This window comes from Heloderma suspectum, chromosome 3 (assembly GCF_057233095.1).
Source record: "Heloderma suspectum isolate Gila_16-S chromosome 3, 16-S_ref, whole genome shotgun sequence".
Classification (NCBI taxonomy): Eukaryota; Metazoa; Chordata; class Lepidosauria; order Squamata; family Helodermatidae; genus Heloderma; species Heloderma suspectum.
Window position 1 is genome coordinate 93,916,032 of NC_139460.1, and position 288,358 is coordinate 94,204,389.

At 42.7% G+C, this 288,358-nt stretch overlaps 2 protein-coding genes and 1 long non-coding RNA gene across 5 annotated transcripts; 2 read left to right on the plus strand and 1 right to left on the minus strand.

Moving 5' to 3' along the window:
• Positions 1 to 4,454: 4,454 nt before the first annotated feature.
• Positions 4,455 to 54,228, plus strand: DIPK2B (divergent protein kinase domain 2B). 2 transcript variants are annotated; one of them, XM_084843891.1, is made up of 6 exons: positions 4,457 to 4,726; positions 19,929 to 20,019; positions 20,204 to 20,468; positions 44,786 to 44,959; positions 49,916 to 50,207; positions 51,751 to 54,228. In XM_084843891.1, exons 2-6 carry the CDS (start codon positions 19,979 to 19,981, stop codon positions 52,089 to 52,091), a joined length of 1,113 nt encoding a protein of 370 aa, XP_084700017.1. In that variant the 5' UTR covers positions 4,457 to 4,726; positions 19,929 to 19,978; the 3' UTR covers positions 52,092 to 54,228. The 2 variants fall into 2 exon arrangements, with proteins under 2 accessions (XP_084700016.1, XP_084700017.1); XM_084843890.1 differs by lacking the exon at positions 19,929 to 20,019 and having other exon boundaries at positions 4,455 to 4,726.
• A 9,610-nt stretch (positions 54,229 to 63,838) lies between these two features.
• Positions 63,839 to 234,429, minus strand: KDM6A (lysine demethylase 6A). 2 transcript variants are annotated; one of them, XM_084843886.1, is made up of 30 exons: positions 233,729 to 234,429; positions 233,367 to 233,430; positions 195,336 to 195,444; positions 190,305 to 190,354; positions 164,306 to 164,364; positions 152,908 to 153,028; positions 145,590 to 145,644; positions 136,870 to 136,904; positions 132,874 to 132,967; positions 129,615 to 129,741; positions 128,230 to 128,328; positions 127,580 to 127,799; positions 126,903 to 127,037; positions 126,313 to 126,462; positions 125,737 to 125,832; positions 124,768 to 124,872; positions 121,001 to 121,396; positions 114,021 to 114,796; positions 106,579 to 106,708; positions 105,618 to 105,723; positions 104,776 to 104,981; positions 100,963 to 101,027; positions 96,609 to 96,683; positions 87,508 to 87,656; positions 85,291 to 85,405; positions 83,427 to 83,614; positions 82,254 to 82,395; positions 77,223 to 77,349; positions 73,947 to 74,117; positions 63,839 to 65,555 (listed from the first exon to the last, which is right to left on the minus strand). In XM_084843886.1, the coding sequence occupies exons 1-30, from the start codon at positions 233,893 to 233,895 to the stop codon at positions 65,526 to 65,528; spliced, it is 4,362 nt and encodes a 1,453-aa protein (XP_084700012.1). In that variant the 5' UTR covers positions 233,896 to 234,429; the 3' UTR covers positions 63,839 to 65,525. The 2 variants fall into 2 exon arrangements, with proteins under 2 accessions (XP_084700012.1, XP_084700013.1); XM_084843887.1 differs by lacking the exon at positions 126,903 to 127,037.
• A 1,123-nt stretch (positions 234,430 to 235,552) lies between these two features.
• Positions 235,553 to 238,224, plus strand: LOC146349956 (uncharacterized). The gene is made up of 2 exons (XR_014789129.1): positions 235,553 to 235,636; positions 236,483 to 238,224. It is a non-coding gene; the product is annotated as an uncharacterized LOC146349956 (long non-coding RNA).
• The last annotated feature ends 50,134 nt before the right edge of the window (positions 238,225 to 288,358 follow it).

Consider the following 288,358-nt stretch of genomic DNA (forward strand, 5'->3'; position numbering starts at 1 on the left):
CCCAGTGATTGCGGCATTCCAGCCACCCAGCAGGGTCTCGACCAAGTGGCCATTGGCATGCCCCAAAGAATCCCCAAGCGCGTTCAGGAATCCATTTGGATCCATAAGTAGGGATGGGGGAGAATTTCTCCCCGAAACTTCGGGGGGCCGAGTGCCAACGTATTCGGCCCCCTGAAGTAGTTTCGGGGAGAAATTCTCCGCCCCCCCCCGCACCCCGCACCCCCCTCCGGGATGGGACTTACCTTTCCTGAATGTCGCTCCCGGTGGCGGGTCGCAGCGGCGGTTCAGCAGGGCTTTGACAGGGGCAGGGGCGGCAGCCGGTCTTTCGACTGGCTGCCGCCACCACCATTCCAAGAAAAGTAAAAAAAAAAAAATGCCCCCGTGATAGGCTACGTGACGATTAACGTAGCCTATCATGGCTAGATCTGCAAAGTCAGCTGTGATAGGCTACGTTAATTGTCACGTAGCCTATCACGGGTGACTTTAAAAAAAAAAAGCGCGTACGGCTAATGGCGGCCCCCATAGGGAGCCGCCATTCGCGTTCCTTATTTGGTCACTGTAGTCTACGTAAAGATTACGTAGACTACGGCGAAAATAAGGGCAACGCTATTTGCGTTGCCCTTATTTGGTCGCTGTAGTCTACGTAAAGATTTACGTAGACTACAGCGACCAAATAAGGAACGCGAATGGCAGCTCCCTATGGGGGCCGCCATTTGCGTACGTGCTTTTTTTTTTTTTTAAGTTACCCGTGATAGGCTATGTGACGATTAACGTAGCCTATCACAGCTGACTTTGCAGATTTAGCCATGATAGGCTACGTAAATCGTCACGTAGCCTATCACGGGGGCGTTTTGTTTTGTTTTTTTACTTTTTATTTCGCGGCCGGGCGAGGCGGGAAGCCTCCCCCCTGGCCTGAATTTTGGCCGGGTGAGGAGGGAAGCCTCCCCCCCCCGGCCTGAACTTCGGGGGGAGCAGCGAAGCGCCTCCCCCCCACTGCGAAGCAAGCTGCGAGACCAGGTAAGTGACTTTCGTTCACCCCTATCCATAAGACGCCTGGGGCGGACCATTTTAATGGGTCCTCCACCCCTGCGGAGGGGTTGTGGAACCGAGAAGTCCAACGTCACCAGATAGTGATCTGACCATGACAAGGGGGTGGTGGATATACCCCCGACTTCCAGATCACTCCCCGCTTCTCCAGAAACAAACACAAGGTCTAGTGCATGACCGGCTACATGGGTGGGCCCAGTTAGAATATGGTGCAGCTCCCAGGAGGCCATGGTCTCCATGAAGTCCCGAGGTGCTCCTGTGAGGATGGCCTCCAAATGTACGTTGAAGTCCCCCAACACCAGTAAGTTAGGGGACTGTACACGCACATCAGAGACCACCTCAAGCACCTCGGCCAGGGAGTCAGTCGTGCAGCGGGGTGGACGGTACACGAGCAGAATCCCCAGACTGCCCTTCGGGCCCAACCTCCAGTACATGCACTCAGCAACCTTGGTCTCCCGGAGACGGTCTGGTGAAGACCAAGGACTCTCGGTAGATAACAGCCACTCCCCCTCCCCGATCCCCAGCCCTCGGCTGCTGTGCATACAAAAATCCAGCTGGACACATGGCTGCAAGGGTTGGAGCAGCAGCCTCGGCCAGCCAGGTCTCCGTAATACATGCCAGGTCTGCACCCTCATCCAGGATCATGTCATGGATGAGGGAGGTTTTCTGGGTAACAGACCTGGCATTGCAGAGCAGCAAACGAAGGCCAGAAGATGGGGTCACGCCTCCCCCAGCCATCCTTTGGCTCTGGACAGGCCCGGAGCAGGGGACAGATACTACACATCTCTCCCTTGTTCCCCTTACCTGGCATGGTCTGCCCCTAGCGCTCCGCCAGCGCCTGCCGCCCAGCCTCGGTATCTTCTGGCCCCCAACACTCCCCCCACTGCCTCCATCAGGTGGACACCTGCCCCCTCGCTCCCGCCTATCAGGCAGGCTACCCACCCCTAAAAACACAACAAAATCCCCCAGGAAAAAGAAAACACACACACACACACACACACAAAACAATTAAAAATCCCCTTAAAAATAATGCCAGGCCGGAGTCCACAGGGAAGGCCAGGTGGTGGTGGTGGTGGTGGTGGTGGTGGTGGTAGCAGCAGCAGCAGCAGCAGCAGCAGCAGCAGCAGCCGCTGCCGCCGCCGCCGCCACAGGCCCAGCAGCAGCAGGCGCGCCTCTTCCCCGGTGGTGGTGATGGTGGCCTCTCCTGCAGGCCCTGGCTCTCCCAGGCCACCTCAGCCAGCCAGCTTATGTAGCCCCTCCAGGGAGGGCAGGTGGAGCAGCACAGCTGGCTCGGTACCTGGGGGCCTGGTCCTGCAGGGACTGGCGGTCTGCCAGGCACAAGTCTCCAGGGAAGGCCTGGTAGTGGTGGCAGCGGCAGTGGTGGCAGTGGCGGCAGCAGCAGGCCCAGCAGCAGCAATATAATACAATATAATAGCGCTAAATATAATAGCGAGGGTGTGCCTAAGTATATGCACAATTATAGCTTCATCTTCAAGGGTTAGCAACCTTTTTGGGGTGGATGAATGAATAAAGCATGACAAAACAGCTAGTGTGGCAGTATTCCTGGGATTGACCTATCCAGTCTTTTATGGTCTTGGACTGGGTTATCTGAGGGATTGCTGCCTCCTTCTCTTCCTCCTCCTCCCACCCAAATCTGCTCAATAATTAAAATTTTCATCACAGGCCCCTCTCTGGGAGCTCCTACCATCAGAATTGAGGTGGGTGGCTACCAGGACAGGTCCTCCTCAGTGGTGGCATCTGGTCTGTGCAACTCCATCCCATGGCTATTCAATTGCTGCCTACATCAATGGCCTTAAGCATCAGTGTCAAACATTTTTGTTACTATGACCTTCAGTGGCCTTTAAATTGATGGGGATTAAATTATTTGGACTCACCTATGTTGTGGTGAATGTGTTTGTTTTGATGATGTATTCTTTTCAAGTAAGAATATGGTAAGGCTGTCTTGAAAATCTGCATATAAAGGCAGGATATATACACTTTAAGTAAATAAAATACTTTCTATTAAATTCCATAGCTATCTATTCCAGCCAAACGCTGTATTTTCAATTCCTCTGCACATGTTCTGCAAAGCAGTCTTGCTTAAGGATGCAGCTCTTTTACCCACTGCTCAATTTAGCATTAAGAATCAACAAAGGTCTATCAAAGAGATTATCACCTGTCAAAATTATCTTATTAATTCCACAGACCATGCATGTAAATGTGATATTGCTTTCGAAGCAAAATGTAAACGGCCTTAGGCTACCTAGTCTCCTTATCTTCCTGTAAACGTGATATTATTGGAGTTTTAGCTCAGAGAGAGCTAAAGGATAGCTGCTATAGGTCCAAAACCACTGATATGTAAGCCCATTATTACCTCTTTTGTATTATATACTTTATTGCTCACCAAAAGGCTTAAACAACAAATACCTTAGTAACTTCAGGGTTTTTCCTAAAACACAATATTGTGTATTTGTTTTACAGATATATTTAAATATATTTCCTCCCTCTATTTCTTATTATGTATTTTGGGGGGAATCAGCAGTTTTCCCACAGTTTCCAACATTTATACCCTACTTTGGAAAGAATGAAGGAAGCGGGGGAACAGCAATATTTTTAGCAATACATTAAATCCTTTCAGGAGAACTAGGGAGTACACAATCTGACCACCTTTTAAACCTCACAATACTTAGAAGGAAAACATCAGTGTACTTGACTAATCCATGAGATTTAAGTGGTTAGGAACAGACATATGACTAAAAATGATGAGATTTAATGAGCTTCCGCCGTGCATTAAAAGCGTGGTTGTTCAGGCAGGCATTTGGGGTGGGTTAGGGTATTTTAGAAAACGTTTTTATTGTAGAATTTCATTGTTTTAAACTGTTTTATTATACACTGTACATTGCCCAGAGTGGCTGGGTGACCAGCCAGATGGGCGATTAATAAATTAAATAATAAATAAAATAAAAAGGCCTGGGAAGCAACTCAGCAATCTGAGTTATATTGTGGTCTGCGTTTGAATATAAAAGATGGTATGACATTTTAACTTTTCCTTCTTCACATGCCTTGACTCTCATGGTTGTCCATATCTGAAGCAGTTCCTGTTGGATTTCACCTTGAATCCCTGTGCTCCTTCAACAGGATATCCTCCGTTTGTCTCCATCAACATTATGATGAGCAAAGCTTTTGTTGCATTCTATGTTTGACCACGGGTGGGTCAATAACTGCTCCTAGCAGAGGAAAGGTAACTATAGCAACAAAAGTTATCTGCATCCTCATGCATTTCCTTGTGCCCACCCCAGCCCCTGCTCCTTCCCATCAAACCTCAGAAGCCATCAACCAGCTGGTAAGATTAAAAAAAAAATCCCTCGGACTTTTGGGCCAAGTTTTTCCAATTGTATAAATGCTGTTCAGTTACAAGCGGAGAATATCAGGAGCTAGCTTAGAACTAGCAGATGTTAGAAATGAGGTCTTGGCTGCATCACCTTTCCTCCAAATTGCTGCTTTCTCTTCTGTGTTTGAGTCTGAAGCACAGCTCTTTCTTAGAAGCAACAGTTTCCCCATCTCCAGGTCCCCGGATCAAACCTACCTACAGTTTTGGTCGGACTTTTTTGGGACTTGATAAATGTAATGCCTGCATTGGAACATCAATTTGCAAGAAATTCTTTAAAGAAGAAATAAGGTCAGAAACTCCATATCATCTTTAGGGTGGGGAGAAGGGGGTGGCGGGAGTCTTAGCTATTATTAACATGTCCAACGGCTTCGGGGGAATGAACTCAAATATGCAATTTCTCATCAGGTCATCGTTGCTATGTGTTTACTCATCAGTAACAAATATCACTTTAGCAATCATAGCAAATCCCCAGAATTTAACTCTAGGTCATTGAAAGAGTCAAATGACCAATCTGTTCCAGAATTGGCTTTTCACCAAAACTGTTATCAGAATCTATTTGCTTATAGACAGCTATTAAGAACTTGCTTATGATCTTCTATAAGTGAGGCATAATATTAATGGCTGTATTTGAAAAGATTAGTGCAATGGCCACCTAAAATGTGCACAAATACATCTTTGCAGGTGTATACTACTGAACAGATTGAATTTCAAGCATGTTGGCGAATACTTCCAGAACAGGGGCAAGGGGCAGGATCCAGGCAAAACACAGCATGTTTTGAATTCCATTAATTTCAATTGGAGCACAAAGGGCATGGTTAACTCTCTCCAACTGAAATCAATGGGACTTATTTCTCTCTTTTACTACTATTTATGCCACATTATTAGCCTTGAGGGCACTTGCAGCAGCTCACAGCTTTGTTCTTGTTATTTTTTTTATTACAATACAATACAAAATATTATGATTCTAGTACACAATCACCAGAAATCAGAAGCACAAACAGAGCTCCAAAATACAACTAGTGCCACCTGCCTACCAAGCTCAAATGCCTTCTGAAATGAGTAGCTTTTAACCAGCCTTCTAAAAGACTTGATGGGAGCCCTTGGACAAGGTGTTCCAAGGGGAGAGCACTGCTGCAGAGAAGGCCTAGGATGATGTAGTCAGCTGCTGGGCCTCTGCCTGATGGTGGTTGTGCCATACAAAAGCTGGGCCTCATCTGAAGCTCTTAAGGTCCAAGGTGAATATTCCGGAGGAGGCATTCCTTAAAATACCCAGGACCACGGCTGCTTGGTGCTTTAAATGTCAGACTCAGCACTGGTCAGAGCTCTGTTCTGGGTGGGCTTTGCTCAGGGAATGTCATTTATTTATTTTGAATCATCATAACTGATGAAAGCAGGAACGAGGCACAAGCTTGGGTGGTTCCGTTGAGAATATCCGGACAATCTTCAAGCATACATGTTCTCTGAGCAGCGTAAAATATCCTCAAAAGCCATCATTATGATCGCAATGATGTGTTCAATTTCAGCAGATAGCTTAGATAAAAGGTATTATGATAGGTGACAGCAGGTATAGAGATTTACAAGAGAAATGTTCATTCTCCTCCAATATGATTTATAGACCTCGAGATGCTTTTAAAGAGTTGACAGCATGACATGAAAAAGTGCTATGTTAAGAAATTATAGTTACAACTATATTATTATTATGTTGTTGTTGTTGTTGTTGTTTCTATTATACCAATGACAAAACAAATTACATTTTTAGATCTCTGCTCCTACATAAAAGGTACTATAGTAAAGCCATAACAAGCCTTGGTGATGTTGCTAGAAGAATAATATTTTGCTTTACTTATTTACATGACATAAATGCCTATCACGATAGGCGTGTGTGCTCATGTCTCTGTGGAGGAAGGAAATTTAGATTGCAAGTGCCCCTAGGGATGTACTCTGGATACTGTTCAAAAGACACACTTGAGAAGAGAGTAAACTGTTCATTAGGGAATGCTCTGGAGTAGGGGCGAGGCCTTCCCCCACTTCTATTGGTGTGAGTGTAAATGTTCAGCATACATTTGGGGACAAACCAGGCTTGCCTCTGCATAATGTGTGAGATGGTTCTAAGATTACCACAGAATAACAGCTCCCACATGAAGGAAAGTACACCAAGCTACAGAGGAGTGGATAAAAATACAAATACAGACTCAGTGCTTTGGGAAACGGCTCCCAGATACCAAATATGGCAATTAGTCTGACCCTGGGTATGAGTTTAACCCTAAATCAGTTTTCCGAAGGGAAATCTTCCTTAGCTGCTACTCCATGCCACCCACCGTCCTGTTTCTCTTTATGGCTGAGGAAGGTGGGCACCTGTCCTGACATAGCAGAGACTACCCAACCAGGTCACCACTAGACACAGAGCCAAGGCAAGACGTGACTGAGGGAGCAGAAATCCTGGCTGTGCTGTCATTTGTACTGTGCAGACGCTTAGAAATGCTGTCAATAAACAGAGCCCGAACTTAGCAGGGGTTTGTCAATGGGTAGACCAGTAATGGCACACAAGCTTCCCTGAAAGACAGTGTGCCCACTACCAGTCTTCTCCTGCAACGTGTACTGGCGTCTGGATTACATTGCCAGTTGCACGGGGCTGCAGTGAGGCCCAGTAGGTCTGGTCTGCAAGCCATGTGAATTGAGGGTACACCCCCTAAAACTCCCCAGAACCTTGGGGAACCATGCAGGGTTTGCAAAGAACCCTACCTGGGTTCTTTGGTAGACCACCCAATGTGGAAGGGATTACTGTCAAGGTAGGAAATCTAACCAACACTGATTTAACCCATTGTGCTAGGCGTTGTCAAGAAAGAGGAGTCCCCCTTAGCCTTTCATTAGAGAATGAGAATCTGCCATTGAAGTTACAACCAAGTGTTCACTCTCTGCCTTGCTGCAGAGTTCAGAACTACACTGGATCTTTAGCTGATATACAGTGTGGCGTCACGAATGCTGAGCAGATGTGTCATACAGATGTGCCTTATGGGCTCTGTATGGCAACATGCAGCACATTTTCATTCATTCATTCATTCATTCGTTCATTATATTTCTAAACCGCCCAATAGGCAAAGCTCTCTGGGCAGTTCACAAAAATTAAAAACCATTAAAATACATTATATAAAGTATAAAAACCATTCACGTAAAGACATAAAGCAAATAACATACACAACAGCAACATATATCTAAAACAATTTAAAACCATCAGCCAGAGACAATCCAAGATCTGATCAAAAAGACTCATTATATGCTGCCAAATGCCTGAGAGAAAAAGGTAGCTTTAACCTGTCACCAAAAAGATGACAATGTTGGTGCCAGGCGGGCCTCATCGGGGAGATCATTCCATAAATGGGGAGCCACCACCAAGAAGGCCCTCTCCCTTGTTGCCACGCTCTGAGCCTCCCTCAGAGGAGGCTCCTGGAGGAGGGCCTTGGATGCAAATTGTAGTGTATGGGTTGGTACATGCAGGGAGAGGCATTCCATCAGGTGCTGTGGTCCCGAGGCGTGAAAGGCTTTAGAGGTCAAAGCCAGCACCTGGAATTGGGCTCAGAAACATACAGGCAGCCAGTGCAACCAGGCCAGAATTGGTGGTATATGGTCAGACTGTCTTGTCCCTGTTATCAATTTGGCTGCCACATTTTGCACAAGCTGCAGCTTCTGAACCATCTTCAAAGGTAGCCCCATGTAGAGTGCATTGCAGTAATCTAACTTGGAGGTTACCAGAGCATAGACAATTGAAGCCAGGTTATCCCTGTCCAGATAGGGGCATAGCTAGGCCAACTGAAGTTGGTAGAAGGCCCTCTGTGCCACTGAGGCTACTTGAGTCTCAAGTGACAAAGATGGTTCCAGGAAGACCCCCAAGCTACAAACCTACTCCTTCAGGGGAAGTGCAACCCCATCCAGAACAGGTTGAATACCCTCCATCCAGTCAGGAGAACCACCCACCAACAGCATCTCAGTCTTGTCTGGATTGAGTTTCACTTTCTTAGCTCTCATCCAGTCCATTGTTGCAGCCAGGCACCGATTTAGCACATCCACAGCATCACCTGAAGAAGATGAGAAGGAGAAATAGAGCTGTGTGTCATCAGCACACTGATGACAACGTACTCCAAAACTCCGGATGACCGCACTCAACCATTTCATGTAGATGTTGAATAACATGGGGGACAAAACCGACTCCTATGGAACCCCATACTGGAGAATCCATGGGGCCAAGCAATATCCCCCAAGTACCGCCTTCTGGAGTTGACCATCCAAGTAGGCACTGCAATGCAGTGCCTCCCACTCCCAACTCAGGCAATCATTCCAGAAGAATACCATGGTCAATGGTATCAAAAGCTGCTGAGAAATCAAGGAAAATCAACAAGGTCACACTGCCCTTGTCTCTCTCCCAACACAGGTCATCATACAGGATGACCAAGGCTGTTGCCAAGGCTTGCTACTGCTGATTACTACTACTACTACTATTTTATACCACTATTAAAATCCCTAAGTAGTTCACAATAAAATACAAGGTAACAAAACAAGATAAAAATACATAAGCGTTAAAACATTAAAAACATTACAATCCCACAAACAGTAAAACAGGAATAGCAGTGTCCCTCATAGGTCAGGGAAAGCCTGTGTGAACAAATGCATTTTCAAGAGGCATTTAAAACTAGCCACGATTTATGCCTCTCAAATTTCACATGGGGGAAATATTCCAAAGAGTAGGTGCCATCACTGAGAAGGCCTGGTAGTGGCAACATTACTTTGGCCATGGAATGACCAATAAGGCTTCCTCAGAAAATCCCAGGAGTCGACTGGGTATATGGGGGAAGACTGTCAGCTAGGTATCCTGGTACTGAGTCATTTAGGGCTTTGTATTTCAACAAGACTTTGACATGAGCCATTCCAGTAGGATGTGTACATTTTCATAAGGTTTCACATGTCAAATAGCCAATGAACTATAGGGCACCTTTGTCAATATGAGAACTTGCCCCACTCCTAGTTGTATACTTCAGTGCAAACTTCCCCAGCCTGGTGCCCTCCAGATGTTTTGGACTTCAGCTCCCATCAGCCCAAGCCAGCATGGTTAATGGTCAGGAATGCTGCAGGTGTGATGCAAAACATCTGGAGGGCACCAGGTTGGGGATGGCTGACCTAGTGCACAAGCAGAAATGCAGAAATGCAGAAATCATTACCCAAAAAAGAGAGAAAAGGTAATGGCACAGACTCTGGTCTGTGCACAGTTCATGTATGGATGGGAAGGGGAGCCTCACGGGCTGCACACAAATAGTCTTCCAGCAGTGCCCTGAGGAGACAGAGACTACTCAGGCATGTTGTGATAAGACACAGCTTTACTGGGCATGCTATGGATTAGGCTTACAAGTCTGTAGTGGTGACTTCCAATATGGTGCTCTTTCACTTCCACACTTTTTTACATGATATATGCAGCAGGAGCTCTCCAGATGTTGTTGGACTCCAAGTCCCATCAGCCCCAGCCAGCATGGGCAATGATTAGGGATGTGGAAGTTATAATCCAACAACACCAGGAGGAGCACACGATCCCCAGCCCCATATACAATACACCATCACCTACCGTGACTGTCCTTCTGCCATTTACAGAGGCCGAACAGGTCAATCCTTATGCAAGAGAACAAAGGATACAAGTCAAGGGTGCTTCCAGATGAGGCTTGTATTGCACCATCGTCCTGCCTCATGCACAGAAATGTCCGTGCAGTCCATACAACAACATCTTCCATACATAATCTTCCAGTGTTTTCCCACTTCTTTTTCCATCTTTTTTCTTACCACAGAAAATCCGTTCAGGAGAAAAAGACAGAATAGTTGCACAATGCCTTCTAATTGGTAGCGCTAGAAGCCATCCGTCGGGAAGCACATCAAGTATTAAAATCAGCAACAGAAACCGGTGGAGGCACAGCCACTCTTCCAGAACTTTCTGTAGCAGACGCTAGCACTGCCATACTCCAACAGAAATATCTCGTAGCTACTAAGCTGGAATTCATTAGCAAACTTGACACTGTGGAACTTGGTGTCAAGACAGCCTGCAAGTGGTTGGCTCACTACAGAAAGTAATTATTCCCGCTTAGGTTTCATTTACACTATCAATCTTGCTATGCCTATTTTTCACCAGTCACTGTGACTGCTAGCCAAAACTGAGTCACAACAAAGCTGATTGGCTGTTATATCACACCTACAGATTGGAACTTGTGTCACACACCTACAGCTAACTTTTGCATTGCTTGGTCCTTTGTCTTCATTTTGTAAAACATAAAAATTGAAAAAGTGCCTCTGTGCTAAGGGTTAGGGATGCATGAGGAACTCGCCCTTTGCGAATTCTATACAAAGTGACCTAATCCACACCTTTTAGACTAATGTGTAGATAAGAATATAGCAAACCACTGGGTTTCACACTTCCCTGAATGTTGCAATGTGGTTCTTGGCAATTTAAATATATCAAAAGACACATTTAAATACATAGTGTGAAGAGGATTTTTAAAACAAAAATAATGCAGATTAATGCAGAAACATAATGGAACAGAATCATGGATAAAAACATGCAAAAGTGACACCAACCGGAAACAGACGGATTTGCCCACCCTTACTCAGAGTATATACACGCCCACTTGGATGAGCACTTCATGCATCTGGTGAAGTAGGCTGTTGCCTACTAATTTTTGTGAACCACCCAAAGCTTTGGCTATTGGTTGGTATAAAAATGTAATACATAAACACACTAACAAAAAGATAAGATTGCCCATGAAGGCATATGGCACAAATAATGTGCTCATCCCTTAAGGTGCTACATCTAGACACTTTACTGGCTTTGCTGCTGCAGGCTAACACAGCCATCCCTCTACCACAGCTGTCTCCAACCTGGCGCCTTCCAGATGTGTTGAACCACAATTCCCTCTATCTCCAGCCAGCACATCTGGAGGGGAATGAGGAAGGCAACTCTAGAATATGATGTCTGTAGTTCTTTGTTCCTCATGGGCTTACTCTGTTTGGTTCTGGTGAACTCTTTGCTACAGCTTCCCCTGATGGAAGGCAGTTGCAGAAACAGCTACTGTGTGGCTTGAGGGGGATGTGAGAAAACCCAAGGCACTCCTCATCCCCCAAAAATTGGTCGTGGGAACCATGTCCGCAGACCTTCAAGCTGCAGTCCTAGCTATCGGTAATCTGAAAAACATCGGAACCATCCCGAATGAAACATATCATTTCTTGGTAGAAGTGGGAAGTAGTGCAGGTCTACTCACTTATTCAATTATGTTGTCATATAGCATCACGCCACCCCCTTCTTATCTTTGTTATCTGGATTAACTCTCATTAGCAAAATGGGATCACTCACTCCCCCACCCTGTTGAGCAATGTCATTAATTGGTGTATGTGATATACTCTAAAGCCTCAGATGAAAGATCATGATATAATTGTAAACTGTTATTCTGGTACCACCCTTGAAGACTCTTTAACTTGAATATGTTAAAGAGGTTAAATATGGCACACAGCGTATGATGAAATACAGATAAAGTCAAGTTCCCACAGCCCTTTCATTTTTCCCTAAAGGATTCTGGATGAAGGCATCCATGTGGGTTAATTGTTTTGTTCTTTGTGCTGAGTGCTGAACAGTAGGATGCAGCCATTTTAATAGATTGCAGCAAATATTTCAATTATGAATCACTTACATGCAAATTGTTTTACAACCTTTGTTGAGTTTATCTTCACAGGAACCCTGTTACACCTATCTTGGGAGTCCTATTTTATCCATGTGGAAATGAGGCCAAGAAGTGTTCACTGCACCCTTCACAGAGTTCAGGGCTGAGCAGCGGCTTTGGGTTTTCAAGGCCATATCCTTTAGTGGATCGCACTGGCTCTCAATTAAGTGCAACTTAAAAGTCCTACTGAAAGGCTCTCTAAAGGCATTTTCACATATGAGGCCTAAAGGATCTCTTGCTTCATCAGTATATAAGTGCAAATGTGAAACCTACATTGACCCTAGTGTTCATTTGCATTACAAATGCCTCTCCTGCACTCTCTCTCTTTCAAGAGAGATCTTGTTGCATCTGATCTCTTTCAAGAGAGATCTTGTTGCATCTGATCTCTTTCAAGAGAGATCTTGTTGCATCTGATCTTTCAATCAGATGCAACAATCAGAGCAACAAATTAAATAGAAGGAGAGAGGTTCAAAGGTTAAAAAATACCCACAGATTTCCTGGCTCTTGCGATTATACATGCACAATTTTGAATTTGTGAAACTGATATTAAAGACCAGCTTTTTATTGGTCCTACTCCTATGCTTGAACAGCTGCCTCATACATGCACATTTTGTAGGCAAAACTGTCGCCATCATAATAAATTCACCAACTACAGTGTCACTTGTCACATTTCTTCCTGTCAGGCTGCTGTCAAAAGCACTGGAGTGAGGTCAGTAAAAACAAATAAACAAAAAAACCCTGACTACGTAATTAATGCTCATTTAACAGTTACTTACTGTCAGCGCTGTGGTAATAAGAACTGTTGAGAACAAATAAATGCAAACCATTTGGCAGGAATCCTTATCAATCAGCATTAGAACCACAAGACAGCAGTAAACTTGTTAGCCGCTCTGAATTTATTTTATAATGAAAACCAGGATATAAATATTTGGAATAAATAAAAGGGATTCTTTTTAAAAAAACACACACACACCAAAGCTTGGTTTCAGAGGCTTTGGGATCACAAGCTTACCCAACGTATATAAAAGTGGTTAAGGTCATGTGAAAACTGAAACATTTAATGCAACGTTGTACCCATTTTTGTGGTATGTTGATTATACATCCCATACTCAAGGCCTTCCAGATCATGATAAGATTTTGCTGACTTGCTATATGAGAAAATAATTTTAGCTTGAAGGTTTTGCAATTCTATGCATCCTAACAGAACTGGGTTGTGGTTGATTGTTTTCTTTCACTTTTTTTCTGGCTATGTTTAGCCCATGTTCATTGTACTGGAAAAAAAATATATAAAAATAACATACAAAAATAAATAATTAAAAGGGGAGAGAGTATCAGTGACTGACAAATCGGTGCTGAGGAGAGTTTGGAGAAAGTGGGAGTAGAGACAAGAAGAGACTACAATGGTTCGAAACAGGTTTTGCTGAAATGAACACGGAGGGCCAAAATAGGCATAACTTTGGCTTTGTGCAGCTGATTTTTGTTAAAAAATAACAGGTGGGGGGGGGGAATGGGTGTTGGGCCAGATTGGGACATGGCATGGGAGGAGGGCTTTGGCCTTTTGCCTCCACTGCAATCCAGTCAGAGCTTCTCTTACCGTTCGTTATAGGAAGAAAGCCCCCACTGGCTCATGCAATCCTGCTCCACCCTCTGCATTCAAATAATTTTTAAAAATTTTATTTTATTTATTTAAAATATTTCATGGCCACCTTTCAGAGCAGAAGCCCTCCCAAAGCGGTGTACAACAACACATAAAACCAATACAATATTAAAAGTGATAAAACACAATAAAACAGTAAGAACACAATAAAAACAGCAACAAAAAAACAGCAACAACAGCAATCATATCAGGAGAAGGCCAGAGTAAAATAATATGTTTTCAAGGCCTTCTTAAAAGCTTGCAATGATGCAGCATGGTGGACCCCCAATGGCAACTTATTCCATAGGTGTGGGGCCACTGCAGAGAAGGCCATCTCATGTGTGGTCACCCACCTAACTGCTCGCACAGGTGGGCAACTGAGAAGGGCTCTCTTGCTGATCTTAAAGTGGGGCAGGCTGATAAGGGTGAAAGTAGTCCTTCAAGTAATTTAGTCCCAAACTGTTTAAGAAAATGGGGAGCAGCCATTTCTCTATGTAGAGAGGATTCCCCCTCCCCCAAAATGGAGGCACATTCAATCCTGCCCTCCACCTACAGTCTCAGTAGTGGTATAGCCCAGACACTGGTTTGCTACCTGAGTATCCAAGCTAGGCCTTCCTTGAGGTAACCTAATGCAAAGGATGGCAGGATGCCAATATCTTTTATGCAGCCTTCCTCAATCTGGTGCCATCCAGATGTGGTGGATTACAACTCCCAGCCAGCAGCCTCAGCCAGCAGGATGATGGGAGTTGTACTCCACCACATCTGGAGGGCACCAGGTTGGAGAAGGCTGCTTTAGTCCTTATGCAGAAGAGAGACTTGCAGCAGCTGCAGCTTTCCTCATTCCTGCCTGGCAAGCTGCACCTGACAAAATTCCCACTTCTACACAGCTATTAAAAGGCGCAGACACCCTGTCCTATTTTGCATCCATTCACCCTCACTGAATTCATGCATCAGTTCCTTGAGTTTGGCTCATGTTCTGGTACTTGAATGTGCCCTTCTGTGGCCCCACGCTTGTAAATAATAATCTGCAGAAGTGACCACAAGCCAGAGCCTCACGGACATAGGGCTTCCTCTCCCAGTGCTAGCTACGGCAGGAGGGGACTCCTTGAGGGCGTGGGGCTCTTTCCCTTTCTACACCAACCAGAGAGGAAATCCTGGGCTCATATGCAAGTACAGCCAGGTATCCCATGAATTAAAAAATGCTGGAGGACAGTGGTGTTTTGCCTTCTTATTATTTTGGGTTGGATCAAGACTTAATCATACTTAGAGCAGAGCCACTGAAATCAATGGGATTTAAGTTAATAATCACTAACTGGAGTCCCACTGATTTCATTGGGTCTGCTTTAAGTATGACTAAGGCTGTGTTTCCACCAGCGATTTACTCCAACCTGGCTGTGTGGTAAGGTCTCTATGTTTCCATGATATCATGGCCATTCAGCACCAGCACCGCATTTTGATGCAGAAAAAACGCTTCTGAGACTGCTTATAGTCTGACTTTTCCAGCTTACGTGTCCACAACCACACTGGGTCTGGTATCATAGTCCTGCCAATGGGGTGTGTAGCCTAGCGTTTGTGAGTGTGCCGCTCTGACCTCAGTGACCCAACCCTTTCCCTCCCTGTTTCCCGGAAGTTTCATTGCAGTTTTGGAGAAGGATGCCGAGGGACCAACTTTTAAAACATCATTGAAAATAAGCACCAGAACACAGCCCATGACCCCAGCCAAGGTGTGTTTTCTCCCATTGTGCTGAATGAGGCTTGTCCTCTCAATGAACACAGAAATAACAGAGAAGCCCCTCAACTGACATGGCACATATCAAAGCCCTCAATTCCTTAAATGCGATTAAGTGCCGTCTCAAGGCTTTGGTCCATTGCCTTAGGACGTAACTCCATCACAGCTTCCATACAGAAATCCTGTGCATTAAAATGGGGGCTGGTTTCAATCTCTTTCCCACAACAAACCCATTAGTGTCTCCCCAGAAGTAACTCCCATTGCGGTGGATAGGGATGTACGAAACACCTACCTATCTCCGCGCTGGGCAATCCGTGGTGGTGGGGAGGCGCTCCGTTCCTCCCCCCCGGAATCCTCCCCGGCCGGCTCCGCTCCATGGCGACTCTGCAGAGCTGCCAGCCGGGGCCGCCCGCAGCTGGACATCCGGCCGCTGGGCTGCACAGGGACACAAATGGTGGCCGCCGTAGCCACCACCATTTGCATCCGTGTCTTTAGCCGTGATAGGCTACGTAAATATATACGTAGCCTATCACGGCTAAAGACACGGATGCAAATGGCAGCTACGCCATTTGTGTCCCTGCCCTGAGCCATGATAGGCTACGTAGATACTTACATAGCCTAGCATGGCTTGCCAGGGACGCAAATGGCGTCGGCCGTAGCCGCCGCCATTAGCAGCCGCAGCCCGGCAGTGTCTGGAGCTGCCGCTGCAGCCACCGCAGCCACCACAGCCACTGCTGGAGCCACCGTTGCCGCTGGAACCGCCGCCGGAGCCACAGCCAGGTAGGCTCCGTTTCACGGGGCTTTTGCGGGGTGGTGGGGATGGTTGCTCTGTTCCGCCACGGATTCCGGAGGGCCAAATTCACTGGAATTCAGCCTCCCTGTGATCCATGGCAGAATTCTCTAACATCCCGAGTGGTAGATGAGGCTTCCCTTTGAATGCCCACATCAGAACTCACAGAGATTCCCCCTCAATTGAAATGGCACACATTAAAGCCCAATTCCTTAAGTTCAATTAAGTGACCAAGCGATTAATTGCCTAAGGAAGAAAATACTTCACAGCTTCCTTATATCTCCTGCGGGTTACAATGGCGGCTGATTTCTGTCTTTGTGTTTACTGGTCTCTTTCTCCCAACAAACCCATTACTGTCTCATCAGAAGTAACTCCCATTGTGGTCAATGAGGGTTAAAATGGGGGATAGTTTCCCTCTTCATGTTCTCCCCCACCCTTTCCCAGCACAAGCATATGTGTCTATTCAGAAGTAACTCCCATTGTGCTGAATGAGGCCCGCTCCTGAAATGCAGGTGCATCTGGACTTTCAGGGGAAAGGAGAAAGGTGGGGAGAGGGGAGAAGCCTCTCTTCACAGCAAAGCTGATTCCTTTTTAAAAATCCAGCACTCCTCCATTAGCTTCTCCTTCCATTGTCCTGGAAACATGGCCGAGAAGGCGGGAACACTGATGAGGTAATCAGACCCAGCCCAGACTCCACTCAGACTCCACCCAGCCATCAAGAAAATAATTTGATCAGAGCTCAGCGGAAACAGCACGGAGCCCCAGGCTACAGCAATGATAAGCCGGGACTTTAAGGGCTGTGGAAACAGGAAAAGGAGAAGATGCCACTGGGGAAACATCGCTTGCAACAAAGTTGCAAACAAAGTGAAGCTGATAGCATGGAAACACACCCTAAGTCTGGATCGAACCCTATATGTTTACCCTGCCCTTCCTCCAAGGATCTGAGGTTCTAAACTTTCCTAGGAGCAAATGCTAGGCTGAGAGACAGCAAGTGGCTCAAGATCCTATTCAGCTTCATGGCTAAGTAGGGATCAGAGTCCAGATCTCATAGTTTAAGGCAACTATTCTATCCACTATGCCACAAAGATTCAGGCCGCAATCATCCTATTCACATTTATCTGTAAGTAACACCCATTGAACACAGTGGAACTTACTTCTGAGTAAACACATATAGGATGGCACTGTCAGTGTAATCATTCTAAAACCTAACTTGGCAATTCAGTGTTCTCCCAAACTCATTTACTGTGTTTGCACAAAGGATTAGATTTCATTCTATTTTAGAGCAGGAATTTTTTTTTTATCTTAAATAAAGTCACTAAGACTGCCATGGTCAAAACACACATTCTGAAAGGATTCTATTGGGATTGCTTTCTAGTTGAAGATTGTGGCCCAAGGCTTATAAATTCTTAAATCAGTTTTGAAATTGAGGTTGGGTGCCTAAAATCATTAGACACTCTTTAAAGCATATGTATTTCTTGGTATTCCTTAAAGAACTATTTCAGAAGCAGTGAAGTCAAATGCATGCATTTGAGGGGCAGATATGTAAACGGGGGATCCAGTTTTAAAGTACGGAAACTAGTTTTGCTTCCTTAATGCATCTTCGTAAAATTGGATTCTAACCCAACAGAACATCTTGCTAATAATATCTTCATTTCTGACTGCTTAACATTACATTTATGGTGAGGTTAAATTTCCTGTGTCCACACGGAAAGTTATAACAATTGGGATATTTTCATGAATGCCTGACATTAGACAAAAAAAAAGAAAAGAAAACTAGAATGTACTGTGCGGTAACCACTGTTTGAATGTTTTATAGATTTATATACAAAACAGTCAATCTACAGGAAAAAAATAAAGAGTTTGTGTGCATGCATGTAGTGTTGACGGGTCTGATGAAGCATGAAAACCTTCCAGGGTTGTGTACAGAAAAAACCCTCTTTGGACTGACATCTTGCTTTGGTTCAGAAGTGGAGCCTTGCTTCAGTTTGTTTTCTGAAGTTTCAGGTGTCCTCCCCATTGACCAAAAAATCAATGGCTATACCTTAAAAAAAAATAAAAATCGTTTGACAGAATTTGATGACATCAGTGGACGCTTCTGATGATGTGATGAAATGTGTAGAATCTGAAATGAACAGGCTTGGGGTGGGGATTGTGAAAGAGCTTTTAAAGTTTGAGGGTTTTAAAAGGGGAGACCTATATCTTTTTCATTGTTTGGCAGAACTGGATCAAATTTACAGGCATAGTAGCCCCTTCTGAAGTTCTGAGGGGATGAGGTGTGCCAAATTCCAAATTTCAGAGATTGGTGTGGAAGGGGCAGCTGTGAAGGAGCCTTTAAAGTTTTAAAAAAGAGAGGGTCCCCTACCTTCTCTGTGGTTTTGTGGTCAATAAGTATGAATGTGCCACACGATGCAGAGGTGCCCCTAGGGTACATTCCCTGAAATATCAGAAGAGCAAGTGTAGGGGTTCAGCTTGCAAATACATGCAAAGTCAACTTGCAAAGAGCGCTTAAAACACTGGAACAATTACCGACATGTTACTTCATTGTTCCTCCCAAAAGCACTGTGACTGGAGAACTCTGGAAAAATCATTCCCTGATTAGAACCTACAGCTATCAGTCACAAAACTACGCTCCCTCCTCTCCCTCTTCCTCCCCTCCACCCTGCCTGGCATTTTCCTTTTATAGAGAGCTTCTATGTGGGAGATTCAACATTGTATTAAAGTTGGGTTTACATGAGACTGAAACTAACCATCCACTGAAGTTCCAAAGCAGCTCCAAAGCTTTGGGACAAGAGCTGCTTCACTTCAGAGGTGATATGAATACCTTTGAAATGGGCTGCTTCAATTTGGTATTCAGGCTTCATCCAAAGCAGATGCATGCCCCTAAAATCTTTAACATCTTAACAGACTCCATATACTGCTGCAGGAAAGAAAGAAAAAAACAGAACTAGGGGAGAAGGCTTCCTCACATAGCAACCAAGAGAGAGAAAGCTTCATAAATAGACAAAACAAATATAACGTTTATAAAACCCAAAGGTATGCCGCCATGGCGAACTTCATCTGATCAAGGCAAACAGTCAATAGCCACAAACTTACACATTGTTTGAGCGCAGGACTGTTTCCAATTGTCTAGACATTTTGCAGTCAGAAGTGGAACCAAGTGAACTGGACACCCCTTTTCAATACCATTATGGAACTTCTTCTCTAGGGATCTATTTATTTCTTGTGTCCAGGACGGACCCTACCATTAAGCAGAGTGAGGCACATGGCAGAAGCTGAAAGGGCAAGTGGCATTGAGGCGATGTGTGTACCATGTGGCCTGCCCCATGTTCCCCTAAGCTGACCTGCTGCCCTCAGGTGCAGTGGAGGATGCTGTGGAGGATAGAATTAGTGGATGGAGTGTGTGTGTGTGAGACAAAGATACCGTCTTCTCCTTTGCCTCAGATAGCGAAATGCCTTGCGTTGGCCCTGCTTGTGCCCAATCTTTTTTCATAATTATGAGATTCTTATTAGAGTATAGTGATTGATTGATTGCCTTCACCAGATGATCTTCACCATTACAGATGTTTTATAGTGATTTGTTCCGTGTGTTTCAGAAGCATCCCTTCTCTGTCTGCTGTCTGTACACTTCCCTTCCTGGGCAATAATGTGTGGAATGGGAAAAGGAATAAGTGATAGACCCTTCCAGTGAGTAGACCCTGCTTGTCAAAGTCTTCACACCCTATAAAGAGTGGGTAATATTTAGCCATCTTACAGATCTGTTTTTGAAATCCTACCTGAAGCTGTGAGAATTTGGCAGGAGCCACAGCTTGCCAGTGCTTAGATGGATTAAAGTGGATTAACAATGGTGCATATCTTTATTTGACGACAGGTTTGACAGCTGGCTTTCTTCCCATTTAAAACTCCCACCCAACTACCTTTCCTGCTATTCTGGGAACTACTCGGATGACACCAAAAATTGGCGTCCAGTTGAGATCTCTAGATTAACCACAAAATACCAGCATGACCAATCCGACAAAAGAATTTGTACTTACCTCACCCATGCTAAAAGCTGCAGCATTGAACGTGCCTTATGGAAAACAGAGAGATTCCAGAAATGGCTGAAGGCAAAACGCCTCACCCCTCTCCTGGTTCAGGTTAGTATACCGGTTCCTGAAATAAATAATTTATGCACAGAGTACTCTTATTTAAAAGTTACTTGTCATTATGGGTTTTCTACACAAAGTTGTTAATCTGCTATATCTACTTTTGTTTTCATAGCAGAATTGAGATCTGGGCACTACATGAAGAGTGTTTCCTTTCCTGTTTTTCCACTACATAACCTCTTGGTGGCACTGTGGTATAGCAGAATAGCATAAATACACAAGTGGAAAAAGCGTTTTCTTTCCCTTTCAAAAATACCACCTCTAGGTGACACTGTGGTATAGTGGAACAGCATAACTACACAAGTGGAAAAAGCATTTTCTTTCTCTTTCGGAAATAAACTACATTTTCCCTGCTCTAAAAAAATTTGCTGAAAGTACTGTTTAAAAACAGAAGCAAAACTGGGTGGGGGGGGGTCACAACTTTGTCTAAAGAACCCATAATCCACTGTGAGTAGGGAATGATGAGTACACAATAAATGCCTCACGTAGAAAAGCTCTACTTCTTGGGAAATAAATGTTTATCATTATGGGGCTTTGGTCCCCCCTACACACACATACACACACACACACACTTGTGAACTGCCAAGAAAGAGGACATATAACACCAAAAAGAAGTATTAAAGATGATAGTGATTTGCATAAAATTTGCATATGCTAGTTTATATGTATAGATGCAAATATAGAAATGATTATTGTAATTGCAATAGAAATACAGTACATATCCCCAGAGTGTGGAAGACTGTGTTCAGCCTGCTGTCTAGGTGTTGTTGATGGGCAGTTTCAAGGCCCAGCTCTTCCTTCTGATGGTTCTTTTTAAGGCAGGGTATAAATGCAATAAATAAATAAATATAAAATAAATTGACTGGACAGCCCTTCAAATAGATGCCTTCAAAACAGAGGACAGTCTTATGGCAGCCCTTCACATACAAGACTGTCTTCTATAAAAGAGGACACATGGCCACCCTACAAGTAGTGCAGCAGCTAGAGATGGACCTTGCAGGCCCTACAGCCCGGGGGAGGGGGGAGGGAATGACCACCCAGTGAGCAGGAAGTGATGAGGATGGCAGGATAGCAGGAGAAAACTCCATTTTATTCCTGTAGTCGTGATGGTGCTATGATTTAAGTGAGTTTAAAATGCAAAACTGCACACGCTTGGAGTATTATTGTTATTTTTTATCAGGGTTGGAAAACAGTTTTGTTGTTGTTGTTGTTCTAATATATCAGGAATCTAGAAGCACTTTTAAGGCATAGAACAGTGGTTGCAGGGGGGGAAAGAAAAATGTTAGTTGTTCGCTTCGCAGCTGAAGTAATGCACATGGCTATCTAAAGCCCCACCCCCCACCCCGGCACTATGAAGTGAATGGTCTAAAATTACCTAGCTGCACTACTGCACGCACGCACGCACGCACACAACACACACCAAAAGTCACAAAGAAACAAAGCTTATAACTTGGTGAACCTGGCAGGGCTTCTCCTAAGACCTGACTACTTGAATAAAGAAAAAAAAAAAACTACAGCACACACAGTCACAGCTGAAATGAAGACCCAATAGAGACAACCATTTGCCAAACGGTAACACCCCATGGTGTGCATATAACTACTTTTCAGTGAGAGTCTACTGTATTGCCTTGCAAAGTGAAGAAAATCTTGCCACACCTCTGTACCTGATTAGAAATCAAATCCAGATAAGCTGCAAAATGGAAAGATTCTCCTCATCACCAGTTTACTGAGTGGTTACAAGTACACTGTGCAGGGCTTGACCAAGACATTTTGCTGCCTGAGATGGAGCAGCAAATGGTTCCCTTATCCCCAGGACGAGATACATAGTATCCAAGGCTGCCAAGTTAATTCTGATGCCTGAGGCAGAAAATCCCACAAGCCCCTTTCCCTGGCAGTGAACATACAATAATAATAAACTAACAACTTGCTTCCCTTTAATGATAACCAATATCAGCTGTCTGAGGTAGCAGCCCCTTTCCAGCTAATGGCAGGGCCCGTCCTGACCATGGTAAGTCAACATTTAGCAAATGGTTATCTGCATTCACTTTAATTTGGACTGCACTGCAAACACTTAGAGAACCGCTTAAAGATATTATTTAAATATGGTAAATTTATTTATTTTATTTATTTCATTTCTATACCACCCAACAGCCGAAGCTCTCTGGACGGAACACAAAAATTAATGAAATGAAATATAAATCTATCAAATGAAATGAAATGAAGTATACATCTATCAAATTAATAAATAATACATAATAAATAATTTCTGCCTGTTACATTCTGAATGATTGTCATCTTGGAAGTCAATGCACCTGTTTGAGGCTTACCTGCTAAACTGCAGAATAAGTGAGAAACTAGCTGGTGGTGGCTATGACTTTGGGCCAGGCATGTGGGAACGAGCTGACTACTGGCCTCTTCCAAATCTGTAAGAACACTCTTATTCCATAACAAGCTTCCGTAAAAGTAGCAACATGATCCATAATCCCTTAGACCCACCTCCTAGCTGTTGGTGCCAGCGACTTTTCCAAAAGGCAAAGCATCACCTGCTGCCTCAGCTGATGTCAACACCATACTGTGGTTGCATCATGTCAAAGCAAGGCAGCGAAGGGTTTCCAGGACACAAGTGTAATAAAGAAGGACCATGTCATACTCCTGGAGTATCAGAGACACTCTAGTGGCCTAGTGCCCAGAAGCACCAGACCAGGACTCTCAAATTTCTTTAGTGATGTTCGTCATGCAAGAGGAAGTCTGTTGGCCTTTTTACTGAATTCCTTCAGAGTCACATAGGTGGAGTGAAGAGCAAGATTTCGTGTTCTGTCCGCAGTTCCTGCTGCTTCAGGACAGCTGACGGGCAGTTGCTGTCTCCAAGGAGCAAGAGCAAAAGGCTAAGGAGACAAGAACTATCTGGGGCATACAAACAAGAACAAAGCAGCAAAAGAGGGAGAGAGAGAGAAAAGCCACAAGCAGGAGTAAGCAAGTTAGGAAAGAAAATGGAAGCAGCAGCACTGAGCAATCAAGTGTTGCCCACAGCTGAATAAATAGCAAAGGAAGACATTCCTCTTATGAAAATATAGGATGCTGTTTTGTTTTTGCCTGAGGAGGCTGGCTCTCTTTGGGTTGAAAGATGCCAGCTATTATTTGCACTGGAGGCAAAGCACAGCAAGAAGCATTGCCAATTATTGGAGCCAAGGACTAAAGGGGTCCTTTTGAGGTTTGGGAAGAGTTGTGCAACCAATGTGCATTCTTATAAGTATCATCAGTGTTGCTACCAGTCAATTTTTCCCCTGAAAAAGAATAATAGAATAGTCGGATTGGAAGGGGCCTACAAGGCCATCGAGTCCAACCCCCTGCTCAGTGCAGGAATCCAAGTCAGAGCATCCCTGACACATGGCTGTCCAGCCTCATCTTGAACGCCTCTGATGTGGGAGAGCCCACCACCTCCCTAGGTAATTGGTTCCATTGTTGTATTGCTCTAACAGTCAGGAAGTTTTTCCTGATGTTCAGCCGGAATCTGGCTTCCTGTAACTTGAGCCCATTATTCCGTGTCCTGCACTCTGGGATGATCGAGAAGAGATCCTGGCCTTTCTCTCTGTGACAACCTTTCAAGTACTTGAAGAGCACTATCATATCTCCCCTCAATCTTCTCTTCTCAAGGCTAAACAGGCCCAGTTCTTTCAGTCTCTCCTCATAGGGCTTTGTTTCCAGTCCCCTGATCATCTTTGTTGCCCTCTTCTGAACCCTCTCCAGTTTGTCTGCATCCTTCTTAAAGTGTGGTGCCCAGAACTGGACACAGTACTCCAGATGAGGCCTAACCAGTGCTGAGTAGAGGGGAACTAGTACTTCCTGGGATGTGGAAGCTATGCTTCTATTAATGCAGCCCAAAATAGCATTTGACTTTTTTGCGGCCACATCACATTGTTGGCTCATATTCAGCTTGTGGTCGACAACAATTCCAAGATCCTTCTCGCTTGTAGTGTTGTTGAGCCACGTATCCCCCATAGAAACAGAATAGCACCTTCAGTGAGCCAAGATGTGAACCATTAATAGTGCAACCTTATACATGTCTACTCTGAAGTAAGTTCCACTGAGTTCAATGTGTCTCATTCCCAGGTAACTGGGTATAGGATTGCAGCATAAGTGACCCAAATCAGTATGTTATATACATGAATTGAGGAGCAAACAAACATTGCATAGAATGTAAAGCCTGCCCCACCACCCTTGCCCCACACTGATTCCTGAATTGCAATTCACAGTAGTCAAGGCCAATTATCAATTTGACCTTTGCCTATTTTGAATCAGATCTCTGGAACCAATTATTGAATTTTAATGTTTAATGTTAATCTAATCGCTAGTTTTGAGAGCTGGTGCAATGTAGTAGATAAGAGATTGGCCCACAGATGAGGAAGTATATAGTTCAAATCTTCCTTTTGCCATAAACTCACTAAAGGTACTATTCTATGCATGTTTAGACAGAAAAAAGTCCTACAACTCCCAGCATCCCTTCAGCCAGACATGGTGGCTAGGGCATGGTGGGAATTGTAGGACTTTTTTCTCCCTAAACATGCATAGGATTGGACCGAAAGTCAGCGTTCCCCAATCTGGTGCCTTCCAGATGTGTTGGGCTGCAACTCCCATAATTCCCACCCAGCATGGCTTTTAGAGGGCACATCTGGAGGGCACCAGGTTGGGGAAGGGTTGCACTAAGTGTTCTCAGCCATAACCTCCCCCCAACCTGCAATATCAAGGTAATAATATGGAACCACTTTACAGGTTCTTGTTGTAAGGATCACCAAACGATAAAATAGATGAAGTGCTTTGAACACTCTGAAATGCTATATTACTATCCCCAAAATGCGAAGTATTTTATTATTATCCTCAGCTCATATATATAATACATATTTTTTCATTACTGACTTGTTATCCTTAGAGTATCTTTTAACAGTGCGTCACCAGATTAGTTTGTTGTTGTTTTCTAAATCAAACATACTGGGTATTCTGAAAAAAGGCCTTAACTTAAGATATGGGCTCATTAGAATCTCTTCATCTCCCTCATTGGATTTGATCTTTTTACACTAATACAAGGGATGTTTGATCCCATCATGACAATGTTCCCCAGCTTTGTTCTTTCCATTTAGTCACACAGAGCTACCACAGATTAAACTGAGTATAGCTACATCTGCCTGGGTAGTAATAACATTCCATTCATTAGACTGGAGCAAGCTCCACAGAATTCAATTGCATGCTCAACAATATATGATGGGTTCAAATAAACACAGCCTTATTTTAGGGGAGAATTGCAGTTCGCTGATAGAGCACCTGCTCTGCATGCAGAAAGTCCCAGATTAAGTCCCTGGCATCTGCAGGTAGGGCTGGAAAAAATCCTGACTGAAACCCTGGATAGCTGCTGGCAGTCAGTGTTGACAATCCTGGGCTAGATGGACCCAGGGTCTGACTTTTTGCAAGGCCGCTTCCTATGTTCCTATATTTTCTAATTCATGAGTGCGGTGCTCATAACACAACCAAATAAAGCAAATAAGGCACTGCTATGGCCTTTGCATCATCTCCTTGGCTTCCCTCTTCTATGAACATTTCGAAAAGTGACAACTCCTGTTCTGAACCTATCCTTGTTTAAATAAGCACTGCCTTTGCTGGATGAGAGAAAAAGTCCATCTAATCCAGAATTCTCTCTCCAATAGTGGCCAAAAGCAGATGACTACTGGAAGCTTATGAGCAGGGTGTGATAGAAATAACCATCTCTTAGAGTTGCCAGATAATGTCTCCTGAAATGAACATCTAAGAACGTTTGGATGTTCCTGCTCAAGAAAAACACTTCAGGAAATTCAAGGGATACTAAAAGAGTTTTGATAAGACAAATGAAATTCATGGGGGGGGGTAGGCTTCATGAGATATTTTGGTGGCCATGGGCCTTCCTTTATAGAGGGCAGTCCTCTATTTCAGGAGCTGTCCAGTCCAAGTCCGGTTGAAAGATAAAGAGCCATAAGAAGGCAGGGAGACAGTGCCGGCCCCAGGTTCTGGAGTGCCCTTGGGCAAGACCCCCTCAGTGGGCGAGTCTGCCTTCTCACCAGCATTGTCACCTGCTGCTATTGCTCCTCCTCCTCCTCCTCTTTCTCATCGTGGCTACCACACGTTGGTTTGGCAGGCAGAGAGGCAGTGAGCAAGTTTGCAGTGGCATCAGTTCCTCCTCCTTCTCACCACCACCATTGTCTGAGCCAGAGTAAGAGGAAGGTGAACAAGCTAGTTGCAAGGGGGAAGAGGCAGAGCAACTCCAGGGGGCTCTTGTCAGTGGGCCCCTGCAGGTGCCCAGCTGTGCCTACCTTTGATGCTGGCTTTTGAGGGAGAGCAGGGGTCTTGAGGTTGCCCATCAACAGGTGGCACCTGGATAGCAGACTGAACAGCATAATGTCACCTGGTCACAGTCTTCCCAGTCCCCACTATGATGTGATGTGATGTATTGTTAGCATATGCAATTTTTTTTGCAAATCTGTGCCCTTTTTTTCTTCTTCTTTTTTGGTGATGCATTTCTTCTTTGGAGTGATGTGTAAGTGGCCACCCTACTAGACATCCCTATTGTTTATCTCTAACATCTGGTATATACTGCCTGTGGATATAGATATTTCGTTTAGATGTAATACCTAATAGCCATTGAAAGACCCATCTTTCAAGACTGTATTTATTTAATTTAAAAAAAATTAAGCTAAGCAGTCTTTTTATACTTTCTCCTCTTGGTTCGGTAGTCGTAAGGACACTGGAGTACTAGCAAGCCTAATTATGCAGTACAGTATCAAGATCAGATACTTGATATTGTACCAGCCCAATAATAGGATAAGCAGGTCAAATGGAGATATAAATATAACCTAATTTCCTGCAAGGAAGAAATAGAAGGCAAGAAAAAGAAAGATCTGAGGAATCATGGCACCCTTTTATTGATTTTTGAAGGCTGGATATAATATCCAAATTAATTGCTTGTTTGTTACATGTTTTTTAAACATAGTCAATTGGATTTCACAACAGTATGCTTATTATGACTGAATAGCTTGGAGTTTATAACATTTAGGAATTTGTTTGGATTATATCATATTTTAATATATATTTATGTATATTTGTATACTTATGATAGTTTGGATATATGGATATAATTGTAGGTAACACTTATTGCTTACTCATGTAGAATATGTTAGCATTTGGATTTAAAATTATTGTGTACAAAAAGAAAGAAAAACAATGCAAAACAGACTGACATCCAGGCTACAATACTAGGCCCCTTTAACTTGGAGTAAGTCCCATTGAACTCAGTGGGGCTTACTTCTGTGAAGGCATTATAGGATTGCACTGAAACAGTTGCCTACATTCCCACACCGTGTGTTATTGAATTTGAAAGCAGAAGTAAAAACTTTTTTCCTAGAATCCCACTTTTTCTTTTTTTCAAAATTCCCTCTACCCTAACATTTACAATGGTACAGCATGATTTCCAACCCCTACTGGTCCTCTCTCTTACTCCACAAGATGGCAGCATGGAACATTTTACTAGAGCTTTGTTGGCAAAACAAAACTGCAGCTATGCAAGTAGCTTTCTGGAAAAGACAAACCCATCATTCCAGAACCTGAACGAGGGAGAAATCAGGTACAATTGGGGACATCCACAAACTGGATGACGTTCGGCAAAAAGAAAATGGCATAACCTTTTAAGTAGTACAACGTAGTTTTTTTCTTTCCACATGCCCCAGTTATTTGTATATCTACTTCAGACCCACCTCTATACTAAACATTGAGTAAATAATGGTACATATTCAGTTGGAAGAAGAGCAGATTTCTTACCAATACTAATTTTTCCTGGTTACTAGTACTACTACTCTAGATTACTATTTCCTGTTTACTACTACTGTTATACTGGTCTACCTTACTTAAACAACAGACTTTTCTGACATACTAAAAAATATACAGTTGTGTGGTCAATATTCTAGACAAGGAAAGTGTACATTTTGAAGTTCAGGCTCCTAGACTGAATTAATCTATTATTTATTTAGATTTATGGCTCCTTCTATTCAAGAGGCTCAGTGCCAGTAATTTCAGAGTGATATTGTTAGGGATCATCTACATATTTAGCATATTTCTTAGGCAGAATGCTGTATCACCTTTAGAGCACAATCCTGTGCATGTCTACACCAAAGTAGCTCCCTATCTGAGCCTTGCTTGAGTAACAAAGTCTTCCTGAACTCTGGCATGTTCCTATATCCTGTGGTTGAACCTCAATCCTGACTTCTGGCTTGCTCCTCAACCTTGCCTCCTGGTTTTTCCGTCAGTCCCAACTAGCCTCTTGGTCCTGAATACTGGCTTCATTCCCATGGCTTCCAGTTCACAGCTCACCTCAGACTGCTGCCCACAGCCTGGCCCTGACACACACCCAACCTGCTGCAGTTCTATGTTTCCTTTCACAGGTCTGACACTCCTTGCATAAAGTGAAATACAGCATGGAACACAAATATAACGTCCAGTGCCAGTTCCAGGTTTTGGAGGAGCCCTTGGGCAAGACACTCTCAGTGTCACCCCCTCCTGAATTAGTCTACCTGCTGCTCACCAACCTTGTCAGCTGCCGTTCTTCCTGTTCCTGATTCATGCTACACCTGCTTGCTTGCCAGGCAGAGAGGCAAGGAGCAAGCAGGCAGTGGCATCCATTCCTTCACATCACCACCACTGTCTGGGCCAGAGTAAGAGGCAGGTGAACAAGCAGGTTTCAGGGGCTCTTGTCAGTGGACCTCCTTGCTGGGGGGGGGGGGCTCAGCAGGTTCCCAACTATGCCATCCCTTAGGCTGGCCACTTGCAAATTGCCAAAAAAGAGGACGTTGCCAAATTGCCAAAAAGAGGACATGCAACACCAAAAACGGGGCAAAAGAGGTCACAGGTTTGCATAAGTTTCGCATGGGTTAATGTATAAGTACAGATGCAAATTTATAAATCATTATTATAATTTAAATAGAAATACAGTTCATCTAACCACAGGTGACCTGTGTGCCTTGCTCAGTCTGGTACCCAGGTGCTGCTGATAGGCAGCTTCAAGGCCCAGCCTTTCCCTCTGATAGTTCTTGATAGTTCTACCAGACTAGAACTGGACAGCCCTTTAAACAGAGGACTGTGCCCTGTAAAAGAGGGCACATGGCCACCCTACTTGAGAATGCCAGCCCTGACAAGGTCAATCCATTCAGAAATGCTGGGTTTCCTATTGCCCCTGCCGATCTAAATAGAGAGGAAATCCATCCCACCCCCTCCAAACTCAGAAGCATAAGGCAATTCAAAGGCTTAGTATTCCTAGGATTGTGCTGTGAATGGCTGTTCCCTTGGTTTATTACCAGCAACAGAAAAGAAGCATTGATACCCTTGCCTAACTTGGCAGTCCTCTCTCACTGACAGCTAAGCAACTGCAAACAGCGCCTTTCATAAAGTGCCATTCTTAGAATGCCGGCTCCCACTTCGGCATCGAGGTGCTTGTGCTCCCTTATGGCTGCTTCTCCTCCTCTGTAGTTTTGGATATAAAGGAGATCTGAGAGAAGTTATTGGGCTCAAGTAATTTTCTTTTGTAGTGCAAAGAACTGCAGCAAACCTTAACATACTTGAATCAAAATGACAGACCATGAAATAATGTTTTTCACTTTATACTGCCTGCCCTGACTGACCCAACTATCAACTGTGTGGCCAGCCACAATGATGATTTCCTCTGTCATAGTGAAAATCTTCATTGCAAACTACAAATGCTCCGGTGCTGAAAACCGTGTCCGGCTCCAGAGACAGCCTAGATTTTCTGTGTGCTTCTGTGCAACTCACGATGCAACAGAGTAGCCTGTGCAGGAAGAACTCTTCCACGCCACTGCATGCATTTCGGTGTCCAGGAGCCGTCATTTCCAACTGAGAAGTTTAATTTAAAAAAATAAAAAAAATAAATACTTAGGATTAACATCTGTCAGCAACATGCAGATTAGCGTGAAAACGTGGCTCCTCATGTCAAGCAAAATCTTTAATGCTAACAACAAAGAACAGTGGATGCTAAAGGCAATGAATATATTCCACATTGTTGCAGGACTTTGGACCTGCTCAGGCGGGATGCGTGAAGGCACAGAACGTGTAGCGGGCATGTGCGAGCCCTAGCCCCAAGGCCCCCGCGCACGCCTGTCGCACCTTCTACACTCATGGCGTTTGCACGTTCAGGGTGAAGGTCCGAATGGAGATTCTAAGCAGGGTTCCTGCTCAGCTGCACGCACTTAAATCCCCCTTTAGGGCTTCATGTGAAGCACGCCAAAGTCAGAAGGGGGGGCTGTGCACGGAGAAGTTGGGCAGGGCTGGCCCAAAACATTTTGCTGCCTGAGACAAAGGCAAGACAGTGCCATCTGCACTCCATGTGCAGCAGCCAACCAGACTGGGAGTTGAACACTGGCAGTGGGGCAGCATCCTCCACTACACCTGAGAGCAGCAGGCTAGCTTAGGGGGTGCAGGGAAGACCCAAGTGGCACACACAACTCTGTCCTCCCAACATCTCACCACCCCTCAGCATCTGCTGCCTGAGGCACCTGCGTCACGTTGTCCAGTGGCAGAGCCAGCCCTGAAGTTGGGGGTGCCTCCACACACTCCAGCGTTTGTGCCTCCAGCCTGCTGCTACTGCTCCTCCTCCTCTTTCTCATCATTACTACATGTTTGCTTGACAGGCAATGAGCAAGTTGGCAGTGACTTATCTTGAACATATGCAGCACCTTTAAAGCAAGCCAAGCAACCATGTATCTCATTGAGCGATGTCTTCTCTGGTGGGCACCAGCAATCCCACGGTCTCAGGAAGTGGAATGATCTTTCCCATCCCAGTCTTGCTACCCAAGCACCTTTAACTAGGCATGAAGCTGGGACTAAATCTGGGAGCTTCTGGTTGGAAAACATGTAGCTTGTACCCCTCCCCCTCCCAAACAATGGGAGGTGCTCATTCAGAGAACCTGGCAACTTTCAGAACAAGGCTGTAACCCTAAACACACCTAGGGCGCAATCCTATGGCTGCCAGTCAGCAGCTAGAAGGCCATAGGATTGTTCGGTTTCTGGCAACCAACCACAGACCCTGTGCTCTGAGGTTGATTCCTAGAAGACCACCTCCCCGCCCCTTCCCTGCCCCCTCGTAGGCAGCACGGATTGTTCTCGGGCTCCGTGCTCAGAAGAGCAGTGTGGAGCAGGGCAAAAGGGGGCATTCCTGGGGGCAGAGAGAGGAGTGTGGATGTGCCAGTACAATGCTTTCTATGTGTCATCCGGCCTCCCCCCATGCCCACTCAAAAGTCCCACGGCTAGACAGCTGAAATTGGACATCTAGCCATGTATGCAGGGCGGCTGGAGCATGAAGCAGATCCCCTCTGCACTCCACCCACCCTGCACTGGCTAAGCAGTTGCCTCCAAATTCAGAGGCAGCCACCTATCCCCATAGGCTTGCTTGCTGCGGGGAATAGGTCCCACCTGAAGAGGATGGAACTTACTTCCAAAGAAGCATGCATGCTGTTAAAGCTTTGCATTTTCATATGATCCAGTTTGGGGCTTTTAAAACTTGATTTTGAGGAATTTAAAACAATTATTATCTTAAGTCTTGTTGATTATAATTAATGAAGTTAAGTATCAATTCAATCAACATCCAACAGTATTCATAACTTGACAAGGTTGGTCACGGGGTGGGGAGGAATCAGATTGATTTGTAATCCTCTACTTACTTAGCTGGGAGTAAATCCTATTGAACTTAATGGTACTAACATCTGAATAGACATATAGGATTGACTAAAAACTGTTATTTTTAATATAAAAGTTGCACACCAAAGCTAGGGAAAATAATAAAAACAATATAAATTCATAGTTGATGTCTGATGTTTATACTACAAATTGGTCATCAGTGCCTCATGATTCATCCCAAATGTCCTTTCTTAACATTGAGCTCGATTACTCAAGTTATCAATGCAACATTGGCCTCAGATTCCCTGTCAAGCTGATCCAGAAATGCTTGTCTGGCTGCTAATGACCTAACATAAAAAGTTTAGTTACTGGAAAAGACCACCACCACATTATCACCTTAAAAGGAAACCCTACCAGCAATCAACTAATTTTGTTTTAAGACAAAATTAGTTGATTTAGGTTACAGACTTATAGAATCATAGATCATAGAATCATAGAATAGTAGGGTTGGAAGGAGCCTACAAGGCCACCGAGTCCAACCCCCTGCTCAATGCAGGAATCCAAGTCAGAGCATCCCTGACACATGGCTGTCCAGCCTCGTCTTGAACGCCTCCAGTGTGGGAGAGCCCACCACCTCCCTAGGTAATTGGTCCCATTGTTGTATTGCTCTAACAGTCAGGAAGTTTTTCCTGATGTTCAACTGGAATCTGGCTTCCTGTAACTTGAGCCCATTATTCTGTGTCCTGCACTCTGGGATGATCAAGAAGAGATCCTGGCCTTCCTCTCTGTGACAACCTTTCAAGTACTTGAAGACCGCTATCATATCTCCCCTCAGTCTTCTCTTCTCAAGGCTAAACATGCTCAGTTCTTTCAGTTCCTCTTCATAGGGCTTTGTTTCCAGTCCCCTGATCATCTTCGCTGCCCTCCTCTGAACCCTCTCCAGTTTGTCTGTATCCTTCTTAAAGTGTGGTGCCCAGAACTGGACACACTACTCCAGATGAGGCCTAACCAGTGCTGAGTAGAGGGGAACTAGTACTTCCCAGGATTTGGAAGCTATGCTTCTATTAATGCAGCCTAAAAGAGCATTTGTCTTTTTTGCGGCCACATCACATTGTTGGCTCATATTCAGCTTGTGATCGACAACAGTTCCAAGATCCTTCTCGCTTGTAGTGTTGTTGAGCCACGTATCCCCCATCTTGTAACTGTGCATTTGGTTTCTTTTTCCTAGGTGCAGAACTTGGCATTTATCCCTATTAAATGTCATTCTGTTGTTTTCTGCCCAGCGCTCCAGTCTATCCAGATCACTTTGAATTTTGTTTCTGTCTTCCACAGTATTAGCTATCCCACCCAATTTGGTGTCATCTGCAAATTTGATCAGTATTCCCTGCACCTCCTCCTCCAAGGCATTAATAAAAATGTTGAAGAGCACTGGGCCCAGGACTGAGCCCTGCGGTACCCCGCTCGTTACCTCTCCCCAGTTTGAGAAGATCCCATCAAGAAGCACTCTTTGAGTCCGATTCTGTAGCCAACTGTGGATCCACCAGATCGTTGTTTCATCTGGCCCACTTTGAGCTAGTTTGCTCATCAGGAGATCATGGGGCACTTTGTTGAAAGCTTTGCTGAAATCGAGGTACATGATGTCTACAGCATTCCCACGGTCCACAAGGGAGGGTACTTGATCAAAAAATGAGATCAGATTCGTCTGGCAGGACTTGTTTTTGACAAATCCATGTTGGCTTTGAGTAATCACTGCATTGTTTTCAAGGTGCTTCCAGATGGATTGCTTTATCATCTGCTCCAGAATTTTCCCAGGGATTGATGTCAGACTGACTGGTCTGTAGTTCCCAAGTTCCTCCTTTTTACCCTTTTTGAAGATAGGGACAACATTAGCCCTCCTCCAGTCATCTGGCACTTCCCCCATCCTCCAGTCATCTGGCACTTCCCCCGTCCTCCATGATTTCTCAAAGAGAATAGAGAACAGTGGTTCTGAGAGTTCTTTTGCCAGTTCCTTTATTACTCTAGGGTGCAGTTCATCTGGCCCTGGAGATTTGAACTCATTCAAAGTAATTAGGTGTTCCTTGACCGTATGCCTATTGATCTCAAACTGCAATCCTGCCCCTTCAGCCTGTACTTTGCCTTTTCCGGGGGGGGGGGGGGTCATAGACCCTCTTTTGGGAGAAGATTGAGCCAAAGTAGGAATTGAGCACCTCTCCCTTTTCTTTGTCATCTGTTATCATTTTGCCATCCTTATTTAATAGCTGAACAACCATTTCTTTCCTCTGCCTTTTCCTATGCACGTAGCTGAAGAAAGCTTTTTGTTGTTTTTAGCATCCCTCGCTAACGTCAGCTCGTTCTCAACTTTAGCCTTCCTGACGCCATCCCTGCAATTCTATGCTACCTGCCTGTACTCTTCCTTTGTTACTTGGCCTTCTTTCCACTTCTTATATGTGTCCTTTTTTGTTTTCAGGTCATCTCTAAGCTTTTTGTGAAGCCACATTGGCTTCTTCTGTTGTCTTCCACCTTTTCTTCTTGTTGGAATTGTTTGTAATTGTGCCTTGAGATTTTCCTTTTTTAAAAGCTCCCACCCATCTTGGATTCCTTTTCTCGTCAGCGTCGCTTGCCATGGGACCTTACTGATCATTGTTCTGAGTTTATTAAAATCGGCTTTCCTAAAATCCAGGGTACGCATTTGGCTACACTCGGCTTTTGCTTCCCTTAGAACCAAGAACTCAAGTACAACATGGTCGCTTTCCCCCAGAGTTCCTGTAACTGCTACTTTATCCACTAAGTCATCTCTGTTGCTTAGGATCAAGTCAAGGATAGCCGATCCTCTAGTTCCTTCCTCTACTTTCTGTAGGAAGAAGTTATCCGCCACACAAGTCAGGAATTTCCTGGAGAAAACTTTAACTACCTCCTCTTATTGAGTGCTTCAGGAGAGAGATCAGATAGTAATTGAATAAGGAAGTTATAGACCATTAGATCTGTTTCCCCCCTGGAATATTTTTGTATTTTCTTAACATTCTATGATCAAAAAACTTGACCAATATGCTGCATGGGTATTTATATGAACAAAAATATCTAGTTTTAAGCTGAAAAGCAACCATAACATTTTCGTTGTTCAATCTTAAAAAAGAAGACATCCATCTTTCTATAATGAGTGTTTATTACCTCCAGTACATTCAGGTATTCCCTCTGTTAAATTAGATTGTTCTTCCTGGCTTTCTTGTTTAAGGGCCAAACTAGAGGTTTAGATGCTAAATACGTAACAGTTTTTAGAATTTAAAAGAAAAAGAGAAAAGCAGTTGTGGAGTACTCCTTTCATTTCCACCTACCGGAAGCAGCTGGGCGGGAGTGGGGAGGGAGCAAGGAGTGAGAGAGAAAAGCAGCTGGAAAGAAAAAAGGGGTTAAGCAGACCACCCCCAGTCATTCCTCCACTCCTAATTGCCACTTCCTACAGCTTCTTTTCATAAAAATACACACACTGGAAAACAGATACATTCATTGTTTCTATAATGTCTAGTTTGGGCCTAAATCCTCCGTTCTGTCTAGTAACTTATTAAAGGCCAATTTACTTGTTTATTCCGTATTTCTTTTTGTCTTTTGGGCATTTATAAATTTTGTCACCAATAATTTTATTTTACTCATTCTTCTATCTCCTGCTTCTGAAAGCCCTAGTGCTGGGGTCTCTAGTGCGAGGTACCTGTGGATACCAGGGTGCCCATGGACACTTTTCTTGAGGCCCACAGAGGTTCCTTGCCCATCCTGAGGAGGAGGAGGAGGAGGAGGATGGCATGGTGCAAAGTGAAGTGCCACCCTCCAGTGCCATCTTTATTTCCAAGAATACCTCTGGGCCCCATCTAGGCCACAGAGGCATTTTTAGAAAATAAAAATGGTGGGTGGCTGCAGCCTGGCACATCTTTTGGAAGAGTGTCCAGATGCCCAGAAAAATGGAAAAGATAAGATGTGAAATGGTAGGACATATCCTGGGGAGCACAAGGCTGTGGTGCCTGCACTGTATTTGTTTTGCCTGTGTGTGCATGTGTGCGTGCGTGTATTTATGTTTGTGTTTTTCTGATCATCACCAGTTTGCCTTCTGTGAAAAGGGTTTTGAGGCAGGAAAGTCAGGGTTCAAAATTGTGGTTTTGTGTTTTGGAGCTCAGACTCCACCTCTGCCTGAAGTTAGGTTCTTGGGCAAGTTACTTTTCTTTTTGTCTCACCGGTTTGTCTTCTGACACCTACCATGACAGTCATTTTGGTAATGGGCAAGCTCTCGCATGGCAGCCCATGTGAGAAACTTTTGTGAGAGTGCCGATGACACTGATTGGGTTCAGACATCACTGATAACCCACAATGGGTTAATTAAGGCATGATGGGTTAATTAACTCATCGTGGGTTATTGTGTCATTGGATGGGAGGTTTTATTTTAACCCACGATGGCTTATTTAGCCAAAATAACCCACTCTGATAACCCACCATCTGCAGAGTGGGTTATTTAACTCACCGTGGGTTATTTTGGCCAGCTACATAGCTGTGCGGGAAGAGCAGTCAAAACCTCTGCCGTTCTGCTCTTTGCTGGCTTAGCGCTTAGGAGCATGTTAAAGCAATCAAGCCAGCAGAGTGGGGGTGGGGGTGGAAGTGAGCAGGATTGGGACCAAACCTCATAGCCAGCCTCCCCTAGTCAGGAGGCACCAGATGCATCATCAAAACCCAGCGCCCTGACACTGACAGGAGCGAACATCTCGGGCACACCAAAAAGGGGAGAGGCCTCCAGTACCTGGGGGGGGGGGTCTGGATTGGGACCAAACCCCAGAGCGAGCCTCCCTTACTCAGAAAGCACCCAAGGCATCATCAAAACCTAGTGTCCTGACAGCAGCAAAAATACAAGGTGCTAGAAAACCTTGGTGGTTTGCAGGATCAGGACAAAACGTCATACACAGCTCCCCTCAGTCAAGAGGCACGTGATGCACCATCGAGACCCAGTGCCTTTCTGCAGCACTTGGGATTTTTTCTCTTCTGGGGTAACTGTGCAGGGTTTTGATGGTGGATCAGGTGCCTCCCCCCTAGGAGAGGGTGCATGTGGAGTCTGGTCCCAATCCTGCAAACCCCCAAGATTTTATAAAACTGCATCCCCCTTTTTGCTGCACTTGGGATTTTTGGTGAATGATCGCACCAGGTTTTGATGGTGGATTGCATGTCTCCTGACTGGGGGAGGCTGTGTATGAAGTTTTGCCTGGATCCTGCAAGTGTCCAGTACTCGAGAGGTGAAAAAGTGCCACTGCTTGGGTGGGAGGACTGCAGCAGGACAGGTGGCGGGGTGTGTGAGTCAAATGACACACAGTAGCTTAATAAGCTGCTCACAGTAGCTTATTCACCCAGTTGTGTGGCAGGGCATCATGGACGATTTCAAAAATAAGCTACTGCAAGTAGCTTATTAAGCCAACATGGGTTATTGTGACATCCAAACGCAGCCACTCTCTCAAAATTCCAAATGTGGCTGCTGACCCAAAGGTTTGGGGACACCCATGCTGGTGTATATTGATGTAATGAAGGTCAGACTTTAAAAAAGGCTTTCAGTAGTTAAGACAGAACTGTTTTAAGAATTAAGTCTGTTGTGGAACTGAGTTGCCATTTGATCTGAATTGAAAGGTGTTTTTGTACCTTTCTTTCCCCCCACCCCCAAGAAGCAAGTGAACCAAGGACCGATCTACATTGAGCCCGCCATCGCAATGAATTCGGTGTCCCGTCGGGTTAAATGCTCTCACATTAAAACATGATTATTCACACTCACACATTTTCCCCGTTGCAGTGCTTCACCAAATGCGCATGCTCGATTCACACTCGAGCGCTGAGCTATTTTCCTGCTGTTTTCCTGCACCCGCTTGTCTGATCTCGGATGCTAAGTGGGGTCGGCCCCGGTCAGTAGTTGGATGGGCGAGTGCCTGGGAATCAGGTTTCCTGCACTGAGCGGGGGGTTGTTGTATCCCTTCAAATGAGATTAAGTTTTACCCCCTCCTATCCCCCGCTCCAGATGTTTTTTTTTAATTAAGGCATTATCCTTGCAGAATCAGGGCTTCTCCGTGATTTTTTTTTTTTTCTAATTGAGGCATGATCTTGGAAGCTTCACAACTTTGAAGCCTCAAAGATCATGCCTCAATTAGAAAAAAAACACATCGCCTTCACATTTGATTTAAGTAGCCAATCACTGAAAAGAAAACCCATTAATCTATTGTTTAACTGTAGAAGACGAAAATCAATAACATGACATTCATACAAAACAAAATTATCACTAAAAATAAAAGAGAGACCTTACCTACACCAATACATACTACAAGAAGCAACATCAACTTCAGATGTTAGCAGGTAGGTTAACCCCACTCCCCACGATATTATTTTAGGGTACTATCCTGTGCATGTTTAGACAGAAAAAGTCCTACAACTCCCACCATTCCCCAGCCAGCCATGCTGGCTGGGGCACGCTGGGAGCTGTAGGATTTTTTTTCCTATCTAAACGTGCATAGGATTGTGCCTTTAACCTCTGGGCCCTACTAAATGACTGCAACATGGTTCTAGCATTTTGAGAGAGCCACTTTCTGCACACGATGTATAATTTTACACACTTCTGCAATGTCTCCTCTTACTCACCTTTTTCTTAAACTAAAAAGTCCCTCTTCCAGCTCTAAACTAACCATTATTTTGGTTTGGTGACCAGGGCTGCCTTTACATTAAAAAAAAAACCTGCAGTCCTCCAGTTGTGGAGCCTTTCCACATTTACAGCAGGCTCCCAGACGGCGACCACACAATTGCTCAGAGGGGAAGCTTTTAATTTTCAAGGTTCCATAGAACTCACTGAAACAGCTTCTTCACACTGAGCTTTTATCCTACTATTGAGATTGCTCACTCACGGAAGTTTGCAGGCACTTTAAATGACGTTGTGAACTTCCAGGGCATCTCCTGCACTAAATAACCTTTATTCCATTTTTAAATAGATCGGAGATAATGAGGTATTAAATTACCTCATTTGTGTTCCCTCCATGAAAAGAGGAAAAGCGGCAAGAAGAGGAGCGAGTTGAGTGAAACATATGGAAGCCTCAGATAAGGGGGAGAAGGAGGGGGAAAGGGGAGGGGGGAAAGGAGGCACATGTAAAGGAAGTTGTTGTGATCATGCCTCAATTAGAAAAAAAAAACATCGCGGAGAAGCCCCGATTCTGCGAGGATAACGCCTTAATTAAAAACAACAACATCCAGAGCGGGGGATAGGAGGGGGTAAAACTTAATCTCATTTGAAGGAATACAACAACCTCCTGCTCAATGCAGGAAGCCTGATTCCCAGGCAGTCTCCCATCCAAGCACTGATCGGGACCGACTCCGCTTAGCTTCCGAGATCAGACAAGCGTGCGCACATCCATCCCTTTGCTTGTTGCTGAGGAAACAGGGGCTGCTGATGAAGCTATGCGATCGATAGCTGGAATTAGACATAGGGCCGTTGAGAGCTGTGATTGGACAGGAGGGAAATACAAACACCGCCGCATATGGACAGGCGGGAGAGGGGACTACGACTGGATATGGTAGCGAAGGCGGAAAATCAGAGCACATTAAGGGGAAATACTGGGATATTAGGGTATTGAAAGCGGGAGCACGGAAGTGAGAAATTCCGGTTCCAATCCGAGGCGGCTACTGCATAGTGTGAAAGGCGGGCGGTGAAACCTCATTGGAAGTGAAAAAAGGCGATAAGTGTAGATCCAGCCCAAGTCAACACAAATTAATAAATTCAGTCAATCAGTTTACTGTTCTACAAGAATAAATCAATACATAGCGACTATTCAATCAATCAACCAATCAATCATATAATTTACACAAGCCTTCACATTTGGTTTAAGTAGCCAATCACTGAAAAGAAAACCCATTAATCTACTGCTTAACAGTAGAAGACGAAAATCAATAACATGACATTCATACAAAACAAAATTATCACTAAAAATAAAAGAGAGACCTTACCTACACCAATACATACTACAAGAGGCAACATCAACTTCAGATGTTAGCAAGTAGGATAACCCCCACTCTATTGAGATTGCTATTATTGCAATCTCAATAGCAGGATAAAACCTCCATGTGAAGAAGCCCCAGAACTATACACAGTATTCCAAGTGTGGTTATACCATAGATTTTCATATAGGCATCACGATACTGGCAGTTTTATTTTTGAATCTTAGGGATGTCAGAGAATTCCAAACGAATTTTAAATGGGATTGAATTCTGACAAATCCGGTCTGCAGAATCCTCCTGGAACGGAACGGCCCGGTCGACTCAGACCAGAGCTCACGCAGATTTTACAAAAATAATTACGAAAAGAAATCTGTAAATCGGAAATGGAGGAAGAAGAACGCGAACGGCTTTACCCTTTTTACGAGGCATTTTCCCTGTGACCCGAGGCTTTCTTTCTCTGGGGCTGAGTCTTGAACTCCACGGAAATCCTCCATCTTTTCTGTTTATTGTCTGTGGAGGTGAGGTAAGGTGAGGTCCGGTGAGGTCCGGTGAGGTCAGGTCCAGTGAGATCAGGTCCAGTGAGGTCAGATGAAGTCAGATCTGGTGAGGTCAGGTGAGGTGAGGTGAGGTCAAGACAGGTCCAGTGAGGTCAGGTGACCGGAAGTTACATGGGGAATCCCCACGAAGGGCTTTACCGTTTTTACGAAAATAAATAGGCATTTTCCCTGTGACCCAAGGCTTATGGAGACCGACGGCAGGCATGCCGAAAGGATTTTTCGGCGGTACTTACGGAATTATTTATGTAAGTTCAGGGAGCTGAAAATAAACGGGGGAATCCAGGGCATGCGGACGACGGAATGGGGCGGCCCTCAGCTCTGTGGAATCGTCGTGGAGCGGAACCGCTCTGCACAGATTCTGGGAGGGAAGAACAGATCACCTCCCCCCCCCCCCCGTGGATTCCCCACCGGAACAGATGGTGGGGAATCCGTACATCCCTATTTTTGATTCATTTCCTATGATTGCCAACATAGAAGTGCCCTTTTTCACAGCAGCTGTACATTGGATGACATTTTCATCAAGCAATCCATCACAACTCCCAAGATCCCTTTTCTGGTCAGTCACTGCCAGCTTCTACAGTGTGTGACCTGGTTCACACATAACAAACAACCATGGGATAATTATGCCATGGTTGGTTGGGGCTGTGTGCGAGAAGCTTCCCGCCCACTCACCACGTCTGCTTTGCATCCAGTTTGCTAGACAACCAAGGAACACCCAGTTCCTGAGTTGTTTGTTGTGACATGCAAACCTGGCACTTTTGGTTGTTGAAGGAGAAATAACCCATAGTTTTAACCCAACAACAAGCCAAGGGTTAAAACTCTAGGTTGTTTTTTCCTCAACAACACAGAGTGCTAAGTTCGCATGTCACAGCAAACAACCCAGGAATGGGGCATTCCGAGGTTGTTTGAAAACCAGATGCAAAGCAGAAGTGGTGAGTGGGTGGGAGTCAGCGTGTTCACTTGTGCATGGGCCCAACAACCCATGGGCTGTTGTTACATGCGAACCATGACGTATGTGAAGCTGGGATTTTTTGCCCCAACGTGCATCACTTTACACTTGTTTACATTAAACTGCATTTGCCATTTTAAAGTCCATTCTCCCAGTTTGGAGAGATCCTTTTGGAGCTCTTCACAATCCCTTCTTGTTTTAACCACCCTAAATAATTTGGTGTCGTCAGCAAACTTTTTCAGATCATTGCTTGCTCCTAATTCCAGACCATTTATGAACAAGTTAAAAAGCACATGCTTCCCTATACAGATCCACCAGCTATGGCATCTTGAGCAGTGTCTCAGAAAATGATTTAAGAACAGAGGACATTACATGTATAAGAAGCAAAGCCTGAGGTTCTCTGATCCTAGCCCATTTAGAATTTTACAGGTAAGAGCCAGAACCTTGAAATGTGTCTGGGACACATTTCCGGTTCTGTAGTCAGTCCCAGACAATAACTTGGCTGCCACATTTTAAACTAGTTGCACATCAGTTCAGACCTCTGACAACAGTGATCTCTCCCTCCCCTAGGAGCTAGGAAGGAAGGAAGGAAGGAAGGAAGGAAGGAAGGAGCTAGAGAGAGAGAGAAGGGGGTGTCAGAAAGAGAGAGTGAAAAGTGATGGCCTCACCCACTTTCACCTCTGGCCCTGTGCACCACCAGTTTCAGCCCCATGTACTGCCTTTGACCATGGAGGTTCCATTGAGCTATCATGTCTAGTCATTTATTTCCTCTATAAATTGTTGAATTGTGGAAGCGTCTTTGCCATGGTGAATCTAATTGTATTCTATTTTCTGTGTGTGGCATATTGTGGATCTGAGTTTCAGACTTTCTACTTATGTTTTCTAACAGGAAAAACAAAAATGAAATGTCTTTATAATGCTGCCTGGGGGGGGGGGGAGTGATAACATGTATTCTTTCATACAGAGAAAATTCTCTATATAATTCTCCATAACCTTTGAACATATTTGTGTTTCTCCTGGAATAAGATTGTTGAATTGTCAAGGCATCTTAAAAAAAACCCACATGTCTTATTATCTGCCTTTAGAAGGTAAAGCTTTTAAAAACGTATGCAATTTCAAACATGTTCAGAGGAATGGACTGTACTGTAAGTATTAAATTTATTCTGAAATATTCAGCAAGCATTACAGTAGAAAACATTGGTTTGGATCCCAATGTAACACTGCAATGCTATGCAAGTTTACTTAGAAATAAGCCCCACTATGTTCAATGAGGCTTACTCCCTAATAAGTGAATTTAGGTTTGCAGCCAGTTGGTTAAACATAGGTTATGCTGTATGTTCAATTGATTTTTTTTTCTTTTTCTCTTCTTTTTTGGGGAGGCTCTTTAGCAGTATTTTATTAATTTTTATTGTAAATTTCAACAAAACAAAACCATGAAAAGAGGGGAGGAAATATAACTGGATGGTCTGAATATATCAGTTTCAATTAATGCTTATGAAATGTATATATTTCTTTCATATATATAGATATCTATTTTTATGAAAATACAGCTTTCTAAAAAAACAATTATACATAAACTTCAACAAAGGCAGACCAAATATCCATACATGTATCCATTTGCAAATAGCACCTATATACTGCCTGTTTGAATGTTGAAAGCATTGCTAGCTACTCAATTGCTAGCCTTAAAGAAGGTGAGTGTTTATCCTTCCAACGTTGTAATATCAATTTTTTAGCTCTCAAAAGGGTGCAAAAGTTCAGTTGATTTCAATGGGAACTGAATTCAACTAACCTAGGGTCAAACTGTGTTACGCTATGTTACAATTAAGTTTGTTAAATAAGACAATTAACAAACTACGTTATGTTAATTGTGTAGTATGCAGCTGAATCTTTTTTTTACTCGAGAGTAAGTGCACAGGGTCCTGCTCCAAGCTACGGATGCTCACACTTACTCTCAAGTAAAAATAAAGAAGAGGCTTAGCTACACACTACAAATTAATGTAACATACAGTTTGACCCCTAGTCTGAATTGAACCCAGGATCTTTAAATGGTCTCATCTACCACCCAGAAGTCTATCACTTTATTAATCCCCACCGGCAACACAGAATATCCAGTTCTAACAGGTGGAGGATCAGGAACTAAATAAGGCTTTTTCATTATATTTGGTCAGGGGTGCACAATCTTTTTGGCCCCAAGGGCCACATATTGGGGGTTGGGGCTGCGCATGCATGCACGTGTATGTGTGCACACACTCAGCCCAAAATCCTAATACAGATTGCTCTTTCCTCGCTGGCAGTGGTAGGTAAAGAGTGATATGTATGAGGATCTTTGGGAAGATCCTCTCCCCAAAGCTCTTCTCCACCCCCTCCCCTAGGGATCCAGTGGCCCTCGTACAGATCACTCTTTCCTTGCTGCTACTGTCAGGGATTGCTGGGGGTGGGGGAATTCAGTGGTGGCAGTGTGTGTGAGGACTCAGGACACCCATGCAGGGCTGCAGTTAAGGCCACGGGGGGGGGGGGAGGCAGGTTGTGCACCTTTGTATTAGGCGATATGCTAAGAGCCAGCAGAGTCATTTTGGGTAAGAACTAGAGAGGGCCACTACATCAACACATAGCTTTAGAAAAGCTGGGTTAGATTAGTGAGGAAAAACTAATATTTGGAAGAGGCAATTAGTTTTGTTTTTGTATCTGGGACCCCTTCTAGTAATAGAACTGATTCTAAAACAGACCATCAAAGTCAGTTGGGCAGCAGCAGAGTCCTTTACCTGGAAGAGATTGGAGTGTGCAAACTGGGAATTTTCTCCTGCCACTGCTAATCTTCTTCAGTGCCTCATGCAAAACAAGAATAGCAGTGAGATTGGGGCAATAGGCTCTTTACCACTTTGGGGGTCCTGGCAAATGCCCAAACATGCCACCCAATGGTCCTAGTTCTGCTAAAATTCCTTCCATTCCTTCCACGTTCCATCCTGTACCTGCTTCTTCAGGTGCTCTGTTGAATTATTGCAGTAGTGTTCATTTACAGGATCAGGGCTAAAACATGCCAAGAGGACATATGTAACACAGGCCCACTCTATCAGAAGCCCCAAAGACTGTTCCTTTCCTCTCTTTCTTCCTTTCAGGGCCTGGGTACACCAATGCTTCGCTGCCCATCACAACGGCTGTTGGACCGAATAGTGCGGCGATATGCTGAAGTGTCAGATGCTGGTAGCATCTACATGGACCATTTCACAGACCGGGATAAGCTGCGCCTCCTCTACACGCTGTCAGTTAACACTCATCCCATTATGTTACAGGTATAAATGCATTGGCCTTCCTATAGTGTAAAGTCATCGTCCTAAAACTCAGTTTCAATAACTGACCAACAGGAGCAATAAAAAACATTGGTTGAAAAGAGGTTTCAGTAGGTTTCATATTCGCTGTGCTCTACAGAGGGTTGAGACTCCAGAATCCTTGAAACACTTGAGTTAAACATTAGCCAAAATTTACAAGCCAATGGTGCTGAGCACCCACCTCAGTGTAGGGATGTATGAAAGTCACTTACCTTTCGCGGATTATGTTGATGGTGTGGGGGGGGAGGCGTTCCGTCCCTCCCCCCGGAATCCTCGCCGGGGGGAGGCGCTCCGTTCCCAGAATCCTCCGTGGCCAGCTGTGCTCCGCGGCATCTCCGCGGAGCAGCCGTCCAGGCCCAGCCAGGTCAGAGCCATCCGCAGCCAGATTTCCGTCCGCGGAGGGCTCTGGGAAAACAAAAAACCGCGTACGCAAATGGCGGCGGCTATGGCCACCGCCATTTGCATTCCTTATTTTGGGCCGTCTTAGTTTACGTAAATATTTACGTAGACTAAGACAGCCCAAACTAAGGAACGCAAATGGCAGCGGCCGTAGCTGCCGCCATTTGCATAGGCTTTTTTTTTTTTTAACCCAGACGTTTTAGGCTACGTAAAAACTTACGTAGCCTATCACGTCTGTGTAAAAAAAAACAACAACTGCGGATGGCGGCAGTAGCCGCCGGTCAGAAGACCAGCCGCCGGAGCCGCCGCCGCCCGGAAGATCCGCCCCAGGTAAGTCTCATCCCGGGGGGGGTTCCGCAGGGGGGCGGGGGGCAGGCCGTTCCACCACAGGTTTTGTGGGGCCGAATGCACTAGCATTCGGCCTCACTGTGATCTGTGGTGGAATTCTCTGCCATCCCTACCTCAGTGCCAGCTCCAGGTTTTGGAGGGCGCTTGGGCAAGATACCCTCATTGGCCCCCTCCCTCAGTGAGTCCACCTTCTCACCACCACTGTCAGCAGCTGCTATTGCTCCTCGTCCTCTTTCTCATCATTGCTACCCTTGCTTGCTTGACAGGTACACGATCAAGTAGGCAGTGGCATCTGCTGCTCCTCCTTCTCACCACCACTGTTGTCTGGGCCTCAGCAAGAGGCAGGTCAACAGTGGTGAAGAAGAGGAGTTACTCTAAAGGGCTCTCATCAGTCTCACTCTGTGAGAAGCTGTGCTCAAATGGCAAATGGCAGCAGGGGTACTGCTTTCCTTAAGATATTGCATGACCTTTGTACGTGTGTGTGTATATACGCACGTGTGCACACAAGAAGAGAAGTCCAACTCGAACAGCTAGACCATGAGCCTATATCAACCCAACCCTCCCAACTTACAGACACGCACATTTGATGCAGACTGAATGTGTGCATAGCAAGCCAGGCCCTTTTAATTAGCTATCATTGATCTCACTGGAGTATGCAACATGAGCTGAGTGACAAAACTGCACACCAGCCAATTCATATAGTTGGGTTGCCACGTGTAGGAACAGGGAGAAAAAGTCAGCACAGACTAAAAGGAGAGGTTATAAATCATAGTTGAGACTGCCAATTAAAGCAGAAGAAACAAACATGCTGCATTTCAAAGCTGAGTTTGAAGCAATCTGAGACCCTGCTAGCATGCTGAATAGTTCAGTGGCATTCCATGCAGAATTCTGGGTATATTTGACCATCTTATAGTACGCCAAACCAATGCTTCACGTACCACAGTACTGTGGACTCCAGACTGTGGGTGGCACAGCTTGAACTCTAGGATGACAAATGGAAGACTTTCCCAAATGTAAGTCCCTTCAAGTAAGTAGAGAGATGATGCCAGGTTTTGAACCTGGGGACCTTATACTTTCAAAAGATGTGAAGTACTACAAGCTACAGCAACAATTCTAGGTTTACGGCATACACAACAATGATTATATAGATATACACCTCTATTGTTTTCAGCAACATACCTCATGATTCACATTTTTCTTTCTTAGCATCTACAAAGGAGGAAATAAGTATTCACCTCTAATGGAACGCCATTGAAAACAATGCAGCATATGATGAGTTAGTATGGATCTCCAACAAAGGGAATGTAAAGCTGACCCTTGTGTTACCATCAGCTGAATTAGTTGGATGTATGCTTAGATCTGTCTCAGCTGATGAGCTCTATCAATGGGTGGCTTTATATTGGAGAAGGAGGTCCTTTTAATATGAACGTAATGATACTGATATACCCAAACCCTCTACTTGTTTACTCTTTGTGAATATTGCAAAAAGCAACAAGGCACATTTTATGTTTTTCTTTGTATTATTGTTTGCTGACTTCACTAGGCAGTTAGTTATTTGAGATTATCTTTTTCAGAACACAGCCACTGTAGCATTTGCAATGAAAGCTGAGAACTACTGTACAACTGTGGAAGGCTTGCTATTCATTTATGCATTTAGGGGAGATATACTTTTACTTTCACCCATTCTGACAGCCTTGCAGCAAATGTTATTAGACTTAACAGGTAATTTTTCTGAGCCTGCTAAATTAGAAAAACAGTGTAAGCAAAATTATACATACAACTTTAACCTCGGTTTGATAATTAATTAACTTCACCATTCAAATTTTTAAAAGATATATATGCAAAAGTAAAATCAATTCTTTTTTTACCCATTTAAGTGCCCAAACATCTTAGTATTTTGGAGGAGGCAGGGAGGGGAGAAACAATGTATAATAATGAGAAAGAATGTAGAACTTATAATTTTGAGACATCAGTTTAATAAAAACATAAGAGATCTTCTTGAAGAGTTCTGCCTCAAGGAACTTTTTCCATTAAATTAAAGTTAGTTATTAATAAGAAAGAAAAAGTATTTTGTAAAAGGGGTGTGTGTGAGCATGTAAGTGTGAAAAAACATGCAAGCATGCATAACTTTGACTATACATGATGATATGGAGGTGGCATAAAAACAAGAGAGAAGGATTCTCAAAATGCCCCAAATATTTATTCTGTGCAATGCACTTTGGAAATACAATTTCTTCTTCAGAGGATTTCACTCATATTCTCACAAATGTGCAGCAATGAGCTCTTCTGCTCTTTCCTCTGCTGAACAGGACTATGACTAGGTTAGGGCTGCAACCCTAGACTTACAGCTTACTAAACCGGTGAAGGATTGTGCTGTAGATTGAAGACTAGCTCATGAAACAATAAACCATGCAGTGTTGTTACTTAATGGAGACCACTATTAACGTTGTCAGAGTTGAAAACATCCAGTTAAATAATGTGATTGTAAGAAAGGGGTTATTAAGATTATAAGGGGACTTCCACAATAACCAACTGAAATGTGTATACAAGTAAGTCCAAGAAATGCTGGTTACTAGAAAATCCCTTCCTCCTCCTGCAAAGGAAGACTGTTGTGGAAGTTCCTTAATGATGTAACAACCTCATAACTGAGGCCCAAGCTCCGTTGACTATGTAGGGAAAGTTTCACACCCCACGCTCAGAATGGGCATCCTACTTTCACAGTCTCATCTCAGCTTGCATGTGAGCAGCGGCTGACCATCAAAATGGATGAGGCGATCAGCTCTTAATTCAGGGGTGGGTAATTTGTGGCCCTCCAACTGTTTTGGCCTTCTACTCCCATCAGCCCTAGCCAGCATAGCTAATGTTGAGAGATGATAGGAGTTGTAGCCCAAACATCTGGAGGGCCACAAGTTACCCAACCCTGGCATAGATAGTTTGGAACAGCACTTTCTTCCCCACCCCACATTTCCAGTTTCAATTTATAAAACCATCCCTTTATCCATAGCATGGCCATTTATTTATTTGTTACATCCTGTTTTTTCCTCCAAGGAGCCCAAGGTGGTGTACATGATCCTCTTCCTCTCCATTTTATCCCCACAACAACCCTGTGAAGTAGGTTACGCTGAGAGTGCGTAAATGGTCACCCAGTTTGTTTCATGGCTGACTGGGGACTAGAACCCAGATCTCTGGAGTCCGGTCCAACAATCTAACCACTACACCACACTGGCTCTGCAGTAGCAATAAATGCTAATGAGGGCACAATTCTATGCGTGTTTAGACAGAGAAAAGGCCTACAACTCCCAGCATCCCTTCAGCCAGACATGGTGGCTAGGGCATGGTGGGAATTGTAGGACTTTTTTCTCCCTAAACATGCATAGGATTGGACTGAAAGTCAGCGTTCCCCAATCTGGTGCCTTCCAGATGTGTTGGACTGCAACTCCCATAATTCCCATCCAGCATGGCTTTTAGAGGGCACATCTGGAGGACACCAGGTTGGGGAAGGGTTGCACTAAGTGGTCTCAGCCATAACCTCCCCCCTACATAATGCTAATTTAACATAACTTATGTTAAATTAGCATTTAACAATAAATGCTAATAAGGGTACAATTCTATGCATGTTTAGACAGAGAAAAGGCCTACAACTCCCAGCATTCGCCAGCGAGCATGGCTGGCTGGGGAATGCTGGGAGTTGTAGGTCTTTTCTCTGTCTAAACATGCATAGGATTGCACCCTAAATGTATTTTGATATCTGGGAGGAGACTGTAAAATGTGTTTGCCAATTCTGAGCATGAGCTGTGGGTACAGAAACCTGGCATGGGGAGGGTTTTCATTATTATTTTGGCCATCTGGAGAGAAGCAGCCTTATAGCTTTGAAGCTGGCTGACTGCCAGAGTTTGCAGGAGTGATGCTGTTGGGATTGAGGTAGCTGCGAATGCACTTGTGCCACGCTTGCACTGAAACCTAGGAATACCTAGTCAACAAACAAAAGGTAAAAAAACACACACTTCGTAATCCTTCAGTACTCTTCCCAGAAATTACTGCAAAACAATCTAGCAATTAATTGTACAAGGTTGAGGAAGCTTTTCTAAAAAGTGGCTACAGTCTGTATTCACACCACTGCATAAACAGTTCCACGTTATCGCTGACCAATTTTGCATGTCCCCTCCTTGGCAGATTTTCCCTGGAGCAGAAGGGTGGCCATTTCCAAAATACTTGGGGTCCTGTGGCCGGCTGATTGTCATCACCAGCACCAGACCTTTGAACGAATTTTATGGCTTATCTGCCGATGTGGCAGCAGACCTCGCTCTCCAGCTCCTCGCTATTATTGACTCCATGAGGAATAATGACCTGAACTATTTCTTCTACTTTACCCATGTCGATGCTGGCACATTTGGTGTTTTCAGCGATGGACATCTGTTTATTCGGGATGCCAGCACACTGGGAGTCATTGACAAGCAGGAAGAAGGTACTCAGCTTCATCTTTGAATACACATCTGTCACAAGAGGAGACAGGCAGGGAGAACATTAGGTTTTATTCACCTGTTCTTTAGCTTCGAGCATTTGGTGGTAGATCAGTTAGTTAAAAGTACGAGAGGTAGCCATTAGTGGCAATCTGTACACAAATGCCGAGCTGTCAGATCCTGAGCGGCTGTGAGGTTAAAACACACAATTGAACTTAGGGGGGGATATCTCTATATAAAAAGATACGTAGATATTGGACTTGTGGGGAGATCTCTCTGTCTAGGCAGAAAATGTTACAGTACTGAAATGAGTATGTTTAGGTTGTAAGCATACTCACGTGAGGCAAAGTCAGAGATTTGTTGTTGTTAACAACAACAACAACAACTGGATTTATCTTTTAGAACAGGGGTGGGCAACTTGTGGCCCTCCAGATGTTTTGGCCTACAACTCCCTTCATCCGTAACCATTGACTATGAGGCTGATGGGGGTTGTAGGCCAAAACATCTGGAGATGGTTCTCTAAGGAAACCTGCCCCCCCCCCCAGCAATTGGAAGTGCAGCGGGCTCAATTTTCACAAAGGAGTGACTGGTGGCACACATTTTCTCCATACTCTTTATAGCAGGGGTGGGGAATGTGTGGCCTTCCAGATGTTGTTGGACTGCAGCTCCCATCAGCCCTAGCCCATGTAGCCAATGGTGAGGATGATGGGAACTGCAGTCCAACAACATCTGGAGGGTTACACTTTCCCCATCCCCATTTTATAGGTTTCAGCTTCTCCTTGATACATAAACCAGATCCTGCAACGTTTTAGATTTAATTCAAAAATGTTAACTTCAATGCCAACACTGAGAAATGTATACTGTACTAATATGGCATTATCCCATTTCAGAGTCCCATGTTTGATTGCTCAATAAGTTCCTGCATATGGAAAAGTAGTATGGGAGAGAAAGGGCTGGGGCAGAACCCTTCTCCCAGACCTACTGGTTTTCTGTATACAAGGGGGTGGTGGTGTTTTACATAGGGGAAGATTTTTTTCTTGGAAGACAGGAGGAAGTGGAGGACTTGCCAGGGATCTGGCAGCATAAAGCTATTCTTCTAACCCATGTCTTCTCCCACTGGAGGGGTGAGAAAAGTGTTGAACTGTTTGTACCCCAATACACTTCAGAATATTCTCAATCTAGATTTAAAATAGTACAGAAGTGTATAAAGTTAACATTTGCCTACTTTATGGCCCATTTGGCACCAGGTGAAGACCTTTGCCGAGCATGTTAAGAACTATTTCAGGGCTTTTGGATCTTGTCATTGTTTTATTTTTGTTGCTGGTTTTATTATGTGGTACATTGCTTTTTTACCCCTTGGTGCTGGATTTATCCTGCTTTTATTATATGCTGTTTTATTATAATGGCTGTATTGTTATTTTGTATTTTATGTTTTTAATTTACCTGAATGCTTCCCAGAGAACTTTCGGTTATTAGGGCAGTCTAAAAGTGTAATAAATAAATGAATTGATACATTTGTAACCAAATGTTTTCATTACTTTTTGTTAGGGAGCCAGCTGATGGACAGACAGCAGAAACATAAGGACGTATTTAGCTGCTTGGTTGCCGATGGCCAGTCTGCATTTCCCTCCTGTAATTCCATTAGGCATACCCAGAGCCTCAGCATGGTGTGTGAAGAACTTCTGCCTAAGCTCTTAAAGGAAACATTTCTGCCTCCTGTGCAGGAGAAGATTGACAGCGCTCTGAACATCTGTGCAGACAGCTCTCTCACTGACCAAGAGGTCATCAAGGCAGCTCAGGTGCTGGTAGAGATTCTGAAACCTCTGCAGGCTTGTGATTCTCATTTTGCCTACCGCTACCCTGACTGCAAATACAGTGCCAAGCACTAAAATAATGGTTTCCTGGGATACCAGGGCTATCATGTACATACCTCGTCTGCCTTTGAAATTAAAAGAAAGAATAATCCAGCAAAGTAAAAGAAAGAATCACCCAGTGGGATTCTAACACTAATTTGCTACCACTGGACATTTGCAGTGCTAATGTTCTATGGTGAAACACTGTGGTTTGTTAGTTTACTCTTCAAGAGTTCACAAAGTTAGGACTGCAGCACCTGTGTGACTAAGTACCTCTGAACTGCCGCCGCCTCCTCTTCCTCTTCCTCCTCCTCCTCCTCACTTCTTGTATTTACCTCACCTTAGTTAATCCTTTCAACAAGTAGTACGTGAACCTCACAAGCTGGTTGTTGAAAAGTGTGCTATCCAAAGGAAGACTTATAAATCCTCTCCCAAGGTGTGCTGAGCCATAGTTATAATATAGATTACTTCCTCTGTAAGAAACTGCTTTCTATAGCTGCATAGAAAGCAACTCTCAAATTAACTCCAAATAACTTTGTTGACTACTTGTAGGAGATGGGATCATTTGTCCCCCTTAGGACTAGAGAGACATAGGTCATTTCTACATGAGGCTTTTATCCTACACCTTTACTGGGGCTTCTGCTTCCAGATTCTTTGCAGGATTAAGCTCGACTCCTTTACACATGCTTTTTCTTTCTTTGCTATTCTATATGTTACATTAAACAGCCACTAGATGGTGCTGCAGTATAGCAGAATTGCACAAATAAAAGGAACATTTCATAATGTCATTCAGGATATACCAGACTTCCTTTGATCTAAAGAAAACCCCATGATAATGGTTGCAAAGCACAGGAGAGGCCCTGGAGGATGACGACATTGTGTAAAGGACCTGCAAACTACTGTGAGCAAGCACTCATGAGTACACAATAACAGTCTTGTGTAGAAAGGCTCATACTGCCCTGTTGCAGGCTACTTTCCCCTCACCTTCAGTTCTAGCAGAAACTTGAAACAGACATGGACAGCCCTAATGATCTTAAGCTGTGTCTCCCCCTCATTCCATCCTTTTTGGGGGCTGACCTCTGGGGATCAATAGATGCTGCCAGTGGCTCACTTGGCCTTCACCATCCAGCTCCCTCCACTTCATCATCTTTCATCAGGTGCATCTTCTTTCATCAGGTGCATGAAATTTCACCTTCCTATCCAAAGAAATGTCATTTGTTCCCATGGGCAACTGATCCAGGCTCCTGTGGAGACAGAGACAAATTGACTGAAAGGGCTTGCCCAGCCACAGGAGGAGTGGGAAGGAAACATGGCAGACACCTGCTCTTCTGGAAAGGGGAGGAAAGAACAGCACAGCAATTGTAACAGTTTAATACTCATGTAATGATGTCCTTGTGGGGGCAGATGGGATCATGAAGAAAAGTGGTTCTCGCCCAGTGGGCTTATGGTCCACAACAATGTTCCCCAACCTGATGCCCTCCAGATGTGTTGGTCTACAACTCCCAGAATCCCCAGCCAGCCCTGCTGGGAGTTGTAGTTTAACACATCTGGAGGGCACCAGGTTGGGGAAGGTTGGTCTACAATTCAATAGACAAAATGGGAGTGGGTTGTGAGTGGGTGGGTAAAGGACAGGATTAGTGGGGATTGGAGAGGGCAAGAGTCGGATGGCAATGGAAGAGGATGAGAGCTTTAAGAAGGGCTTTACTCAAGATGTTGACCCTGACAAGAAGAAAAATAGCTTGATGTACCAAGGAGAGGACCAAATCCATGAAGCAGCACAGAAGGCATAGGGTGTGAGAATATGCCTTTGTTTTTCTACATGAGGCATTTACTGTGTGCTCATAATTCCTTACTCATTACTCTTTATGGGTTCTTTAAACAATGTTGTAACCCTCCAGTTTCACTTCTGTTTTTAAGAGCACTTTTCCAGGTTTCTTTAGAGTGGAAAAAATGGAGCATTATTTATGAAAGCGAAAGAAAATGAATTTTCCTACTTGTGTAATTGCAATATTCTGCTATAGCATAGTGCCACCTAGGGATTATGTACTGGAAAAGCAGGAAAGGAAAAGCTCTTCATGTAGAGATCACGATCTCAAGTTCGTGACAAAACTGGAAGTTGATACAGTGGATTTACAGCCTCGTGTAGAAAAACTCAAAGATAAAGAGAGCTGGGAAACAAATGCATTCTCTGTCTTTTTATTGTAATGGTAACGTAAGTTAGTGCTTTTATAGGTTCCAGATTCAACCCTTGGCTTCTCCAGGAAGGTATGGAAGGATGCCTGTCTGAGGCCCTGGAGGGCTATTGTCAGTGCAGACAGCGCTGAGCTAGATGGAGTAAGGGTCTGAGTCAGTACAAGGCAGCTTCCTATGTTATGTAGCGCTTTCAGGGTGTTACAATGCCCCTATAAGGCAGGCCAGTATTTTTTCCATACTGCAGATGGATGGCTGAGGTTGAGGGATTGCAGCTTGGCTAAGGTGCCTGACAATAATGCCAAGTATGTTTTGTCTGACCACACTTGAGACAGAAGAGAATTGCAAGCTTTAAACAGGACCTGTAGGGTGCAATCCTGTGCGTGTATAGACAGAAAAAAAAGCCGCTAGCTGGGGCATGCTGGGAGTTGTAGGCTTTTTTTCTGTCTAAGCATGCACAGGATTGTACCTTTATTTAATATTAACAGGCATCTTCTTGTTACAAATAAAGCCGGCAAAGAAAAGTAGGCAAAAGTGAAACCAAAACCAGCACTCCAACTCCGTACATGCATTAACCTTTTGTTAGCGGCTTTCCAACCATTTATTTCTCCTTCCATACATACAGTGGGTTTAACTAATAACTGCTGCTTATTCCGATGATAGGTTCACAATGAGATGAAATTTCAACTGGGGGACGTTCTGGCTTGCAGCTCACCCTTTTTGCCCCTGTCAGTGTCCTAGATTTTAGCCACAACCACCACATTCCTCTTTTTATATAGGGAACAGGGGGTTGTCTTATTCAGATCATTCTTATGACAATGAAAGATAGTACTATTACAGATTTATTATTTTCAAGTTCATAATAGGCGTGGATATACTCAGACATTTACATTTCCCCCCCAGAAAATTATGATGATAATATACTTAATTTGATCTAAAATGAATGGCCCAATCACTTTGATACCATTTATAATCACTAGTCTCTTCCCCCCACCCTTTCTCTCTCTCTCTCTCTCTCTCTCTCTCTCTCTCCAATATATTTTAAATGGCTGTACCTGGGTTTGGGATCATTAGCGTATACAACACTCCTTCCTCTTACAACATTTCTTCCAGTACTACATAGCACTACAGCTCCACAAAGGAATTCAGTGCAGTAACAAAAACAGCTTGCTACCTGTCTTTTCACTCCTCTTTGATGTTACAGAGTTAAACGTAAGAGATGGCTGGCTGGAAAAGAACAAGTTGTAAATCTTATTTCATTCTACTTGTCTTTACCTTGGAATGGAATCATTACCTTGCCTTAGAGCCAGTTTAAGGCATAGGACAAGATGGCATCCCACCCAGCCACCCACCCCATTCCATGCACAGAAGCTGATCAGACTTGTAGTTGAATATTATTTTGAGAGTCTTGGAGCTTCTCTACACGAAGCAACCCCCCCCCCCCCCGTGGCTTTCTGCTTCTGGTTTCATTGTGGGATTACGATGAGGGCCTTGACATGGCAGATGTGTGGTTTGAATTGAGGGACAGAGGGAGCGCCTCCTTCCCTCCCTGGCATGTGTGCAAAGGAGTGGCGGGGGTGGGGGGGAGACTTGTTTTCGTCACTCAACTTATGCTGGACTTTTTCCTCACAGTTCCCAGGAAATCTACGATCCCCATTCCCTCCACCCCACTCCATGCCACAAATGTAGGTGAGCTGCAAGCTCCATGCTAGCCACTGCATAACTTTCTCAGATCTTGGGGGAGGGGGGAACAGCCAACCAGGCAGGCAGGCAATGGCATTTGATATGAGAAAGCAAAGCGGCTTGCTTGCTTGCTCTCACTAGTTCTGGATGGACTGACTCAGTGTGGATTGGGCTTGTTCCGGGGGGGGGGGGAGCCACCAAACCTACTATGCACTCCCCATGCCTGTGATCGAGAAATGTGCTCAAGCATTTACATGGGGGACACATGGTTTGAATTGAGGAAAATCCTTCTGCAGCAAGTTCATAGCGCATTATAGTGCTATGCAGGCATTACACACTGCTGATATGGCACCACTAACTTTTATTACAGTGTATGTCTGATCTTTTTGAAAGGGAGATAGAGGGGGGAAAGTGGAGAAGATGCCCTGGAGGTTGACGACATCATATACTGGACCTGAAACTTCTGTGCGTGACCATTCACAAGTGTGCAATAAATCGCTCGTGTAGAGAAGCCCTTGATGGGGCAGCATCCTCCTAAGGATAGCAGGCTAGCTTAGCAGGAGCAGGGCAAGACTGGTGGCCTGCACAGCTCTGTCCTCCAACCATGGGCACCCACAGGAATTTTTCCAGGTTGGGAAGGGGCAATGCTGCACAGCAGTTTGTGGTTGTAATGCTTAGGATAGGATTGTAGGCTTGAAAATATGACCTCCCCACAAAGAGGTCCATTGCCTTAAAAAAATAGGCTTTCAGCTGCTTACAGTTTGATTTGACTTGCACTGCAGCCCTTTCGAACCCCACAGTGCAAAGTCTGTGGGCGATCTTCCTAAAAATGGAGGCAGTGGGCAGAGGAGTGCTGGCCATCAGCTGCCATGCAGCATTCCTTTCCCAGACAAGGGCCAACATCTTCTCCACCTTGTCCTCATACCAAGAAGTTCCCCACCTGCCCAGCGTGCTGGCTGCAGAAGAACAAAATGGCGTCAAATACTCTGGAAGGTTCCCCTTCCCTTTTCCTGTTTTGATGGACTTGCACTCTGTCAAGCATAAGGGGGGGGGCAGACTACCAGTCACAGGTTGACACTGACCAGGACATTGACAGAACAGAGAAAGAAGCAAAAACATTACCTAGGAGCAAGAATGTCTCTGGCAGCTGTCAGTCCCTCTGTCTCAATTGTGCTAGAGCAGCATGAAGAAATTAAAAATACCTTTAAATACGTGATTTAAAGCACTGCCGAGGTGCTTCAGGATGCCCCCTATCCAGTTGGTCCCTCCTCAAGTTGGCAGCATCTGGTTTTTATAGAGAAGTGCACTCCACCCCATTTTTCACTCAGGATCACATTCCGAAGAACAACCCACCCTGATTACACCAGCCTGGCTTCCCATGAAATGCTAATCCATCACGGGTTGTTCAAACAACCCACAATGGCTCAGCATGTCGTCTGAATGCAGTAAATGTCTTTCCACCCACAGCTGAAACTTTCAGTTCTTTCCATGACTCCCTTCGCCCCTGTAATGGCCCTTTGGGCCAAAACCCATTACAGACTTGAAGGGCATGGTTAATGGGGGAGGGGGAGTGTTGACCTGCTCAGCTTGCAGTCCACTGCTAGGCTCTGCTCTACAGGCAATGCAGAATAGATTCAGGTACCTTCACAAGAGATTTATTTATTTCTACAGTACATGAGAAAACACAGACTTTTGTGGAGCTGTGTGGTGTGCATGTGCGTGTATATATATGCGCCACACAGCACCATACATACGTAGTGCACAACAACTTGGAAAAGCTTTCCTCATAATGTGAGTTAGCCATCTCTCGCTTTCCCTTATGTGCTCTTTCAACCCTTTCCCAGCCTTTGTGGGTGAAAGCACCACCACCACCTCCCCACTTCCCAGATGGGCAACATTCCTGTGTTCATCCTCCTCCTCACCTCACCTCACCTCTGGGCTGGAAAACAACTCATTGGTTCATTTCAAATGAAATTAAAGTGAACTCAGCCAGAGGCCTATGCCAGCTGGAACAGGATGGGAAGTCAATGATTTGCATAGTCCCAGTCAGCAGGGGAGCCTGTCATACTGCTGCCCGTGTGCTTTACGAGGCTGAAGCTTCCACAGGCTACCAAAGTGGGGGGCCTAAAAGGATGCAGGGCTGCCTGGCTGGGCCTGCCAGAAAGCCAGCTTCACTGGCCCTTTGAGGTCTACATTCTACCAGTTCATTGCAGCCACTCTCAACTGAACTCAATGGAATCCCACCCCCAGTTTTAACTTATTGACTTCCCCTGGCTGGGCCTCCCCCGCCCGTGTTGTGGGGAACTGGAGAGCAGAGATAAATCAGGCAGGCGTGCGCAGCACAAAGTTCTGTTGCCACTCTCAGAATGGAGCTACTTCGGTGTGGAGGAACCCGCTTGTGCTGCTGCTTGCTATTACCTCTTTCCTGCAACACCAGTTAAACTCGAGGGCATCCCACCCCTCCCATGCTTACTTGATTGTCCTTCTGTCCTGTCCCGAGCCTTGCCCATGTGGCTGCAAAATGAAAGACAGACAGGGCAGCACAGCACAGCTGCCGCTGTTGCTGCTCTCAGAATGGGTGTCATGACTGGAATCGGAGGTGGGGAGCACTCCCCTCTGCCCCTCTGAGCAGATGTCTATGCCTCCAACACCTTGCCATCGCTTGCCAGCATCTACCGCCCAAGGTGGCCACCTCTCTCTGCCTAATGACAGAGCGTCTTCCCTTCTGATGCTTTGATTATGCAGTTTTCTCCATCATAGTTCTGCCATGAAGAAATAGACTGTGGAGCCATGTTCTATCAGACAATTAGACGACAAGAAACCTGCTCTATGGGGTCCCCCAGTCACACCTATAGTACAGACAAATAAGAAAATGATGAACTATCATGTGTGTGTGTGTGCGTGTCTGCTTGGCCATGTATGAATTCTGACTCTAACTTTCATTTCAGCTGGCAAACTGCAGTGACTACAGATGGAAATAAGTGATCAGTTAAAATCAGGAATGAGAATGAGCACGTTTATATGTAAGATACACTTTCAATTTTAAAAGTCAGATATGGCTACCATTAAACGAATATCCTTTTACTGCAGACAATCAAAACTGCCTTTAACTTCTCAAGAAATGAGAGGACTTTCAAGTAACTTGAAGTCACTTTTAGCTAAAACCTGAATGGTATCATACAGGTAATATAAACATGACTGCTGTAGCCTGTTTGGGAGCCTGTGGTTTATCTCTATGGTGCCATAGCTGCTTTCTCTTACATATGCTTGTTGTATTTTGAGTCTAGATTATTTCATAGTAATACTGAATTTATCCTATGTTTATTGAATTGTGATATTTTACTTATTGGAATTTATTGGAATTATTACTAATCACAGAGTTGTGCTAATTTTTACATGTTGTTTACCTCCAAATTATCCTGCAGGAATATTGTATAAGCATGTCAAGCATAAGACCCTTAAATGTAGCTTGCAGCTATATTATGCTTCTGCCATTTTGAGGGTTTATCACTTGCTGATGGTAGAACCTGGTGCTTGGTCTGTCACATGCTCTGTCAGAGACACTAAGAGGGATGCCCGAGTTGCCATAAAGTAATGCAAACGTCAGACACTGATACATTTTTGAGGGAACTTTTTGTACTTTTGCATCTTCTGAAAGAGTAAATGGCTGCAAAATCAGCCAACCAGCCACCACTGGAATAATTCTGGTTGAACACAATCCAATTAGATAGGGAAATATTTTTTACTGCAAATCCACATTGTCTCACTTGAAAATAGCTCTTCCTCCTGTTCAAAAGACAGGGTGGAATCCCTACCAACTCCTGCTGTTGTCCTGGCATAAGGTTCCCTTGAAGAGGCCTACAATAGGAAGGCTGAGGCAGCAGTTCTGCCTAGTAAAACCAGGATTTGGCCAGGAGAAAATGTTGCCTCAATCCTCAGCTTACGCCTTCTTTAAGAAAACCTTTGCCATATGCCAGGGTAACAGCAAGAAATGCCAAGAGCGCTATATAAGCATCTACCTGTTGGACCTGAAACCACTGACCTGGTTCACATGTAAGGGCAGTTTACGGATAGATTATCCCATAAATTGGTGGGGCCACAACAGAGTGAGCAAGTGTGCTGTCTCTCGTATGCTTGCCACTTCCACTTTGTATCAGCTTTCATAAACAATCCAGGAATACCCCAGTCCTGGGTTGTTTGATGCAACATGTGAACCCGCAACACTGGGTTGTTGAGGGTCAAACAACCAAGAGTTTTTACCCAACAAACCATGGGTTCAAAACTCTGTGCACTCACTTGCAGCAGTGTGGACCTAACTATTGATTCTTTAACCCATAGGTAGTCCTTACATGAGAACCAGGCCACTGTCTAGGAGAATGTAATGTTTATTACCTAGCTTACTCTCAGTCCTACCCATAGCTGGACCGAACCAACTGTGTAAACAATTCTGGATAGAACTAGAGATTGGGGAGAAATTGTGGATTTCTGTATTTGTGCAAGTCACTTTGAGACTGTTTTTTGTGGTGGGAAGGGACACACAATGATGATAATTATGATAATAGTAATAATAAATGCAACTTACCTATTTTGCACTGTTGAACCAATATGCAAACCGACTCAATTATCCTTCAAAATTCACATTCTCTGAATTTTGTGTAGTTCTCAGTAGTAATAAAAAATTAGTTAAAATGCTTATTTTATGGGAAAGTGCACACAAAAAATTGCGTTTTAGTGAATATACTACATATTCACTAAATAAATACTTAGTATTGTGTATTTATTAATTTCTGTCCCACCTTTCCTCTGTAAAAGAGATAGACCATGATCAAATCTCTCTTGCTGCTGTAGCGAGAAAGCGTCATGTCTGGTCAGAATCGCTCAAATCCCTTGTCTCACCTGTCCTAACTAGACTTGTCACAAAGGAGTAAACCCTACAACATAGTCCAGGACCTTCCTTCTTCTTTTAAATATATTGAGGTCTTTTACCAGAAGCTCCATGACAGCCTGAGTGGCTCTGCCTCCTAGGAAAAGAAAGTTCAGATTAGTTTTTTTAAAACAAGAGGACAAGCATAAGAACAGAGTGTCCTTGTTTTTAACGGTGGTTGCAAATAGGTAATTGAGTTTTCATTGCAGTGGGAGAATACCGGATTCCACTTGCTGGAGCATGTGCCACTAGCTTGCTTTTTCAGTGACACTTGGCTTGCAGCTCCTCCATTATTATTATTTTCTAACAGTCCCTAAGGGGGAAAAATGCTTTGTGGCTATGAAGGAGTTCAGGATGAAGACACAGAATGATCTGGAAGGCAATTAAGGAAATTTTTCTGGTTCTGATAGATCTCACAAAGGACATGCCACCAAACTTTGATCTGATGGGTATTGCAGGTACCGTTAGCGCAAGCTTTAGATTGTGCCAATTCAGCTCAAGACTCCCTCAGGATTCACATATCAATGTTCCAGTGGGCTTGATGGTCCATTTGAAGCAAGGAGCAAACCCTGAACAATCCTTTTTTGATGGATTGCTCATCAACTCCTTTTCTAAGGAGATGGTTCTGAAGGATCTTGACACAATTCTCTATGCTTCCTGGCAAACTATGGAGGTCCAAGTGAACTGGATGAAGAGCTCTGAGCTCAACAGGACTCTGTCTAAGGCAAGGTGCCCCTTTTGGTAAGCAGTTAAGATGGGATGTGTTCTAACATGCTTTTAACTAATTGTATGTCGCCTAAGACACGTTTTAATTGCTATTATTTTTATTGTTTCATGGCTTGTTTTGTATTTATGGTTTTAATCTTATTTATGAGCCGCCTTGGGTGCACTAGCTGCAGAACGGTGGGACATAATTTTGTGAAACAGGTGGTTTTCCTAGGTAACCCATTCTGATACCATGGAATGCAAGAAAGAAATGCAAATAACCTAATGATAACTCAGCTTCTCCGGTTCATCATATTGTGATGAACCAATGAGAGTTTTGACTGTGGACTAAATTCCATAAAGAACTCCTAGACTTTACATAACTTCCAGATCATAAATCTATATGATACCGAAACTCCCAGGTATGAGTTACGGTGGACGTCAAAGGCCCACCTCACAAGGTGGTGTTTAAGGGACCTGTGAGAACACATACAAGCACAGATGCCAGCCTGCTAGGATGGAGGCACTGCCTCTGAGCAAAGTTATCCAAGGCAGAAGCAGATTGGTTCATCCTGTGTTATGTGAAACCATCATGGTGTAGAGTGATCTCTCGAACCAATAATCTTCCCTGAGATAACTTAAAGGGCGGCAGGGAGTCAACCGGTGCTCAGTCTATTTGCTTCCTCAGCAACTGCAAGCGTGAATGCCAGCTCCTTTTCCAGGTTTCTGCACAAAGATGCATACGACATTGATTTTCCCACAGAAATTTGATTTTTGGCCATATGTCTTTCTGTTACTGTAAAGTCCAGGTCACAAGGTCCTCAAATAGTTAGTCTTTTTAAGCAGATAGGCCTTGGAGGCTGCCTGTGAATGGGGTGCTTCTAATCTGGAAGCTGATCTTCTACCAGGCTCTGTGGGAGGTCAACTTGAAGGCCTGGAATATAAGCAGAACTACCTAGTACAACCCACATATTCCGAGGTGGTCTAATTCACACTCCAGGTACCATACAAACCATCTACATTTATACAATATAGAAAGCTCTTGCATTTTGGAATGTCACCTGTACCTGCGTATGGCCAACTCAAGTGAAGGTGCTTGATGTTCTTTATTTTCTGTAGACCAGGGTGATACGGGGCTTCTGACTCAACACGTTCTACAGATATTTCATCCCTAGCAAGCATTATGTGCAGGCAAAAAAATCACTAAACGTCAACCTCACAGGTGCTTCTGGTTTTATGTTTAAAGGAGTGAAGCATATCAATCAGACTGTGATTCACGGTTCTTGTACACTTCTTTGTTTTGCTTCTACAGAGTACTGCGTAGATCTAATTGACAGCACTGTTCTATCCTAAAGACCTTCTTTCTGTCAAGCAGCCCATGGAGGTTGCCTGTGAATATGGTGCTAGAAACAATAGTGCAGGCCCTATTGGTTTACTGTCTTGAGTCTACTGAATTTTATTTGAAAACGCCAACTGGTTTCAGAAGGTGGGCTGTCCCATTCCGCCATCCCACAAAGGAACTCTGTTTTACAACTGCTGAAGTTAGTACTTCAGTAAGGGGGAAAGTAGAGTAAGGGGAACAGCAGACAAATTCTAGGTCTAGTGTGACCTTCTCTCACCTCACCAACAAGTCAGGACCCTACAGAGGTCCTCCTTTGCTTTTCAGAAAATCCTCCCTGGACACTTAGGTCAAATGGCTACAAGAGTGCATCACGAAAGCTCTACATGGGAAAAGGGATATTTCCCCACTGAAAGGGATAAGCTCATGTGTGGGGACTTCAACACTGAGGTACAATGCCCTCTTTCTTATGATATACAGAACAGCCACTTGGGCACTGGATCACTCCCTTGTTGGTTCTGAAAAATTAAGTACTAGAATAGTAAGAATTCTTCCCTCTCAAGATAATAGTACTGCTCTTGGACATCCGGAAGTAAGCTGCCCTACCTCCTCCACCTGCTGTGAACTTTCAATCTGATTAGTGAATAGTTCCAACAGATGTACTTGGGGGTGATTGGAGTGCAGGACAGGACAGGTGCCCATGGCCTTCAGTTCTATTTTCTAATTTTCTATGTTCTAGCTTAGTACTAGCATTATCGTATCTGAAATATTCACATATTTTAACTCCAGTTTTCAATCAAATTCTGGTCTTAGGATAACTTTTTCCCTTTCACACTCTGCTGAGGAGAAACACTTCCCTGCACAATTTAAAAACTGTTAATGGAACAAATTTTGATGCCTTGTTTCAGCAACATGAAACATAATACCACACCTACGGAAGTTACAATTAGCCGTTTACTCAATGCAGAATTTGATGAATCAGTAAACTAATCCACTAGGATGAATCAAGATCTTGGATTTTAGATTTAATATCTTTCCATGTAACAGTTGAGAAAGTATGGGAGCAACTTAATAAAATGAAATGCTATAATTAACTTTAAACTTCAAACAAATAAGACCTCCTAAAGGACTCTAATGCTTAAAAAATTTATCAATGAATTTGAATTACAAAATAAGCAGAAATATAGCATGATTTGTACTTAAGACAATGCAGTCATACGCTTGCCAAAAAAAGCCATACGCTTGCTAAAAACTGGAATGTACAAATCTTGTTTTGGTTGTGTTCTAAGATACCACTTTCATCAAAACTATTTCCTTTATCATTCCTTGCTAAATTTCAAGGTGTCTAAATTTCAACTTCAAAATCCTATTAAAATGATATACTTTTTTTGGAGCTGTTAGCTAAGTTATTTCTTATTTCTTACTACTATAATTTGGCATCAGCTATTTGTCTGTAATTGCAAGAAGTGCAATTTAACAATAAACCAGTCTGAAGGACATATCATATCTTGAGGATACATACCATATATATTTTTTAAAAAATAATCATACTTTTGTAAGCAATACTTTACAGTAGACACCTCAAATCTACCATAGATGTAAAACTTAAAAACGAGAAAAATTTAGGCTCTAATTCTTTATACATATATTTATACTCAGTTTTCTATATATATTATATATACACACGCACAAGAGTATATATAAAATATATATATAACCAGATTCAAAAAATCAACAAAAACGGGGCAATGTACATAAATTCTTTTTAAAACTCAAACAATACAAAAACTTTAAACATTAAACAATTTTAATAAAAGTTTCTGTACAATGCTAAGCAGTTTTATTTACATATAGAAAATGTAATAGGAGTAGTGTTTGAAATTACAGAACTCCTTAAAATTTCAATGGCAGGTAATCTGGAAAAAATAACAGCATTCCATTCACAAATATTTTCAAGCAATAAATATGTATTTATAAATAGTGTAAATTTACATCAAGATTAGAAACAAAATCACAAATCTGAAGTTTATTCTTTAGTCTATGTGCAACCCATTTATCTTTGTGACTTGGCTGTTAATTTTTTAAAATTTTATTTAGGAAACAAAAAGTAACCATCATGGTTTCAAAACAAGACAGAATAACATAAAAGCAGTAAAAAAAAGTATCACCTAGCCTTTCACATTAAAAAAAAGTGTAGCCCAAAGAAAGACTTAAAATTCTAACTACCTTACAAAGAAATGACCAGCTACGCTAGTACTTTTCCAAGAAAAAACTCTGAAGGGGGTGGGGGGAAATAGATGAAACCAATTCATCAGCCCAGAAACAGAGAAATACAAAAGAGGTGGTCTTCAAGTCAGTAGTCTGTATAATGTTGCCAGTTTTGTCAGATATATACAAAACGTGGAATTTATTTTTAAAATTCAGCTGAATGAGCTTTCTATATTTTAAATTCTGGAGTAGGAGCTGTGCTCTCTCCTGTCCAGTTGGTTGACACTCCGCACTTGGAAGGTTGCATAGACACAGCTTTCAGCCAGCAGCCTTATGGGATCGCTACAAAAATCAGTGGTGCAGAACTGGGTCACTTCCTGAATATCAGAAAAGTTTTTATGTAAATGTCCTTGGAAAAATGTCAAGATGAAGATGATGGCAATGGAGGTGCCTGAAAAAAGAGAAAACATATCACATTACCCTTTAAACATTGATACTTATGGTGCATATCTTCAGAAAGGAGATCCAGTGTCCAGTGTCCACAGATGTTGCTGTTGACTGGAAGTAAACTGACTCATTTGTGGTTTCTTTACATATTCTTGATGCTGCTACAGTATGCATTTTCTTAACACTCTGCATCTGATCACAGGAAATTATTTAACCCCCCCCCCCCCATTCTTATTGACAAACCTCAGCTTGCCTTCTTTACTCCTCAGGTCCCTTGAAGACACCCACTTCAAAATCTAATAATCACACATTGAGCTGGTTCACACAATCACTGCAGCCCACCATGGCTTATTTAAACCATGGTGGGTTGTGGTGTGTGCTGGTGGCCATTTTGAATATTCAAGCCGTGGAAAGCAGTTGCGATGGTTTATCGTGTCATCTCAACCTGGTGGGGGTGGGTTGTTGGTGTGGTTAACAAATCACCCACAACCCTAAAACAACCCATGGATTGTGGGTGATTTGTTAACCAGGCCGACAACCCACCCTCGCCAAGTTTAGATGACATGATATGCCACAGTGCCTGCCTGCTGCAGCTCGAATATTCAAAATAGCTGCTGGCATGTGCTGCAACCCATCGTGGCTTAAATAAGCCTCAGTGGGCTGCAGCGACTGCGCAAACCAGCCCATTGTCTTGGTTCCTAACTTGCCTTCTGTCAATAGAACAGAGCCCACATTTACAAAATGGGGCTTCCTGTCCCCCCCTGCAGCTTCTTGCACTCCTTGAAAATCTCTTCCTGGAAGTTGGTGGACCCTTTGAAACAGTGTGGGATATGGTACAGAGGACTACAGATGGAGCAGGGCTGGAAGGGTTGTTTTGCGAATGGAGGAGCAACTTAGGATCTTGGCCCTAGTGTTTATATTAACCTTCCAACCAGAATCAACATAGGGTTGTTATTTCATCTCAGTGTTATCTTCCTATCTATGTTATTTCAAGACCTTACCAAGCTGAGCCAAAGTAAGGCTAGGAAGCTGCCTGTTTCTCCCAACTTGTCTCCAATGCTTGTTTGCTTTCCATCCACAAATTTAGACTTTATAACTTAGGAACCCTGAACATAAGATTAAAAATTCAACAGATTCTCTCCACCTCCCCCGTGTAACAGCTATGCTTACTCTTTTTTCTATCAAACATATCACTGTATTATTTGAGTATTTAAATTAGTTAATTTAGGATCTGTATGTGAGAAAGTCGGCAAACTCAAGCAGAAACAGAGAGAGTAAATTCTAAAACAAAGGTTCCTTTATTTAAAACACCCTATTAGAGTCTGCTTTAAACTCACACACTTCCCAGCTCTCTTAGGACTGTTTCATGCTTAACCCCGATTTGCATGTTCTACATATAGTAGATTATAATGGCTCATCCCTCATCCCACCCCAGTGGAACCTTTTTCTGTATATGAACAGGAGCCCCACTCACACTGTCTGCCTGCTATAAAAAGGGAATCTGGACTGAATCGGTGGAGCTTGTTATGGGAACAATTGTGTAGACCTTGATTCACGTTAAATTCTAGACATTGTGAAAGTAAGGTCAAATCCTTCCACATGCTTAATGTATATGCTAGAATACACTACAGTGATGTATGAACCAGCCTTTATTGATACATAAGAGTTATTCAAGACAAGCATGGTCACATTCCATATGGACTGTGCCTTTTGCATCAGCAAGTCACAGTGGATGGTATTTCTAAGTGATAAATGGCAGAAATAGGCATTTTTCCTTACCTGAAAATGTCCTCTTCTTCCTGGTGGACATAGGATAGTCTGTTCACTAGGACTGCCCTTCCTCCTGACCAGACAGGATCCTCCTCCATTAAGTGTGCCTCTGAGAGAAGGCGCTCCCTAAAAACCCAGCCTATGCCTGTGCAGTGTTCGACTACAAGTATTCTCCAAACTAATAGAGTAACTTAACACACTAAGGGCACAACTCTATGCAAGTTTAGACAGAAAAAGGCCTACAACTCTCAGCATGCCCCAGCCAGCCATGCTCGCTAGGGAATGCTGGGAGTTGTAGGCCTTTTCTCTGTCTACACTTGCATAGAATTGTGCCTTAACTGAATGCATAACTTAAGAGCCAAGAAAAAAGAAAGAGAGGACAACATCAATGGAGGATTTCCTGCCACCATAAATAGCAGGTTCAGTTTTTGTCGGGACTGTAGCAGGGGAGAAAGAGTTAAATTCTTCCTTCCTGTCAGCTGTGATCCCAATAATTATCAGCCTCCCAGTAGCTCCTGTTTGCATTTTTAAAAAAGTGCATGTTGGATGCAAAGATGCATTTAATATCATGTCTAGTCTGGCCCCCGTGAGAAGGTATTATGACCACTGGAAAGATGAAAGTCCTCAAGTTGAGCTCTTTCAATGTAATAGATACAAGAGGTTCAAAGGGGGCTTCATCAGAGAGAATGGTGTTAAAATCCTGTATAGTGCAAGTGGGTTAATTAGGAACTGCCAGAAACTGTTCTGAAATTAATTGCTGTCCCATCTTTCAGGTAAGATGCCAAAGCACTGGAAGTCTCAGAGTACTGGTGCAGTGTCTCTTTTCCATTCCTGATTGTAAACATCCTGGAATCTCTGAAACAGAAGCAGCTAGCAAATCCTTGCTCCATTCCTGGCACCAGGTGATGAAAGCTCTTCAGGTGAAATCATAGACCCTATCAGCTGAGGCCCTTTTAGAGGGTTTGGTCAAGTAAAAAGCACATCCTTTTTCTAGTTGGCTGGCACTCGACCTCCAGGCAATTAGATGAAATGTCTCTCGATGCAAGTATTGGATGGCGCCCAGAATCAGAAGGTCCTCTTATACTGCAGTCTTCAGGCTGGCTGCAATGACATGGTGATCATGGCAGAAACCAGATCTTCCTGGGTCAGTAAGATATCACCAATATCAATTCTACCCAAATATCTTCTGTAGCACTCTGACAACAATGCCAGATGCCTCTGCCCATGACAGCATCTTGCTGGATTCCCTATGGAGCACTGAGGCTCTGGCAGGCATGTTGTCCAAGTGAACAATTACATGTTAATCCCTGAAATGAGCTGGGAGAAGTACAGTTTAATTATCCTTAATTCCAGTCAACTGATGCTTAAGATACTGCTCCTTTGACTAGGTCCCTTGAACCTACTCTTGGCAATGGGTTCTAATCCAGAGTCTCACTTCTGTTGCGATGAGAACCTGAGGTGGGATCCCTATGGGGCATCCTTTCCTGGAACCTGTGGAAGACAGTCCAAAACTAAAGTGCTAGCTTGTTGAGTCTCTGCTGGGACTGTGGCACATCCTCATAAAAGGGCAGAAAAGAACTGTAATGGCCAGGTATGGAACCTGGCAGGATGCCATCAAACCCAGTAAAATAGTTAGTGCATGCTCTTGATATACTATTTCTGAAGATACCTGCAAGTTCCCACTTTACCTCTTAGGTGACAAAAAAAATCCTATTCAAAATCATGTGGAGAACTCCTAGACGTTCCCGCTTCTGGGTTGATGAGCACATGTTCTTGTTCCTCCTTACTACAAATCCATGGTTTTCCAACCACTGCAGCCTGCATTTCACATCAGCTACTACCTAACTCTTGGACAGCAATTTAACCAAGCAGTGGTATTTCCCGTAGTAACCTATGGCTGCGAGAGCTGGACCATAAGGAAGGCTGAGCGAAGGAAGATAGATGCTTTTGAACTGTGGTGTTGGAGGAAAATTCTGAGAGTGCCTTGGACTGCAAGAAGATCAAACCAGTCCATCCTCCAGGAAATAAAGCCAGACTGCTCACTTGAGGGAAGGATATTAAAGGCAAAACTGAAGTACTCTGGCCACATCATGAGAAGACAGGATACCCCGGAGAAGATGCTGATGCTAGGGAAAATGGAAGGCAAAAGGAAGAGGGGCCGACCAAGAGCAAGATGGATGGACGATATTCTGGAGGTGATGAACTCGATCTTGGGGGATCTGGGGGTGGCAACGGCCGACAGGAAGCTCTGGCGTGGGCTGGTCCATGAAGTCACGAAGAGTCAGAAGCGACTGAATGAATACACAACAACAATCATCCAAGTATGGAAGAACTGTGATGCCCTTCACTCTGAGGTGAACCACTGGGGCCTTCATGAAGACACAGGGGCTGAAGAAAGCCTGATTGGCAGAGCTAGATACTAACAGAATTTGTGGCTTTAGGCAAACCTGAGGAACCACTGATGATTCAGCCAAATTGGAACATGAAGATTTGCCTATATGAAACTGATGAAAGCCAGCACGTCTTCCTTTTTGAATGGCTGAAAGAAGGAACTATGGTTTTCCAAATGCAATTTTCAGCTTCTTGTCCAAAATGGGGCATACCACCTCATTTTTCTTTTGGACTGTTAAGAGGATTAAATATATGCCAAATACACCCCTAGGATACAGAAATTGGTTTGATGACCCTGATGTCCAAAAACCGTTTACAAGGAGCCTCTTAAGCTCCAAAGTATAACAATGCGGCATGGTTTCCAGAAACCATGTGTAGGACCGTAAGAAGAGACCTGCTGGATCAGAAGGAAAGTCCATCTAGTACAGCATCCTATTTCCCACAGTGACCAACCAGATGTTCCTGGGAAGTTATGAAGAAATGCCCTGTATATAACTGTTATTATGTAATGTTTACTTTGTGTGGCATCTGCGAGGCTACAGTGTATCTGAATAATCCTGAGGTCTTGTTTTGTTGCTGTCAAAGGCCTGTGTAGTAGTTGCTTAGTGACATTCTGAAGGCGGAAGAGACAATTGCTTTGAATATTGTTAGATGAGGCCTGGATCAGGTAAAATAAATTCAGGTAGGTGGGGATTCTACCTAGGTGGAAAAGAATGGCTGGGAAGTGGCAGTTAAGGTATGACAGTTGACAGTTGGGAATTAGTCTGTGGAGAATGAGGACGGAGGTTTGCTGCTTGGTGTGTGGTGCTTTAGAAGGACTAGGAAAAAGTTAATAGCTAAGGCCTGAATATTAAGCTATTCTTTCTCTGTGGGATAACCATATGTGGCTGGTGAAGATCAGGAGCAGGTGGCTATGTTATGCCAGGAGGCTGCCCTAAGTTCTTGCCAGAAGATGGTTACATAAGGAGGCAGTAAAAAACTCAGATAAAATTGTCTAAGCAGCCTGCAGCACAATAGAAGGGGCTTTGATGTCAGAGAAAGACTGTATCCAGAAGCTGGACCTGGTTGTGAGTGCATTTGGCTGGGGTGGAGGTTTAGGGAATCTGGCTTGAGGTGAAAGAAGTCAATAAGAGGCTTGTAGCAGCAACAGTGTCTCTTGAGTCCTAAAGAATCGTCCCTAAGCAGTCTTTGGAAAACCACAAAATAAGTATTAGTAATCCCTTATGTACGAAATATTCCTTTAATAAATTATTTGTTTAATAGTTTATCTCGTCTCTAGTGCTGGTGCCCATCTCATGCCTAAGCTTCTTATACCAGCTACTATGAGGTTTTAAAGTATTCTAAATGAAGTGGTGGCAGCGGAAAAACGTCAGCTTATGGAACCCTGAGCTATGGTGGCAGAGAGTTTCTTAGGCCCTGAAATATAAGCATTTGCTATAAATAACAAACCCTATAGGTGGGACTGCCCAGTGAAGGAGCAGTTTCCCCATATGTGGTGGCAGTGCTGGGGAGAGGAAATGCCACCTATAGGGTTGGTTATTACTGCTTCCCAGGAAGAGGTATACTGCCTCAAGGTTGTATATAAACATCCTTAATAGATCCATCCTCCATGAATTGTCTATTCCCCATTTGAAGCCATTTAAGGTCGCGGCAATCACCCACATCCTGTGACACCAAGTCACCTGATGCCAGGTTCTGATTAACTTTATCAGTCAATTCCTGATGAAAAAGGAAGTTTGTCAACTTGATGTCATATAATAGTCTTCTTTGTTCCTTGAAAATGGTAGAAGCTGAGGTAAATTGTCTCAAACAGGACTGACTGGAAAAGGAAATTGGTTTGTTGTTGTTCCACGCAGGCATGGATCCTTTTGAACCCTTAACACTACTAGATAGCTAGCTTAGAAAGACTGGTCAGCATTTTTTTTACCCGGATGTGTGTTTCTTTACGTGCCACTGAAAGAACTATTGAACTGGATCATGGTCTAGAAGGAATCCACGGGAAGATCAGCCATCAGAGAACATCATTCGTGTCTTGGGCTAAGTGGAAGCAGTTAGTTTTTCAGCTCGCATAAGTACCACTCTGGGAAATATAAGAATAACTGAGTCTCTGAAAGCTGTGAGACTTCAATAGCTTTACATAGGAATACTGAAGATCAGTAAGTAGGCTGATACCCTCAGCTGGGAAGAACTATGTTAGAGGTCAGCGCTGCATCAAGTAACGGGATATTTAGGTATCCCAGAATCTCCCGAGGCAAAGAATATTATTTATTGATCAAATAACTTGGGCAGTTGGCCATGGTTAGTTATCCCACTCTTCCCTGAAGAAAACACTCCAGGAAGAGCACCTCTGTGTCCCCTGGGTGCAGAACCTGAGGGAATATTGAGGTGAGCCCTTGAGCTGCAGGACTGAGAAAGGCTTAGGATCTTTGATGACTAGTGCTAGCTGAAGAGATTTCATGGGTTTTGTTAGGAGTCTCACATGGCATTTGGTGGCAAACAGACTGCCCTTATCTAGTTCTACAGGTTGCACCTCATCCTCAAAGACTTCTCCTTCCTCCTTACTCAAGGAGAGGGAATCTTCAGAGTCAGCCCCTTGCTGTCTATGTGGTGTGTGCGTGCACACCAAGGGTCAGATTAATGGAAGCATCTAAGGGGAGGCACTTTTGGACAGAGGTGCCAACTCCATTTTGCCTAAGATGGACTGAGAGGATCTGTCATTTTGCTGCTGGCACCGGGCTCTGGGTCAGTAGATGGTTTCTTACATTTGAGAGCCAAGAATGAGAAGCAACAAAACTGGCACTTCTTTCTAAAGAATAGCTATGTCCTCCATGTGAGGTTACGATCTATGCTGTGGAATCTAGACTTGGCTTTATATTTCAAATGAATGTAGCGTCAGGATTTCCCCTTCCTCCTTTTGTGGGGAAGAACAACCATTTCAGGGCCTTCTGGGTCTCCCTTGCACATTTTTTCACCACAACCTCAAGAAAGGCTGGAGGGTCCAGCCAGGAAAGGGGGCAGAATTTGGATCCCTCTCAAAGACTTCGTAGAGTTACTTATCTCTCCCCCACTGAAGGGTGAGTGATTATTAAAGCTGCTGAGCTTGGGCATGAAGGCTCCAGGTTTACCAACTGGGAAGTGTCTTCTGCACTGGATTCTATTTGAGGACTTACTTCAAAATGACTCAGGAACCCTGGATGAAATGAACTGTTCTGGTTGCTGAAAGGTGTGAGCAAGCTCGAGTCCAACAAATGGGCCACTTTGAGTGGGCCCCAGCTACCCTGATTTGGGGTGGTAGTTGAGGGTGTCCCCAAATTTTGACACAGAAGCATTATGGCACAACTGCAGTCAGGCCTGTCTCCTTCTAATGTGGGGAGAGAAGGTTGGCTTCAAGACAGAACCCCTCATATCCCTTCCTAAACCTGCCCTGCAGGGAGGGATAAACCCATACAAAATAAACCACTAAAGCATCTTTTATGTCTTTAAAAACAACCATATAAAACATGTAAGTCTCTTTACTGTGAACATGAGGCAAGTTGTTGGAAACAGACACAGTCAGTCTGGGCAATGGGGAAACTGTTCTCCCCAAGACAGACTTAATTGGAGGATACCCCTGACTGTGACCAGGAGGAGAAGTAATCCTAGTGAGCAGAGTTCCCTACAAGGCATGGCTAAGAACTTCTGGAGCCTCAGCTCAATAGTCCTACATTCATCTCCTTGTTCTTTTACCTCTGCAATCTTGCAATCTTTTTCTGACCTCTCTGCCTGCCCTGCCCTGCCCCCCTCAATGCCATTTGCTGATCAGCTACAATTTCACAGTGTAAGGAAGAGATAAGCAGAGGAGCCATGGGCACTATGGCTGTCTTTGGCTTAGCTTGTCTGATGCCTCATCAGGTGGGCACTGAAGGAACCCACTTGCTTTGCAGGAAGAGAATATCTGGGCATCAGATAACCTGGCACAGCTATATCTGCTCTGCAATCTTCTGCTTAGTAGTAAATAAATGTAATAAATCCGTACTACCCTGGAAAAGTATGATTTACTTGTAAAATAATATACTTCGCAGCTTTTTATCTATTGCCTGAAGTTATAATTACATTGTATACATGACTGCCTACAGAGCATGCTTTTTCCCTTGAAAAGTAGAACATATAGTTGCACAAGTCTAGCTCAACCAATATAATCAAAGTATTCTTATGTTGTGACATATCTCTTCCTCACAAAAACAACTTTACTTACTAATGTAAACTGGTCATAGATTTGCATCAGTTCCTCCATTTTGTACTGTTCTAGCACCACAAAGTTTTCCAGGTTCCCACTTATCTTTCGTGCACAGTCTAGGCAATGTACAACATAGGTTTTCCGAGAATTACTCTCATTTGTGACATAAAGCAAATTGAAGACCTCCACCTGTTGGACACAGAAAGGAGACAAAACTAAGTTGTAGTAGCGTGCGAAATTAGAAAAGAAAAATCACAGCATCTCTAAACCCCCATACAAAGCTTAGTCCTAGATCTGGCATCACTTACATTATATAGGTAATAAACTAAGAGGTCTACATTACCACATAGGCAATGTGGAACAGAATAGCAGAAGCAGTGCTGAGATGTGTGGTGGAGGGTGGGTGGAGAAAAGAAGAGACACACATTATTTGAGTAAAACAATGTATCTCTCTTGGCCTCTGGGACAACAATCCTTCCAATACTGAGCTTCTGGTTTGCTTCCTGCCTCCAAATGGTTTATGCTACAAGTGTTAAGTTTTCAAACCCTCTATAAATATCTGACCTTGCACAATATATGGTAAAAATGAAAGTATGGACATGTTGCTTTGAAGAACCAGAAGACTAAATTCTGCTGATAGGATGTTAAAACACATAATAGTTTTTATATCTGATATGAAAGATGCGTTTGCTGGGAAGTGTAAGGATTTTTCTTTGTTCCTGAAGATCAATGAGCTTAGACTTCTTGAGCCTAAGACAGGTGATGAAATTTAATCACTCTCTCTGCTCTTATGAGGAGATGCCACCAGGTCACTCACATTAAATAGGTCTAGAATCTATCTATCCATCCATCCATCTATATCTAAATAGAACTATACTGACTACTATGTCTGAATAAGTGGGACCAGACCAAAACAATTAATAGGTGCACAGACTCACACCTTTGCTTCAGGGAGCAGAAGAAATCTAATAAGGGTCCACTGCCCAGGAATCCACAGTGTGATACTAAGATACCTCCTACTGGTATACATCTTCCTACTATCCCTGTCAGGTGGGAAACTAGATAGATATCCTAATCTCTAGCAATCCTCCTTCTTAACCAAGAACCCACACAATCACTCTAAAACTACCAGAGGTGAAACCTCTGCTGCAAAGAGAGCTGACGGATGTGATCCATCCCTTAGCTTCCCATGTTGTACAAGGGATCTTCAATATGCCTGCCATTCTGGGATTACACCTTTGATGGAGAAAGACTTTTAGTGTTTATTTATTTTATTTGTACCTTGCCTTCAACTGAAAAATGGCACTCAGGGTGTTGTCCGATATCACCTCCAAGGTCCATCTGATAGGTTTCTAAGCCTGTTGATTGCAGAATGTTTTTTTTTTTTTTTAAACTGGGACTCATACCAGCTAAGGATGCCTTCACAACTCAGAGAGAATGGATCTGAGCTTGGTTTTACAATGAGCCTCAGCAGAAGAGCTTTCATGGTAAGAACTCCATATATTTCATAATGTGAATCAAGTATTTGCGCTTTCTCAGATGTGGGAAATAAATAAATAAGCTCTCTCTTATACCACCTATGATCCTACACACCAGCAAAGCATATGTAGGGAGGAAGGTGCCTGTACCTGGCTGGTAGAGCCCCCTTGCTTAGGACACAGACAATAGAGAGGTGCGCCTAGAGCCTACATTACATTAAATGGAACTGAGGCCTTCATAGCACGTAGCTGTTCATTATTTTATTTCATATTTTACCAGGCATTTATAGTTAGATAGTTTTAGTTACATTTCATGGTTAGTATTATGGTTTTATTGTACATTTTAGTACTTTGTATTTGCTGTTCACCACCCTGGAATCTATTGGATGAAGAGTAGTATACAAATAGATATAATATCCATGTTCTGCATCCTGCATTATACTCCAAGAAAAGTAAACCCACTTACTGTTCTGTAATGTCTCAGAAGAATGAGAAACTATATGAAGAAGGTATTATATCTGTATGCCTACAAATAGGCTAATGAAAATGTAATACTGTTGATGGCTTAAACATGGCTAAAAATCACATGTTTCTTCCTCACAGGCAAGTGAATTTCCTCCAGTGGGCCTACACTGTTTTCAGATATTGGGCCAGTTTGCATGTAACAAGAAGCCACCATGGGCAAATTTCCCTGTGGGGCTTCTCGTTGCGGTGCCATTTTGAAAATTCAAGCTCTGGTGGGGGCATGCTGCAGCTTGGCATTGACTGGGTTCGCACAACATGCTAACCCACACTCAGTGGTTGAATGTGGGTTGTTGTTGAACTCTTGATCTGTGTGCTGTATGAACCTAGAACATTTTCCACAGGGTGGCTTGTTAACCATGCAGTGTGGCTTATTTTTCCTTGAACAAGCCACCTTGAGAACTCATGGTTTGTTGCTGGGTTGTTCAGGGTAGTTAACAATGCCATACTGCATGGTTAACAAGCCACCCTGCATAAAGTATCCTGGGTTCAGACAACACCCTAACCCACTGTTCAACAACCCATGCTCAACCACTGGGTATGGGTTAGCCTGTTATGTGAACAGCCCCATTATGTGCAAACCCAGCCCCAGCTAGGGTAGGTTGTTGGGGTGAATAGCAAGCCACCCACAACCCTAAAACAGGCCATGGCATCTGAGTGGCTGGTTTGCACATAATGATAACCTCCGGCGCACCCCTGCTGCAGCTTGAATTTTTAAAATGCAAAACTGCAAGCCCCACAGGGAAATGTACCCACGGTGACTTGGCGTTACGTGTGAGTCAGGTCACTGGGTTAAGCAGGAACCCTAGGTAGTCCTAACAATGGTTAATGTTGCTGCCAACATAATAGCCCATTTTGCACAATCATGGAGGGGAAATAAGCCATGCTGGCTTATCCCCACCCCACCCCCCGATGCGTCCCTACAACAGCCCGTGGGTTCTGGTTGCCCTGGATAACAAGCCACCCTGGCTGGGTTAACATGAAACAACAGGCTGCACTGCTGAGGGTAATTACGCAAATCCCCTTGGTGCGAGCACAGGGGTGGGGTGGGGGTAAGCCACCATGGCCTATTTCCCCCTCCATTATTGTGTGAACCTGCTCAATGGTTAATAATGACAGCTAGGCCCAGTGGATGAAATCTATACTCCAGAAGGGATGGGATAGCCGGGGGGGGGGGGGGGAGGGGGGCTTAGTACAAATAGAGGTGGTGTGGGGAGGGAATCTAACAGAACCATTAACAGTTAAAAAAAATCGATAAGAAATTGACTCACAACACATACAAATGTTTACTAACCTCACATATGCTACAGTAATGAGCTGGCTCTTCCTTTGTTCTCCCATGCCATACAATTTCTTTTCCGGCAGCAATTAGAGCTTCCCTCAAAGTCTGACATTGCTTAAGAGTTCTCAACAGGCAATACCTGTAACAGAAATCAGAATCTTTAAAATAATTCTTCATTTTTATGCTATTACATTAATTTGGTTGTTTGGAATTTTATTACTTTTTAAATCTTCGTTAGCTGCTCTGAGAAGTAGTCTCTTGAAATAGTGAGATATAAATTATCTTGCTGGGTACCACAATGACTTCACAAAAACCTTTCTTTCCTCAAATACAAAAAGTATACAGGGCAGATTAAAGTAGTACAGATGCAATGCATTTAAACAAACCACGTTTACCTAATGGATAAAGAACTAGTGATATGTGAGCTCTCCTTGGCTCAACTCAGTTTAGACTAACTTTCTGCTTGCTTTCTTTGGAAGTTATAAAAAAATCTTGAGTCTAAGTGCTTGCAAAACAATTGCAGAAAATGAGTGGATGAGGTGATCCCATCCCCACCAATCTCTCTGCAATAGTCACACCCCACCCCATCATCCTCTGGGTCCCCCTTACTGACCTGGTGATGAGAAGGTGGCATCAGCACAATCTCTCTCTGCCTCCCTCCCTCTGTCAGGATGTCTAAAAGAAATCTGCAACAGCAGTATCCCAGGTGCAACAAGCCCTGGGAAACACAGTTGTTCAGGGCTTTCAAGTCAATCAAATTTATGGGACTCCAAAACCTTGGAGAACTATGGGAGCCCTAGGCCAATGGCACTCAAATGGAGGGAGGAAGAACACTTGCTCCTGCCACTGTGCCGCCCCCCCAGTAAGTTTGGAATAAGGGAAGGGGGCAGCAGGGGAGGAAGACTGGCTGCACAGCAGTGTGTGTGCGTGCATACGAGGGACAGACTGATGCACACACACAGATAATGAACAGCAACATCTCAAGAGCCTCTTGTTGAGGGTGAAAGAGGAGAGTGCAAAAGCTGGTTTGAAACTCAACATTAAAAAAACTAAGATCATGGCATCTGGCCCCATCACTTCCTGGCATATAGAAGGGGAAGAAATGGAAGCAGTGACAGATTTTACTTTCTTGGGCTCCAAGATCAACGCAGATGGTGACTGTAGCCATGAAATTAAAAGACGCTTGCTCCTTGGGAGGAAAGCTATGGCCAACCTAGACAGCATAGTAAGAAGCAGAGACATCACCTTGCCGACAAAGGTCCGTCTAATCAAAGCTATGGTTTTCCCAGTAGTAATGTATGGATGTGAGAGCTGGACTATAAGGAAGGCTGAGCGCCGAAGAATGGATGCTTTCGAACTGTGGTGCTGGAGAAGACTCCTACGAGTCCCCTGGACTGCAAGGAGGTCAAATCAGTCCATCCTAAAGGAAATCAACCCTGAGTGCTCATTGGAAGGACAGATAATGAAGGTGAAGCTCCAATATTTTGGCCACCTAATGCTTAGAGAAAACTCCCTGGAAAAGACCCTGATGCTGGGAAAGACTGAAGGCAAAAGGAGAAGGGGACGGCAGAGGATGAGATGGCTAGATAGCATCACCGATGCAATGAATATGAACTTGAGCACGCTCCGGGAGAGAGCGCAGGACAGGAAGGCCTGGCGTGCTATGGTCCATGGGGTCACGAAGAGTCGGACACGACTGAACGACTGAACAACAACAACAACATCAGCTAAATACAGCAGAGACTGAAATATCAAGAATACAGGGGCCCTTTACAATATTGGTGAGGTTGAACTTTGATCCATCGTTATAAAACCTATTTTTAAAGTATAAGTGCCAATGGATTAACTCTGATAAATGGTACTATGCCTCCAACAACAAGTGCTAACGTAAATTATGTTGCACTAGTGTAAGGGACCTCGAGCACAATCCAATAGCATCAGCTGGCAAAACGGATTTTCCAGGGAATCCTGTCATGTCAGCTAATGCTACTGACATTGCACTAGAGGTCCCTTACATAAGTGCAACATACTTTATGTTAGTGTTCGTGTCACAATGGATACTGCCCTATTTTTAACACACACATCGCTCCCAACATTTGCTCTTTTTATAAATGGTCAACAGTTACTTTCATTCGAGTTAACTTAACTAGAAAAATTTCTTCGCATACAGCACTTGGGTTTCAATCATTCCCCTCTTACACTAAAGCCATTGATAATGTAGTTTGGTGGGGCTGGTAGGCAGGATGAGCTTGATTAGAAACTTCAGCCAAGAATGAACAGCATCATCTCCTAACCTGTCTCTCCTCTGGAACAGGAATAATTATTGTTCACTTCTTTATTTAGGTCCAATAATTTCCTGCTCTTCTCTCTATTGTTACGTCTCCTCTCCCTCCTACCCATTTCTTGAATGCCCAAAATATTATTTTTTATTTTATATAGGAATTCATATGCCACATTTCAAAATGAAAATGTCTGAAAACGTTTAACTTTAAAACACCAGGAGAAAATCATTTCTGATCAGACTAATAAAAGCCATAATACAATTTAATACAGATAGCAATAACATAAAAATCTAACTTATTTCAACAAAAAGAGTAATGAAATAAAAAATCTTTAAAACCTGCTTAAAGCACAAGAAGGAGGCAAATACACTATCGTTAGGAGGAAATTCCATAGATACAGAGTCACCACTGAAGAGTGTCTATCTCTCGTGCCCACCAATTTATCTGACCTTAACCGGGGTGGGTGGGGGGTGGGGGTGGCTATAAGCAGGGCCTCTGTGGCTTATCTTACAACAGTGAAGTATGCGCATTTAAGCACAGATGTGGGCTGCTTAGCAAGTTCATTACTCTGGGGACAGAAGACTCTCTGAGACCCCAAATAAGCAGTGAATGGGAAGTAGCAACACTTGGCCTCCTGGTCTCAGATTATCTGTCCTGGCTCTCTGTATTATAGAACTGGGAAAGTAGCAGAGGAGCTCTTTTATTTCAGACTGAAAAAGTAGTACAGGGTGTGTCTTACCGAGATTTGGGGCCTGACTGCTGATTTGCTCTTACTATCAAGAGTAGACTCAGAATGTTCAGATAAAGTCTGTGCACCATCCATGTATTTGGTTAAGTGGGACATGCATACTTTAACTGATTATACACATTTCCTGTCACATCTGTCAAGAAAACTCCACAAGAGAGGCATGTCAACCGTGCAAATGGGAAGGTAATGTCAAAGAATGGTGGAGGAAGACATGAACGAAAAGCCTGGAAATGGTTTGTTAGGATTCTGGCCTTTAGAGACCTAGGGATGTATGAGAATTCTGCTAAGTGGGGGAATACTCGACTGATTTTTCCAGTCTGGCCCTGCAGATTTCGTTCCGTTTCCCCCTGCTGGAGTCAACTAGTTGAGCCAATACATGGATTCAGGTTTTTTTAATGGCGGCAATTTGCACAACCTGGGGGGAGATCTTGAAATTTGTGCAAATGGTGTCGTAATTTTTTAAAATTAGTTTTTATTGGTAAGCTTGCCCAAGTGCACAAGATCACAAGTCTGTCTGTCCACTATGTAGCCTGCAGAGGCATATTCCCCTCTTGTCAATATCCTTGTCAATTTCATTCTCTCCAAATACAACTTAGTTTAGCCCAGCCCAGCAATATTCTGTACTTGTCAATTTCCCACCCCCCTTGACCCCCTTTGTTCCGGAAGTGTTGACAAAGAGGATGAATTCACAAGTTCTTTGGCTCTGCTGGGCTAGACACAAATTTCAAGAGCCCCCAATTTTTAAAAATAGTGCAAATTGCAATTTGTGCAAATGGACCCAGAAAAAAATCTGCAAAGTATTTCCAGAATCGGGGGAAAAAAATCCACTAGAGTCCGCCACTACTTAATGCTGTGAAATCCTATTGGGCTTAAACAGAACAGAATTCTCAGCATTGCAAATCGCTACAGAGACCTACTGGCCGAGGTTTTACTCTGTATCCTGTTCTCTCCTCACGACCCTTCAAAAGAACCTCCAGAATCAACATCTTCCTGTTACAGTCACTTTAAGACATTCACTAGCATGATCCATATCTTTCTAGAACTAGGTTTTGGTGCGGTGTACTAAAATAAGAGGCCTCTTTTATTCTTCTTAACACCTCTGTTGTTAGCTTGTGTTTCTAGCTTGCCATTTGGTTTCCTCCACACTTCAAATGCCTCCTTCTTTGAATACTACCCCATTATCTGCTCTTTGTCCTTTTCATTTCTTTTAGAATAATGCTGGGTTGCACTTTAATTATAGTGTCTTTTAGAAGGCTTATGCTGTATTCCAAATACAACATTTTATTTTGTTTTAATGCACCAATGTCACATTAGGTCACCCTAATACTAGTAACTGCACAAAACATGTCTTGATTCATATTTAATTTATTCACTAATATCCTGAAATCTGGACATTATATCACGGTTGGTTGCAGTTACTGAATTGTACCTTGAACATTATAGATGTCCATAATGACTTCTCTTCCTCCATTTTTACCAAAGATAATGTAATTTAGGTAACAGATGGGGCGGCGGGGGGGAGACATTTTCCCACATGGAAAAATATATAATTGGCTATATAGCAGTACTGATAAAAGGGCTCCAATTCTGTTCTCTGCCCAGATATCTTGGACATTAAGAAAAGTCCAAGAGTAAAGATGTTGGTGGTTCTATCTTGCAATGCCACTCATACCCACCGAGGGGTAGTGTGCTTGGCTGCCCTTGGCCAGAATACTAGATGGAGCTGTGTGAACCTCTTATAGCTGTGGGGCTTATTTGCAAAGTGAATGCGTGTAGAGTTGTGTTGATGGTTGGCAACTGACATTTTTATTTCATATTTTCCAATGTGAGTATTGCCCTTTACAAAAACCACCACTACGGATATATTTCAATGCTGACTGAACTATCTTCAGTATTCATCAGTACCTCCACACCAGAAACCTGATTTGTTTCACCAAAAGCTCTGCTCTTTGTATACTTTTGCACCAATGAAGACTCAGTAAATAATGCCATACAGATTTAAAACAGACTTACTTGATCATTTCAAAAAGCTTTGGATCTGAGACTTTGATATTTCGTGCTATGTTCCAAGAAAGATGAACCATAGGTACTATTGACTTCACACTTTGCAATTTATTCCACTCGTACCGTTCCACGGCCAGTTTATATTGGCAGGCTACGAGAAAATATGGGGAAATATGGGTACCAACTCGTTATGATGAATACCAAAGATGCAGCTCTTCTCAATTAAGAAAAAATATCTAATTGTATACAAAACGTCTTAGCAGTTTTCAAAGTAAATTAGTTTGGTACAATTTTTTATTACATATACCACACCAAAAAAAGAAGGCATCAGAGAAAAATGATAGTGAAGACTTTACTTTAAACCGCATGTATTCTTTGTCATAAGAAAAACAAATTAAATAAATCAAATTAAATTTCCTTGCCCCTTAAGTTGAAGCTTTGGTAAAGAAACCATATTCCTGAAGAAGAAAATTTGTTTTTTTGATTGGTTCAGCTACTGACAACATAAGGCTTATGGTGGTATTTGAATGTCACATTCTCCAAACCATGATTTGGGGGACTGGAAAAAGTTGTGTGTGCTCTGCCCTCCCCTCATGCACCTGACTTAATAGTATACGTCCTGATTTTTAAAAGACAAGTTTCCTCAGTGCCCAAACTGGCAAACTATGGTTTAAACAATCCCTCTAAACTGGGAGTGCAAACCAACATGACATCTTTGGTTTGTAGAGATTGCTCAAATCAAATGTCACAGCAACCATGATTTGACAAACCAGGATATGCTCTATTAAGCTAAGGGGAAGAGGGAGCATGAGTGCATACAACTTATTCCTGATCCTCTGAATTATGATTTGGGGGTTCGCAGAATGTGACAACTGAATACAGCCTATGTTACTTCATTCACAGACTCCTAATTACTATATATATATTTCACTGTAAACAAATCCACATTTGTTCTATTACAAGTTGTTATTTCTGAAGCATAAATACTGTGTGCAGGCTGACTGTCAAACTCAGAAAGGGCATTATTTCCTCTGGAAATTTCTCAAAATAATTGAGTATCTACTTCCTTTCAGTATCACAGTCTAGCTTCATATCTTGAAAATAACTAATCTATTAGAAGTTGAGATTTTGGTGTCAGCATTTTCTAAATTAATTACACAACTGTAAGATATATTATCATACCTGTAAGAGGGCCAACATTCCACGCAATATTGTTACACCAGCCAATAGCCTGAACCCAATGAACAGTCCCAGCATTTATCCACACCAAATCTCCAGGTCTCTGAATAAATCTATAAACTGGAACACTGGCTTCATACAAATCTTCCAAATTAGGCCACCAAGAGCCCATCAGAAAATTCATATTGTTTCTGAAATAGGAAAAGTTGGACTCAAATATTTGTCAATATAAATATCCTACATACAAAATATTAAGTCAGTCCAAAACATTGTACACAACTGACAAAAGCAACACCATAATGTTTACAAATGATCCTAATATGTACTCTTGCTCAGACAGTAAGCTTTTGTTTCCTAGGGTGCAATCCTATGCATGTTTAGAAAGAACTAAGTCCAACAACTCCCAGCATTCCCCAGCCAGCCAAGCTTTTTCTGTCTAAACATGCATAGGATTATGCCCCTAGTGAACTTCAATCTAAATTGAACTGCTACACCCTAATGTTCGCACAGGATATTCTATGAGGGGTATTTATAGGGCCAAATATATTACTTTAAAAAGCACATTATTGCTTCCAGGAATACAGTCTCAGTAATAGCCACATCAATTGTCCCAGAATATCTGCTGATATCACTGGGCTTATCCACAACTCTGTTGTGTTATGCAGCACTCTGTTGTGCAGATTATTGTGTTGATCTCTCAGCCCCAGGAAACCTGGGAATGTGCTGTGCAACTAGCAATAATGTGACTAATGTGAGGGAGGGAGCAATCCTATGGTCACTAGTCAGCAGCTAGACAGCCATAGGATATCTGGTTTTCCAGGAACCAACCTTCCCCCCATTCCGTGTTGCCGCGCAGAATAGCCCCGTGCTCTCAAGAGGAGCGTGGAGCAGCTGAAATGGGGTGTTCCAGGGTGGGGAGGGTGGAAATGCTGATATGACACATCCTATGTGTCGTCCGGCAGCCTCCTCCTCCGCTCCACCCTCCAGCAGCTAGATAGCTGAAATCGTCTGTCTAGCCACAAATGCAGGGCAGGAGAAGCGCAGAGGAAACGATCCCCTCTGTGCTTCTCCTGCCCTGCACTGGATAGGTGGCCGCCTCCGCGTTTGGAGGCAGCCACTCATCTGCATAGGATTGTGCCCTAAATTGCAATGATAACTGGCAAGATGTCACAGACTCATGGAATCCTGTTACTTGGCCAGAAGCTGTTGCAAGTGGTCCAAACAGCTGCTGCAGCAGCACTTGCTATTGCTTGGACTCCACAACCAGGCATGTCTGGGGTTTGGCTGGCAAAGGAAATTGGGTTATGCAGAGTCACACTACTTCAGTGTGGAACTCTTGTGGACTGTAGCCTTGATCACTACTTACTACCTAACCCTTCTTTAGGATAGCTCAAGCCAACTTACAATTAAAGGCAAGGAGGATTCCAAAAACTAGAGTGTATGTTTGCCCGAGTGCTTGCTCATGCCAAATAGGATTTTTGCCTCTTTTTCTCTGAACAGCAGATGCCCTTGCCATATCACACATAACCACTCCATTCTAAAGGTTTATCATGTAGCATGGGGAGCTCCTCTTCAAGAAACCCAAACCCAAAGTCTCTTGAGCTAGCAGAACAAGTTACATTGATTCTTTAGATTCCAGCCAAAATGATAATGCATATCTACATTTCTACATTAATACTGCTGTTACAACTAGCGTGTATGTAAAGATGGGAGAGGACAGATATGAAAGAAATATATTAGGAAAAAAAGAGGAAATGCCAAATATATCCTCCCAAATAAGCATCATAAATAGCACTGTTTTAGAGGCAGAGTGTGTTGTAAAATAATTGGAAGCACAGCATATGGCAATGGAAAATAGTGAACGTACTTTTCACAGAAGTCATTCATGACGCCCCAATAATTTTCTGGAACAACAAACCATTCACAGTCACCTGGACCTATATTTATATTGACTGAGCAAAAGTTGTTGTTTTCTTGATGACCTGAAATTAATAAGAAAAAACGAAACAATAGTGATGTTTGAAAGGCACTATAAAAGTATGGAGCACTATATTCAAACAAAAATGACAGAATGCTGTGGTACCTTAAAGATTAATATTTATATTGTGACATAAGATTTTATAGACAAGAAACTACTTTATATATCATATGATAGATCTGTTTGTCCTTAAGGTGCTCTAGTATTCTTTGTTGTTGTTTTTCTTTAAAGACTAATAATTTCATAATATTTATTTCATAATATTTAAAGAATATTCCACCTTTCATATTAGGTATTCAAGAAAGCAAAGAAATAATAATAAAAAAATTACACCAATAATGATTAAAATGACCAAGCTCACAGAAGTTTCAGTCCCAAAACCAGTTCAGAAACCAAACTGAAAAGAATAATCAGTTTCAGGCAGGAAAACCTGGAGTTGAGCCCTCACAAAATACTCAAGCACCTCATCCAAAAATGGGATATTCAAGAGGGGATGAAAATCAGAGGGATCCAATTCTAGCATGTTTAAAATAATAACTATTTCAGCAAGTTATAGCTTATCTAATTCATCCAATCTATATAAGCATCTTCTAAAAATCTAGTGCAAGAATTCTGATGTATATCATGAACTGATTTCTTGCTTGAGCAATCTGAAATGATTCAACAAATGAAGCCATTAAGCTTAAAACTATATGTACCAGTAGCTTTTCCCTAAATAAGATCAACCATCTAAAAAAACAGATCTGATGAGAACTGCAGGAATATGTAACATGAGCATAAAAATATGACTTCACCTTACAGAATTGGTAAGGATGACTGAGATAATCAGTACGTTATAATATATCTCCTCACTATTTATTAGAAGACATTCTGAGGAACACATTTTCAAGCAACCTTCGAAATTCAAACTGCAATTTTAAGATTACATTTGTTGTAGCTTAGTTTAAAGTCATGTTTCCAACACTTTATTATTATTCTTTATATAGCACCATCAATGTACACAGTGCTTTTACAAAGAATGAGAGGGTAATTCCAGTTCCAGCGGGCTTAAAATCTAGATAATGAAACAGGTGGGGGAAATGCATGCAGGGATAAATAGGGAAAGAATATACCATTACTGTAGGTACATATACTTAGGCTTTGTTATAGTAGAGTATGGGGACTAAGGGGTTGTGACAAAGGCTTCAAAGAAAAGGTGGGTTTAGGAGAGGGATTTGAAAGAAGGAATAAGGGCAGCATCACAGAAGTGTTCTGGGATGCAGTTTCATGCATAAGAGGAAGCAAGGGTGAAAGGGTAGAGTTGTATGAGGGAATAGGAAATCCTTAGTTGGCTAAGGGTGGCAGACAAGTGAAGGCCATGAACAGGGATATGTCAAGACAGAAGAGCAGAGACTTAAAGTGGGGGTAACAATGCTATGGAGGAATTTGAAGGTAAGGAAAGGAAGCTTGTGCAGGATCCAGGAGAAGAAAGTTAGTAGTCAGTGTAGGAATTTAAGGAGGGGTGTCATACTGTCAGAGCAACAAGAGGTGTTTTTTTTTAAGTATTGGATTTTATTATTTCTTTTATTTATTTAAATATATTAATATCCCACCTTTCTTCCAATGCACTGAAGGCACTGTACAAGGTTCTCCCTCCATTTTATTGGAATAATGCTACACTGATGTTGAGAGCTAGTGTGGTGTAGTGGTTCAAGTGCTGGAATGGAATCCGGGAGATCTGGGAAAGTCCTCGCTCAGCCATGGAAGCTCATTGGGTGACTTTGGGCCAGTCACAGACTCTTAGCCCCACCTACCTCACAGGGTTGTTGTTGTGAGGATAAAATGGAGAGGAGGAGAATTATGTATGCTGCTTTGGGTTACTTGGAGAAAAAAGGTGGGATATAAATGCAATAAATAGATAAACTTGTCCTCTTTAAAAGTCAGTGACAATATTATAATTTATATGACTATGATTGCAGTCAAAGAGATTGTGAAATCTACTAAGAAAGTCTTCTGAAGACTTTTAGTAGAAAGTCTACTAAAACTACAATAGAATGATTGTTGATAAACAAAGATGAGACAGATTTGTCAGTATGTAGCATAATCCAAGTACTTCACTTTACCCACCTGGTGTTCTGCTGCCTGGTACCTTCATATACAGCTGGACTGTATTCATTCCCAAGACAGTATGACCAACATGACTAAGGAGATTTCCTGCTGATACCACACGCACAAAAGCAGGAAGCTTTGTGAGTTCATGGAGTTGCAGCTTCCACCTGTGGTGAAACAGCAAACTAAATTATTTATGTGATATTTTGGAAGTAAAACACAATTACACTCCCTATAAAACATCATAAAATGTGTATGTAGTCAACACAGTGAAAATCTAAATTGACATTTTGGGTGTACTGACCAGAGCTGACGGAGAGACAGTGCCAGCGAACTGGAAGGATGACACTGGAGGGAAGAACGACACAGAGTAGGGGTAGGCAACCTGGTGCCCGCCAATGTTTTGGACTACAAGTCCCTGTACAGCTAATGGTCAGAGATTATGGGAGTCGTAGTCCAAAACATCTGGAAGGTACCAGGTTGCCTAACACTAGAGAAAGGGAAGGCCCCTTTGTGCATCTAAGCTTTGATTCCTCCTTGAGACTACTTCCCAGCCCCATAAACGCTGGAGTTGAGTTCAGCAGTACCTAGGAATTGCCTTGCTGCTGGTTAGGTCAGATTAAATGTCAACAAAACCATCATCCTCCACTGATTATTGATCTAATATATTGAAATCTGGCTGGATAATACTGGAAGGCCAGTTCAGAACAAACTGTTTCTAACTAGGTTTTCTGGGAAGAATCACACCTGCTAAAAGTAAAGTGGAGGTAGAATGGCTCTCATCTGCAGTATGTCTGACATTCACCAAGCATCCAGTGTAAACCATATCTTTGGATTTTGGCCAAGAGGAAACACACTAGCTTCATGTGCCCAAACAAGCTTTTGAGGATTGTTTTTGATCACATCTTCCTCCCTATAACATATGACAAACTATTTCTGAAACTGAGGAAAGGAAAAAGAAAAAGGCAAAAATCCCACTAGGCATGCCCAAATCTTCGGACACCACTATTATTGTGAAATCCAGATTAGACTATGGATTCTGCTGGTGCACAAGCCACCCCCACTGCATGTCAGGCTTCAAGGGTTGAGTGCTGAGGTCTGTCAATTGGGATAACAATATTCAGTAAGACAGCCTTTAACAGAAGCAATGCAGAAAGACAGTTTGCTAGCTATAACTGTAGTTCTTTGAGCAGTCATCTGTGCTTTCACACATATGGGCTGTACAACTGCGTGAAGCCTCGATTTGGGAAACTTCTACAGCTGAGGAGTTTTGGTGGGAACCCTTCCCTCACTGTCTCAATGCACATGATCCTAGTGGGTTCCCACTTATCCCCTCAGTTCCTTGAGACCAACATTGTGGCCTCAGAACCAATAAATACCTTCGATATCCAACAATGAACTTGAGTATGACACCGAAGAGGGGATGGCATGTGTGTGTGTATATATGCACAGATGACCACTCGAAGAACTACAGTTACAGGTAGCAACCTGTCTTTCTTCTTTGTGGCTTCTGTGCATTGCTGATATGGGTGAGTAGCAAGCTAACTTACAAGGTGGTGGGTTAGTGTCCTATTACAACACAGAAGAAAGGAAGGCACGACCAAAAGCACAGTCAGCTCTAGCCCAAACGTCCGGTCTGCAATGTCTAATGAAGGTAGACAGTGCCAACCAGGTTGCCGCACAACATAGTTCAGGAATGGCAACCCCTCTGTCGAATGTGACTGATATCGCTACCACACGAGTAGAGTGAGCTTGAACTAGGGCAGACAGTTCGAGTTCCGCCAGCTTGTATGCTAGCTCAACAGTCTTTACAACCTAAGACGTGAAGCGCTGAGTTGAGAGAGGCTGGCCTTTGTGCTTGCCACCATAGCAGACAAAGAGGCAAAGGTCTGAACTGCTCCGTCCTTGACCTGTAAAAGGCCCCAAAGCACCAAACGTTGAGCGTATGCAGAGTCGACTCCAGAGGTGTAGATGGGGAGGTAAAGAAAGCAGGCAAAATAATGTCCCGGTTTAATTGAAAATCCAATATTACTTTAGGTTAAGAAAGAGGGACCAGGCCTGAAAACCACCTTGTCTTAGTGAAAGATAAGGTAAGGCTGGTCTACTCTTAGCGCACAGAGTTCACTGGCTCGGCATGCAGATGTAATAGCCACCAAAAACACCACTTTCCAAGAAAGGAGGCAGAGGTCCATAGTTGCCAGTGGTATAAAGGGCTTGGAGGAAAGTGCTTTAAGCACTACAGAAAGACTCCAGCTGGGTACCATAGCACGAATGGGTGGTGCCAGATTCCTGATCCCCTTCAGGAATCTCTTCACTGTCAGGTGCGAGAAGACAGAAAAACCTTCAACAGGGGGGTGAAAAGCAGAAACAGCAGACAGATAAAATCTTAAAGATGACAGTTTGAGTCCTTTCTCAAAAAGGGATAACAGAAACTGAAGAATTTGGTGCAGGGAGCACCTAAGCAGGTGGAAGCGGCGATCCTGAGCAAAGGAGGAAAAGACAGGTCACTTCCTTGCATAGGAACTGTGTGTAGAAGGCTTTGTAGCGGCATCGAGAATTCTCTGTACCGACGCCGGGACTTGTTCAGTCTCAGTCACCCAATCTTCCAAGCTGTCAAACAGAGTGTTGGTAAGTCTGGATGCCGGATTGGGCTGTTCTCCCTGGTGAGAAGGGACGGATGTGACAGGAGACGATGGTATCGAGCTTGCACTATCCTGAGCAGCAGAGTGAACCCAGGCTGGCAAGACGACCACGGGGTTATGAGTATGCACTTGGTCCTGTCTGTCCTGATCTTAGTGAGAACTTCCGTAATTAGAGGGAACGGAGGGAATAGAACAACACCTCCAACCAATGGAGGACGAAGGCATCTCCCAACGAACCTGTGCTGTGGCCCACCCGACCGCAGAAAGCTTGGCAAACCACATTGTACCGCGTGGCAAAGAGGTCCACCCCCATCACTGAAAAAGTGTCCCTAGAACCAATCTGTCTAACTCCCATTTGTGGGAGCTCAACTTGGCCTGACTGAGTTGGTCAGCCAAAACACTGTCCAATCTGGCAGCATGGATCATGACCAGTCTGACCAGATGAGGTGAAAACCATCAAAAGATATCAAGCATTAAGGTGAGGAGAAGAAGCAATCTTGTTTTCCCTTTCTTGTTCAGGTATGCAACAACTGCCGTGTTGTCTGAGGTGACCTGGATCAGTCTGCCCACTAGGTCCAGCTTGAATACCTGAAGGGCCTTTTTCACCGCCCTGCACTCTAGGAGGTTGATATGTTGTATCACCTCTGTGGCCGACCACTGTCCATCAACCGTGAGGCCTGAGCAATGAGCTCCCCATCCCGAAAACAAAGTATCCATAGTCACTACTCGGATGGCGAGGGTTGAAGGAAAGGCATGCCTTCTGATAGGCTGGCTGGCATTTTCCACCACTGCAAAGATTCCCTGATGTCCTATGGGAACCACAACTTGGTCCAACAGCGGTCCTGTTTGGTATTGAAGTTGTGTATGAGCCAGTTCTGCAGGGGTCTCATATTCAACAAAGCGTAGTGGACCACAGATATTGCTGTAGCCATAAGGCCTAATAGACGTTGGGTCTTGAGTGCTGAAATGGACTTGCAGGAGTTGAGTTCTGCTACCAGTGACATCAGCCCCTCCATTCGGTTCCAAGGGAGAAACGCTCTGCCCGCGTGGAAGCCCAGCAGCACCCCAATGAACTGTAGGTGCTGTGTATGCTGCTGATGAGATTTCTCAAGACTGAGGCAAAGTCTCAGTCTCTGAAGGAGATTGCAGGTCACCTCTACTGACCAAAGAAGATGGTTCCATGTGGACGCCACCACCACCCAGTTGTTAATATATGGGTAGACCTCGATACCTTGCATCCGAAGATGGGAACAGACTACTGCCATGCACTTGGTGAATACTCCTGGCGCAGTGGTGAAGCCGAAGGGTAGCGCCCAGAACTGGTAGGCATTGGAACTAATTGCAAATTAGGGGTAACTTTGGTGTGATTCTTCTATGGCGATGTGAAAATTTGTGTCCTTGAGGTCAACAGAGGTCAATCAATCTCCTTGAGTGAGGATAGCAGCCAGAGAGATCACATGGAACTTCCCGGGTGAAATGTATGTGTTTAGGTCTCAAAGGTCCAGGATTGGCCGGAGCCCTTCGTCCTTCTTCAGTACCATGGAGTACTTGGAGTAGAACCTGTCACGGAGATGTGAACGCAGAATGGGCACGATGGCTCCCTTCCTGAGAAGTGTGTTGACCTCTTGGTGGAGAACAGGCAATGGAGCCATGACTCTCAAGATACCGAGCGGAGGGAGGGTATCAAACTCAATCTTGTAACCTCTGTATGATGGAAAGAACCCAAGAGACCGAGGTGATGTTGTGCAATGCCAGATGATAAGAGGAGAGAAGAGTTCCGAAGACAGGAAAGCAGGTAGAGGGATGAAGAAGGAGGGGGTTCAAGTCAAAGGCACTGCTTACTTCTGTTGTCAGGTTTGTGGCGATAACTACGGAACTTCAAAGTTGAAAAAGATTTTCCTAACACCACTGGCTGAGAACTCTACTGCTGTAATGCGGCCAGTTGTTGGGGCTGGTATCTGGTGGTAGAGCACTGGAACCAGTGTCGTTGTAGAGGTGGCTACTGGGGCATGAACCTCATGCGATGCAGCATGGTACAGGCCTTCTGTGCTGAGTCTAATGTGTTGTCAGTCTTAGCATTAAACAGGGCCTGACCACTGAAGGATCAATCCTCGATGCAGGCTCTGATTTCCTGGGGAAGGCCAGCTGACCTCAACCAGGCATGATAATGCGATGGAACTGATGAGGACTTCTGAGTTGCAATTGACTTGATGGCAAGACATGTTTATTCGTTGTCTCGATAACTTCATTGCCTCAGCTTGGAAAAGGCCGCCTAGTTCCTTCTTATCATCTGGTAGATGTTGAAAGAGGTGGCCAGCTTTATCCTACAACAGGAGCTGATACCCTGACATCACTGCCTGGTAATTCAAGATTTTTAGGCCCATCGCTGTGGAAGAATATAGTTTCCTTCTGCGTAGGTCAAGATGTCTGCCTTTATCAGCTGGAGAAGACTGTGCTCTCCAAGACTTTCCCTGTGCAGCCTCTGCCACCATCAAGTTTGGAGCAGGGTGCTTGAATAGGTATTCTGCATTGGTTTCTTGCAAACGATACATTCCCTCCAAGTGCTTCAACATTGGTGGCACAGTAGATATGGATTTCCAGGACTGTTTTATACTCTTTGAGGGCAGGAAGGAGGGGTACGGTGACAGGTCAAGACAGTTCAGCATTTACCATATAAAAAACTGGATCTTGTACTGTGGAAGTTACTGGTTGGGTTTCCAAACTGAAAGATTGAGCCATTTTCATCATCTGATTAGAAAACTGGCCAGGGTCCTCTGAAGGTGAGATGGCATCATTTGATGCAACAAACAGCATCAGGTGAGGAAATGGGCATTGGGCAGGAGGACTGAGACGTGGTGTCAGACTGATAGCCTTCCATACTGCAAAAATGGTGATTCTCCCTGCAATGCTTGTGGCAGAGCTTGGTTTGTTGCCTTCCTTGCAGGGAAGTGAAGACTTGTCACTGGTGTTAACCTGTAACTGTGGCTGTAGCATGGCTGGTGGTTGCAGCAATGGCTGTAATGTAGCCGGTGGTTGTATTGGTGGCTGTAGCGCAGCCAGTGGTTGATTGTGAAGCAAAGGTGGTACCTGGATTGCCTGCTGTGGTTGTGGAATGGGATTAGGAACTGAAGGAGGCACTCGAAAGGTATCCTCTCAATCTGGGGGTCTTGACAAAGTAGCCTATGGATGCGATGGTAGCGATTCCCACCCCAATATGAAAGGTCAGGATGCCGAGGGTACAGATCTTATGAATCATACCGATCTCATCCCAATCATGAGGTCTTTTGTATCAAAAATCCCATGTTGGATGTATCTTCCAATCAGAGAAAGGTGATCTGGACTGATCTCTATCCTGGCTCTGCTCATAAAGACTAGGGGGATGATCTCTGTTGAAGGAGGTGATCGAGTATAATGAATCCAGTGGCACTGGGTTCACCGTTGGATTAAGTGACAATAACATTGGTAGATTGGGAGACGCGGTCATCGGTACAGGCAACCGCGTTTGGTCCTGAGGCATTGGTGGAACAATAGGAGATGCAGCCGGTACTGGAGGTTGCTGCCGATCCTGAGCCAGAATTGGGAGGAGCGGTTGGAAGCAAAGAATACACTTGATCCTGAGTTGGAGTGCTGGGAGATGCAGCCATTACTGGAAGTCACTGTTCATCCTGAGATGCCAGAGCAGGATTGGGGAGAACGGTGGGAACTGAAGAACATGCTCGATCCTCAGTAAAGTCTTCCAACTTTTTAGAAGTCTTTTTCTTCTTTTTAGATTCTGAAGACAGACTAGCCTGTTTTGAAGCTTTAGCCTTTTTGGTTATCTTCTTAGCCAGTGAGAATGTCAAAGATCGGCCCAGAGGAGGAGGATCTTTTGTATTCGGGGTAGTACGATGTTGAGGGTAAAATAGCCCCAACACTAGGGCAGGCTCCTGCTCAGCGGGTGAGCGGTCTGGGGGCATGGTTGGCTTCTCCACCATACCCTTTGGCTCCGCAACTGCTTCCAATGCTTGTTTCCAAAGAGCAGTTTTCAACGGGTCAGAATGATTTTGCCTTGCCTGCTTCGAAAAGGCTTGGCAATGAGGACAGGCCTCAACAACGGGTCCTTCTCCAAGGCAAAAAAGGCAAAGAGAATTCCCGTCAGAAGGCGGTAATTTAGCTCCACAAGGGACACACTTTCTAAATGGTGCCTTGAGGGTGATTGCAAGATTGCGAAAAACAAATAGAGATAAAAACAATGCAAAGATTAAAGAGATAAATATTTTGATAGGTAAGAAGACAGAATAAAGCCGCAGCTCTGAAATGCTTTCAGACTGAACTGAATGGAAGAGAAGTTCCCTCATGAGGCTACCACAATGGTGGTCGATTACGTGGGAACCCAGTAGGGACATACGCACTGGGACGGTGGGGGAAGGGTTCCCACCAAAACCCCTCAGCAATAGTTTACTGAATCGAGGCTCCGAACAGGAGCAGAGCCCATGTGTGTAATGTACAGAGCCCATGAAGAACTTCCTGTTTACCATATCAACCATGAAGCCATTCTGTAGATGTGGGATGTAAGATCTATTGCTTCATACTAGATAGGGTACATGTAGCCTACTTAAGACCATCTAAGTTCTTTTTCATGGACCAACACCAACTGCCAGCCACAATAGGCCCCAAAGAACAGAAGACTGATTACGATGATAGCTGTCAGGTTATGAGGCTAATGAACGTAGCTCATTACTTGGCATTCTCTGAGGCATTGCTCCCTAAATGCCCTTGGAGAGTTTCTTGATGGCATGGTTAGTGCTCCTGTTGTAGTCCTACTCACTCTGTGAGATACTGAGAAAACTTGGGAAGACATGATCGCTCCTATGCGCCCTGTTCTGCAATGTAGAGGCTGCTCAGCCCCTTGGTTTTCCAGGTAGCTAGGGACGATGAAGCAGCAGGGAGACTGCTAGAATGAACATAGCAGAAGACTCAATGTGAATCCAGCTGAACAGAGGTGCAAGCTCATTATCAAGCCTACACTGTAGGGGTGGGTGATAGTGGCCAAGAAGCAATGATCTGATGCCACCACTAAATCCACAGGGTGCTAATGAGCAGAGCTTTTTCAGGTAGTTCAGGACCTATTGCACTTTGGTCCACACAATAATGCAAAGAAACCCTTGGAGGCCTGCTGCAATATCTTTGTTAAGCACTTCCAGAATAAAATTGCCTTGAGCTGGATACCATGAGTTCTGCAGTTCAGTGAAAGGCTGGGTCCAAATCACCTTCTAGTCTTGCTTTGTAGGATGAATCATGCAGCAGAATTCTATGATGTCTACTTAGAAGTAAGTCCCATGAAGTTCAGTGGGACTTAAGTGTGTATAGGATTAAGGTCTCTGTTATCGATGATGCAAACAAAGGGCTTGCAGGAGTGTTGCCTTCTGCTTGAGTATCTGCTTGACACTTGCTGTGTTCTTATTACATAATTACAACTCACCAGGCAAACGTCTCAGGAAAATACTAGTTGGACTGTACATAAGTCCTGATAATTGATGTAACCTCTGCTGTCCGGTTCAATGAAGCAGTTCACTCCCCACAATGCCAGGCATCCACTGTGATAATCAGATCTTATAGGTAGAGTAGAAGCCATAAGGGTGGAAAGAATGTACTCTGAGCAGACAAAGGAAGCTAAGCAAATCTTCTCAGCTGCCAGGCAGCTAACCAAAGCAGTCCTAGATCCAGGTGTAAGTGTGAGAGTGATTTAGGGAGTTTCCATTTTCCAGTGCTGGAAAACCTAGACCTCCTTGGGCAACCAAGGAGTACCAAGGCCTCCTTGGGAAACACAAGAATCACCTTTGCACATTTTTCCTTGAAGCTTGTTGTTTTACTTACTGCTTCCAAAGTTCCAAGGAAGAGGACTTCCCACAGCTCATGTCTAGACAAGGAATGTTTTCTGATCAATTTACAGAAAGGGTCTCCTGTACCAAACCAGATAAAATTAAAAACCTTTCCCAATAACTTGCTAAACATATATTAAAAGAGAATGGTATTTCATGTTATCAGTACTCAGAATGAAAAAAAGTTATTTTAACCTGAGCATGACTGGTTAACAAAGCAAGGCTGAAGGAATTTCCCCTGAAAATAAGGTGGAAGGGTCAGATCTCCTTTGTCCTGGACTACATGGCTGAACATGCAAAGTATTCAACATCTTCCCATACCTAGGTTTACCTAGTTTGGTACAGATGATCCATACCTGTAGCAAAATTAATCAGAACTAGCATACAGGATGCTGGACTATGGAGCTTTGGTCTAATCCAGCATGGCATTAATGTTCTTAACTAGCGTACTTGAACACCTGGCATTATTAAAATCACATCCAATCTTACTGACTAAGGTCATGTAGCCTGGTAAAATCAGATGTAGCAATTTGATCCAAGAAAAATATTCAAATTTTGGTCTGGTGAAAGACATTTTAGTCTCTTACAGCAACTGTACATATGTAGCTTTACTTACTTTTTATCATCTGAAAGATCAATGTTGGTCCCAAATTTGATAGTTTTAAAAGGTCCTTTTCTCCTCCTTCCAGAACTGTAAAATAAAGGATACAAATAAGAGATGGCTAGTAACATCTTTTCAATACGGTTTATTATAGCTATACATTTTAAAAAACAAACTTAGGGCACAATCCGATTGGGATAGGCAGCCACCTCTGAACTCGGTGACCGCCTATCCAATGCAGGGCAGGAGCAGCAAGGAGGGGATCTTCCCCTCGATGCTTCAGCCACCTTGCATTTGCAGCGAGCCGATTTCGGCTGTCTAGCCACAGGAAGTTGGGGGGGGGGAGGGGGAATGCAGCATAGGAAGTCTCTGTTGGAAAGGCAATTACGCCCTTCCAGCCCCGCCCTCAGGAATGCCCCATTTTTGCTGCTCCATGCTGCTCTTATGAGCACGGAGCATGGGGCCAATCTGTATTGCCTACGAGGTAGCGTGGGAGGGGGTGGAGGTTGGTTCTCAGGGAACTGACCTATCCTTTGGCCATCTAGCCACTGACTAGCGGCTATAGGATTGCGCCCTTAATGTGTTAAAAAAACAAACTTAGTATTATTTATTTATTTACTTCGGTGGGAGGGCAACTTCAGGAGGTCCGGTGGCCATTTTTGCCCCAGGAACCCCCAGGGGTCCCACTTCAGAAGGCAGGGAAACTACTCCGCAGTGTTACAATGGTTAAATTTGGCTAGTTTAGCCTTTTGTGTGCTCTGCATGCCATTTTGATTTGATTATTTTTTTATTTTGGGAGAAGGCACTGGGGCCGCAGTGTGGCAGGGAGGTGAGGACTGATGGCTGCCAACGATTTACACTGCTATACTTTGCAATGTAAATTGCTATACACTTTGAAGATAAAAGTCGCTCGGATTCGTCATGAATTGGACACCACAATTAATGCAGTTCTATTGGTAGAGGCGTTCGGAGCAACCGTGTGGTCCAGTTTTATTGGATGAGTTTCAGTTATTGAGGCCTGAGGATGTGGACAAGGTGCTTGGCCAAGTCCGATCGACCACTTGTGTGCTTGACCCTTGCCCTTCATGGCTTATTACATCAAACAAGGAGGGGATGTCTGGCTGGGTCCAGGAGGTTGTAAATTCCTCCTTGAGAGCAGGAGTGGTGCCTGCCACTTTAAAAGAGGCAGGAATCAGGCCACTCCTGAAAAAGCCTAACCTGGACCCAGAGGACTTTAACAATTATAGGCCGGTGGCCAACATCCCCTTCCTGGGCAAGGTGCTTGAGCAGGTGGTTGCAGGACAGCTCCAGGCACTCTTGAATGAAACGGATTATCTAGATCCATTTCCATCGGGCTTCGGATCTGGTTTTGGAACGGAAACTCCCTTGGTCACCCTGTGGGATGACTTCTGCCGGGAGAGAGACAGGAGGAGTGCAACCCTGTTGATTCTCCTGGACCTCTCAGCGGCTTTTGATACCATCGACCATGGTATCTTTCTGGATAGGTTGTCTGGGTTGGGAGTTGGAGGCACTGCACTGCAGTGGTTCTGCTCCTACTTGGATGGCCGATTCCAGAAGATGGTGCTGGGGGATTATTGCTCTGTGCCATGGCAATTATGCCATGGGGTTCCATAGGGCCGTATTTTATCCCCCATGCTGTTTAACATCTACATGAAACCGCTGGGGGAGGTTATCCGGAGGGGTGGGCTGAGGTGCCACCAATATGCGGATGACATCCAGCTCTACCTCTCTTTCTCATCAAACCCAGTGAGGCAGTGGCTGTTCTGAATCAGTGCCTGGGCACGGTAATGGACTGGATGAGGGCCAATAAACTGAAACTCAATCCAGACAAGATGGAGGTGCTGTTAGTGGGTGGTTCGTCTGCCTGGCTAGGTGATAGTCAACCTGTTCTGGAGGGGGTTGCACTCCCCCTAAAGGATGAGGTTCGTAGTTTGGGAGTGCTCTTGGACCCAGAACTGTCACTTGAGGCACAGGTGAACTCAGTGTCACGGAGCACTTTTCATCAGCTTAGGCTGATATACCAACTACACCCTTATCTGGACAGAGATAGCTCAGCTACAGTTATCCACGCTCTGATAACTTTTTGTCTGGATTACTGCAATGCGTTATACGTGGGGATACCTTTGAAAACGGTCCGGAAACTTCAGCTAGTCCAAAATAGGGCAGCAAGATTGTTAACAGGGACTGGCCAGCGAGCTCATATTACACCGGTACTTTTCCAGCTGCACTGGCTGCCAGTCCATTTCTGGGCCCGATTCAAAGTGCTAGTATTAACATTCAAAGCCCTTAACGGCTTGGGGCCAGGTTATCTGAAGGATCACCTCCTCCCATATGTGCCTGCCTGGACCTTAAGATCATCCTCAGCGGTCCTTCTTTGTGAGCCCCGGCCAAAGGGCTACTAGGAAGAGGGCCTTTTCTGCTGTGGCACCCTCGCTGTGGAATGAGCTCTGTATTGAGGTTGGCCAGGCACCTACATTGTAATACTTCCAGGGCCAGGTGAAGAACTTTTTATTCTCCCAGGTATTTTAGTATTTTAGCTTTCTAGTCTTTTAGCTTTGCTGTTTTAAATCTGTATTTTAAATCACTGCATTACTGCTAGGTTTTATTCTGGTTTTATTCTGGTTGCATTGTTATATTGTGGTTTTAATGCTTTTATATTTTTGTATTGTTTTACTGTGTACTTTTTGGTTTTAATTTTTGTGAACCACCCAGAGACCTTCAGCTATTGGGTGGTATAGAAATTAAACAAACAAACAAACAAACAAACACTGCTCAATAGCCAAAACTCTCTGGTGGTTCATAAAACCTGTTTATATTGTCAACCTACAAATAATGCCAGCTCAGACATCAAGAGAAGTTACAGAGAGCTTTGAATAGCTTGTTAGGCCACTTAACGTAGTCAGGGAGAAACCAATGAGGCACCAAATTAAAGTACGGGTTATGCAGATTTGCAGAAAAAAATGACTAATGAAAAAACAGGAGGTAGTCATTTTTTAATGTCTCTCTACCTACTGGTAGCAAGAACTCTGGATTCTGTTTATTGAAATAAGCACACACCCAGAGCAATACTGGCTCAGCAGCTGAGGTACAGGAACACTAGCAGTACTGCTTTGGAAAACTATTTTGCTGGCAGATTAATTTTTAAGGCAGAAAATGGCTCTTTCTGTCCCTAACAAGTTTTGCCAGGAAACCCTCTTCATCAGTTAAGGTTTCAAGTGCAAAGACACTTTGATCTTCAGAGACACTGCCTGACCAAGCTGTTCATATTAAGACTTGTTCCACTGTTTCTCCTCTCAACGAGGCCGTCTTCATTCATGCTCCCAGCATCATGGAAGCTATTTCTATATGGACTCATCCCACGCTGCAGAGGTGCATGTAAAGAGGAGTATGATCTGCATTTTTAAGCTAACCAACCTAATTCTCATTTCCCGGACTAATATGTGGATTGGAACACAATTATCGTTCAGACTGCAAACTTCTCCAAATTTTGCAATGCAGTCTTCAGCTCAACAATTGTGTACAAAAATGTGTATATCAGAGAAAATTCTGAACAAACTGTGTACATTAGGGAAAGTGGTGTGCAAAAATGCTTACACTGGGGAAAGTCCCATACAAAGTGTTTATGCTAGGGAAAATTGTGTACAACAGTAAATGCAAATTTTCATGCTTTTTAAAAGTTCTCATAATGATGAAGAAATTAGATGGTACGGACTTATGGTTGAATACATGAGAAACTGACACAGACTGTAAATAGACTGATCAGTAGACTGATCTGTCCATCCCTAGGTGCATGTTAGTGGGGTTGATCACATAGCTCTTATCCCACATGCAATGCCTGCTCTCCTCACCAAATATGTAGGGAAACCACACAGACTCAACTCCGCCCATACCTGCGGTATGGAATGCATCAAGAATCATAGAATCATAGAATAGTAGGGTTGGAAGGGGCCTACAAGGCCATCGAGTCCAACCCCCTACTCAATGCAGGAATCCAAGTCAGAGCATCCCTGACAAATGGCTGTCCAGCCTCGTCTTGAAGGCCTCCAGTGTGGGAGAGCCCACCACCTCCCCAGGTAATTGGTTCCATTCCAAAGAAGAAGAAGCACCCATGCTGCTGCTGCGAGAGTGTGTGGAGGGGGCTTGATTGTGGTGGGAAAGGGAAACCACATCAATCACCATACTTCCATAATAGAAACAGAAAGAGAACTGAATTGAAGAACACCTTTAGATGGGGAAGGAAGTGGGGAGCACTAGAAGGGCAGGCAGAAAGGAAAAGATCTAGGACTGCAAAGAGCAAATTTCATGTAAACAAATGTTCACAACCACATACTACATTATATTCACTCACTTATCGGAAGATGTTGATTCACTATCTGAATGGTCCTTATGGTGACTTTTTTTCTCGTTTTCCTCCTGTAAAAGTAAAACGTATTATTTTCAATCATATGCTACAAATATATCGTATATATAAAATGTGAAATGACTATTAATATTTCTAAGATAAAAGTATGCAAATGTCTTATATTGGAAGTGTCACAAGCCATTGCTTCTTCTTCTGATCATAAAAATAACCACTCTGTTCAGGAAAAGTTAGGTTACATAGTATTTTACAAACAATGAGTAGACGCAAGTCAAAAGTTTGGTAATAAAACATTCTCATATGTCATCCTCATCAGATTCCACATTTCCCCCTAAAAGGCGTTTGTGTATTTAATATTCCACAAACACTGTTAAGGAGTCTATCCATATGCATTTTACGGATGATACTGACTATAGGGCACAGGTCTTTGTCCATATGACTTTACTGTTACTACTTGATTTTAATTCCAAAATTAGGCTTGCAGAGGAATCCTACCGGCCCACAGGGGGGAGATTTGTAGGTGGACCTCAGTCGAAACCCTGACAGTCTCATGCTTGCAGGGACTGGAGCAGTATTTCCCTCTCTGTTCAATTCTTAAAAAGAAACTGAATGATTTCCCCCCCATTGTTTGCAATGGGAGGGAAATTATGTGTGCCATTTTCAGGGCTAGCATACGTTTCTTCTGTCAGAAGCACGTTTGGGGACTAGGGGGGCTTTAGATCCCTCCTGATAGGTCCACGACACCCTTTCCCTAATCCGCCACCCCTTTTGCCTGTAGCAACACTGAAGCTTTGAAGTCGGAGAGGCAAGGGCCTCAGAAGTTTCCACAGGGGCTGGGAGGGGCATCTGAGGTCAGACCTCTCCCTCTAATGATGGACCTTTCTCTTCCCACTTAAAAGGGAGAGCTAATCTATCCTCTGAGGGAGCACAGTATTGTAACCGTAGTTAATTAAAATTAATTAGAATCAATTTGTTTTAATCAGTAATTTATGTGAGAACAGAAACAAATGATTGGAAAATAATTTATCATTCTTTTTTTCCTTTTTTTTTTTTTTTTTTACAAAAACGTGACGTGAACAGGTATTTATGTATTTAAAAGATGAGGAAGCCAACTTTGAAAGTAAACACTCCATACTACACTTGAAGTCACAAGGTATAATAAGAGCAATAATAAAAACAATGATAAAATAAAAATTAGCAACCAGAAAGTACCATATACACAATGGCCCCAGTAGAATCTTAACTTAATTATAGGTCAGAGTAAACAAGTGAGTCTTTAGGGCTCCCTGAAGGCCTGTAATGATCGCAAGCAGTGGACATCAATTGTAACAGAGTTCCACAAGTGGGGGCCCACTACCAAGAAGGCCCTATCCCTTCTGCCTGCCAGCCTAACTGTTCTTACAGGAGGGCATAAAAGCAGGGCCTCTGATGCTGATGTCAGAGTGTGGGCAAGCTGGTATGGGTGAAGGCAGTCATTCTAGAAACCTGGATCCAAACAGTTCAGAGCTTTAAAGTCCAATGCCAGCACTTTAAATTGGGCCCAGAAATGCACTGGAAACCAATGCAAGTGGTACAATATAGACATCACATGTTCTGGCTGCTTATCACCTACCAGTACACAAGCAGCTGCATTTTGTACAAGCTGAGGTTTCCAAACCATCTTTAAAGGCTGCTCCATGTAATGCACATCACAGTAATCAAGCCTGGATGCCACTAGAGCATGGGTAACTGATGCAAGGTCTGTCCTCTCCAGATAGGCTGGTACACCAACTGCAATCCTAAGCTGGTAAAAAGCACTCCTGGCCACCACTACCACCGCTTCCCCCCATTAGCACCAAGTCCAGGAGAACTCCCAAACTGCATACGTGGTCCCTCAGGGGGAGTGCAACCCTATCTAGGACCAACAAGGTTGCATTCCCCTATGTAAGTCATCCACCAAGGCTGTTCCCATCTAAAAAGTGGGTCTGAAAACAGATTGGAATGGATCTAAATAATCAGCATCATCCAACACTGCCTGGAGTTGAGGTACCATAATTCTATTCTCCCTTTTTATCCTAAATTTTCACACACTATGAAGTAATCACTATTTCAAATGACTATACATATTTATTACTCCAAGTTGTAATATAAACAGATATAATTGTAATATTAAGTTACATTTTGCTTAGTTCTTCCCTTGAAAAAGTGGGGCTCCAGTTGCGTCCCACCACAAGGTCCTAGTCTCGGCACAATGCTTTGGTCCATTCTCTGATCTTTCTAGCTTACCTTTGGCCCTCAGAATCAGAGAGGCTTAATGTTTCTGGAAGCCCCCACCCTCCAACAGTGTTGGAATGATCTGGGAGAATACATAGCTAGCTCCCTTCTCCAACCAGCTGCAGCTGGTAATCTTCAGTGGATAACCCATTTCCCCCATCACCACTGGCAATCTAGAAAAATCCCATGTGTGTCCCTAATGAGCTCAAGCAAGTACTATGAAGATCTCAGAACGTACCCACCCACCAAACCAGTCCAACTTTCATTTATCTTTCTATTACCACTTTTTGCCTCAATCACAACCCACTAGGTCCTTTCATTCTTCCATTTGCAACTGAGGCTATGATGTGACAGTAGGTATTTCTAATTTAATGTCACAATGCCTTCTATTTTGTATTCCTTCCCCTGCCCTTTATTTTCTAATGCAAGCAGTTATCTAATAATATCCCCACCCCCATAATTTCACACAAATGATTTCCAATTGCATTTAGGATCAAGCAGAAGATGTTTCTTTCTCTTTATCTCAGAGGTGCCTCAGTTATTACTGGGGTTATGAGAGGGTTATCTCATAACCCTCTGTTATTACTGGGTTTATACACCTCTTCAGACCTCTCAAGAGAATTCATGTTCCAAGAGTGTGCTAGCTATTAGTACTTGGAACCAAATACATACATATTGTTGTAATAAATTACCAAACAAGCTGGCAAATTGTTTTAAAGGAAGAGAAGTTTTCAGGATGAGGCATCTTCTTTAATATGGTAAATATTTTAGAGAGGTTCCAAATATCATAGCAACTGCATAAAAGCAAACAGTATGCAGTAGCTAATTTGTAGAAGAATGCAGGGTTTTTTTTCCTGCATCTTAATACTCCAAGTAAAGATCAGCATTTAAAAATATATAAAATAAAAGGATCTCAAGCAAGCATGATTTTTCCACGCTCAGGAAAAATATTTTTGAAGATCTTTATTTGATGTTAATATTTTGTTAAGGTAAGGAACGTTCAGATATTTTTATTATTTATAATGTTAATAGCAGCTTTTTCATCATGCTTTCTAATAATATCTCTGATTTCTATTCCTTTGGAGTTCTTAAATTTGCACATATACTTAGTCAGTACAGCTAAGGGTGCAATCCTATGGCTGCTAGATGGTGCCTAGATGGCCATAGGATTTTTCGGTTCCCAGAAACTGTGTTCCCCACCCCCTTGTAGGTGGTACGGTTTGTTCCCAGCTCCACGCTCGTAAATACAGCGCAGAGCAGGGGAAAAGGGTGTGTTCCTGAGGGCGTGGAGGGGAGCGTGGAAGTACTGTCACAACGCTTCCTATGTGCTGTCGCCCCACCCTCCACCCGGACAGACGAAATTGGCCATCTAGCCACAAATGCAGGGCACTGGAGCGTGGAGGAGAGGATCCCCTCTGTGCTCTGCCTCTCCTGCGTTGGATAGTACTCCGCCTCTGAGTTTGGGGGTGGCCAACTATCTCCATAGGTTTGCACCCTAAGGAAGTTTTTAAACCTTAAGCAGTAAATAAATGATAACGGTATACTTACCCTTAATGATTCCTGGAATGAGGAGGCCTGGTACTGTGCATATTTAGCAATTGTAGTTTGAGATTTACTGCTTTCACAACGCCATATTTTCTTTGTTCCAGTGGGGTCCCAGTTTTCATCCGATGGTTGCAATAGCTGTGTCCTTACTTCTACTAAGTGTTCATTATTAGCTTCTACCAATGTTTTGGTAGAGAAGAGTCCTAGATCTAGGGAATAGGAATATGCTTAATAAAAAGACAGCTCTCTTACATGCATGGTTACTGCAGGAACAGCATGAGATCAGTGAATACGCAATCTAAAAGTAGAGAGTACCAGTGATAATCACATAAATGCATTATGCATTCAAGGGAATAGTTCTCAACTGACACAAAAGGTGTTTTAACAGGTATGTATAGATTCAAGTTTGCAGAAAACTTTAGGCAAATCTCCATAAAAGTTAGGATTTTTAAAAAAAACAACAACCCAAAGCTGGTAATCCATCCTCCCCCAAACTATAGTGCTTTGTTCTCAATATATGTCATATAAAAAGCAACACTGGAGGAATCTAGGCTGCAGCTTTATTTTTAAGATTAAAGTTGGGTACTGCATCTTGTTAGAGATCAATTAAGAATTTCTGGGTTTGGAATCTGGAAATGAGATGGGCATGTGAGTATGTAGAACATACATTATAATTTCCAGTTTAGTTATTCTTTAATGTTTAGCCATGGTCATTACATTATCCATAAATACTATAGACAGACCAAGCGATTTGTAAGCATGTTAGAAGTTCCCCCTCTTCTAAAGGTATATTTTAAAGATAATGATCTAAATATAAGAAGTAAATCTTTGTACATCAAACTTACCTAACTTAAGAGCTCCAGCAAGGCCACGTATTACAGTAACAGGATTGTTTGGATTTGTACAAAATTGATGTAAAGGTGGGAAGAAAGCATCACGTTTATTTTCCAACTACAAAAATAAAAAGGAATATGGCAATTTAAACTTCAGTATTAATGCTAGTTAACAGAATACAGAGTTGGACTGGTCCCCTAGTCATTATCACACTATTTCTAACTACAGACACCACCGTATGATACAGTTATAAAATTAAGCTAATTAAAATACTAAAAAAAGTAGTATTTCAGGGATTGTTAGGGATACTTAAGGACGCATGCTGACAAAGCTGCAGTGCACCAAACAGTTCAGTTTCAAAGAAAAGCAATTCAGTTGTTACAATCATGCACTAAGTCTGCAATGACTTCAAATGTCTGCACTCTGGTTCTGTGGCTTTTCTTGTTGCTTAATAAAAATTAGTGTACTTAGAAAGTTACAGGGATATGTAGGCATATGTGGCAACTTTGACACTGAAATATTTATACACACAGAGAAACCAAGAGGCTCCTAATACGAGATATGAAGCATAAAATGTTAAGCATGCACTAAACCTCAGTGTTATAAACTGGCATTCCCAGGTGGCTTCTGAAAAAAGACATTCAAATCCTCTTTGAATAGTGGTCATGATCCTGAGAGAAGCATGATGAGCTCTTCCTGTACAGCAGGGTTCCCACCTCCTAACAGTAGCCTTGCACTGTGTGATAAACCACTTTGAAAAGCTGCTTAAAATGAAGCATTGGGAAGAGAGCAGAAGGCAGGCTGCTTTGTGAAAAATGTCGGAAGCCTACTACACCTTTGTATAAGCCTAAAGGGCTCTATGGATCACAGCCAGAGTATTTCTAGAAAAATAGATTCAGCATCTAAAAACTAGCCTTTTCTTTCAAACAAAAAGCATCAACTTGTTTCTTACAACATCTAAATGATACTTACATAAATACTAGGTGTAGGTGGATTCAGCTTGTCCTTTGGCAGGGGAGGATATAGAGGTGGTGGTGGTTTTGGAGGAGGACATTTATCCAATAAAATGCTACTGTTAGATAGGCCATTTTTACCCAAATTCCTAAGAAGAAACAAAAGCAGTTATACAAATACCTGATGAATGGCCACAAACATCAACCATGCATTACTACGCATACAAATTTATAAATAAAAATGATTATTGAGCATTGTAAAGCCGCTATATTTTAATGAAGGATTTTCAATATTTTCTTAGATTACAATTTAAAATTACTTCCTTTCTTCCTTGAATTTGCATCATCAAGGTAATTAATATACAATCAATTTCAAGTGGAATTATCTGAAAAAGAGATAATTAGTTTGAAACATGAAGTAGAGCTTTTTTATCCAATTTAAGGGAAAATTCATTCACATGGAAGGCTGGAAAATATCTATTAGGAACAGAAGGTCACACAATATAGAAGTATGCATGGACAGCAATGCACTGTGGGGATTAGGGAATACAGCAAAAATGTGTACACTCAGCTGGTGACAGCAAAGAGCTAACTGGTAGCCCAGTTTTTAGGAAGGTTCTCTGCTATTCCCCAGCCTTCATTCACTTCCTTACTTTACAGCCCAGGTAAAGGGGTGGCAGAGCAGGAAAGAAGATAGACAAAGAAGGCTGCAAAAAAGTAAATTATTATGTGACCATCTGTGGAGTAGATCTTTCTGACAGAACACAGGAAAGAACGTGTAGGCACACACACAGACATGGATATGTGTGCCATAGTTCTGTGAAAAAAGTATCTCAAGTCCAAGTTCATGCCTTCAATCTAAGAAGCAATTCACAGCCAAACTAATAAACTAAAATACGATTCCAAGCCAAAGAAAGGCAACTAAAGCCACTAGCTATATGTTTTACAGATCGCATAAGAACATACAAGATAAGCTTCAGTCGATTTTTCATTTTAAACCTTGTATTATAGATTTATTTGCAGGACCTTTGTGACATCCTTAGAGACATTCTATTTTTAACATATCTAATGTGACATAGTCAAAAGATTTAATTAAACTGCTGTGGTTGCATATAGTGAAGATCATATGAACAAGAAATCCTTTGGAGTTGCTGGACTAAAACAGGGTTTGGACCCAATGGCTAAGTTGGCTGAGAATAATGTGGATAATAATGTCCAACACATCTGGATGGTACCAAGTTGGGGAAGGCTGGTTTATACACTGCCCTGCCCAGATTCAGTATCACAATCCAAGATTCTGCTCATCTCCTAAAACTAAACCCCCAGATGGGGGTTCCTTTTTACATGCACTTTATGCTAAAGGAAATCATTAGGGTTAGTAACTCATTTCTCCCATTGAAGTGCTCCAATTTGTTAGCTTTATTTATATAGTAAGAATAGGTAAGTTTTTAGGGTCTTAAAAAAAAAGAACAGCATATTCTTTGAATTATGGAATCTATTAGAAGCAGGATCTAAAAATCATAGTTGCATAGAGAAATGCCAATGAAATTACAATGTACAAAAGGCCTAGATTTAGTGATCAGAACCCTTTAAGGTTATCTTAGCTTGCCCAATCCAAACCATTTAAGTTTCTAATTGTACAGTTTGATTTTAGGAGCATGGGCTAAAAAAAAGCCAAGACGTTGGAGGTTCTGCCTTCATGTGCATATAACAAATAATATACATGACTGACTTCCTAATGGTGTTCTCTCTATTCTTTCTAGGCATGGGCGGGGGGCACACACACAAAAGTTAACACTTCATGATGCTTCTACATCTTATTGTTTGAAGAAGGAATCCAGCATACTCCAATGGAACTAGCTTACTGTCTGTACTGGAGACTTTGCATGGATATTACCTAATTTCTCTTCCCATCTAGGAAATTGGATGAACCTGCTAGAGGCAAAGATTAATAGTGGATGTGCTTTGTGGAGGGGTGGGAGATGAGCTATTCACATCCAACTTTTTAAAAAACATAAAATCATAGCATCATAGGGTTGGAAGGGGCCTACAAGACCATCGAGTCCAACCCTCTGCTCAGGGCAGGAAGCCTGATTCCCAGGTAGTCTCCCATCCAAGTACTAACCAGAGCTGACGCTGCTTAGTTTCCGAGATCAGGCACATCTAACCCTTTGCATCAAAGCATGAATTTTTTGATTCAGCTGTATTATGAGACTGTTTGAAGCCTTCTTGGCTAGTAAGACATACAATTTTCAACTCACTTGGGGCAAGTAGCAATTGCTTCCAGGAGAGCCGAAAAATACCAACTACTTCAACCACAGCCCTGCCTCTGTTTTATCCTTTCTGCTTTTCATCTTTCCAAGCCCTCTGAAGTAAAATGCTCTTTCTAGCAAGAGAAACAGCAGAGCAACATTATAATGGCTGCATACTCTCCCTCCCTCTTGACGTTAGGGGACCAGAAGAGTAAATGTGCATAGTTGTCTCCCCTGCTAGAAAGCAATACAATGATATGGATACAGAGGACAAGCAGTTTGGGGGATACCTGGCACTGTTATCTGCAAGGCTGAATTAAACAGAGTATTAACCACTGTTCTTTTCTGAAGTTCAAATCAAACAACATGTTAAAATTCCAATGACTTTGAAAAATAAATAAATAAGAAAGATCCATGACATGTCAAAACATTCACAATGTTAATATATCTACTAGTTAATGATGGATTGGGGTTGGCATTTAACTAGTCAAAAATAACCAATGAATTCTGCAATATAGATATAATTTATCTATATCAAATATAGATAAAATATTGTTAAGTAATAGCCTGGTATTCAAAACATTTATTTTAGGACAAAGAGGTCAGTAAACCAAGGTAATTCCAAAAACTCTAGTCCACTCCCTCTCACAAGCTTTACAGAGCACAATGACAGATCACTTGGAGATCCTTAGACCCCACAACAAATGTGGTGTACCCTGTGGCAGCCCTGACTCCTGGGAACCTATAACTACAAAGGTAGTAGCGATCAGATGTCAGGACTACCACCAAAATAAGGTATATGGTAGGATGGGCTCAGTGTTCCTAAGCTTATTTTAAGGAGAAATTAGTCCTTGAAAAAGGAACCAAGACCAAAGTATGTACCAAGTGCCTTTTCTTTGAAGGTGCTTTGTTGTCTAAGTGTACGCTATAGAATCGGGTGTTCCAAGCCTCCCCTTCAACCTGTCCACCTATAGGGGCAGTGAGTCAACAGATGCTACACAGCCTGAGAAGTAGCCAAGAGTGTGACAGCAGCCAGTCATTCAACTGAGGGGATGAAGCTTGTGGTCTACTGTGGGCTGACTGGCTCGTCTCCATGTCATTGGGAGATTGATTTATCATGCAGTCTTAACAAATGAACTTGCAAAGTGGTGCCAACAACCTCCATTACCTCTTAATGTGTGAGCAGCACCATGTGCACAAGTTTGAATTCACAATAGAAAGACTTCACAGCATATACACGCACACTACGAAATGCAACCACCATCTTCACTTTAAAAAGTTGAGCTACCTACTGAAGTGAGGTGGGGAATTTTCCAGCGTTTTATTGCTCTGGAAAATTATGAAAATCCATTTCGTAAGTCCATTAGTAATTATGAATGGATGCTGATTGCAAATACAATATTATACAAGCCTGGCAGTTTCAAAGTTGTAGATAAGTGGTTGTCAGCATATCATTCACAGTTCTTTGGGTTGCTAAACATTATTAGTGCATTAAGAGTTTTCAGTACCTGTTTTTTTCCTTAAATTTAAACAATGTAAGGGAAGTACATGCTACTGTCTTTAACGTTTTACAAGTATCCCGATTAAAAATCTACATAATGTAACACTGAAACCACAGGTGTGCTTTCATATTCCCCCTCAAATATTTCATGTCAAATACTTGTGGTACAATGGAATAAAAAATTAACATGGGGTACTTTTTAGCACTGTTGTTTACGAAATACGAGTAAAATAAACACACTAAATTAGATCACTTTTCTGATGCAGATTTCACTATGCCAGTTAACCTAATTTACACAGGAAAACTTTCCAATTCAACATTTTCTAGAAAACTTACATCACTACTGGCAACCCTAGCATTGTGATGACTTCTTCCTTCTAAACCCTGCTCCGTTCAGGGATGACAGCAGCTGGATGAATGCCCAGTAGGAGAAACTAGGTTGTATAGCTTAATTTGTAGCAAAGGCAGCATAAAATATCAAGAGAGAATTGTACAACAGAGGTTGCCTAAATGGGACTGAAGTGAGAGCTGGACATACCATGACTTTCAGAGGGCTAGGGAGCAAGGAGGGCCCATCACTGCTGTTGTCAGGTGATCACATGATACAGTTAAATAAGCAGCCTATTACCTTCACATAGGCATTCGTGATTTCTCCGAATCTTTGAGAGTATTTAAGCATGGTCAAGTCAATTAATATTTGAGCAGTGGCCTAACTTTATTTTAATTGTTTTACCCTGCTGACTCTGCTCTCCTTGAAACATAGCACTACTAGTATCTTTGTTAAATTTTTATACAACAAAGAGGGTGCTAACTCAAAAAAGCAATGTCTATCGAAGTACCATACATGTAGCTTGAGCTTCTTTTACATTTTTCTCTGCAGCTGCTCCCACTCCTGAAGAGGTAAGTCATAGCTGAACATGAACAACAGTATGCTTAATCAGGTGTGGGAACTACTGTAGAGAAACCACAAAGGAAGAAGCTTCATCTCTAATCTCTCCTTATTCAGGCATTGATAATTCCTTCTTTGAATCATGGCTACTTGTGATTTAATTTCTATTGTTTTGAGATAGTTTTCCATGGAAAATGAAATGAATCTTGCAAGGCATTAGGAACTCCAAAGAGTAAAACATTATAATAGAATATAGGTTAGAGATCTTTACACTGTAAATACAATACTTTAAGACAAGTATCTGTATTTGTTTTTCAGACTAAAAAAATCACATGCAAGTATTTCCATAATAAGAGAACGACCAAGCAAATGTCAGATGAAATTAAATGCTAATAAGTGCACACTGATGAAAATCTTGAATATACAACACACTGGCATTTAATTTAGCTGTTACTATTCAAGAAATATCCCAAAATCATTGTGGGTAGTTAACTGAAATCAGTTCATTATGTTGCAGCCCTTCAAAGGGGTAAAATGATATGAGCAAGAGATAAAGGCAAGAGATAAAATAATAGAGAAAATACCATAAAATGCCTATAACAATTACTGGTAGACCCACACAACAACATTCAGAGGCTTTCCTATCATCTCAGTAATAGAGGATGTGTAATTTTACTGTTTTAAATTGTACTGTTGGTACATCGCCTAGAGTGGCCGGGTGACGGGCCAGATGGGCAATTAAGAAATTTAATAAATAAATAAAAAGGATGAAGCAATGCAAAGAAAGATAATGGCAAGCACTGTTCAACAGAATATTTAAAAGGTTAGGACAAATTAGAAGAAAAATACAAATAGTTAAGTTTCTCAGCAACACTGAAATTAACTTGGGATCTAAAATAAATATTTCCACATAGAACACAAATGACTACAGAATTCAGTAACAGGACATTAGGGGCCTTGTGGTACCTGTATTTTCATAAACCTATACTTTAACTGTACTATCAACATATCTACTCATTAATAAATCATCTAATAGTTATTTTCTCCCCGTTCTTCACTTTTATATGGTGTTGTCCATTCTAATGTTGTTGCAGTCTCTCTGTGGATGAACTTCAGGCACCACATAGATGCTAAATAATACTAAGGAACTAAGTACTTTATTACTGCTTTGTGCTTTGAAATGCTTCCTCTTTGAATATGTAGCTCTAGGAACCTTGGCTAAGGAACCTTGGTTAAGGTTTCTAGGCGTGTATGTGTGTGTGTGTGTGTGTGTGTATATATATATATATATATACTTACTTACTTACTTACTTACTAGCTACATTTCTATACTGTCCAACAGCTGAAGCTCTCTGGGTGGCTTACAAAACTTAGGTTAAAACCATAAAAGACAAGAATATAAAATATAATGTAAAACCTAACACAAATTAAAATAGCCAGAGAATAAAACAAAAACCAATAGTAGAAGACAACAGCAGTGCAAAGATCTAAAAAGCCCTGAAACCATTTAAAAAAATTGAAGGACTAAAAAGTCTCAGAGAATAAAGACATTTTTACCTGGTGCCCCAAAGACAGAGGCACCTGGTGAGCTTCACTGTGGAAGGCATTCCACAACTGAGGCACCATCACTGAAAGGCCTTTTCCCTATTAGCCACCTGCCTCACCTTATTTGAGGGGGCACCTGGAGAAGAGCCTTAGAAGACGGCCTTAGGGTCTGGGTACAAGAGGAGGTGTTCCTTCAGCTATTTAGAGCTTAAAGGCTAATACTAGTACTTTGAATTGGGCCCAGAAATGGACTGGTACACCAACATTATACGATAGTATCAACACATCCATATAGCCAAGTGCCAGAACCTACATCTTTCAAGGTGGCTACATATTTCCAAACATTCCCTCACTTCTGCTCTCCATTTTATCATCTATTCTATCCATCCCATGTTCTCTGCCTCTTCTCCACATTCATGATTTCAAAGAGCCCCCTCCTTTCTGGGGTCACAACTGCACTCCTGTAGCATTCTGTCCCCTCCATGGTTCAAAAGACGGTAGGGAGAAGGCAGAGAGAGGGAGAAAGGGGCGTGTTAGGCACACTACAGTGTGTTTGTGTGTGTGTGCATGTGTGTCCATGCCACAGAAAGCCAACACTGCTCTACTGCTTCCTATATACTTCCAACTGTTAAAAGAGAGAATACTGGACTGCATGAAATACTGGTATGAACAGATCACTCTGGTGTTGCAATGGAGGCCAATGTATATATGGGACCACATACACACAAGAGATTTGAACCATTATCACAAATACAAAGACCAGGATCCAAAGAGCTAATACCCAATGGTATTTCCGATTTCTTTCTTTTGAACAGAAGACCCCATCTACCCTATTCATATAGCTGTTTATGAAAATCCCTATAGAGTATAGGGAGTCTGCTTTTTGACAATCTAAAAGACAATCTAAAGCCTTTTTGGGTCCTGGCCCTTCTACATAATAGAAACCTTAAGAGCTGACCAATGATTAACATTTCAAGTTCATTAATACCATTTTCCATATTGAGTATACATACTCAAGTAAGCTCCTACTGTGTACATTTTCATAAATTTCATGTTAAAAAAATCACAGCTGAAGCTATCTTTGTTCTAAACCAGTTCAAATCAGTTCATTCCTATAGAAGATATACAATAAGTAAAAGTAAAGACATTTTTATTAGTTTATTAGTTCACAGTGTAATGCTTCACGTTCCTTTACAACAACTTCAACAATATTTTTATTAGGTCAAACAAAATAAAAATTGTGGATTTTCTATTGAAGGAGTTTGAGCACTTACCTGCATGCTTTTAGAACCTCTGCAGAACTGGGATATATAGATACCGACATTGATGGTATGATCTGGGGATTAGGCTTGTAACCAATAAGAGGAGGGTTGGTTTTTATGGGGCTCTGAGAGTCCTCCAACGCCTCTCCATTAACTGCATGTCCACCATGAGGGCTGTTAAGGCTGGTAACACTGTTTGTGGTAGTCTGTTCAGTAGATTTTGGAGAAGGTGTTGCTGTGGAAATGGCTGAGGATGGTGAGGAGGCAACAGAATTCTCAGTCTTTGCATGAACAGTTGGATGAATGTTATTGACTTTGTCACAGGTTCCAGTACCCACATTGTTATTGGCTTTTCCCATCAACAAGGCAGAGAGCTGAGGATTGTCTGAACTAAGTAAACCTGGTGACTTAGAATCTCCATGGCTAGGGCTAGAAACAGCATCTGCCGTCACCTGATGGACATGATTAGGAAGTCCTTCTACACTGGCAGTGCTGTTAGGTGTCTCTCCAGAATGCCTGTTTGTGTCAGGCACTGCTGATGTGTTTCCTGAAGGCTTGCTCTCTTTGGTTAAGGTAATGCCTTGTTGTCCACCTGAGGTAGCAGTGTGAGAGGGGAGGTGATTGAGAGCAGCCCCCTGTGTTACTGAATTGCTAGGCATGGTAGGATGTCCATTCTGATTTTGAATACCAGTGCCAGCTGCCTGGAGATGCTGGGAAGGCCCAGTGGAAGAGAGAGGTCGTTCACTATTAGGACCTGCCAAATGTGAACTCTGACCTTTGTGAAGCCCCTAAAGAGAAGAAAAATGGTTTTATTTAAATTATCTCTATATAAATATAAACGTCATAGTCCTGACTGTTTCTGGTTGCACAGAAGATAGATATATGCACAGAAACACTGGGTGACAGAAAGCTTAGAAATCAGATTTGACTTGCAGTCTTTACAGTTTTAAACACTAACTTTTAGATAAATGGAAAAATGTATGCATTCACAAAATCAGTTTTGAAAATAAAATATCAGGAAAGAGAAGTTCCCCTCCCCTCCCCCACTCCCATAAGCCTGCAATGGATCTGTGACAGCATCACAGAACTAATTGCAGATTGTGAAGCCCATTCTGAGAAGGAACAGAGGAGAGACAGCCCGGTGCACAGATTCCAGAACTAGAATGGCATTGAAACAGGTATTAATTCTCTCAGTTTACAATGGAAACTTACCTGTTGCCTTGAGGGCAGTTCTAGCCACTGGGCAAGTGGCTATTTGTAAAAAGTTTCAAATTATTAGCAATACATTAACAAAGCAAACACCTTTAGGTCCCAACCATAAAACCAGGAGATTGCAAATAGTGTTATGTCATCTCTTCCCCTTAGTTAAGAAACCCTAAGAGCTTAAAAAACTATGGATATTATAACCACTAGTTTTTGCCTCTTAGAAGGATGGATATTATAACCACCCTTAGACAAATGTACAAACAAATCTAGAGGAATTAATTCAGTACAGTTTACATATACATTTTATGTATAAAGTCACTGCAATATTTGGGTGGCAAAATGCTAGCAACAATAATCTCATGAGAATAAGTTTAATCAAAAATCTGATTTCTGATGCTGAAATGCTGACAGTTCAAAGGTTTTGAGGCTAGCTAGTGATCACCTTTCCTGCCCCTAACAGTGGCATGCTGGGATGCCTTGTAAACCGATTTTTAAAATGAAGAAGGCTTCAAGGGCTGCTTTCAATACATTCCTGAAGCAGGCTGAGGGGAAGGAGGACAGGGGGGTTCTGTTTGAAAAGATTATGAAAGCCTTGTTGGGAATGTGCAAACCCACTACACTTAAAAAGGTGAACTGGGCCATGGCCATTACCATAAACTATGCTATTTCAGATTTCTAGTGAATAACTTAAATGTAGTTTTGTAATAAAATAGCCACACATGAAATAATGCCAAGAACAGTGGAAAAAGCACTAGTGCAACCTACTTCTATATGGAAAAAGTTGATATAATTGTAAAAATGATGAATGAAACCTGACTTGATACAAATTAATATCTTATTAACTTAGGCTTGCAAACGTAAGGCCAGAAGGCTATTCCAAATACCTATTGCTTACAATACTTTCCCAGAGGGAATATCTGCCCGCTCAAGCTCATCAGAAATGGAAGTGGGGATGCAGAATACCTGCATCTCTTCCATCCTGAGTTCAGAGGCATGTGGCAGAGTTGGCACTAGTTTTCTAGTCTAGCCTTCCTCAACTGGGTGCCCCTCCAGTTTTGGACTGCAACTCCCAGAATTCCTGACCATTGGCCATGCTGGCTGGGGCTGATGGGAGAACATCTGGCAGCCACCAAGTTGGGGAAAGCTTTTCTAGCTTGTTGAAGCCAGCTAGCCATGGTGTGCAGCCTACCTACGCCACTCCATGTGTGAATGGCTTTGAGGGTGAAAACCTTGTATGCTGCTGTTACTACCAAACAGCAGCACACAAGGTTTGCTACCAAACTTAGTAGAGGTAAGGATGAGAGGGATGGGATACAGAAGCACAAAGAGACTGAAGGAAAAAAGGGAGAACCGCAATAGGGTACAGATAGACCTGTGAATGGGGGAAAGAGAAAAGGGGAGGGTAAATGAGAGATGATGCGGAGTTTGAGTGTGTGCAATATGGGGTGAGATAACAGGAGAGAATGTGCTTGGAAGAGAGAAAAAGAAGCGGGGCAAAGAAAGAGAACACTTCCAAAAGACATGTGATGGTGCAAAAGGAGAACAGTGTGCACAAAATGGTAAAGGGAGGGAAAGGGGTAGCATGGAATAGCTGAAAGATCGTGTGCACAGAGATTTGTGGAACTGGAAAAAAGAAAATAACTGAGAGATGGAGGTGAAGAGCTTTGTGTGAAAGAGAACAGAGGAACAGGAATAGAAACTGACAAATGGGGCTGCAGAAATCTATAGATGGGGAAACTTAAATAGAAGAGTAACAGAGATGGCTTTTTCAGTGATGCAGAAAAGGAACAGAACATGTGACATGGGGTATAGACAGAGGAAAGAGAAGGGAAAAAAGCGAGCTATATAGAATTGTGCGAGAAAAGGGGAGAGTATGAAAAGAGTGCAGTTTCAGAGAGCTGAGATGGTGCAGGGGGTTGCAGAGACAAGAAGGGGGTTAACAAGTGAGTTTTCAGAGGTTTGAAAGATTTGTATTAACCACTAAAAGATGAAAAGGGTTGTTAAATCTTTATAAATTATAATAGAGGATTTAGAGATTGGAAACAATTTTAAAACACAGTAGGAACAGATGGGAATATAACCTTTTCAGGTGGAGCAGCAAAGTTCATTTGTATAAATTTAAAAGAAAACTACTATAAGATATTATATTGTAAGGCATTTTAAGATATTATACTACTGGCACCTGAATAAGGTAAGATCTACACAAGTAATAAATATGCTTGCTGGAGATGTAAGTAGCACGTAGCAAGTTACTTATGTATGTGGTGGACATGATGCAAATATCTGCATGGTGGAACAAGACTGAGAAGGATATTAGTAGAATCACTAATGATTTATCACCTGATCCTAAAGTACTGTTACTTGAAATCTGCAATCCATAATTTGTATACCAAAAGTATAATCTCATTCATCTCAAATCTTTTAACTCCTGCAAAATTTATAATAGGAAAAACTGTAGAAATTCAAACACAACTAAATACAAATAATGGACTGAACAAGTCTAGCAAATAGCTCAATTGTTAAGTGAAACTAAAGCAAAGGGTGACATTAACCTTTCAGCAGAGCAACACAGTGAGAGCAGAACACTGAGGCACAAGGCCCCTTCTGCTATCATGGCAAGAGGCAGGGCAGGGTGGAGTCTCTAGTGTGATGCTCTTCCAAACACTGGAGAATGTGAATTCAAGCAAATGATCATCCTCAAGGTCAAATGAACAGGGCTCCTTTGAAGATGTTCAAAGGAATTCCTGGACATCTGGCCTGGGAGATGGTGCCCATCTTGAAACAGCGGGACAAGAAGATGAAGTAAGCTACAGAGGAAGAGAAGCTCACCCTAACATTGTCCAAACTAGTCAACAATTGCAGTTTCAAGATGCTGTTTGCTATTAGGGAACTCACCGCTTCAGAGATCTTCAAGGAGGTGATCTGGATGATTAATAAACTGATCCTTGATGATGTGATCAAAACAGGAGTTGAAGATGAGGTGATACAGGATTTTCATGCATCAGGATTCCTCATGGGCTTCTGGGGCCTTTGATGAGATTGTTGCACCAGAACTCACAAATGAGTTCTACAACTGCAAGCACTATTCCGGCATGGCTATCCTGTTGATCGCTGCCAATTAGATATATACCTACCTACCACCACCTCATGTTTGCCTACAGGGCCTCTTGAACATGCATGGAAAAGTAGTTAAACCACAATCTGGGCTTTTGCAGTAAGCCTGTGGGAGAGTGTTGGAGTGCCTGAAGCAAGGTTGAGGTCTCTGTGTGTCAGGGATGAGTCCGAGCCCCTTAAGATGTCTGACAGCTCTGATTCTGAATCAGAGTTAAAACAGCTAGATCAGAGTCCGGGGAGGGACCTTCCCTAATGCCCCAAGATGCTTGGAGAGATTCCTCTGAAGGCCTTGACAAACAGATGGCCCAGGCTGAGTCGCTGCCCCCTCTCTCCACTGTGAGAACTTAAGTTCCCAAGGAGGAGGAGGAAGAGGAGTGTGACTTGAGAGATGTTAGGGCATGTCACAAAGCAAAGCAGGAAAAGTTAGAGTCAAGGCTTATGATGCTCCGCCAAGATAGCCACTCTTAGAAGCCAACGAAGAAGGGAGCCACCCTAAGGGAGGGGCATCATTGCAAAGCAAGTTTGGCTGTGAGGTTCACAGTAAAATGTTAGCAACTTCACTACCCTCTGGTTCGTCTTCAGATTAGAGATAGCAGATTAGTTGTTTAGAGCCTGAGGCAGTCTGAGAGCTTTCCTGAATCTGCATTTGTAGAAAGGCTCGTCTGGAGCAAAATAAAGTCGAACAAAATAAAGTCGTATTATCCTAAGGCTTTGTCTCTTTGTAGTGTTGATTGCAAAGGGGAAGGACAACCCAATTCCTGACACTGTGCAATCTCCCTAGGTCTGGAGGAGGACATTGCTGCATATGCAATGATGGAAATTGCTGAGGAAAACCATTAACCAGCTTGACCCCACAACAGTTGGGCTCTAACCACAAGAGAAAGAGTTCTGAAGGTCAATAAGTAACTTAATCCTACCCTATGTTTTCATATTAACAGACTATTCTCTTCATGCACAAACCCTACCTTTTATTATTGGAACCTAGAGTACCTGCACAGGCACTCTATATTTGCAAAATGACAAGGAAAAAACAGCATCCTGCATAGAGCCCTTGATGCACAGCATGCTTTTTTAACAGGGAATAGGGTGTGACTAATGGCAGAAAAATAGACAACAGGTTTTGTGATTTCCACCATTGCTACATCTGAATCATAAAAAAAGGGGAGGGGGAGAGATTGAAAGAGAGAGAGATAAGCGTGTGTGCGTGCACATGCATGTGTAAGTGTAAAAAACTTGTGTTTCTTCATATGCTTGGAATTTCAGCCACAAATATAAAGGGGTGGGGGAGGTTAGCTCATTGCCACATAAAACTCAGCTGGGTGTGGAGTGACTTGTATCAGCAGGGTTTTTTTTAACCAGGCTTGGAGCCTAGAAATGTGTTCCAGTTATCACTGCAGATCATGAGCTAATCCCTTTAGCATGTTGAGTGTACTTGTGAAGTTGCTGATGAAGAAAATGCACTCTGTATCTGTCCAAGACCACTACAACATACCTTATGGTATTAAGATTGAGAGATCACAGGTTTGCTTTATTCACTGTCTATGCCTCGATGTGTTTTCAGCTACAAAATAGGTATTAATGGGAGTGGTTGGGCTTCTGCCATCTTTCTAAACTTTAGAATCTAAAGCCATCATAACTGGTAGGACTTTTGCCAGATATGAGGAACTAGAGTAAATTGACGGATAGTAAAGGAGGAGGAAATTATGCCTGCAAAGGGATGAAATATGAGATCCTCCTGAAACCAAACGGCTGTTTCACTTGTGGTTTGGGAATGCCTAGTTATACCTAGTATCAGCTAATACTACGTTAATTATGTGGTCATCTAAGAAGGTGGGGGGGGGAACAATAGCTGAAATGCAGCAAGGTTCCTGATTCCTCACATGTAGGCTCACCATTAGAACCATGTCTGCATAGGGTTAGCATTACATAATGAAGCTACCAAACAACTACTCATGAAATCCTCTAAGCTTGAATTCAACAACACTGAGTACTTAATATGTAGCTCAACAGTGCTGAATGCTAAAACAGTTAAGTCAAAATGAACTTCCAAACTTTTCAGTCTAATACTGACCTAATACTGCCCATGTAACTTTTTCACACTGTCTGCAAACTCCACTGCTATGCTGGCAACCTGGAAAACTGACAAAGCAAATAACTGACCTCTGCGATTAAATCCATTTTCTAGTGGTGAGAATACAATACCACATAAGAGCCAAACAGGCAAAAACAAAACAAAAAGAGCAGGCTTTCAGTTTTCAAAAAAACAACTGTGATGGTGACAAACATTTCACTGGATAGTTTAGCAATTGTGCTTATGACTTCTAGAATTAAATTATAGGTATTCTATGGGATTTTCCTGACAAAAATATTTATTCAGTGTTCCTTATGATCTTGGAAAAACAATCCTGGAATAAAACATCTGTTTTACTGAATCAACAACACATTATTTTTAAAGTCTGTTATACATGAAGTATCTGTATAAAAATGTAATTAACAATTACACTAGTTTCTATTACATTATCTTACTGTATATAAAAAGTAACTTTCAATAATAATATGCAGCTCCAAATGTTTTATGATCTTTCTGCTCACAGAATGTGATAAATACTATGCTAAGAAGTTACGGTCTTGCAACAGTATTCTGCTATAGAACAGGAAGATATATTGTATACCTGAGTGGAGTTAGATAGTTGTTTTTTCCACGGCTCCTCTGCGCTGCTGGTCAGGTTTGTGCGGTTATGAGGTAGAGAGAGTGCGTTTCGCTGCAGGTAAGGCACGTTTCCATTACTTCCACTTCCTGTTATGTGATTATTGCCTATCAAAATAGTGTCTGTACTACCCAGCGTTCTTGCTGTGCTGCAGGGAACTGAGCCTGCTGGAAAGGGTCCATTTGCCAACGGCTGCCCAGGGCAGGTTGGACGGATTCCATGCTGTGTGATGTTAGGCACTCTGGTTAAAGCAACCTGAGGCTGCTGACCAGAGACAGAGTTTGTAGGCAGTGATGAGTCAGCTGTTGGCCCATTAGCAATTCCAGTAGCTCGTACCTGTGCAACTCCCGTCTGCCTCATCTTTTAACAAAAAGGAAAGATAATATAAAGGTTAGCCAAATAACTTACAGGATCATGGATTCCTCATGCTTTTTTGGTTCAATAGATATTTGGTTCAACTATGGAGAAAAGTATTTTATATTGATATGCCCATAATTTTGAGACTTTATACACACGCATCCATGCTGGCTGGGGAATGCTGGGAGTTGTAGGCCTTTTCTCTGTCTAAACATGCATAGGTTTGCGCCCTTAAGCTCTTAGTGGAGGTAGGCTTTTCTTCTGAATTCTCTGAATTTGTCACATGAAAAGAAGCTTCACATATTACACTCACATATTGAACTGAGTTGCACATAACACTAATGCATGGTTTGTTGCCCTAACTAGGGTTTGTCTGGCAGGCAACTTGACAAACTGTGGTTTGTTTTCTCAATCTCTGGGTAGTTTGTTTTCCTCCTCCTTTACCCACTCTCTCCCTATATCCCAAAAGCCTTTGCAGTGCTGTAGTACTGGCATGTAGATCAGCTGTTTGTTTGTTTTTACCATTCTTGTCCACTGCCTCTGGGCTGTTTCACATGACCTAACAGCCCACCATGGGCTATTTAACTCACAGTGAGGTTGCGGTGTGTGTGGCTGCCATTTTGAATATGCAACTGAGTGTGCTGTGCAAACTCAGTGACCGTGGGTTATGTGAAGGTTAAACAATCCTCGTATAACCCTAAAACAGACTGTGGGTTAGGCTAGGGTTGTTTAACACTCATATAACCCATGGTTGCAGGGTTTGTATGACACAACAACCCCCAAGCAGGGATTGCATATGAAACCTGGTGCCTATGGGCGCTGCAATTCATCATGGGTTAAATAACCCATGACAAGTCATGATGTGTCATCTGAACCAGGTCTCTGTAGCCTGGTGAAGCAACCCATGAATAACCCATGGTTCTGTGTTCACATGTAACAACAGCCCATGGTTTAAACAATTCAAAGTTTACAACCCTACAACAAGCCACGGGTTTTCTTTCTAGTTTGTCTGTGGTGCACTCACAGCTATGCTCACATGTCATAACAACCCAGAATTTAACAACCCATGGGTTAAATAAACCATGGGTTAGTGTTACGTGTGAACTGGAACAGTGTGACTTATAAATGATGCCATTGTGTAAATTGCTGCTTTTTGTATGAAAAAATGAAAACAATCTCACAAGCATTCATGCTGAAAAGATAAATACGCTATGCACTTGTAACACATGGAAGCATGGACATCTAGAATAAATGATGTTATGCACATGGATTTTGTACTCAGGTGCAAAGTAGTTTTACATTCTGAAGTATTTGTATACCCAAACATTTTGTGAATATGTAATGCTTCTTCTCTGAGTCACTGGAAAAAATAAACGACCTTGCTTTCTCTTAAGAAGCCTAGAGGATTAGTTATTATACAAAGGGGTTGGCTTGTTCCATCACTTCCATAAACTGCTATTTGTATCCTGCTTTAGCTTATCAAAAGTAACAAGCAGCTAAAAAAAATATTCAAACTAGCAAACATCACATGCACAACAAAAAAGAAAATTAATACAGCAGTAGGAGAATAAAAACACAATAATAAAAATGCTTATCAACAGAAATAAAGCAATAATTAACAGTACCAGCAACTGACATGAGTCTTGAAGGCTTTCTGAAAGAGTACAGCAGGGGTGGGGAACATATGGCCCAAGGGCCAAACGTAGCCCCTCATGGCCTCGAGTGCAGCTCCCACTGCAACCCCCGTGCTGCTTAAATTTGCAGCAGCAAAAAAACAAAAAACAAACACACCTTTGACTGTTTGCCACCAAAATTCAGCAGCAAACTACTACGGAGACTCAAAGTGCCGAACGTAGCTTGTTTTCAAGCTACATATGGCCCTTTTGAGTCTCAGTAGTGTTTTGCTGCTGAATTTCAGTGGCAAAGAGCTGATTTTTTTTTTGACAGCAGTACAGTGGCGGCGGCAGCATGTGCGTGTGTGTGTGTAAACTGGCTGCTGGACCCAAAAGGGCTCAAAGTTGCCCGTCCTGGGAGTACAGTGTTGGGGCTGGGAAGACCTCTCTGGAGTTCCACAAAGCTGACGCCATCTCTGAGAAGGCACTGCTCCTAAGTAGACATCCACTGAACTCTGGGGTTGTGCCTAGAACAAGGCCTCTAATGTTAAACAGAGTACATGATGAGACACCCGTGGAAGAATGTGGTCCTTAAAGGTACGAGATCCCAAGTAATTTAGGGCTCTAAAGGTCAAAACCAGCATCTTATATTCAGCCCAGAAACATACATGCAGCCACTAGAGATCAAACAACAGAGTAAAATGCTCCTATTGGCCAATTCTGGCCAACAACTTGATGGCAGAATTTTGCACCCACTGAAATTTCTGAATGTATTTCACAGGCAGCCCCACATACAGCATATTATAACAGTCCTAAGACTATCTTTGTGAGCCTGATGGTTTCATGTGCTGCTTTAGTGCCTCTGGAGAAAGGGGAAAAATAGATACAGCATGTAATAAAGAAGCATATTGATGTATGCTACCTTATTGGTGCAGTCCTTCCCTTTCCAACACAGAGTCAGGATAAGTCAAGCAGTACATGTAATTCACATGGCTCCTGAGGAGCTAAGTCCCTCAAAAGGATTGCTCAAGATCATGAAAGTAGGAACTGCAAAGGAGATGGTTCTTCCCTCTGCGCTTTTATACGTTGGTAGATACCCTTGTGTGCTCTTGAGACATTTTCACTGGTTCCCAGTGGTTTAACCTCCAATCCAAGAAAATGTCAGGTTTTACTTTACATTTATACTAAACAACATTCTCTAGCATCTCTAAGGCTGAGTTCACACATTATGCTCATCACAGGATACAAAATGCCATATAGACATACTACTTAATTATATTACTTCTATATCAATCAACTTGTGATGAGCCATTGCAGAATATTACCTTATTTCCCATTCGCCTTATCTGGGAAGGAATAAGTCTAATGCTGGTTGACCACCTATCACATTCTAGATATCAACATATCAACTCTATGTAAGATTATCTTGTGGTTATTTACTATGCATACAGCTTAAAAAAAACCCTGTTCTCCACCAAATCATGTCATTGGCCAGGACACTTTCCAAAACTGTTTGTGTATTCATTAGCATTAACATTCTGCATTTATAATTTAAAATCCCAAAATTTAAATTTCAAATCAAGCTTAACATTGCATAAGAATCTGATATTATCAAAAAGAGTGTCAAAAGCTCTCCTGTGAATGTGCAAAGCTTTTGAGGCATGCTTACGAGTTCTTTGGATTGTTGGCCATTGTTTGGAAAAGAAATGGGCTAATTAAATAGGACATATACAGAACAGAAATAAATGTGTTTGCTGGCACCTGCTGGTGTTGCTGCATCAAGACAAACTGACTCTCCAGCTGTTCCAGCATAAGTTTCTGTGCTGGATTTAAATTACTTCTATTTGCACGCAGCTGTTCCAAGTGCTGGGGAAAAACAAAACAAAACATGGTCCTTAGACTTCAAGCATAAGTTTAAATTTGTTTATAACGATTCACATGACCAAATATATGTTCTGAAATCACTTATTCATCAGTATATACACACACCTTTAAGACCATGAAGTCCCTTCCTTGAAACAAGTTACGCTAAAAACTAACAAATATATCTAACCTACTCAAATTAAGATTTAATTAATCTTCCAGTTGGTGTGGACCAGTAAGACAAATGTAGTTAACTTTGATGATACATATGTCCCTTCAAAAAATCATGCTACAAGGTTCCTTTAGGAGTTCCCTCTGTCATTTCCCTTCCTTCAGGAGAGACACTTCCATTGCTGGGGGTGGCAAGCAGCAGCAATCTAGCCCTTGAGGAGACAGAAACTGCCCTAGGCTCTGATTCAAAATAAGCAAGAGCATGTCTTTCTTATACTCAGCAGCTGTATTGTATTTCCTAAGCTAAAGCATAGCATGTAATGGCTACTGTTTTGCTAAATGTTAACTGCATTTTAACATGGTAAATAGTGCAAATATTCAAATAAAAGATTTGTTTTTCATGAAAGCTTTGTGATTACATAGCGCTTTAGAATAGTCAAAGTGCAACGTTAATGGCTATAGGATGCATTTTAACTGCAGCAATAATTAAGATTTGCTTAACATACCTCAATGAAAGGTAAAAATATGAAAATTATTCATATAAAGCTGTAAGCATTTTTGATAAACATTTATTAAAATGAAAAAATACATCTGAAGGAAAAGTTGGATGTATGCAGAAGATGAGAAAGATGTGATCATCCTGTGTAGCCACATGTACTTTACAAAAAATTTACAAAAGGCTTTCTACAGTTTTACCTGTAATTTCTGCGGTGTCAAGCACCAAGAATGTACTTGTTGCTGTACTGGAGGATGTGACACTGTGTGGCCACTGCTCCAAGCATCTAAAGTGTTCTAAGGAAAATATTAAAATTAAAGACATGAATATTAAGCAAGAATTCATTAAAGCTGTCCACTATATGCCAAGAGTATTTCCTTTAAAACAAAAATATTGCTAAATATAATTCAATCTAAGTTAATATAATAATCATGGGAGAAAAAGTAAAAGATAATCAACTGTGATGAAGAATTAAATAAAACCAAATGGTGGACTTCAAAGTTCATCAAAATTGATTTCAGTTTTTGCAATACTATTAATGCGATGATTAAGCATTCTAAATATATGCAAAGGTGGTAGACAAAATGGTATGATTCTTTTCCTAACCTCTGGTATACTACTGTCATAGCTACTGCAATGTTCAACTATTCCTAACCCAGTGTCACCACTGCGGACATTGCAACTCTATTTGTCCATTTAAAGAGTTATCTGAATAATGGACTAATACTCCTAGATGCCAGATTCTTTAAGTGGGGCCTTTATATGAGGATATATACCTTTGTTGGACTAGATGGTCTTTTCCTCTTGGCTGGACTGGACAGGTCATCTACATGGCTAGAAGGAATCATGTGTAGTGGCAATTGCTGTGAAATAGGTGTTTGACTGAGGCCTAGTACAGGTTCAGTATTTTGATGAGGTTTACAAGCCTAGGAATCAAAGGAGGAAGAAAAAATATGGTTCTATACATTTAAAAATGTTCCTTAACCTACATATCTTTGACCAGCTGCACATTTTAAAAAGGGCTGTGTGACTATTCTGATCTCATTTATTGAAAACCAATTTCCACAGCATCAAAGGAGCAGTGTGTACCTTTCATAGGCTTGTTTTTAAAACAAAAAACTGCTGCAAATTCTATGTGGGATGAAATCTTTCTGATAATCATGAAAATCCACAAAGGTTCTAAATTGGTACCCCCATATTTCCTCCAAATCACAGGGAGTCTATTCTTAATCTCCCTTTGCTGATTAGTCTTGTTACCAGTGAAAACTAGCCCTATGCTATAGCAAAATACGCTTGACTACTACAGATTGATTGAAAAGAACGCTTAAAAAGCTGGGCACCTGCAGAACATAACCCAACTTCTCACCTGCTGTGCTGTGTTCATGGCACCCTGCCTGGAGGTAAGCTCTGCGGGGATTGGTAGGCTCCATGCCTCCTCAATACTAGGAAGTAATTTAGTTTTATTCTGTAGACTACCTTGTGGAAGGTTACACAACTGAGCCTAGGAAAAATTATGTAAAGAGTAAATTTAACACAAGCCTAATTTAGTAAGTTCAAGTCCATGAAGTCTTCCTAAATTCTGTACTCTATTGTGTCTTAGAAAGAATAAATTTTAAATCTGGGGTTTCAGAGAAGTGCTAAGGATAAAGAGGGTAACCAGAATATAAACCTTTGTGAGAATCAGAACAAAGTTGAGCTCTGATTTCAGAGGTCTCATTAATGCTTTGGTTCTGAAATTGAAAACAAGAGCAAAAGAGAGTGCGTGTATTCTCACTAAATGCTATGATAACTTAAAATGTAGACAACACAAAATATGCATAAATTATATCAAGATACAAAAAAAATTACTTAAGAATAGAGACCCACTTAAAATGAGAAAGAAAATGAAACTGCAAGCTATGTTATGTTTAGGATGTATATGGAAACAGATTGCACAATTCATGAAATAATCACATATTGAAACTTCTGTGTTCTTATTTTCCTCCTTCTCCCTACTCCACATCATTGTTAAATAGCCCCCTACTCTTAGACACAAGCTTTTACCTGTAAATACTTTATCCGTGCTGCAAGTGCAGAGGTATTACTACAATTTTTGCTTCTGGTTGCATTTAAGTAGCATTTAATGGCATCCTGAGACTGGTTGCAGGACTCATAGAGGGTGCCAAGATCCATCCAGGCTGCAGCATGGCCGTGGTCCAATTGTACAGCACAGATATAAGCCTGTAATGCATCCATAGGCTGATTCTGCTGCTGGTACAGCACACTGAAGAGAAAGATTGATAAAAATATTATTTCTGGATGACAAAATCATATTCAAATTCTCAGTGTGCCTCAACATAGGAACCAAACTTATTTTATCTAAAATCTGGTAGGAACAATCTTCCAGAGCACTATAGCTACAAAACCTCAATTTGTTACAATGGAACCCTCAAACACGCTTTCAAACGGGGTTTGTACAACAGGAATGCTTGGTCAACTGTGCCTATTGGCCAGCATTAAAAAATATCTTTAAGAATGAATAAGTGCACATAATTTTGGACTTGAAGTATATCTAGCAACATTTTAAAAAAGTAAGAACTGTATATTTTATAAAATTATATTAAAAATGTTTATATTATAAAACTTAAGTGTTAAAAGCTGTCTTACTCAAATAGAATACACTTTATTACATTGTTTCTCTTATAATCTCTTACCCTATAGAACACCATGTATCTGCACTTGCTTCTGATTTATCAATAGATTGCCTATAAGATATAAAGGCATCCTGAACTTTCCCAATACTTGAATAGCATCTGAGAGAAAAGAAGATTGACAAGTTTACCTTTAGTATCAGTGGATTAACAAAAGCCTACATACTGCAAAAATCTGCTTGTTGATATTTAATATGTACAGTGGTCATAGTAAGAGCAACTTCAACAGCATGTTGCATCCAGCCAAATTTTTTTGTGAAAATGCAACTGGCAATCACTTGTAGTATTTACTCAGCGTCTTACCTGGCTGCCACTATTAAACAAAATATGAAAAGCCAGTGTGAACTGCAACAAGAAAACAGAACTGAAAACAACCAAAACTGGATCACTTCATTCTATATGGAAAGGTTGCCTTTTTCCCCCTGGGCTAAATGGAAGGAATCTGCTTATAGCTTCCATAACTGAGATCTAATGTAGGAGGCAAACACAGTCTTGGGCTCATGGGTTCCTGCCTTCAAATAAACAGGATTCTGGATCAGGATAATCTTTAATATTAAATAAAACGAAATGGCCTGAGTGTGTCAAGGGTTACTCAATGAAGTTCTAGAATAATATTTGCTAAGATAGAATGAACTTGGATAAAAGTAAACTATTATTGCAAACAGTGTACTTCTACACTATGACCTCAAGCGTCTCAGTTTTTTTATTTAACAGTACCTACACATAAACCACTCCAATTTTTAAAAATAATTGCTGATACAGATAGTATTACTATCCATCAAATTCAATATTATTTTTGCAGACATCATATAGCATAGGAAGAGGTAAAAAGGCTAGAAGAGGGTGGCGTAACATGTGACCTATATCAAGCCAAAACACAACTCACTAGCCACATACTGCAGCCTGCCAGGTGCTTGACATCCCTTTTGCTTTTTGCAGCTCAAACAGGGAGCAAAAACAGGAGGCTTATCAAGTCCTGGACATCTCACTGGCATAGATGTTGGACTATGTCTGGCTTGGTAGATTCACAAGTTTATAGGACTGGGCTAGAATAAAAGGAGCATAATAGCAGCAGGGCACTTGGAATAGGTTTTTAAAAATCTTAACCCTCTCTCTAAATACCCACATGTAAAAATTGCTAATGGTTTATCAAAGTTATCTGCTACAATTGTCATGGACGCTCTTATACATGCCACAAATTTTAAAGTACCTTAGCAATGCAACAATATTTCCTACAAAATAATTACCCTCAGATCAAGTACTGACTGTACAGTTTTCATGTTAAGATAAAATATTTGTTAATATTTGTTTCTTCAGAGTATGCTTTTGCTGAACCACAGGCTTTCAAAATGCACTTTATTGCTTAAGTGTTATACCACCCATTTTACCTTCCAAGGAAATACCAAGACTGGCCAGAGTTGGGATCTGCCTCTAGAGACTTCTGGAGACACTGAATAGCATAGTTTTCCTTGGTGGCTTTATCTCCTAACTGATCCACTGTGTGATGCATCCAACCTAAGAGAAGAAGAAAACGTACACACGCACACACAAACACACACACACACACACGTGTCTTCTCAGTGAATGCTTATTGCATGATTTTTAGAATTTATATATTACACAAAATAAAATACAATCTGAAGTGAGGGCACTATGAAAGGACATATATACCTCTCTAATAAAGCATAAAAAACAGGCAGAGCTCAAAGCCCAACAGACAATACTACAACAGAATGCCCTTGGAAGGATCTATATTAAATTAATTACACCAACAAACCATTCAATCCACTATCCCATACTTTAACCACTGCTAGGAACTTAAAATCACAATATTAAGAACACTACGAGCTGGTTCGCATGTAATGGTGGCAAATTGTGGGTTACTTAGCCCATGATTTGCTGTGGTGAGTTCCACTGCCATTTTGAATATTTAACCCCTGATTGCAGGTTGCTACATGATGTCCAAACCCCTACACTATAGGTCAAGTATGGATCAAACTACCCACAGATAACCTACAATGACCTGGTTCAAGCTAAGCCATGGCGGTTTGTCACCATGGGTGGTTGCAGGGTGGCTTAGTGTGACATCCAAACCCAGCATAGTTTTTCTGTCGTGGGTTGTTGTTTTGCAAACAAGCCACGCTGAAAATCCATGGCTTGTAGTAGGGTTGTTTAGGGTGGCTTGTTGTCAGAGTGGCTTGTCGTAATGTCTGAACCTGGCAGAGTCGCTTCAGCGTGGGTGGTTTAAAACGGTGAGAGAGCCACCTGGCAAGAGCAGTTAAAAACCCTGCCAGCCACTCCTCACAACCTCACTCATGCCAGCATCATCCATCCTCCTTTGCTACTGTCAGTGTCTGCCCCTTCATAAATACTGCACTGACACTTGGCAATGTCCGCAGTGCGCTGGCAGCCCTTTTTTATAATTATATTTTCAGTCCTTAAAAACTGCACGAATGGGTTCAGTGTTTTGTTGTTGTTTTCCTCAGTCCTGCTGAAGTGCACAAGTATGCACATTCACAGGACCGCAGCAAGGCATATTTTCTTATTTTATTCACATGCTTCATTGACTGTTAAACTGGTAAGCACAGAAGTAAGGTCTACATACTCCCACAGTATTATACCTGCAGCAAAAAAACTCCTTTCTTGGTCAGCTCCGCTTTCAGAGTTTGCTATCAAAGCAAGCCCCGAAGTGCAGGAGGAAATTGACAGCTGGCATTTAAACATATTATTAGGAGAATTTGACAGGTGGATGTGCAGAGGGCATATCAATGTGCTTGGGTACTGTACTACCTGCGGTTATACTGATACAACTTAAGAATGTAAACTGCGGTCCTACAAATTCGCGCACTTGCAACGGAAAGAAGAAATTAAAAACATCAACAACAGCAGTGATCCAATTTGTGCGAATTTGAAGGACTGAAAAATAAAAAAAAATACCAATCCCATTTGCACAAATTTGAAGGACAGAGCAATAAAAAAAATACTGATTCCATTTGCGCAGGTTTGAAGGAGGGATAGGGGGGAAAAGGACTATCAACATTAAAATTACTCAGAAAAGGGGTAGCAATCAGAGGGTGGGGGGAGTTTCCTTCCACAGGGAATAAGATGGTCCGAGATTTTGTGCTTTGCCACTTGCCAATTTGACAGCTATGCAGCAATCAGCTGGATGGGGGAGCTCTTGGCCATTGGGAATACAAGGAACCAAGAGGGGCTGTGCTGCCATGCCAAGCCACCGCACGCCCAGTCATCTGTCAGGAGTAACGTGGGTTGTTCAGTGAACAATCAACCCTTGGTGGCTTATTCTCAGGGTAGCTTAGTGTGACATGCAAACTCACCCAATCAGTAATTAGGTTAACTGTTGGTTGTTTAACCACAATGTGAAGTACATGCAAACAGCCCTTTATATTCTGTTTTGAAAGTGCGCAGGGCTGATATTTAGGGAACTATCCACATGATCCCTAGATCTCTATCCTAAACAGCTGCTAATCCAGAACCTCATATATTTAGGGTAAGCATTCACCTTCTATTACACTTTCCTTACTTTTATATATGGTAGAGCCAATTTGCTACAAGTAATAGAAGTTCAGGTTGTTCACACTTAGCATCAACATGACCAAGTACATGTAGTTAGCATTCAAAAGCAGTATCACTTGAACTCTCACATAATCAATGATATGTTCCCAAACAGAATTTGCGACAGTCCAGAGAGAAGTTGATTTTCATTATTAGTAACCTTAATGTTAGTCTCTATGGTGCAGCACTGGCTAACTCCGATAGAGGAAAATCTATTTATTATGCTTTTGACTAAACTAGCATGAGACAAAATTTTGAAAAGACATGTTAAAGAGGTGCCTGTAGAACTTTAGGTTACTTATTCTGTGCCAGCTGCTGCAGCTGGAGCCACACCTATACAACACCTCTGCTTATTAAGGACTTGGCAGCACCTCAGAGGAGGTAAAAAAGCTCCAGCCATCCTTCAGCTACCGCCAGCCACCAAGTTGTTGTAGCTGGAGGCAGTTCCACCCAACACTTGGCAGCCCTGGGAAACAGATGGAAAAGACTCAGTTCCACCAGCCAGCCAGCAAACTGCTGTTAGCCCTACTCAGCAATGACCTGACAATGTGGGGTAGGTAGGTATAGCTATAGCTGCCTCTAGATAATGCCTATTTATGTTATTTTGGAGGGTATCGAACACATTTAGATACTACTATGCTTTTTAGAGTTTTTTTCTATCTTCCTCTCTTCTATCTTTTCCCTGTAAGCCCAGTCTTAGCCTGCGATAGAAGGAAATAAAACAGAATAGTAGTTACAACTATCTCAAATTGAAGGTAGAAGGAAGCAATTCAGTTTTCATGTTTGTTTATTTCATACACTAACTTTATTTTGAAAATTTCACAGAAAAAGGAGGTAAGAAGATAGTAATAAACGCGAGCAAAAAACTTATTCCATGGATATGCTTGTACCCCTACATTTAGAGGATAGGTGAGGGAGGGGTCAGATACCCTTCCAATAGAACATTGGGTCTGTGGACAACTGGATGTACTACAATGTCCTGTCAACCCAAACAGTTGTAGAAAAACATGCAACACAATTCTGATTTCCTTCTCCTTCCCCAGTCCTTTTACATAGGGTTAGGGTTTTACATACCTAACTGTTGTAATACAGTTGCTTTCACTTGTGCAGGAAGATTTTCAGTCTGCAAAAGTTGTTCATATTCTTTCTTTGCCAGGTGATATTTTCTCTAAAATGGAGGTTTACAGATGTTAGAACATTTTACTGATAAACTAGATTGATATTACAGTTAATAACAAAAGATAAGCGAATGTTAATGACAACTAACGCACTGTAGTAGAAATACAGCTTTCACTGATAAATAAAACATCAATATAACTCAGAGGAAAAAGAATATTCAGACTTTGCATAATAAATGATGGACATATTGAAGTACTCATCTATCACTTCTCTATAATTTTGATAAATGTGATCCTTTATTCTAATTTTACTGTAGTTAGGATGCTCTACTGTGCTAGTGATGGCAGTATCCATTTGATAAGGTTAGGCTATCCATATACGACTTCAAAATTGGGGGGAGCTATTTATACAGATTGATGAAGAATTAAAATAAAATTAAGAGGAGTCAACGCAGCTGATTAAAAAGGATACCAGACTTAATGATATTCAGTACTACTTCTTGCCATTTAGGTAATCTTGGAAGCATTGTTTCTATATCTCAGTTTTTACACTGTAGATTAGGATTAACTCTACGACACAGCATGTAGCAATCAGTGGAGAAATATCTCTCTTTCAACACATTAGATAAGGATTAAGTCTACTACAGATCAGAGGAGACCCTTTAAAGTCAGGATTTAAAGAGTCTTCAACAGTGAAAATAGTCTAAAGTAATTTAAATATCTGCCTTTTGCGATCCAACATATTGGGCTGGATCCAGACCTGCTGTCATGCCTTCCCCTGTCCCTGACACTGCAGTCTTGGAGGAAGATTCCAACTCAGACACAGAAGGGGCTGCTAATTTGGGGGCTGCTCAGGCAGTAGAATGTCAGAACGGTGAGAGCCTGTCTCCGCCTGGCTTCTCAGCAGGGAGCAGGCCAGAGGAGTCTGACACTCTTTACCAGCTGCAAGATCTGACCTTGAGCAACATGCCTATAGCTCAGGAGGCTGACAGCATTTCTATGGGAAACAAGCAGGACAGAGACTTGGCTGAGGAAGGGGTGAGTAGGTGCTTCTGGTTAGTTGAAAGGCAGACAATACAATAGGAACTCAATCTGTGCTGGGTTATACTCCCCATGAAGACTCAGGCTCCCAGTTTGGGTGTACTCCTGGCCTAGGCCCTGAACCTGAACGCCCAGGGTTCGGCAGGAGTGCATATGCACAGCTGTGGCTAATTGGTCAATTATGCCTGTTCCCAGAGATGTCTGATCTGGCCATGGTTATGCATGCCTTAAAAAAGGTAAAGGTGTCCCCAACCAGTCGTGTCTGACTCTAGGGTGCGGTGCTCATCCCCGTTTCTAAGCTGAAGAGCCAGCGCTGTCCGAAGACGCTTCCGTGGTCATGTGGCCGGCATGACTGAACACCCAGGTGCACGGAACGCTGTTACCTTTCCCGCCGAGGCGGTATCTATTTATCTACTTGCAATTTCTTGCTTTTGAACTGCTAGGTTGGCAGGAGCTGGGACTGAAGACGGGAGCTCACTCCGTCACGCAGCACTCGGGTCTCGAACTGCTGACCTGCCGACCTTCCAGTCTGCAGTTCAGCGTCTTAACCACTAAGCCACCGCAGCACCCATGCATGCCTTAGTTACACCTCATTTGGACTACTATAATGTGCTCTACATGGGTGTGCCTTTGAAAACTCTTCAGAAACTCCAGCTGGTCCAGAATGCTGTGGCCAGACTGTTGTTGGGGGTTGGTTACAAGAAGCAAGGGACTCCTTTATTACAACAGCTGCAGTGGCTACCGGTCAGTTTCCAGGCACAATTCTAAGTGCTGGTAATGACCTATAAAGCCCTAAACGGCTTGGGGACCAGGCAACCTGAAAGACTGCCTTCTCCCGCACAAGCCTGCCTGGGTTTCAAAATCCTCAGGGGAGACCCTTCTTTTGGGACCGCCACCTTGAGATGTGTTTGGTGGTGACACAAGAGAGGGCCTTCTTGGTGGGCGTTCCCAGGCTGTGGAACTCCCTGCTGAGGTAGGCTAGGTTGGCTCCCTCTCTTCTGTCCTTCTTTCATCAGGCAAAGATGCTTTCTGTTGGGTAGAGTGCTGTTTTTATTCTGGTATTGTTGCATATATAATTGTGCTTTTAATGTATTTGCTTTATTATTGTTCTAATCAAGTTTTTATTTATCTATGGTTCAGTGCCATTTTCTTGGTAAAAAGGCAGGGTACCACTCAAATAAATAAATGAATAAATAAATCACATAAAACTGAAATTAATCTAAGTATTGTTTTCAGGTTGCCTTTATATCTTTGTGTATGTACTTATGCATGGCAGTATAATTAGCACATAGTGAATATCAAGAAATATTCACTGTATTAGTAAATTTCTCAGACTGACAGAGACATATGCTGTTGCCACAATGACTTGCACACCCCCTTAGAACTGAAAAGTTAATAATTTGAGTAAACTGAATTTTATGCATCTAGATTTCACCTCACAATAAACATCAGTATGAAGTTTTTGAGAACAACTGCCTTATAGTCAATGTGCTTAAAGTTGGCCCAGCAAGTCAAGAATAAATGGTTTGAACTTCCCCAAGTGAAAATACAAAATAAAGTCATAAGTTGGTAACTCTCACTCTTGTCTCACACAGATCAATGGAAAAGAAAGGGGACAATATCATGGCATACTTTAAAAACTACATGAGATTCCAGAGAACAAAAAACCAAAAACCTGGTGAGCTGACTCACTGACTCCCATCCTGTGAGAGAGGCACACAGTTGACAGTTGTACAGATTGGGGGGGGGGGAGTGGGGGAGAAAGAATGCACCTTGTGCATCTTAGTTCCATCATTATATCCAAAAATATGGGTAGAGAGGAAGGAGAGAAGAGGGAAACATTTCTCTCAAGAACTGTTTTGGCCTCAAAAGGAATGCCTAACTTTAGTTTGAGAATGATCATTACTGAGGTGTTGAGTGTTCTCACATTTTGATTTTCAAGTTGACAGTACTGCTTGGTGATAGTGGGTGAGGAGATGATTATTTCCAACATACATACAAACCACCAACCCATCAATTGAGAGGATGTTCACTTTTGATCATGTTTTGTCCTGTTACTGCTCTGACACCATTTTCCCACCCCGCTTACTTCTCCTTTCTAGAATGTTCTCTCAGCCAATCAGGTATCACCTCATAATGAAACAGATTTGTCTATGTCCTGACGTTACTGAGGGCAAGCAACACTCATTCAGAGTGAGGTCAATGTTTTCTGAGTAGCTTAAACATTCCATCCCAGTTTTAAACGTCACTGAAGGGGGTGCTTTCTCAGTGCTGACAAATGTTTGCAAAAATAGCACACTCATTTTAAATCAACCCGATGTCAAGGGTTTCTTGGAGGTCTCTCTCTGTCTAAACCAGTAGCCAAGTCCAGACACAGACAAAGGAATTCCTTTCAAAGCTTTATTCTTCTTTTACAACTTAACAACTATACCGATTGCAACTAGACCTGGGCAGCACATTACCTATGCCCTAAGTTGGAACAGTTGGTCCCCGTTTGAAAGGGAATTACTGGCAGACCCATGAACTTAAGGACTAGGGAGAGTCCCTCCCCTTTTCCCTTGGGGCCTCTGGGTGCAGCCGTTGTTTGCGCGCCAACCTGGCACTTCGCCTCCTTTCCGCGCCCTCCATCTGGCGCTGCTCTCTGCGTCTGCGTCGCGCATCCACCAAGTCTGCTATCTGTGCTTGGTCACTCCCTGGACTGCTAACTAAACTAGGAATGCTGGTGGGAGGAATCTCCGTCAGCTGTTGGTCCTGGGAAAGAGGAGCGCGCTCCTCTCCCAGGAGCGACTGCTCTTCCTCAGAATCAGAACTACTCTGGGATTCTATGGGCTCAGTGTCCACCCTGACACCGGATTTGATACACAGTTCTAACTTAACCATATTTAGCAACCAAGAAGCATTATATACATACCTGGGTTTCATATAAATGGGCAATGTGAAACCGAACTGTAAGAGGAGGGAAGCAAACATATTAGAAATAATAAACTCAAAAGAATCAAGTACTGTGTTTACATATGCATATTTATCTGTAAATGTTCCTAGTTTTGTGTGTGGATGCTGTATGATGAAACAGAGGAAAAGAGGGTCTGTACAGATGGTACAGACCCTCTCCTCATCCTTGTAGAAAAAGATAGAAATGTAAAAATGCCCCCTAGCTTCAACCCCCAAACCCACAGTGGACGGAGGTTGAACATGCACGCATGCAGCCTTTACACCACTGGAGAATATCCCTGGCAGAAGATGTCATGCAGGCTTAGCGCCATTAGGACAAGGAGTTTTTTTGGCTCGGAGAAACCAAATAGTTGCTACTAGCTTCGCCTCAGATTAGCATGAGTCCAACAATGAATGGTTTGGCTGGGCATCAAAAGAAGCACTTTTAAAATTATTATTATTACATTTATATCCCGCCTTTTTTCCTCTTGCAAGGAGCACACACAGTCCTCCTCCTCCTCTCCATTTTATTCTCACAACGATTGTTAGCCTGAGGGTCAGTGACTGGCCAAAATCACCTAGTGGGTTTCATGGCTGAGTGGGTACTAGAACCTAGATCTCCCAAGTCACAGTCAAACACTCTAACCACAACACCACACTGGCACTGTGGCTCATTCTCTGAAGCCCCAATCTTTCCCCTCCCCACCCATGACAACTTCCACTCAATTAATACTCAATGAGATTTATAATAAAACCATAAAAATGACAAAATACAACAATTTAACAACAATTTAACACCAACCCTCCCCCTCGACACACACCTAAAACAAAACTGATAAAATACATACATACAGGACTCTTAGTCGCAAATCTCTTTCCCTAGCATATGCACTAGATTACGGACAGTCTCTTTGTGCTCCATTCTCCCCATTCTCCAAAGTGACCTCTCACAGTTCTTACCTACCCGCATTTCCCATACAAGTCAATGGTGTCCACTGACTTCTATGAGAAAACTTCATGAAGATTTAGTTGGGAACTTAGCCTAATTTGACCTTTATCCTAAAAACATTTGACTAGTCAAATGGCCTGTTGTAATAAAGAAACCAGAGCGAGCCACATTTCACACTATTTAAAGGCCTGCATTTGAATAAGTTCATCATCCAGGTAAGTGGAATTCCTACCTATGATTTATGGCATGCATATTCAAACACTAAATGTTATTTTAGTATCACCAAGTAAGGGCCAAAATATACTTGACACTATCAACAGCACTGACAACTACACCAGCTTGCGGGGGGGGGGGGAGCAAGTGCAGGAGGTTGGGGTCAATGACCATGGGATGGAGAGGTTTAAGCCTTTCCTCCTTCCTACAGTCCTAACAACTCCTCCTGTGCCCCCCACCCCACCCCGCCAACCGTTATTAGTCCTGGAAAAGACGCTTCCATTGGAACCAATGGAACTTTTAGCCTTGAGGTTAATAACAGGTGTGGGGTGGGTGAGCAAATTTTCATCAGGCCCATGGCAGAGAGTAAAGGGTTACACTTCCCCACCCCGCACACTGCAGTCCCAACAAAAATCCCATCCAACCCTGCTATTAACTTCCCCTTTTTTCAACTGACATGACTACAGAAGAGGAGTTTAAGCATCACATCTAGTTTCGCCCCAAGAAACTTCTAAATTCCATGTTTTATTCTCTCTAACATCACTAATAGAGTGATTAGGTGAAAAATCTTTCCTAAAAAGGGCATTTATTTATTTTTTGAATGTGATTAAAAGTTCAATGGAACAGCCAAATCCCTGTACCCACTATCCTTGCCCATTACAGCCATACCAGCCCTTTCTCCAAACATCAAGATATAGAGCAAAATAAAGCAAATTCTTCAAGCTTTACAGAACAAGGAGAGCTACCAGTGGAATTATTTGTATTTGGATCCACCTCTCAATTCCACTATATATATACTATCTCAATAATATAAATATTCATAAGTCACAATAGCTTTATAGTACAATGGATATTATTTCCCCAAACCCTGACAAATTCAGGATTCGTAAGCAAGAAATATTGACTTTCCTCCTGTACTTTAACTTATTATGCTTCACTTTTGGCAATACTGAAAGGTTTTAGCCTGAACAACAAAGCGTCTTGTGGTTCCTTAAAGACTAACACATAGCATAAACCTTCATGGACAGGTTTGAGAACCAACAATATACATGATGCTTTAAAACTACTTTTATATTGTAGTTTTAAGCTTTCATATTTTATATTGTTTTATGCTATACTTTGTGGTTTTAATTTTTGTGAACCACCCAGATACCTTCAGCTATTGGGCTGTAGAGAAATGAAATAAATAAAATAAAAATAAAATAAAATAAAATAAAGAGTAGTTTGAACAAAAAGACAGGCTCTCTGAGGATAATGTAATCTAAATTTTGACAGTATGGGTGAGAACAAAGAGTGGGGAAAGGAAGGAAGGGAAGGGAAGAGGAAGACAGGGAAAGGGCAAAGGTAAGGAGTAAACGTATTTTAAATAAAGGAAATAATGGGAATGACAAGAGTAGAAAGGAATGGATGTGAACAAATGCAAATACTTGTGCAGTATTAGTATAGGGTGGGTTCAAGGATGAAGAGGTTAAACCAAAGGGTTCACAGAACAGTGGGTTCTGAACAGAGATACGAGGAGAGGATGACACCATGTAGGAGTTCTGGGAAGAATTTCCAGGCATAAGGGGCAGTAAGGAAGGATGGGTGGAGTTATTTAAGGGAATGGAAAACTTTGGGGTAATTGAGGATGCTAGAGTTGGTGGAACAAAGGTACACAGGAAGGAATCTAATGGGAAGTAAGGGTAGGAAGAGGAACTTGTGTAGGATGCAGAAAGTAGATGTGAAAGACAGCCTGTGTGGTATAGTGAGAGTGTTGGACTAGGACTGGTGAGACCCAGACTCAAATCCCTACTCAGTCACAAAGCTCACTGGGTGCTCTTGGGCAAATCACTCTCTCAGCCTAACCTATTTCACAGAATTGTTATGAAGATAAAATGGGTAGAGGGAGAAGCAGATATTCCACCTTGAGCTCCTTAGAGGAAGGGTGGGATGAAAATTGAATAATGAAATAAAACCAGGGTAGGTAATTGGGAAGGGGCATCACATGGTATAAGCAACAAGAGAGATGTATGATTTTGTAGTTCTGCATAGGGATGAGGGAACTAAAGTGGGACAGAAAAGAGGTTTCAGAAGCTAAAAAGGCAGGATTACCAGAGCAATGAACCAGCTAGGGGATGAGGAGAAAAGCACAGATTTTAGTATGTTGGATAGGAAGAAGGTATATGGTTTAGTGAACACAGTGAATATTGGGAGCAGTCAAAGATAAAACTAAAGATAAATGTGGATGCTAAAATATTAACAGCGATTCTTGCTAATACACTTCTGAGGATGATACATACATTAGTGCATCCTGATCAAGTGGGATTTATTCGCCAAATGGATATAGATAATTTAAGGCTTGTAGTAAATTTGACTGCCTTGAAAAACGAAAGAATGGATTCAGCATTGGTTATTTCACTTGATGCTGAGAACGCATTTGACAAATTACATTGGCAGTTTGTGTCTGTGACTTTGGAAAAATTGGGCTTTCTGCAGGAATTTTCAAGATGGATTAGAATTTTATATCTCCTGCCCTAAGTCGCGAGTGGGCAGTATAGAAATATAATGAATAAATAACTGAAAAATGGAATTCTTTCAAAAAAAATTTTTTTGTCTACAGAGAGGTACAAGGCAGGGCTGCCCCCTTTCTCCCTTGATACTTGATTTGTGTTCAGAACCCTTGGCATATGCAATTAGGCAGAACAGAGAAATTTGTGGATTCATGCATGAGCAGGTTGAATATAGGGATGTGCAGTGCTGGGAAATCTGTTCCATTTGAACCCGATGGGATTCTGCAGTGTTTCCACTGTGGTAAGTGGCAGCAGACTAGCAGAGTTTTTTCCCTGATTCCTGAAATGTTTTGTGCATATATTTTTGCGGAAGTCCCACCATTTGCCCAAATGGCAATTTGTGCAATTTTTGGGAGGTAGATCTTGAAATTTGTGTAAATAGGGTCTTTTTTTTAATTCCCCCAGACTTTTGCAAGTGCGCAACAGCACAGATTCAGCTGTCTGTATATTTTGCCTTGTCAATTTCTTTGTATGTTTCAGCTATCAACTGGAGCACCAAAGTGAAATTGGTAACATACAAGGAAATTGAAAAGGTGAGACTGCATATAGGCTAATTTATACACAGTTGCCAAGGTACGGAGGTGGGGGGGATAATAATAAGACAAAGGAGGAACCCATTTGTGCAATTCAGAAGCACTGAAAAAGAAAAAAATGCAAAAGAAGTGGACCAAAGGGGGAGGCAAAATCTCCCACTTGGCAATGTAATCCTCTTGCTATTAAGTGTTGAACTGATACTTGTCAGTGTCCTCCTCCTTTTCAACACATCCCCAAGTTTCTAGCAAGTCCAGAAAGGAGAGTTATTGACTCCCCTCCACCTTTTTGCGGCTACTCCACAGAGCAGTTACTGCTGTTGCACAAATTTTCCCTCCTTTTACTTCCCAGACTCTACATTTGCACAAATTTAGTTTCCTTTATTTCCCAGCCTCTAAAATTGAACAAATTTTTCTTCCATTTACTTCCCAGCCTCTGAATTTGCACAAATTTAGAGCCTGGGAAGTAAATGGGAGGGAAACATCCCTAGCTTAATATAAAATGGCTTTATATGCAGATGACTTGTTATTTATCAGCATGTTTGAGTCTTCTATGCCAAAATTAGTAAGATTGATACCTTTGGTACACTTTTGAGTTATATTATTAATTGGTCAGAATCTGAATTAATGCCAGTAGGAAGTATTAGGTTACCTGATGTAGTTACTAAATGGCAATTCTGCTGGTTTTGAGACGTTATAACATAACTTGGAATACAGGTGCCTAGAGATATTTTTCAAATGATTAAACTGAATTTAAATGGATTGCTGGCGGAAATATTTCTGGATTTGGAAAGATGCGCATCACTTAATTTAAATATTCAGGGCAAGGTTAATATACTTAAGATTAATGTCTTATCATGGGTAATTTATGTATTGCGTAATATACCTCTATATATTCCCTAAATGTATTTTCAAGAACTCTATGCTGGATTTCGGAATTTTAGGCGGGGAGTTCTCCTCCTCTGTTTTCGCTTAAGAGGATGCAGTTGCCACTTAGGGAAGGAGGATTTAACTTCCCAGATCTTGGTTTATATCATAAGGCTTATCTATTATCTTGTACCAATGAATGGAAGAGATCTCTTTTATTTAACATTTTTCCATGGATTGTTTGGGAGTCAAACTACTTGACAACTCTTCTCGGCTGAATGGCACTAGGATCAAGGCACATTAAAAAGAAAGGAATGGCTCCACCCATAACTTTGGCAACTAGAGAAACATGGCATATAATGTCTAGTCAGCTGCATTTTGACCCTTATTTTCATGCTAAATGAAATTTATGGGGGAATCCTGATTTGAAAATAGAGAAGCAGCCTTTTTTTGTGGAACTGGATCAATAGTGGAATTTATAATTTATGTCAGCTAATAGGATGATGAGTTTTTACCATTTTCAATACTGTAGAGTAGATATCACATCAACTAGTGCTGAGTGGCAATATATTCAACTACAGCACCTTTTGGTGTCTATATATGGGCCATCAGAGATGAGTGCTTCGGCACCTCCCATACTACGGGAAGAATCAATTGGCTCTTTATAGAAAGCTACACATACAGTAGTTGTTTATGAATGTCTTTTGAACTGTAATAAAGTGGATGAATGGAAAAGAGAACTGGAATGTTCTATACAGCCTAATCAATGGAATGTTGCCTTAGCTTCTATATGTACCATTACTAGAGATTTAAAACAAAGGCTGATTCAACAAAAAATGATGTTTTGTATATACTGGACATCACAGAGGCTGGTTAAGATAAAGCTGCCTAGCTCTCCTAGATGCTGGTGATGTGATGCGGATAACACGTTGCTGAGACGTATGATGTGGGCATGCACTCTAGTGGCTTCTTTTTGGTTGGAAGTTACTGCCTGCATAAATTTTGTTCTGGAAAAATCTTAAATTATATTCCTGTGATATGGGGATTAACAGAGGGACAGAAAAAGGGACTCTGAAAGCCCTAACAGTTGCAATAAACTTATACTCCAAGCCTGGAAGGATGAACACTTATCACCTATTGTTCAGCGGACTGAAGTTCTTACTGCTCTTGCTGCATTTGAATGCATTTCTTACCACTGTCAATTTTGCCTGGATGGATGATTATTTAGACATATCGCCTACTTACATTAATACATATATTTGAAACAAAAGTGTCAAAACATTTTTAAAAAATCAATGGCGTTGTGAACAGTTGCAGCGAACAGTTTTTGTGACTGGATATGCTTTTATACCTGTTTTTCTTGCGTTCTTGCTATTGGTGTTATTGTTTACAGGTTCCCTCCTTTTGTTTTAATTGCAAAAAAAGGGGGGGGAGATAAAACCAAATACTTGGTTGAGAGGATGGACAGCAATGTTGTATCATATCAGTAGTTAGGCAATTATATAAGATATAATGCCGCAAGAATGTAATCCTGACAAAATATAATATTAGGGCACAATCCTATTGATTGCGCCCTAGATTATTTTAAGCCCCCAAACTTGGAGACTTATGAGCATCCTATGCAGGGCAGGTGGAGTGGCAGAGGTGATCTTCACCTCCCTGTCCTCCAGCCCTGCATTTTTCACTAGAGATGGGCTTTGTCGGAGCACTAGACAGGCTTTAGCTGGAGCACTTTTTGGGGGGAAGGGGAAAAGAGGTTGGAAGAGGCTCCAGACAGTTCATATCCTGGATTCTCCAGTCTCTCCCAGTGAAACACCCCCTTTTCTCCCTCTCTGAGGTTGCTTTTCCAACCTCGGAGAGCAGCCGGCATGGTTCTTTCTGCACCAGCTGCAAGGGAGAGGGAGGGTCAGATCTCTGACTCCCCCTTCTGAGGCTGGAGCAAGGGGCCATAGGATTGCTCCTCCATATCTCACTGAGTTGGTATTCAATATTTATTTGAAGTATAGACTACTATGTGAAAATAGTTACTCTGTCTCTCTCTCTGAGATGCACCATATTAACTCCGTAATTAAAACAAATTAGCTAATCCATGCTCTCATCTAAAAAATGACTATACCATGGCCAAATATCCAAGGAACCTCACAACTAGTTTAACATGCCCAAGGATGTTTTCTGACATCCTCCTTCCTCAGGCAAATCAGAAGGCTCTGGAATAGTGAATCAGTATAAGAATAGTCCCTAGGAAAACAGGAACCAAGGGTCTGAAAAGATAACAGTCCAAAGAATTTGGGAGTAGGGAGCTTGGGAAATCAGGATTACTATTTGGGAGAGGGAATTACCCACTACACTGGGAAAAAGAGAAGGCCAGAGGGATGAGCCTAAGAGGAAAACCCATGAGAAAACGAGCCAAGAGGAGAGTTGCCTATGGAAAAGAGCTGCAGAGGCAAGGAATCCAGTACTGATCTGAAATAACCAGCCAAATAGCCAGCCAAATTTTTGGCTGCAGACCTCTTGCCACTTTGTGATATGGCATGGGGAACCTGTTGTTCAAGGAAAGAAAGTCAAAAATCCTGGTGGGCATACCTAACGTAGCTCTGAATCCCAGCCCATATAAACAAATTACACTGTTCAGAACAACAGTTCCCTCTGAAATCACAGATTTGACTTTCCATCAGATATGCTAGGGAAAAGAATATCAAGGCAAAATTTAAAAACAACTAGTTTTATGTTTATTTCATGCTGTCTAAAACACTATCCATGAGAAATTAGCTTTCAAAAGAAATGCTTGAAACACATTTTGCTCCAGCATTTTACAAGGATGCTAATTTAAAAAATCCCACTTGTGTATTTAAAAATACTATTATTTAATATTACAATGCAAGTGTACTAAGTGCTATATTGAATGCAGAAGAGACTTTGTCTCATAGTGCAGTCTTATGCATGCCTATTCAGAAGTAATCTCTACTGAGTTCAATGGGACTTACTCTCAGGAAAGTGTGAATAAGATTGCAGCCTAAAGGACTTCTAGCATTAGATTGACAACAGAAGAGGGAGAAGTAGGGGAACTGATTTAATTGTGGAGATAGGGTAATATAGGACACAACTCTAAAAAGTAACCGAGGGAGCAATCCTACAGCTGCTAAACAGTGTCTAGACAGCCATAGGATTTTTTGGTTTCTGGGAACCAAGCTCAGAGCCAGAAACCTCACTCCCTGCCCCCGCCTAACAGGCAGTGCGGTTCATCCCTGTCTCTGCACTCGTAAGTGCAGAATGGAGCGGGCGAAAAGGGGGTGCTCTGGGAGTGGAAGGAGACTGCGGAAGTGTCGTTATGACACTTCCTATGTGCCATCTGGCCTTCCCCCTTCCCACTCTGACGTCCCCAGCTAGATAGCCAAAATCGGCTGTCTAGCCGCAAACGCCAGGCGGCTGGAGTGCAGAGGAGAATATCTCCTCCATGCTCCGCCCGCCCTGCATTGGATAGTTGGCTGCCTCCAAGTTTGGAGGTGGCTGACTATCCCCACAGGATTGCACCGTAAGGCGAATATACACATAACACGTGCTTAGAATACCAGCAAGAGCTTAAAATACTTACTTTCAGCATTGGACAAAGTGCAAGGGTTGCAGTCAACCAAAGCTAACTGAAAATGCTGCAAAAGGGAACAGATAAATTAATGTTTCCTCTACTGAAAGCTGATAAATTATTTGGCACATATATTAAAATAATTTTAAGCATATTCACTTCCTATAGGCCCAACAGAACACTTTGGTGATATTGTCTAGCATACAAATAACTGAATATTTACATATAAGCAATTAAAAGTTAATCTGGAAAAAGTAAAATCTGAGATTAAAAAGGCTCTAGTTATCAATTATATCTTGCTGTACTGCTAACAACTCCATAAAAACAGCATAGAAATACAAGCAAAAGAATGGAAGGCTCATAAAAAGATGCAACTGTTAAATGAAAACTGCTACATTTGATTCTTGCTTTCAGAAATGTATATGATTGGTATTTCTAAACTATACCCCATCATCTTTCAGAGACTAAAGACTTTCATTTCTGATGTTTCAGCAGTCCCTATGGATATCACATTTTTGAATGAAAAGTTTACTTATTGGAGTTCTCCTATACACTCAGTGATTCAACATGAGTACTGAGTTTCACACATTTTGTCAATACATTTCTACAAATAATAAAACCACAAAGTGATACCTAATTTTGTTAGTGCAGTATCTGAGTATAGCTAATTGTATGATGTCATCTTGAACATCAATCAAATGAAAAATAGGAATAACCAATTATGGAAGCAATTCAAGTTTCAGGGTAAGTAAATGATACTCACACATACTATTAGAGTGTCATAACAGAATGATACTTCATACTGCAAACATGCCTTCATCTTCACTATATAAATGAAGAACTACCACCAGGGCTGGGAGTTTTAAACAATTTTTAATTTAAAAAAGTGATCATGAAAATGCCCATTAAATCAAGATAATCTACAAAAAATGTAAATGAAGAACCCCAATAGTGTTACAATACAAGATCAATTATATAAACCATTGCTATAAGCAACCGCTATATATACTGACACTTACATACACACAAATAATATTGTCACATTTGTTCATGCACAAGCAGGTTCCTTTCTTGGTAACTATTTCTTTTCTAAACAATAAATTATCTAATCAGACTGTTTGGAATGATTTCTCAGAAAAAACATATGATCTTGCAAAGCATAAAATTAACCCACTGTGCACTAACTGCCCTTTTCTTAAGCTCAAGAGCTATAAAGGCTGTGGTATTACTTTATACCTTGAAATATCCTGAGGCTGTTGATACAGCTCTACATTTTTAAAAACTCTACTAAACAGAAAATCTGAAAAGACCATCATGCATTTTTTTCCCATAATAAGCAATATATAAGCCTGCATTTAGAGGCCTTTTAAAATGAGTATGTAGTTTTATAAGATACAAAAGTCACATTGATAGAGCTCACTAGTACCTTGTATGATATGGAAAACACACACCAAATAAGGGCAGTGCAGATTCCACAATACTGAGTAATGCTAATTAAAAGCAGCATATAAATAAATATTCAGTGTTGAATTAGATATGACTCTATTTTGTTTTTGCAATGGGAACTACTAATACAATGCAAACAAAATCATCATTTGTAACTTTCAGGTTAAAAATATTTTACAATAATTAAACTGAAGGAATATAACTAAATTATTCAATCTTACCACAATATTACTTGTTGTACACATTTTCAAAATTTTAAGAATATCAAAAATGACAAAATGTAATGTTTTGCCAGGACCATTTAGCACAGCATATGATAAAGCTATGCTGACAACTCAAAACATGCAGAAAGGTAATTAAAAAATAGTAAATGAAGTGTTTATCATAAAGCTGCATCTATCTTAAGGCTACATTAATTATTAGAGCACACACGAACAAACCTATTCATCTAGAACAATCCTGCATATCTAGCTACAATTAAACACAGACAATCCTTCTGAGGTATGCTATAAAAAACCCCAGCCATGCAGAACAAAACCCCTTTGTCAAAAGACAAACTATTTACTGTCTTCAGCACGATAAATTAGAAAAACATCACATTAAATATCCAGCTTCAAATCTCTGCAGCAAACCGTAGCTAGCAAACATCTGCATCTTGTACAAAAATTGCAGTACTGAAGCTGGCTGCTGCTGCTGTGTGAAATAGTTATTATGCAGGAGAGGACACTGCAGTTCAGAGACGACATACAATACCTCAAGGCAGACATCTGTCTACAGAAATTCAAACCATGAGTAAGAGGATTTACCTACAAGGCACTCATCTGAATATTTAAAAGTGGTAGCATCTTTTAAAGCATAACAGCTGAAGTCAATGATGGAGTCTGATTTGTAAATCAGGAGACTTTTCTCCTTCAGAGCCCTTGACAGATGTGATTGCACCAAAAGTCACTGATGCGACTTTTGCAAAGAATCAGAAGTACAGTGCTTGGGTATCTACAAAGGTACTAACTGCATCATACACAAACAATGTTTCTCTATGGCACTGCACATGTTTAACAATCCACTTAGGACTATACTTCTCTATTTCTCAATTTCTCCAGTATTTCTGCAATTTCATCTGAAGATGTTTTAAAACTACTTGCACAGAGCTACCTAATAGTAGAAGAATTAAAAGTATCTGAAAAGTTACTGGAAAACATTTTAAGATATACATTAACAATTGTGCTGCTCTGAAATTGGAATATTATATTTCGATGAAAGATTTTCTAATAAGTAGTTCCAAAAAGTCTATGCTATATAAATCAAGCCACTATTAGAAATTTGACAATTCTAACATGAACATACTACAGTGGGAAAACCTTATCCTAGTCTATCTTAGAGATGGCTTTTCTAACTGTATGACCTAGGTGTGATGCCTGATCCTGAGAGCTGTCTTTTGTTCAAATAACTAGGACACAGAAAGCCTTGCGTAATCAAAGTGCTGGCAAACAGCCAAGGCTCCATCTGACAGGCATGCTGAGGGTAAGGGTGGGAGGACGTGCAGCACGCGCTGCTAAATCAACTCATTAGTTTTCTCTCCAGAGTCCTTCAAAATCGGAATTAATTCATCTTTTTTAAAGAAAGGAGGCTTGTAAGGCATAAGCACTCTCTTTCATCCTACACTGCACAATCAAAACACAAGAATCGACTACATAAACAGGACAAAAGAAGGTGAACAAAGCACTTTATTTGCATAATATGAATAAAACAGGTCTCGTCTAAATGATCACATGTTCAAACCAAAAGTTCTCCCTTAGCTGCAATAGCCAATGCATATAATAATCATACTGTAATAAAAACACTTGGATAATAGTTTAGTTAATCACAGATAGTTATTAATTGCTAGCAAAGGCTAGTAAAATTTTAATAGGGGCTAGACTTCGAAGTGAAGGAAGGTTTCTAGCCCCATGCTCTTAACCTTGGGTCACATTCTCTCTCTCTCTCTCTCTGTCACACACACACACACACACACACACACTCCACACAAAAGCAGCGGAGCTGAAGTGGGATTTTTAACTATATTACTCAACTTATTATGGACATTGTCCCTTCTTTTTGGAAAAGGGTAATAGATGCTACCTTTAACTGTAAAGCATAACTACTACTGCCCTCGTGGGTAAGCTGTCAGCACGACTCTCTTCCAAACAGGTTACACACAAGTGGCAACTGTCCAACTGGATAACTTTGCCCCCACTCTGAGAGAAATACTCTTTATGCCATAGCTGACTGAAGCAAGAAATGCATCTTACGCCAATTCTAAAGTGCTTCACACCCTTGAGGAATGGACAAACTTCCCCAAATCATAACTTGAACCATTTGTTCAAGTTAAGAGAATAACCGTCAGGAAAAAGAAAAGGAAAAAGAACTTGCCAGAAATACTTCTGATGGGGGAAAAAAGAAGTGATGCTGAGATGTTTACACGACAGTTGGATGAGCATCTCTGACATGAGAGAAAGGCAGGAAAATATCTCTGCACAAAGGAAGGGGGTGAATGCCTCATTGTCCTCAACGAAGCTGCCCTGTTCATGCACAGCTCCCATGTGAGATGGCAAATCTGCCACAAGATATGATGCTTTCAACCAGAATCCAGTAAGGTTGTATTTTAATAACTAGGTTAACACATTTTACACTTTTAATGCATCATTATTTTACCTTTATATGCTCAGTATTCTTGTAAGAGAATCATCACACTTTATTCTTATCCTACACGATCCATGATAAGTATCTTCAGGATAGTCTGCTGGAAAATCAGTCATTGGGCAGGTTTGCACAACATGCTAAGCCACCCTGCGAATAAGCTACTTAGTGTGGGTTGTTGGTGGAACAAGCCATGGTGTACCCAACAGACGATCAGGCTCACTGTGGCTTGTTCTCCCCCTCCAGCTGGTATACCAGTGTCCTGCGCGGCTGAACCCGTCTTCTCTCCCCATTTCATCCCCCTCCCTGCTCCAATTGCAACCCCTTTTTGCTTCCCAGCTTGTTTGGGGTTTTTGGCCACAGAAATTTGCACAAATGGGGCCATAAAATATATATTTTTTATTTTTTGGCCTGAGAAATATAAGCAAATGGAGGAAAGAGATCTTTTTTTGCCCCAGAAAGTTGCACAAATGCAGCTGTAACTTTATTGTTATTGTTGTCTGTCTTTCTCAAGTGCACTCTTACAGCTGTCTGATATGTGTAGTCTTGCCTGGCAAGCATATAGGCTAATTTGGGCACACTTGCCAGGGACCAATTGCTGAGCTGTCAATGGAAAAGCACTGGAAAAGGAGGGAAAATGGCAACAGTGGGTGCACCAAAAGGCATGCGGGGGGGCAGTATCTCCCAGTTAGCGAAGTGATCCCCTGAGATTTAAGTGCTGAACTGAAACTTCTCAGTGTCCGCCACCCTTTCAACACTTCCCTGAGTCTCCAGCTACTCCAGAAAGGGGAGATCTTAGCTCCCACAAAGCCCCCATTTTCAGGGCTCCTTTTTGGAGCAGTTAGTGCTGTGGTTACCTGACAGTTCTGAAAGAATCCCAGAAAGGTGTGCAAATTTAATGGCTGGGAAGTAAATGGAGGGGGATTTTGAGTAAATTTCAGGGCTGAGAAATAAATGGCAGGGAAATTTGCACGTCTGCACTAATGGAGCAGTTAATGTAGGTGAGCAAATTTCCCCTCCATTTACTTCTAGGCCTTAAATTTACACAGAATTCTCCTCCATTTACTTCTCAGCCATTACATTTGTACACATTTCTGGGTTTCTTTTAGAACCATCACAGAACTGCAGTATCCACAGCAGTAAGTACTCTAAAAACCAGCCACGAAAACAGGTGGAGAGCTAAGATCTCCCCTTTCTGGAGTAGCTGGAGACTTGGGGAAGCGTTGAACACCAAGAAGTGTCAGTTCAATGCTTAAAATCCAGAGGATCACACTGCTAACTGGGAGATATTGTGTGTGCCCCCACCCCCTTGGTGCATATTCTTTTGCTGCTTTTCCCCTTTACTGGAACGTTTCCATTGACAGCTCAGTAATGGGTCCCTGGCAACTGTATGCAAATTAGCCTATATGCAGTTTCACCTTGTCAACGTTCACATATGTTACTTACTGCACTTTGGGGCTCTCTTTGACAACTGAAACATACAGGCAAGACTACACATATCAGACAGCTGTAAGAGCGCAGCTGCAACACAGACAACAACAACAAAAATTCGACCCCATCTGTGCAAATTTCTGGGGCTGAAAAAATATTTTAAAAGGGGAGGCGAACCACTAATTGTCACTCCAAAGTGCCACTCAGGGATTGTCACTGGCAGCAGGATGGGTGAGATCACGAAGAGTGGCGGGTTTTTTTTTTTTACCTTGCAGAGTGGCTCGCTGACTGATTCCCACAACACACAATGAAATGGCTCTGCTAGGTTTGGATGACACATCAACCCATTGTGGGTTGAATAACCCCTAGAACAAGCTATGGGTTGTCAGGGTGGCTTGTTGCCCAAAAATAAGCCACTCTGTGAGAAGTGGTTGGCTTTGTATGATGCAACAAGCCATCATGGTTAGTTACCCACGATGGGTTGCTGTGTTGTGCAAACCCAGTCAATGCTTTCCTCGGGTGACTTTCCTCTGAAATGAATCTCATACCGTCAAGAGTGTTTCTGAGCACAGGGAGTTGGATAGCAGTTCAGATTCTGAAGGAGAACTGTTAGACATGGGGGAGGTGTTTTCCCAGGCTAGTCCAGATAAGAGTAGGCTAGTCCAGATATGAGTTTGTAACCTTCTCAGGTTACAAACATCCAGATGGCTGAGCATGAGGGTCCCTCCTCACCCCGCCCCGCATGAGAGGGAGCAAACAGGAGGAGGCGGGGTTTGGGGAAGATGACTAGATAGATAGATAGATAGATAGATTTATTGCATTTATACCCTGCCTTTTTTCCTCTTGCAAGGAACCCAAGGTGGCTTACATTATCCTCCTCCTCTCCATTTTATCCTCACAACAACAACCCTGTGAGGTAGGTTGGGCTGAGAGTCTGTGACTGGCCCAAAGTCACCCAGTGAGCTTCCATGGCCGAGTGGGGACTAGAACCCGGATCTCCCAAGTCCCAGTCCAACACTCTTGATGCTAGGTGCAGACGCAGAGCAAAGAGAGAGAATGCAGGGGCAGAACTTAGACCGTCTACCCGATTGGCCTTGCGTGAAAAGCTGAGCTTAGAGGCCTCACAAGAAGAGAGGGACCTTCCCCCTTTATGTTAGGCTAGCCAGATCGCCTCCCTCTTCAAACAGCGGGCAACTCTCATAAATCCCATTTTTTAATCCCCTGAAGGCATTCCTTTGTAGACAGACAGTCTCTGAGAATTTGCATCTGTATGACCCTGTGAAGTAATGGATTAAAAGCTATAGACTGAAGCCTCTTGTCTGTGTATGTTTGGGCGTTGAAGTAAAGGGGGGGGCTAAGGGAATCCTGACACATACATTCAGAATCTCTTCCCAATATTAAGACTCTTACACAAGGTTTCTTCAAGTCAAAATACTTCAAAATATTTTCTTTATGTCTATTCAGTCCTAACTTGGTACCCAAGATGCTACACAGGGTGTGATGTGGAGTAGCCCTCGGGCATTCCATCTCCTGGTCTCCTCTGTGTGGGGAGAAATTAAAAGCTGAACTAAAAGATCTCACATTTATTTTAATGCAGGACCTCCATGAACCTGCATGACAGAACCTACAAGTCCATAGCTAGCTCCTGATCTCACCTGAGATCCCTGAGGCCAAGTAGCAACTGAACAGTACAATGAAACTGAAGTAAATCCTTTACACTCTATTGTAGTATATAGTGGCAAGTGCCACCTATCATTAAAAATGTAAAAACGTTTACCTTAAAACTAGACTCAAAATCTGTGTTCACTTTGAACATAAGCCCAAGTCGTAAATGAACTTCCTTGGCGCGGCAAAAGCTGGGATCAACATAAAGCACCTCCCGAAATGCTTTAATTGCCCTGGGGAAAAAAAACATACATTTAAATGTTAAAGCTACAATCATTTTAAGGGGTGTCTGTGAAAAGCAGCACATAACTTCTTTTAAAAAAATTACTCAGGAAAGAGGCACAATGAATTCTGACGATTCACACAATAACACTCAAGTATTCAATGGAAACATGTAACTCTATTTAGGATGTTGGAAAAATCCAGAATGGATACAAATGATTTCAGATTTCTATGAAACTGAACTGCAAAATCTGCAGCAGACTGGCTTTTTCCAAGTTCTGTGGATTCCACAGACTTGCAGACCATTTTTTTAAAACTGGGGGGCTGGGGGGGGGTACACAAGTGCGCATTAGTGCTAATGTGCATTTGCGAACAAGAATGAAATTCTCATACATAAAATCTGATTCTGTCACTGAGTGGATGTCAGAACAAAAGATGCTTGACAATCTGCAAAAAACAGAACGGATTTAACAAAATCTGTACATCCCTAATCTCTATTCCTTTTAGATGTTTCAAGAAAAGTAATGAAAGAGAACAGCTGGAATGTTGACCCACTTACTTACAAACAGAGCAATCTGAAACCATTTTAGAGATTTCTTTAAAGTAATATGCATATTTCAATTTCAGAATAATCTGTTGAACATATTAGTTAATACCATACAAATGAACAGTTAAGACTTACATAAATGTCCACCTCACCAAGAAAAAATGAGAGATTTCGATCATGTTTCCAATTGTATACTTCATGTATTTCCTGAACAAATATGCATATAGCAATTTCATTGCTACAGCAATTAAAACATGTTGGTTTGCAACTTTATAATATTAGGAGCATAATTATAAACTTTGGTCAAGCTGCTCACATGCCTTTTCCATTACAACACCGTTTCAGAGAAACAAAGACAACTGGGAAATTCAAAGATGTCTGTTTCGTTCTCTCTGTACTAATGCAAGGGCACTAAACAAGACCACTTACTTGAAGGCTCAGTCCCCAGTTCCAGAAGAATAGTTATTGGACAGAATGTTTTTCTATGGAAAGTAAAATTCCATGTTGCTCGGTAGACATAAATATTTATCATTTGAAAACAGAACAAACTGTAGAGCAGGGGTGAACAACCTTTGTCTGTTGAGGGATGCATTCCCTTGTGGGTAATCAGTCAGAGGACACATGGTGGCAGTGGGTGGGGCAAAAGCCAGCAGAGGACAGGGGCAGAGCCCAAAGTGGGTGGATCACCCGTCTTCCCTTTCTGGGATCTCCTTCCTTCTCATCCAGAGGGCTGCCAGGGAAGGGACAGATCACTCTTGCCAGAGATCTGAACCGATCACATGCAGAAATTAGGCTGAGGACAGCATGAAATTAGGCTGAGGGCTGCATATTGCCCTGGGGCCAAAGGTTGCCCATCCCTGCAGTATAGTTTAGATACTTAAAGGGCAACAAAACAAAACAAAAACACGAGCATCAGATTTTGTAGGGGAGTTCAGTGGATGATTCTGGTAAGATACAGGTCATCTTCTGGACCCTAATGCTTGTCCTTTGGTAATGTATTATTTATTTAATCTATACCCCATCTTTCTAGCAGGAAATGGCGCTCAAGGCAGCTAACAATAAAAGCTAACATTTAAAATAAAAACATAATTAAAACAATCATAAAACACAAGCATTTAAAACACAAATTAAAAAACAGAATAAAATAAAAACAGTACACAACCCAACAAACCCAACTACTTGAATAAAAACATATTTGCCTGCCAGCAATAGGACATCAGAGAGCAAGCCAAACTATCCACCCTTGGCAGTGGTTCCAAAACCCAGGAGCAGCCACTGAAAAGACCCTCTCTCGCATCCTCACTAAGTGTGCCTCTGGTGGTGGTGGCGGCACTGAAAGAAGGGCCTCCAACCAAAGAACTTAAAAGCTGGGCAGCCTCAAATGGGAGAAGGTAGCCTGATCCCAAGATGTATAGGGCTTTATACATAACTAGCACTTTGAATTGTGCCCGAAAACAAACAGGAATCTAGTGAAGCTGCAATAAAAAGGGTTCCCTGTCACTGGCTCTGGTCAACAGTCTGGCTGCAGCATTCTGGACCAGCTGACCTTTCCGAACAGTCTTCAAAGGCAGCCCCACATACAGCGCATTGCAGTAGTCCAGCTGGCATGTAACTCAGTCATGCATGACCATGGCCAGGGATGGGCACAGTTGACGCACTAGCCTTAGCTGTCCAAACTCACTTCTGGCCACCACCAAAACCTGAGCCTCCAAATCCAGGACCAAGTCCATGAGTACACCCAAACTGTGTGCCTGAATATTCAGGGGGAAAGTAATCCCATCCAGCACAGATTGAATCCCTATTCCCTGATCTGCTTTTCAACTAACCAGAAGCACCTCTGTCTTGCCCAGATCCAGTTTCAATTTGTTCACTCTCATCCAGTCCCATTTTAGAACTAGAACAGCTTCCATGGATTTAGATGGAAAGCAGAGATAGAGTTGGGTTTCATTATCATAATGATGATTGAGCCCCCAAACTCCAGATAACCTCTCCCAACACACACATACACGTGGGTGTGTGCACCCTAAATAAAATGGAGGATAACATGGAACCCTGACGGACACCACAGGTCAATGGCCATGACATCAAACAAGAATTCCTCAGCACCATCTTCTGAAACTGCCTCTCCAGGAAGGACTAGATCCACTGTATAACAGTGTCTCCCAGTTCCCATCTCACACAGACACCTCAGAAAGTCCATCAGAACCAACAAGGACCCACTTCCATCAGACCAAGCCAGCATGGCCAATGGTCCGGGATGTTGGGAATTGTAAACCAAAACATCTGTAGGGACCCCTATTGAGAAAGGCTGGACTACACTGAGTGGCAACAGCTCTCCAGGGTTTCAGACAGGAGTCCTCTTAGCCCTTTCTGGAGATATTGGGGATTGAAACTGGGACCTTGTGCATGCAAAGCATGTACTTTACTACCGAGCTACAGACCTTCCCCTAAAATAATACAAATAGATCTTTACTTTTAAAGTTGGTGTCAAGAACCACCAGAGTTAGAACTAGAAGCTTTTGGCTCTCTATGCAGCTCTCTATGTAGTAAATGATCAGAGTACTGGCCATTGTAGTGGACTGGATGTGGGCAAGCTGCTTGAAGTTGAATCCAGACAAGAGCTGTGGTCCAAACATCTGGAGGGTACCATGTTGGGGAAAGCTGCTCCAAACCATGGTTAGGAGAATTGTGAATGAGTCACGAGCTTGTGCACATCCTCCTCCTTCTTCTCATAGCTTGTCTTTCAGCTTACCTGTTTAGTGCTGATGACAGTTCAAACCATGGTTTTGAGTTCAAGAGATAACCAGATGTTTGCCTATCTGGAACTCACAGCAAACTATGTTTAGTGTCAAAACAGGAAACTGTAAAAGAATCCATAATAGAGGGGGAGAAAGGGGCTCATGAGCCAATGGCTCATTCACAATCCTCTAAATCAGCTGTTCTCAACCTTGGGTCCCTATTATCCCTAATAGTTGGCCATGCTTCCTAGGAATTATGGGAATTGTAATCCAACCACTTCTGTGTGGGCTAAGTTGAGAAAGGTTGTTCTAAAACCATGGTTTACAAGATCATTTGATTTGAGCCGATGTGTTAAATATAGGGTTATTGATTCTGTTTACAAACATTATTAGCAAAGTCTTAAACATGTTTATCTTAAACTCAGATTTCATTTTAAACTCACATAATTTTAAGAAAGAGACACTTCTAATTTCATTATTTTTAAAAGACAAATTTCATTTAAAAAAACCATCCAACCTGACTGAAAATATGTTCCAGTGCAGGTCAATATTTTTAATTTAGCGCCATGCAACAGATACTTTTCTTATTAGGACCTGACGCTGCAAACATAGATATTCAATGGCAACAACAACAAAAACACGTTGTGCAGAGTTATGATACAGGTTAGGCCAATTTCATTGGCAGTATGCAAGAAAATCCAAGATTGAACACAGAACCCCAAGTCCGGGAATTGGGTAAGTGACCTGTCCTGGTTGGGGTTGCACTCCCCTGAAGGAGCAGGTGCATAGCTTGAGAGTACTCCTAGATCCATCCATGTCACTGGAACCCCAGGTGGACTCTGTGGCCCGGAGTACTTGGGGCCAGCTTTGGCTGATCCGCCAGCTATGACCTTTCCTGGACAGGGATAACCTAGCAACAGTAGTGCATGCACTGGTAACTTCCCAATTAGACTACTGCAATGCACTTTATGTGGGGCTGCCCTTGAAGACAACTCAGAAGTTGCAGCAAGTGCAAAATGCAGCAGCTAGACTGCTGACCGAAACACCTAATAAAAACCATAAAAACACCAGTTTTAAAGGAATTGCACTGGCTGCCAATACACTTCCAGTTGGAATTCAAAGTTTTGGTGATGACATTTAAAGCCCTAAGCGGCTTGGGACTTTGATATTTGAGGGAGCATTTCTTCCTATATATGCCTGCCCGAGAACTGAGATCTGTTGGAGGGGCCCTCATGTGCATCCCACCAGTACGCGGCATACACTATGGTGGGACGTGGGAGAGGACCTTCTCTGCTATGGCACCCTGGTTGTGGAATGCCCTCCCCTTGGAGGCCTGATTGGCAAAGACACTGGTCTCATTTTGGCGCCAAGTAAAAACATGGCTTTTTACCAAGCCTCTGAGAGCTAAATTCATTCCCTAGCACATTGTTTTAACTGTTTTACTGTTTTAGATTTTAACTGGTATTAGTTTGTTTAATAGTTTAATATGCTTTTAGGTGTTTATTTATTGTTTTATACTTTTAAAAATGATTTTATCTGTACGCCGCCCTGAGATCTTAATGATATAGGGCAGGATAGAAATGTTTTAAATGAACAAACCAACTTTACACTCATCCCCAGGCTGCATACCAGACTGATCTATCAGAAGAGGTTAAAGAACATCAATAACTGACAAAGGCAAGCAACTACCAGGTTAGTGATGGGGGACAGGACCATGAGTTGCAGCAGCAGTCTGAAGACATCTGGATCATTGGGAGCAGGGAAAGTGAATTTAATACATTTGCCGCTGTATCAATGTCATCAAGGGTGAGAGCACATTCCCCTGAGAAGCGGGCTTTCTGTGCTGTCGGTTGTGAGTTCTCCTGGGTGACAGCAAGGAGTGCCCAAGGGTGGGGAGGTGTTGGTTTTCAGTGGGTGGGTTTTTGTTGTGGCTTTGACTGCATAATTTTATTGAGTCAGTGCTCTGTTATTCTCTGGGTAGCTTTGGGTGCATGTGTGTTTTTAGGGTGCATGTGTATGTTCTGGGGGGGGGGGTGTTCATGTATTGTTTAAGACTAGTGAATTGTCCAGTGGATTGGGATGTGCCTGGATAGATGGGACAGCGGAAGGAGAATGGGGGCACCTCTATAAAGGTAACCACAGGTTGGGAATGGAATGGGGGAGAGAAATCAGCAGTTCAGAGGCTATAGAAGGGTTCAGGCTATCACCTTTGTTGACCCTTCCCTTATTCCACACAGGTACCTGGTGGCATGTCTACTGGCCCAACTCTCACTTGGCATGGCTACTGGCCCAACTCTCAGCTCAGTGCCATGTCACTTCATAAGAAGATCTCACTCATCCATGTTCTGATTATGGATGATGGAGCTGACCTGGCATATGTCACCAAAACCTGGGTGGGTGAACTGGGTGGTGTTAATTTGGCCCAGCTTTTCCCACCTGGCTATTTGGTGGAGCATCAACTCAGGCTAGAAGATGTGGGTGTGGGGGTCACAGCTGTCCATGAAAATACCACCTGCTCAGCAGGAAACCCCTCCAGAGCAGGGTGGGATATAAAGGTCTATACCTAGAGCTGGGCCATCGAGACAGATTGGGGACAATGTTGATGTACTGCCTACCCGGAGGTTGTGAACAAACTGGTTGCAAGACTAAGGCCTACTACTTGCCCTTTATATCCTTGTCCATCCTGGCTTGTGAAATCTGCCAGAACTGGGCTGAGTACTTGGACCTCCAAGGTGGTAAATGCCTCCTTGAGGTACAGTGAATTCCCCACAGCTTTGAAAGAAGCAGTGGTGAGGTCCTTGTTGAAGAAACCAAATCTAGACCCTGCGGTTTCAGATAACTTCTGCCCGGTATCAAATTTGCCATTCTTAAGGAAAGGTACTGGAGCATGTGGTGGCCTCACAACTCCAAGCAGCATTAGATGATACTGATTATTTGGATCCATTCCAACTACGTTTCAGACCTGGCTATGGGAGAGAAACAGCACTGGTTGTCCTGGCTGATGACTTACATCAGGAAGTGCATCCCTGTTGGTTCTTCTGGACTTCTCAGTGGTTTTCAATGCCATCGACCATGGTATTCTTCTGGATCATTTATATAGATTGGGCTTGAGAGGCATGGTTTTAAAGTGGTTTAAAGTGGTCCCAGCCCTTCATGGAGGAGAGGTCTCAGAAGGTGGTGCTGGGGGACTCTTGTTCCACCCTATGGCTGTTGGCCTGTAGGGTGCCACAAGGTTCCATTCTATCCCCATGCTTTTTAACATTTACATGAACCCGCTGGGGGAAGTCATCAGGAGGTTTGGGCTGAAATGTCATCAGTATGAGGATGATATGCAGCTCTACTCTCATTTCCATCTACACATCCCTGGGAGACTGTTGAAGGAGTGAACCAGTGTCAGGAAGCTGTTTTGGGGAGGATGAGGGTAAACAAGCTGAAACTCAACCCAGACAACTGTGGATGGAGGTTTACAACTGGTCTCAGATGGGGTTGCATTCTCCCTAAAAGACCAAGTGAGTAGTCTGGGAGTCCTCCTGGACTCTGCACTAACTGGGGAAGCCCAAGTGGCAGCAGTGTCCAGGAGTGCATTTTATCAGCTTAGGCTAATATGCCAGCTGTGGCCCTATGTATAGGTGGTGGACCTTGTCTTGCCTCAGTTATCCATGCACTAGTGACATCCAGGCTGGACTACTGTAATGTCCTGTATGTGGGCTGCCTTTGAACATGGTTCAGAAACTTCAGCTGGTGCAGAATGCGGCCACCCGAGGTGATTTGATAATATCACCTATACTGCACCAGCTGCACTGGTTACTGGTGTGTTTCCGAACCCCCATTTAAGGTGCTGGTTTAAAGCCTGTTTAAGGCTTTAAACAGTTTGGGATCAAATTACTTCAAGGATCACCTTCACCCATATCAGCCTGCCCGCACCTTAAGATCAGCAAGATTGTCCCTTCTTATTCGCCCACCTGTGAGACCAGTTAGGAGGGTGACCACATGTGAGAGACCCTTCTCTGCAGTGGCCCCACACCTCTGGAATAAGTTGCCATCATGCATCTGCCATACTCCAACATTGCAGGCTCTCAAGAAGGCCTTGAAAATGTATTACTTTACTCTGGCCTTCTCCTAATATGATTGCTTTTGTTGCTGTTTTGTTGCTGCTTTTGTTGTTGGTTTTATTGCTGATTTTATTGCTGATTTTATTCTATTTTTACCGTTTTATTGTGTTTTGATCGTTCTTAATATCATACAAGTTTTATGTGTTTTATTGCTGTACACCGACTTGGGAAAGGCTTCTGCCCTGAAAGGTGGTCAAGAAATATTTCAAATAGCTAAATAAATAATAAATACCCTATTGCCCAGGTCTCGAGCATAGTGTTGGAAACTTCAACACCCATGCCATGGCAGCCTTGACTAGGCCAGCTCAGGTCTTCATTAATTCCATGATAATCATGCGGTTGTCTCAATTTGGATTCGGAATAACACACAGGGCAGGGCATACCCTCAATATGAGTGTGAGGAGGCCGGTCTGGATGGGACTGAAATTACTTAAAGTTGGGTTTAAGGTGGGAAATGTTATTGCTTTCATCCAGAAAAACTTATAGCTGAGCCATAACGAAACACTTGTTCATTTTTCCTAAGGACAGTAGATTAGACACTGTTCTCCAGTTGACAGGGTCACACCCATCATCTAAGGGCCAAACTATAAGTGCTGTGAGTCATGTGTTTAAAGAAGCGTGCTTAATCTGGCTGCTTTTATTTTGGAGAAAAAGCCGTCATGGCACCCCCAATCCCAAACATGGTCAGGATCTGGATCACAGGCTACATGAATTTTCAGCTGAAAATCACCCCCTACTGGTTTTCATTTGCCCCTGAAGGTGCTGTTTGCAGTAAGCAGTCGTTTCAGGGGCAAAGAGCAGATAAGGATAATTTTCAACAGCAAACCACAGCAGGGCTCTGAATCAGATCGGGAAGATGTTTGGAATCAAGAACCTGCAAATGGATTTTCTCTAGAATAAAAGCAGCCAGGTTAAGCATGCTCATTTAAATGCTTAATTAACATCCCTGTAGTTTGGCCCCAAATGGTTTCTTGAGAAAATGTCTGATCAGGAAGCTGGTTATCTCCCCCCTGGGCAGCACTATCTCCCAAAGGTGCATCAAAAACCCAATTCAACAAAAGATCTATAAACTTTCCCTTCTGGACTCTATGTTTACTATGAGCAAGTTTGATATTCTGAAGCTCAGAATTCTGAAATATGTTGGGAAAAGTTCTTGATTGCTGCTGCTTCTAGTGCTACAGCTACTTCAGGCCTCTTTTTTCTGTTTCACAGTTGGACAATGCCTTGGATATCAATAGGTTCTGAACCCAGAGCCTCTAGGATGAAAGAAACCTCCACCTCACTGACAGGAAATTCAAGTTTGATCTCTCTCTCTCTCTCTCTCTCTCTCTATTCAGTAAGCACATGGTCACCTACCAACAGATTAATAGGATGGATCAGCAATACCCATACTATTTAAATATAAATATTCTAAATTATATCTCCATTCAATGGCACTTTCATCTTACTAGCAGATATTTAATTGTCTAGGGATTCAACTCTCCCAACCTGCTGGTTGGCACTCCTTAAGTTATCTGTCTGAGTATTTTATTCTCCTTTTCGTTCTGAAATACATTCAAATTCCAACCAAGTGATTTTTTAAAATGTAAATTCATTCTTTCTTGGCATCCTACACATTGCAAAGCACCATGAAGAGACTTACACATAAATGATTGTCTGTATATGATTTGACCTGCATACCGAGTTACCCATTAAGTATCTCTTCAACTTTTCTCAAATATTTAGCCCCAGTTAAACAGAACTTTTGTTTATACTGTCTACTTCCTCCATCTGCCACGGCAATTTTTTTCTGTAATATGGAGCCAAGATCTAGGCAAGCTCATTTCATTATCACTGGACAATATATTAAGAGAATCCCAGTTGATACTCAATATTTGTTCCCAATTTCAACCAAATTTCTAAAATAGAATTTGCTTCTTTTCTCTCCCTGTTTGCACACAAAGCAGGCATGGATAAACCCTCATTTTCTCTCATTTGTGATTGCAATATGTTTAATAACGGTTTATTGTTAAGGAAAAAATATTTGCACAAATTGAAGTTGGAAAATCAATACTCAAGAAGGTGAGAGTTTTATTTTGTTCTCATAAATCACTATTTCTTAAAAGGCTCTGTTCGGACATAATACTACACCACAGTTTAACACTACGTGATCAAGCCTAGGTTCATGCACTCCTCCTCTGCTCTGCCATGGCTGCAAGGAGACTGGAAGCATTTGCTTCCTGCTTTTAACTAACCACGTTTTATCGTTATGTCTGAGATGGACAAAGTATGGTTGGTTTAAACTATGGGTAACTGAATCATACTAGGCTCAAACTGTAATTTATGATCCTGTATAGCTTCAGCAATACATAGTTTAAACCAGGGGTCCTTGCCGTTTTGAGCTGATGGGCACATTTGGAATTTTGGGAGAATGTTGTGAGCACTGTTACAAAATGGCTATGGGGGGCTTGCCCATTCATAAAATGGCTGTTATGGTTGGCATGGCCAATTAAAAAACACCACTTTCCCAGAAAGCAAATTGGTGAGGCTAAAAGGAAAGTAATTTGCTCAAGAACCTAAGTACAAGGCCGAGGTGGGTTCTGAGCTCCAAAGCACATTTTGAACCCACATTTTTCTGCTCTGACACCCATTTCACAAAAGGCAAACTGATGAGGCTCAGAGACAAGTAACTTGGCCAAGAAATGGTGCAGGCAGAGGTGGGGACTGTGCCCCAAATGCCAAATCACATAGTTGCCCCCACAAAGCACAACAAAATACCTATTTCACAGAAGGCAAACTGGTGAGGCTCAGAAAAGCACACACACCACACAAAAAAGTACAATCAAAACACACACACCACCCTGGCAAAACACGAAACACCCTAAAATAAACAAATAAACCAGCTAACACACACATACCATCTCCCTCGTCCCCACAAATCAGAACACAAAAATACAGACACAGCACAGGCAAACCACCATCTTCTTCCCCATCACCCCACTCTAGCTGCCCAGGACACCCACTACTACCCCCAGCTTACCTTTTCCTTTTTTTCTCTGGACAGTTGGGTGCTCTTCAAGATGACGTGCTGGACTAAGCCACCCATTTTTATTTTCTAAATATGCCTCTGGGGCTCATGTGGAGTCCAGAGGAATTCTTAGAAAAAAAGACAGCACTGAAGGCTAGCGCTTTGCTCTGCAACACACCAGCCCGATAGATTTAATAAAATATATTTTATTTTTTTAAAAATCTGGAGGGGCAGGGCACTTGGCAGGCTCCAAGGTAGATGCTTGTGGGCACTGTGGTGCCCACTGGCACCATTTTGGGACTAACCCAAGTTTCCTGGGCAGATGTATTAAAAAACTCCCATTAGTTTAAACCAGGAATTGGATGCTTCTCTGTGAGCATGCTGGAGGGTAAGAATGGGCATGTGAGCCTAAGGTTCACTTTTGCATGTTCACGCAATGCTAAACCATGAAGTAGTGCTGTGTCCAAACCAGGCCAATGTGAAGTTCTGCAGCTATCAATGATATAGAGGTTCCCCGACCTTGGGTGATCATCAGATTTTGTTGGACTACAACTCCCATTATCCCTAACCACTGACCATGCCGGGTAGAGATGATGAAAATTGTAGTGCAGCTACTTCTGGCATCCTGAGGTTGGGAATCACTCCTATTTAGGAACATACAAGAGCACACCAAGCCCACTGTTATTGGTTAGCCAGCCACATTACAGGAGATTTTAAAATTGTTTTTTTAAAACTACATTAGACTTTTTCCATTTCATGCCCAATATCCATATGGTCAGAGTAAAACCATATTAAATTATTAATTTAAGCAAGACAGCGCTAAAACTACTGATCAGCGAACATTTCAGCAAAAGGTTAAATCCCCAGCATTTTCTGCCACTTACCACTGAAATGCATTGTAATGGAAGTAGACCAAGCCAAGGCCATACAAAAAGGCAGCATTCTGCAAGAAGAAACGAAACATTTTTTAGGAACTGATATGCCGAAATGCATATTTTCAATCTTCTGGAAGAATATTGAAGTATGTTATTGACAAGATATTTCAGTCACTGCTTAGCAGAAAGAAAATTAGTTCTAAAACAAAAAGAAAATCTAAAGTCTTGACATATAATGCTGATCAAAGTAAAAAAAAAACACTATCCATATTGATGCATACTTTACTAATGTTACATCACTAAAATAAAGTAGCAGATGAGAGGGTAGCTCAATAGCATAGGTTTTTGAATTGTAGGGCTACAAGAGACACCTGTAGGGTTGAAGTCAACCAGCTGACACTCAAGTTATACTATTTTATTATGTTAGGTTATTCTCCTTTCTTGACTAGACACCTGATGTGCCTCCACACGAGGTAGGATAACTATACTTTGTTCAGCCACTTTTTATGGGGTATCTACATTGCGTCTTCAGCAAACCTATTGTTCTTTGTCTTTCCTGTGATTCTCTCTTCAGACATAACAAAAAGACAGGTTGCTACCTGTAACTGTAGTTCTTTGAGTGGTCATCTATGCATTCACACATATGGGCTCTGCACTTGCACTAAGCCTTGATTCAGGAAACTTCTATAGCTGAGGAGTTTTTGGAGGGAACCTTCCCCCACCATCTCAGTGTGCATGTCCCCAGTGGGTTACTGCCTATTCCCTCAGTTCCTTGAGACCGATGTTGTGGCCTCAGAACTGAGACAAAAACCAATACCTTCAGTACCCAACATCAAACTTGAATATGACACCGAAGAGGAGATGGTGGGTGGGTTGTGTGAATGCATAGATGACCACTCGAAGAACAACCTGTCTTTCTTCTTCGTGGTTTCTATGCATCACACATGTATGTGAGTAGCAAGCTAACTTACTTGGAGGCGGGCCGGTGTCCAACTACAAAACAGATGAGAGGACAGCACGACCAAAGGCACAGTCAGCTCTAGCCCTGACATGTAGTCTTCACAAAGGTAGACATTGTTGACCAGGTTGCAGTGTGGCAGAGTTCAAGGATGGCAGTCCCTCTGGCGATGCAACCGATGTCACTACCACATGAGTGAAATGAGCTCGGACTGGGGCAGACAGTTCAAGCCCAGCTAGCTCAAATGTTAGTTTAACAGTCTTTACGACCCAGGATGTGAAGCCCTGAGTCGAGAGAGGCTGACCCTTGCACTTCCCATCATAGCAGACAAATAGCCGGGGAGAGAGTCTAAATTGCTCAGTCCTGGACTTGTAGAAGGCCAGTGGCTGCCAGACATCCAACATGTGAAGAGTTGATTTGAACGGCAAAGATGGGGATGTAAAGAAAGCAGGTAATACAGTGTCCTGATTCAAATGGAAATCTGACACAACCTTTGGTAGAATCATAGAATAGTAGGGTTGGAGGGGGCCTACAAGAAAGGCAGGATCAGGTCTAAGCGCTACTTTCTCTCTGTGGAAAGTTAAATAAGGCTGGTCCACCTTGAGTGCAAAGAGCCCATTAGCCTTGCGTGCATATGTAATGGCCGCTAGAAATGCCAACTTCCAGGATTTCCGGTTGGAATCAATGTCACCCTGGCAGCATCCCATGGGCTCTCTGTAGGAGCTTTCTCAAACAGCTTTTTAAATGGTTAAAAAACCTTTTCATCTCCCCCCTGGAATTAAAAGGGGGGGCAAGGCAGCATCTGGATAACATCTTGGAGAAAAGTACCCCCCACGAGATAGCAGGGGGGCTGGATTCTAGGATTAGCTTTACCCAGAGCTTTACCAATGCAAAAAGCTGTTCTGAAACTCCTATTTAATACGAGAAAACAGGGCTGACGTGTTCCATTGTAATATATGCTTTAAGAAATATCAGCAACAACTGAGGGATGATTTAAGGAATATTAGCAATATTTGAGAACATCTGAGGACCTGAAAGATCTGCTTGAAGAGAAACATGGCTACACCGAGGAGAATAAAGGGGCTGGCACCACCGCCAACTCCTCCCGTTCCTCCTGTGTCAAAAGTTTCAAAAACAGAAGATACAGGGGAATTAGTTACTCTGATAAAGACTTTATCTTTGCAATTTATGGACCAAGCCAAAAGGTTGGATTTAATCCAAAATTCCATCACTGCCCTGCAAGGAGCTGTGGATCTAATTAATGTGTCTTGGCAAAAAATGGAGACGAAAATTAACGAGATAGAAGACCAAGTGGCAGGGAATGAAACTACGACACAAGTTTGTTTTAAAAATGTATGACAGAATTTCTCAACTGGAGGCCTTCATGCGCAGATCCAATGTACGTATTATTGGGATTAAAAATCTGTCTAATGATGTAGAATTGCCTGTTTTTGTGGATAAACTTTTGCATGAGATACTCCCTGTCCCATCTGATTATTTCCTTGATATTGAGCAGGCATTTCGTGTGCCAAATGCTTAAAGGGACTGACTATACAATCATAGTCCAATTTGCAAAAGTCTCCACAAAGAATTATATCCTGCATTTGGCAAGAGAGGGTGGAAGCCTTTCCTGGAAACAAGATAAAGTTATGTTATTTCCAGACTACATCAAAGAGGTGGCGAATAAAAGAAGGCAATTCATCAAAGCGAAAAATATGGCAAAACAAATGAACTTACAATATTATTTAAAATATCCTGCTACACGTTGCGTTGTGTCTGAAGGTCAGATGAAGAAGTTTCTAAATCATGAAATGGCAGAGGCATGGCTGAACGTAAAAATGCGTGAGATTTATGTTACAACCCCATGAAGTGGAACCTTTAAACAAGCTCTGTTAACTGTTTATGTTTAGTCTACATGATCCAGGCTAAGTTAGAAGATAAATGATTATACATATATTTGTTTATTCTCTTTCATCCTTCTTCTTTTCTTGCTTTTCTTTTTTATTTCTTTATCCAAAACAGATATGATATACTGTATTTAAATATATTGTTTGAGGGTGTATTGTGCACATGCATTTATATGTCTAGTATAAAATATATTACTGATTGTTGAAGGTTTATTTTCAGTTTTATTATTATATAACACTATATTTCTTTTTAATCATTAATAATAATAATATTATAGGCTACTGGGAATGAACTGTAGGCCTGTTTCTTTGATATAAAATTGATGATATGATATTGAAATGTAAGGTTGTTTATTAAACTGTAAGATTGTTAATGTTATATAGTTTTTAAAACAGAATGGCATCGGAGGCCGGGGGGTATTGGAGTTTAAACTTAATCCTTTAAAGGGGAGGTGGAGGGAAAGGGAAATAAATTTCTTCTCCTTTTTTTTCTTTTTCTTTTTGTTATTGTTGTGTCCTCATAAGAATATTGTATTGCCGGGACATTGCAGTATTGATCAGGTTGTTGGTATTCTTGGTATTGTTTATTTCATTTATAAAGATAAAATAAATAAAAATATATTCAAAAAAAGAAAAGAAATGCCACCTTCCGCAAGAGAAGGCGTAAGTCTCTAGTTGCCAGTGGTTCAAAAGACTTAGACAAAAGTGCTTTAAGCACAGCTGACAGATTCCAGCTCGGTACTGTAGGGTGAACTCGTGGGTGCCATGTTCCCGATCCCTTTGAGGAACCTCTTTGCCATTGGATGCAAGAAAACAGAAAAACCCTCAACGGGAGGGTGGTACGCAGAAATAGCAGATAAATGCATAATTATGACAAATTCAACCCCTTATTGAACAGTGAGGGAAGAAATGGCAAAGAGCATCAGCGAAGATGAAAGTCCTGCGTATGAGTAAAGGCGGCAAAAGCTGTTCATTTCCTCGTATACAAGCACTGCGTAGAGGGCTCATGAGCAGCGTCGAGGATCCTCTGTACTGATGTCGAAACAGTCTCAGCTCCTGTCACCCGATCTACACGCTGGCAATTGGAGGGTTAAGAGATCCAGGTGACAAATCTGACCCTTCTCCCTGATGAGAAGGGATGGGTGAGAAGGAAGGTGACAATACCAGTGGCATGCCATCCATAGTAGCGGAGCAAACCAAGGCTGGTGAGGCCACTAAGGTGATATCAGAATGCATTTGGTGCTGTCCTTTCTGTTCTTTGTCAGAATTCTGGTGATAAAGGGGAACGGTGGAAAAATGTAAAATAACATTCCTGTCTAGTTGAAGAGAAAGGCATCTCCCAGTGAATCTTGAGCCCGCCTGGTCTGCTACAAAAGTCACTGCAGATTGCATTGTCCAGAGAGGCAAACAGGTCCTGTGTAACTCCCACTTGTGGGAAGTTGATTCAGTTCGACTGAGTTGGTCCACTAAGACATTGTCCACGCCAGCCAGGTGTGTTACCACTAAACCAATCCAACAAGGCAGGCACCAATGGAAAAATTTCAATGTTAGAACCAAGAGAGGGAGTGATCTCATGCCCCCTTCCTTGCTCAAATATGCAATGACAGTTGTGTTGTCCGATGCGATCTGGACTAGTCTGCCCACTAGATCCAGCTCGAAAGCCTGAAGGGCTTTCCATACTGCTCTCAGCTCTAACAGGTTGATGTGGTGCTTCGCCTCTGTGACTGACCATTATCCATGGACCGTGAGATCCAAGCAGTAAGCTCCCCATTTTTATTTATTTATTTATTATTAAATTTATTAATCGCCCATCTGGCTGGTCACCCAGCCACTCTGGGCGATGTACAACATGCAATAAAAACAGTTTAAAACAATAAAATTCTACAATAAAAACATTTTCTAAAATACCCTAACCCACCCCAAATGCCTGCCTGAACAACAACGTTTTTAATGCATGACGAAAGCTCATTAAAGAGGGGGCATGACGGAGTTCCCTAGGGAGGGAGTTCCACAGAGTGGGGGCCACCACAGAAAAGGCCCTCTCCCTCATCCCCACCAGTCTAGCTGTCCTGGCTGATGGGACAGACAGAAGGCCATCATCCGAGGCTGATCTTGTTAAGCGGTTAACCATCCCAAGAGCAAGGCATCCACAGTCACTACTCAGGATGGTGAGGGCTGCAGGAATGGCATCCCCTCTGGCAGGCTGTCTGAAAGCATCCACCACTGTAGAGAGTCTTTTATGTTGCCTGGAAGATGGCGCTTGGTCCGATGAGAGTCTTGCTTGGTGCTGAAGTTGCGTATGAACTAGTTCTGAAGAGATCTCATATGCAACTAGGAATGTTAGACCACTGACGTCGTTGCGGCCATTAGGCCTAGCAAGCACTGCACTTTAATGCTGAGATGGTGGTGTGACAACTCAGCTCCATTGCCACTGAAGTCAGTCTCTCCAATCAGTCCTGAGGAAGGAATGCTCTGCCTGACTGCGAGTCTAGGTACACCCCAATAAGTTGTAGACTCTGGGTTGACTGTAGATGAAACCTTTTGATGTTGATACAAAGTCCCAAGTTTCGGAGAAGATCGCAGATCTCCTCTATCGACCACAGAAAACAGTTTCATATTGATGCCACTAGCAACCAATCTTGACCCCTTGCAGTCTGAGATGGGAGCAGACCACCGCCATGCATTTGGTGAATACTCTTGATGCTGTTGAGGCTGAAGGGAAGTACCCGAAACCGATTAAGTGTCTGGGCCAATAGCAAAATGCAGTTAGTGCTAATGCAGTTCCACTATGGTGATGTGGAAGTAGGTGTCCTTGAGGTCGATAGAGGCGAACCAATCTCTTCAGGTGAGGAGGGGTAGAACTGAAGCCAGAGAGTCCATGTGGAACTTCTTGGGCAAGATGTAGAGATTGAGTTCTTGAAGGTCTAGGTTTGGTCAGAGTCCTCTATCCTTTTTTGGTACCGTGAAGTACCTGGAATAGAAACTGTCCCGAAGATGCAACCTTGGTACGGGTACGATAACTCCCTTCCAGTGTTTCGACCTCTTGGTGGAGAACAGGAGACAGGGCTGTAACTTTCACGGTACCAAGAGGAAGGAGAGCATCTAACTTGATCCTGTAGCCTTCCTGAATGATGGAGAGCACCCAGGAGTCCTTTGTGATCTGATGGTAAGTTGGAAAGAAGGAGGTCAGGCGAGTTCCAAAGATGAGGAGACGACTGGAGGGCTGAGCAAGAAGGGTATTCAAGTAAAAAATGCTGCTTGCTTTTGGAGTCCGGTTTGTGACAGTAGTTGTGCAGCTTTGATGGTTGGGATGGTCTTAGGGAGCCCGACTGTCGCAATTGCTGCTGTTGCGATGAGGCTGGCTTTTGTTCCTGGAACCTGGTGTGAGGTCTGTGGTACCAAAACCTCTGTTTTGGAGGCTGCTGAGGGAAAAAAGCCATACTTCACGCCATGGTCCAGGCCTGTACCAAATCCAATGCATCATTGGTTTTAGAATTAAGTAAGCCCAGTACATCAAAGGGCAAGTCCTTGATATGGGCCCTTGTTTGTTGTGGGAGTCCGGTGGATCACAGCCAGGGATAGCAATGCAGGGTGATGGATCTGACAAGTGCCTTCGTGTCACAGGCAACCTGATGATGCAATGTGTCACAGGCAACCTGATGATGCAATTTGTTGCCTCAACAGTTTTAAAGCCTCCACTTGGAACATCCCAATTCTTTCTTCTCCTCAGGAAGATGTTCCCTGAGGTAGCCTACCTTGTCCCAGAGCAGCAGCTGATAACCAGACATCGCTGTCTGGTAATTAGATATTTTGAGGCCCATTGCTGCAGATGAGTAGACCCTTCTTCCTAATAGATCTAGTCGTCTACCCTCCTTATCAGTGGGTGATGAATGGGCCCAGCTGCCTCTACAATCAGTGCTGGGTTTTTAAAGAGATATTCAGCAGACAATTCCTGTAAACAATATATCCCTTCCAAGCACTTCAATATCAGAGTCATTGTGGAGAGACAGTTCCAAGATTGTTTTATTGTCTCTTCCAATGCAGGGAGGAGAGAAATGGCCATGGGAAAGAGTCCATATTTACTAAGTTAAAGACTGGGTCTTGTACGGTTGAGGCCACTTGTTGGGTCTCCAAATGAACCATAGAATAGTAGGGTTGGAAGGGGCCTACAAGGCCACCGAGCCCAACCCCCTGCTCAATGCAGGAATACAAGTCAAAGCATCCCTGACACATGGCTGGCCAGCCTCGTCTTGAATGCCTCCAGTGTGGGAGAGCCCACCACCTCCCTAGGGAATTGGTCCCATTGTCATATTGCTCTAACAGTCAGGAAGTTTTTCCTGATGTTCAGCCGGAATCTGACTTCCTGTAACTTGAGCCCATTATTCCGTGTCCTGCACTCTGGGATGACCAAGAAGAGATCCTGGCCTTCGTCTCTCTGACAACCTTTCAAGTACTTGAAGAGCGCTAACATATCTCCTTTCAGTCTTCTTTTCTCAAGGCTAAACATGCCCAGTTCTTTCAGTCTCTCCTCATAGGCCTTTGTTTCCAGTCCCCTGATCATCTTTGTTGCCCTCCTCTGAACCCTCTCTAGTTTGTCTGCATCCTTCTTAAAGTGTGGTGCCCAGAACTGGACACAGTACTCCAGATGAGGCCTAACCAGTGCTGAGTGGAGAGGAACTAGTACTTCCCGGGATTTGGAAGCTATGCTTCTATTAATGCAGCCCAAAAGAGCATTGGCCTTTTTTGCAGCCACATCACATTGTTGGCTCATATTCAGCTTGCGATCGACAACAATTCCAAGATCCTTCTCGCTTGTAGTGTGGTTGAGCCACGTATTCCCCATCTTGAAACTGTGCATTTGGTTTCTTTTTCCTAGGTGCAGAACTTGGCATTTATCCCTATTAAATGTCATTCTGTTGTTTTCTGCCCAGCGCTCCAGTCTATCCAGATCACTTTAAATTTTCTTTCTGTCTTCCACAGTATTAGCTATCCTGCCCAATTTGTGTCATCTGCAAATTCGATCAGCATTCCCTGCACCTCCTCCTCCAAGTCATTAATAAAAATGTTGAAGAGCACTGGGCCCAGGACTGAGCCCTGCAGTGCCCCACTTGTTACCTCTCCCCAGTTTGAGAAGGTCCCATTGATAAGCACTCTTTGAGTCCGATTCTGTAGCCAACTGTGGATCCATCGGATCGTTGTTTCATCTAGCCCACTTTGAGCTAGTTTGATCATCAGGATATCATGGGGCGCTTTGTCGAAAGCTTTGCTGAAGTCGAGGTATATGATGTCTAGAGCATTCCCACGGTCCACAAGGGAGGGTACTTGATCAAAAAATGAGATGAGATTTGTCTGGCAGGACTTGTTTTTGACAAATCCATGTTGGCTTTGAGTCATCACTGCATTGTTTTCAAGGTGCTTCCAGATGGATTGCTTGATCATCTGCTCCAGAATTTTCCCAGGGATTGATGTCAGATTGACTGGTCTGTAGTTCCCAGGTTCCTCCTTTTTACTCTTTTTGAAGATAGGGACAACATTAGCCCTCCTCCAGTCATCTGGCACTTCACCTATCCTCCATGATTTCTCAAAGAGAATAGACAGCGGTTCTGAGAGTTCTTCTGCCAATTCCTTTATTACTCTAGGATGCAGTTCATCTGGCCCTGGAGATTTGAACTCATTCAAAGTAATGAGGTGTTCCTTGACCATATGCCTATTGATCTCAAACTGCAATCCTGCCCCTTCAGCCTGTACTTCGCCTTTGCCAGGGGGGTCATAGATGCTCTTTGGGGAGAAGACTGAGCCAAAGTAGGAATTGAGCACCTCTCCCTTTTCTTTGTCATCTGTTATCGTTTTGCCATCCCTATTTAATAGCTGAACCACCATTTCTTTCCTCTGCCTTTTACTATGCACGTAGCTGAAGAAAGCCTTTATGTTGTTTTTAGCATCCTTCGCTAACCTCAGCTCGTTCTCAGCTTTAGCCTTCCTGACGCCATCCCTGAAATTCTGTGCTACCTGCCTGTACTCGTCCTTTGTTACTTGGCCTTCTTTCCACTTCCTATATGTGTCCTTTTTTGTTTTCAGGTCATCTCTAAGCTTTTTCTGAAGCCACATTGGCTTCTTCTGTTGTCTTCCACCTTTTCTTCTTGTTCGAATTGTTTGTAATTGTACCTTGAGAATTTCCTTTTTTAAAAGCTCCCACCCATCTTGGACTCCTTTTCTCGTTAGAGTCGCTTGCCATGGGACCTTACTGATCATTGTTCTGAGTTTATTAAAATCAGCTTTCCTAAAATCCAGGATACACGTTTGGCTACACTCGGTTTTTGCTTCCCTTAGAACCAAGAACTCAAGTACAACATGGTCGCTTTCCCCCAGAGTTCCTGTAACTGCTACTTTATCCACTAAGTCATCTCTGTTGGTTAGGATCAAGTCAAGGATAGCCGATCCTCTAGTTCCTTCCTCTACTTTCTGTAGGAGGAAGTTATCCGCCACACAAGTCAGAAATTTCCTGGAGGGGCCATGTTTTGCAGAATTTGTCTCCCAACTAATATTGGGGAAATTGAAGTCCCCCATTACTACTACATCATGCTTCCTTAAAACATTGGCTATTTGCTTTTCAAAAGTTTCATCCTCATCTTCTCCTTGATTGGGTGGCTGATAGTAGACTCCCACCATCAGGTTCCTTTTATTCTTTGCTCCATTTCTTTTCATCCAGATGCTCTCGATGGGGCTACCAAGCTCATCCTCCTGTATTTCTGTGCAGAGATATGTATTTTTCACATACAGTGCAACCCCACCTCCCTTTCTGTTCCTCCTGTTCTTTTTGAACAAGTTAGATCCTTCAATTGCTGTATTCCAGTCATGAGAGTCATCCCACCAAGTCTCAGTTACACCTATCAAGTCATAATTTCCCTCCCGTATTAAGAGCTCAAGTTCATTCTGTCTGTTTCCCATACTCTGGGCATTAGCATATAGACACTGAAGACCATGTGCTTCATAGTCTGGCTTTTTTCCTACATGTGTCTGAAGACTATTATTGGGCACCATTAGAGCTGTTCTTTCCGTTGCAGTGCATGAGCCTACGTCCATTGTTACCCCCAACTTTACATCTCCCTTCCCCGTAGGATTCAGTTTAAAGCCCTCCTGATGAAGTTCTTCATGCTGTGGCCAAACACATTCTTCCCATCCTTTGTGAGGTGCAACCCGTCCCTTGCCAACAGCCCATCTTCCAGGAAGTATAGCCCGTGATCCCAGAATCCAAATCTCTCTCGTCGGCACCACCTTCGTAGCCAGTCATTCACCCGGAGTATTTTTCTTTCCCTTTCTAGCCCTCTTCTAACTACTGGAAGTACGGATGAGAAAACTATCTGGGCCCCAAAGTTCTTGAATTTCCTTTCCAAAGCTTCAAAGTCTGATGTGATTTCTTCATAGCTCCGCTTGGCGGTATCATTTGTTCCCACATGGATGAGAAGAAAGGGATACTTGTCAGTGGGCTTTATGAGTGCACTGCTTGCGCAATTGTGAGCACCTGGCTGGAAAACTGGTCCTCAGAAGGAAAGACAGACTCATTTGATCCGACAATGCATCCAGGGATGAAATTGAAAGTTGGCAGGAAGCCTGCAATATCATGTCAGACTGGTAGTCCTCTGCAGCAGAGAGGAGATATTCTTGAGTTGGAACCTGTAACAAGTTTTGCTTTTCTACCTTGTCTACATGGGTGACTAGACATATCATTGGTGCCCAACTGTGAAAAGAGTTGATGTGTGGGCTGCAGTTGCACAGCAGGCAGAGAGGGAAACATTTGTGTCAGCTGTGACAGTAAGGGCTGTGGCGGTACCAGCTGTTCCTGCAGAGCCTGATCAGGGGGTCTTGACACAGTAGCCGATGGCTGTGATCTGTATCAAATGACTCTGCTACAAGTTGGGTCAGGACAGCAAGGCAACTAGTAATGTCCATAGCATTCATCACGCTCTTCCATCCATCTTGTGATCTCCTATATCACAAGTCTCTTGATGGATGGTCATCCCATCTATAATGAGGGGATCTAGACCTGTCATAGTATTGGGTATGCTCGTAAAGACTGGGGCTATGACCCCTATAAGATGAGGCGATGGAATAGACTGATTCCAGTGATCATTGACATTGACCATATCCTGTACTGTAATTATCCCTCTGGTAAAGGTGCAGCAAACAAAGGGACAGTAACGGATCCTTAATCTTGCCTTCCAAAGTAGAGGCGTTTGGCATTGTCTCTACTATTTGAGGTGGATTCACCATATGGGTTGGTGAAAGCATCACTGGTGGAAAAAGTGGCTGTCAGTACTGGCGATAACAGCTGACCAGGAGACATTGGCGGAGCAGTGGGTGGAGTTGGCATTGACAGTTGCTGTCAATCCCAAGACACCTATGTGATTTGAGATGTCGGGCTTGAGGGGCACGGCTCATCGCCAATCAGAGTTGCAGGAGACACTGTCGAAGTTGACAGCTGCTGTTGATCCCAAGGAGCATGGGTTGACTTCGGCAGAGTCAGAGAGCCCGACAGGCATGCTCGATCCTGAAACACAGCGACAGACTTCTCGCCAGACTTTTTCTTTTTCCTCTTTGGTTCAGTGGAAGGGAAAGCTGTCTTTTTTTAAGCTTTTGCTTTCTTTGAAAGCTTCTTAGCCAGTGCAAACACCAAAGTTCTGCTTGGTGTGTGGGGATCTTGTGCACTCAACAGAGTATGGCACTGAGGGGACTGTGACCCCACTGAAGACGCAACAGCTACAGTTTTAGAAGCTATTCCTTTTGGCTCATCAACCGCTTCTAGCACACGTTTCCAAAGAGCGGCTTTGAGGCGGTCTGCCCAATTTTTACAGGCTTGCTTGGAAAAAGCCTGACAATATGAATAGGCTTCGATGATGTGGTCTTCCCCAAGGCAAAACAGGCAGAAAGAATGCCCGTCAGAAGGCAGCAACTTTGCCCCACAATGGGAACGCTTTCTGAATGGGGCCTGAAAGGCGATCCCAGGATCACAAAAATAAAAAATAATAAAAATGCAGATAAACAGACAGAATAATGATAGAAAGAGAAAAAGAAAGAATAAAAACCAAGCTTTTTCAACAAGAATGCTATCAGAACAAAGTCTGATCGCAGAAGTTCCCAAACAAGGTCACAACAACAGCGGTCTAAAGAGAACTGAGAGAATAGGTGGGGACCTGCTGGGGACATGTGCACTGAGACAGTTGGGGGGGGGGGTTCCCACCAAAAACTTCTCAGCTATAGCAATTTCCTGAATTGAGGCTCCACGCAGGCGCAGAGCCACATGCGTGATGTACAGAGACCATGAAGAAGAAACTGACTTGTTTTAATTCTTGAAAGAATGGAACAACACACTCTTCCATCAGCACCATATTATCTGGGTGAATTTTTTACTCTTATCTCTTAATTTGCACTAATTTGCCTTTTCATCTATATATTTTAAAAAATATTGAATTATTCATAGAATCATAGAATAGTAGGGTTGGAAGGGGCCTTTAAGACCATCAACCCTCTGCTCAATGCAGGAATCTAAGTCAAAGTATCCCTGGCTGTCCAGCTTCATCTTGAATGCCTCCAGTGTGGGAGAGCCCGCTACCTTCCTAGGTCATTGGTTCCATTGTCGAATGTTCAGCTGGAATCTGACTTCCTGTTGCTTGAGCCCATTATTCCATGTCCTGCATTCTGGGATGATCGAGAAGCGATCCTGGCCTTTCTCTCTGTGACAACCTTTCAAGTACTTGAAGAGCGCTATCATATCTCCCCTCAGTCTTCTCTTCTCAAGGCTAAACATGCCCAGTTCCTTCAGCCTCTCCTCATAGGGCTTTGTTTCCAGTCCCCTGATCATCTTTGTTGCCCTCCTCTGAACTCTCTCCAGTTAGTCTGCATCCTTCTTAAAGCGTGGCGCCCAGAACTGGAGACAGTACTCAAGATGAGGCCTAACCAGTGCTGAGTAGAGGGGAGGGGATGATTGTATGATTGTACTATCATACAATAGTACTTAAACAAAAAGGTGTTTAGCACACATTTTAAAATAGTTTAAAGAAACCTAATGCTTTTCCAGTCAGTGTCATTTTAGCACCATGTGTTTCATTTTTTAAATACTTTTATTAGTGGTTAAATGGTAGTTGATCTTTTAAAAAGGTTATTAAAACAATTGCCCAATATTGCCTTAAAAGGGGTTTTTAACTCAAGTTAAAGAAGTGATTTGAAAAAATTAATTAAAAACGATATACTCAAAATTGTCCCTTCCCACCTACACAGACATGTCACATCCACTAGTGTGGACAGAACACAGTGGCATATACACAAAGAAAAGGTGCTACATCCCCCAAAGTGTGGAAAGTTAACTGCAATTCCACATGCAATGACTTGGTATCATGAAGAGTCACCAATCTAGAAGAACCCTGAATGTGGGTGGTGAGCAGAAAAGCTCCTGAATGGGAAAGACCGATCTCCAGTTCAGTTTTTAGACAAAGATTCTTCAACTCCCAGTCTTCCCCATTCAGGCAAGCAGAGCAGAGGAAACCAATGTGTGATGAAGGCAGAAAAAGAGAGAAAGGGAGGGAGGGAGTTGGCAGAGTAAGAAGTGTTCTACACAGGCGGGGGGCTTAGGCATGCAAAGGATAGGAGGACACAGGCAGCTGGTATGTTTCAGATTACGTACCAAGATGCCAAATAGACCCATGAAGTATCTAGCGAAGCGCTAGCTTTCTTCCTTTTATTAGGAAGGGGAGAGGCACCCAATAACTCCAAAGCTGCAGCACATGCACACACAAATGAAGCGCACCACATCAAGTCAGCCAAAAACCATAAGCTGCAGAACATTCTCCATCCTGTCCTCTTCAGTAAACCAGTACTGGAGCCAGAATTAAAAATGGCCATGACAAGGGTGTGCTATTGCAAGAAGAACCATATAGCTATTAATTACATTCCCATAACATAAATAATTGAATAAAGCTCTGGGTGAAGGCAGCTGATTCAGTTCTTGAAATATGCATATTCATGAAAGTCAGTGAGGTGTTGTGGTGAGAGTGTCAGGAGACATGACATGATGCTTACTGGGTGACCAGGGGCCGGTCATAATCTCTTCAGCTTAACCTACCACACAGCGTTGTTGTGAGGATAAAGGGGGGGGGGATGTACATTGCCTTGAGCTCCTTGGAGGAAAGGCAGGATATAAATATAATAAATAAATATTTGATGAAAAACAAGGCTGGGGCAAGAAATGCCCACTCAGAGACCTCATCTCACAACACCCAAATATTCTTGAGGCTTGTCAAGGCTATAATATCAGAACATGGCTTCAGACACTAATGAACATGCCCAAATATAATGAAACCTGTGAATGGTTACAGTTGCCATGGAAACCAGAAAGCACCAAGCAAGAGGCCAACTAAACCAGAACCCAGGAAAAAGGTTGGCTGGAAGTGACATTTTGGCTGTAAGTTGCTGAAAGGATCTGTTTCTCAGCTATCAATGGAGCTGCTAGGTCTCCAGCATTCCAGTCCCAAGAGTGAGGCAGAGTTCTCTGATGTGAAGGCCCAGAAAAAATGGGGGAGGTGGCATGGGAAAAAAATGAAATTGGAGGAAGGGAGGGGTTGAATAGCCTCTTGTGTAATATTTTCTTTTCCAAAATGAGTGAAACAATTTTAAAGTAGCATTTTTAGACTATATCGTTACAGCCAATTATACTGCTGCAGCACTCCTACATCCCACTCCTACAATCAAGTTTCATGTGTAGCTATGTTGATGACACCGTTTCTTGTTGGGTTAAAACTCTTGAGTTGTTTAACCCTAAACAACCCCAGGTGCTGGGTTCACACATCACAACAACCCAAGAACCTGTGTTGTTTCGGAAAGTGGAAGCAATGAGCGTGCTTGCTCGCTGCCATGTGGCCACAACTAACTATAGGTTAAACAATACCGTATTAGCCATTATGTGTGAACTGGGTCTCTGGGTTATTCATGGTTAACAATCCATGGTTAGCTCAGCACATTCACACATGACAACCCAGAATTCAACAACACATACCATGGGTTATATGCAAACCAGGCCTTTAAGAAAACGACGTAACAACGACATTGGGATCAGAAAGAACATAAGAGAAGCCCTGCTAGATCATACCAAGGGTCCATCCAGCATTCTGTTCATACGGTGGCCAACCAGCTGTTGACCAGGAAACCATAAGCAGGACACAAGTATAATAGCACCCTCCCGCCCATGTTCCTCAGCAACTGGTGTACACAGGCATACTATCTCTGTTACTAGAAGTAGCACATGACTATCAGTAGCCATTGATAGACTTCTCCTCTAGGAATTAATCTAACCCCCTTTTAAAGCCATCCAAATTGGTGGCCATCACTACATCCTGTGGGAGCAAATCCTGTAGTTTGACTATGCGCTGTGTGAAGAAGTACTTCCTTTTATCTGTCCTGAATCTCTCACCAATCAGATTCATGGTGTGATCCCAGGTTCTAGTACTGTGAAAGAGGGAGAAAAATGTCTCCCTATTCACATTCTCCACACCATGCATAATTTTGTAGACCTCTATCATGTCTCCCCTTACCCTCTTTTTTTGCAAGCTAAACAATCCCAGCTGCTGTAAGCTTCCCTCATAGGGGAGATGCTCCAGCCCCTTCATCATTTTAGTTGTCTTTTTCTGCACTTTTTCAAGCTCTACAATATCTTTTTTTAGGTGTGGTGACCAGAACTGTTCACAGTATTCCAAGTGTGGTCACACCGTAGATTTGTATACGGGAAGCATGATATTGGCAGTTTTATTCTCAATTCCTTTTCTAATTATGACTAACATGGAGTTTGCCTTTTTTTACAGCAGCCGCCCACTGGGTTGACATTTTCATCGAGCTGTCCACTACATCCCCAAGATCTCTTTCTTGGTTGGTCACTGCTAGCTCAGATCCCAACCGGTTATACTTGAAGCTGGGATGTTTTGCCCCAATGTGCATCACTTTACACTTCCTTACATTGAACCAGATTTGCCACTTAGATGCCCATTCTCCCAGTTTGGAGAGATCCTTTTGGAGCGCTTCACAATCCCTTTTTGTTTTAACCAACCGAAATAGTTTGGTGTCATCGGCAAACTTGGACACTTCACTGCTCACTCTTAATTCCAGATCATTTATGAACAGGTTGAAAAGTATTGGTCCCAATACAGACCCCTCTATTTACTTCCCTCTATTTACTTCCCTCTATTGGGAAAATTTACCATTTATTTCTACTCTCTGCTTTCTGTTCAACCAGTTCCTGATCCATAAGAGGACCTCTCCTCTTATTCCATGAATGCTAAGTTTGCTCAGGAGTCTTTGGTGAAGGATTTTGTCAAAAGCCTTTTGGAAGTCCAAGTAAACAACGTCTACTGGATCACCCCTGTCTACATGTCTACTGACATTCTCAAAGAACTCTAAAATGTCAGTGAGACAGGACTTACCTTTGGGGAAGTTGTGTTGATTCTTTTTCAGCAAGGCCTCTCCTTCTATAAGCTTACTAATTTTATCTTTGATGGTTTCAACCGATTTACCCGCAACAGACGCTATGCTAATCAGCCTGGAATTTCCCATCCCCCCCGCTCCCGGATCCCTTTTTAAAAATTGGTGTTACATTGGCCATCTACCAGTCCTCTGGTACAGAACCTGATCTTAGGGAAGGAAAGACATATGCAGTTATATTTCTGACTTCAGCTATTATGGAACTTCATTTTTTTTATCTTGGAACATGACATACACAGACACATATATGTATAAAATATATAGAAGTTTTTGCAAATTCATATCAACATGTATTGTTTCCCCAGAATTCAACCAAGTCTATAAGTAGTCAACAATCCTAAGAGGTAGATCAGGCTGAGAGTCAGTGACTGGTCCAAAGTCACCTAGTGAGCTTCATGGCCCAGTAGGGACTAGAACATGGATCTCCCAAGTCACACCCCAACACTCTAACCACTACACCACACTGGCTATTCATTGCATAAGATATTCCATTCAGATTTATGTATGCATTCCTTGAGAGGTCCTAGTCCGCTATTAACATATGCATTTGACCTAATATTCATTGTTTGATTGCTAAAGATCAGAACCTCAATTTAGTATAGTCCCTTAATGAATGATCCATGTTTGTTAGTAATTGAGTAATTATATGCTTAATTTGCAAATATAAGCATCTGATATTGCCTCATTTCCTCTCTAATTTCTCTATATGGTTTTTATTAATCCAATTTTTAACATACTTCTAAATTGTGTTAAACGAAGTTCCTTCCAAGGCCTCACATTGCCAAATAAATCTTAGCGCATACCTCTCTTCGAGCTTAAATGGCTTCAAAGGGGAGCTGTAAAATTCATGGAGAATGTATCTAAACAATGGAGAATAGTCAAGATGGCTATAATGGAAACCCTAGGTACAAAGCTAGCATGTCACTGAATATCAGGTACTGAGGAGCAACAGCAAAGGGGGGCTGTTGCATTCATAGACCTTTGACCCAGCGAGGCTTTTCTTAAGAAGTTGTCATGTCAGCCAGCAAATAGGAGTGTGACAAGAAGAGAATCTGCTCCACCTGCACTGCCACATCCTCATCTTCTACTGCCTAGAAGAGATTCTCTTCTTGATAAGAGAACACAGGGAACAACAGAACCTGTCTTGCATTTTCCATCTAGCCCAATATCTAGCCCAGGCAGAAAAAGGTCTCTATGATCTAATTATCTGATCTTTTTACCTTGAGATGCCTAGGATTGGACCTGGGATCTTCTGTATGCTCTACCACTGAAATATAATATCACACCTGGAGCAGCCAGTAACTCTCTAGGATAGTGCTATCCCTGCACAAACAAAACTATGTTACTGCTGCTTTTATATCTGTGATTGTATTTTTAAATCTTTACACTGCTGATGGTTTCTACTTTGGATTTATACTGTAGTTTAAGCTTTTAAAGGTGTTATATTATGTTTTATCATGCTATATTGTATGGTTTTAATTGTTGTGAACCACTCAGAGAGCTTTGACTGTTGGGCAGCACAAAAATGTAATAAATAAAAAAAATATTTCTCAAAAGCTACTACAAAAGACACATGACTTGCAAATACAGTCAGGACCAGAAATACTGGAACAAGGATAACTGTTTTGGCAGTTGGCCTCTGTACACCACCACATTGAAGTTGAAAGGAAACATACCCAGATGGGAGCAAAGTCAGGACTTTCAGCTGTAATGCAAGGGGTTGGACAAAAGTGGGCACTAGCCATTCAGGAAGTACAGCCGGTGGCATACACACACACACTATCATTGGTGGCTCATAAGTAATGGAACAAACCAACATCATTTCAAACTTAAGGATCGCCTTTAATACCTGGATGAAAATCCTTTGCAGTCAATGACTGCCTGAAATTTGGAACCCATGGACATGACCAAATGCTGAGTTTCCTCCCTCGAGATGCTTTGCCAAGCCTTTACTGCAGCTGCCTTCAGCTGCTGCTTGTTTGTGGGTCTTTCTGCCTTCAGTCTTGTCTTCAGTAAGTGAAAAGCATGCTCTATTGGGTAGAGATCAGGTGACTGACTTGGCCATTGCAAAACATCCCACTTCATTTGCCTTCAGAAACTCTTGGGTAGCTTTTGCTGTATGTTTTGGGGCATTATCCATCTGCAATATGAAGTGGCATCCTATCAGTTTGGCAGCATTCGGCTGAATCTGAGCAGAAAGTCTAGCCCTATACACTTCAGAATTCATCCTGCTGCTTTGATCAGCAGTCAGGTCATCAGTAAACACCAGTGACCTGGTTCCACTGGCAGCCATACATGCCCATGCCATAACACTGCCTCCACCATGTTTGACAGATGATGTGGTATGCTTTGGATCATGAGCTGTTCCTTTCCTTCGCCATACTTTTCTCTTCCCATCATTCTGGTACAAGTTAATCTTGGTTTCATCAGTCCAAAGTATCTTATTCCAGAACTGGGCAGGCTTTTTTAGGTGTTTGCTGACAAAGGCTAATCTGGCCTGTCTGTTCTTGAGCATTACCAGTGGTTTGCACCTTGTTGTGAAGCTCTGTATTTACATTCATAAAGCCGTCTCTTGACTGTAGATGTTGACAATGACATGCCTACCTCCTCAAGAGCGTTCTTGACCTGGCTAGATGTTGTGAAAGGGTTCCTCTTCACCATGAGCACAATTCTGCGGTCATCCACTTTAGTTGTCTTCCGTGGTCTTCCAGGCCTTTTGCTGTTGCTGAGCTTGCCAGTTAATTCCTTCTTTTTCAAGATGTTCCAAACTGTTGTGTTGGCCACTCCCAATGTTTTTGCTATCTCTCTGATGGGTTTATTTTGTTTCCTCAGCCTAATGATGGCCTCCTTCACTCGCATGGACACCTCTTTGGACCTCATGTTGGGAGTTCCAGTGAACAGCTACCAAATGCAAATGTAACACTCAGAACCACCTCCAGGCCTTTTATCTGCTGGACTGGTCATGGAGTACCCAGGAAACAGGCCACACCTGGCCATGCAGCTGCTTGTCAGCCATTCATTCCATTACTTATGAGCCACCAACGATGGGTGTGTGCGTATGCCACTGGCTGTCCTTCCTGAATGGCTAGTGCCCCACTTTTGTCCAACCCCTTGAATTACAGCTGAAAGTCCTGACTTTGCTCCCATCTGGGTGTGTTTCCTTTCAACTTCAATGTGGTGGTGTACAGAGGCCAACTGCCAAAACAGTTATCCTTGTTCCAATATTTCTGGCCCAGACTGTATTTTAATTATTTTGTGGGGAGAGGGGATATGAAGTTCTTTACTCTCTTCCCTGCATTACCCTTCAAGTATTTTTGAGCTAAATCAATTCTGATCAACTGCTATAGTCATTTTTTCATGTTCACAGAATGCCATAATTAGTGACTGAATAATACAGTGAGTAGGTTCCAACTATCTCTAGAGATTAGATTTTTAATTACTCTCCTAGGCACTCAGATGTGCCTATCACTTAGAATATTTTTTGTTGCATAAGACATTCCATTCAGATTTATGTATCAACAGCTTTGCTCTAGAGAGGTGGGGGATGTTTTCCAGCCAGAGGACCCTTGCAGAAAACATTCTGGGGGTTGCATGTCAGTGGGGCTGGAGCCAAAAGTGAGTGAGGCTACCATTCACACTCCCACACCATCCACTGAATTCCATCTCTTTCCCCTTTTCTCCCAGTCCCCCTTCTCTTTTTATAGCCTCCTCTCCCTCCTGCTCCCTTTTTCTCTCTTCTCTCCCCTCCACTCCCCAGCTGCCTCCTCCTTTTGCTCCTCAGCCCTTTCCATGCTGCTTTAAAACAAAAAAGAAAAGCTCCCATTGGCAACAATAGACACTGTTTTTAAACATCTAAATGCTGCATTGGGGCAATTTTGGAAGGCTTACAGCATGAGGTGAGGGGAGTTAACCCATCCCTCCTCAGCTGTGACATCCCCAATTCTACCCCCCCATTGGGCAGTTAGGCTTATAGCCCCTCCATGGGGACCAATGGATATTTTTTAAAAGCTGCGTGGTGGTGGTGAATTGCAGACAGTTGCAGCATGCAGGGAAGGAAAGGAGGGTTGAATCTTCCCTCCCAAGATGCAACTTCCACCCCAAAATTGCCACCTGTACAATAATCAGTTTTTTTAAACCCTGACTACTGCACCGGGGAGGGCGGGAGCACGGTGCATGGGGGGGAGCAGTTCGCCCTTCCCTCCCCAGAAGCAGCACCACAAATATCTCCCACATGGCAGTTAGGCTTTTAAAAACCCTCCACCGACACCAATCAAGGCTTTTTAAAAGCCTAACTGCTGCAGAGGGCGGGACGGAGAGAGGAGACGACAAGCCAGATGGGGAGGCCCCACAGTCTGCAGGTTCTCTACCCCTGCTTTATGGCAATGCATAAGATTCACCCAGATCAACAGCAAAGACTCTCACGTGCTGTACTGATTTGATTGTACAAATGTCAGATATTTGATCTTGTTATGGTCAGAAACTGGCACTTTACTAAGACCCTTGTATTCATTTAAAACTCTAATCAGAAGTAAGGTGAGAAGCCTAGAAAGATCTTCAATTATTGCTAGGTTTTGTGGTAGAATGTGTCTGAGACATACCCACTTATACATGGTATAAATCATAACATACCCTCCTCCCAGAAGATGAAGGCATCTGAAGGCAACACAATAGTATGGCTCAGTTTCTACATCTGTTACCTGAGGAAGTGACTGTAAGAACAGAAATGCCTTCACATTATTTTCAGTCTCTACATCAAGTTCCAATTTACTAGAAATGTAGAAGTGTAGTGCCACCAATAAAGCAGCCTAAAATACAAACTATATTGATTACCTGCCTGGTTGGGAAGAGAACGTTAAATGAAATGGCTTATCAAATGCATACCCAACTTAGTTTTTAGTAGCAGCATACTTTCATAAAAGTAAATGAGTGAAAAGAATTATATAGCTTTTCAAGTACACAGTGTTCTCCAGAAATTCCAGTAGTTACAAAAACACCTTGAAACACCTGCTAGGTTTATAGAGTTGTAAAGATGTGCCTTCTAAAAAGAACCTTTAAATCACAGCTAGATTCACAACTTACAGGCTTAGAAAGATTTATAGGCAGCACACACTATTTCTATTAGTTCTTCAAGAACAGTTAATTTTACAAACTTCGCTGAGACCGACAGATCTGTCTTGAACATTTCTAATCAGTAGGTTCGAATGTAATAAATACAGTGGATTACAATCCAGTGGGTTGTGTCAAATGTTATTCTAGCACGCATGCCTTTATGTTTTGAGCTGGAGTGAGTTACCTTAACAGTTGGGGGGTCTGCAACCAGACTATTCCTTTGACCAGAGTTTATACCAGCCAAATTTGGAGTACTGCCTGCTAGGCCTCATATCTTACTTTTAAGAGGACAAGAGGCTGTACAGTTATATCTGTCTTCATCCCAATGAATCACACAGTACTTCAGGCTGGAATTTCTCTCTCCTATCCACCCTGTCTTTTCCTTCAGGCCAGGTGAAGCCAAATGGGCGTGGAACATCTGGAAGAGCTGGCGTCCTTTACCACTTAGCACTGAGTGGGGAGAGGATGACCATACCTCCCACAGCACTGGTAAGCAGGGTACCATTGAATGGGGTAGGACTGTTTTTCTGAGACACCACCTTCTGCCTCCAATATTTCCCTACCATTACAGGGCCAGGAGGTATCATCATCTGACAAGGGAAACAGGGACTGTGTCACAAGAGAGCCTGTAGACAAATCCTTTCCTGCATTCCCCACCCTCAAGGGTGATAATGCACACTCCAATTTCCTACCCAGTGTTAATGTACGAATGCAATACAATGCTACTGTCATCAATGTTTTTATGCAAAAATGGAATACTGGTAGCCTGCAGCTGAGGAGGGATCATAACTCAGTGATGGTGCATGGGCTTAGAATGCAGATCATCCCAGGTTCAATCTCCAGAAACTCCAGTTACAAAAACAGACAGATTCAAATAACTGCTGGGTTCCATATGTTCAAAGGGAGAGTAGCCACTGTTTGTCTCAACATGTCTTGCTGCATCAGATATATTTTTGCATCAGGCACAGTCCAAGTCTGAACTACACCTTCATTCTACCTTAAGACTTACAAACTGCAAACTGTAAGCTGCAAATTGTGCCATGTCTTTCTTATGTCTCCTGAAGCCACACAAAATATTCTCCGTATTATTCATAATTCTATATTTTCATAATTTCAATTATTCAAAAATATAGTGGTATTCTTTTTACCAGAAAGAGCTCTACATTTAATTAAGAAATCACAATTGACATTATCTCCTAGAAGTATACCAAATATATAGCTACATTATTAAGGGTAGTTGGAACACCAATGAAGCAGAAATAAGGACCTGTGTTGGGATATGTGCTCCCACCACACACAGCACCACATACACTGCATCATTTGATCACACCATACAGAAAATACAATAGCTGCTTCTTGTAGGAAAAGTGGCTTTGCAAAGGGGTAATGGAGAAACCTCTGGAAGAGGGGTGGGCAACTTGATGCCCTCCAAGTGTTATAATTCCCATTTACTCTAACCAGCTTAGCCAATGGTGAGGGATGATGGGAGTTGTATGCCAAAACATCTGGAGGGCCCACAAGTTTCCCATCCCTAGTCTGGTTCCTGACCTGGAACCACGAAGATGGAAATGGAAAAGTATTGTGTGGGGGATAGGGCACTGCAAAAGAAAATCGGTGAATGCTTCTCTACTGCCATTTGCCTCATCTCAGAAGCAGCAGTTATCGGGATTGTAATTCTTTAGAATTCTGGCTTATTGAGACTAGGGATGGGGGAGAATTTCTCCCCGAAACATCGGGGGGCCGAGCGCCAACGCATTCGGTCCTCCAAAGGTTGTTCGGGGAGAAATTCTCCCCCCCGCCCCCCCCCCCCCGGATGGGACTTACCTTTCACGAATGTCCCCCCTGGCGGCGGGTGCCGGCGGCAGTTCGGCAGGTCTTCGTCAGGGGCGGCAGCCGGTCTTTCAACCGGCTGCCGCCACCGCCATTACAAGAAAAGTTAAAAAAAAAACACAAAAACGCCCCTGTGATAGGCTACGTAACAATTAACGTAGCCTATCACGGCTAGATTTGCAAAGTCAGCCGTGATAGGCTACGTAAATCGTTACGTAGCCTATCACGGGGCTTTTTTTTTTTACTTTTCTTTTGAAGTTCGCGGCCGGGGAGACGGGGCGCTTCTCCCCGGCCTGAATTTCGGCCAGGCGAGGCGGGAAGCCTCCCCCCCGGCCTGAACTTCGGGGGGAGAAGTGAAACACCTCCCCCCCACCACGAAGCAAGCTGCGAGACCAGGTAAGTGACTTTCGTACATCCCTAATTGAGACATGCAAACGTGGTCAACACCTAGTTATGATCGAACTCTATAAACTGGAACCTTTCAAACCTATTTAAAAACGAAAATTAGGCATGAAAAAGACAAAATTAAATGTTACCACATTGACTCAATTAGGCTTCTATTTTAATGTTAAAGATGCACTAGAAAGTATACAGGCAATTGGTTCAGAGTAGTAGTCAAAATTTAAGTTACTTCAAAACAAAAGTTATGAACCAATGAAATGGAAAATTACTTTGCCTTGTATGAGAGCTTCCACAGTGCAGAATGTTGATTTCAGACATCATTACATTTAGTTCTTAATTGCATTTTTGTTTAATGCAAAAGAATGAAGTTGTGTTTTGACATATAGCACATAGTAAAATAGACTTAAATGCCAAAATAACTTTTACAATGAAGACCACAAAACGAAAAGTCTCATTTTAAAACAATAGAAGGTCAAATATTACTTTAACACTACTTTTAAATAAAAAGTTATTTTTAAAGTAATAGGTCAAATATTACACTGTAACATTTTAAAATAAAATGATACATGCTAAAAAGTGTAACTACAACATTGTTTGGTTAAATGCTTCATTGAACATAAGAAGCTGCCTTATACAGAGTGAGCGCACTGGTTCAACTAGCTCAGTGCTGTCTAGTTTGATCTGTAGCACCTCTTCAACATTTTAGGAGTGATGAAAATATAAACACATTGTGTGGCTTCTGTGAAAAGGGTAAATGCCATGTTAAGGATTATTAGGAAAGGAATCGAAAATAAAATTCACAATATCATAATAATCATTCTATACAATCTCTGGTGTGACCACACTTGGAATACTTTGCACCATCCTGATTACTGCATCTCAAAAATAATATTGTAGAGCTAGGGAAAAAATGCAGAAAGGGGAAACTTAAATGATCAAGGGGCCTGGGGCAACTGCCCTATGAGGAAAGGTCACAACATTTTCAGCTTTTTAGCTTAGAAAAAAGACAAGTAAGGGGGGATATGATAGCAGCATGTAAAATTATGCATGGTGTGGAGAAATAATACTTAGAAGCCAGGATTATCCAAAGAAGCTGAATGGTGGGAGTTTGACGACAGACAAGAGGAAGTACTTCACACAGTGCCTAGTTAAACTATGAAATTCACTACCACAAGATGCAGCAATGGCCACTAACTTGAAAGGCTTTAAAAAGGGATTAGACAAATTCATGGAGGATAAGGCTATCAATGGCTACTAGTCATGTTGGCTATAAATTTCCTCCAATATCAGAGGCATTATGCCTCTCAATACCAGTTGCTGGGGAACACAAGCATGAGGGTGCTACTGTACTCATGACCTGCTTCCCACAGGCATCTGGTTGGCCACTATGGGAACAGAATGCTGGACTAGACATGCCTTTGGTCTGTCCTAGCATGGCTCTTCTTACATTCTTAACATAAAAGTTGAAGCTATGGTAACTTCCAAGATGAAGGTGGGTGGCAAAGGTGCTTTGATTTGTCACTGACCTCATGCTACATTTCAAAAATGCTGCACGAGATAAGGGACAAGAGCATCTAGACTGCCCAAAATGTGTTGGACCTATCTATGGAGAAAAAAAAATCCATGTTTATTCATTATATAACATATGAGGGTGTAAAAAAAACAAATGCAGCAACTGGATGATGGAAGAAAAGCATTGATTCCTACTCTCTGCTCCCTATTCTTTAACCAGTTACTGATCCACAAGACGGCCTTGTCCTCTTATCCCAGGAGTGCTACATTTTCTCAGGAGGTCTTTGGTGCAGACCAGAAGGAAATGCATCTTTACACAGCACATATTTAAACTATGGAATTCACTTCCAAAAATGTAGTGATGACCACAAACCTAGATGGCTTTAAAAGCGGATTAGACAAGTTCATGGAGAATACAGTTATCAATGGCTATATACTACCTCCAGGATCAGAGGCAGCATGCCTCTGCTTACCAACTGCTGCAGAGCAACAGTGGGAGAGATCTATTTCCCTCATGTCCTGCTTTTCAGCTTCCCATAAGCATCCAGTTTGCCATTGTGGGAAACAAGATGCTGGACTAGATAGGCCTTTGGTATGATCCAGCAGAGCTCTTCTTATGTTCTTAACATAAAAGTTTGAGCAGTGGTAAGCAGCAGTACAGATAACCATTCAAGCAAATTGCTGTGACATTAACACCTGTAAGTTATCTGGCATAAAAATTGGAAAACTGTATGAAATATATGTTTTTTAAATATAAATCTATACAGACCTTCCAGTAGTCAGATTGTAAACTGTAGTACCTCTGGTATGCAGATAATGCTGAAATGGAAAGAACATTTTTTTAGAAAACATTTCTGTAGTGATGACAAAACCTAATCTGCTCAGTGATTGCTGACAGAGATTCCTAAAGGAAGAATTATGCCTGTGGGCACTGGACACCAACCCACAAGCGCAATATACACTTTGCCCCTCAACACACATTCTACCTGGCAGACATTTTGCTGCTATCACTTCAGGACTGAGTCCCTCCTATCCCAGGCACTAAAAAGAGACTGAAAACAGAAAAAGTGTTGGTTCTAGATGCACAACTGGATGATTCTGAGTGGCTCAGCTGATGGAAAGGATTCTGCTCAGCCTCAACACACGTTGGAGAAGTGAGAGAAAGGTTGAATGGCATGAGAGTGATATGAGCATTCCACTCATCCAACCCTAGTCTCTGTGTGTGTGTCAGGTTCTCATTTGATAATGCAGCCTGAAGAGGTAGCAGTTCTATTTTAAAGGAAAATAAACAGCATCTTATGAAATGTGTAATACGTGTTTTCATTTCTAAACATGCATAGAGTGTTAAATGAATGTGATACCTAGGAACATAAAAAGGTAACACACACAGAATAAAATTATGGAAAAGAGATTTGGGCAAGTGATGGTTAATCTGATTGGCATATAAACTTGAAAAACTGCATCTAAACATTCTCACAAAGTGTAGATTTTGAGAAAAGCTGCTTTCCAGACTGCAGAGACAAAATTTCGGGGGGGGGGGGGGAGACTGACCATACAAAAGGAAGCAAAGCATACAGAGGAAAAACGGAGGGCATGAAGCTGGAAAAGGATGAAAGGTGGAAGTGTTTTACATCTAAGAAAAAATACATAATTTTAAAGACATTTTAAATATAGAAGAGAAAATATGAAGCCCAAGAAAAAGCATATACATTTAGAAAGTAAAAACATATTACAATTACACTGAGTAATCAATATAAAGCAATGTTTGAAATAAAAAAGATGTTCTGTTTAATTTAAATAAGAGGGTGGGTAATTAGCAGGCCTCCACTTTATTTTACTTATATTAATAGAAGTACATTTCTTCCTATTCACTCAAGGTTCTGTCACACACTAGTATGACCATGGAAGAGAATTCAGGAAAGAGGTATGTAGAAAAAGTCTGGCTTGGTTCTGAATGGCTCCCATGGAACTGTATGGGACAAGGTAAACAGAGGCTGCAAACCACTCATAGAAGGGGCTTCTGCCAGATTCTCAGGGATTCCCCCTCACACCACAGCCCACCCCATTCAGCAGGGTCTCCTGACCCTCTATACAGCATTTCAGGGGGGCTGGAGAGGCTGCCATGTGGAGGGGGGAGGGGAAGTCCAGTTTCGCTAGCTCCACTGCATTTGTCCAAATCTGGATCTAACCCACTGGAGATAGGCATAGTTGATTAGTATGAGTTCCATCCAATACCCTTCACAGCTATTATGCTGCCACTGGCTTAGCTATACTCAATCGAACCTAGTTATACACTTTTAAATATTTGAAGAATAGCATTCAGAAAGAATTGTAGAGACAATGTTATTTTAATTTACATTAACAGAAGTATACATTTTGTGTAATGCAACAGTAGAACATTCCAGTCAACATTTCAACATTGCTATGATTCAATTACAAAGGTTGTGAATCTTTGAAGATCAAAACAGTTAGTTTTTTTCGGCAACAAAACATTGTGGTGCATGCCCAGTTTCAGGGCTCCAGCTTCGAGAACAGAATTTTATAGCACTGACTGGGGCTGGGAAGTAAGGGGAGGTTTTAGGATAGAAAAATAAAAAACTACACAGCTTTTCTTTCATTTCCATCATAAACTCTTAGTCGCTCAAGAAGGAAACTCCCCTCTGCAACATACATCCGCAACAGCCTTCTGAAACCTTATTCATTGTCCGTGTTCGGATGTCACTTTCAGCCACGGTGGCATAATAAGCTACTCAGAGTAGCTTATGTTTTAAATACCCCATGATGTCCCACCACACGACTGGGCTAACAAGCTACTGTGAGTAGCTTATTAAACTACCGTGTGTAATCTGAGTGCAGTCCTCCCGCCAGAGCAGTGGCACTGTTTCACCCATTGACAACATCACAGCTGCCTGTTTTAACCTTCCAAAATATCCCAATGAGAGGGGAGAGGTGTGGGGTGAAGTACAGGGGATTAATTCAGCACTTCCAGCATCCCCTAGCAAGGCGGTGGTTGCTTTAAAACGCCGGAAGCTTGCAGCATTGGGACCAAACTTCATATGCAGCCTCTCCTAGTTGGGAGGCACCAAACACACCATCAAAACCCTGCGCAATTACCCCAGAGGATGGAAAATCCTAGGTGCAACAAAAAGGGGGTAGCACAAATAAACGCTCAGGAGTTTGCAGGAGTGGGACAAAACCCTCAGTTGCATATTCCCCCCCTCCCCATAGCCACTGCTGGCATAGACACCTTTATTGTCCAAAATCGACAACAATACATGGAGTTGCACATTTCACACACCCCTCCCAGACATTGCTGGCAGAGCTGCTTCTGTTCACCATAGCGGTTTAGTGCTAAAGTGAAATTGTTCAAAAGCAAATTTGCACAAAAGCACAACTGCACATCACTCCCCACGCCCCCCCAAACAGCCATTTCATTTCTTCATGGAAAAGTGACCAGAGAAGGAAAAAGGGGGTGGGAGCTTTAACTCCTTGACAGTTTGCTGGAATGGAGCAAAATTACACAGGTGGGGTGCCTTCATGGAGAGCCTCTGGATGCTGTAGTGGATTACTGTATTTTAAACTCCTGCACTGCTGCTAGGTTTTATTGTGGTTGTATTGTTATATTGTGGTTTTAATGTTCTATATATTTTAAATTGTTTTATTGTGTGTTGTTTGGTTTTAATTTTTGTGAACCGCCCAGAGAGCTTCGGCTATTGGGCGGTACAGAAATGAAATAAATAAAATAAATAAAAATAAAATATTGCAGAACTGTGCTTTTTCATGGAAAAGTGAGCAGTTCTTTCCCTATTCCCCCATTTCCCCCTATTTCCCAAGTTGCGCAGTTTCAAAGTAGTGATCAGGGAAGCCTGTCATTGTGTAACTTCACTGTAGGAGGGTATCGCGATGGCGTGAGGCTATCATTGTACTCAGGGAAAGCTGTCATTTTGTAACTGTAGTGCAGTATCAGGGAAGGCTGTGCTTGTTTGGCTGTATTTGCCTCTCGGCTGCTTGCCAGATCATAGAAAAAGAACTGTGCAAGCTGGAGCAGAGAGGCTACAACGGTTTTGGATGCTCTTGCCAGGTGACTCTGTAGGCGACTGGAATAAGCCATGGTGAGCGCCAGATGACACGATAACCCACAGTGGGTTAAATAACCCTTACTGCAGACCATGGGTTATCAGTAGCTTATTTTGGTCAAATAAGCCATTGTGGATTTAAAAATTCCTGACAGACGACACCATAACCAACAATGGGTTAAATAAGCTTATTTAACCTATTGGGGGTTATCGTGTTGTCTGAACCCCGTCATTGTGGCATACAGCACTCAACAACTCAGGACTGGGGCTGGCTACCAGCACCAAATCTGAGCACTTTATTGCTATACAGCAGAACAGGACAGCGGTGTACGGAGAAAGGAAAAGTTATCTTTTTCTCTTCCCTCCCTACTGAAACCTTCCCAGATAGTACAGGGAGATAAGTTATTAACTTCACAATGCATTATTGCCCCACCCTAATGGCCACTCAAGCAGGCCAATCCACTCTCCTGGACCTGCTCAACACTGAGTATGTTCTGAAAGCTAAAGAAAATGGGACCTAAAGAACAAGGGAAGTTGTGGGACCCTTTGGCTTCTTTTTATTTATATACCTTTTTGTACCTAGATAATTACTCAAGTATGAAGAAAGCACTACCTTATTTTGGAGAGCCCTCTTTTGTTGTGAAACTGATGGGCATTATACCACCCAAGTTCAATATCAGAAGGATTATTAGTAATGAACAGACATGCACACGAATGAACTGTGTGTGATTTGTAACTGAAACATTAAAAACAGATTAAAACGACTTGGTATAAATTCACCCTAGCATTATGGTAAAGTATTAATACAGTAACAAGATTAGGTTTTATAACTGAAGTCACTGCTGTAGCTTGCTACATTATTCATCCTTTTATTTTGCTAACTGCATTAGTGGAAATGCACACTCTCTTTTCTTTGCCATAGGAGAGTACCTTTATGACCAAGCAAAACTATGTACAGTGGCTTTTGGATTTTTTCTAATAAATCAACACAACTACCTAAGATTTATCTATCTTTTCTTTGCTCTCTCTGTAAAACAAAGTATCTTACATATCTGTACTGTCATTCCAGCTCCCAACATATGTTGTACGCGCCAAAGCTTCAATCAAGTGAATGCTATGAATGCACCTTGGGCATCCAGAGTGAACACCAGGACTTGCTTATGCACATACATTACTGTATTTTCATAACATGATTTCTAGTCAATATTTAAGATTGTCCTTGTTATTTAAGATACAAATACAGTATGTACACAGTATGTTTCTTCATTTGTACCTCAGTTTCTAATATCAAATGCATAATTGAAACTTTAAACTATTCTCAAAGGTAAGCTGAACAGAAATTATCTGCAATCTAAAATATCCACGATGCATTTTTCATTCTTAAAATGTAAATGTAACCACAACAAAATGTTCCTTTTAAACTTTCTTTTCAGTACCTTGAACATTTTCAGAAGAATTACATTTTCTTATAGTATTCTTCTAGATATTCTACAAGTGGGATCTAGAGGACTATGCAGGAAGCTCACCTGAGTGCAACAGGCCTTTTGAGGTATTCCTACCAAAGTCATCCTAAAAGCCACTTGTAAAAGTCAGGAAATTCTTGGTAGAAGTATTCAGTGTGGTGGGACAGACTGCAGTCGTAAGTGGAAGCCCCGCTGCATGTATGGAAACACTTGAGATCCCATACAAAGACTACCAAGAGAAATGATAATGGATGGACTCACCTTTTGGATAATCCTCCAATAAGAGGTTGAAGTGACCTAACTGGCAAAAGAAATCAGATTCAACTTTTCCTTCTGCTTTCAGTATAAGCGATTCATAGCAGCCAACAGCCTGGAAAAAGAAAGGACACATTTTACAACTATAATATACTAAATATCTGTTTATAAGTCATCACTTTTGGCTGACTTTGCCTTTGCACTAAAGTTAAAAAAACAATCACATTTTACAGCAGTATATTATTTAACTTTTGTTTGGGGGAAATGAACATGTTCTGATTGTACAACAGTGTACATACCAAGGTACTTAATTTTCATTTTAAAAGCAAATATTTTTCTGATCTGGTCTATTCCTCTTGTTCATGTTTAAAATGGAGTGAAATCATACATTGCACCAATTGTTAATATGATATTCTGATCTAATCTAGCCAAACATAATAAAAGGGCTAAACTGCTATTTGTTTAGAAAAGCTATTTTGTAATGGATGGAATTACGATTGAAGCATTAAATACATACTTTAGCACAAAATACAGTACTGTGGTAGTATAACATGCTACATGAATGTAGAAAACTTAAATTATAAATAAGCTAGCTTCAAGTCCATCCACTTGAAAGGTGTCCTCTCCCAGCCCTGCTCAACCAGAGGTAAGGCCACCGGAAAAAAAACACACAGAAAAACTTGGAGGGGGGAAAGGGTCTGCTTCTTTCCAAGCACTTTTTTGGCTTGTTTCCAAAAAAATTGGAAACATTGAAAAATTTCAGATTATGACCTATTTTCTTTTAGAATAATGAACAGAATGTTTAAGACAAGGTGTGCATATATTGTTACCCAGCCATTATTACTCCCCAAAACTAATTTCTAAAAGCTACATAAAGTAAGACTAGAGATGTAAAATTTCTGGAAATTCTGAAGCCATAAGAAAAATATCTTTTTTAAATCCTCTCTGTAAGATTCCCAGCATAGTTATTTCCTCCATTTCTTATATGCTTGTTGGGCTAAGTCCAAGTCATGCTCAATTTCCCACGTGATGAGAGTCACCATATCATAGAATGTCTAGAAAACATGCATTCGTCACAGTTTTTGTTCTACAGAGTCCTGTGTTTCTGGGCTTGTTCTGATTGGATGCTGTAGCAGTTAATTAATGTAGTTCTAAAACCCTGATGTGAAGGAAACACAGTAGGTCATTCCACCACTATCACCAAATGCAAAAGAACATGTGAGTTGTCCGACTTATGTCTCTTTTTTTATAAAAAACCATTGCAGCTTGGGTCTATGGTCACTGCCACCATTTTTAATAAATCTTAAATAGACCTTGCTCTTAGAGAATGTTGCCTCAGCTATGAAACTTTTAACCATGGCCACAGGAATAAACACTCTATACCTAAAAAAAACCCTCAGTAGCCTGGTTCCTATGATGTATGGATTGGATTGATACTACTCCCAGAGACTACCTTTCAATTGACCAAAAATTTACATGTTTATTAAAAGGAATCATTTACAAAAGGGAATACATTGCCACTCTTCAAACAGCAGCTTGAGATTGCTTAAAGATTTTTAAATTAAGTATGTTTGGTTTCCATTCCTAATAGGCAAGAAGAGAGATTTCTCCAGCAAAATAAGCTGTTGATAGCTTTTTGTTCAGACCAGATTTTCCTCAACACCACCCCAAACAATTCCTCACAAAAAGGAACAGATGCTGTATACCAGTCTTCCTCTGCCTCTAGCTCTTCATGCTTCTTCTGGCTTCTACACTGATTCAGATGCTTCACGGACTACTTGCTGAAATTCCCTCTGATCAAGCATAATAGGAACCTAAAATGTATTATGTATAATTTGGTTTGCTCATAAAATTATCGTGTTTGGTGTATTACATTTAAAAGTATAGTTTATTCAGAAAATAATTATACATTTACTGCATCTACTTGTAATTATTTTTAATTTTAATGATAATTTTATGAACAAACCAAGTTATACATCATACATTTTAAGTTTCTAAACTAACAAAGTTACTTCAGGCATGTAAAGAATGCTAAAAAAAAAAGTATTGCATATTTTTCAATCCCCACCCCAATTACCTTTTTCCTGAAAATTCTACATCTCTGTGCTCAACCAGTAACAGGGGCTTTGTGGTGCTATCACACCAAGCAGGAAGATGATGGTTCCCATGCCACTTATAGCTATGTGGCCTGACACCAAACTGCTGCCAGGGGAAGCACAGGGGTATGAAGGAAAACCCAGGCTGTACCAGTGTGCATGTACCAGCTTCCCAAAGCATGCATCCTGGACTTCTATTCTTCCATTTCAGAAAAACATTTTAAACACTTTTGGTTGTAAGAAAAAAAATTTGGAAGCATGGATAGTGAAAGAGAGGTTACAAAACTGGGGAAAAAGGGACTGAACAGAACTTACAGTTCTACATCTTTGTCCTTTCCTATATCATATCCTCCCGCCACCCTCAGAATAACTTTTTAAGACTTCTTTCCTGAAAGTAAATATGCTATTTTGCTAAATGTATTCCGAGTACTGAATACGGATTGTGTTGGCATAGCATACAGTTAACCCTATCGATATTGGGAAAGTAACATTTTTCTTGCTTGGAAGATAGGGAAGAATTCAAGATTTTATTCCCAGTTACTGGATGCCTCCATGTAGCCTGCATTTTACAGTGTATTCCATTAAAACTAACTAGCCTGTATGACTGCTGCTTTCACAAATGAAATGAAAAGAATCTAGAAATAAAAGGGAAGAGTGCTACAGAAGACAGTTCACTTCCTTCCCTTTGTTTAAAGAGAGGGAAGCAATGCTTGAAGAATATAAGTTGGCAAAATGACCAGCAGCAGCTGCCTTGTAGTGGGCACAATAACTTGAGAAGAGGAAGGAAGCAAGCACGCAGGAATGACTGAAGAGAAAACATTTCAGTCTGAAATATATAAAATCATTTGTGTTATTCTGCCACCTGCTTGCTCTTCACGGGCACTGAACTAAACACTAGTTCCCTTATGACAAAACTTGCTATGATCATTATGCTGTTTAACTTATACAAACTTAGATGCTGTGTTTGACAAGAAAACACGTCAAAGCTGTACAAAATATTTCTAAGTCTAACATAACCAACAGGATAAATGAACAAAGGTGAGAACTCTCTCAGTCAGCATTTGTCTCTGCCCTTAAATATAGCCAAGCACTGTGTCACACAATTATCTTTTCACTACAACTGAAGACAATGGTAACAAACCACACATTTAATCCAGTGATTTCTTTACTGGAATAACCTAACTCACCCTTGTAATTAAACCCTTAAGAAGTTACTAGTCTGCACGCACACACGCACGCACGCGCATGCACACGCACACATAATTACTAGCATGCTAGTGGTTGGCAGAGGAGGGTCAGAGAGCTGCATTTCTATGCTGGGTGTGAAGAAAGAGGGCATTCCATTCTCTAGCAGTAGGCTTGAAAAAAATAAATGTTTTTTTATAAAATTAAAAATCCGAATTTAAAATTTTAAATCAGATTTCTTTTTTAATTATCAATACTAAGTTTCTCTTCTATAATAGCTAGGTTTATATTAAATGATCTGGATATAAGCATGTTAGCCCTACAATTAATCTTTAATTTGAATCAGTGCCTTCTACCAGATACATTTAAGTTAAAGGAGACTTTTCTGTGTAAATGATAATTTCTCAAATATGAATATTTACACTCTACCTACCAAACACATTTTATTTTCACCCATTGAAAATAAACTGATCTAGTCTACCCAGTAACTATCAGACCTTACTTCTATGTCATCCATTATGGGTATTTCATTTTTCTTTAATACTTTTATGAGAGTGACACTGGGCCAAAGGCAGAGTAAAGCAAAAAGGAACAATACTGGAAAGAAGAGAAGACATAATTGGGCAGGTTCCTATACTGCCATAATTAACCTCACAAATTGTCATGGCTGCTGGTTGTAAGAAAGACCCACTATGGGAATAGTTTAAAGGCAGTCCTCTACAAGTAAAAAAGCATACGAATATATAAAATGAGACAAAGGGCGGGTCCACACATCACTTTAAGCCATGGTGGTTTATAAGCTACTCACAGTAGCTTATAACCTACTGTATGCCCCATATAATCGGACAAATAAGCTACTGTGTGCAGCGTATCTTCCTCGCCCTCACCCCTCCTCCCTCTACAATTCTCCTGCTTGGCTGGGATGGTATCACAGCTTCCTTTGCGCTGGATACTACTCCCCTGCCCTTGCGCCGCAGTTCTTCTCTCTGAGCTGCCCAAAGGAGCAAAACCCCTGTTTGCACCAAAAAGAGGCTGGTGTCTATAAACCCTTGGAAGTTTGCAGGATCATAACAAAACTTCACACACAGCTTCCCCTAGTAGGGAGGCACCCGATGCACTTTCAAAACCCTGTGTGTCCACCCCTCCCCCCATTCATTTCATTTTCCCCACTAGCAGTAGCACGCTTTTGACAAAGAAAAAGGGGATTGGAGCTATAACTCCCTGACAGCTGGAATGGGAAGAAATTGTACAAGTGGGGTGCCCTCCTCGGGAGCCTTCAGATGCTGTAGTGGATAATTGCAGAACTCCACTTCTTCATGGATAAGTGAGCAGTTCTTCCCCTATCGTCCTATTTTCCACATTTCCCAAGTTGCACAGTTTCAAAGTAGCAATTAGGGAAGCCTGTTATTGTGTAACTTTGTTGTAGCAGGGTAGCGCAACAGCACGACACTGTCATTACGCTAGAGGAAAGCTGTCATTCTGTAACTAGCGCAGTGTCAGGGAAGGCTGTACTTGTTTGGATGTGGCTGTTCCTGGGCTGCTTGTCAGATATCAGAAAAAGGGCTCTGCAGGCTGGAGCAGAGCAGCCGCAGCAGTTATTGGTGCTCTTGCCAGTCAACTCTGTAGGTGATCAGAATAAGCCACGGTGAGTGCCAGACAAAATTATAACCCATGGTGGATTATAAATAACCCTTACTGCAGACCGTAGGTTATCAGAGTGGGTTGTTTCAGCCAAATAAGCCATCGTGGATTAAAAAATTCTCAACAGATGACACGATAACCAATGAAGGGTTAAATAAGCCACTGTGGCCACACACTGGCATTCAGTGGCAAATCATGGGTTAATTAACTTGTGCTCACTGCTTTCATTTTTTGTAAACAACCTCCAATTAGCCCAATTGAATGTTGTGAGTGTGACATGAGAACCCAGGCTGATGGATCATTTAGCGACTAAACAATCCAGCGGTTAACCCAACAACAATTATTTGCTGGGTCAGAATCATATAATCACAGAATAGTAGGGTTGGAAGGGGCCTACAAGGCCAACGAGTCCAACCCCCTGCTCAATGCAGGAATCGAGTCAGAGCATCCCTGACACATGGCTGGCCAGCCTCATCTTGAACACCTCCAGTGCAGGAGAGCCCACCTAGGGATGGCGAAGAATTTCTCCCCAAAACTTCGGGGGGCCGAGCGCCAACGTGTTCAGCCCCCCGAACAAGTTTCGGGGATAAATCCTCCGAACCCCCCCGCCCCCCGCACCCCCCCCGGGACGGGACTTACCTTCGCCGAATGTCCCTCCCGGCGGCGGGTCCGGCCGGCGGTTCGGCGGGTGTTCGAGCGGGGCGGGAGCAGCAGCCGGTCTCTTGACCGGCTGCCACCGCCGCCATTGCAATAAAAGAAAAAAAAAACGCCCCCTGATAGACTACGTTAATCGTCACATAGCCTATCACAGCTAGATTTGCAAAGTCAGCCGTGATAGGCTACGTCAATCGTCACGTAGCCTATCACGGGTGACTTTAAAAAAAAAAAAAAAAAGCGCGTACGGATAATGGCGGCCCCCATAGGGAGCCGCCATTCCCGTTCCTTATTTGGTCGCCGTAGTCTACGTAAATCTTTACGTAGACTACAGCGACCAAATAAGGAACGGGAATGGCAGCTCCCTATGGGGGCCGCCATTATCCGTACACGCTTTTTTTTTTTTAAGTCACCCGTGATAGGCTACATGATAACTGACGTAGCCTATCACGGCTGACTTTGCAAATCTAGCCATGATAGGCTACGTTAATCGTCACGTAGCCTATCAGGGGGCTTTTTTTTTTTTTTTAACTTTCGAGTTCACGGCCGGGTGAGGCGGGAAGCCTCCTCCCCGGCCTGAATTTCGGCCGGGGCGAAGAGGGAAGCCTCCCCCCCCCCGGCCTGAATTTCGGCCGGGGCGAGGCGGGAAGCCTCCCCCTCCGGCCTGAACTTCACGGGGGGAACAGCGAAGCGCCTCCCCCCCACCGCAAATAAGCTTCGGCGAAAGGTAAGGGACTTTCGTCCACCCCTAAGCCCACCACCTCCCTAGGGAATTGGTTCCATTGTCGTCTTGCTCTAACAGTCAGGAAGTTTTTCCTGATGTTCAGCCGGAATCTGGCTTCCTGTAATTTGAGCCCATTATTGTCCTGCACTCTGGGATGATCAAGAAGATATCCTGGCCTTCCTCTCTCTCTCAACCTTTCAAGTACTTGAAGAGCACTATCATATCTCCCTTCAGTCTTCTCTTATCAAGGCTAAACAGGCCCAGTTCTTTCAGTCTCTCCTCATAGGGCTTTGTTTCCAGTCCCCTGATCATCTTTGTTGCCCTCCTCTGAACTCTCTCCAGTTTGTCTGCATCCTTCTTAAAGTGTGGTGCCCAGAACTGGACACAGTACATCAGATGAGGCCTAACCAGTGCTGAGTAGAGGGGAACTAGTACTGCCCAGGATTTGGAAGGTATGCTTCTATTAAAGCAGCCCAAAGGAGCATTTGCCTTTTTTGCAGCCACATCACATTGTTGGCTCATATTCAGCTTGCGATCGACAACAATTCCAAGATCCTTCTCGCCTGTAGTGTTGTTGAGCCACGTATCCCCCATCTTGAAACTGTGCATTTGGTTTCTTTTTCCTAGGTGCAGAACTTGGCATTTATCCCTATTAAATGTCATTCTGTTGTTTTCTGCCCAGCGCTCCAGTCTATCCAGATCACTTTGAATTTTCTTTCTGTCTTCCACAGTATTAGCTATCCCACCCAGTTTGGTGTCATCTGCAAATCTGATCAGCATTCCCTGCACCTCCTCCTCCTCCAAGTCATTAATAAAAATGTTGAAGAGCACTGGGCCCAGGACTGAGCCCTGCAGTACCCCACTCGTTACCTCCCCCCAGTTTGAGAAGGTCCCATTGATAAGCACTCTTTGAGTCCGATTCTGTAGCCAACTGTGGATCCATCGGATCATTGTTTCATCAAGCCCACTTGCTCACCAGCTAGTTTGCTCATCAGGATATCATGGGGCACTTTGTCAAAAGCTTTGCTGAAGTCGAGGTATATGATGTCTACAGCATTCCCACAGTCCACAAGGGGGGGTACTTGATCAAAAAATGAGATCAGATTCATCTGGCAGGAGTTGTTTTTGACAAATCCATGTTGGCTTTGAGTCATCGCTGCATTGTTTTCAAGGTGCTTACAGATGGATTGCTTTATCATCTGCTCCAGAATTTTCCCAGGGATCGATGTCAGACTGACTGGTCTGTAGTTCCCAGGTTCCTCCTTTTTACGCTTTTTGAAGATAGGGACAACATTAGCCCTCCTCCAGTCTTCCGGCACTTCCCCCATCCTCCATGATTTCTCAAAGAGAATAGACAGCGGTCTTGAGAGTTCTTCTGCCAGTTCCTTTATTACTCTAGGATGCAGTTCATCTGGCCCTGGAGATTTGAACTCATTCAAAGAAATTAGGTGTTCCTTGACCATATGCCTATCGATCTCATACTTAACCTCTTGTTTAACCTCTAAATAACCCATCACTCCAGGTTTGCATTTCATGCTCACAACCTCCAACTGGGTTGATTGCAGGTTATGTACAGAAACCAGAAGTAGCTTGCAGGCACTGTGCGTCCCCGTGAATCATGGGTTAAATAAACCATGCTAACATGGTTTAATGGTCAAATTTGCACCATTGTTGAGGAAATATATGACGTACTATCAATGGGAAACTTAACTTAAATCACCCCCTTTTTCTTGCTATTTAATTCATAATTTAAATCACTCCTGCAAAAGCCTCCATGGACCCTGATGATATTTCCAGCTATCTGCCAGTCACAAGTATTTCCTTTTTGAATAAGATTCTTGAGTTGTGTGGTGGCTGTGCAAAGTCAGTTCCTCTTGGATGGAACAAATTTTCTGTATCCATTTCAATTTGGTTCCTGGCCTAGTTTTAGCACCAAGATTGCTTTGGTTGCCCTAATAGATAACCTATGCCAGGAGAAGGAACAGAAGAAGTTTGACCCTTCTTATTCTGTTGGACCATTTGTCAGCTTTCAAGAATCATACAGAAATACTGAACAGAGGCTGAACAGATGATATAAAGGGTTCAATAATCTTGTTCACCACCCTTGGATTGGTGAGAGGAGACAAGCAAACAAGATGAGCACCAGGCTTCTTCCCAACCTGGAGCAAAAGAGGAGAGGTGATGAACCTGCTCCTCCCCAGACCCAAAGAAGCCTGGGATTCGTTTGAGCTCTGTTCTTGTGAGGCGTGAGTGCAGATCCATAAGAAGCCTCCACCTCTGGTTTCTCAAGACAGGAGCATGGGCTTGCTTCTCTGCCCAAGACATACATGGAGCACTGGTCATGCACAGAGACAGAGCTAGTTACTGTGCCTCCACCTCTCCCTTCCAGCTAAGAACTGGAGAGGGGAACCAGAGGTGCGTGGGCCTTCCTGTGCACCTACAGACACTCTGTGCCCATCAGGTGCACAGGAAGAGCAAGATGATACACCTTCATCTCACCTTCTAGCTTGTGGGGAGATAGAGGCACCCGGGTTTGCCTCTGCACCCAATGGACTCTCCAAGTGCTGGTTGTACAGAGACAGAGCCAGCCAACATGCTTCTGCCTCTTCCAGCTCAGAGCTGGAGGGGAGAGTCAAAAACGTGTGGGTTTGCTATGCACCCGATGGGTAATTCTGAGATAGGAGCACCTACTGGCCACAAAGGCAGAGCAAGGTTCTGCCCACCCCCCACCTCCAAACTGTTGGATAGCACAGGCTTTATGCTTAGAGCTGGAGAGAGGACCAGATTTTCCTTTGACCTCATGCAGTGTTTCAGAAAATACAACATAAAGACAGGGACAAGACCAGTGATGTGGGTGTTCCAGAAAATGTTGAATTGGTAATTAAAAAGTAATGCAAAAGTAATTTGCATAGGAAATTTTTCAGTTTGCAATGGAACATTTTCTGATGCTCAAGAAAGTGATCTAATTTAGCATTTTTATTTTATTTGTATTTGGTAAACAACAAAACTAAAAAAGTGCCCCATGTTAATCCCCACCCCCAGTACTTTGTATTTGACCTGAAATATTTGACCTTATATATTTGAGGGGGAAAATGTAAAGCACATCCCTATGCATGTTCAGAAAGAAAAAAGTCCTACAGCCCCCAGCATCCCTCTAGCCAGCCATGCTGGCTGGGGAATGCTGAGAGTTTCGCTATCTAAACATGCATAGGATTGTACCATTAATGTGATTTTAATTTTATATTATGTAGACTTTTTATTGGAATATTTGGAAAAACTGAGAGACAATGGCATGTACTTCCCTTACATTGTTTGAATTTAAGGAAAAAAACAAAGTTACTGAAAACTGACACACTAATAACCCAAAGAAGGGTGCATGATATGGTGACAACCACTGACGATCGTCTGTTTGAAAGGAGTTCAACTGAGGTTGGGGCACCTACAGTTTCGCTGTCACTGCTTAGTAGTTCCATTTCACACTGAGACATATATGGATTTCAATGACATATATGTATTCTTTCATGTTCATGCAAGGGGTAACCACATGAAAAACATTAATTGCAACTCTGAAACTGCCAAGCTTACCTAATGTGGTATCTGCAATTTGCATCCATTCATTGTTATCAATGCACTGATGAAACTGATTTTTTTCCACAGAAAAATTAAGCACTGGAAACATTTCCAACCCACATCACTGGACAAGACCCTATCCCTTGGGGATAACAAATGTTTGGCTGGCCGTTAAGGCCAGCCCAAATTTGTTGGGCCCTGGTGTTAAATATCTATATTATGATATGTAAATTATATTGTGTGTAAATATGTGGGTGCCATGTGAAGGGAGTTTGATATGCTTAGCTCTTACGGAACTCAGATATGCATAAAAATTTCAGAAGGCCCAAACTAGCACCTGTATTTAATAAATTCCTCCCCTCAAATATTCCCTAATTACGTTGTTGAGGCTCCACACAATATGGAATTCATGGGTATAATCTACAAGAGAGAGCATTGTGGGAAAGGATTTAAGAAAAAATTAGAATGAATTTTCTCCCACCCTGGTGGCTACAACTTTAAGGCAGCTGGGACCACTCCCCCTAGCAAGGAGGAATTTACAGTGTCCTGGACCCAGCCAGCCAAACCACACCTGAAAGATAAAATGCACAGGGATGGGGCAAGGGCCAAGCATAAAGGTGGTAGGACATTCCACTCCTAAAGTCCTGTCAGCGTCTTTGGGTCTCAACAATGTCTGCCAACAATACCTCATTCAATGGTATTTTGAACACATTCACAGGTTTTGTAATTACTTGGTAGCATCCAAGTCAGTGTGGTCCATGCTGGCTGAAGTTCAAAAGAAGAATAGTGAAAATTGGAGAATAGGTTGCGGTTTCAGCTTTACAAGAAAACAAGAATCTTCTTTCACTGCAATTAATATTGTTGTAGGGGAAAATAGCAATAACAATATCATTTATTCAACTAGAAATCATCAATGTCATCAGCTTTTGGTGTCATAGGTTTGAGAGCGCATTTGCAAATAATGAATGGGGAAAATGCCTATTGCAATGAGATGAATGGGACTGGGAGGCAAAACTTAATGAACACCACCAGAAAATCTCCTGAAAGTGTGTTTACATCATTTTAATTGTTTGCCTCATTTTAATCGTGTTCTGTGAATCACTCAAAGCTCTGCTGCAGAGAACCACCAGCATGCACTGAGCAGTGGGGGGATTATAGTCCTGAGGAGACCATGTTTAGGGAACCACCAACAGGTACCACTTCTGTATTCTTGCTCTCCATCTGCTTAGCACTCCCATCTCTATGTTACAGTGGCCTCCAGAGGTGGAGTGACAGCCATAACCATGGTTTACCAATTTGGTTATCATGGTAAACCAAAATTAACACAAACCATGATTTACAAAACTACTTAAAACCATGGTTTCTGATTCTAGTTTGCTGATCATAAATCGGTTTTTCAATTCAGTTGTCACACCAAACTGTGATTCCTTAACAGTGGTTTGGCATGATGTTAGAATTGAGCTTCGGCTTTTAATATTCCATTTCTGGTTTGGAGGTTGTTTTGGGAGGGTGAACTAGCAATATTAGATCTTTTTTAAAAGAATTCTGGCTGTAGCTATTGTTAATTTAATGGGTATTTGTTCCATCTTCATCATTAGTCACCATAATCAGTACAGACCTTTCCTCACCCATCCAATTCTTAAAGAAACTAGATAGGTAGACTTGCATATACTTCAATTACTAGGAGATAAAAGCAAGGTATATGGAATGCTTATGTAACAAAATTATTAGACAAAGTATCTTTAAGACAGATATCCTTTTCTTGGTTAAAAATCCAGGCCAATCTTTCCACGATTTCTTGCTAAAGAGATACAATAAATTATCAGGTTACAAAATAAATTAAAAGCTATAATGATTAAGAGAAACAAATCCCACACCAATAGGAACTAGATATCATCAAATATCCTATAAAATGCTTAGCATTCAATTTCACTCAAACAAGATTTCACAATTCAGTTCAGTTCCAAGACTTCACATCAAAACCACTATGGATCCTAATCAGCAAATGACTTCAATATATGCCAAGTATGACTTGGGTAGCCAAGATCCTCTTTATATTATAAACTCCCTACGTAAACTGTTTTCATTTTATCAATTTTTTTTATGAAAAATGTGAGGATAAATTTAAGACACTCTTTATACAGAAGTTACAATTGTATCAGAAAGTATGTTAAATATCTCAATTGAAGGTTGCACTTCCGATCTATAATTTTAGATCAAACAGCACTACAATTTTCTTGTACAACAGAGTGAAGGACAACCTCAACTGGACATAAGTGAAAACTGAATTCGCTGTTATTTGTCTCCATAATGGCACAAACTAATAGTTTCAATCCTGTGAATTTTTGCTCCTTTAAAATGCTATGAATTTTTTGCGCTCTTTTAAGAAAATCATTTAAAATGATTTAATAAAGAATAAAAAACTTGAAACAAAAGTATTGTTCAATCTAATTATTTCTAAACATTTCTACAACAAAACGTTTTTACATAAATTAAAATGTCAATGGCTGCACTCAGACATCATGATAAATCAGAGATCCTGGCTTAAAAAGTCATTATGTGAATAAGCAACATGCTGGTACACGTACCCCTTTTGCTACTGCTTCACTCCTCCCTTCACCCAAATGGGTAAACAAACCAAGAAAGATAGCTTCGCATTACATCCTAACCCAGAATTAAGTTTAAGTGCATCCATACAAACCAGGATTTGTAAGCCAACTTTAATGCCTGAGAATCCAACAGTGAATCCAACAGGTACTTCATCTTCTTCAGCACTGGAGTGAGTGATGCCAGTGACTGAATAGATCATTATAATTGAGTAAGAAGAGTTCCTACAGAAGATGATGTTATCAATACAGTTGGTACCAAAGAGGTTGTTTTATCTTTCTTCTTGGGGATTATCAAGATCAGTAACAAAGACCACTTGGACTTGGGTGTCTTAGAGACAAAACCAGTTCCAGCCCTAGCACAGGCAGAGCATTCAGGGCAGTGGAAGGCTCAGGAGACAGCATTGTGGCTGATGGTCCTGCAGAGGAAGCAAGAGCTGTCAGTACCACATTGGCTGCAAAGAGCAATCAATCCCTACACCAGGAAATGTCATGGCCAAGCCAAACAAGACCAAAGATTACTCAGCAACTACTCACTTGGTAGGATCAGCCATTAGCAAGACAACTGGCCTCGGCATCTGCCATGAGCAGTCCTTGCTTCCAGAAGGGCATCCTAAGCCAATATGACCTGTTGCTCCATGCCTGCTTGTTAAAGTTCTGAAAGTGTTGGCAGGAGTTGACAAGATATCCTTCTCCCAAGTACAAAAGATGCAGAGGGGGGAAAATAATTTGCTTCCACAAGCAGAGCACTTGCAGAAAGGAGCCCCATTCACAGCCATTGGCCCCAAGACAGGTGTGAAAAACACCCTGAAATATGAGGTAACTGAAGAACCAAATAAGAATGCAAAATTAACAGGCAACAGGAAATTAAATAGTACTGGAAGAAAAAAAATTGTTTTTGCCTAGTTAGAGGTAAGGAAGCCAAAGCTCCTAGTGATGCTGCCACAACAGCTGTCAAAAGGAACTGAGCAGGAAGACAGGAGCTGTACCCCGTTGTGCCCAGCAAAACTCTACCTAGGTCTAGAACAGCGTTCCCCAACCTAGTGCCCTCCAGAGGTTTAAGACATCAACCATTATCAGCCATAGCCAGCATGGTGAATGCCAGGAAGACTGGGAATTGTAGTACAAAACATCTGCAGAATACCAGGTTGGGGAGGGTTGATCTAGAAAGTTCCAAAGCAAGACTTCACTCAGATGCAGAACCCATGTATGTGAGTGCACTGAGACCATGAACAAGAACAGGAATAGAAACCTTCATTTAATAAATAATCCAGGATAGAAGCAGCTGCCGCAGAGCCCTTGGGGCACACATTGGTCTGCTGCAAGAATGTTTTAGACATAGGAGGGAATATAGACTGTATAAACAGGAACCCTTGAAGCTGAAGGCATTCACATTTCAGGACTTTTCAGACGTGAGCATCTCTTTACCCTTTTTCTCCATGGGAAGACAAGACATGCACCTTTATGTTCCTGGAAAGGTAGGGCTTCAAGAAGGGTAACTGCAATTGTTACAGTGTCAGAGTAAGGGGAGTGTAATAAATGTTAAATGGGAAGCTAGAAAATTAAATACATATCAATCCAAAACTGAGATTATGCTATGATAGTATTTCAGAAAGTAAATCCTGCACAGTTACACATGCTTATATCCCACTGAAATCAATGGGGTGCTAAGTATGCATAAATACCGCCAAGACTACAGACACAATAAGAATAGTATATTATGTTCCTAATTTGTATACCGTTTTGCTATGTTTGAATGATAAAACTAGATTTCATTGGTATTTTTTATTAGAGTTTGGCGACTCCTGGGTGTTCTGGACTTGAAGGGGCAACTTTTAATGAATATTTGATTGAACCCATTTCAGGTGATGTTTCCAAATTGGATATACAAAAGAATACAACAGTCAAAAGGTACAGGACATTGTATTAGCCATCAGCATAACTGTGTTAATATTAAACACATGGAGAATTGGTATACCAGTCACGACTAACCATGACAGCATGGTAAGATATTTTTCAAGATATTTACTTCTGACAACTTTAGGAATTTAACAACAGAAGATCACCTTCAGGTTAACAATTGCATCACCTAGTTGGTCCGTAACAAAAGAGAATGCAGAACAAGATGGGACATTGCTGTGGTGCATCAGACCAATCCTGTGTTGATTACTCGACTGGATCTCTGGAGGTGCCCTGTCCTGAGCACAAACTGGAGCCCACTAGATATGACAGATGCCCAACAGTGGCTTAGTCAAGCAGGTACAGTCGGGCTGTAGTTGCAGTCTGAGGTAATTCCAAGCAGATAATTTGCTCCTACTCTGGGGTTCAACTGAGGTCTTCTATCCCTATTGGGCTAGGGATAGAAGCCCCAGGCTCTGCCCCTTTAAGTGGTGGAAAGTCTTAAGGGGGTAATCTGTAGCCCAGCCTTCCCCAACCAGATATTTGGACTATAACCCCTATCATCCCTGACAATCGGTCACACAAGCTAGGCTGATGGGAGCTGTAGTCCATCTGGAGGGCACCAGGCTGGGAAAGGCTTCTGTAGCCTCTCAGTCAGCTCTCACCTTGTGTGTTTCCTATGCTGGAGAGCAGTTTCAGAGGGTGCTATCTCTCAGGATCCCATACTGGGGGCTCAGGCTCAAAGGGCCCCTGGCTGATAGGCTCCATCCAGCTCAAGCCTAGCACCATGGCCCGAGTCTGGGTCAAAAACCTGATCCAGCAGGTTCCTCCTCCTGTGCATCAGTTCTGGTCACAACAGAAGGTAATAACCAGAAACACACAAATATTATATAACCAAGCACTAACAAACAAAAGAACTTAGACCAATATTAAACATGCTTTGCATTAAAATACTTACAGGACAAACTTAATGGTCTTTAGCAAACATGCACAAAGGTTTTTGCTCCTAAAGGCCACTAAATCTACCTAACTGATGTGTAATAATTAAGGTTTCTTTATTTGTGGTTTGTATTGATTTTATTGTTTTATAATTGGTAACTTTTAATTATTAGGTTACTGCATAATTGTTCCGCAAACCACATGGACTATTATGTAGAAAACAGTATATAAATTATTAAACAGCTCAGGAGGCAAAGTCTCCACAGGTTGTCCTTCAATCTCTAATAAGCACCACCATCAAAATGCATGTGCAAAGCCTATTCGGAGTAGGCACAGGCCTTGGTTCGCTGACAGAAAATTGCCATTTAAAGAGAAACTGTAGCAGATTCGAGCATGAAGCTTATTAGGGCTAGAAAATGGAGTCAGCAGATCTACTGGGTATAAAGTCAGTCAGTCCTATCTACTGCTGGTGTAACTGCTTACCTTGTCCCTAGCTGTGACCTCCATCTAGACTTTGCTTTGCTTCTAAGATTGTCTGTCTAGAAGCACATTCTTAGGGACCAGCTACTCTAAACAGTCCTTGTGCTCCAGCAGTCTTGCAAAGTTAGAACAATACCTGGCTTGGCTGAAAAGTTCTGCATATTACCTTCTCTGAATCTAGTGTACTCAATAAAACATCCCAATAGTACCATGCAAGTGAAGTGAAACAGTCCACTGAGAGCTTGAATTAATTTGAATAGAAAGGTGCTTCAGGAAAAAAAATCTTTTTACATTTGAGTTACAATTTCTTCAATTCCCTGTATTATTTTTTTTTTACTTCTCAGGTTTGTTCTGAAAGAAAATGAAAAAAATGCCTTTAAAAGATGTGCTTGCTGGAGTTATAAACGACCATGTCTGGTTTCTTGAATCTTTACAGTGATCTGCTGATGAATTACTACATTATAAATGCATTTCATAGAGTAAATATTGTGATTAAGCAACTAATTAAATAATAGCCAAATTCTATGAGCTGCTGCCCTAACAAATAAGTACAAGGACTGGCAAAGGCTATGGCATATAAAGATGAGCAAGTTCTCCCAAGCTCACCTCAGATGAATTCAGAAATGATACCATCGTTGAAGGGGGAAAATCAGAAGAAATACCATTTTTCCAACCCAAGCCACACTGTTTCTACTAGTCCTTGATGATCCTTCCCCTCCCCTTCCCTACTTGGTGACCCAGAGAAAAGTTTGGGGAGTTGAAAAGCTTACCTCTCCTCTGAGGTGGGCTTTAATGAGTCCCCAAAGTTGTTCTCCAGGTACAGGCTTGGATAAGTTTACAAACATCTCTATTCTAATTGTGTAAGACCAGTATCACAGCTCACAGAATGCCAATGCTATCTTCTGAGCCAAAATGCTGAATCAGAAGCAACATTCAGCAGACAGGTAGTACCACAAAATAAGCTTGTGTTCACCTGCCTCAGCTTAGATGCTGCCCTAACTACAGTTACATGGATTTATAGGATTTGGGGTTAAAGTGGATTTATTCATAACAGTTAGTACAATGGCACATACATACATACATACATATGAATGAAAAACAACACCCTTTCAACACATAATTAAGATTTCTGAGTAATTATATCTAATCAACTCAAATTGGTCCAATGAAGAGACCTGTTCCCATTTTCTAACTCATCCTCTGACACCAACACTGTAATAATTCATCCATTACTCTCCCTCTAAAATGGCACTGAGAATGAACTATGGAACTGTTACAATAGGCATATAACATTTTGAATGCTAAAATAAAGAAATAAGACATGAACAAAAACAATTAACATTATATGAATTTTCATTATTGAATAAAGAATATACACAAAAAATAACTTTGTTTTAAATTAAGGATCCGAACAACGTATTGTAGACTTGAGATGACAATACATCTATATGTGTGCACAGCTAGAGCAGAAAGAACCGTGCCAGCTGCCCTCCAAAGTCAGAAATAGACCTTGGAGAGAAGGAAAAGGGGGCATTCCGGTGGCCAGTTTGGGGAGGAAACCAGAGAACCCAGGATACAAGTTATCCTGAGCCTCTGCCAGCCTCCTCCCCTTCCCTCTGAAGTGCTGTCTAAAAATCCATCTAGCAAAATATACGGGGGGGAGGACGAAGAGGCAAAAATCACCTCCACCACTCTTCCTGCCCTGGATTGGATGATCGGATTGGGTTTCCAATCATCAAAGGCACAATCGATAGGACTGCATCCTTCGAGAGCTTTAAAAGGAGATCAGATAAATTCATGGAGGATAAGGCTATCAGTAGCTGTGCTATTTCCAGTATCAGAGGCAGCGTGTCTCTGAATAGCAGTTGTTAAGAAACACCAGCGGGAAAGGGCTACTGTCCTTGTGTCCTGATTGTGGGCTTCTCATGGGCATATCTGGTTGAACACCGTGGGGAATAGAATGCTGGACTAAATAGCCTTTCGTCTGATTCAACAGGGCTGTTCTCCAATTGACAAACATTAGTTCCAATTCCTACATATTTAAGTAGCAATCTAGCAGAACTCTTTAGGCATGCACAAGGGCTTGTCCTTTTGCCCCTATTCCTGCAAAAAACAAAAACAAACCCATCCTTGAGTTCCTGTAGCATCTTTTGATACAATGTGTGGTAGGTGCTGTCGCACAAAAGAAGACAGACCTATCCAAATACTTCTGTGAATCACAACTAATACCATCCATTTGATCCTGCCTAATTTCACCTTTTTCTATTAATCCACAAATACTCAGGTTTTCAAAAACCAGACAGAACCAATATGCAAACAAAATTGCAACCCAAGTTACAAATAAAAAATGTTTAATAAATTTGGCAACCTTTGGGTCCTTCACCATAGGTATTCTTGTATTCTCGTAATTAGACATGCCTGTGGTGAGTAAAAATTACCTCCAGGCAACCAATAATATCCCCACAGCCTAGACAGAGGACACAAATGCAGCAGCCACATGTTCTGTTTTCCGAGCTAGAGGAATAGACCTCTGCCATAACTGTTGCTTGTCTCTTCTTTCACCTGACTGAGTACAGTCAGACTGGGAACAACCATAGCGGTGAAACACAGCAGGGTGCAATGGCCTCTGCTAATATAGTCCCTTCTGCTGCTGCTGCCACTGTAATATGTCTCCATTCTGAGAGTGAGAAAGACCAGAAACAGACAAATACTAACCAGAATGAGGGCAGTGCAAACCATGCCAGTTCCTGCCAGGATTACAGTCTGAATTCCAAAAGGTAGGGGAAGCAGCTGCAGGAGCTGCCAACTTAGTATTGCTTTATTTCTTTAGGATATATCCATACTCCATACCTTTCAATTCTTAAAAAAAAACAAAACACTTCTATATAGATTTTTAAAAATTTCATCCCAAAGAGAATGCTTCTTATTGCGGAATCTTCTGCCTAGCCCATTCATCAAGATTTTGCTAGCCGAAGGGAAACTACTAGTGGAATGGATTTCCCCTCCCCCTGCACACACCCCAAATCTGCTCCAGAGGGTTGGGAGACCCTCTGGAATAGATTTGGGGCACACAGGGAACTGCAGGGTAGACAGCAAGGGGAAATCTTGTTGCAGCAGTGGAAGTCACATAGGGCAACACAACACAACTGTTGAATTCAGTCCAATCTTCCCTATTCTCTTCAGACATCAAAAGAAGAACAGATTAACTTGTATTTGGCCCATACCAAAGACTCAGGAGGGCTGACCAGCACAGATAGGTAGCCAGTAGAGAGAAGATGCTCAGTTTTGCTATAGTGAACTCCTTCCCAAGGTCTTACAATACTTCTATTTAGATTTCCGGTTAGGGATGTGATGCACACCTTGAACATTTGCATTAGTGTGATTCAACTTTTATTTTTGCTTCCTTAAAGATTTCTTACCTGAGGAGGAACCTCCAAATTTGCTTCTAATTTCACTTTAGGCAAAATCAGGGGACGGGGACAGGAGACGAAGTGTACTCAAGCTGAGCAGAATATATCCCTAACTGATGCCCAAACTTGACACGTGGATGGTATACCGAAGCTGTAGCCTCACTCTTAAAACTCATAATGCAAGAGCATATTAGCAGAAACCAAACCTGGTATTTTTGTTCTTGATGCTAGATAGATGGCAATGGCTCAAAATGTTCTGCTCCCCCTCTCCCAGGTAAAATTTCAATTGTGACAGTTAAACATGAAAGGCCTAGAGGAAAAATATCTATTATACCTTAATACACCTGCTATTCATCAGTGGCATATACTCCACCCATCCTCCCTCCATCATTAACAAATGTAAGCAACATCTGATGTCACCACAGTCACATGAGAGAGAGATCCAGTCTAGTAGAACATGGCACCACAAATTGATTCCTGAAACTTCCATATATGCACTGTAACCTGAAGTAGTATAATTAATCCTTTTTCCATGCAGGTAAGCTTTATCATCATTAAGGTATTTATGGAATATTTAATATCTTGATTGTTTTTTCTTTTCTTTTTTTGCCTGAACAGTGTTGTTCTATTTTGGTATTTTTAATGTAGGGGTCATACAGCTTAAACCTATGCACGCTTATGCAAAATAAAGTTTAATCCCAGGTAAGTGTGTACAACACATCTGATTTTCCAATATGCAAAGTATCTATGAATGTATACACCTGTTGATGCTTGTATAAAGAATGAAGTATTCAATCAGTACATCAACATTTTGTAATAATATGGCAGCTCAATAGATAATGTGATAGCTATATGTAATCACCAGAAATCCTATTCATTATGGGACATAGCATCTCTGAGATGCAGCTTCGGCATGAGGAATTCTGAGCTTATTTGTTCACATAGATGACTGGGGGGACAGAAATACGCCATTACAGACAACAGGAGAAGTGACCTGTGCCTCTAACCGGAATATGTAGAAATCAGACTTGGTAATACCAATTTAAATTAATTAACGAAGCTTATAGCGTTACCCACACTATGTTTACCACCTGAAGGAACCTCAGGGCAATACAGAGCTTCCTCATTTCTCTGAAACCTGGGAAGTATGTCTGAATTTGGGTTACAGACCAAACAGCCTTGAATAAGTCCCATACAACTAACCCCTGCTGAAACAAAAATGCTTTATCCCAAGAATATTTTTGAGGTTTCCCTGTCTCTCTCAGAAGAACTGGCAGATCACCTGTACCCAATCTGGGAAGGCTGTGAAGCTACACCAGATTTTTCTGGAGTAACACAAAGAAAGGTTTTTGTGTGAACAAAGTACACAGTGTGACAAAATGAACCATGGGTAAGTTTTTAATGTGCATTAATAAATGTGTATGATAAATTGAATATCATTATCATTTATTACATTTCTATAGCGCCCCATGGTCAAAGCTCCCTGGGCAGTTAACAGAAGTTAAAACATTGAAACACAATATACAAAGTTTAAAAGCCATTTACATAAAAGCACACAGATAATATACACAAACATAACTAAAAACAACTTTGAACAGACAGTCATAACTAAACACACATCCAGGACCAATTAAAACTCATCATGAGCTGCCAAATGCCTGGGAAAAGAGATAGGTCTTAACCTGACGCCGAAAAGATAACAACGTTAGCGTCAGGCAGACCGCATCCGGGACCTCGTTCTACTGATGGGGGGCCACCAGTGAGGAGGCCCTTAGATGCTGAACGTAGAGTACAGGTAAGTTCATTTCGGGAGAGGTGGGCCGTCAAGTATTGCCGTCCCAAACTGTGTAGGCCTTTAGAAGTTAAAACCAGCAGCTTAGATTGAACTCGGAAGCATACAGGCAGCCAGTACAAGTGGGCCAGAGTTGGTCTTATATGTGCGGACCTTCTAGTCCCAGTTATCAATCGGGCTGCTGCATTTTCCACGAGTGCAGTTTCTGAACTGTCTTCAAAGGCACCCCATGTAGAGCGCATTCAAGCAATCTAACTTGGAGGTTACCGGAGCATACACAATTGAAGCCAGGTTATCCCTCTCCAGATAGCGGCATAGCTGGGCCACGAACTAGAGTTGGTAGAAAGTACTCCATGCCACTGAGGCCACCTGAGTCTCAAGTGACAAAGATGGCTTCAGGAGGACCCCCAAGCTACAGGCCTGCTCCTTCAGGAGGAGTACAATCCCATCCAGAACAGGTTGAACACCCTCCATCCGGTCAGGAGAACCACCCACCAACAGCATCTCAGTCTTGTCTGGATTGAGCTTCAGCTTATTAGCCCTCATCTAGTCCATTGTCGCAGCCAGGCACTGATTTAGCACATCCACAGACTCATCTGAAGAAGATCAAAAGGAGAAACAGAACTGTGTGTCTTCAGCATACTGATGACAGCACACTCCAAAATTCTGGATGACCACACTCAGTGGTTTCATGTAGATGTTGAACACCATGGGGGACAAAACTGACCCCTGTGGAACCCCATAATGGAGAATCCACAGGGCCGAGCAATACCCCCTAAATACCACCCTTTGGAGCCGACTCTCCAAGCAGGAGCAAAACCACCAGAATGCAGTGCCTCCCACTTCCAACTAAGAGTCGTTCCAGAAGGATACCACGGTCGATGGTACCGAAAGCCATTGAGAGATCAACAAGAATCAACAGGGTCACACTCCCCATGTCTTTCTCCTGACATAGGCCATCACAGAGGGCGACCAAGGCTGTTTCCATGTCAAAACCCGAGTGAAATGGATCCAGATAATTGGTCTTATCCAAGAGTGTCTGGAGCTGGCTTGCAACCACCTGCTCAAGGACCCTGCCCAGGAATGGAACATTTGCAATCGGCCTATAATTAAGGTTTTCTGGGTCTAGGGAGGATTTCTTCAGAAGCAGTCCCACCAGCATCTCTTTCAGGCAGCCTGGGACCACTCCCTCTCACAAGGAGGCATTAATCACCTCCCTGGCCCAGCCAGTTGTTCCCTCCCTGCTGATTTTTATAAGCCAAGAGGGATAAGGATCCAATATGGAAGTGGTTGCATGAATCTGTCCAAGCATCTTGTCCATGTCCTCAAGCTGTACCAACTGAAACTCATCCAAGGAAACCGGACCAGGCTGTGCTCTGGACACCTCACTTGATTCACCAGCAGTAAAACTGCAGTCTAAGCCCTCGTGGATGCAATAGATTTTATCTTGGATGTGCCTAGCCAGGGCATTACAGCAGGCCTCAGATGGGTCCATAGTGTCCTTAGGGCCAGAATGTAATAGGCCCCGGACAACCCTAAAAAGCTCCGCTAGGCGGTATAGAGATACTCACTGTCTTTGAGTATACCTGGCCATAGGCACACACCAGCGTTCGACTGCATCCATTAGGAGTTTTTTTTCCCACCTGCACTCAAGCCATCTCCTATTTTGTTTCACCACTCTCAGCTCCAGGGTGTACCATGGAGCCGTATGAGTCCTACTCTAGAGAGAGCGCTCAGGACGATTGTGTCAACTGCCTGGGTCATTTCGGCATTCCACAAATCAACCAGGGCTTCGACAGGAGCGTGAGCTATATCAGCTGAAAAACCCCGCAGAGCCCTCTGGAAGCCAGCTGGATCCATTAGCCTCTGTGGGCAGACCATCTTAATAGGTCCCCACCTTTGCAGATGGGAAAAGCTGCTGTAAGTCTAAACCTCAGCAGGAAATGATCTGACCATGACAAAGGGACTGATGCAAAGTCCCCTGCCTTCAGATCACCAGCTGCATGTCCAGTTGAGAAAACATGCCCCGCTAGATGTGTTGGGGCAATGACATGTTGGGACAGTCCCATGGCTGTCATGACCATGAAATCCTGAGCCACCCTAGACATGGTGCCCTCAGCGTGAATGTCAGAATCTGTGGGATTCTGACATCCCCCAGAATCAACAGTCTTGGGGATCTCAGCAGCACACCTGTGACCACCTCTGTCAGCTGACCTGAGGAGTCTGCTGAGCAGCAGCGTGGGCGGTACACCAACAAAATCTCTGTCATGCCAGCACAAGGTGCAAACACTCCAGACCAGTAGTCACATGGATAGGCAGCCTGCAGAGGGAGATAGAATTTCTATAGACCACAGCCCCCCCCGCATCCGCAAGCCTTCTTTGATGCTGTTGTGAATATTGTATGAACCACTTCAGGATTTTAAAATGGGAAGCAGTATATAAATATTCTAAAATAAATACTAAAATAAAAATTGATTAGGGCTGTAAACTGATATATTTATTCTTTGGATATAAATTTTGAATCTTGCACTGGATCAGCAAAAGTAATAGCCTTGCACTCAGTGATGGAAACAACTTTTAGAAATTTAGGATGGGAAATGAAGAGATTTAGAGAGAGCCTAAAAGAAAAAAAGATTGAAGAAAAGGGGTTTAATGGAAAAGAGTATTTATGTTAAAGGAAAGGTTGTAGTAGATGAAATGCTGCAGTTATAGAAACAGAGCAACAAAACCTCTACACAACTGAATAGTTTGAGACAGATAAATAAATGAATTTTCACTAGCTGCTTTAATCCAAAAGCTCATGTTGCCAAGATAGGTTTTTGTAGTGTCTTTCATTTGATGTTTGGTATTTGTTTCTTTTTTTCCTAAGAATAAACTGTGTTTTTTAAACAAGTATCCTAGTTATAATGGGGCTGTTCGCATTACATGATAGCTGACCATAGTTTGTTTTAGGTTTAAGTGAGAGTTGGTTAACCCTTGCATAATCTATGCTCACAGGGTTTGCATGACACAACAAACCCCAAAGGGGGGTTGCATATTCAATCAGCAATTTGTGGGTTAAATAACCCACAATGAGCTGCAGCGTTTCATCCAAACCTGGTCAGTATCTTGCTAACCTCTCACATCAAATAACCACCCAACAGAGATGACAGAAAGTGAGTTCTTTAATATAAGACTTTACTATAAGACTTGGTGAACCAGAAACTGAGTGGTGGCAGTGAAACATATGAAAAGGTAGTTGGCAGGTAAAAGTTGGCAAAGTGGATCCATAACTGGAAGAAGATAGCCAGTATGAGTGAAATGCTGTTCTCCATTCACAACAGTAGACAGAAGTTATGGAATACACTGCTTGTTCCTCTCAATATGTTTAATGGTAATTTACACAGTATCCTCAAAGTTCTGTATACTACACAGGTTCAATGTACAAGTATGGAATCTGATCTAGCAAAGTATTTGGTATGCAGACAATCATTGTCTTAAACCCTACAATGTATAAACTGTGCAGGTTACAACATGTAACGTCCGGTATTTATATTAATGTCATATGACTGCTACTTCATGCTCATATTTCTCCATTTGAACTACTTTCTACAGCCTACCCTGTCTCCATATTTGCACCTCCAAGCTGTGCTCTGTCTCACAAATCCTTGCCAAAAACTTCCTGGTTATTTGAAACTAGTGAATATACACCCTTTACATGTTTTATTTTCAGTACAGAGATTGATTTGATTTTGTGTGATGTCTTGTCTCTACTTTTTAAAATATTCAGACAAATCAACAGAACAGACTCTTAAAGCAAAAGTTTAAATGCCAAGCACAAGGTAATGCAAAATTAATTTAATTTCCAGAATTAAGAGCCAAAATAGTAGCTTCAATCCTGCATTGGGATACACAATTAACTGATATCAGGAAACCACTATCAAATACCTATTTTCTTTTGTAAGGTTGCAGAAGAGTAGCACAGTATGCACAGTTTTCTGGTGGATGACAAAAGAGAAGTGAAACTCCTACTATCTAAAACCTTGTCAAGACTGTGCCCATAACTCCCTCCATTACCTGAATGGAACAGTTGCTCCCCTCACCACCCATATCCTATTTAAACAGAACTCCGACTCTTTAAGCCAGGGTGGACAAAAAGTGAATATCCAGATGTTTTGGACTTCAACTCCCAGAAACCCCTGCCAGCATGGCCAAGGATCAGGAATGCTGGGAGTTGAAGTACAAAACATCTGGAGATCTTCTGCCCACCCCTGCTTTAACCAGTACATTTTGAAGAAGGGGTGAGACATCATAAGAACAATCTCATAACAAAAAGTAAAATTTCAACGAAAAAAATTGTCTTCAAGTGTTATGCCTAATTAAGCACACAAATAAGTAGTTCTCGATGTGCAATTTAGGCTATACATAGGTTTTTTGGGGGGAGAAACAGACTGTAGTTATGCAATATTTTCTTCATCCCTGAGATTAGAGAAGGCTTCTTGCTTCGTGCCCCTGTGTTTAGAGAGTTTATTTCAGACTAGCTTCCACTCTCTGGAATCACTTGATTAGGGAGATCAGCCAGGTAACTGCTCTGAGTAACCTCTATAGAAGGGTGAAAAACATTTTTAACCAAATCCTTCCCATCTACTAATATAAATTTGTTAAAATTTGATTTTATCTAATAATTCTGCTGTTGTATTGTTCCTTTTATATCCTACTATATTATTTGTTGTACTTCAATTTGAGTATTTTTAATAAAAAAACATTTAAATATCACAGTGCAGTCCTCTCAATTCCTAGTTCATAAAGGAACAAATGTCTCATGTAACAGTAACATTCTTAACTTAATATTAACTAAAATGGAGCATTGAATATGCTATTTCTGTTATGAATAAAACACCAACGAAGCTAAGAAGGGTCAGCCCTGGTTAGGAGTTGGATAGGAGACCGCCTGGGAATCAGGCTTGCTGCACTGAGCAGGGCGTTGGACTCGATGGCCTTGTAGGCCCCTTCTAACCCTATGATTCTATGAAAGTGCATGGCTTACAACTTTTTACAAATTCTGTATCTACCAACAAATATACTGGTAAACCAGTATTCAAGAAGTCTCACTTCAGATATAGAACAGCAATCTATTTTGCATCTTTCCCCTATCCCTTGAAAAAAGGTTCAAGGTCAACCAGGGGTTAAAATCACAATGACTAATTAGCCTCATCATTAAAACAAACTCATTCAGTATCTTTCTCTCCAGTACCAACACCAGTGATGTGGGGTTTCTGGAAATTTTTGAAATGTAAAATTTCCTAATGACCTTCATCTACTGGAATCGTATTTAACATATTTGGGTTATATGTACCTTTGGTTTTAATTTAACACTGTCCCTAATCTTCCCGCAATTTACAAATTAATGGCTTGCATATGGTATTTTGTATTATGCATACACACACATTTCCTTAAAACAGTTATGTGTTATGTGAGCCAGTGTGGCGTAGAGCCAGTTATGTGAGCCAGTGTGGTGTAGTGGCAAGAGTGTTGGACTAGTAGCTGGGAGATCTGGGTTCTAGTCCCCACTCGGCCATGGAAGCTCACTGGGTGACTTTGGGCCAGTCACAGACTCTCAGCCCAACCCACCTCACAGGTTTGTTGTTGTGAGGATAAAATGGAGAGGAGGAGGATAATGTAAGCCGCCTTGGGTTCCTTGCAAGGAAAAAAAGGCGGGGTATAAATGCAATAAATAATAATAATAATAATAATAATGAGAAAAAAAATAATTACAACTCTGAAACTGCCCAGTTTTACTGGTATTGCATCCATTCATTCTGTTACTAAGATCACGATCCTACGGACTGCAGTCCTCTTAGAATGAAGCTTCTGATCTGCTTAAAAATATGTATAGTAATGTAAAACTTTCCACATATCATTTAAAGAGCTACACATTTCCTTTTCCAAAAGCTCCTTCCAAAACTACAACTTATGCAATCAACTACTGCAAATAATTACATGTGTATGTTAAAAACTTTACAAATGAAAGTAAGTATGTCTACTCCTATACATAAATTCATTAGAAGACACATGAACCAGTGTTGCAAATGCTTCTAAAAATGACTTCATAATATTAGGGGGAAATGGCTATATACAGAGACTCAATTCCTTAAGATTCCTAAGCATTCAGTTTTGAAAACACAATACAACTGGGACCTACAACAAAATGCTGTACTGTGGGTGTTTGTGTTCAGGGTTCCAACCAACAAGTCATGCCTTCTTCCAATCTATTCCACTTCCCCCATGGTTTTGCATCTGCCACACAGTCAGTCAACATTCCATGCCCACTGGGCATGCTTAGTCCTCATTGAGCTGTGTTTGGATTCCCCTCAAGGTTTTTCTAAAGGTTTTTTTTTGTACTTCTGCAAACCTTTCAGGTCTCCTGAGCCTGCTCATACCTCCCTCTTGAGCATGGATTATGCTGTTTTGGCTACATGAGGAAAAGCACTTGGAGAAGTGAGAGAGCTATTAGTATATATGACAAGTGAGACCTACAACAGAACATTGGAGTGCAGCATGTTCCTCTTCAACGTACTCCATTCTATTTCCTTCCCTTTCCATCTTCCCCCTGTCAGCATCCTATGACCACTAAGCATACTCATAGTGTTTTTTAAAGAGATGTTTTTGTACTTCTATAAACTTTGGGATTCCCTTAAGTCTGTTAATACCTCCTTCCTCATGTGTGGATGGTGTTATTTTGGCCACATTAGGACTGGCACATGGGAGAATTGAGGCCGCTATTAGTATATACAATTTAAAAAACATTGTGTTTCAGGTGAGGTCTCACCCTAACATTTGTATGACTACATACGTACAATTTAAACTACTGCCTTTAAAAGTAATATAGTCCCCAAATATTTACAACATTTGTCATTAATCTATTACATAACGAATGCATGAGCATATTGCTTGAAAGCTGATTCTACTTTGAGTCTTTAAGGCAGCCTTTCCCAACCTGGTGCCCTCCAGATGCTTTCGACTGTACCTCCCAACATTCCTGTTAGCCATGCTGGCTGGGGCCAATGACGGCTGAAGTCCAAAACATCTGGAGAGCACCAGAAAAGGACAAGTTGCTTTAAGGTGATAACTTTGGTGATAATAAATAAATACAATAAAACTCAAATGGCTTTCCAAGACATTTCCAGGTCAGAAAGAGCTGGCAGAAATCTCAACCCTACATGCTTGCATGAGCTTCTGTGTCTCTCTTTGCATGTGCTCATGCACAAACACACACACAGGAGTGCATTGCTGGCTGATCAATACATTTTAACTCAGTAACAGAGTTGGCTGCTCTATTCCTTGACCATACGTTATAAGTAGTTATTAAAAACTACAGATGGAATATAGCATCACACAGTGGGACCTCATCTCCTCTCCCCTGTAGCCTCCCGTGATCCCCAAAAATCTTGTCTAGCAGGTCCCCCAGCCCTCCAGAGTAGATTCAGAGGGCACGTGGGGAGCTGCAGAGAGACAGGGAATCTTCCCCCTCTGGTTTCGTCAGCAGAAAACCTTCACTGAATTTCACCCAATGTGCCTCTCTTGGACACACTGACTATGAGCTTCTAACCATTGTGATTACTGCTTGACCAAAGTTTTTTTGAGTGCTCATACGAATCATTCTGATTAAGTGATAGAGAACCTGGTGTCCTCCAGACGTTTTGTACTACAACTCCCATAAGTCCAAAGCAACATGGCCAAGAGTGGGAGATAGTGCAAGTTGCAGTTGAAAATATCTGGAGACCAGGCTACCTTCCCCTACCTACTTCCTGTCCAAATAGACAAACGCTGGACAACTACAACTAATAAAGTGAAATTGCAACAGGTAGCTCATAATGAATTAAGTATTAGAATCACTGTTGATTTCCCAATCAACAGAAGTAATACGGTCATCAATAACACTGTCAATTCAGGCCATAAGTAGTAAGTTCAAAAACTTAGGAATAGGGAGACTGAAGAAGATGATCAACATATTACTCCACATATTAACTGGACACTTCAGCAAATACCCAACAGGTTGTAATACTTTCAAATGATCCAGATGTAGTAGCACTGTTGCTAAGGTAAATGACAATACTTAATGAAGGCCTAACAGAAGATATAGGTTCAGTCTGAAACAGGAATAAAGGGACTATTACTTTGCATCATCTATTGATCAAGTTTGGACATGAACTGTACTACTGGAATGGGAAAGCAGCCCTTCAATTGTAGTACTCCAGTTCTCGTCAGCCCTAGCCAGTATTGCCAATGGTGAGGGATGCTGGGAAATGGAGTGCAATGACATCCGAAGGGCCACATGCAGCCTATCCCGGTGTAGTGCTTTGATGAAAGCTCACGTTTTAACTGTTAATTATGCTTTGAGCAAAATTGGCACCAACCACAGAACACTGACTGCACAGACTGAAAGCTTCCTGGCACAATTTGGACAGACAGATGCCCTACCAGAAAAAGGCACTGAAAAAGCTGAAAGTTATCTGTTGTGAGTGTGGACAAGATCTACAAAGCTTAACACTTTTTTTACAAGCTGAGGGTTAATGCGCACTGAAAGTTGAACATGTCTCTTGCTAATCTGCCACCAATCTCTAGCTGTATCACAGGACACATCCACAGAGCATTCCTTGCTAGCAGAGAGTCACTCACATTCTTGGATCTTGACTACACAACAGTGCTGAATCTGCTGGACTACAACTAGGAGGAAGTGAATGGTGATTTATTTATTTAAATGTATATCCTACTGAGGCATTTCCACCAAAATCGTCCTTCAAAGCGACCATCTAAGTGCCTTATTTCTTTTGCCAGAAACTGATCATCATATACAGATGCAAAGCATGCCACACAAGAATGTGAAAATGAAAGCGCTTCTTGCATACTTTAAGTATGCAAACCTGTGTCACAATGCATCTTAAATAACAAACCCAAATTCAAAGGTTTACTTGCATTCGTCATAAATGTATGCAGTTTGAATGGTTCTGATCGCAGTGGTTATTAAATAAATATTTACTTCATTTTTGTCCCACCTTTCTTTTAAGGAACTCAAGGCAGTGTACATGCGATCTCCCGCCACCACCTTTTATCCCAAGAACCCTATTGAGGTAGATTAGACTAACAGATGGTGTCTGGAGTAAGGGCACCCAGTAAGCTTCATAGCTGAGCAGGGATTTGAATCTGGGTCTTCCTGGTCCTAGACCAGCACTCTGTCCACTAGATCATACTGGTGGAAATGGTGGCTAGCTGTAGTCCTTTTACACTTCTTCACTAAAAACAATTATATTTTGCCACCATTTATATATATAATATATATAGCTTCTATATGCACTCATTTATGAGTTACTGCATATCCCCATTCACTTGTCAGCCATCTTGAAAAAGGACAGCTACAGAATTCATGTAACAGAATGGGCATATCTACCCAAGTTAAATGTATTCCTTCATGGGCCTGAAACCTATACATACTTTATGATCCCCTGCACGTCTTTAAAAACAACAAAAACAGGGGTATACAACAGATCCTGGACTATTAACAATTGTTCATATAAGGGATAGGTTCAGTTTGCTCAATGTCTTACATAACTTTTTAAGTTATATCAGGATTCAGATTGCTGCACTGGGTACGTGACATGAAAAAATATGTTTACTTTATTAAACACAACTGCACTAAAATGTAAGTGGTTTGTAATTCTATCTTCAGGTTTCAATCATTTACCAAGCAAATTGAAACTGTGGTCATTCAGCACTTTGTTGTATGCAAAAAATTAAGTAACAAGAACGCTTTTTAAAAAAAAGGTTTATGTGCAAATTTATTAGAGCATTCCCAACTAATTCAGATCTAGCTAGAGCTGAAAATTATGAAACTTTCATATATAAAATGTAAGTACAAATTAAGAGACTAAAACAGTCATCATATGGTCCCTGGGCTAGTGTCTCAGGGACCATAGGATGGCTCAGAAAAACCTTCTGAAGCTGGAGACAGCACTCTGAATCCGGAAGGGGGAGTCAGAGACCCATTCCCCAGACCCCTCCCCCTTGCAGCCAGCATGGAGAGAACCATACTGCCTGCCTCTGAGGCTGGAAAAGCGACCTTGGAGGAGGAGGAAAGGGGGCATTCCGAAAGGTGGGGAGGGGAGGAGACCGAAGAGGCCAGGATATGAGATATCTTGAACCTCCTCCAGCCTCCTGCTCTGAAGTGCCCTCACTAGATGGGCTAAAAAGCCCATCTAGCAAAGATCAGGAAAGATGTAGGATGGGGAGGCAAAGGCTGCCTCTGCCACTCCTCCCGCCCTGCCAGCTTCAGCCCAGCAGAGCATAGGAAACTCGGAAGCCTCCAAGTTCAGGGCTTCTGAGTGGCAAGGGCACAATCAATAGGATTGCACCCTGAATTATTATAATAATTCTGCATATGCCAGAAAAATGGAAAATATTAATTTCAATGTTTATCATTTTAAAATTAACCAGACAGATCTGATAATTTCCAAAAAATATATACTCAAACAGAATACAGGAAAATGCAATTCTGAAAATACAATACCAGACTGCTTACAGAAGATGTAGCTATGCTAGGAACATATCCCAAATGTTTAAACTTAAGGCCATTGTTAAATAGTAAGTTACTACAAGATTAATGCTTTAATGTAACATACAAATATTTGATCTGCAGCAACGTGTGGGATTATTCCTTCACTTGTACCTCAGTGATTGTTCCAGTTTGTAGCCTCAGTGTTGTTTCCGCATCTGTAGTAAAATTAGGTCTCAATCCAAAGGGCCAATGCAATGAATTCTGCTTGAGCACTCAGGATTCTGAGGGTGCAATCCTATGCTATTTACCCGAGAGTGGTACTTACTTCTGATTAAATATGCATAGGATTGTACTTTTTTCCAGAAGTAGTCCTTGTGTAATGCACTAAGATTACACACACACACGCAATTCATCAGGAACTTCAGATATGGAGCCTATGCTGGTTGGGGCAAAGTGAGAAGTCAAGATACATGCAAACTTAACATACATCTGGAAGGAAATGTAGCTGATGTCACTTTGACCTGGTTTGTACATAACAACTGGCAGTACGGGTTGAATATGGGTTGAGAATGGGTTACATGCGAACTATGCACTACAGTTTAACTATGGGGTGTTAACCATGAAGAACCCAGAGTTTGCAACCCAACAAAAACCCTGGGTTCTCTTCCTGGGATGTTCATGGTTAACAACCCATAGTTAAACCATAGTGCAGACTTCGCACCTAACAACCCACGATTCAACAATAACCCATACTTAATCCATATTAAGCCTGGGATGTTGTTACATGCGAACCAGGCCAGTGAAAAGCTCATTCTGGCTGCAATAAACTCACAGAGATTTACAAAGACACTGGTAAAGCAGCAATTCAATTTAAACAGAACTTGAAACTGGATACTTAAAATATAGTCTTGCAAACAAGTCACAGGGTACCACTGTCTAGATCCCTCAAATCACAGTACTACCAATGTATTAGCATACAAGCAGATGGCATGAAGAGGGGGGCAGGGGGAGGCAGCAGGCAAAGAAGACCACATCAGATCCTGCTCAAGCTAGACTGCCCCTTCTCCTGCCACCTGGGGCCATTACCACAAACTGCACTATGGGAAAGATTTTTACAAATTGTTATATTTTATTATTGTTCATTGTATTTTATTAATGTATCTGCCTGTTATTTTTAAGTCACATTGGAAGGATATGTATCCTAAAATGTAGGATAAAAATAATTGTAATAGTAATAATAACTCATAAGTAAAATATATTTTAAACATTCATCATTTCTGTTTTCTGATTAACCTAGAACAAACCCAAATAGGAGCAGAATTTTCAACTAAAACAAACTATTGACATAGAGCTCTGCTTAATTATCAGGATGAGTTGTGTAAAATTCACAGGCATTAGTTCAGTGATGTGCAGGACAAAAATGCTTTAACATTTCAAGATCTATTCTTTGCAAAATCTTCTATTCATCCGAGACTGCAAAAATAGAAGGACTGTGTTTTAATGTGACTGCATTTTATAACATTACATACCTTTTTGATATTTATAAGAAAAATGATGACGTGGTAGAACATCTAGAAATATTCATATTTTAATTCTGTCTTCAGTAAACTATTATACCATTCCAAACAGTCTCACTAAATTGCAATGCTATGTATACTGACTCAGAAGTCCCACTGACTTCCTAGTCAACATGAATATTATTCAGACTGCATAGCTGCAGCCCTTAGCCCACTTCCTTAGAAGTTTCATTGAATTACATTTCACTTATCTCCAAGTAAAGACAGGACTTGAGCATAAAGTGCATATCCTCTACTAATTCCAGTCACAGTCTTGAAGCAGTGCAAAAATAAACTCCAAGGATGAAAGTCAGTATGCGTGTTATGTAAGCTGTAGCATTCTAAAAAATAAAATCAACTACTGACAAACTTCTTAGCTGTAGGTTCTTCACAAGAAATTAAATTCACCAAATACTACATAAAAACACTACCTAGTATGTTCATATATAACTCCTGTTAACCAATTGTCCCTTAAAAAAAACCAAATGAAGGAATCAAATGCACTCAACCCCAGCAGAGACATTCAGACAGAAGACCCTTCACACTCCATGCGACTATCTTTGAAAACGAAGGTGTTCCCACTTCCCATTTAAAAAAAGAATATTATGTATCATGTTCATGACAGAGAATACTGGCAATAATGACTGAGGGGAGATTCAATGTGCACAATATGTTTAGTGATGGCAAATTCACACACAGGACTACATCTTACTGCATAGCTAAAACCTTACTTAAAAGCCTCTTTATTGATATATTATCACCAACACATGTGTGACTGCAACCTCTAGTGTAATAGGGGAAGAAATTGTATTCTGTCATAGAAAGAAAGCCACAAGCTGTAGACATAGATTTGGTCATATATGTCCAAATCCATCCTAACATACATGGAACAGTAACTTTAAGACTTCCTTTACAGAAACATGATGATCAACATATCCAATCAAAGTGTTCCAATGTATTAATTTAGTCAGTATACTAATCAGTGACTTAAATATGTTTTATACTAGAATTGCCTATGGGTGTATTGAATCAGCATGTTGTTGTCCACACCACTCTTCTTTGTCAAATAAACTATTTCATTCTGAACGATTCTAGCTAGAGATGTGAAGGGACAGAAAAAAGAATAGGAACTGTGTGTCTCCATTTTTTGCAGACCATCTCACATCTTTACCTCTAGCACCCTACAACTACATATATTCTTCAGAAAAGGGTATAAGCCAAAATAATTGTTCTAGCACAAATAGTAACCTGCTGTTCCAGAGTGGCACAGAGGAACTAGAAGATTTAAGAACAACACTGCAATACCAAAGCTGCTCATTGTACTTACCCACCAATGCCCAATTGTAAGCTAGGGACTAACAGTTATTTACTACCCTGCCCTCCCCCCAATATTAAGCACAGAAGCAGATGTTCCATGCTTCAAATGAAGTGTTTTAAATATTAAGTCAGACCCAAGGTTACATTCACACCAGTATTTCCCTGGTACAAGAAATACAGATGGCAAGTGCCTGTTCTGTTTTCTAGCTCTAACTAAGCATTAGCCTAACTCCATCCTACTCTGGGAAACTAGAGCAACAGCAGGCATGCACCATCATAGCCTGAGTATCCATCTCTGCTCTTCAGTTCAAGCAGTATGTAATTTCCAATTTCAACAAGGATAGTGCTACTTCTCCCAACAGACCTGAGAGAATGTAAAGTTTGTCATTTCTGGAACAGTACTAAATAGCAACCTCAAACCAACACTATGGGTGTTCCCAGATGAGACTTATCATATCATTGCCCAGCCTCATTCATGGAATTTTGAGGGAGGGCCAGTATATCACTCATAACTGTCCTGTGTTTTCCCAATGCTTCTTCCATCTTTTTCCTTACCGCAGAAAATCCATTAAGGAAGAAAAGACAGAATAGCAGCACAATTCCTTCTAACCTCATTGTACGGAGCAACCTATATTTACACAAAAAGACTGACTTCTCAGGCAAAAACTCCAATAGTCTCAAAATAATAACCACATTATGAACCGGCTCCCATCTGATACAAGCTCATCTGATTCAATATCTGTGACAAGGACTTCAAGAATTCCATGCCGTAAGAGACAGATCTCAGGATTATCATGGACCCAGCGACTACTCAACAGGAAAGTTATAAAGGTTTCCAAGATCTCACCCAGGTACTTCACTCAGCAACCACATCTTCAGAAACCAGTATCTTCTGTCACAGAAGTCAGACCTTGCACATAAGCAGTTTTTTCCCAATATTGTCCAGCACCTTGTAAGTCCTGCCTTATCCATCCCAAAAGACATCACAGCCTTCCCCTGAACTACTAACAAACAATGTAAACAAACCCAGTCTGAAGCCTCATAATGACTCTAAAGCGCTCAGCTCCCTGCCTAGATCCTGCCTTCAAAAAGCCATTGTAGCTTAGAGGAAGGGGTTGGGCCAAAATGGTTGCCCTGGCTGATAATGGCACAAGTATTAGTATCTAAGAATGAATAGCTCTTTACCCTAAGCAGTTACCTACTTACTGCTCATTATTTCTTAAGACATCAGTTGTTTCACCAGCCATGGTCTGACACCAACTCTTTTGCTGAACTCTACACTAACAGCCTCTAACCATCTTTGTTTCTTTGGCTGCCTTAGCATAACCTTTACATATTTGGAACCTCATACACCACATTTGTCTGTGACCAGCCTTGATCTAACTCCCACCTATCTCAACTGTATTAATTGCCTGATGGTGACCAATTCTGGAAAATAAGCCAGAACTACATAATTCCTGGGACATTCAACAGAGCTACCCAGTTGTGGCTTGCCTTCATTTGTAACCTCTGCATACCTATCATTTAGGCTGTACCAACTTACCTGGGACTAAGCTGCACTAAACTCAATGGAGCTTACTTCTGAGTAGACATGCATAGGATTGTTCTATTAATCTATGCTTTATATGTTCCAAAACAGCAATTCAAACCATTAAAAAATTACAAGTAAAGATCACAACATACTATCTATTTTCATAATATACTCAAGCAACATTACATGATAATTTCTGCTGTTCTGCTCAACAGAAAAAAAAAATCTCAGTACTACTAACCCCTCCAAATTCACAAGGCATAAATGTACACAAACCATACCAAGCAACAAACTCCATCTCACTAATGTCACAAAAACCCAGGCCTGCAGTTATACACAGTAGATGAATACATAAATGCACTAAAGATAAAGATAGTGCAAGGGATAAAGATAGACACCCATAAAACCAAGCACACTAGTTATTTTTTTAAAGTCATAATTCCACAAATATTCAGTCTGCTTCTGTTTGCAGATTGAGGCCTAACATTTTAAACAGCATAAGTTTAGTCTAGCCTTGTAAGTACTGCAACATTTTCATTTCTTGCCTTCAAACCATTTGTTTTATTAATGTTTTTGATAACCCCCAACATGCCAGAAGTTAAATACATTTATGCTGCAATCCTATACTAACTTACTGGGCAGTAAGCCCCATTAAATTCAAAGGGGTTTAGTTCTGAGTAGACATGCATAGGATTGTACTTTTAATTAAAATATCTAGTACATAAGCATCCAACTGTGTGTAGAAGCTGCCTATTTTAAAAGTGTAACTAAAGCAAATCGAACAGAGGAAAACTCCATTGCATAAAACCAACACTCCACCCACACAAAAATCAGAAACTTGAAAAAATAAGTTTGTTGAGAAGAAAACATGTAAGCATGCAGTATACTCTAAAACAAATGAATAGCATTTTTAAAAGAAAAAATATTCACTCGTATTCAGGTTAAATATTAAGATGTCAAAATACAAAGATACTAGCTCTGAAAAAAATAGAGATATTAAATGATTCAGCATTATGCCCCTTCTTGTTATGTAATAATGGTTAAAATTGTCCAGAAAATTCAATTGTCATTTCTAGGTTTGCTGGCCTTTGACAATGGCTTATGGCTAAGCAACTAAATGTGCCACAGGTTGATAAGGTTTACCCATTGCTCTGTAAATACAATATTCTACTTTAGAAAATCAAGGAAGAAAAAGCTCTTTTGACACATTAGTAGAGTTTACGTATGCAGCTGTTAATCCACACACTTTTGTTGATGTACACATTCATTCCTACTATTTATTTCCCTGTTTACCTCCTCCCACCCAGTTCTTTCTCCTCCCTGTCCGGCCATCTTGGGCAGACAGGAGCAGCCATTACTTAACTAAATGACAGGACCAAGAACTTTTTACAGAAACAAGCTATCTCTTTATATACTCTGGTATGAAACAGCAACCTGTCCGATATTCCCTGATAAAGCAGCACTATGAGAAAACCCTCGGAGAGAACAAACAAGTCACTCAAGGAAGATGCACTGAGAGACAGAGAGCGAGAGTAAACAAATCACTTGGGTACTGGCTCCAGAAAGTGACACGCCACGGAAGGAGAAGGACATCTCTTTGATACCCACTCTTCCTACTTATAGGAATTGAATTACGGTGATTCAGCTCAGTTTAGCTTTTTCTCTTCCAGAAATATGGATGAGGAAAATAATAAAATAAGGAGGAAAAGGAGGTCCAGGGTGGCCAATGGCAAATAAGTAACGCTTCATCTCCCGATTATTCGTAGGGGTTCCTCCCAGCTGGGCAGATTCGGGCCTGATGCACAGGCACGTTCTGTCCTACTTTTTGGACAATGCCCAGAAAGTGGCCCAGAGCAGCTTTCTACGCCGCGCACCCCTCTCTTCCTTTCAGCCGGCCAGAGAAGAGCCGAACCGTTCTCGTCAGAAAGCCAGGGAAGAGATGGTGGGTCACAGGGCAGCTCGACTAAAGTCCTGGCGAGTCTTACGGGCGCGAGGTGACGGTTTAATTCCTCTGCTCGGCTCTCCTCCACACACACACGCGCGCACGGGAGGGGAGGGTGGCTCCCTCGTCGGTCGCCTCCTCCTCCCCCACCCCAGTCCCCTTACCTTTAACAGCAAGGCCTTCGTTCTGGCGCCATCTTCATGAAGCCTCAGAAACCCGAAGAGTCGGCTGCAGAAGGGGGGAAGCAGGAGAGAGCGAGGGAGATTGAGAAAAACAGCCACGTTCGTGGAGTCCCCCACCCCACCCCGCCTCGCCTCGCCTCGCCTCGCCTCGCCTCAGACAGACCGCTTCGTGCGCTCCCTCTCTCTCGCTGCCAGGGGCAGAGCCCGCACTCCGGCCCAAGAGCACCGCCGCACTCACACTCGCTCGCTTTCTCTCACGCACACACACTCGCACACCCGGGGCGGGCGGGCGAGCAAGGGAGAACACCGGACGAGCCGGATCGCGGAGGCTGCCGTTCGGGTACCTGTCGAGGCCAGAGAGGACTTCTCTCTCCTCCGCTGTCAGGCTGGCGAAGTCCTCCTCGCTCTGGCCGCTCGCTTTCCCCGCCGCCATTTTCTTTTCCTCATCACCGAAAGAAGCAGTAGAGGCGGCGGCGGCGGCGGCGGCGAGCGACACTCCACACGATTTCATGGAAACGCAACGTAATTAACTCACGATCGCAAGGGCCCCCCCTCCTCCCCGCGCGCCCCCAACACCCCCCCAGTGCCGGGCGGGGCGGGGTGCCCGACACACGCACGCACCACCACCACAACTTTTATTACAACAACAGCCGGCAGGGAGGGGGAGGGAGAGGGAGAGGGAGGCGGGGGGAAGCCCCGCTGCTCGGAGGAGGAGAGGGAGGGAGGGAGGGAGCCCCAGCGCTGGAGACTGGGGGGGGGGAGTGGGAGGAGGAGGAGGAGGAAGAGGAGGCGGCGGCTGCTGTTGCTGCTGTTGGCGGTGACGGCGACCGAGCAGTGTTTACATCGCTGCTGAGCCGCCAGCCCCGGCGACGAAGAGTGAGTGGAGTCGGGGTGACAGGGGCCCGCGCGCGCCCGCGCGGGGTGTATTTGTTGCCTGTACAAACTTCCCCAGCAGCTGCACAAAGTTGTTGTAATTGTGTCACAGAGCGAACCCCACGCCGCCACCGTGACCCCCCCTCCCCACCCCGCTTGCCTGTGCCCACGCAGCCAATCGCCGCGCCCAGGCCTGCCCACGTGATCTTTGTTGACTTACGTCAGTCATAGCGCTCCTCTAGCGCTACGCTCGAGCTTGGTAGCAGCGCTCCTTCTACCAAGGGGGTGCAGTCGCAATGGGTTTGAAGCTCTACTTCAGGTTTCCCGGTTACGTTTCGTAGCATCTTCCATGTGCGACCGGGGCAAAAGCAGTAACGTGCAGGAACAGCGCCCTTTCGTTGCAGTGTTTTAAAATAGGCAACCTCTCTGTTCCAAAACTTAGAAAATAAGCGGTTAGATGTTCGTGTCAGACAAATTCAACGCATGGAGACGCACATAGCAAAAGTTTCTAATTTTTTTGTTTTTGTTTTTTATAAGGAGACAAACTGTATGGGTTTAAAGTTTGGGGCTGGGATCTGATTCCTTTTACAACGTTGCAGTACAGACAGAAATTCAACGGGTGCAGACTTTCCCTGATCATGGAGATGTAGAGAGGTGAAATACTGCCCCAGGATGTCTGCCTGTTACGCAACATCTTTAAAAGTGCAGAATGGTTCCCCCAATCAAAAAGCGACTCACGGCATCCGTCGTGCTGAAATACATTACTAAAAAGCCCTGGTAGAGTCATTCTTCCTTGTAAAACTTCTTCAGTTTTGTCAAGATGTGGATATCGAACATACACTAAGGGTTTTAAAGGCCTGTAACAAACCCATTTTCACTAGCCGGCCAAATACACTTTTTGCTCACCCTTCCAAACTGCCTATTTACAAACTCTCGTTTCTGTCTGTCTTCTAGCAAATCATGTAGCCTGGATAGGGAGTGAGATATGTTTAAATTCAGTTGTATAGCATTATTTGGATTGAGGAGAGGCAAGGGCACTAAGTTTCCAAAAGTATTTAACAAAGAAACTCAAAGATCTATTCCAACAGCAAATGAGGGAGGAAACTCATCCAGTCAGCAAAAGCCATTTTGGGTAAGATCATGGTTATTTCAAAACACTGCGACGACATGGTGCCCTAACTCAGTTTTATTTGAGGTTTGTTTCCGCAATAGCACTATCACTTCATCCCCGCATGTGGAGGGTTCGAAGAACGTCAATCAGAAACCGGAAGCGTAGCCCTCTTTTTCAATCTCTTAGGCTGCCATCCTCCTCACGAGCCGTACGGCATTGACCGAGAGGGTGGGGTTTCCATACATTACGGGTTGCTATTCAGCCGTTGGTGAGTCAATCAAACGGCTTTGTCAGTTACCCACAGGCAGCATGTTTCTATGCGCCCTTTAAATTAGGTGCGGGGAGGCGAGAGCGGTGGGGAGTAGTTGTTGGCCAAGGAAAGGGTTGGACGGCTTGAACATAAATGGCTGCTGTGCTAAAGAATCAAGCCGGAGGATCGTCGGCTGATGCTGTTAGGGAATCACTGTGTGCGGACGCGCGGCTGCCACTGTCATCGGCGTCTTCCTCCTCCAGAGAAGGGCTGGCGGGGCGTGGGGGGGCCACTTCGACGACTGCGCCCCCTCCCGCCTTCCCTTGGGCCAGGCCTGGGGCGTGGTTCTGGCACCAACGAATAATCATGGCTTCCCTTGCGCGGCGTATGTGCGTGTGCGGAGCGGAGTCAGCCGGGGCTTGGAGCCGAGCCCGGCGGGACGCTGCGAAGGGGCAGGCGCTCTCTGTGCCTTCGAGCGGCCGCCTTGGGCGCAGCTTGGGCGGCTCCCGGCCCCGTAAGCGGGCTGCGGCGAGTAGGCGGCGTTTGGCCGCTCTTCCCAGCGTCCCTCCCTCGAGGAAGGCTCCGAAGCCCGCGCGGGGTGAGCCGTTAAGTTGCCGCCTTCGCAGCAACGACAACCGGGGGGGAGGGGCGGCTTCGAAGCCTCCCTGGCTGCTGAGGGCTCGTCTCCGTTCGCGTGAGGCCAGGGAGCCCCTTCCAGGACCGACCTTAGCTAGGCTAGCGGAGGACCTGTTCCTCTTTCCTAGGAACGGGCCAGGGACCACCAGGAAGCTTGCATGAGACCTCCCCGGCCGCCAAAACACACACAACGGTGAGGTAATTAGGGTGTTCCTTCATTCGTTGCAGCAAGTAATCTTGAGTGCGATGGCGAGCTGATGGATGCCTCTGCTCCGTCGCTGGCGGGGTGGCGGGGGTGGCGGCTCTCCAGCGGTTCACCTCTCTGGAGTATAGACATGCGGGACGTGTTAGGGTGGAGAGCGACAGCACACATGGCTTGTGAAAAACATCGCCGCGCACGTTCAAACGTTTCCTGGCTCTTACAAAAGATCTAGCGAAGACACGTCAACGGAGTTGGGAGAAATGCAAGGCGAATATTACAATGCTTTGCCTTGCTTTCCCATGGACTTCTCGAGTCGTCCTCTCATACTCATAATTTTGAGTTTCTGTAACGTCTACAGGAACAGTACGGAGTGTATCGTCACTAAGTGATGGAGCCATCAGCTCTTGACTATAACTGTCGTTTCAAAACTGCCCACCTTTACAAAAAATGAACTTCGGGCCGCAATCCTGTGCTACATACCTACCTGAGACTACATCCCATTGAATTCAAACTTCTGAGTAGATATGTATAGGATCGCGCTATTATGTTGTGATAGTTGTATACTAGCAACAGGCCCTTACTGGATGGAGACAGTCCAGTAGATAAGACTCCTTGGGAGAGTTTGAGCAGGGCAATCTCAATTGTAATTGTCTCTGCCTATGCATTTTCTGATGTAATTGCCTTAGATGCTAGCGCAATGTCATGCTTTTGTGATACACAGCTACAGTCCTAAGAATTTTAAAGTTGCTGTAGAAGTTCTTGGAACTGATTAATAGAGCAACCAAAGGTAGATAGACTCAGTCCTTTATTTTTAAACTGCTCATAATATTGCCCCACTGCATAACAGTATTGTGAAAAATAGACAGCTTACAAGAGTATATTGGACAAAAGTACCTGTTTTAATATTCACCTTGGTTTCTGAAATACTTGTTCCTTTTTTATAACATGTTTGAATATTTTGTTCGAGTCAAACCACAGCCATTGTGTTATGCTAGTGAAGTTTAGTCTCAGATTGTTTCTTAATTTAGTTATCCCTAACTTGTCCCACTGATTTCAGTTGGTCTATGCTACATATGACTTAAGGCTCTATCCTGTCCATTGTGGATTAAGTTTATCTTATTTGTGTTTCTAAATTTATTTCTGTCCAGAAATAAACTTATATGACTATGCCCTTTATATACTAATGGTTTACAGCTGCAATCCTATACCCACTTACCTGGGAGTTAGTCCTATTGAATTCTGCAGGACTTATTCCTGAGTAGACACATATAGGATTTTGCTATTAGTCTCCAGTCTTTTCATATGAAATTATTAGAAAACATCAATGGATCCATCCATGTTCAGGCACAGACTGAATTCCTGTTTCTGCCATTATTTGTGTTCATTCATTTGGAGCCATCAGAATCCTGTCTATTCTTAAATAATTTTGATATAGTATAGAGTAAAATGTAAAGTTGTTTGAATGTCATAAGGACCCCCTCCATTAATAATTGTAAAATATTCCTTTCTGTTTGATCATGGGTAAAGACGTAAACAGGTGAAGGACACAGTAGGGCCTGTTCCAGCAGGACTTCTCTCTCGCCCTCCCCCCGGCCCCCAAAGAGGGCCATCTACCACTAGCTGCTTTGTGGGAAGGATTCTGATGACTTTCTATATGTTAACATTGTTTATTGTGATTGTATTAATATGTTTTGATGTTTACTTGTAAGCCACCTTGGAAGGATTTGTATCCTGAAAGGCAGGATATAAATAAATGTAATAAACAATATTATGATTACTATATTAAATACCATCTAGTTGTCCATGTGTACAGTCACATATTTGAAGGTGCTGCATAAGTGTTCATTTGTAGCATAATTCAAGGGTCTTTATACCAATTTCGAGTCAAGCCTAATCAGAGCATATCCATCAGTGAACAGCTCATAATAGATGTTGATAGGAGAACTGCTAACATACAAATTAGACACTTAGATAAACAGAATGTCCTCAAGGGAGTCAGAGAAGGATACCAGCTAGGCTTATGTTGTTATTTATGTAGCGTTCTATAGTTAAACAATCAGCATTGGCTTACCACTTATTAATATCCTTATATTAAGTTTTTCCTTCAGAGTAGAAGAGGCTGGATATTTTTTTAGCAGAGCAAGTCAGCTCTGTCTTCAAGATACTGTGATAACACTACCTTTCTATATGTTGTATTTTCAGTTTTGTACATTAGGACTTTTTTGTTTGTCTGCTTTTTACTTGAATTTTTATTTCGCTTACCCCAATGCAAGTTAGCAAGAAATCAAACAGATACAAAATGTAAAATATTTTAAAAGTATGTTAAGTAAGTCCATATCGACTTAACTCAAACCTCCAGAGGCCAACCTAGACAAAAGATCTCTACCTGGACTGTCTTCACTAGCAAGTCTGCAGTTTAGTTCCATACTGTGTGTGTGTGGATTTACAACAAAACCATTCATGCCATCTGCAATGTTTTACCATGCACACCCAAAAAAATGTGTGGAATTTGCATTACACCATTGTAAATGGTGTGTTGACTAATGTGATTTTGATGTGGAGATCTCTGTCAGGAGCAGTATTGTGGTTTGTACAGAAAGCAGGCTTCCCTATGCCTGATATTGCACCACAGATGCAGAAAAGGAACTGAAAAAGACTATTAACACACAGGTTTGTGCAGCAGATCTATTTTTGGATTGTACTGCTATCAGAGCCAGGCTCCCAACCAAGACCTGGAAGGTGAGTTCTCTAGCCCAGGGTCCCAGAAGTCAGTGGTTGGAGCTGGGCGCTTAAGTTGGAGGAGTTATAGCTGGGGCAGGCAACTTGTGGCCCTCAAGATGTTGGTGTACTGTAATTCCCATCATCCCTAACCACTGGCTGTGCTGGCTAGGGATGATTTGAGATGCGAAAGCCTGGAAAAAGCCCTCCCCCCGAACTGTTTTTGTGTTTTTCCAAAAAAAGAACAGGTTTGGATTGTGAAATATTTTCTTTTAGAATGATGAATAAAATACTTAAGACAAGGTGTTTATATATTGTTACTTAACCTTGACTCCCCCTCCCCAAATGATTTCTAAAACCTATTAACACTTTTACAGAAAGACCAGAGATGTAAAATTTCTGGAAATAATGAAGTCATGGGGGAAATGGTTTTTAATCCTTTCTGTAAGATTCCCAGCTTAGTTTTTTTTCCATTCCTAATTAAAATTATTTAATCCTATTTACTGATAGGAGTTTAGAGATGCTCCAAGTTATGCTTAGTTTCCCAACATATGAGTAGAGTTGCCATATAATGTGGAAGAAAATGTGCATTCTTGACAGTTTAGGTTTTGTTCCACAGCGTCCTGTATTTCTGGGCTTGTTCTGGTTGGATGCTGTAGTAGTCAATTAACATAGTTCTAGTCGAAAACCCAGATGTGAAAGAAACATTGTAGCTTATCCTACTACTGCCACCAGATGTGACAGAACAGCATGTGGGTTATCCCACCTATGCTTCTTTTTGTATAACTAACTCTGAGGCTTGAGCCTATAGAGCTGTCAAGGGCTCCTTGGAGGTCTCTCTCAGTCTAATCCAGTAGCCAAGTCCAGACACAGACAAAGGGATTATTTTCAAAGCTTTATTCCTCTTTTATAACTTAACAACTCTACTGTTAGCAACTAGATATGAGCAGCAGAGTACCTATGCCCTAAGTTGGAACAGTTGGTCCCTGTTTGAAAGGGAATCACTGGCAGACCCTGAACTTAAGGGCTAGGGAGAGTCCCTCCCCTTTTCCCTTGGATCCTCTGGGAGCAACTTGTTTGTGCACCAACCAGGCACTACGCCTCCTTTCTGCATCCTCCATTTGACGCCGCTCTCTGCGTCGGTGACGCGCGTCCATTAAGTCTGCTTCCCGCGCTCTGTCACTCCCAGGACTGCTATCTAAGCTAAGAATGCCGGTGGGAGGAATCTCCGTCAGCTGTTTGCCCTGGGAAAGAGGAGCGCGCTGCTCTCCTAGGAGCGACTCCTCTTCCTCAGAGTCAGAACTACTCTGGGATTCTATGGGCTCAGTGTCCACCCTGACAAGAACTCACTCCCACCATTTTTAATAAAGTTCTCAATTAGTCCTCATCATTAGGGAATGCTTCCACAGTTATAAAACCTTTTAACTGCTGCCACCAGAATAAACCCCCCTCTACCTAAAAGAAACTGGTTTCTTTAGCATAGGTATGGGAGTGACACCACCACTAGAGACAACCTTTCAAATGAACAAAAAATGAAGGTGTTCATTAACAGCAGTTGTTTATGAAAGTGAATGTCGCTCTTCAAATAATAGGTTGATATTGCTTAAAGGTTCTTAAATATGATTGCTCACCGTTCCTAAGCTGAGTCTTCCCCAGCTAAGCAAAATTACAGCTTTTCTTTCAGACCAGGTTTCCCTAAACGCCACAAACAGGAACAGGTTTAGGAATTTCCTTACAAAGAAGGACAGATGCTATACACCAGGGCAGGCCACACGCAGCTCTGTCCTCCAATACCTCACTGCCACTCTGCCTTCACCAGCACCTGCTGCCTGAAGCATCCACCTCACTCCATTTAATGGTAGGCCAGCCTTGGATCTGACCAAATGCTTTCTTGCCTGCCAGTTGCATGCCTCTGTTGTTAGATTGATACTATTATTTATAACTGAAATATTTTGGAACTGAAATGTTGATACTTCATGCTGATTTCTAATTTAATTGAATTGCCTCTGTGTATTGTGGGCCGCCTGATTTAAACACCTATTCCGTTGCATACCTCAAGAGTCCTGAGTCTTAAACTAGCCTATTTCCCAGCCTCAGGCAATTAAGTTCCCAGGGACCCTGGAGTCCCTGACAGTCACCCACACGGGGAGGAATCGATCTTTAAAGGCTGCCTAACCATAATTATAAATAAATCAACTAGTCCTTGCTTTGCTCTCTGAACTAACAGAAATCAACATACAGACTGACACACTTCCTGTGTAACTTGAGGGAACCAGGCGCATTGAATCAACACACTTGACCTTGGAAAACCCTTCCAGAAGCCTCTGCAATACTGGGTTGTTTAATTCTTCAAAGGTGGTTGAGCAAACCATGGGATGGTTATTCGAAACACATCACTGTCATGTAGCTATTGGTGCAGGTGTAGTTTCTGGACAAAATGTTGGTTTGGGCAACATTAACTTTAATGACAGCATGTGTAGTGGAGTGGTTAGAGTGTTGGACTGGAACTCAGGAGACCCGCATCTAGTCCCCATCTAGCCATGAAGCTCACTGGGTGACTTTGGGCCAATCACCGACTCTCAGCCTAACCTACCACCCAGGGTGGTTGTGAGAATGAAATGGAGAGGAGGAGGATCACATACACTTCCTTGGGTTCCTTGGAAGAAAGGTGGGATATAAATGTAAAAAATAAATTGTAACCTGCTGTTCCACAGATGAACTAGAAGATTTAAGGACAAGATTGCAATACCAGAAGCTTGTTGTACTTGCCCACCAATTACCAATTGTAAGCTAGGAAGTAGCAGTTATTTACTAATCTGCCCCCATATTAAGCACAGGAGCAGATGCTCTGTCCTTATCCAAAGCAGGATGTCAGAAAACAGTGTTTGCAACACTTCCTATTTTCTTGTCAGCTCCATGCTCAAATGAAAAAGTGCTTTAAATATTAAATCAGACCCCAAGGATGCATTCACACCAGTATTTCCCCAGTACAAAAAGTACAGATGACAAGAGCCTGTTCTGTTTTCTAGCTCTAACAAAGTAGTAGCCTAAATGCATCCTACACAGGGAGATTAGAGCAAAAGTAGGCATGTACCAGCATAGCTTGAGTATCCATCTCTGCTCCTCAGTTCAAGCAGTATGTAATTTCAAATTCCAACAAGATAGCCCCACTTTTCCCAACACACCCAAAGTTGGCCCTGTCAACCATGGTTTGCCGCATTCCTCAGGATGACACAAGGCTAATGCTATCCTCTCTCGTCACATCCATCCCTTCTCTTCAGGGAGAACGGCTGAATCCAACACCCTGACCTAGCGACTCTCCTTGACGGCATGGAAGATTGGGTGACAGAGACTGAACAATCCCAGCATCAGTACAGAGAATTTTTGATGCCACTACGCAACCACTTTTTGATTGCCTTCTACGCAACATTCCTATGCAAGGAAATAGACTGCTTTTTTGTCCTTTGCTCGGGATCACAGTTTCCACCTGCTCAGCTCCTTGCACCAAATTCTTCAGTTTCTCCTGTCCCTCCTTGAGAAAGGACTCAAACTGTCTTCTTTAAGAGTTTGTCTGTCTTCTGTCTCTGCATTTCACCCTCCTGTTGAGGGCTTCTCTGTCTTCTCACATCCGACAGTGATGAAATTTCTGAAGAGGATCAGGAATCTGGCACCACCGATTCGCTTTATAGTACCGAGCTGGAGCCTTTCTGTGGTGCTTAAAGCACTTTCATCCAAGCTCTTCGAGTCACTGTCGACTACAGACCTACGCCTCCTTTCTTGGAAAGTGGCGTTTTTGGTGGCTATTACATCCGCACACCAAGCTGTGAACTCTGTGCGCTCAGAGTAGACCAGCCCTACTTCACCTTTCACCAAGACAAGGTGGTCCTCAGACCTGACCCCACCTTACCAAAAGTCATGTCGGATTTTCATTTAAACCAACATTATTCTGCCTGCATTCTTTGCTTCCCCATCTATACCTCTAGAGTCAACCTTGCACATGCTTGATGTGCACCATGCTTTGGCCTTTTATAAGTCGAGGACTGAACAATTCCAACTTTCACCTTGCCTTTTTGTTTGCTACAGTGGTAAATGCAAAAGCCAGCCTCTCTCGACTCAACACTTTGTTTCCTGGGTCGTCAAAACCATCAAGCTATCATATGAGCTGACTGGGCTCGATCCCTCTTCCCCAGTCCAAGCTCACTCTGCCCCTGTGATAGCAACGTTGGTTGCATTCAGTAGGGGCATTGCCATCCCTGAACTGTGCCACGTTGCAACCTGGTCACCACGGTCTACTTTTGTTAGACACTTCAGACTGGATGTTTGGGCTAGAGCTGACTGTACCTTTGGTCCTGCCATCCTTCTGTATCGTAATAGGACACCGACTCACCACCTTAGATTGCTACTCACCCATATGTGTATGCACAGAGACCACGAAAAAAAGACATATTACCTGTACCTCCAATTCTTCGAGTGGTCATCTCTGAATTCACACAACCCACCCATCACCCCCTCTTCGGTGTCATACTCAAGTACAATTTTGGATACTGAAGGTATTTCTTCTTGGTTCTGAGGCCACAATGACGGTTGCAAGGAACTGAGGGAATGAGCAGGAACCCGTTAGGTTCATGAGCACTGGGATGGTGAGGCAAGGGTTCCTGCCAAAACTCCTCAGCTATAGAAGTTTCCCAAATTCAGACTCCCTCGTTGGTGGCTCATAAGTAATGGAACGAATGGCTGACAAGCAGCTGCATGGCCAGGTGTGGCCTGTTTCCTGGGTACCCCATGACCAATCCAGCAGATAAAAGGCCTGGAGGTGGTTCTGAGTGTTATATTTGCATTTGGTAGCTGTTCACTGGAACCCCCAACATGAAGTCCAAAGAGGTGTCCATGTGAGTGAAAGAGGCCATCATTAGGCTGAGGAAACAAAATAAACCCATCAGAGAGATAGCAAAAACATTGGGAGTGGCCAACACAGCAGTTTGGAACATCCTGAAAAAGAGGGAATTAATTAACTGGCAAGCTCAGCAACAGCAAAAGGCCTGGAAGACCACGGAAGAAAACTAAAGTGGATGACCGCAGAATTCTGCTCATGGTGAAGAGGAACCCTTTCACAACATCTAGCCAGGTCAAGAATGCTCTTGAGGAGGTAGGCATGTTATTGTCAACATCTACAGTCAAGAGACGGCTTTATGAATGTAAATACAGAGCTTCACAACAAGGTGCAAACCACTGGTAACGCTCAAGAACAGACAGGCCAGATTAGCCTTTGCCAGCAAACACCTAAACAAGCCTGCCCAGTTCTGGAATAAGATTCTTTGGTATAGAATAAGACTGATGAAACCAAGATTAACTTGTACCAGAATGATGGGAAGAGAAAAGTATGGAGAAGGAAAGGAACAGCTCATGATCCAAAGCATACCACATCATCTGTCAAACATGGTGGAGGCAGAGTTATGGCATGGGCATGTATGGCTCCCCTTCATGGATCACTGCCTTGTTGTGGCGAAGGGGCTTGCATAACTCAGTGAAGCCATAAGCTATGCCGTGCCGGGCCACCCAAGACGGACAGGTCATGGCAGAGAGTTCTGACAAAATGTGGTCCAGTGGAGAAGGAAATGGCAACCCACTCCAGTATTCTTGCCAAGAAAACCCCATGGAACGTATCACAAGGCTAAAAGATATGACGCCGGAAGATGAGCCCCTCAGGTCGGAAGGTGTCCAATATGCTACTGGGGAAGAGCAGAGGGTATTTCCAAGTAGCGCCAGAAAGAGTGAAGCGGCTGGGCCAAACCCGAAAGGACACTCAGCTGTGGATGTGTCTGGCGGTGAAAAGAAAATCCGATGCTGTAAAGAACAATATTGTTTAGGAACCTGGAATGTCAGATCAATGAATCAAGGTAAGCTGGAGGTGGTCAAACATGAGATGGCAAGATTGAACATCGACATCTTGGGAATCAGCGAACTAAAATGGACAGGCATGGGCGAATTTAATTCAGGTGACCATCATATATACTATTGTGGGCAAGAATCCCTTAGAAGAAATGGAGTAGCACTCATAGTCAACAAAAGGGTGGGAAAAGCAGTACTGGGGTACAATCTTAAAAATGATAGAATGATCTCAGTACGAATCCAAGGCAAACCATTCAACATCACAGTAATTCAAGTCTATGCCCCAACCACTGAGGCCGAAGAAGCTGAGGTTGATCGGTTCTATGAAGACCTACAACACCTTCTAGAACTAACACCAAAAAAAGATGTCCTCTTCATCATAGGGGATTGGAATGCTAAAGTAGGAAGTCAAGAAATCACCAGGATAACAGGCAGGCATGGCCTTGGTGTACAAAATGAAGCAGGACAAAAGCTAATAGAGTTTTGCCAAGAGAACATGCTGATCATAGCAAACACTCTTTTCCAACAGCACAAGAGGCGACTCTACACATGGACGTCACCAGATGGTCAATATCGAAATCAGATTGATTATGTCCTTTGCAGCCAAAGATGGAGAAGCTCCATACAGTCAGTAAAAACAAGACCTGGAGCTGACTGTGGCTCAGATCATGAGCTGCTTCTTGCAAAATTTCGGCTTGAATTGAAGAACGTCGGGAAAACCAGTAAACTGTTCAGGTATGACCTAAATCATATCCCTGATGAATATACAGTGGAGGTGAGGAATAGATTTCAGGGATTAGACCTGATAGACAGAGTGCCTGAGGAACTATGGACGGAGGTCCGTAACATTGTTCACGCGGCAGCAACTCAATCCGTCCCAAAGAAAAAGAAATGCAAGAAAGCCAAGTGGCTGTCTGATGAGGCTTTACAAGTAGCTCACGAAAGAAGGGAAGCAAAAAGCAAGGGAGAAAGGGGAAGATATACCCAGCTGAATGCAGAGTTCCAGAGAATAGCAAGGACAGACAAGAAGGCCTTCTTAAATGAACAATGCAAAGAAATCGAGGAAAACAACAGAATGGGAAAGACTAGAGATCTCTTCAAGAAAATTGGAGATCTCAAGGGTACGTTTTGTGCAAAGACGGGCATGATAAAGGACAAAGAAGGCAGGGACCTAACAGAAGCAGATGAGATTAAGAAGAGGTGGCAAGAATACACAGAAGAACTACACAGGAAAGATCTGAATGTCCCTGATAGCCATGATAGTGCGGTCACTGAACTTGAGCCGGACATCCTTGAGAGTGAAGTCAAGTGGGCCTTAGGAAGCATTAGTAACAACAAAGCTAGCAGAGATGACAGTCTCCCAGCTGAGCTATTTAAAATCCTAAAAGATGATGCTGTTAAAGTGCTGCATTCAATATGCCAACAAATCTGGAACACTCAACAGTGGCCACAAGACTGGAAAAGGTCAGTTTACATTCCAATTCCAAAGAAGGGCAACGCCAAAGAGTGTTCAAACTACCGCACAATTGCGCTCATTTCACATGCCAGCAAGGTGATGCTCAAAATCCTACAAGCTAGGCTTCAGCAGTATGCGAACCGAGAACTACCGGAAGTACAAGCTGGATTTAGAAGAGGCAGAGGAACTAGAGATCAAATCGCCAACATTCGCTGCATCATGGAGAAAGCAAGAGAATTCCAGAAAAACGTCTATTTCTGCTTCATTGACTATGCTAAAGCCTTTGATTGCATGGATCACAACAAACTGTGGCAAATTCTTAAAGTGATGGGAGTACCAGACCACCTTACCTGTCTCCTGAGAAACCTGTACGAGGGTCAAGAAGCAACAGTAAGAACCAGACATGGAACAACCGATTGGTTCAAAATTGGGAAAGGAGTACGACAAGGCTGCATATTGTCACCCTGCTTATTTAACTTATATGCAGAGTACATCATGAGAAATGCCGGATTGGATGAATCAGAGGTCGGAATTAAGATTGCCGGGAGAATTATCAACAACCTCCGATATGCAGACGATACCACCCTAATGGCAGAAAGCGAAGAGGATCTCAAGAGCCTCTTGTTGAGGGTGAAAGAGGAGAGTGCAAAAGCTGGTTTGAAACTCAACATTAAAAAAACTAAGATCATGTCATCTGGCCCTATCACTTCCTGGCATATAGAAGGGGAAGAAATGGAAGCAGTGACAGATTTTACTTTCTTGGGCTCCAAGATCACCGCAGACGGTGACTGTAGCCATGAAATTAAAAGACGCTTGCTCCTTGGGAGGAAAGCTATGGCCAACCTAGACAGCATAGTAAGAAGCAGAGACATCACCTTGCCGACAAAGGTCCGTCTAATCAAAGCTATGGTTTTCCCAGTAGTAATGTATGGCTGTGAGAGCTGGACTATAAGGAAGGCTGAGCGCCGAAGAATTGATGCTTTCGAACTGTGGTGCTGGAGAAGACTCTTACGAGTCCCCTGGACTGCAAGGAGGTCAAATCAGTCCATCCTAAAGGAAATCAACCCTGACTGCTCATTGGAAGAACAGATACTGAAGCTGAAATATTTTGGCCACCTAATGCGAAGAGAAAACTCCCTGGAAAAGACCCTGATGCTGGGAAAGACTGAAGGCAAAAGGAGAAGGGGACGGCAGGGGATAAGATGGCTAGATAGCATCACGGATGCAATGAATATGAACTTGAGCACGCTCCGGGAGAGAGCGCAGGACAGGAAGGCCTGGCGTGCTATGGTCCATGGGGCCACGAAGAGTCGGACACGACTGAACGACTGAACAACAACAACAACATGTATGGCTGCCAATGGAACCGGGTCACTGGTGTTTATTGATGACCTGACTGCTGATCAAAGCAGCAGGATGAATTCCGAAGTGTATAGGGCTAGACTTTCTGCTCAGATTCAGCCGAATGCTGCCAAACTGATAGGACGCCGCTTCATATTGCAGATGGATAATGACCCAAAACATACAGCAAAAGCTACCCAAGAGTTTCTGAAGGCAAAGAAGTGGGATGTTCTGCAATGGCCAAGTCAGTCACCTGTTCTCAACCCAATAGAGCATGCTTTTCCCTTACTGAAGACAAGACTGAAGGCAGAAAGACCCACAAACAAGCAGCAGCTGAAGGCAGCTGCAGTAAAGGCCTGGCAAAGCATCTTGAGGGAGGAAACTCAGCATTTGGGCATGTCCATGGGTTCCAGACTTCAGGCAGTCATTGACTGCAAAGGTTTTTTATCCAGGTATTAAGGGTGATCGTTAAGTTTGAAATGATGTTGCTTTGTTCCATTACTTATGAGCCACCAATTATTGGGGGGGGGTGTATGCCACCGGCTGTACTTCCTGAATGGTTAGTGCCCCACTTTTGTCCAACCCCTTGAATTACAGCTGAAAATCCTGACTTTGCTCCCATCTGGGTGTGTTTCCTTTCAACTTCAATGTGGTGGTGTACAGAGGCCAACTGCCAAAATAGTTATCCTTGTTCCAATATTTCTGGCCCTGACTGTATATGTGTAAATAAATAGATGCCAATTTGAAGTACGGTTTCAGCAGGTAGCAACCTGTCTTTCTACTAGTAGTTCTCTGGGTAATTTGCAGTAGATTGCCAAGAGCTTCCAACTCCCTGTTGTTTAAAAATAGCAACAACAAAGCAACCTTTCCCACCTAAATTAGGTTGCTGAAATGAAGAAAGTTTGGGTAGCCAGGAGTGGACATATACCTTCAGAATCCTTTCCAAGCTCAGAAAGGATTCTGAGCTCAGTTCAGTTCTGATATTGAAAACAAAGCTCTGGGCCTGGTGAAAGCCTGAACCAGGCAGGGAAAGGCAGCCAGGACATCGTACAGAGACAGGTGGGCCAATTTACCATCTTATTGGCCCTGCCTGGGATTGTGTTGCTGCCAGAGAGAAGCCACCGCCCTGGCTGGAGCTGAAGAGGGAAAAAACCGCTGGGCTAATTCCTGCTGATTTGAACCGGCTGGGTCAAAGTTCTCTGGGAAGTCTCTTATCTGCCCAGCTCTGATGTGAGTGACAGTGCCCCAGCAGCAGTAATGCCAAAGGCGCCGTCACCCGTTTGGGGGAAGACACTTGGGGGGAGATGAAAGGGCTGCCCCCCTAACATCAGTTGATTGGTTTTGCGGCTTCTATGTGTAGGGGTTGAATGGTTGTTGTTTTTTCTTAGAATCCTGTTAAGTGCCTGGGAGAGAGGATATATGGCCAAGTCGGGGTACTTGAGGGCCCCCCAATTAGTGTATAGGTCAAGGGAGATATGGCGTTGGGAGGAGGTCTAGCCAGGTTAGGGGAACACAGCCCAGGCAATTAATGGCTGTGCTGTGTTCCAGCCCGCCCCCCCATCCACAGGTGCGGTGGTTTCCCTATCAGCCTGCCCTCAGGTCTTCGGATGCTGCTTTTAAATGCCAGGTCGGTTCAAAATAAGACCTCCCTCATCCATGAGTTAATAGCGGATGAGGTGGCCAATCTGGCATGCATAACAGACTTGGGTGGGCGAGCAGGGAGGAGTTAGTCTCTCCCAGCTCTGCCCACTGGGGTACTTGGTTCAGCATCAAGGAAGACCTGAGAGCTGGGGAGGGGGGATTGCTGTGGTCTATAGGAATTCCATCCCTCTGCAGGTTCCCTGTCTGTGTGACTACTGGTCTGGAGTGTTTACACGTTGTGTTCGGCCAGCGGGACAGATTGGGGATTCTGTTGGTGTACTGCCCACCCCGCTGCTCAACAGACTCCCTATCTGAGCTGACAGAGGTAGTCTCGGGTGCACTGTTGAAATCCCACAGACTGTTGGTTCTGGGGGATGTCAACATTCATACTCAGGGCACTTTGTTTGGGACAGCTCAGGATTTCATGGTCTCCATGACAACCATGGGACTGTCCAACATGTCATCTGCTCAACACATGTAGTGGGGCATACTCTAGACTTGGTTCTCTCAACTGGACATGGAGATGGCGGTCAGAAGGTGGGGGGCTTTGCATCAGTCCCCTTGTCATGGTCAGGTAATTGCCTGCTGAGGTTTAGACTTACAGCTAGGGGTGTACGAAACACTTACCTGGTTCCGCTGGAGCCATCCGCGGTGGGGAGGAGGCGCTCTGTCCTCCCCCCCTGGAATCCTCCCCAGCCAGCTCCACTCCGCGGCAACTCCGCAGAGCTGCCAGCCAGGGCCAGACACAGCCAGCATTCCAGCCGCTGCTGGGCTGCTGCAGCCACTATGCCGGCTGCCATTTGCGTGGTTGCCAGCTGTGATAGGCTATGTATTTACATAGCCTATCACGAAAAAGGCAGCCACGCAAATGGCGGCCGCTACGCCATTTGCGTGGCTGCCTTTTTCATGATAGGCTATGTAACTACTTACGTAGCCTATCACGGCAAAGAGCCGAGGCGGCCACCATTTGCGCCCCTGCTCTTTGCCGTGATAGGCTACGTAAGTATTTACGTAGCCTATCACGAAAAAGGCAGCCACATAAATGGCGACCGCTATGATGGCCACCATTTGCAGCCATGGCAGCCCGGCAGCGGCCAGGAGACCAGCCGGAGGAGCCGGAGCCGCCGCATCCACCGCCAGGTAAGCACCGTCTCGGAGGGATTCTGCGGGGTGGCGGGGGGGAGGCCATTCCGCCATGGATTCCGGGGGGCGGATTCCAAAGAATCCGGCCTCACTGGAGTCCGTGGCGGAATTCTCTGACATCCCTACTTACAGCAGCTTTTCACCTCTGCAGGGGCGGGGGACATATTACAATGGTGTACCCCTGGAGGTTAACAGATCTGGATGGTTTCCAGAGGACTCTGGGGAGGTTTCCAGCTGATATGGCAGGCTGTCCTGTCAAAACCCTGGTTGATTTGTGGAATACAGAAATGACCCAAGCAGTTGACAAGATTGCTCCTGAGTGCCCTCTACTGAGTAGAGTTCGTACTGCTCTGTGGTATACCCCAGAGCTGAACTCAATGAAACAAAATAGGGGACGGCTTGAGTACAGATGGAGAAGAAATCCTAGCGGATGCAATTGAATGCTGATATGTGCCTATGGTAAAGTATATTCAGGGGCAGTGAGGGCAGCAAAAAAATTATCTTGCTGTCTCTATTGAATCTTCTATCTGCCGCCCAGTGGAGCTCTTCAGAGTCGTCTGGGGGCTATTACATGCCCGGCCCTAAGGACACTGTAGACCCCTCTGAGGCCCACTGTAATGCATTTGCTAGGCACTTCCAGGATAAATCTTTTTTGCATCCACCGGCACTTAGACTCCAGTGTTGTAGCAGGTGAATCTGGTGAGGCATCCAGAGCACAGCCTTGTCCTGTTCTGGATGAGTTTCAGTTGGTACAGCTCAAGGATGTTGATAAGGTGCTTGCACAGGTTTGTGCAACCACTTCTGTATTGGATCCCTGCCCCTCTTGACTTATAAAAATTGGCAGGGAAGGAACAGCTGGCTGGGCCAGGGAGGTGATTAATGTCTCCTTGTGAGAGGGAGTGGTCTCGGGCTGCCTCAGACAGCTGGTGGTGAGACCACTCCTGAAGAAACCCTCCCTGGACCCAGAAAATCTTCATAATTAGGCCAGTGGCAAATGTTCCTTTCCTGGTCAAGGTTCTGGAGCGGGTGGTTGCCAACCAGCTCCGGGCACTCCTGGATGAGACCGATTAGATCCATTTCAGTCAGGGTTCAGGCTGGGTTTAGGCACGGAAACAGCCTTGGTCACCCTGTATGATGACCTATGTTGGGCGAGAGATGGGAAGTGTGACTCTGTTGATGCTCCTTGATCTCTTGTTGGCTTTTGATACTTTCGGCCATGGTTTTCCTCTGGGATGATTGTCTGAGCTGGGAGTGGAAGGCACTGCATTGCAGTGGTTTCACGCCTACTTGGATGATCGGCTCCAGAAGGTGGTGCTTGGGGAATATTGCTCGCCCCCTGGATTCTCCTGTATGGGGTTCCACGGGGATCAGTTTTGTCCCCCATGCTATTTAACATCTACATGAAACCGTTAAGTTTCATCCAGAGTTTTGGAGTGCGTTGTCATCAGTACACTGATGACACACAGCTCTATTTCTCCTATTCATCTTCTTCAGATGAGCCTGTGGATGTGCTAAATCGGTGCCTGGCTGCGACAATGGACTGGATGAGGGCTAAGAAAGTGAAGCTCAATCCAGACAAGACTGAGATGCTGTTGGTGGGTGGTTCTTCTGACTGGATGGAGGGTGCCCAACCTGTTCTGGATGGAGTTGTACTCCCCCTGAAGGAGCAGGTCTGTAGCTTGGGGGTTCTCCTTGAACCATCTTTGTCACTTGAGGCTCAGGTGGCCTCAGTGGCATGGACTGCCTTCGAGAAACTTCGGTTGATGGCCCAGCTATGCCCCTATCTAAACAGGGATAACCTGGCTTCAGTTGTCTGTGCTCTGGTAATCTCCAAGTTAGATTACTGCAATGCACTCTACATGGGGCTGCCATTGAAGACAGTTCAGAAGCTGCAGCTTGTGCAAAATGTGGCAGCCAGATTGATAACAGGAACCAGAAGGTCCGAACATATAAGACCAACTCTGGCCGACTTGCACTGGCTGCCTGTATGTTTCCGAGCCTGTTTCAAGGTGCTGGTTTTAACCTATAAAGCCTTACATGGCTTGGGACCACAATACCTGATGGAGCGCCTCTCCTGACATGAATCTTCCTGTATAATACACTCAGCATCTAAGGTTCTCCTCCAGCTGCGTACTCCGAGAGAAGCTCAGAAGATAGCAACAAGGGAGAGGGCCTTCTTGGTGGTGGACCCCCAATTATGGAATGATCAACCCGATGCAGTCCGCCTGGCACCAATATTGCTCTCTTTTTGGCTCCAGGTTAAGACCTTTCTCTTTTCCCAGGTATTTGGCAGCATATGATAAGTTTTACTGGATCCAGGATTGTCTTATGGTTATGGCTTTGAGATTGCTTGTTGGAGCTGTTTTAGATATATGTTCTCTTGTGTATATTGTCTGTTCATGCATTTTTTATGTAAATGGCTTTTAATCTTTGTATACTGTATTTTTAATGTTTTTAATATTCGTAAACCACCCAGAGAGCTTTGGTTATTGGGTGGTATAGAAATGTAATAAATAATACTAATAGGCTCAGAGGCACCCTGTTCTTTACTTCAAAGTGTATGTTGTTTGCACCTGGCTCTGGCTGGTGGATCTTGGGGTTCTAGTAAAAACAAAAAACAAAGTAGAGTTCACTGTGGGCTGCTTCAGCCTCTTCACAGTGACAGTGACTTAGGCTTTTTGTGTAATGTGTGGCACTGGAAGTCACACATCTCCCCCAGAGCAAAATGCTCAAGTTCCAGATTATGTGAAGCTCACACATTTTAGAACGGTGAAGACTCTCAAGTTCTTACTTTGCCAGTTATACACAAAAGAAAATAAGAGTCAGATTTGATTTTATTCATTTATTTAAGGTACAATCCTATGCATGTTTAGAAAGAAAAAGGTCCTACATGGCTGGCTGGGAGCTGTAGGATTTTTTCTGTCTAAACATGCATAAGATTGAACCCTTATATATTTAAAAACAATTCTATACTGCCTGTCATGTACAACATATCCAGGCAGTGTACAATAATACTGTCACTGTTTCTGTGGAATGTCCATTCTTCAAGGTGCTTCACACTAAGATAAATTCTGTGACATGAAGATGAAGAAGCATACCAAAAAACAAACAAACCAAAACCCAAAAGGGAAGTTGAGGTTATGGCACTATTGAGGCATATTCATAAAGCTGGAAGAAGAAAAAGCATCATCAAGAAAACAGATAATGATAAAAGAACGATATCCTATACAGGTTTTTGTTTCATTTTAACTGTTCCAAGAGTTACGTTGCCGTGTTCAGAAAGGCATTTTCAATAGTGCTAGACTGTTAAGTCTGGAGGTAATGAACCACCTGCTGATGTAGGTGGAATAATGCCATCACTGGGCTGTTGTTGATATTGCTCACAGCTGTTACTTATGCTCACACTTTCTTTGGTACACACAGGCAGCAGATGTTTCCATAATTTCTAAACACTTAATCTTAGATACATGTATATGTTTTTGTCTTCTAGATTGGTTTTTAGTTCCCCCACCCCTTAAAGTGCGTTTTGACTATGTCATTTTTGCGCATAATCCAAAAAACATTAGTGATAACAAAGGCTGCAATTCTATGCACACTTAATGGGAGTAATCCCCACTGACTGCAGACAGGCTTATTTTTGAGTCCCACAAAAATATTAAAGTCAGGCTACCTAATACCTAAAATATTTTTATACTACAGATGTACACAAAATTATTCAAATGATATCACCAGTTTTAAAAAATTAGTAAGACAGAACAAGATCTTAAGTGTCTTAAAAGTAATATTTCACTTGGTCGTTTCTTTCTAAGCCATTGAAGAAGAGCTGAATGGTCAAAATGCATCTGGCTACATGAGATTTCAGCCCATTATGTTAATACCTGAGGCTTAGGGTATTATAGTGGTGGTATTCTGATAGTCACAGATGTTTGGTAGAAAAAAAGCATAGTAAAATATTTGTCTTAAGATTTTGTACACTGACATCCAATCTCCAGCAGTCCTTTTCTGGGCAAGGTTCTAGACCAAGCAGTGGCAACATAACTCCAGGCCTTCTTGGTTGAAACTGATTTTTTGGATCCTTTCCAATCTGAGTTCAGGCTATGTTTTGTTTTTGAAACAGCTTTGCTGGATGACCTACCAGGAACTAGACAGGGACGCATCCCTGTTGGTTCTCTGGACTTCTCAGTGGCATCCGATACTATCAACCATAGTATCCTTCTGGGACATTTAGCTAGTATGAGACTTGGGTGGCAGGCACTGTGTTGCAGTGGTTCCAATCTTTCTTTTTTTTAAAGTATTTATATCCTGCTCCTCAGCCAAAAAGGCTCCCAGAGCAGCTTACATGCAATCAGTATAACAAGACCTTACCTGGCTCAGTGCTCCCAAAAGGTGCTGGGGGACTACTGCTCAGCTCAATGGCCTCTGGTCTATGGAATCCTCCACGGCTCTATTTTATCCACTATGCTGTTTAACAGCTAAATGAAACCACTGAGAGAGGTCAGCTGGAGCTTTGCGGCTGGTGTATCATCAGCTATGCTGATGATACACAGCCCTATCTCTCTTTGTCAACTGATGTCAAGGAGGCTGTGGAAGTCCTAAACCATTGCCTGGATTCAGTGATGGATTGGATGTGGGTTATCAAGATGAGGCTCAATCCAGGCAAGACAGAGGTCAGTAGAAAAGCAAATCTTGGATTGGAGGTACAGCCTGTTTTGAAGGGGATGGCGCTTCCTCTGAAGGATCAAGTTTGCAGCTTGGGGATGCTTCTGGACTTGGCATTGTTCTGTGCCAGTTGTACCCCTTCCTGCAGAAGGGAGATCTGGCCACGATGATCCATGCCTTAATCACCTCCTGTTTAGATTATTCCAATGTGCTGTACATGGGGCTGCCCTTGAAGAGTGTTCAGAAACTGCAGCTTGTACAAAATGCAGTGGTGAGATTGCTTTCTTGCGCGCATTTTGTTGACCCCATTACATTGGTCTTATATCACCTACACTAGCTGCCAACCTGTTTCCAGGCACAATTCAAGGTGCTGGTGTTTACCTATAAAGACCTAAATGGCTTGGGGCCAGGGTATCTGAAAGATCACATCGTCCCATATGAACCTGCCTGTAGTTTAAGATCTTCAGATGACCTTCTGCATATTCAACCACCAAGAGAGGTTGGGTTGATGGGAACATGGAGTAGGACCTTCTCTGTGGCTGTATCCCACCTGTGGAACTCTGTCCTGAAGGACGTTATGCTGGCCTCTTCTTTCTTCCATTTCATGCGGGCTGTAAATGTTTTTGTTCTACGGCTTTTTAATATTTTAAGGGTGCAATCCTATGCAAGTTTAGACAGAAAAAAGGTCTACAACTCCCAGCATGCCCCAGCTAACATGGCTGGCTAGGGAATGTTTGGAGTTGTAGGACTTTTTTTCTGTCTAAACATGCATAGGATTACGCCCTACATGTATTAGCTGTACACGCTGTTTTTAAGATTCACTCCTGCTCTTAATTTTGCTGTTTTAAAATTTTGAAATGTGTTTTAAATAAGTTTTAATTTTGTTTTTAAATATTTAAAATTGTTTTTTAAAGTTTACAAACATTTTAAAGTTTTTAGATTGTTTTAAGTTGTAATTGTACGTCGCCTTGTACGGGGCCCTATATGGGTCAAAAGGTGATTCATAAATGTATAAATAAAATTTTATTCTTTCATTGGAATGTTTTAGAACAACTTGTTGGTCTTATTGCTTATTGACCCAGTTGTATTTGTGATTTATGATTTGAATACATTTTGAAGTAAGTTTGTAATAAAATTAATATTTCAAATATTATTTTTACTGTTACTTTAGTAGGCTTGCTTGTGCATATTGCTTGATAGTTAGGGAAAATTTGTCTCTTTGTGTTACTGACTTTCAAGTAAACGCATTTATATAATAAGAGCCTCAGAACTATTCTTCATGAAAAACAGAAAGTAAAGACCTGAGACTGGGATGTCCCATTTCAGACTGCAGGTGAGAGCTTACATAACTGAATGTTCTCCCACACACACACAAAAATCCACACACATAGAAAACTAATAATGTAATTCTATACATGACTTCTCAGACTGACTGAGTTCAAGGGGACTTATTCTCAGGTGGGTATAGGGTTACAGCTTCAGTGTCAAGATTTGTAGCCTAGCATTCTCCTTGATACATTAGCTTTCTGTGTGCAGGGAACCACGTAGTTTCCCCCGCACCCCACCCCAAATTTGAATTTGCAAACGTATACAAGGGCACTTTCCCAGAAGCTGGGATTGGCGGCATTTCCCCAGGAATGGTGTGCAGCAGCCCTAAAATCTTTCTGAACATTCTGGGTTGAAGACAAGCTAACAAAATAATCAGCTGTCTACATGCCATAGCACTATCAAGGTATATTTCATGTCACTCTGCTGCAACACAATGCAAGCGAGTGCTGATTCACACAACCCTTTGGGTGTGACTTGATGTGGATTGAAAGAGGACTGACTCAAAACATTCAGTCCCTGGAGTGGTGATACCTTACACAGGACCTTAGATCTCACATGTGGAGGGGGTTGCCTTTTATATAAATGCCTCAAAACTAATCCTCATGAAAAACATCCAAAACATCATGACCATTATAAGTAAGGATAAAAACAGACAAACTTGAGGGAAATTTTAAAACAACAACAACTGAGCTTTCTCTCTTACAAAGCACATATATGGGTAGGATGGTTGCAAATGTTATAGGGAGATGTTTACAGTTCAGAGTTATTTGACTAAGAATCAGTAATAAATACATTCTGAATATGAATAAAATGCAAGCAAATGGTAGTGTGGATTTACAGAAAATATTTATAGAAATTCAAACTGGCAAAGGAATGGGACTCAACATTGGCTACAACCCTGTGAGTCCAGGGTAAGGTGAAAGGTCCTACCTACACTGTAGTGCCCTCCACATCAGTGTTACCCAGTTTGTGGAGGAATGTTGCTAGTGTGAGGAGAATCCTCAGTGTGGGGTTCTCTCTCATGGTCCAGAGCTGCTCATGGTCTCCCAACTGTGCAGGAAATAACAGCACAGTAGAACAGAAAGAACAGAACAGTCCCATACTGCTGGAGTAAGGAGAACCCAGTGACTTCCTATCATTCTTATATAAGAAGAGAAAGAGGCATAAGTGGGGAAAGAGGGAGAGAGACTTAAACTAACGAGATGTGGTCAAGAGCTGTCTAAACAACGTCATTATTGGTTTTATCCCCTAATGAGTAGGAAAACCTACTACAGGCTGAAATTCTGGCTCTCTTGAAGTCCAATGGCAAAACTACTAATGGCTTTAGAACAGCTGGAGTTTCACTTTAAAAACCAAAAACCCTTCTATCCTACTGGAGTAACTTGTGAAAAACAACTCATTAACAAGGTTTGGAAAGGAACAGGGTCTGGGAAGTTTCTATTTTATTATTAGAAAACACTTCATTTTTTCTACATACTTTCATGATAACCCATAACAGTCATAACATTTATTAACTTTATCTGCTAAACTGGCTTTCTTGAGTTGCCAAAACTCTTTCCAGCCAAATGAGACACAGTAGATCCAGATACATATATCTTGTTTAATTACTATGCTGATACATCTGTTCTGTTATCTCCAGTTAAATGATAAAAAACAGACGCTTCTGGCTGAAGGCTACTTCTTTAGCTGGAGGATGTTTTAATAAATATCCTCCTGTTTCCCCCTTTTAAAAATAATCCTTGGAACATTTACTTATATTCCAAGTCTTAGAATTTATGCACCAAAAATAGCAAGATTTTCAATGAAACAAATAGTTTGTGTTTTTCATCTTTTGTCTCAGTGGTGTCTTCTTGATGACTTTTCATGCAAGAGATTGATTTATATTATAACCATTGCCTTTCCAGATATACATCTCCTGAATAACTGCTGTACTCTTGATATTTTACAGACAAATCATGCAAATAGATTTGGAATCATGGGATTGCTTTGATAATGGTATCTTATAAAGCAGAGGATTGCAACCAGTTTTGGTCTGGGGCCGGATTATCTCGCTGGACCAAGCTGGTGTGCTGGATGAGATCAGGGGGTGAGGCCTCATACCCAAAGACCCACCCCCTCCCATGAAGTCACCCACCTCCACCCACTTAAAAAAAAAAATCCATGCAGAGAGAGGCATGGAGCCTGATTGGGATGCAAGCAGCCCAGGGAAGGTCTCGTATGGGACTTGCAGGAGCTGACTTCTGTGAGCCCTGGCTGATTCGGGCTGCTCCTCTGGACGCGAGTGGCATGGGAAGTGGTGCAGGGGATCTCTCTCTGGAGATAACAAAGGGATTCCCCTTTGCATTGCTTACCTTCAGGGGGCAGGGCTTGGGGAGGGGGGAGGGCAGGGCATGGGTCTGCAGAGGTTGTCCTCCCCTCCTATAAAACCTCACATGGCTCAGGACCCCACTACCTCAAGGACCAACTCTCCCTACATGAGCCTACCTGGTCCCCGAGATCAGCTTCAGCGATCCTTCTGGTGACAATTCCAGAATTCCACCACACTTGTCAACTGTAGTATGGGGTGTATCGTGGAGCCCTGTGTATCCTTGCTACTCCCTCAGAATGATGTCACTGGCCATACATTGCAGCGGCTTCCCCACTCTAACCTGCATAGAATGTTGGACACATCCACCATGGTGGCTTAAATGTTCAAGGAAGCTCCTCTCGTGCATACTAGTGCTCCTTGGATGATCGTTTGGGAATCACTGGACTAATGGGAGCTGTGAGTACATTTGGGATTAGAAAAGTGGGAGACTATATATGTATATTTATAACTTGGAGAAGATAGCTAGTGAAGTGCTATCGTTGGTGCTAGTTCCACCCTTACTGAACATCTAATAGACAGAACCGAAAAGCAACTCAATTAATTTACAGATTGCATAAAACCAAAAGGAGATGCACAAGGAAAGATGATGCACCCACATTAACAGCCCCAGTTGTTCTATGCTTTTCTTGCACATAGGGATTTTCCATTGCATGAAAACACATTTCTGCTGCTCATAGTAGAAAATTAGGAAGGTCCTATGTACACACAGAGCTCATTGGCTACTGGCTCCGCTGTACATGATTAAAGCTTACAAACCTAGGTTGAAATGCTGTGTGGTTCCAATATGATTCCCCTTGTTCTCCTCTATGAACAGTGGCCAGCTCAATGTGGATTCTTGGAGCAGAATCTAACAGAGTGCTTCTTTTCCACCCTGCCAATTCTCTTCCGCACGCAGTGGGTCTCACCAATTCCATTTGCAAGCGGGACCCATTGCTCATGCAAGGGAGATTTAGGCCTTCGTACGGGAAGCCCTCCCTTCATGGATCACTGCCTTGTTGTGGCGAAGGGGCTTGCATAACTCAGTGAAGCCATAAGCTATGCCATGCAGGGCCACCCAAGATGGACAGGTCATGGCAGAGAGTTCTGACAAAATGTGGTCCACTGGAGAAGGAAATGGCAACCCACTCCAGTATTCTTGCCAAGAAAACCCCATGGAATGTATCACAAGGCTAAAAGAGATGAAGCTGGAAGATGAGCCCCTCAGGTCGGAAGGTGTCCAATATACTACTGGGGAAGAGCAGAGGGAATTTCCAAGTAGCGCCAGAAAGAGTGAAGTGGCTGGGCCAAAGCCGAAAGGACACTCAGCTGTGGATGTGTCTGGTGGTGAAAAGAAAATCCGATGCTGTAAAGAACAATATTGTTTAGGAACCTGGAATGTAAGATCAGTGAATCAAGGTAACCTGGAGGTGGTCAAACATGAGATGGCAAGATGGCATCGACATCTTGGGAATCAGTGAACTAAAATGGACAAGCATGGGCGAATTTAATTCAGGTAGAAGAAATGGAGTAGCACTCATAGTCAATAAAAGGATGGGAAAAGCAGTACTGGGGTACAATCTCAAAAATGATAGAATGATCTCAGTACGAATCCAAGGCAAACCATTCAACATCACGGTAATTCATGTCTATGCCCCAACCACTGAGGCCGAAGAAGCTGAGGTTGATCGGTTCTATGAAGACCTACAACACCTTCTAGAACTAACACCAGAAAAAGATGTCCTTTTCATCATAGGGGATTGGAATGCTAAAGCAGGAAGTCAAGAAATCACCGGGATAACAGGCAAGCATGGCATTGGTGTACAAAATGAAGCAGGACAAAGGCTAATAGAGTTTTGTCAAGAGAACACGCTGATCATAGCAAACACTCTTTTCCAACAGCACAAGAGTACACATGGACACATGGACATCACCAGATGGTCAATATCGAAATCAGATTGATGATATCCTTTGCAGCCAAAGATGGAGAAGCTCTATACAGTCAGTAAAAACAAGACCTGGAGCTGACTGTGGCTCAGATCATGAGCTTCTTGTTGCAAAATTTCAGCTTAAATTGAAGAAAGTAGGGAAAACCAGTAAACCATTCAGGTATGACCTAAATCATATCCTTTATGAATATACAGTGGAGGTGAGGAATAGATTTAAGGGATTAGACCTGATAGACAGCATGCCTGAGGAACTATGGACGGAGGTCCGTAACATTGTTCAGGAGGCAGCAACTCAATCCATCCCAAAGAAAAAGAAATGCAAGAAAGCCAAGTGGCTGTCTGAGGAGGCTTTACAAGTAGCTGAGGAAAGAAGGGAAGCAAAAAGCAAGGGAGAAAGGGGAAGATATATCCAACTGAATGCAGAGTTCCAGAGAATAGCAAGGACAGACAAGAAGGCCTTCTTAAATGAACAATGCAAATAAATGGAAGGAAACAATAGAATGGGAAAGACTAGAGATCTCTTCAGGAAAATCGGAAATCTCAAGGGAATGTTTTGTGCAAAGATGGGCATGATAAAGGACAAAGAAGGCAGGGACCTAACAGAAGCAGATGAGATAAAGAAGAGGTGGAAAGAATACACAGAAGAACTACACAGGAAAGATCTTAATGTCCCTGATAGCCATGATAGTGCGGTCACTGAACTTGAACCGGACATCCTAGACAGTGAAGTCAAGTGGGCCTTAGGAAGCATTACTAACAACAAAGCTAGTGGAGATGACAGTATTCCAGCCAAGCTATTTAAAATCCTAAAAGATGATGCTGTTAAAGTGCTGCACTCAATATGCCAACAAATTTGGAACACTCAACAGTGGCCACAAGACTGGAAAAGGTCAGTTTACATTCCAATTCCAAAGAAGGGCAACGCCAAAGAGTGTTCAAACTACTGTACAATTGCACTCATTTCACACGCCATCAAGGTTATGCTCAAAATCCTACAAGCTAGGCTTCAGCAGTATGTGAACCGAGAACTACCGGAAGTACGAGGTGGGTTTCGAAGAGGCAGAGGAACTAGAGATCAAATCGTCAACATTCGCTGGATCATGGAGAAAGCAAGAGAATTCCAGAAAAACATCTATTTCTGCTTCATTGACTACGCTAAAGCCTTTGATTGTGTGGATCTCAACAAACTCTGGCAAATTCTTAAAGAGATGGGAGTACCAGACCACCTTACCTGTCTCCTGAGAAACCTGTACGAGGGTCAAGAAGCAACAGTAAGAACCAGACATGGAACAACCGATTGGTTCAAAATTGGGAAAGGAGTACGACAAGGCTGCATATTGTCACCCTGCTTATTTAACTTATATGCAGAGTACATCATGAGAAATGCCGGATTGGATGAATCAGAGGTCGGAATTAAGATTGCCGGGAGAATTATCAACAACCTCCGATATGCAGACGATACCACCCTAATGGCAGAAAGCGAAGAGGATCTCAAGAGCCTCTTGTTGAGGGTGAAAGAGGAGAGTGCAAAAGCTGGTTTGAAACTCAACATTAAAAAAACTAAGATCATGTCATCTGGCCCTATCACTTCCTGGCATATAGAAGGGGAAGAAATGGAAGCAGTGACAGATTTTATTTTCTTGGGCTCCAAGATCACCGCAGACGGTGACTGTAGCCATGAAATTAAAAGACGCTTGCTCCTTGGGAGGAAAGCTATGGCAAACCTAGACAGCATAGTAAGAAGCAGAGACATCACCTTGCCGACAAAGGTCCGTCTAATCAAAGCTATGGTTTTCCCAGTAGCAATGTATGGCTGTGAGAGCTGGACTATAAGGAAGGCTGAGTGCCAAAGAATTGATGCCTTCGAACTGTGGTGCTGGAGAAGACCCTTACGAGTCCCCTGGACTGCAAGGAGGTCAAATCAGTCCATCCTAAAGGAAATCAACCCTGACTGCTCATTGGAAGGACAGATACTGAAGCTGAAGCTCAAATGTTTTGGCCACCTAATACGAAGAGAAAACTCCCTGGAAAAGACCCTGATGCTAGGAAAGATTGAAGGCAAAAGGAGAAGGGGACAGCAGAGGATGAGATGGTTAGATAGCATCACCGATGCAATGAATATGAACTTGAGCACACCCCGGGAGAGAGTGGAGGACAGGAAGGCCTGGCGTGCTATGGTCCATGGGGTCACGAAGACTCGGACATGACTTAACGACTGAACAACAACACGGGAAGCCCTAAAATGCGTGGAAGTGCTCATTTCTAGAAAGAGGCAGGTTGGTGGAGCTCCCTTATGTGAGCTCGGCCAACCTGCCTCCTTCCAGAAATGAGTGTTTCTGCTTGTTTCGAGTTGCCCTGGAGGCACTAAACCGCCACTGCACAAGTGGTGGGTCTTGCTTGCGCAAAGCAACTGGTGGCCCATAAGAGAATTGGCAGGGGTGTAAATGCCCCTTTGGATTCTGCCCTTGGGAATCCCCTAGTGCGAAGAACAGTTTCCTTCCTAAAACAGAAGGCCTTGATGCACCAACCTTTGTATTTGCCTCATGGGCTCCAATAGAACGAGCCTCATAAATATAAATGAAAAAGCAAAAAGAAACCCCAAGAATATAAATATTGAATGGGATGGAGAACTATGGGAAGCAACATTGCTACAGAAGACCACAGGATAGCTATAGAGACAATGGATTTCACATCAGTTTCCAGTGTGATGTGGTGAGAAAAATATCTAGTGCTAATGTTAGTAGAATGCAGCAAAATCACCACCACCAACATCATATACTTCTGTTGGTGGCACTGGTTTTCTTGGCCAACTCCCTCATAGAAAGAGTAGAGGTCTTCAGCCAAAGACTTGGGTAGTTATTTCAAAGCAATATGTAAACTTCAGAGTCCCTCCTGTTATTAGCCATGTGAACACTCCTCTGCCCGCCCCCCAGCCTCTTCCCTAGTTTTCCATCTCCTCTCTCTAGCCCTCTCTTTCCCTCATTCCACTGTACCACTCCCCCTATCAACCCAATATCTTCATCTCCTTTTCTAGGCCACTACTTCATCTACCCTTTATTCCTTAGGCCAGCCTTCCCCAGCCTGGTTGGACTGCAACCCCCATCACGGCTGAGGATAATGGGAGTTGCTCTCCAACACATCTGGGGGGCACCAGGTTGGGGAAGGATGGCCAGATCCTTCTGCCTACTGGGCCCCGCACTGGGATCCAACTGGCTCATGCAGCTAAAGCCAGAGAATCAGAGCAACTTGTCCAATGGCCCTCGGAGACCCTTATGCTTGCCCTGTGTCTCTCAGTGACATTAGAGCAGCTCAGTTAATCACTGTAGAGTCTTCATCACCATCAAATTCTTACATGCTTTAAAACATAAGTTTTATGTTTTTATAGAGAGAGTTTTTATAGAAAAGCATCCCAACCATCTGTGTAAAGAGACAGATTTTCTAGTATAATTTCATCTCACTTAAACATCATTCTGCACTTCTCTGAGCCAGGTTTTTAGATGTCATCCATGTGAATTTACCACAAAGGTTTTTCTTATCTGGATGTTAGCTCTAAGGATTTGAGTCCCTTGAAATCGAAGCCTGCTAGTAAGAAAACAACATTTTCTCCAGGGAGCAACAACTTCACTGCTTATGCCTACTGTGTTCAATTGGTATTCCCCAGCACATGAATGTGTTTTATTTTGTGGTGACCCATGGAGCATTATCAGCTGTTTTAAGAAAAAAATACACTTTGGTGAGTTCATTATTTCTCGGCCCTCTGAATTAACTTTTCAGATCCAGGTTTCATGAAGGCATCCCTTCACTGGAGTGAACGCAAATGGAATTCACAAAGCACTTCCCTTAGAATAGCTCTTTTGAATTTAACGGCTTTAAATAGGATTGCTTTGGAATATGTGCTGGAGGACATCAGCCTATGTATTTAATGTGAGACTATGGTGGACCTGTCAAATCAGAAAGGGACCTCCATGTTTCCAAACATTCAGGGATATAGGGTGGACACAGACCAATAAGTGACAGTGGACCAATGGGGTGATGACATGTCTTCACTTCATTCTTCATAGTGTTCCCTCCAGCAAGGGCTCACTTAAAGGTAATCATGAACTAAAGGCTTTTTCTAAACACATATGTTGCTATAATATAACACTACCACCAAGTACTTTGCAGAACCTAGTCCCACACGAGATCCCATCCTGTGAATGTTTGCAGAGCCACCTTTTTGAGCTATCTGGTTGGTTCTCTCTTTCAATATTTGGCTATACTCCAGAAATCCCAGCTTCCTGAATACAATTTTCCTTCCTTCCATCCAAATCCCTGCTACTTTGGAGCCAATGCACGATTAAATTCTACAGCCACTGTTATTGTCCAAGTACTTTGTAACACTAAGCATTATTTTCTCTAAAAGTAGAGATCAAATGTTTATAGCAACTAGTATAACTGAAAGATACGCTGCTTGACATCTTCACTGTTAACCACAGTGGACTGCAAGACAGAACATTCCAATTGTTCCCTAAAATATGGGCTAAACCTATACAGTGCTTAAATATTTCACACACACACACACAGGGCAGCCTTTCCCAACCTGGTACCCCCACCCCCCAGCCAGGAAACAACATGTTTAACCTTTTCTTAGTGAAAATCACTGCTGAGGGAAAGGGGTAATCCCCTCCCCCAGCATTGCAATTCTGAACTGAGTATCTCATCCCCATGTCTAGCAGCTTCTATTTGCTAAAATGTAAGCATCTTTCTTGAGGACCCCATCTACAGAGAGATGCTTTCTGAGGTAATTCAGTTTAAAACTGATTTTCATAATTTCAGATTTGCTTCCTCCATGGGACATGTTCCCAGCTAATGCGGTGTATACCTGGGGGAAAAACACTGTAGCCAGGCAAACATCAGCAGGAGAAACCACATTATTTTGTGCATATGTGTGCAGAGTCCCACAACCGAATGACATATCATCAACAAGTATCTGGCAAAGAATTGGGAAGGCAGGGGGAGGGGAGTAAGTGCAATTTACAAAAGAAAAGTGCAAGAGAAAAAAAGGAGGCTTTTTTCTCCCTCTCTCATAATACTAGAACCCAGGGTCATCCCATGAAGCTGATTGGTGGGAGACTCAGGACAGATAAAAGGAAGTACTTTACACAGTGCATGGTTAAACTATGGCATTCGCTACCACAGGATGTAGTGATGGCCACCAATTTGGACGGCTTTAAAAGGGGGGTGGGCAAATTCCTGGAGGAGAAGACTATCAGTGACTACTAGTCCTGATGGCTATGTGCTATCTCCAGTACCAGAGGCATTGAGCCTATGTACACCAGTTGCAGGGGAACATGGGTGGGAGGGTGCTGTTGCATTTGTGTCCTGCTTGTGGGTTCCCAGTCAACAGCTGGTTGGCAACAATGTGAACAGAATGCTGGACTAGATGGAACCTTGGTCTGATCCAGCACAGCTGTTCTTATGTTAATTGAAGACAATGTAATTTACTTCCAAGTAGACATATCTTATGGATGATATCCATGCTGATTTTAATTTTTTTGAAAGTCATCCCAAAAGCAATTTCAATTTCCACACCTTTCTATCCCATGAGTCTCCTCCAGTGATGTTGCAGCAGTTCCACAGTGAAAGCTGGAGAGCTGCTCTGGTCCTGGCAGTAAATGACTGAGCAGCAGCAGCAATATTAATAATAGTAAATGCCACTCTTGCATCTCCTTTCCTCTCCTTGCCGTGGCCACAGCCCAGAGAGGCAAGCGGTCTCAAGGAATGCAGCCCTGAGCTCTCCTCTGGCTTGTGAGAAGGGAGAGGGTTCTATATCCACTGCTTTCCTCTGAAGGGTCCTTTTTTATCCCCCCACCCCCCATATCTGCACCTCAGTAGCTGCGAAGGGGTGGAACCTTTGCAGCTACAGAGGTGTGGAGGTGGGGGGGGGGGCTGATAAAAAAGAAAAAGTTCACTTCCAGAGAAGGATGGACCCTTCAGAGGAAAGACGTTAACCTTTTCCTCATCGAGTCTATTCTCGGCTGACCAAGATCAGGTTCTATGAAGGTTTTATACCAACCCCTTCGCAGCTTGACATAATGGCAGCTGCAGATTCAGCAAGCAACAGCCATAGAATTTCTGGGAAAATACTTAATCCTGGATCTCCTTGACTTGGGGGGGGGGGGTCACCTTAGGTGGAGTCACCTTAGGTGGAGTCATAGGAACTCTCAGGAAATTATAAACGGTGGACACAAGCTGCAAAGGGGTGGCCTTATAGGCCCCTTCCAACCCTACTATTCTATTATTTTCCCTGTTCTAAGAAAAACTGGGAAAATGCTCTGAAAAACAGAAGCGAAATTGGAGGATCATGACATCATCTAAAGAACCCGTAAACAACCATAAGGAACGAATCATGAGCTCACAATAAATGCCTTGTATAGAAAAGCTCTGACTATGACAAACAGGAATCTGCACTTCCAACCCTGTGAGGTAGGAGAATCTGCAAAACACTCTTTGTATCTTTTCAGAGGTAGGCTGCCACCGCTCATGCAATTAATTACTCTTATATATCCTAGACATGCAAGAATCTATGCATGAGGCTTGTATTTATGGAGGAGGATAGGTCCATTTTCCAGAGCTTCCTTAAACCAGAGGGAGATCAGAGGGGAACCAGGGGCATTCCACCAGCCCTGCTGAAAGGCTACTTAATGGTTTCCCATCCCTTTCCCCTTGTGTGTTGTGTCTTTTTACATTGTAAGCCTGTAGGCAGGGACTGTCTTGCTTTACTGATTGCGTGTAGGCCTCTCTGAGAGCCTTTTTGGCTGAGAAGCAAAATAAAAACACTTTACGTAAATTAAATAAATAAACCCTCTTAAAACTGTGGTAAAATTAGAGATGTATGGATTTTGTTAAATCTGTTCCATCTGTGTTTCATGGATTGTCAGGCAACTTTCATTCCATTGTCCCCTCATTGGCGGAATGGGGGGGACGTACGAGAATTCTGTTCCACTTGCGCTAATGTGTGTAAGTCAGTGTGAATCAGTGTGACTCAGAAAAAGCCAGTCCCCTGCTGAATCAGTAGGTTGGGTTCATAGAAATTTGAACTCATTTGAATCCACTGAGAATTTCACTGTTCCCAGGTAAAATGTACCAAGTGGTCTAAGTGGTTTGGGTAAGATCAACTTCAGGCTAGGCAAAAGAACTAAATCAACTAAGGTTTCCAAATGTGTATATTTATTCAACAATCAATTAAAGGAAAGTTCAGAAATTGTCCATTCCTTTTAAAATAAAATGAAACAGAATTAGCTAAGCGTTTACTGTCAGGAACCTAAAACCCTAAGAATAACTCACCAAAGCAGGTTACATGGGGTGGACACATGGCCTTTGCAACATGGTTTAGTCTCCACTCTTCGCAAACCGCTTGAGGACAGAGGAATATTCCACAAACAATGGTATTTCTATGAGGGCTGGACAACTCTCAGAGAAGGAAATTGACCAATTAATACTGGAGATGACCTGATCATGTGTCCTCCGGGTGATTCCTGCATGTGCCTATTTAACATAAAGCTGAGTCATAAAGGGGTGGTTTGAGCCAAATCTCAGATGTGGAGGAAAGCAGATTTTTGGTGCTTATAGATGCTGGGTCCCATCTGCATATGTCCTTTGTTGAGAGACATTTCTAGAAAGGAGTGGGGGAGGCTGGGTTCATCACAGTAACTCTGGCCTATCTTAAAGCGTTGTTGCAAAGATTAGTCAGATACTGGATGTGCAGAGCTTTGGGCAATTAGGAAAGTGAAATTTTAATAATACTAAGTTACTCATTTCTTCAACCATGTAATCACATCTTGATTGGCTTGGCTGAATCACATGGGAACATGCGTCATAGAAACAGCTTCTTATCTTAATGGAGTGATGCCCATATTAGTTCAATTTTTAATTGACTACTACATCATTAGTGTAATCTTCAAATTGGGCCTTACATTCTGCTTAGAACTTAACAGTACATGAGTAACTTAGAGCGCAACCCTATGACCGCTAGCTAGTGGCTAGACAGCCATAGGATGGGTCGGTTCCCAGGAACCAACCTTGGAGCCTGCGCTCCGAGGTCAGTTCTCGGAGAACTGACCTGCACCATAGGCAGCATGGATTGGCCCCGCGCTCGGAAGAGCAGCACGGAGCAGGAAAAACGGTGCGTTCCTGGGGGCAGGGAAGTTGGAAGTGGCAGTACGACACTTCCTATGTGTTGTCTGGCCTCCTCACCCCATGCTCTGAGGTCCCACGGCTAGACAGAAATCAGCTGTCTAGTCACGAAAGCAGGGTGGCAGGAGTGTGGGGGAGATGCGCTCCTCACCACTCCTCCTGCTCTGCAGTGGATAGGTGGTCACCCTGGGTTCAGAGGCGACCATCAATCCCCATAGGATTGCTAACTCCAGGTGCAACCCTATGCATGTTTAGACAGAGAAAACTCCCAGAATTCCTAGCATGCCCCAGCCAGCCATGCCTGCTGGAGAATGCTGGGAATTGTAGGACATTTTTCTTTCTAAATATGCATAGGATTGCATCCTTAAATGCTTATTCCTTTATTTGTATGATCTTTGATCATTATTCTTGAGAAATCAGTATTGTTTGTTATGCTGGATTTAACTTTATCTGGTATAGTGTAACCCTTACCCCTCGTTATCCAAACTTCAGTTATAAAAATAATTAGTTGTCAGAATGCAGTGAAGGTCCTTCATACAGCAATTTGTAAGCAACATTATCATTGTTTTAACCACTGATGCCTTCAAGGCCATTTGGCTAAATGGCATTGTGCTTTGCATAAATCTGTTTCCAAGTAACAGGTCATTTTTGTTAGACAAAGGTAACTCTAATAAATAAAGTTGGCCCTCCCTGGGAATTTGTTGAAGGACAGGATATAAATTAATACAATTTAAATAACATAAATAACGACCTTGAATCTAGAGTAACACAGCTAGTGTTCTTGTGCAGCAGACATTTTAATACAACCTTTCCAGTGACAATCTCCACTTCTTAAGCTCAGTGTTGGGATCATGGTCTGTGTTTAGAACCTATGTGGCTTTTGCCACTGGTCTTTCTGCTCCAGCTAGTTCCTCCTCCTCTTTGTCAGAGTTCTAGCTGCTGCTCAGGGTCATCCATTCCAGGTTGGGGGTTCTCCAGAGCAGCACCCCATGAAAAATGAGGGGCTGCTCCCAGAAGAAAATAAGCATCTCTCACTCTCTTTCCTCTCATTTCCAATGTTCCTCATATAATTTTCACCTACAATTTTGAAGTGTAAATGCTACAAGACATTTTTTTGCCTGTTCTGTACCACTAAAACTCTTTTTCAAAAAGAGTGGGCATTGCTTCACTAGAACATCCAGTGGGTTAAACTTTTAATGCTTAATTGTCCACTACGTTTGTTCAGCAAGATTTCTGTATGAAAGAATGCAGGATCGCACCCTTTTAAATTAAAAACAAAACAAAACATGGTGCTATTTAGAACTGGGTTAAAATCAGAACCAAAGATCCTACTTCAGAACAACCTAAAGGAGGAAAGTCCTTCAGGACAGATTACAGATTGACATTCAGAGTTACCCAACCAGAAACTGAAACATGACAAATCCTTTAAAAAGTGGTAAAATTAAACCACAAAATTCTTTCTGCTCCATAGGTGCAGCAAAGTGCAGTGGTAAAAGAAGAACAGAAAAAGAGCTGCAGAATGATACAACATATTCAGGAAAGTGCATCCAGAGGTTTCAGCCAGGCACTCAAATAAGTTGGATATTGCACAGCTGTCTGGTACATTATGTGGACTTACCTTAAAGAAAAATAAAGAAAGACTAATAGTGCAATCCTATATACCCTTAGGACAATGTAACAGTACAATCTTATGCATGTCTCCTCAAAAGTAAGTCTCAATGAATTCAATAAGGCTTCCTTTCAAGAAAGTGTATATTGGATTTCAGCCTAAAGAATCCAACCTGAAGCTAAAACCTAGAGACACTGGGGTTTATAATTATTTTTGGAAATAAATGCTAGTACCAGAATTAAATGCAGTAGAATCATAGAATAGTAGGGTTGGAAGGGGCCTACAAGGCCATCGAGTCCAACCCCCTGCTCAATGCAGGAATCTAAGTCAAAGCATCCCTGACAGATGGCTGTCCAGCTTCATCTTGAATGCCTCCAGTGTGGGAGAGCCCACTACCTCCCTAGGTCATTGGTTCCATTGTCGTATTGCTCTAACAGTCAGGAGGTTTTCCCTGATGTTCAGCTGGAATCTGGCTTCCTGTAACTAATCCATCTACAGGCCGTTGTTCCCCCTGCTCTCAAATCTTTCCACAAACATATGGTAATTTTGTTGTCAGTTTCTAAGACTAGGGCTGCAATCCCATACCCTATTTGGAAGTAAGCTCCATTGAACTCAATGGGACTTATTTTTGAATGCACATATAAGTTGGTTGCACTTAGTTCCCACTGAAATCAGTAGGACAAGTTAGTCATGATTTGTCCCATTGTTTTCTATGGACCTAAGTGCAATTAAATTAGTCTGGATCCAACCCCATATGTTATTTCCATCCACTGACAGAATGCACCAATCCTTATCCACATAATTCTCCAGAGTAAAGAAATTAGCAATGTAATAAAATCATGGGACGGGGAGAGTAACTGACGTCAGTGTCTGAATTAACTGGACATATTTGAACAAATTTGTGATGTTATTACTTGCGGTCCAGCCATTACCCAGCCTTGCACTTAGATGAGCAGTGAAGACTTTTTTGGGGGGTGGGTGGGTGAGGAGAACCCTTACTTGAACTCTTAAAATAATAAAAACATTCCCCTGCAAAGGCCATGCCATTTATATATATATACTGACAGCACAAGCAGGATACCCACTCTTCCCAAACATGCTAGGATAAAGATAAATATTCTAAATCTGCAGATGATTTATTAGACCAAATGAATAAGGGGAAAGTATCAAAGCTATATATACTAGCTACATAGAACTGAGAAGGCTAACAAATAAGATTAAAACAAGGTGTTTGTTGCTGCAGAGTGTGGATCTGATTGGCGATCACAAAGCATAACCTGCTTTAGAGCATAAGCACATAACCTATTATTCGAGTGAGACAAAATCACAAAAGACAGGTAATTGACCCAATTAATTGCTACCTGTTGCTTCAGTAGCATCCCAGGAACGTTAAGAACATAAGACCTAAGAGCTGTCCTGAGTCAGTTCAAAGGTCCCCTCTGGGTTAGCATCCTGTTTACAGGTTCCAGCAGTGGTCAGCCAGATGCTTCAAGAAGCCCCCAAGTGGGACATGAGGCCAGTAGACCTTCCCTGCTGTATACCAGAGCAACTGACATTCAGAATTGTAACAACTCCTATCATGGAGACTCCTTTTAGCTCTGGTGGCCAAGAGCTGTTATGGGCCTATCCTCTGTGAATTTGTCTATTGCACTTTGAAAGCTATCTAAGCCAGTGACTGTCACTACATCCTTTGGAAGCAAATGTTGTAAGCTAAGTGTTGTGAAGAAGTGCTTTCTTTTGTCTATCCTGAATCCACCAACAGTTTCATTGGATGACTCCAAGTTCTTGTCATATGAAGCTCTGGTGTTATTCAAAATTGGTTTTATTACCTCTGCTGCATTATTGTTTTATAGTTTTGTTTTATCTCCGGTTCATTGTTATATGAAGTATGATGTGATGTGTTGTGTTGCTTGTATTATAGTTGGTTAGATCTAGACTTAATCATATTTAGAGTAGACCCATTTAAATAAAAAGGACTTAGGTTAGTCATAATTAACTTAAGTACCATTGATTAATCCATCAAGATGAAGGGCAGTTTACAAAATTTTAAAATAAATAAATTATAAGGCGAGAACTTCTCTGTACCCCTTTCTATACACCATGCTTAATTATATAAATCTCTATCATGCCCTTCCCCAGTTGTCGCTTTTCTTAAACTTTTGTTGCCTTTTAGCTTATATGATTTTTATACAGCATTTGTTGTAAAATGTTGTGCATGTGACGCCTCACCCTGAAGAAGTAAAGAGGTCTCTTGCTGGTATTACCAGCCCACCGCCACCTCGTGAGGAATGTTCTTCTGGTACCCTATTCCCTCAAGTATATGAGGGTAGCTTTATTGCTGCTGTTTAAGCTGCCATCTCCAATTCACATGGGTATTGAGGGCATCCAAGTCACACTTGATAAGTAATATTGTGATTAATTTTCTTGTTAAATAACAGTATCAACATTTCCCATTCTCCAAAAGCCAAATAAACAGTAAACCAGAATACACAAAGATATCTCACCGCTTCTCTCCTCGAGCCCCAGCTTCCAACTGCCATAACTGCTCCCTCCTTTCAAGTGTCAACTCCCACAGAACCACACTGACCAATGCTTCAGCCTTCCCCAATCTGGTGCCCTCCAGATTTCAACTCCCTTCACCTCCAGCCATTATGGCCAGTGGTCAGGAATCCTGGGAGTTGTAGCCCAAAACATCTGGAGGGCACCAAGTTGGGGAAGGTTGGACCTATCGCATCCCTGGAAAGAAGCCTAATCAAAGTGAGGTTCTATCATCAGTACAGCTAATCCAAAAATATATTTGCTTCCCTCCTTCTGTCATAATAACCAACGTAACTTTATGTTTTCTCCAAATAAATACATCTATAAACGTTTGAACTTTAATCACACTCAACAGCCTTCCATTTCACCAGAGTGTACATTACCCTGAGATCCCTAGTGGATAAACAGCGGTTTAGAAACTTTAAAAATAAGAAAAGTACAACATTTAAATAAACTAAAAAGTCCCAAAGACTTTAGCTTTTCCTCAAAGGAAAGTTGCTGCTATCTCATTATTTTTTGGTTGCAGTGTTCTGCACCTTTCCCAGATCTACAAGATCCTTTTGAGATGGGGTGACCATAATTGTTCATTGCGTTCCAAATGTACAACCACACAATGCTGTCTACCATGACCCCAATGTCTTTGTTTAAGTAATCATTGCCAGTTCAGACCCCATCTGGATATGTGTGAAATTATAAGTTTCTGCTCTCAGTCTCAAGGGCTCCTTCACACTGAGGTTTTATCCTGCGATTGTGATTGCTTCTTCACAGAAGTTTGCGGGCTCTTTACATGATCCCATGACCCTCCTGCACTAAATGCCCTTCGTTCCATTTTTAAATAGATAGCAGATAATGAGCTATTAAATTACTCAGTTGCGTTCCACTTCAGTTTCCTCTGTGAAAAGAGTAAAAGTGGCAAGAAGAGGAGCAAGATCAATGAAAGAGAATGGGAGACTCAGATTCGGGGAGGAGGGGGACGGGGGTGGGGGGAAAGGAAGCGAGTGAAAAAGGGAGTCGTTGTGATCCTGCATTTAAAATGGGAGCAGAAAGCCCCGTTTTAAATGCAGGATTTTAGGCTGGTATAGAGATGCCCTATGTTTACTCCGGAGCCTTTCAGAAGGGGCATTGCAAAAGCCTTTTGGAAGCCCAAGCATACAATTACAGGATCATCTCCATGCAGCTGATTTGGCTCAGGAAAATGCTTTACAGTACGACTTCAAAGTGTTTACCTGGATCATGCCCATATTAGGTAATTATTGAAATGTACTGAATTTAATACCCCCCATCAAATCTATCCTAATTAGCTGTATTAATTTTTGCAATTTGGATTGAAGCAGCATAGCTCTCTCTACAGTCACTATCGTTGTTATCACTACTGTTGCTGTTTCTTTCTCTTCATCAGTATTAGGAACATTGGGTTGTATCCAGTGGTGTTTTGGCCTTAGCAGAAAAGTGCTTCTGCTTGAGCAAGTCAAGAGCATCAGATTTTCAGCAATCCTCCCCATACCCACCAAAGCTCCCCCCTGCAAAAGCTGTTTATGAAGCTTGGGGGCTGCTCTGAAACAGAATGGGATATGGTGTGAATGGCTCCTGCAGGCAGGGGGGTTTGATGAAAATCGGGTATCCCAACTTTATTTATCTATTTATTTATTAAATTTATTAATCGCCCATCTGGCTGGTCACCAGGCACTCTGAGCGATGTACAGAGTGCATAATAGAACAGTTTAAAACAATAAAATTCTAGAGTAAAAACATCATATTTCTAAAAATACCCTAACCCACCCCAAATGCCTGCCTGAACAACCACGTTTTTAATGCGCAGCAGAAGCTCAATAATGAGGGGGCATGGCGGAGTTCCCTGGCGAGGGAGTTCCACAGAGTGGGGGCTACCACAGAGAAGGTCCTCTCCCTTGTCCCCACCAGTCTTGGTGTCCTGGCTGATGGGACAGACAGAAGGCCTTCCAAGGCTGATCTTGTTAAGCGGCCTGTCTGGTGTTGCTGGAGGCCGCTTAAGATAGGCTGGGCCGGAACCATATAAGGTTTTAAAGGTCAAAACCAAGCTTGAATTTGGCCCGGAAAACAACTGGTAACCAGTGCAATTCCTTCAGCACTGGAGTGATGTGATCTCACCAGCGGCTGCCTTTAATCAGGCGAGCCACCGCATTCTGTACCAGCTGCAGCTTCCAAACCATCTTCAAGGGTAACCCCACATAGAGCGCATTACAGTAGTCTAAACGAGAGGAGCCCAGGGCATGTACTACCGATGGGAGCAGATGGTCGAGAAGGTAGGGGTGCAGCCACCGTATCAGATGGAGTTGGTACAGCGCTGTCTGGCTCACAGCTGACACCTGAGCTTCCATGGACAGCTGGGAGTCCAAAATGACCCCCAGGCTGCGGACCTGGTCTTTCAAGGGTAGTCGCACCCCATTCAGCACCAGGTCAACATCCCCCAACCTCCTCTTGTCTCCCACCAAAAGTACTTCAGTCTTGTCAGGGTTCAGCTTAAGCTTATTCCTCCCCATCCAGCCACTCACTGTCTCCAGACATTTGGACAGGGATTTGGACAAGGCCAACCTTGGTGAAGATTTGAACGAGAGGTAAAGCTGCATGTCATCCGCATATTGATGACACCGCACCCCAAACCTCCTGATGATGGCCCCCAGCGGCTTCACATAGATGTTAAATAGCATCAGGGAGAGGATGGAACCCTGTGGCACCCCACAAGTGAGCGGCCATGAGTCCAAAACCTCCTCTCCCAGTGCTACCCTCTGGTATCTGCCGGAGAGGAAGGACCGGAACCACCATAATACGGTGTCTCCAATGCCCAACCCCTCCAGGTGGTCCAGGAAGATACCATGGTCAATGGTATCAAAAGCCTCTGAGAGGTCGAGAAGAACAAGGAAGGAGCATTCACCCCTATTAGGGATGGGAGAGAATTTCTCCCCGAAACTTCGGGGGGCCAAGCGCCAACGCATTCGGTCCTCCGAAGGTTGTTCGGGGAGAAAATAGCGTTGCCCTTATTTTCGCCGTAGTCTACGTAAATCTTTACGTAGACTACAGGGACCAAATAAGGAACGCGAATGGCGGCTCCCTATGGGGGCCGCCATTTGCGTACGCGCTTTTCTTTTTTTTTTCAAAGTCACCCGTGACACGCTACGTGACGATTAACGTAGCCTATCACGGCTGACTTTGCAGATCTAGCCGTGATAGGCTACGTTAATCGTTACGTAGCCTATCACAGGGGCGTGGTTTTTTCTTTTTTTTTTCTTTTGAAGTTCGCAGCCGGGGAGACAGGGCACTTCTCCCCGGCCTGAATTTCGGCCGGGCGAGGCGGGAAGCCTCCCCTCCGGCCTGAATTTCGGCCGGGCGAGGAGGGAAGCCTCCCCCCCCGGCCTGAACTTCGGGGGGAGCAGCGAAGCGCCTCTCCCCCACCGCGAAGCAAGCTGCGAGACCAGGTAAGTGACTTTCGTGCACCCCTAGCCCCTATCCAGAGTCCTCCTCATATCATCCACCAAGGCCGTTTCTGTCCCATGCCCAGGCCTGAAGCCCGACTGAAATGGATCTAGATGATCGGCTTCTTCCAAGTGTGCCTTCAACTGCATCGCCACCACCCGTTCAATCACCTTGCCCAAAAATGGCAGACTCGAGACTGGGCGAAAGTTGTTCAGAACTTGGGGATCCAAGGAGGGCTTCTTTAAGAGCGGTCTTATCACTGCCTCCTTGAGGGCTGATGGCATCACTCCCTCCTCAAGGGAGGCGTTCACCACCACCCTGATCCCCTCACCCAATCTCTCTCTGCAGCCCATAATGAGTCAAAATGGGCAAGGATCAAGTAAGCAGGTGGTCAGCCTTACAGATGAAAGCACCTTGTCCACTTCGTCAGAAGGAAGAAGCTGGAACTCGCATGAGCAGAAGTACTTTCCACTAAGGCAAAGCCACCACTGAGAATAAGCCATTATTTCTATTTGAACAGTTAGTTCCTTGTCCTTTGCTATGAGCATAGATACAGGAGAGACCAAATTTTCTATAGATTGATGTGTTTCATGCCTTGTCTTGCATTTGCAGTGAATCACTTTCAGGAGATCATCGGGTCCCAAATATTACTGGTTCAGAGATTTTCCCATCCATTCATCCGATAGCAATCTGCGATCTAATAACTCTAGTCAACTTAGAGTAGACCCCTTAAAATCAATGTGACTGAAGTGAATAATTACTAACTTAAGCCACATTGAGTTCAGTGGGTCTACTCTATGACCAAGTCTGGATCAGTCCCGTTACATGTTGCACTTCCTAGGTTCTCCCACAACAATTTTAACCTTAATGAAAGGTTTTCATTCCTTCTAGAACAGTAAATTTCAAATGGCATAGGGTCCTTCAGCTTTCACTATCATTCTTTTGGTTTGTCTTATTAGCAAAGCAATCTGCTGTCCTTGCATAATATTTCATTTCTTCTCAATGATTTTAAAGGTAGAAGTTTACCAATGCCATAGAAACAAGATGTATTACAATCCAAAAATGTTTAGGTGAATGCTATCTCATTCATAAATCATGCTCTTCTGCCTAACATTAGGAACATCTTCCACATTTTGGTTGAAAGCTTCTTTTGTCTAGGCTCATTTTTTAAGTACTAAGATTTATGGGATAGATTCCATGTTTATATTTTTAGCAACATGCTCTTCAATTAATTACTTAATTAATATTGCTTGCCTCATTTTCAACTTACATTTGTTTTGCCAACTTTGCACTGATTTGGGGGGAAGAAGACTTCTTTCTGAGGAAGAAAAAGGAGGAGGAAGAGGAGGAGGAGAAGCCCGCTTGCCTTTTCATATTCCATGACTGCTTGTTATTCCCACTGCTGTCCTCTTGGCCTTGTTTGTACATTTCCTAATCTGTGGTATGCATTCTATTTGTGCTTCTGTTATCATGGTTGCATCCTGAAGAGATTTGACCCTCTTAGCTCTCCTTTATAACTTCCTTTGAACATTAACCCCCAGTATATTTATTTGATTCTGGATAAAATAAAAGCTATAATTCTTAAACACTGGGAAAAACAAGTTATAGCTAACAGCACAATCAAGATCCCATTATGGCAAATGGCAAACCTCCCATACATTTTAGCAGACCTGGATTGCCTCCTAAATTGTAAATCAGGAAGTGCCTGGCCCCAAACTTAAGAAAGTAATTTTCTTCCTCTTCTGGGTTAGTGTTTTAGTGCCACACTGGAAATTCACTGGAAACAGTTCCTCCACGAGATAAGTTTGCTGTGGTGTGACTGCTGGAAGCTGGCAACGCTGAGCAGACCAGTTTGGCAGCAGTCTGGAAAGCCTTCTTTATGTGGAGCCAGGAAGAAAGCAAACAATTATGTGTGTTATCCCATGAGGAAACACGGTGAGGCTGTCCAGGAGCCTCCCAGTCTTTGGGGGCCCTGAGAGGCCTGTGCTGAAATGCAGTGGAGGCTGGTGGCTCCGATGTCAGTGGGGTGGTGAATCCATTCCGGGTTTCAGCCAGAGCACTGAAGGAGCAATCCAAGGTTCAGCACCTTGGATCGCTCCTTTAGTGTTCTGACTGGTTCTGACTGAAACCCAGAATGGATTCGAGAAGAGGTTGAGAATGCCGCCCTTCGCTCAATAAATACCCCTTATTGCTGCTTACTACTGATGCAGGTGAGGTTCTGGAGCCGTTGGTGGTGCCCCACGGATCTAGACACCAGTCACAGTACATCAGTTTACTTCAAAATTGGGCACATTAACAGTTCAATCTTACATGTTTCCTCACAAGTAAATTATGCTGATTTCAGACAGTACAGCTTATTCCTAAGTAAATGTGTATCGCATTGTGGCCTAAGAGCTTTTCTACAAGAGGCTATTAATCGGCTGCATCTACTTTCAGTTTTGTCACAGAACTGAGATCAAGCACACATTGAGCATTTCTTTTCCTGCTTTTCTGCTACATAACCTCTAGGTATAGCACTGTGGTATAGAAGAATAGCACAAATACACAGGAGGAAATTGCGCTTTCTTTCACGTTCACAATTAAATGCCGCATTTTTCCTGCTCTAAAAAATTTGCAGAAGTGCTGGTTAGACACAGAAGCAAAACAGGAGGGCCACAACATCATCTAAAGAACCTGTAAACAACCATGAGTAGGGAATGACAAGTGCACAATAATTGCCTTGTGTAGAAAAGTCCTAAGATTTGATTTGAGGAATGGAGATTTCTAGTAGCAGCCAGGAATTTTAATCTATACTTGCAGGATACAGTCTAAACTTACAAGTATGTAAGGGGTTTTTAAACAACCCCCTTCAAGCATGCATCCAACAAATGGAGGGGGAAGGGGGACCTGCACTCAGCATCACGCAGCTGTAGGTCCTGACCCTGATGCCTATGTGTTCAGTGTCACATTTGAAATGGGGAGCAATTAACAAGGCATACATGTTTATATACGCATACACATAAACCCAGGTTGCATTTCATATGCACAGATATATTCCTAGCTACTTCTAACAATATTTTAAATCACACACCCCTCCCCATCTGAAGATGGTTCAAGTACAGGGGAAACTCCACATATGTGGAGTTTCTATGTGGGGTTTGGCTTAGTTTTAGCTGTCATGTGGGCAGATCATCTGCCGCAGATGCTATGAGATACCCTTCATGTCCTGAATTTCAAGGGAGAGGTATAGAGAAATCTCCATGTTTTAGGAACTGCACCATTCCACAGGAAAGGGAGGACAAAGACAAGTACTGTGGGTTCTTGACTGGAGGAAACAGCCTTATGGGTCTCACCATCTGGAGTGATAAGGACCCTTCTTGGTCCATGAAGAGCCAGGCCTCTGCTTACAAGAAGTTAAGGTAAGTAGAAAGGAAAGCTGGGGAAACAAAATATACTAAGGCAGATTTTAACAGCACATGCCTCAGGGGGACATCATCTTAAGGGGAAGGGGTGAACAAGAGCTTAGTTCTCACCTGGACTAAGCCCTGTGTTGGCTATAGTGGAGTCCCAAGGCACTCCAATGGCACGCTTGAAGTCTGAGGCAGGCAGTCTGGTGGCAAAAGGGCTCCAACAGAGAGGGAGCCCTGGTGAGACAGGCCTTGGTCAGTGCCCCATGCACTGACTCTGTGGAGGTAGGTAGGGGGATGCCTCCACACTGTTTCTGCTCTCCTGTCCCTCCAGTTGTCCTCTCTTGAAAGCAAAGGTCCTCTTATCTTGATGGACCCAGCAGCTTTGTTCTGTAACCCTGCCCTCCCTGCTGTCCTTGCCAGGGGTAGACAAAACACCATCCAGATGTTTTGCACTACAACTCCCATAACTCCTGAACATTAACCATGCTGGCTGGGGATTGTGGGAATTGCAGCCCAAAACATCTGGAGGGCACCATTGGACATCAGTGGCTTGATTGGCCCAGTTGTGCAGTAGCCACCTGAGAAGCCTGGTGTCTCTGGGACTGGATGCCACAGGTAAAGCCAAATGGTCCTGACACTCTGGTGGGCCAGCTGGTAAAGAGGTTTGGACAGGCTGGATTACTTCTGGGAGGACATGCATTTTCTCCCAAATATAGTGCAGTTTCAACCTTTTCCATAATGATGTTGATGTTTCGGACCAGGTAGATACCCAATGTCAGATTCCTGCCTGTTGCGGAAGTTTCATAACAATTTTGATATCAACAGTTTTGGTAGTGAGGGAGAGACTGAGGTCCATGACAATTGCCCTACAGCAGCCTTCCCCAGCCTGGTGCCCTCCGGATGTTTTAGACTTCAACTCCCAGAAGCCCCATCCAGCATGGCCAATGGTCAGGAAGACTGGGAGTTGTAGTCCAACACATCTGGAGGGCACCAGGTTGCGGAAGGCTGCCCTGGAGAACCAGTGGTTGCACTTTCGGTGTTTAGAGGGTCCTCCAGAAATCAGATCGGGGGGAAATGATAAAGAATGGATCACAATTTCTTCTTTCATTTTATATTCTTCTCTGAAAATCTGATTTATCAGCTACTGTTAAAAGTGAGCACTGATCTAATGGAAATTGCAGTTTTAATGTTTGTTCAAAGTGAATAGATGGAATTGAAACTGATTCAAAATGAGTACGTTTTATAGTGGCATTGTATTGGTGTGAAGAACTAGTCAGTGCACAGGACAGTAAAGAGCTGAGGCATGCATAAACATGCGTACGAAGCCTACCACAGACTCAGTTATCTTTCTACTTACATTCATACACTGCAATCCTACACATGCTTTCCTTGGCCTAGTAAATCCCGTTGAACGTAATGGGACTAATGTCTAAGGATACATGTGTAGAATTGTTGTCTTACTCCCTGACATTTTTCTTCCCTTGTATTGTTTCCCTTGCCAAAAATCCTAAGTTGTGAAACATCCTACAGAGGAAAATCAGAATAAATTATATAAATCAACATATCTGCACAGTATGTTCCCAGCACAGTCATTTCTCTGGTTCAAAATATGTATTTTTAATGCAGCACCCACACAGCTTTGGATACAGTAAGCAAATGATGCTTTTTATAATAAAAGTTATTCCTGTTACTTTAATTTAGTGAAATATTTGATCATAAGCATGCAATTAAGCACATACCAAATCTAGAATATGAGGAATATTTATTGCATTCATTTATTATATAGTATCTAGTGAGATTAGGCTAGTGTACATGGTTAGTCTCCCCAGAATTTTGTCCTCATAACACTGTGTGTATGAACGTGAGAGAGATTAGGCTGAGCTGACTGGCCCATAGTCACCCATGGAGATTTATAGCTGTGGAAGGATTTGAACTAGGGATGGGTATACATCTGTCAATGTAGGTTTCTCTCAGTTTTTCATTTTTCCAATCTTCTGTTTGGCTCATCCCAAAGTTTGAGAATTTTTCCTAAGTTCAGTTTGTCCCAAATTTTAAGGGTTTTTTTTAGCCATTTGCATGAAAATTCATAGGCATTTTTGTACACATTTCTCTGAATGCATGCATTTGTGTATACAATTTTACCTAATGCACACCTAATGCATTTTAATGTTATTTTCACTAATATATGCATTTTTGTGTGCACTTTTCCTTATATGTATTTCTGTATGCATTTTTTTAACCAGAGAACTCAATTGCAAAATTTGGGGAAGTGTGAATTCAAAGGATAACTGAGTTTCAGTTCACATCTTGGTTCAAAAGTGCAGAATTAGGTAAATTCACATTGAAATGTGAATCAAATGAACTTCTCCTTAATTTGAACCCTAAATCCAAGGCTGTATTCATTACATCATATTTGTTGGTGTTAAGTGCATCAAGCTATGATCTCACAGCCTGAACCTAAACATTTGTTTCTGTCTATAAAGCTTTATCATGCGTTCAATGTTAATTTGTTTATGGTATTATTTTTATGTATCCTGGGCGGGGGGGGGGGGTACTGTGGCGTAGTTATTGTCGTTATTGTAGAGTTGGGAGTAGCAACAGTGGGTGGAGCTTCTGCTAAGTTCTTCACTTCTGTGTGTGATAAAGAACAGTTGTGTTTGAGGCCTGCTGATCCTTACAGTCATTCCCTCTACCTATACAACAATTATAGTGGGGGGTTAAATTGCAGGGACCCACTCTTGCATACAGCTGAGGACCTTGTCTGCCTCGTCTTGCTGCATGCTATACCTGCCTGCTGTCTTCGTTGCCCACAACATCTTTCTAAAGCATCTGCCACTAATGGTGCAACCACATGTTGAAACTTGTACTTCATACATACAGATGGGCAGGTGCCAAAATGGCTTCTTTGTAAAAACAGGGTAGTAGTACTCTCATGCCTATTTACACACAGAGGCTTTCTTTTTCGCAGTTCACTGGGACTTCTGTTTCCGCATTCTATGCGAGATAAAGATCAGCTGTTTACACAGGCAAGGTCTCTCCTTTTGGGTGGAGAGCAAGCCATGAATCAGTGGGTCTACCAAGGGATTCAAGTCTCTCTCTCTCTCTCTCTCTCTCTCTCTCTGCAAAGCGGTGTGGGGTGTGTGTGTGTGTGCTTTTGTTGCTGTCTTCTGTTTACATGGGAGGCCACCATCTTCTTCTTCTTTCTCCACAGCTAGCTCCACACTCACTTTGAGCCTCTCCTAACCTGGCCAAGAAAACTCTCCTCCCGGCCCAGGTTAACAGGCAGACACACTGGAGGGGAGGGACAGGAGAGAAGGGCAATTGTGATTTTCCTGCTAGCCCAATGGTTTCTTCCAGGATGTGGTTATAGTGAAACTGCATATTTACACACAGCCATTAAAGCAGATTTACATTTAAATAGTGGATTATTTCTGGGGGGGGGGTGCCAGATAAAGATAAAAAACAGCTGGATGTGCCCTAGAGGTTGACGGGATCATGTAAATGACCCACAAACTTCCATGAGTGACCAATCACGAGCTCACAATAAAGGCCTCATGTAAAGACAGCTACAACAGCCACTTCACTGGTTAAGCTGCAGCACGGCCACCCTTACGGAAGGAGCAGAAAAATGTACTAGGGGCACTGGATGGCCAAGAGCAGTAATGTGATGGTGTTGACATGGGTGTCCATACAAAGGGGTAGCAGTTGACCTCCCCTGGATGAACCATAATCTCTAGTTTCCCAGCGTTCATTTTAAAAAGTCTCTAGTCCTTATAGGACCCAAGATACGAGGCAAAATGTGCAGCCGTTATTCTGCCCATTCGTTTTGTGAGAAACTAGCCTGCCTCTGCCTTTTAGTGTTTTTAGCCAGTGAATGAAATCATAGCAATGGCTAATACACCTACTATCTGGGTGTGTTAACCTTTCTGGGTGTGTTAATCCTTTTTGGGGTCTTCCCTGTTAGGAAGTAATTGCAGCCTCGTAAAACACAATTTAGAAATGCAATGGTTTAGTGTAGATGCTTGGACTGTAGTGTGTCTCCCAAAAAACAAAAGGTCGAAGCAAAGACAGGCATTCATGATCTTTCTAACTCAGGTCTTGTTAATATTTTTTCCTGTGTTTATAAACATTTTTTTTAATTACCCTGACAAGGTTCATCATTCTTATTATACCCATATAGCGAGAGGCAGGGCTGTGCCTGAGAAAGTGTAGGTTACACAAGTCCTGCAGAGTAGCCCAGTGTTCCCATTTTGCTGAGGGGGGCAGGGTGGTCTGACTCTAGTGTTGTCTGGTGTTGTTATCCAGTCTCCTGGTGTCTTAGTGTTTTAGGGAAATGCAGATGGGGCTGCGAAGCTGATTGTAGCAGCAGTGCAGTTTATTATGGGCTAGAGTGGGTAGTTGTGATGTATGTTCTTTAAGAGAACCTGCCACTTGTAGCTCTTGCAGGAGGCCCAAGTAGACCCTCTCCCCTGCTCTCTATTAGTGCTGGCCTTGGAGCCAAGACAGTTTGCCATGCAGCTCCTCAGAAGTTAGTGTTTTCTTTTGTATTGTAGTAATAATGAACCCTGTTGTGAAAGTTGTTGTTGTTGTTCAGTCGTTCAGTCGTGTCCGACTCTTCGTGACCCCATGGACCATAGCACGCCAGGCCTTCCTGTCCTGCGCTCTCTCCCGGAGCCTGCTCAAGTTCATATTCATTGCATCGGTGATGCTATCTAACCATCTCATCCTCTGCCGTCCCCTTCTCCTTTTGCCTTCAGTCTTTCCCAGCATCAGGGTCTTTTCCAGGGAGTTTTCTCTTCGCATTAGGTGGCCAAAATATTGGAGCTTCAGCTTCATTATCTGTCCTTCCAATGAGCAGTCAGGGTTGATTTCCTTTAGGATGGACTGATTTGACCTCCTTGCAGTCCAGGGGACTCGTAAGAGTCTTCTCCAGCACCACAGTTCGAAAGCATCCATTCTTCGGCACTCAGCCTTCCTTATAGTCCAGCTCTCACAGCCATACATTACTACTGGGAAAACCATAGCTTTGATTAGACGGACCTTTGTCGGCAAGGTGATGTCTCTGCTTCTTACTATGCTGTCTAGGTTGGCCATAGCTTTCCTCCCAAGGAGCAAGCGTCTTTTAATTTCATGGCTACAGTCACCGTCTGCAGTGATCTTGGAGCCCAAGAAAGTAAAATCTGTCACTGCTTCCATTTCTTCCCCTTCTATATGCCAGGAAGTGATAGGGCCAGATGCCATGATCTTAGTTTTTTTAATGTTGAGTTTCAAACCAGCTTTTGCACTCTCCTCTTTCACCCTCAACAAGAGGCTCTTGAGATCCTCTTCGCTTTCTGCCATTAGGGTGGTATCGTCTGCATATCGGAGGTTGTTGATAATTCTCCCGGCAATCTTAATTCCGACCTCTGATTCATCCAACCCGGCATTTCTCATGATGTACTCTGCATATAAGTTAAATAAGCAGGGTGACAATATGCAGCCTTGTCGTACTCCTTTTCCAATTTTGAACCAATCGGTTGTTCCACCTCTGGTTCTTACTGTTGCTTCTTGACCCTCGTACAGGTTTCTCAGGAGACAGGTAAGGTGGTCTGGTACTCCCATCACTTTAAGAATTTGCCACAGTTTGTTGTGATCCACACAATCAAAGGCTTTAGCGTAGTCAATGAAGCAGAAATAGACGTTTTTCTGGAATTCTCTTGCTTTCTCCATGATGCAGCGAATGTTGGCGATTTGATCTCTAGTTCCTCTGCCTCTTCGAAACCCAGCTTGTACTTCCGGTAGTTCTCGGTTTGCATACTGCTGAAGCCTAGCTTGTAGGATTTTGAGCATCACCTTGCTGGCATGTGAAATGAGCGCAATTGTGCGGTAGTTTGAACACTCTTTGGCGTTGCCCTTCTTTGGAATTGGAATGTAAACTGACCTTTTCCAGTCTTGTGGCCACTGTTGAGTGTTCCAGATTTGTTGGCATATTGAATGCAGCACTTTAACAGCATCACCTTTTAGGATTTTAAATAGCTCGGCTGGAATACTGTCATCTCCGCTAGCTTTGTTGTTACTAATGCTTCCTAAGGCCCACTTGACTTCACTCTCTAGGATGTCCGGCTCAAGTTCAGTGACCGCACTATCATGGCTATCAGGGACATTCAGATCTTTCCTGTATAGTTCTTCTGTGTATTCTTGCCACCTCTTCTTAATCTCATCTGCTTCTGTTAGGTCCCTGCCTTCTTTGTCCTTTATCATGCCCGTCTTTGCACAAAACGTTCCCTTGAGATCTCCAATTTTCTTGAAGAGATCTCTAGTCTTTCCCATTCTGTTGTTTTCCTCGATTTCTTTGCATTGTTCATTTAAGAAGGCCTTCTTGTCTCTCCTTGCTATTCTCTGGAACTCTGCATTCAGTTGGGTATATCTTCCCCTTTCTCCTTTGCTTTTCGCTTCCCTTCTTTCGTGAGCTACTTGTAAAGCCTCATCAGACAGCCACTTGGCTTTCTTGCATTTCTTTTTCTTTGGGATGGATTTCGTTGCTGCCTCCTGAACAATGTTACGCACCTCCGTCCATAGTTCCTCAGGCACTCTGTCTATCAGGTCTAATCCCTGAAATCTATTCCTCACCTCCACTGTATATTCATCAGGGATATGATTTAAGTCATACCTGAACGGTTTAGTGGTTTTCCCTACGTTCTTCAATTTAAGCCGAAATTTTGCAAGAAGCAGCTCATGATCTGAGCCACAGTCAGCTCCAGGTCTTGTTTTTACTGACTGTATGGAGCTTCTCCATCTTTGGCTGCAAAGGACATAATCAATCTGATTTCGATATTGACCATCTGGTGACGTCCATGTGTAGAGTCGCCTCTTGTGCTGTTGGAAAAGAGTGTTTGCTATGATCAGCATGTTCTCTTGGCAAAACTCTATTAGCTTTTGTCCTGCTTCATTTTGTACACCAAGGCCATGCCTGCCTGTTATCCCGGTGATTTCTTGACTTCCTACTTTAGCATTCCAATCCCCTATGATGAAGAGGACATCTTTTTTTGGTGTTAGTTCTAGAAGGTGTTGTAGGTCTTCATAGAACCGATCAACCTCAGCTTCTTCGGCCTCAGTGGTTGGGGCATAGACTTGAATTACTGTGATGTTGAATGGTTTGCCTTGGATTTGTACTGAGATCATTCTATCATTTTTAAGATTGTACCCCAGTACTGCTTTTCCCACCCTTTTGTTGACTATGAGTGCTACTCCATTTCTTCTAAGGGATTCTTGCCCACAATAGTAGATATGATGGTCACCTGAATTAAATTCGCCCATGCCTGTCCATTTTAGTTCGCTGATTCCCAAGATGTCGATGTTCAATCTTGCCATCTCATGTTTGACCACCTCCAGCTTACCTTGATTCATTGATCTGACATTCCAGGTTCCTAAACAATATTGTTCTTTACAGCATCGGATTTTCTTTTCACCGCCAGACACATCCACAGCTGAGTGTCCTTTCGGCTTTGGCCCAGCCGCTTCACTCTTTCTGGCGCTACTTGGAAATACCCTCTGCTCTTCCCCAGTAGCATATTGGACACCTTCCGACCTGAGGGGCTCATCTTCCGGCGTCATATCTTTTAGCCTTGTGATACGTTCCATGGGGTTTTCTTGGCAAGAATACTGGAGTGGGTTGCCATTTCCTTCTCCAGTGGACCACATTTTGTCAGAACTCTCTGCCATGACCTGTCCGTCTTGGGTGGCCCTGCACGGCATAGCTTATGGCTTCACTGAGTTACGCAAGCCCCTTCGCCACAACAAGACAGTGATCCATGAAGGGGGTTGTGAAAGTACCTGAATCTATTGTGCTTTGCCTGTACAGGTCACCCCTACTCACAGTATTAACCACACCCTTCACCCATGTAATGGCCTTTGGTCCAAAGGGCCATAATAGGGGAGAAGGGAGTCAGGGAAAGAACTGATAGTTTCAGCTGCAGGTGAACACTGTGTGGACACCAGGTCTACCCACTCAGAAACAACAGAGGCGTAGACCTGGTATAAATTTCTCGGAGGCCAGATCTACCTACCTTGGTACACCTGGTGCCCAGGTCTCGTCACTGCTCAGTCACCAGATCTATCAGAAATGGTAGACCCCTGCGCTGATGCTATCAGGGCATTTTTAAAATGTGTAACCATACACAAAATTTACAGTTCAAGGAAAAGTATGCAGTTCCAAAAGAACTTTGCTATAGTTCAAAACTCAAGCAATGTGGAAGTTGTATTGTTAGCTGATGTAAAAAGTGGCTGATAACAA

Excerpts from the sequence above, each read along its gene's own strand:
- DIPK2B (XM_084843890.1), top strand. The coding sequence starts at position 4,500 with ATGTTAGAAATGAGGTCTTGGCTGCATCACCTTTCCTCCAAATTGCTG. Across the intron at positions 20,469-44,785 it reads TCACCCCTCTCCTGGTTCAG|GGCCTGGGTACACCAATGCT; the intron begins GTTAGTATACCG and ends TCTTCCTTTCAG. Across the intron at positions 50,208-51,750 it reads CATTGACAAGCAGGAAGAAG|GGAGCCAGCTGATGGACAGA; the intron begins GTACTCAGCTTC and ends ACTTTTTGTTAG.
- KDM6A (XM_084843886.1), bottom strand. The coding sequence starts at position 233,895 with ATGAAATCGTGTGGAGTGTCGCTCGCCGCCGCCGCCGCCGCCGCCTCT. Across the intron at positions 127,800-128,229 it reads GATACATGGTGTTCTATAGG|TGTGCTGTACCAGCAGCAGA; the intron begins GTAAGAGATTAT and ends CTTTCTCTTCAG. Across the intron at positions 125,833-126,312 it reads GACCATCTAGTCCAACAAAG|AACACTTTAGATGCTTGGAG; the intron begins GTATATATCCTC and ends TATTTTCCTTAG.